Source organism: Lycorma delicatula, chromosome 2, assembly GCF_047948215.1.
Source record: "Lycorma delicatula isolate Av1 chromosome 2, ASM4794821v1, whole genome shotgun sequence".
Taxonomy (NCBI): Eukaryota; Metazoa; Arthropoda; class Insecta; order Hemiptera; family Fulgoridae; genus Lycorma; species Lycorma delicatula.
The window spans coordinates 94,094,883-94,350,583 of record NC_134456.1 but is presented as its reverse complement, the minus strand read 5'-3'; the positions used below and the strand labels follow the sequence as shown (position 1 = coordinate 94,350,583).

At 33.7% G+C, this 255,701-nt stretch overlaps 4 protein-coding genes across 9 annotated transcripts; all 4 read right to left on the bottom strand.

Annotated features, from left to right (window-relative positions):
* Positions 1-39,669: 39,669 nt before the first annotated feature.
* LOC142319911 (UNC93-like protein MFSD11) lies at positions 39,670-65,691 on the bottom strand. The gene is made up of 8 exons (XM_075357584.1): positions 65,525-65,691; positions 55,100-55,269; positions 47,849-48,025; positions 46,395-46,660; positions 44,024-44,149; positions 41,160-41,334; positions 40,570-40,705; positions 39,670-39,834 (listed from the first exon to the last, which is right to left on the bottom strand). The coding sequence occupies exons 1-8, from the start codon at positions 65,627-65,629 to the stop codon at positions 39,670-39,672; spliced, it is 1,320 nt and encodes a 439-aa protein (XP_075213699.1). The 5' UTR covers positions 65,630-65,691.
* Positions 65,692-70,013: 4,322 nt separating this feature from the next.
* LOC142319909 (UNC93-like protein MFSD11) lies at positions 70,014-106,008 on the bottom strand. Its single transcript, XM_075357583.1, has 8 exons — positions 105,820-106,008; positions 97,715-97,884; positions 94,007-94,183; positions 87,089-87,354; positions 75,284-75,409; positions 73,069-73,243; positions 72,487-72,622; positions 70,014-70,228 (listed from the first exon to the last, which is right to left on the bottom strand). The coding sequence occupies exons 1-8, from the start codon at positions 106,006-106,008 to the stop codon at positions 70,064-70,066; spliced, it is 1,404 nt and encodes a 467-aa protein (XP_075213698.1). The 3' UTR covers positions 70,014-70,063.
* A 13,089-nt stretch (positions 106,009-119,097) lies between these two features.
* Positions 119,098-255,390, bottom strand: LOC142320223 (UNC93-like protein MFSD11). 4 transcript variants are annotated; one of them, XM_075357919.1, is made up of 9 exons: positions 255,212-255,390; positions 251,912-252,081; positions 237,967-238,143; positions 235,041-235,306; positions 233,402-233,527; positions 229,519-229,693; positions 228,924-229,059; positions 223,903-224,063; positions 119,099-119,284 (listed from the first exon to the last, which is right to left on the bottom strand). In XM_075357919.1, exons 1-9 carry the CDS (start codon positions 255,314-255,316, stop codon positions 119,209-119,211), a joined length of 1,392 nt encoding a protein of 463 aa, XP_075214034.1. In that variant the 5' UTR covers positions 255,317-255,390; the 3' UTR covers positions 119,099-119,208. The 4 variants fall into 4 exon arrangements, 3 of the variants coding, with proteins under 3 accessions (XP_075214035.1, XP_075214034.1, XP_075214036.1); XM_075357920.1 differs by lacking the exons at positions 251,912-252,081; positions 255,212-255,390 and adding an exon at positions 239,879-240,015 and having other exon boundaries at positions 119,098-119,284; XM_075357921.1 differs by lacking the exons at positions 251,912-252,081; positions 255,212-255,390 and adding an exon at positions 239,404-239,707.
* Positions 171,165-198,835, bottom strand: LOC142320222 (UNC93-like protein MFSD11). Of its 3 annotated transcripts, XM_075357916.1 has the most exons (8): positions 198,620-198,835; positions 196,973-197,142; positions 190,682-190,858; positions 184,830-185,095; positions 176,733-176,858; positions 174,502-174,676; positions 173,908-174,043; positions 171,168-171,646 (listed from the first exon to the last, which is right to left on the bottom strand). In XM_075357916.1, exons 1-8 carry the CDS (start codon positions 198,722-198,724, stop codon positions 171,482-171,484), a joined length of 1,320 nt encoding a protein of 439 aa, XP_075214031.1. In that variant the 5' UTR covers positions 198,725-198,835; the 3' UTR covers positions 171,168-171,481. The 3 variants fall into 3 exon arrangements, with proteins under 3 accessions (XP_075214032.1, XP_075214033.1, XP_075214031.1); XM_075357917.1 differs by lacking the exon at positions 176,733-176,858 and having other exon boundaries at positions 171,165-171,646; XM_075357918.1 differs by lacking the exon at positions 173,908-174,043 and having other exon boundaries at positions 171,166-171,646.
* Positions 255,391-255,701: the final 311 nt, after the last annotated feature.

Genomic DNA, 255,701 nt, shown 5'->3' with positions numbered 1-255,701 from the left:
TTGCATTTTTTTACCCAAGTAAAAGTGCTTTTCTCTGTCGATGAAATAAATTCCATAATGTAAACAAGAGGGCAAAAGTTTCTAAAATTGCATCCAGGAATACGTAGATCTATTTCATTTTGCGTAGGATCATATCCGCTTCAATACTTTAAGAAAAAAACAGTAAATCAAAGTATTCCAAAGTATTCTATGTGACATACAAGAGATGGTAAATTATAAATTGACTTAAGCTGTCGTTTGCCAAGATGAAAATGAAATTTATGAGAAAGCCGAGACAGAAGTCGCCTGGACGGATTCAATGTTTTGGGAAGTACACTCTCTCCAAAAATTCCCGGTTGGGGCGGAACATTCACGTCGGTTACAAACAGGGGACTCGAGAAGTAAAACACAAGTACGAGGATAGACAAATTTCTCGCAATCCATTTCAACAAACCGAGGTTCGCTTCGCTCTGCTCACAATCCTGTCTGCACGTTCAGGAAGGTACAACTTATAGTCAAGAAGTACACCTAGATCGGTGACGGAGTTTACGGTAGTAATCGGAAGAGAATTTATTGCGTATCTAAAGCGAGTCTTACCGGAGAACGGAATATGTTTTATCTTTGAAAAATTTATTGGCATATTATTTCTTATAGCCCAAAGATAAACAGAACTAATATTATGTTGCAACAGAAAGAAGGTGATCGTTTCTGATTTTAGTGCGGAGAAAAGTTTAAAAGTATATATAGGCAAAGATATAAAAAGGAAAAGGTAAAGACATATATACTCAGACCGTTGGAGATGAATTCAGCAATGTCACTGGCAAAAAGTAAAGAAAGGGCTAAGGTTTGAACCCTGTGAAATAATAATAATAAAAATAATAATACTTTAACTTATAAAGACCTGTCTGTTCAATATATTATGATTACTACATTTATTTTATACATAGACACCCGGCTTGTGACGACTCCTGTTTCCATCCTCCCCGTTCCTAGCCCTGATAGGCTTTAACGGGAGTCATCTTTTGCCCTCTAACTTTTTACATCTCCATAGTAATAAGCCAGACCTCGTTGGGATGCCACTGATGTAAATGCCTCGGTAGACATTTACATCGGTGATTTTCAAACTCAGCTTTTGCCTTCGCTGTAGGCCTCGTCCGGACATCTTGAATGTCCTACATCATTGCCGTCCGAACTAGCTAACCGAATTCGCGGAAGCACGAACCCCGCGCCTAGTTCTACATTTAATAAAGCCAATTTGTATGTAAATGTCTCATAAATTCGAGGCAATTGAATAATAACACACCACCAAAAATGTGATTAGCAACATCAAAATTTATTCCTAGTTCCCTTAGTGAACTCAACTTCAGTTCATATCCCTGACTTGGTTTCATTATGGATTCCGGTCTGATCTACCAGGGAGAGGCGGACAGACCTCCTACTCCCACTCAGCTCCATCGCAGAGTCCTGCGTGACATTTACTTTCACTTACTACTATCGTCGAGATGCCACTACACCTCCGGCTGCATGGGATGAATACCCTCGGCAGTGCAGTCGCCATCCCGCCGACAGCAAACATTTCAAAAATAATCACCATTACTTTTACTGACTAACGGTGGCTCGATGTCAACACGCCTACCTGCGGCCAATCTGCCCAGGTGGTCTCTAGCCACCCAAGGGGTATAGTAGAGTGCTACTCTACTATACCCCTTCAGTCGTCCTGCTCAGGGCGAGGGAACGGAGGAAGCCAGCAACAATTGTGTCCATTCTCTGCTAGTCTTCCAAGTGACTCGCAGATCAAAGAAGGAATCCACTTTCTCGAGTTCTCTAATAACTCTGGTACGTTCATCCTCGTACCGGGGGCAAACATAAAGGACATGGCCCACAGTAACATCGACCCTACAGTCCGGACACAAGCCGGAGTCAACCACACCAAACCTAGCCAAACTATTCCTAAAGGCACCATGTCCTGAAAGGAAATGAGTTGTATACCGATACGGGAGACTCAGCTAATTCCTCGCAGCTCCCTAACATTTGGAAAGATACCATGCGTGTATCGACTAGTAGAAGAATATTATTTTTATACATCCCGCTTCCGGTTGCCACCCTCCCGTTCCTAGCCCTGAGCTTTAACGGGAGAAAGTATTTTTATACAATAAGATACTGTTAAATCTTATCAGTATTAATATTTATTTCTTTTACTTATTCAACAAATACAGGCTGACAAACTATAGTAGCAGCCATCGGATGATAATGAAATTGTTTAAATAAATAATGGAACAGTGTACTAGTTAGTAATTCTATGAATGATAAATTCGCTCGATTTGTATGTTTAACATGAAACACAAAAAATGTTCAAATTTAACTTATATATAAATATATATATATATATATATATATATATATATATATAAAATATATATTGGACAACGAAAATGAAGCTCTGAAATATGAGATTGAATTAATAAATTGAAAATTAAAGTGAAAATCTAATTGACTGAAGAAGGTGTAGCCTGTGCCAAAATTAATACTACTGTATTAGCAAGTGTCGATATTAGTCAATTTGGATTCATAAAGAATAAAAATACTGAAATGCTACTAAGTGAACTATTTAAAGAAGTATACAGCAGCATAAATATAGGGGAAAAATTCTCAGTTTCGCTTTTAGATATACAAAAAGCATTTGATGCAATCAATCACAAATCCTCCTAGCTAAACCGAAGAGAGTAGCGGTTGGGTGCGTCGCGTTAACCCGGTTTGGATCTTATCTGTCAAATCATCTACAATGTTTCAGAATGGGTGTCAATTTAAGCGATTGGAATGTAGTATTGTAAGGCACTCCATAGGATACTGTCGTCTCCGTTGTTTTGTTTTTAATATTCAATGACTTATGTAATGAAAATTTCAGAGGAAAATGTCTCCTCTTTGCGGATGTTACTGCCGTAGAATATAGCTACGATAAGTGGGAAGATATAAAAATACAAATGGAAGAAGATTTCATTATTATCAGAGATCGCTTCTACAATAATAAATTCCGCCTCTCCCTGGTAGATCAGACCGGCATCCATAATGAAACCAAGTCAAGGATATGAACTGAAGTTGAGTTCACTAAGGGAACTAGGAATAAATTTCGATGTCGCGAATCACATTTTTGGTGGTATGTTATAGAAGCGTTGCAAAAATTTAGTTTTTTTCAAATTAAAGATTTCGTGCAGTAACTGACTTTGTGACACGGATACTCCGGCACAAAGCCAACAAGGATGGGGCGGCGAGGAGTTGACAGCCCCCTGCGGAGCTGCCATTCGTCTGTGCTTACACGGATGGACGGCAGTGATGAGGCAATGGGACTCTCTCATCCCTTCGGGAAAAAGACCGAGACCCGGTGTGAGTGTCCTGCACAGGGTGCTCTCACTAGAGGCATTGGCGTCAAGACGAGTCCAGCCTTTGGAGTGGAGACCAGGGACGACGTAGTAGGGCTTGGATACCCCGCCCTACGGGTTAGAGGCAGGCAATGAAGACATCTAACCGGCGGGCTGACCCGTCGGACTAGACTTATGGGTGGCGGACGGGAAGGCTCGTTTGAGTAGACAAACCCCTGGGATGTGCTTTGTTTTGTTGTGGATCCGGCCCGGGGGGTAGAGTGGAAAAAAAATAAAAATAAAAAAAAGACTACACTTCACTTACACTCATACATATCATCCTCTAAAGTAATACCTGACGGTGATTCCCGGAGGCTAAAGAGGAAAAACGTATTTAGGACAGTAGACTGTGGATACCGGTGTTCTTTGGCGGTTGGGTTTCAATTAACCACTCATCTAAGGAACGGTCGATCTGAGACTGTGCAAGACTACGCTTCATTTACAATCATACATATCATCCTCATTCTTCCTCTGAAGTAATACCTTAGGGTGGTTCCGGTGGCTAATCAGAAAAAAAGAGAGAGTATTCAGGACAGTAGTGTTTTTTTTTCTAAATTAGAATTAATAAAATTAAAAAAGAAGGAATAAAATTAAAACAGAGTGCTTAAAATTTACGATATGATCAAGGTTTTATACTATCTTGAATTCAACTTCACGCCGCCTTATATATAATGATTAGTAATCGTTGTTTTTATTGGATATTATATTATGTTATATTGATTGGATATACCACCCATTCACCTCTAGGCCCGGAGAAGAAAGCTAGTCTGAACATGACAAGGAGAAAAGCTAGCACGAACAAGGAAGACGCTACCGGATTGTCAAGAATGGCAGGAATAGCGGAACACGACCCGTATATGTTCCTGGACGCGAAGGTTAATCTCCAGATGGAGGCCATAGCTGGAGAGGAAATACGGGGAAATGGGATACTACATCTCTCAGTTCCAATCCAGCTATGGGGAATTCAGTGACTACCTGAGTAGGTTTAGAAAGAGAGAATTCGCTAACTGTGTCTGAGGTGATGAAGACCCCACAACGCACAATATTTGAATGGGAATGCGTCAAATGGGAAGAACACAAAGAGAGAGCTCGAATCTTGGATGTCACTCCAGATGCAATAGTAGCATTTATGCTTAAAGGTCAACAAGAATGGAGCATAGTTAGTTCACCGAGATCTTAAAAACTAAACAGACTGATTGTAAGGAATGGATCAGACACTTAAATGTCGAGATTTGAATAAAAAAAAAATATTTTAATTGATTTTTTGCAAATCGTATAGGAAAAAATTGCTTAAATTTAGATCCGTATTAAATTAATTATAAAATTAACTTCCGAAAAGATTAATGAAAATATTCGGTCAACCACGAACTATTATGTAATAATATTTGTTTTATTCAGCTGTGCATAAACAGGAAGTCAAAATCAATTACGTCATTGAATTCTTTATCTAATTTTATGCAGTACCGGCTTCTTGTAACGTATTATTATATGTTTTTAATACATTGCACCTATTTCCGGGTATCTTTTTAATTTTATTGAAATACATTTATTTTTTCATATTTTCCCTTTTTTATTAGATTGACTTTTTATTACACACACACACACACGCGCGCGCACACACACACACACACACACACACACACACACACCCTCCCTCCTTCATCATAAGTTGTATTATTATAAATAGCCTACACATTTTTTTCAAATTAACATGAAAAGAATATTCTTTGTTGTGCGTCTAACAAACATAATTTTGGTTGATGTAAATAATAAAGTTTCAAGGTCATCGAGAGGTTTAAGTAAGTAGCGTCAGAATTTCCCTCATTATCATCCAATTTAAATAAATTTTGTAAAAATACATATTTTATAACTATATTTTGTAACAACTCTATGTGCAGAAAATTAAGGAAAATACAACGTAAAACTATTCAGAAAATTATAGTACTGAGCGTGCTTTTCGTTCAGAAAAACATCTATGAGCTGTGATTAATTTCTTGTTTATTATTTATAAAGTTAAAAAAAAAAATTCCACCGTCATGTTGTTTAATTTATTTCTTTTAAATCATCCTTTTTTTTACGTTAATGATTTATTGAAAATAATTTTCTTATTTAATAAGCTGAGATATGTAATTTAAGAATAATTCCTTGTTTAATTTAAAAAAAAATAATGCCATTCCGACTTTTGTTGTGGTTAAAGATGTTTTGTCCTGATGTTATTGACCGAATGAGAAGGTTCTTCGTAAGATTTCTAAGATAAAATCCTAATTTATTTAGTTCTGAATAATATATTTTTTATTGTTCAATTAAGATCATAATCAAATATAATGTGAAAAATGAAAAGTATTTCAAGAAAGATCAAAAGGAAAGTCTTTAAAAAATTATCTCAGTGGCATTTTCATTATGATGGAGCTCGTTGTTTAAAGTGTAATTCTTATGATATTCTTACTACTAAAAATTATTATTTTTTTTTTAAATTAGAATAAAAAAGGAAAGGATGTTTTATTTACTCCAGGTGTTAACAAAATATGACATCCATCACGTGAATAATTTTTCAATACTTTACACAGAAAAATTAATATTTAGCAAATTTTCTGCCTAAAAACGATCGACCAATTTTTCGAAGGGGGAGGGGGGCAAAAAACTTAAAAATATTAAATGGAAATTGAAGAAGAATTGTAACAGGTTATTTAAAAAGGCAATCAAAAACAAAAATTTTAACGTATCAAACTTTCAAGCTACAACTATAACCAAAATGGCGGCTATTTCATCATTTTCGTAGCTAATTACGAAAGCGGCCTACAGTACACCCCATTTTTCCATTTACTCATTTATCTATAATTTTTTTAATTTTCTCATTTTTCGGTTTCGTACTGAAAAATATATCGTTTTGAGATAGAATTTGTTAAATTTTATTTTTATAGTATTTCAATGTTAAGCAGTTTTTAAGGACAAAGTAGGCAACTTATGAACCTTTTATTACTTCCTTGTACGAAGTAAAGGAAGTACTGTGATCGCGAAAAATTTCGGTTTTCAGATTTCAGCGGAAATATACATTTTGACCATCCCTGAATCCATTTTGACTATTCCATTTTGACAGTTTCGGCGTGACGTCTGTACCCACGTATATTTACAAATAACTAATGTAAATGTCAACCATTGTTGCCATCTCAACGACGATGTTGGCATTCAACGAGGCCTGGCTTATTACTATGAGATATAAAAAGTTAGAGGGCGAAAGACGACTCCCATTAAAGCCCATCAGGGTTATGATGGGGTGGTGTTGTGGCGACCGGAAGCGTTACAAGGCGGGGGTTGTCTTCTCCTACGTGGTTGGGATGTATGTACGTATCTCGCATAACTCAAGAATGATTAGCCATAGCATGTTGAATTTTGGATTTAGGGCTGTTGTAATATCTAGTTGTGCACCTCATCTTCTGATTGCAATCGACTGAACCAAAGTGTCCAAAAAAGTTCAAAATTGAAAAAATCAGTGTCTAAAAAACCCAAAGTCCAAAAATTTTATATTTTGTACTTTTTCTTAACTACAGTAATAAGCCCTCATTGATAGATTTTCAACGATATATCATAAGTGGTACTTATTTTCACTGGTTCCAGAGTTTATATCCGAATGAAATTTTAATTAATAAAATAATTGGATCTTACAAGAGGAAGGCACATCGGTTCGAAGCCGACTTCATACACACATTTTTTTATGTTTTAACTTTTTTTAATTTAAATATATTGATCTATTAATAATTTTAACCTCCGACTGTAAAAAAAAATTACAGCAAATAATTCAATAACAATAAAAATATTAAAAATATCATAAGTTATTAGTGAAATAAAATTTTATATACTTTTAAAAATGTGTATATGTAATTGAATGGGCATTATTACATATGTGTGTAAGTAATAGATTTGGTGAAACATCTGATTATTTAATTTTAATTGAAAATTATAATTTAGAATCGTATTATTTTTGGATTTTCTAGTTTAATTTTATTTAATTATTCTGGAATTTCTGTTTAATTTTATCTACATTAAAGTTAACTGACTGAAAAATAGACCCTCACAAGAAAAACACATACACTGAGGCTTACATGCCCGATCTTTAATAAATTACAAAAAATTCTTATCTGTTAATTCATTACTTCTCAGAGATTTTTGGAAAATATTCTCCCTAAGTCGAAGTGGATCACCATTTCGTATATTTGTATTTTGTTGCCAATCATTTAATCGCTCTGGCTTGATATAATTTTTCTGATCTTAATTTATGTAAAAGTTCTCTATTTTTTCAATTTTATTGTATTATGTATTTTTATTGAATTTTATGTTTATTGTATTTATATTTTACTGTATTATATATGTTTCATTATATTGTATGTTAATTGTATTGTATATTGAAATATTTATAGGAAAACACACCTGTGCCTGATAATCAACCGCACGGTGTTTTATTTGTGGATGGGGGAGTTATGTTACAGTAAAATCCTGACGCATTACATTCCATAAGCCACGTGTGCTTCATATCAGTTAATATTTATAAATCTACCTTATGATGGAATGCAATGCAACTGCATCCTGTACGAAGTGTACAGATTAATTATTCAGTTCTGAATAGACTCTCATCGAGTAAAGTTCTATTTCAGTACTCGTTCGATGCACTTCATTTTCCTATTTAAACCATCATTAACATACACGCAAAATGATGTTAAAAGTTAATTATTTACAGTTAATGTATACCAATTGTAACAATGCTAACTGTATAAATAAAGTTCATGTTTGATTTATTAATAATTATTAAGCTCTGTGTAAACATTTTTACGATAATTTAGAATTCAATTATTAATGAAATAAAATTTTATGCACTTTTAATTTTCTTTAAATGTGTATGTATAATTTAATATTCGTAGAAGGAAGTCGTATGGTGTTCACATCCGATTTTTTATTTTATTTTATGTTTTTATGGGCGAAAAACGCTTTCGTGTAATCACCGCCCGGATACGATATATTAATTTTAACAAAAAAAAAATGTTAAAAAAAGGGCATTAAAAAAAAACTAAAAACCCAGCAACGCAAAAATACATCGTCAATGTAAAAAGCCTGTAACGCAAGCTAAAATCGAAATAAAAGCAAAAAGATGTATCAAATTTTATATCTCAATTAAAATAATAAAATTACCTTCTGCATTACGGCAATTGGCATGAATAGTTGAAACACACTACAGTAATTATATATTTTTATATAAACGGATGGCCCTAAGAGATGGCAAAACATAAGATAACAACATTTCACATTATCCGCTGGAACAGTTTGCATGTTAGTTTAAACTTGCGACGCAATGTCGCATAACAGATACAATCCGCAAGGATGTGGTGCACTGTTAGTTGGCAGTCGCAGTGAGCACAAACTTTTGCATCTGTTTGAGCCATCAAATGTTCATGAGTGAGCCTAGTGTGCCCTATTCGCAAACAGCAGATAATAACATCCTCTCGACGGTTATTTCTGCATGAGAAGCTCCACGGTGAAACAGTGTTCTTAGATGCGCGAAGTGTACCGTTGATGGTAGCATTTTCATTCACTTTGCCGCTCAACATGAACCATCCTCTTTAGAAAACAGAGAAGATCGTTTGAAGCGACGCGATCGGTGAAAGGAAGCTCGCTTATTGCCTGAAATTCCAATATGGCTGTCTTTGATGAGTTAAATTTAATTATTGATAATCTTATATAATGTAGTAGTTATCGGGATGCGCCAACCCATTTTAGTGATATATGACAAGTGGGCGATGGGACACGCAAGCGAGTGGTGTATGGTACCACGCTTTTAGGTTAGCTCTAGGAGCTAATTAGGACACTGGTCGCTAAACTGTTTCGAGGATCAGCAGCCGTTTGTGGTACAGACATTCGGTCTTATGCTTTAGGGCGACGCTTTAGGGGTGGTGGCGGGAGAAATGCCAAGCAAACCAATCAGTCGTCGGTCAAACCATACTGCTAAAAATCTAACTCGTGTGCATGCTTCAACTGGTTTACGATGTAAAAACAGTTGTGAGACTATATCTTCTTCCTCCATCCAACTTATGCACCTTGAAATATATTAAATGGTCGCCATTTTGTTAATCATTATGGACTGAAGTTTTTAAATCAATTTTTTTTATGTCCTTTAAAACGATATATCGCTACCCAAATTTGTCATTCTCTTGTTTTATGTTACAACCCTACCATTTCTATTTAAAAACATTGAGTTCCCACCTCTGAGAGCCTTCTCCCAGAGGACTGAACACTCCCAGAGGAGAGTGGTTGGGGTGTGGCGATTGCATATTGAAAAATTGTTTGATTCCAGGCAGGAGCATTTTCTAAATTTAATTTTTCTTTGTTTAATTGTTGAAGAGTTATTTAAGGGTTGCATTATCTTGTTAATATGCGGAATATGTTATTTAAAAAAGTTAATTTAATGGTAGGATAAATTGCAGATGCAATACTGTTGCTGTCTGATTTTTAATACCAGTTTTAGCAGGAATAGAGTATGTATCAACTTGGATCCTCGCGTTATTTGTTTTATATATGGCTAACTACCAGCAAAAAGATGGCAATATGTTTTTCTTCTTAAAAATTCTGTTTTAGTCAGTGAACCTTTTCTTTCACATGACTGCCCAAAAAAAAAGTGTAATGTATTTAGAGTGTATGTATGTTTGTTCCATTACAGCAGCTGAACGGCTCAACCGATTTAGATTTATGATCCCGCGTTGTAATTCTTACGTTACCGGAATTGAAATATATATATATATATAAAACGGAGTCCGTTAGAACTTCGTCGGTAAGAGGCGACGAAGTAAACGAACTACGTTTACAGTTCTAAACATGACCTAAATTAATAGTGAAATAAAAATAGAAAAAAATAAGCGTGTAAACATTATATTTCAGTTCAATTAGATTAGTAATAAAGAATACTTTCAAAAAATACCTCGAATTTTCTTAGACAACGTATTTTTTTCATTTGATGAACCGCGGGACTCGAATATGTCATTTTATTAATTTTTTTAATGTACCATTACGAATCGCGCCGCTAGATAACAGTACTTGATAGTACTAGATAGCGTACAAAAACTTGATGATAATGTACTTGAAATAATAAAATTTAAAAAATTATTCTACAGCTTGTTTTAATAGTAATTGCTGTTATGTAAATGAAATTACTGAAGATGAAACAAGCTTTTGAATTCCCACCACTTCTTTAAAACAAAACAAAAAATAAATAAATATTAGTTTACAAGAGATTATACTAATTTTATTAAAAAATAATTAAATAAATAAAACAGAAATAAATTCGATTGGTAAAATTGAATTTAACGACAAAAATCGAGGGTTACACTACAAAATAATAATTTTTTTTGTAACCTCCGGGACCACCGTTAGATAGATGGACTCTACCACTCGCGCCATTGAGGCCGGCTCTTATTTACAAAACAATAATTGCAATATTATCACTTATTTTCCATTTGTAAAGGTCATTATCTAGTTTTATTAAAAAAAGAAAAATATGGTATGAAGTGAATGATGATATGACTATCAACAAAAAAAATTGACCGTGAAATTCAATTTGTTTGTTCTTAGGCAATAAATTTTAATAATAAATCCATAAGTTAAAAATCAGTAATTAATAAAAAAATAAAAGAAAAATCTAACCAAACGCAGTGATATCCAAAAAATGTACAATGAAATTGTAAACCGTTCGGTAAGAGTCTCGTAGAAATCACTTCTTTCGCTCAAAAAACAAACATTTCTGTAACATAAATAAAACTGTTTTTTTGTGTTTTTTTTTTTACAAGATACTGATATCAAAAAAGGTAAGACATTACATTTCTATCATCAAAATCTGTTATTAATTTAGAATTTTCTTTTAAAAAAAATACATGTTAAATATAGGTAAAAAAAAAAAGAGTTACAAAACTCTTACCGACCTGATTTCATTTATATGTAATACATACAGGGTCCGGCATAAAAACCTGATGATTTTTGAGGGATAATAATTAAACTGTGTTTCGTACTATTAAAACATTTAATATATCAAATTAAGATCAATTTTTGAAATTTATAGTGAATTACTTACATAGATTTTTTTATTTATTTGAATAATATGTCGTCCAAATGCTTTCTATTACTCCTCACACACTCAATTAACCTCATTCTAAAATTTGACATTGCTAGCTCAATCATCACTTGTGGAACTGCTTCAATTTCTCGTTGAATGGCCTCCTTGAGTTCTGCAATTGACTGTGGTCGACTACTGTAGACTTTATGTTTGGGATACCCCCACAGAAAAAAAATCACAAACAGCCACAGATCAGGTGAACGCGCTGGCCAAGGAATGTCGCCAAATCGGGAAATCAAACGTCCAGGAAAGGTTTCTCACAGAACATCCATTGCGATTCTCGCCGTGTGGGCGGTGGCACCATCCTGATGAAACCAAATTTCATTTCCTTGAAAGTCGTTCAGTTTCGGTCGCAGAAATTCATTCAACATGTTTACGTATCGATGAGATGTTACTGTTACTCTGCGATCTCCTAAAAAAAATACGGGCCAATTATGCCGAACTTTGAAACCGCACACCACACTGTAACATATTGACTGTGAAGTAGTTTTTCAAGAATTTGCCGTGGATTATGCGAAGCCCAATAATGGTAATTTTGTTTATTCACAAATCCTGACAGATGAAAATGCGCCTCGTCACTTAGAAGAATAATGGCATCCTGGTGGAGATTTTCGAGGACGACCTCGCATGCTGCTTTGCGAGACGCCCAATCATTTGCATTAAGTTGCTGCACTAACATCATCTTATACGGATGGAATTTCAGGTCGGCATGAAGAATTCGTCGTACACTTCGATCAGAAATGGCTAGCGCAGCAACACGTCTCGCTGCTGAACATCGTGGAGACCGCGTAACAGCTAACCTTATAGCGTTAATGTTTTCAGGCGTTCTCACAGTCCGTTTTCGTCCTGTCAGTTTCATTTTTAAAGCAGACGATGTGTTCCTAAAATTCTTCACCCACAACAATATCGTATTCGTACTAGGAACAGACGCGTGTCGATTTAAATTGAAATGTCTGCGAAATAAACGCTGTGTTACAATAACCGAGTCGTTATTTTTAAAATAGGCTTCAATCACAAATGCTCGTTGTTCACCCGACCACGACATACTGGCTACTGAAATAGCATGAATAGACCTGTTGATGTACAACACTTCCGCCTTCTAATTGACAGTGGTGCCAACATAAGAATTACTACAAAGTCGTCAGATTTATATCCCGTACCCTGTATTACATTTACAGAAATAATACAATTCTTATGCTTATTCGTTGTTTAGTAAATGAAATCGGCCCGGTAAGAGTTCTGTAAAATTTTTCTTTTGTTTGCTTATTATATGGAATTCTTAAACATTATTTATTATCTATTATTGTTTATTACATAAATTTAACATGCATTTTATTTAAACAAAATTCTAAATTAATAACAGATTTTGATAATAGAAATATAGTGTCTTACCTTTTTTGATACAGTATTGTTTTGTTAAAAACAGTTTTATTTATATTACAGACATTTTTGTTTTTTGAACGGAAGAAATGATATCTGCGAGACTCTTACCGTACTGTTTACAATTTCATCGTAATTTTCTTTGGATATACGTTATATATATATATACATAGTAGTTGAGATTTGCCGTTTTAAGTACAAACTTTAATGAATAGAATTAATGAACTGTCAACTCTGAGCCTCTATTACTGTGTGAACTGTATTTGAACTGAATGATTCAAAACAATCTAATGAATAACATTAAAAAATTAATAGAAATTAAATTTACAGTAAATAAAATATAATATTAAATTTTAAAACATTTCTCTTAAATAATAATGGGCTTCCCGAAGGAACTGCGTGTGTGGAGGCTAGAGTGTGGGCGGAGATGCCCGCACCTCATGCGAGGCTAGAGCAAACATCATCGTCAACTGGTAACAAACATGTGCCCCTAGGGCGCTGTTTTGGGAGATGTAGTGGGGCGGTCTTATAAAAACTGCAAAAAATCGTCCGATTTTAAAAATTCAAACGGGATATTTGTTAGTAGGTTGAAGGCTAACTTTTGCATGCATCAGGGGTACACTCTCGATCTAACAGATCACGATTATTCGAAAATGTTTTTATATCTTCGAAACCAATGGACCTTATTACATAACTGCCCAAAATGGAGTGTAACGTATTTAGGGTGTGTGTGTGTGTATGTATGTATGCATGTTCCATCGTAGCAGTTCAACGGCTGAACCGATTTAGATGTGTGATCCGCGTTGGAATCCTTATGTTACCGGGAGTATCATACATACAAGTATATATATATATATTTGTACGTATATATATATATATATATGTGTGTGTGTGTGTGTGTGTGTGTGTTGAAATAAATGTAAAAAATTTACATTTTGTCTAAAATTTATATCTTGTCTACGGTTGATAAAATAACCTGCGCGTTGTTCATGATTTAGTCAAGGTTCTAAGGTTTCACAATGTTGATGTAATAATTAAATTTTATTACTAGAATAAAATCAACCCGTACAGAATTGTACAGGTTTGTACAATTCTGTACTTTGTTTTAATTCTACGCTTTGTTTCGACTATGAACCCATATTCAGTAAAATAAAACGATATAGATAAAAATAAAAACAGTGGATGAAGTAATTAATGGTATTAGAAAATTAAACTCTTATCTACGAAGTGAGCCAGATATATTGCAATCTGTCCTTTCCTTTTTTGTCACACAAAGTCTATTTTTATTTCATACGAAATCATTTTTATATTTGTGTTGTAGATATTTTATGATTAGATTTCATTGCGTCAACAACCGTTTGTTACGTAAAAGTTTCGTGTGTAGTAGAACTACAGAATGAGTGAAAAAAATCCCTTCGGCACGCCGGAAGGCGGAGATTTCACCGGTGCTAAACAGGGGATGAAACAGATTTCCATCTTAAAGTTAAGAAAAACTTAAAATTTACTCAATACAACAATCGTTGCGTGTGAAAAAAAGTTTCACATGTTCAGCATACGTCAAACTCCATTTTCTTACACTTCCACCAACAATTTGGTCATCCCTTGCCGTAAGGTTTGGTCATATAAAAATTATTTCAGAAAAAAGTTTTAGATAATGTTTAGAGGACTAACAACCACTTTAGACTGATTCGATACTGTGCCTATTAAGTATTAAGTATTATTTTTTTTTGTCTTCAAAAACCCATCTTTTTCATTCCCTGGGCCAATGGTTGGTAATATAAAAAACTTTTACTTAGATAAGTTTTAGGCTCTTATCAAAAAAATAGTAGAAACAACTTTAAACAAATTCGATATTTTACTTAGTAAGAAAGTTATAGCGATATTTTGTTTTTTCGAAAAAGCCCCTCCCATTTCCACCCTCATGGTTCGATTCTTGCCGTTAACGAACTCAACTGAGATTTTGAGACGAATTATTTTTAAGAAACAATTTGAAAGTGATTGGCGCAAAATTACGACAGTTATCATGTTCACTAGAAAGGGAAATATATATGAGATGATAGTGGTTTTGGGGTCTGGGGGAAGTGAAACGCGAAGATATGTCGAAATTTTCCGGAAGTCGAATCATGGTACCGAGTACAACAGGTAGCTTTCTTATGAAATCTTCCTAAAAAAGAATGCGTTCATCTACTGTTGCAGAAAATTTACTTGTTATTGCTTAAGCAAAGGAACGTGGAAATCGCGCTACAAGCATAAAATTTGATAAAACAGAGTCGTGGATTCTAAGTAGCGAAGAAAGAAAACGAAATCCTCGTAGACAATAAAAATGAGTGCATTCAGTGGAAAAATGCTAAATATCCGGAAATAGAAGAAAAACTTACAGGAAACATGAATGTACGTAATTTCTATAGAAGTGTGTCAGACAAAAGCCCTGGAAAAAAGGGTGATTTCGTATCGGTAGGAATGAATTTAAGTTGATAAGTTTGTAAGTTGGTTGGTCTTGAGTGGTTATGCCGATTTCCTTGCCGTCATAGTTTCTCTATTCGAAGAACAACAATAGTACAGTGGGTACTATAAGCATACTAAAATAAGCTGACAAATTTTCAAAGATATATCGTAAATTTAAGAAAAAGGAACAATTATTCCCTAGATCAAATCGGGAATGCGGATCAGACACCGTCGACTTTTGAAATGTCATCAATAATAACAATAGACTACTAGATGACAGTAAGGGAAAACATGGTAGAATTTTGTTTTCTACAATCGGTCTTAATCTAAAAATATTGAAAATGAACCTAATTTGTTAATTTATTTAATATTTTCAAGAAATAAAAAACTAAAAAAAAGCCCGTTGGTCACGTGATATAAAACACCAATCAGAGCGCATGACGTCTCGTCTTGCAAAAGGTCAGTTTGCATGTTTTTTTTTAATTAATTTTTTTTTTAATCTCCGGGACCACCATTAGATATTGCTTCAGAGGATGAGATGAATGAAAACTTTTGTAGCGTGTGAAAATGTCATACCTGCCGAAATTCGAACCATGAACTCCGGATGAAAGACCGAGACAATACCACTCATGCCACCGAAGCCGGCAAAATTGTTGTTTTCGGTGGTGTATGTGGTTTGTTGATTTTGTGCTCGTAAAACACTTCTTCGCGTGTTATACGATTTTCTGTAATAGTACGACTCGCTAACCTTAACTAGCTAGCATAGGTTAAGTTTGGTTAGATTACATTTATAATTTTATTTTCTTATTTCAATATAACGTTACAGTGGCGCCATCTAAGAACTAACTAAATATCTAATTATTGGTGGAGAGGATATTAAGCGGACGGCTATTAAGTGGGCATGTAACGGATTTTGACTGCATTGTTTTTGAGGTTAGTTGTCAGAAGAAAACCTTACCTCATAATTAAATAGTTATAATAATGGCCAAAATTGATTTTAGGTCCTCAACAGCATCGTAAGTATGGAGATGATGCTGTAAGCTACGTGCAGCTAAAGCGTGATGGCAAAATATGTACAATCAAATGTAAAATACGGCCAGAACAAAGTTGGTGCGAAATTGTATACAGTTTGCTAAATAAAGATATATACAGTTAAATAAACAATTTGTTAGGAGTTTTAATGGTAGTGCTTTCACTCTGAGCCACCACATAGTACTTGTAAAACTTGGAATTCATTTTAGACTTACTAATATTCGAAACACCTCAAACACTCCACTAAACATCTGATTGTTTTGTAAGGCGTGACGTCATACGAGAGGCCATGACAATTTGGGACGTTTAGGCGGGAAAAGTTTAATCGGTTTATAAAAATGCAAAATACATCGTGTAAATGATCGTTTATGGGTTATAATGTTTATATTTTAATAAAATAGACGTGAGGTATAATATAAACCGGTTTCTTAAAAACAGCCAACTAGTCTATTGAAAGGTTATGTGCAAAGAGTGTTCAGTTATGAACTGCCGGTTACGGAACACAACGTTACCCCGTATGTAATTCTTAAAAGAAAATATCTACCGAAAGGAGAAAAATTTCCATCTGATATTGTCGTGGGACCATAAGAAAAGTGAGAGATGTGTAATGAATTAGGACTGGACTGAATTAAATGCGTCCGGGAGCATCGACCAAGTTTTTATTACGAAAATCTTACGTACTTGTAACAGACAGTTTTAGAGATCATATGACCGTTGATGTAAAGAGAAACCGGATTGCTGAATAGTATGATCGTGTTATTATTCCTAGTCGAATGACATCTATTCTTCAACCTGTTGATCTGTGATAACCGACCGTTTAAAAACAAACTCCGTAAAGATTACACAAACTAGATGGCCAATACGAACCCACCGGGTTGGTCTAGTGGTGAACGCGTCTTCCCAAATCAGCTGATTTGGAAGTCGAGAGTTCCAGCGTTCAAGTCCTAGTAAAGCCAGCTATTTTACTAGACTTGAATACTAGATCGTGGATACCGGTGTTCTTTGGTGGTTGGGTTTCAATTAACCACACATCTCAGGTATGGTCGAACTGAGAATGTACAAGACTACACTTCATTTACACTCATACATATCATCCTCATTCATCCTCTGAAGTATTATCTGAACGGTAATTACCGGAGGCTAAACAGGAAAAAGAAAGAAAGAAAGAGGCTACTGCCACGGCACCCTGAGGTAGCTGCGTATACTTAATTGCTGGACCGATTACCTTGAGACGCTTATTAAAAAAAAAAAAGATGGCCAACACGAGACTGTCTCATCTGGTAAAATTAAGAAATCGTATTTGATACAGTTTTGTGAGTGATTATCGGTCAGAAATACCGTATGATTCGATTAAAAATCGTTCAAGAAATGTACTTCGAACGAAGTGTGGACGATTATTTATAATTAAGTCAAAGATGATAACTACAGTTCTGTGGATGACAGAAATTCGAGCACTGATTACAGTATATGCTTTTAATTAAATATTTACAATACAGATTGATTTATTTATGTAATTCATATAATACATATAACTAATAATTCTAATATATACTAATAATACTAATATAACTACTAATTCATATAACTAATACGTTCAATCTTCTATGATGATTTTGTTTATACAATAAATGCAAACAAGTAACGCCCTTTTTTTTTTACTTTTTATCATTTTTAAAACCGGGTGTTCGTCTTACATGGGTTCATACAGTACTTAAAATATTATTTTACCATCACCACATCTCTCGCTTAATAAGTTTGGTTATCCCAATAGATTCAGGATGGATATATTCATCCGTAAAGTAGAAAATAAGGTACTTATCGGTTATCTGCCCGCCACTAGACCAAACGGTGGTGTATTTTTCCGTTCCAAAGGGTTCAAACTGTAGTTAGTTCTTAGCGAGCGTAGGTTAAGTTTGGTTAGATTATATTTTATTTATTTTCTTATTTCAATAACACCATATAAGAACTAACTACAGTTTGAATCCTTTGAAATGGAAAAATAAGTGGCGGGTAGATAACGGATAAGCACCGAAAATAATTATTTAAGAGTTGCGTTTTTTGTTTGAACTATGCCGACCGTGAGTGCATATCTATGTATATGTTTGCGCATGTGGATGGGTGGGTGATTAAATGTGAGGGAATAGTTAATTATAAAACAGGCTAACTTTATTATGTTCTCCCGATTGTGATTTAGATTTCCTTGTTTTATATTTAAAAAACATCTTGCCTGAATTTGTTATTAATATTTATTGTTAATTCTTTATTTTTATTTGTAATCTTTATCACATTGTTTGATTCAAACAATACTTTTTTTTTGTTATTTTGCATTGAAACTATTTTACTTTATAAAAGGTGAAAGGATATTAGTCGATAATAAATGAGTAATATTATCGTACAAGGTCATCCTCTTATTTTAGCCAGAACTATTTTTTCTGGCAGGTATAATTCAGTTTTATTAAAAAATCCTATCTATATTACATTATTGCCACTTACTAAATGTGTTCAAAGTCCTTAATAAGAAGAAATAAAAAGAGAAAAAAATCAATATTTTATAAATTGTACATTTTCCAAAATGTCTATCGTAAACCGAACGGTGTTTAATAAGCGCGTAAAAACTTTATTTAACATACCAATGGAGCACGACTGCTTGGTTAGACCAAGCACATTTAAATCAGGTTATGATTAATATCAATAATAATTTGAAAATAGTTCACGAATCACCATTAAAAGAAGGATTTCTAATGATATCCTTTTCGAAGGAAGGCGTTTAAAATGGAATTTACTTTTATGAGTTTATTCATATAACGTGTCCACAATCTGTTAAGCAAATTCTTTTTTTTGGCACAGTGGACTAAGAGGAAATACATGATTTAGAAGCGTGGAACACAAGGAAATTTGGAGATGTGAACTATTACACAGCACAGATTTTAATGGGATACGGTAATTTTCAGGATTACCTACATAAAATTGGTAAACGAGAGTCATCGACATGTATGTTTTGTGAGGAGGAAGACTCTGTGGAACACACAGTCTTCAGATGTCGACGATGGGACACCCTGCGGAATAGGACTGTACACCAGACAACCTGGTGGACTTCATGTTAAACGGTGAAGATCAATGGAGGAGAGTAGATGCATACGCTAAGGAAGTGCTAAAAAGTAAGGATCAACAGGACCGGCGCCTGGGCTATTAGCGTAGGGTAGGGAGGACAGTCCCTTAACCGGGTTGGTCTAGTGGTGAACGCGTTTTCCCAAATCAGCTGATTTGGAAGCCGAGAGTTCCAGCGTTCAAGTCCTAGTAAAGCCAGTTATTTTTACATGGATTTGAATACTAAATCGTGGATACCGGTGTTCTTTGGTGGTTGGGTTTCAATTAACCACACATCTCAGGATTGGTCGAACTGAGAATGTACAAGACTACACTTCATTTACACTCATACATATCATCCTCATTCATCTTCTGAAGTATTATCTAAACGGTAGTTACCGGAGGCTAAACAGGAAAAAGAAAGGGAGGACAGCCGCAGAGGTGAGGCCTGGCATGCCTACGTGTGACAGTACCGATGAATCTCTGGGGACTCCAGGGGATAGTAGGTTGAACACTAGGAGAAAAGCCCTGGCACCGTGTTTGGCAGAATATTCCTCAAAAGCGCTGACCGGTGAGCCAACCTATTCGTGTCGGATATACAGCCGGTAGGTGGGAAGGCTCATTAGAGTAACCAGCCACTCATTCAGGTGGAGTTATACCTACCAGTTTGGTTTGGAGGAGTAGAGGAAAAAAGTTTTATTTTTTTGTAATTTATTTCCGTAAGAATAAAAACTATACGTAAACAGAATATAATTTATTTGCATCTGGCATAAAGTATAACAGACGTTAAATTCTGCTATCATTCTTCAAATACGTTGAGTCTTTTACATAGATTATTATCATTGTCACCACTATCATATGCCTTGAGTATTTTTTCCAAAAAATTGTTGCTTATTAGTCTGTAAAGATATATGAAACTTAAACGGCGTCTTATAAAAATTACAGTTTACTTCAAATTACGTTATTCGTATAAATTTAATTGTTATTTCCCCTTGTAGTTTCGTTTTCGTGTGAATTTGGCTAGACTGCTTATTTCATGCAAAAATGAGCGCATCTAAACAGTTAAGTAAAAATTAAAAGGAGAAAACGACCAAAAATGTTTAAACAGTCATCAGTATATGTATAAATATATATATATACGGGTATAAAGAGTGAAAGAGAGAGAGAGAGAAATTAGAAAAAGTATTAATTTTTAAAAAAATACACAAACCTTAAAAAGTAAATGAATTAATTGATTCATATATTATTCTGGAAGTTTCCATTTATCCAGTGTAGCTTTCTTGATTCAAGACCCGTAAGTATTTGTATTCCTTGTTCATGTAATGAGAATATCTGTAGTATGTTACATCCTAGGATTTGTTTTTAATTAGAACTCGTAAAAGAATGGCGATCGGGGATAGAGTATCGAAAAGCCTTTTAATATTGCCTTTTAAAATTTAATCGGTTTACCGGGACCTCGAACGATAAACCTCCTGCACGGAAAGGTTAGCTTTATAAACTATCTACTTCATTCCGACAAAAATAAATAAATTTTAAAAATATACTACAAATAAAGAAATAATCGAATTGTTATGATAAATTAGAAAAAGAAGTTTTAGCTGTGTTTATAAAAATGATAAAAAAGGAAGGGTTAATAAAAAAAAAAAATAATACACCTTAAACAAATGAAGTCAAGAAGTGAAAAGTAATCTTAAATCAGGCACAGGCAACCTTTTCCAGGTCGGGGGCCAAACTATCCTAGTCTTCGTTTCGAGTACCGGACAAAACAACTTAATATTAAATGAATTAAAACAAGTTACTACTTTATATTTAATTTATTTTGTTGCCGTATACATGCCGAGCATCATATTGGCGAGCGCAACGCTAGCCGTTCAGATGTCAGCGGGAGTTCAGCGTAACTACGGGCCTGCACCCGCCACTCAACACTAAGCCGGCTGACCGCGCAACACGTAGGACATTCAAGATGTCTGGACGAGGCCTACAGCGAAGGCAAAAACTGAATTTAAAAATCACCGATGTATATGTCTACCGAGGCATTTACATCGGTGGCATCCCAACGAGGCCTGGCTTATTACTATTAGATGTAAAACGAGGGCAAAAGACGACTCCCGTTAAATCCTATCAGGGCTAGGAACGGGGGAGGTGGTACGGCGACCGGAAGCGTCACAGGGCAGTTGTCTTTCCCTGCGAGATTGGGATGACCGTGCAACACATCCTACCACAGCGGCACTGCCCCTCCACGCTCAGACCTGCGAGAATTAATTCGTCGCCGACCAACACTTGAAGGAGGAAGAGAAGGAGAAGAAGAAGTCCCCTGGCCGGCCCAACATGGGACCTCCAGGCGGGTGCCAAGAAGTAGAATGGCGCCGTTTGTAGAAGTAGGCCCGCCGAAGGAGTCGCTTGTCGTGGACGCTACCATCCCGCCCCAGCTTGCGGTATTTCAAGCCTTTGACCGGCGGGGCGATCAACGGGCCCGTTATCAGGAGCCGGCCCAGCGTAGGATCGCTCGGGGAGAACCGCTTCAGCCGTGCCGGGGGTAGAAGACCCGATACTGCGGGGCTCCGGGGGCCACCACTGCCACGGCCTGTCTGAGAGAGGTAGCTCCGTCCGATTCCGACGGACCAGCCGCAAGTCCCCGACTACGCCGAGCCGACATCACCAGAGACCAGCTTCCGGACCCAACAGCCCTTTTCAAGGCTACCTCACAAAACACCCAAACGACTCTTTTCAGGGCTACTACAAGGTTCTAAGGTGCCACGTGCCGTCGAAGCCATTCAACGGCACGAGGCACCTTAGCCACGTGCCCCGAAGCCATTCGGGGACAATATATAATATAATGCTTTGGTATAAAGCTGTACGTAAATTTTATAATATAATGAACGAAATAAGAATTTAATTTTGAATTCGGCCTAGTACTTAAACTACGATTATCAATCAGTATTGACGTTTATAATTATTTAAGGATAATCACATAAAATTTTCGAGGTTTTCGTCCTTTATTCTTGTCCGAATCTTTTATTTATTGTATTTCATCCTCGGATGTGCTGCCGAAAAGACAAATAATTTTTCTTAAAAAATCGCATAAATTTATATATTTCTCTTCCACTAAATAAAATTTATAAAAATCGTCAAAACAATGCTGAATAGTGACTTTTGCACTAAATCTGCATAAATCCACTAAATTAGCAAGCATCGGATGAACAAATATAGCAAATGTGAAGTCTTTGATTTGGAAGTCGGTAAACCTTGTATTCTATTAGTGTCTTCAGTTCATCTCCATAACAATTATAAGGAATATATTTATGAATTGCTAGAGTAGGAAAACGATAATAATTTTTTACTGTTATCTGACTTTCCAACAATCTTAGTTTTTATTATGCAGGTCATGGGCCAATCGCCCTTATTTTAGCTATTTAAGATTCGGTTCGTTTTGGTAACCGATGACATCCATAAAGAATGCTAAATTACACACCCATTCTCATTTTTTTACTTGGCTAATTGTATTTCCTTTTATGTTCATAAAAATCTGCAGTGTCTTTGAACATTTTTTGTTGGGCATCTAAATTCTTCTTCACCTTTTTATTTCATCTTTTCGTAGTTGTCCGTCAATTTTTTGGTGATTCACATCTCTTCACATTGTATTCTCTGTTGATTGATACGGATTCGTTGCGCACCAAACGAACAAGGCAAACCTTTATTCAGAAAAAAATAATAATCCTCCGTCTAGTTGACTTGAAATTGACCATTCTGTGTATCTATTTTTGTTTTTTTGATATAATCTTTAACAGTGTCCCAAATTATAAAAGATATTCAGCACTGTCAAACAAAACTGTCTTCTACACCGCAAGCAATGAACAGAACAGAACATCAAACACCGAACAGAACACAGTATCAATGCAAACACTGACCAAAGTACAACATTAACAAAAGTACCAAATTGACACGTTTACACACGCCGCTGGATAAAGTGAGAAAGAAACCTTGGTGGGAGAAAAATGTGGTATGTTTTAGGCAGGTCATCCCAACCCCGTAGGGGAAAAACACCTCACCATGTGACGTTACCGGTCGCCACACCACCCCCTACCCCACTTCCGAACCCTGAGGGGCTTTACCGGAGGTCGTCTTTAGATCCTCTGACTACATCTCACAGTCATCATCCAGGCTTCGGTCGGGATGCCACAGATGTAAATGCCTCGGCAGACATTTGCATCAGTAAAATACAAATCAAATTTTGCCTTCACGTAGGCCTCAAACGGGTCTTCGCATCCAACCTAGCATGATTCCCTCAAACTAACTAACCGAGACCACGGAAGCGCGGACCCCGCGCTTAGTCCAAATTTGACAACACCGTTCGTGAATTCGTGAATGCCTCAGAAAACTAACGAGTTGTAAGATAAATCAGTGGTACACTCATATCAATCAAAATTATGTTTTACGCAACTAAGTCAAAACTAAGGGTTTTACACCCAAATAAGTCGACCAAATTAGGTCACCTAACAGGGGAAACGTAACCTCATTCCGGAGCCGGGGACAAACTCCGTACTCCCACTTTAGGGAGGTCACATGACATCAGCTTAATTTGAGTTAGTAAAACACAACATTTTTTTCCCCCATGAATAGACAAACTTTGCTGAAATAGATTATAGCCGGATCCGACCCGCGGACCGGGAGTTGTCTATATGTTTCATAAATACAGATAAATCACTTAAAACCCCGCTCTACTAGCCGTCAAACATTTTATATAGAGGAGAGTAAGAGAAAAGTTTATTTTGAAGACGAACATCATGAGACGTTCTCAAACAAATATCTACTGTGCTACTTAGAATTGAGTAATATCATAAGAACATTAAACATTTAATGTTAAATATATACAGATACAGATATGTTTTGGAAAAAAATAATAAAAGTATAATATTTTTAAACTATAAAAGTTATCGAGATCGATTTCCTACTTTTATTCAACAATGAATCTTCTCTGTCATTTTTAATAAATAATGGTTTCTAACACAAGTTTCAATAACTTGTGTTTATTACGGACTTTTTTTTAAGCTCTGATTTCTAATTAACTTATTTTTAACCAAATTTCAAACAATTTGGAATCGCTGATTTCTCTGGTTTGCAGTACTTACAACTGGCCAAATTCTTGTAAATTCTAGTTAAATTTTAGTCCTCCTGATTGCCGAAGTTGCTATTATGCCAACAGATTAATCTATAGCTGCCTGCTCTTTTGACAGGTTTATTTTTAACATTTCCATAATCAGAAACCAGGGGTACACATTTTTTTTTCAAATTAAATATAATTTTTAATATAGAAAGCAATATAAATTTTTGTCCGTGTTTGATCTTATTTTCTTAGTCTGTTACTCCTAAATAAAATTATTTTGTTGTCTAGTAAGTTTTTATCGTTTGTTATTTGTATATTGTTAATGTCTCTCTCTAATAAAACCATTAAAATCAGCTGTACGAGATGAGTACAGAAAGTAACGAGAATTTTAAAATTTCGCGGGTTGCATTAGTCCGATTTTCGGGATTTTTTCATTGTTGCATTGGTAAACATGTGCGAAAAGTATCTGTACATTTTTAGCCATATTGGATATTTAGTCTGTTATCAGTTGTCAAAAGGATAACAGTTGTTTTGGTACGATCGACAATTTTTTATTTATATAGATAAATGGATCAGAGAATTTGTATTAAATTTTGATATAAGAATGGAATAAAGTGTAGTAATGTTTTAAAAATGTAAAATATTGCTTTTGGTGAGTCAGCTATGAGTAAAGCAAGGGTTTACGAGTGGTATAAGCATTTCCAACAAGATCGTGAAGACGTTGAAGTGACGAGCGCCCCGGTCGCCCCAGCACATCAACAACCGATGAAAAGTAGAAACAAGTGAAAGAAATGATTATGAATGGTCGCCGAATTATAATCAGAGAAGTCGCTGATGATGTTGGGATATCAATTCTTTCACGCCATGAAATTTTTTCGCATGTTTTGGGTATGAAATGTGTCAGCAAAATTTGTTCCAAAATTTTTGAATTTCGAACAAAAACAGCGACGAATGGAAGTTGAACAACTCCCATTCGCCGCTGTTTTAGGAGTCGCTAAATGAAGTCGACAACGATGCAGAACTACTGAAACGTGTCATAATAAGTGATGAAACATAGGTTTACGGATATAATGTCGAAACTAAGGCTCAATCGTCCCATTGGATGCATTCTGGATCACCAAGACCGAAAAAAGCTCGACAAGTACGGACGAAGTGAAGGTTATGCTCACCGTGTTCTTCGATTTTAACGACATAATGCGTTATGAGTTCTTGCTACAAGGTCAAACGATCAATAAGGAGTATTACCTACAAGTTCAACGCCGTTTGCGTGAAGCAATCCGATAAAAACGCCCGGATTTATGGCGAAACAATTCATTACTTTTGCACCACGACAATGCGCCTGCTCACACTTCATCTCTTGTCAATGTTTAGCCAAAAACAACACTGTAATGATACCCCAGCCGCCATATTTGGCAGATATGGCCCCGTGTGACTTTTTTCTATTTTAAATAAAATTCTTTCAAAAAAACAAAAATTCTCGTTACTTTTTGAACACATATCGTATATTTAATTTATAATGTATAGTAAAATTAATGATGTACAATAAAATGTGTAGCCTATAATTATTTCGTAATAGGTTTTCTATTATATCTAAAAAATTTTGAAATTTAAATCTTATTTGTCTAGTTATTTATCAATTAGCATCAGATCAGTTCTTTGTTTTATTGCTACTATCGGTAATTATATAGAATCCAATATAATAAAACGTATAATAATTTTTTTTAGGGATTATTTTTCGAGTATATTTTAAGCTGAAGGGTTTGGCTAAAAAAAAGATAATAGGACTTATTGAACCAGATTTAAATTTAAAAAAAAAAAAAACGATTTTAGTGGTTAACTCTAACTGAGGGTTTCTGGCCCGTTCTACGACAATATAATCTGTAATAAAACCTTCAGTTAATAATTTAATTTTAAAGAGAACCTTTAAAAATTCTTTTCTTTTGAATACATTTTAATATTTTATCACAAAATATCTTACATTCTAAATGTATTTTAAAGATTGTAAGAAGTATGTCGATGCTAAAAATTTCTTATATAAAAGAGATTGTCCTGACTGATTCACTGACTCATAATCAACGTACAACCAAAACCATTATAGGTAGAGACTTGAAATTTTCAGGATACCTTCGTATCTTTAAGTAGGCTACTAAAAAAAGGGGGTTTTGGCGAAATTTTGATTTTAAGGGGTTTAAATCGATAAAAAACTAAATTACGTGTTAACAGCGCTATCTGTTGGACGTAAAAGCAACAACGCTATACTAAATATTTTACGATTCCATTGCAATGCTTCTGATATGTGTGTCCGCTATAATCTAAAAATTTACTGGACCATTTACGCGCGGGGAAGAAGGGTGAAAGGGAAAAATCGTAAAAGGGGGGGTAAAAAGGGAGAAACGGGATAAGGAAAGGGAAAAGAGAAAAAATAAAAGAGGAAGGGGAAAGGGAAGTAAAGGAAATATAAACGGGAGAAGGAAAGGGAAACGGGAAAAAACGGGAAGGGAAAGCGAAGCAGCCATGACCCTCTGATCGTGTCGAAAAGCGCAAGCAACCATAAAACACGGGCGAAGCCGCGATGGGGATGCTAGATTTGGGTTTGTAATAAATTTTTTATTTATCTTTATTGGACTTACATATTGAACTATTTTAATACATTCATAAAATGGTTTGGTTTAACAAATATTGTTCATTTTTCTTATCTTGCTTTTTGTTTTCCTTTATTTAAATTTTGGGCAACAATTCATTGTATATCGTATATTCCTTCAGTATTTTTCATAAAAAATTTTATTTACTGTTTTATCAGGATTTAATGAAAATCTAAATATAATATTGTCGATTAAATAGTTTTTATTTATAAAAAATAAGTTTGCTATTAAAAAATCATTGCGAGTGATGCTACATTTATATTGTGGGCGAAGTCGCGACGGCGTACGCTAGTTGATATATAATAGAAAGGAATGGAGAACTGAATTAAATCGATCCACAACTGAAGAACTTCCTCTAATATATATATATAGATATATATATACAGATTGTCCCATATAAAACGCAACCCATCAATCACTCATACATGAAATTTCAAAAGTCAAGCTTACTCCCCTACTCGTTACTGAAATGGACTCGTCCAACATCTGAACATCGCGGCGACGCAGTAGAACACTACCGATAGTAACAACAGTGCAATCATAACGTTCAGTGTTTTGCTAGAGACAAGATGGTTGTTTTCGCTAGATGAACGTGTTTTCATTGAGTCGTACTTTAGTACGAAATCAGTGGTCGCAGTGCAAGATTTGTTTCGCCATAAGTACCCAGATAAACCAGCTCATAACAAAACATCAGTATTAAGGATAGTTGCAAAATTTAGAAAGACTGGTTCTGTTAATAACAAGGAACACAAAAGATCTTCGTCAGTGTTGAATACAGATACAGTCACTGAAATCAAAGACCGATTACTCACCTCGCCAAATAAATCGATCAGACGTTTGTCTGCTGAAATTAATTTGTCTAAATCAACTGTTCATCGGGCGACCAAACAATTACAATTACGACCTTATCGCATTCAAACGGTTCATCAACTTCTTGAGCCCGACAAAGAAAAACGGCTACAATATTGTCAATGGTTCCGTCGATTTGTGCGTGAGGGAATTAATGCTATGGGTTCGTTATTTTTCACAGATGAAGCACGGTTTCATTTGGACGGCTACGTAAACAGCCAAAACAGTAGAATTTGGAGTGCTGAAAATCCCCACGTTTATCACGAAAAACAATTACACCCGCAGAAGTTGGGCGCGTGGTGCGCGATATCGCGGAAGAAAATAATCGGTCCTATTTTTTTCGAGCACACCATTAATGCAGAACGATATCAGGATATTTTATTTCAGTTCATCGCACTCTTGGAAGAGGAAGACAGACACTGCTGGCTACAACATGACGGTGCGACATCGCACTACGCAGGTTCAACTTCTGATTTCGTTGAGAAATTCTTTGGTAATCGTGTTATCGGTCGAGGCTTGTGGCCACCAAGATCTCCAGATTTGACTGCGGCGGATTTTTTTCTATGGGGTTACCTCAAAGAAAAAGCCTACAGCAACAAGCCACGAACACTTGAACAATTGAAAGTCAATATTGAACAAGTTGTATTAAATATCCAGCCACAAACTTTGAAAAAAGTTGAAAGAAACGCTGTAAAAACAATTGAAGCTTGTATTCAAGAAGATGGCGGCCACTTCCAACATTTACTCTAAATGTAAGGTAATGGATGGTAATAATAACAATTACATTTACATTTACACATGCCTTTTTATATTTCAATACCTACCAATATAAGGTTGGGTTGCGTTTTATATGGGACACTCTGTATATTCATATAGTAAGAAAACTTTGTTAATTAAATAGAATATAATTATACAAATAATTTAAATTTTATATAACTTTGTGTTTACTCCTCTCTTATTTCCATGTAATAATATCTATTATATTATTCTCTATTCATGCTCTGATTCATTAAGCTAACGTGTACAGTGTTTAGCAACAGCTGACATGTCAATATTTCTTGAAGTGGCGTGTGTACTTTCATTACAATATATTAACTATTTCAAGGTTAATCAGAACAGTGAATAATAAATTAACTGTTTTTAGTTCTTAAATAATCGGGACAGATTTCTATTATTAATAAAATAAAATAAATTTAGAAGTATAATTTATTGTCATGTTTTTCTCGCGTTGGGTTAGTCATTTTTTTTTTTAAAGAATTTATAATGGGATTTTTCTTTTTCTTTACGTAAATGTGTTGTCTGATTCTACTAACAAAGATGGAACCAGAAGGCTAAACACCTTTTTTCAAACTTCTGACAGATTTTCTTCTTTTTACTTACGATAAAAAACTGATACCGATAGAAATTTAAGTAATTTATCCTGAACTCACAACTCTTTTAACACTTTTCAAAGTCACTGATCTTTCTATGTATTGATAACAGTAACTGCCTCAATATTATTTGATAAATAATTGTGAGATCAAACTGAAAAAGAAGCATGCCTCTAAAACGTAAGACTCTGAATCTATTTCTGATCGGCTATTTAAATTTAGTTATACTAACTTGCATCGTTGTCATTTTTTTTTTCGGTAGGAAGTGGGAAAATTTGCCTGAACCAAACGCCCAGCAGCCCACACATACTACGTGTGTGGGGTTCACCGCCTGTGCGGTGGAACTAAAAACCCACTCCCTCACGCAGGGGGTTGCTGGAATTGACGTAAAGGCATACGTCACAGGCACACTTCTCATTCACATCAATATTTAAATAACACATTTACACTCAACATTTACAATTAATAATATATACAGCTCAGAATTTACACTATAGCTATGCCGGTCTCAGACAAGAGGAACGCGTCCCGCGGGAGCCATAGGTGACGATAATGCCGAGGCACCCTTACTCCCCGCCCCCGAAGGCTGGCGCCCATCGCCGTCCTCATCTTTTCCTCCTTCATTAGTTTCAGAAACTAACAGTATTTTATAAGCACCCTTATAAAATACCAGGCACACGCAGTCCATCCCTCATCAGGAGAGAGCATCAACCGCATCACTTTTTTAATCGTATTTTTAAGAAAAAATTTAACTCCTATTTTAACAAATAGAAGTATTTTATTTGATTCTATTTTTTATCTGTTTAGCCTCCGGGACCACCGATTGCTTCAGAGAATGAAATGAAATGACAATTAGCTCGGCATAACCGAGTAGAAATGAAAGTCCAGCTATAAAACGAATATAAATGACAGAACAAGGAGTATCTATAAAAATTTGGTGGAAGCGTTCCCCTCTTACACATCTATTTCAAGGTAGTTCAACCTAATTTAGTGACAATTTTTATCGAAATAGCTATAAAGTGTTATATTAGTGAGCGAGTTTCTGATGCGATGCGGTCAGTGGACTCGATTTCCTAGCGACAGCTACGATTTTGTTATCTTATTAAAATAAATGTTGATAAAATTGCTTAAGCTTTATTCATTCCTTACTTTTCCCTCATTCTCTACAGCATCGTTTCTCACCCTGGGGATTGTGACCCCTACAGGAGTCACGGTGATATGAAAGGGGGGTCGCGAAATTAACCTATAACTTTACACGTAAACAATAATGAAAAAAATTCTATGAAAAAAAAATTATTTATTACATACAGTTTACTTACATTTATAAAAACACATATGAAGAAAATAAATTGATTAAATGGTTGCGTTTGCTTTACATTTAAAGGTTTCTCCATAAGTGGATCTATGTTTCTTTTTTCTTACTTTCTTTCTTTTATGTTAGAAACTCACAAAATCAAATTGTTTTCAAGACGATTCCTATATTTAGTTTTCACAGAAGTAAGACCTGCCAAAAGGGATTAATATTTTCAATGCTTCTGTGACTAAATTTCCATATTCACTTCGACAAGCAAGCCAAAACGTACCTAAATCTTCAGATGTGTGTTGTAGTTGTAACATTTTATCGGCAGACATTTCGATAGGCTGATCGTGAATCTCAACCGGTAACTTAGCAGCTGCAACAACGTTTTCACTAAATGGATTTAGTAACCATCTCTTCGACAGATCATTTTTTTCTACCGGGAAATACTCCGCAAACTGCATTTTTAGCTGACGTAAATGCATCGTGCTATCGAAACTGTGGTGAATAACTGTGTCTTCTTCATCTAGATTTTTCTCAATATAATCGGAAGTAAGTGGAAACATATCAAAATTTTTGCTTTGAAGGAGAATTATCCGGATATCAAGCATTTTAATGAAAGCATGAATTTTGTTTGTCATTAATAAAATGTTTTTATCGTTTCTTTGTAAATTCACATTTACGTCGTTTAAATACGAGAATTCATCAGTTAAGTAAGCCAACAGAAACATATACTCATTATTGTGTAAAAAACATTGAGAATGGCCTTTGTTTATCCTGGAAAAATATTATTAATTCATCTCGCGATTCCAATAACCGGGTTAATTCTTTCCCTCGCGATAACCATCCGACTTCTGTAAGTACGAGGAAAAGAAGAGATTCTTTTCTTTTCATCCATTTCATCGCATATTTAGCAAACAGCCTATTCTGTTTATAGCTTTGAGGCAAGAGCATATCGATGAAGGAAGCAGTGCGTCTATTTCGTATTTGATACAAGACGATCTTTTAATTTTTTCAGAAATCCATTCACTATTCTTTCCTGTTATCGCCTTTGCACCATCACTACATACTACAAAACATTTTTTAAATCTAGTTTATAGTTTTTATTAGTTTCATAAAAAAACATCAAAAGTTATTGTCCTGTCCCACGACCAGTTATTGATTTGCAAAACAACATATTTTCTTTGATGATCCCTGTAGAATTAATATCTCACAAAACATAAGAACTGAGAAATGTTTGCCACATCTGTTGATTCAACAAACTGAATATTAAAAACTTCATTTGAACTCACTTGCTGAATTATCTGATCGCGAACATCGGCAGCCATGCAATCGATTCGCCGTGTTACTGCGTCATTAGAAAGCGGAATTTTTTTCAATCTTTTTTTTTCTTCCAGGCCTATTGAAACATTGACAATATCAATTGCAGCAAGCATTAAGAGGTTTTCTGTGATTTAAAAAATCGAGCGATGTTTGCCACCTACCTTTTTCAAATTGTTTTATGATTTCAACTTTGGTCTCCACAGTAATGGCAAGTCTTTTTTTGTCATTAATTCGCGAATCACATTTACGTTTATTCGAGTGACTTGGGGTTTTATTTTTGCAATAAAACACGATAGTTATACAGGCACAACTTCCAAGAAAGAAATTTATTTTCATAGTAAAGACGAAAGTGGAGTTGGGCATGCGCAAGAGCACAATCCCCACCACACTGGTGGTGGGAGTTTCCTCCATTACCAGTGTTGTGGAGGGGGTAATTTTTTTAAAATGCTGAACATTTTATTCCAGTCTACGTTATCGAATGCCTTTTCTAGGTCTATAAACGTCAAGTATGTTGGTTTGTTTTTCTTTAATCTTCCTTCTACTATTAATCTGAGGCCTAAAATTGCTTCCCTTGTCCCTATACTTTTCCTGAAACCAAATTGGACTTCTCCTAACACTTCTTCCACTCTCCTCTCAATTCTTCTGTATAGAATTCTAGTTAAGATTTTTGATGCATGACTAGTTAAACTAATTGTTCTGTATTCTTCACATTTATCTGCCCCTGCTTTCTTTGGTATCATTACTATAACACTTTATTTGAAGTCTGACGGAAATTCCCCTTTATCATAAATATTACACACCAGTTTGTATAATCTATCAATCGCTTCCTCACCTGCACTGCGCAGTAATTCTACAGGTATTCCGTCTATTCCAGGAGCCTTTCTGCCATTTAAATCTTTTAATGTTCTCTTAAATTCAGATCTCAGTATTGTTTCTCCCATTTCATCCTCCTCAACTTCCTCTTCTTCCTCTATAACACCATTTTCTAATTCATTTCCTCCGTATAACTCTTCAATATATTCCATCCATCTATCGACTTTACCTTTCGTATTATATATTGGTGTACCATCTTTGTTTAACACATTATACCAATATAACATATTTTACCAATGTTCATTTCTCTTTCCACTTCTGAACACTTTTCTTTAATCCACTCTTTTTTCGCCAGTTTGCACTTCCTGTTTATAGCATTTCTTAATTGCCGATAGTTCCTTTTAATTTCTTCATCACTAGCATTCTTATATTTTCTACGTTCATCCATCAGCTGCAATATATCGTCTGAAACCCAAGGATTTCTACCAGTTTTCTTTATTCCGCCTAAGTTTGCTTCTGCTGATTTAAGAATTTTTTTAACATTCTTCCATTCTTCTTCTACATTTTCTACCTTATCTTTTTTACTCAGACCTCTTGCGATGTCCTCCTCAAAAATCGACTTTACCTCCTCTTCCTCAAGCTTCTCTAAATTCCACCGATTCATCTGACACCTTTTCTTCAGGTTTTTAAACCCCAATCTACATTTCATTATCACCAAATTATGGTCGCTATCAATGTCTGCTCCAGAGTAAGTTTTGCAGTCAATGAGTTGATTTCTAAATCTTTGCTTAACCATGATATAATCTATCTGATACCTTGCAGTATCGCCTGGTTTTTTCCAAGTGTATATTCTTCTATTATGATTTTTAAATTGGGTGTTGGCAATTACTAAATTATACTTCTGCAAAACTCTATAAGTCGGTCCCCTCTTTCATTCCTTTTGCCCAGCTCGTATTCACCCACTATATTTCCTTCCTTGTCTTTTCCAGTGCTTGCATTCCAATCTCCAACTATTATTAAATTTTCATCTGCTTTTACGTGTTTAATTGCTTCATCAATCTCTTCGTATACACATTCTACCTCATCATCATCATCATGGGCGCTTGTAGGCATATAGACGTTAACAATCGTTGTCGGTTTAGGTTTTGATTTTATCCTTATTACAATGATTCTATCGCTATGCGTCTTGAAATACTCCACCCTCCTCCCTATCTTCTTGTTCATCACGAAACCTACTCCTGCCTGCCCATTATTTGACGCTGAGTTAATTACTCTAAAGTCACCCGACCAAAAGTCGCCTTCCTCTTCCCACCCAACCTCACTAATTCCTACTATATCCACGTTTACCCTATCCATTTCCTAATCATTCCTTAGTCTGGCTCTCAACAGATACCTCTCCGATATGGTTGCACCTTCGGTCCAGCTACTCTGTATCCCTGAGCACTCAAGCCCCCTCACCAACGGCAAGGTCTCATGATTCATAGAGGAGGCTTTTGTGTAAAACTAAACAACCAAAAATTTAATTTTTTTCTTTTTTTAAATCGCGTAAGTGGAGAACTGACTATAGTGATGACAATAACCTGTCTGGATTTCAATACACGGAAGAAACTACTAGGTAGAAATTGCTATTATAAGATTGATATTTTATTGAATTACTTTACTTTAATAACTACAAAATTATGAAAAAAGAAAAAAAAAGACATTTAAGTAATACCATTTCTCATTCAAATTGGGAAATTTTCAAAAAGTCAATTTAAATTATTCGTGAAGCTTTGTAATGTAATATAAATCATTACTCCCAATTATTTCTTCATACCAAATGTACTTCAATCCTATTATGTGCATTATAAATGCATTTCATTACTTTATTGGAGTTAGAATTAATGTTGAATTTTGCCTACAAACTTATCAAATTCATATTTAAAGAGAACTGAGTACTTTTGTAACCTGGATAGAGTGAACATAATTTTCTTATAACAATGCTATTTATCCATTTAGTTGAAAGTAATCAAACAGATTTTTTAAGTTAAATTAAAAAAAACTGTTATAATTGTGAGAAAATATCACAAAATAAACTCGTTGTTTGCTTTTAACCATAATTTTATCAATAATATCAGTAGATAAATTGATGAGTAACATCAATAAGTTAATTCAAATGTAAATATAAGTGTGTATCATTATATTCAACTCATTCTAAATTCTTGAATCATTCAAATAATGAAGTTAGTTTTGCTTTTAAAGAACTATTTATTACATTCATGACAAGATTATTTGGAAAGTATTATTGCGCTCTAGGACATAAGCATACCAGTTAATCATGAATTATATATCTACTGCTGCACCTCTACATGAATGGCAGTTAGCCAAGCAGCTTGTTAATGTAATCCATTTGAGTTCATGGTCATTATAATTTTATAAAGTAAACTTGATGAATGGTTTATAAATTAAAAATAGATGTTTAATTTTTAAAAAAAATTTTTTGGTGGTTTTAATTGAAGAATTATTAGTAAAGAAAGTTCTGACAAAAACTGTCTGATTTTAATTGTATATTTTAATTTTCTACATTGCTGTAGTATTTTGAAATGTGAACTCTTTTTGTGTAGGTATAGAATTATCATCATAAGGCTATCTGCCCTAATGCAGGTCCCTTTTACTATGTCCATCTTCATTCTCTTCTATTTCTCACTGAACACTCAATTTTTTCCTCAAATGTAATGTCATCTCACTATAGATTCATAAAAACTGTTTCTTCATATATAGTATATCAGTTGTGTTAATGGTCCCACAATTTGTACTTGCTGGCAAACATTGACAGACAGTATTTTAGTTTTTATTGTAACTTTTTATGAAGCTGTATCTCGTTTGAAAATATGGAACAATCTCCAGTAAGAATAATTCAGTTAATATATTCCAGAGGTATTGTTTTAACCCACCGGATTGGTCTACTTGTCACTACACATCCGCTGATTTCAAAGCCAAGAGTACTAAGTTCAAATCCTAGTAAAGGTTTTATATGGATTTGAAGAATACTAGATTGTGGATACCGATGGTCTTTGGTGGTTGGGTTTCAATTAATCACACATCTAAAGAATGGTCGACCCTGAGACTGTACAAGACTAGACTTCATTTATAATCATAATAGATATCATCCTCATACATCATCTGAAGTAATACCTTACAATGGTTCTGGAGTTTAAACAGAAAAAGAAGAAATGTGTTGTATTCCATGAGTAATGATTGTTTTATTTTTTTTGATTCCATTATTTTCAGATTGTTTTTGTGAGATACTTTATCTGAGCTTTTCTTTATGTATATCAGTGAAGTGTAGCTTTATTTTATTTATCTCTTTTTTTATTTTTATTCATTTTGTATAGGAATGTTTTAGTAGCGTATTTTTATATTTATTTGTATATTCAATGTATTCTTCCACATTGATTTCATATGACTTGGGTATGTAGAATCATTGGCAAAATATGCTTTTTTAAAAGATTGGGTAGTCTAGGAAATTGTGAGACTGTATATTATCATTATTGTAATTTCTGTATATCTTAAAAGTATGTATTGACATGGTTTTTGTGATGACGTTTAGAAAGTTTATTTATAGTGTTTGTATTTTCTGCTATAAAATTTAATTTCTGGCTAATTTTTTATATACATATACAGCAGTTCACTTTTTATGTTGCCTTAGAACAAAAAGATTGTATTAACATGTCTATATCCATTCAAAATGTAACACAAAGTTCTCCCAGATTTTACCTATTCTACTCGTGAAGATATTGGAAAACATTCATATGTCCTAAAATCCTTTGTTTGTGTTATGGCTGGTGAAAGATTTTGTTTGGATTTCAACTACCCTGATTAAATGAGGTCTTACTGTAATTTTTAGGACGTTAAGTAAGGGGCAGAATTAGTGATTTCTTATGGTTTTTGACCAAAAAAATTATTGGTCGAAGAACCATATCTGCAGTAGCTTTTGAGAAATACAGGGTAAAAGCCAATAATCAGGGTAAAAAAACTGTTTTTTTGTTTGACATACAATAATTTTGTTAAATGAACACATAAAACATTTGAACAAAACATGTAGAGAATTTAATTCTGAAAAAGAATCCTATAAAATAAGTTGAATAAAACAAAGAAAAGTTAGAAAAAATTTAATTTAATTTAGACACAGTAGACACAGTACATTACTACATTTGTCAGAAAAATGAACGTAAACAAAAACCAAACTTTTTTTTTAGTGATGTGAAAAATTTGTAAGAAGAAAATCTACTGTCAAACTTGCTGTTAAAAAATTTAAGAAAAACTAGATACTACACAACAATTGCAAAATAAAAATAAATAAATAAAAATTACATAGATGTTGATTTTTTATTAACAGAAACACAAAAAATTACTTGAAAAACTATTATTTCAAATTTGGCAATAAAATAACAAAAGTTGATCGATAATGTATTAGTTCATTTTATAAGGCACATTGAGTATATCAGGTACTGTGAACTGCGCTCTTGTTAACAAAGGTTTTCTGCGAATTTTAGTTGAATGTGATGATCAGTTTGCCACTGAAGTAATGCAATACTTATTTACAACAGGGGAATATGCTGATATGATATTCATTCTAGATGTTTTTAATGGTAATGCTACAGCTGCTGCAGTAGGTTATGAAATACGTTTTCCAAATCACAGGATTCCAAATTCCAAAACAACTAGCGCAACTTTTTTCAACCTTTAGGAAACAGGTTCACTACCAAGTATTCGTACCAACCATGAACAACCTGTGCAACACGACAATGATATTGATGAAATTATTATTGATGTATTTCAAGCATCAGTACACAACATCTTTCAAAGAGGATAGGAGTTTTGCATTTGGTGGTTTGGAGGACACTTAAAACACATTTTATTCTTATTGTAAACAGCCAATTCAACATCTACACCCAGCCAATAGTTGTCCGCTTCACTTTGAATTCTGTAACTGGTAGAACACAGGTCAAAAATTTTACAAGTATGTTTTGTTTTCCGAATAGGAATATTTCACTCAAGATTGCATCAACAAAATACGCAGTGAGCCCAGCAGTAAATCTTCTTGAAATGGTGGAAGACAATTTTCAACATCAATCTAGTGTCAATGTATGGTGCTGTCTTCTTCACAATTACTGTTTGAACTCTTCACGTTCATATTACCTGGCTGCTTAAATGTTAAGGTCTACTTGCATTTTCTTCAAGAATTGCCGCAGCTGCTTGAAGATGTACTTGTAGATCAGAGACACAAAGCAATATTTTCAGCACAATGGCATGCCTCTCCACTTCTATTGTTCCATTTTCACTCACTCACTTAAATCATCGTTTCTCTGGGAAATGTATCGGTTGTGGAGGTCCACATACCTGGCCACCAACTTGCCTAATCTAACACCTTTAGAAAGAATTTTGCATTTGGGGATGGATGAAAAATGTTGTATACAAAACAAAAATACATTTTTGCAAGGAATATCATGTCTGCATTAACGATGTGACTTAGCAACTTAAGGACATCCCTAAACAACTGAAAGAGCAATAAAAGCAGTAAAGAAGCGTGCTAAGAAATATGTTGTTGAAAATGTGAAGCTCATTTTTTAATATTTATTATAAATTTGTACATTTAATGCAGTTTGGTCTAGTGCACTGTTTCAAAATAAAATTCAAATTTTTCTAACTTTTCTTTGTTTTATTCAACTTATATTACACCATTCTTTTCAGAATTAAATTCTATACAAGTTTTAAAAGTTATGTGTGTTTATTACCCATTTACAAAGTTATTGTAGGAATTTTTAGCCTAATTTATTGGTCTTCAACCCAGATTTTTCAAAAACTACTGCAGATAGTGTTCTTGGACCTATTTTATTTGTTTTTCAACTCAAAAAATATAGGAAATCTCTAATTCTGTTCCTTAATTTACATCCTAAAAATTTCATTACAACTTCATTTACTGGGGTAGCTGAAATCCGAGCAAAATCTTTCTCTTGCCATAACTCATAAATGAAGCATTTTAGAATATATGATTATATGAACTTTTTCCAATATTTTCATTAGAAGAATAGTTATGAAAGTCCTGGAAGAACGTCATGATAAAACCTCTATATTATTTTGTACATTTATTGCTCAGCATAAATAATGCTTCTTTTATGTATATAGCAGGAAAGTTTATATTAGATTAATGAAATAGGATTTCTTGTTTTGGAGTGTAAAATAATTTTTTTTTGTAATAATGTTTAGTATGTCTTATGTATACGATACCTGGTTCATTTCCTTTTGGTGGTTCTATGTGGTTGGTTTTTTAATGAATGAAAAGTGTTTTTATTACTTGGATGATAATATGGAAATTAGTTAAAGTATATATAAAATAAAAGCACTACATACCCCATAACTCAAAATTATTATTATTGTTATTATTTAACTTACAAAATATAGGATATCAATTTATGCATTGTTGAATAATTAGACATTTGTTTACATATTAAAACTGTGTTTGTTTTTTTAAAATGGAGAAAAAGAAATTGGATTTAAGAATACATTATTCAAAATAATACTATTATACACTTACATAACAAAAACTTTTGAAAAATAACATGAATGAATTTGTATTAAATCTAATGCTATTTTTAAAGTGATACACTGACACTGGCATTAAAAAATCCAGTAATAAGAAAGTGTGAAAGAGGAAGGAGGAAGAATTAAATATGTATAATATTATTTTTTTAAAACAATACAAATAAAACATGAAATTTAAAATTTTATATTTGAGAAAACTTATGGTGTTGATTTATTGTTCTGATCGTTATATTTTTTAAGAGTACACATATCTGCATAAAAATATGAAATTAGAGCAAATATTGCCATTATTGCCAGGAAAGTGAGTTGATGATATAAATTAAAGAAAGTTGCCAAAAAAAACCCAACTGCAACAGAAACACTCTGAAAAAATAAAAACTGCATTATTATTACTTCATGGCTTATGACCAGTTTTTTGTGCTTCAACTGGCCATTTTGGCAAGGCTTAAAGCGATCTTATTGTATCTATAATGGTATGGCATTATGAAGATAATAATTATCAATATTCAAAAAAAGACATTTGAACTTTACGTTTCCTGTTACACATCTACTGGTAAGCTGCCAGCATCAGATATTACACCTCCTTACCAATCTACAGTTGTGCAAGAGAACAGCCTTCTGCATTAACAGGAATAAACTTGCTGGAACAGCATGGAAGTTTACTGTTTTATCCAATCATTGTGAAATCTCACACTCAGTAGAATGGGAACAATAAGTATCTCTTCCTGATCCCAGATCTCCTTCATTTGATCTAAAAATGTGACATTTTCACAGTATTTTCTCCTCAAATTGTTTGTCTGTGGAACAGTTGCACCTATAAGCCAGGATATCTTTTCCTGCTTTTCTGTCTCTTCAGTTACATCATATCTGTTACATACCAAAGACTTGTCTAAGAAAACCGTTTGGTCATAATGAAATCTGACAACCACTAATTAAGTGTGCAATGGATTCATTGGTCTTGCCACACAGGCAGCACAATTCTGAAGCAGCCATAGGATCATTCATTCACTATGTGTGGAAAAAATACTTTTTATTTGGAATATTTAGTCTGAAAAATGTAATCTAAATAAACATGATTTTTATGATTATATAACTTACCTTTGAGAAGTTATACAAAGCACATGATTGTGCAGCCTCATTAGGAAATAATATAGCAATTATTGAAAAATTTTGGGTATTCAGGCATCCATCACCAATACCAAGCAGTACACTGCAGAATATAGCTATAAATATACTGAAACAAACATTTAAGTGATTACATTTTTACAGGTAGTATGATTATATTTTATTATTGATTAAAATTATAATTTTAAGAAGAAATAAAGAAATCTTAGATCACATCATTGATCATTACTAATACTCAGTTGTTTCTTAGTATTTATTTAAAATTACTGTACTTTTCAAAACTTTTTTCATGGTTGATGATATAGAATAAAAAATAAAAGTTTAAACTGGAAAACCACTTTACCTCAACAAATATCAATGATGACTGTTTAACAATCAAAATGGCCATCTAGTTTTGGATTAAATTTTAATAAAAGATTTTGTGCTTAAACTTGTTTTCTAATTTAATTCAACAACCTTTAAGCTGTTTATTTGTGTATAAAAAAATGCATTTCATAAATTTATATACAAGTAAATTTTTTTCAATAGTGTATACAGTGTAATATACGTAATAGAAAACTTACTTGCTTTTTATTATTGCACTTTCAGTAGTATTTCCAAAAACAGCAGATGGAGGAATATTAATATAAATGAGTGCAAAAGAGATGAGCTGAGCCACTATACCTGTTGTTAAAACTATTCTTCGCCCCCATCGAAGTTTGCTTAATCTTTTCCCTTGTATAATTTGCCAGCAACTACCTTAAAAATAGAGTTCAGGTTCAAATTATAAATATTTATTTTATTTTTCTTGTAATTTTTATAGCTTTTTTTTTAAGAAAAAACTTTAAAGATCATTATCATGTTAATAAATCCATAGTTTTATTTAACAGTAAAATGGAATTTTGTTGATAAAATTTAATCCATAAGTAAATTTGTTTATAATTAGGTCATAATATTTTTATTATTTATTATTCTGTAACATAGATGTTAATCTGCATTTATCTATAACACTGAACTTATAAGTTATAAAATTAAAAATTTGTATGAAAACTATTGCAAAAGTAACTCACGATTTGGCTGTTTAAAAGAAACCAGCTGCCGTTGCAATGTAGTGTATACAATAATTGATAAAATTACTGCATGCTCATCTGTCACTCAATCTGCTGCAGTGCTATAAAGCAGTGGTTGATGAAATATGGAATATTCATTCTTGTTTCTGTTAACTACGAAGTTAATGGTGTGAACAATTTTTTTTACAAGTAATAGTACACAGTGCCAGTGAAATCCATTTACAATTGTATTGTGTCTATAATTATATTGTTGTGAATGACATTCACAGCCATTGTGTGATAGTTGTGTTGAAAAATGTGTAAGAGGCTTTATTTCAAAGGTTTATTTTCACCCTTCCTTTCAGCATTGAGTAATTAGTATCTCCTCACCATGATGAAGATTTGGCTGGTAACCAAGTGCTTCAAAACAAATCAGAAGTTCTTGGATAGAGTTATTTACCCTACAGAGAGTGCTGAGTTGCCAGCTAGACCTTCATTTGGTGAAGATACTCAGCTCTACGGGGTGATGATTGAATATCTCCCTCATTTGAACTATTCAAAGACCCCTTTTGCAACCAAAAAGCATTGTCATACAAAAACATTTTGTTCTTTATTAGCAATCCATACCATTTGTTCTAAAGAGCTGAATATATGCCTAAATTGCAACTTTGTAAAGTAGTGTGTAATTTAGACTATCTTTTGCGTAAAATATTTACTTCTCATTTTATTTTTTTTTAGCAAAATAATATCAGAATTTGCTTCTAAAACAGTTCTCATAAATTAAAAATATGACTAGAATGTATTTTTAAGAGATGATAAAATCTCTATTAAGTATTTTATATAATCGCATAACAAGTTTAAATAACATCCCTAGGTTGCAAATAAAAAAATAGAATTAATATAACACAACACACCAGCAGTCACTGTATTAGATGGCTTGAAAGAAAAACAAGAAAGTGAGGAGGTACCACCCTTTTCTTAAACATAAACATAACTATTAGTACTAATTAAATTATCTATTTTCTTCATAACTACTTCCAATGTTTGTATGACATACTGTTGGAAATTGGTTTATTGTGATAAGAAAATTGAGCATCTTTTAGTAGGATAAAATCTTATTAACTTAGCAGGTCGTCTTATCAAACAAACACAGCTACCTCATCAATAGGCAGCAAGATAAATTCTATAAATTATAAATATCCAAATTGTAATATATCTTAAATAATAACATCTAAATGATAAGTAATAACAAATTTACTTATTAATTCATACTTAATCAACAAAGATTCAGTTTTCATTCTAAACTTAATCTTAGTCATTTCCAGTCCATCAGAACACAGTTTGCATGCTATATGATTATATAAAATATTACAAAATAAGATATTGCCATTAAATTTTGTATTGAATATTTGTATAATCTCCAAGGATCATTTTTTTTTTAATTTCCTTTCACATAGTCAATGAAGTTAAACAATTTAAAACTAAGTGAAAGTGTTACAGCAAAATCAGCAATCTCAATTTTCTGAATTTTTCAGAACTTTACATCAGCTGTTTCTTTAAAATCAGATCTCATTATTGATTAAATATTTTTCTTTTATAAAACATACTGATGTCATTAAAATATGTCATTAATCTATTGCATATCATTTGTAAAATGATATGCAATAGATTAAAACATAATAACCAGTCATGATGATTATTGTTCTGACAAACACCAGGTGTCAATCCAACCAATCAAAAGTCTTCTATCATTGCATATAGGCAACTATTAAAGAATATACCTGCACAATCCAGCAAATGTGATTTAAACATAGAGTGCTTTCAACCCTGATAATTTCATGTGAAGACCATCAATGCTGACACAAGCTTGGCTGCTTCCCCACCAGTAAATTTATCAGAATCTGTTTGAAAACAGTTCTTTTCAGAGTCACCTAAAAGTTTAAACTAGTCATTTTGGATACGCTTCCAACTCTGGCTGCACGATGGCAAGACAAACTGATTCTTTTAAAATTTACTTTGTGTTTAAAAGTATTGGGTTGGACTAGCTATTTGGCTGTTTTCAACTCCCAAAAAATTAACAATCTCCAACTGAATCTTCTAAAGTAAGTGAAATGTGGATTGTTATCATGTAAATAAAAAATTATTACATTTAAGAGAACTGAAAGCTTGCATAAAGCATGAAATGTGTAATCATCATCTCTCTCATCTAAGTAATCACATTGTTATGTCTCAAATAGTGATTTTGAATTACCAAAGCAAATTTTGTATTTTTCTCACGACCTGTTTCAGTGAAGATTCACTCTGCTGACACTCCTAAATAATATACAAGGTTATTAGAATTCCATTTTAATTTTATAAAAGTTAACAAAGACAGTATATAAAGTATTAATATATTCTACCAATCACTTGTCCTAAACCAAGAAAGACACCAGATAACGGTACCAGTTGTTTTGATCTATTCCCAAATTGAAGAGTAAATCCAATGCTTGGACTATAAATACCACTACAAAATGCTTGATGTAAACCTGCAAACAAGCATAGACACTCTGATTTATTTTCTTTTGATATTTTATTAAACACTTAAAAATTACCTACTTTGATAAAATAAAGAAACTGAGTATGTTAATAGCCTAAGTCAAACTTGACATGTTAAAATATTATTAATTTAACAAACTGATATGAAAAATAAATGGGCAAACCAATTAATTGTTAATTAATTTATTGAAAATTTGGAATTCCCCTAGTTCCAGTTCTACTCTGTTATCTAAAAAGGAACTCTTGGTCAAAAACAAAGAAGTACCAGCAAAGGATTTTTCATTTTTTATTTATTTCAACACTTTTGTAGTATTTTTCTAAAATGCATTTCCATCAAATAAATCATAAAAAGACTGCTTTGCAAGAAAATGGGTACAATCTACTGTATGAAATTTAAAAAAAAAAAAGTTTTTTATAAGGAATTTGCTTTCTTTGATTTTAGTTTTTCTAACTGTTTTGTCTTGCGATGGAGAAAGAACCCAATTCAAAATTCAAAATTTAAAAAAAGGTTTCAATTTTATTAAACCAAACAAGTTAAAAATATAAACTTGAAAAATTTGTTTACACGTACAAAGAGACAATGCTCAATTGAATTAAAAAAAAAAGATGTTTTCCATAAGCTTGTTCCACATCTTTTAATCACTGGTGAAAACATACAACAGTGTCAATGGATTTCAATAACAAATAACACAATAAAATAAAAAAGCTTTAAGCTTTGTTGATGAGTACATACACCAACATTAAAAATAATATGAAATAAAGAGCAAAAATTAAACACTTTTTACAGAAACTGCAGTGTGCTGATATTCATTAACTGACATGTTTATGAAAGAAGTTTTCAGTGTAACTCTCAAAACTACCAAGAAATACACAAAATTATACAATAAAATAACGTAATTGATGAAAATAGAAATCTAAGAATAAACAAATTAAACTGAAGTAATAGTGCATGATTATGTATTATGATTATGACACTCAGGAGAACAGATAGATGTTTGCCAGTAATTAAAGTAATTAAAGAACCTATACAAAATAATCAACCTTTGCAAATCACTTCTTAGAAAAAGAACACAAATATAAAAATATTGACCACAACATTCAAATTTTACTTCCAATTTAAAAAATCTCTTTTGAAACCATTCCATTACATTATATAATCCAAATGTAGTATTGTGTGATGCCACTCAGTTTTTTTAACTATATCCAAATACATTAATCAAAATTTTTATGAAAGAAATTTTCAATATAACTATCCAAATTTCCAAAAAAATACTCAACATCATACAATAAACTAATATACATTGATGAACATACAAATCAAAGAATATATAAATTAAACTGAAATAACTGTAGTAACATGATTATGATGCTGAGGAGGTCAGATGTATGTTTTCAGGAAATGCATAGAACCTACACAAAATAATCAACCTTTGTGAAACACTTCATAGAAAAAAAACAGAAATATAAAGAAACACAACATTCAAATTTTTCACATAAAATCCGTAACTTAGTATGCTCAAACAATATAAATTTTATAAATGCATTAAAATTGTTAAAGAGAAAAAGTAATAAACAAACAAAGATCACAAAAATAAACTATATAATAAACAAATTTATTGGTCACTTCAAAAAGGGTACTGTTAATAACAGTATTATCTGCAATACCAATTTCAAAGGGTATCTTTTCAACTAGCATATTTAGGAAAAGCCTTTCACTTATTTTGAAAGTGAGTCATCGTTTTTGTTCTCCTTTTTTATGAACTTAATATTAAAATGCTCAAATTTCACCAAAACAGTTAACTGTTTATCTAATCATATTATTACAATGTGTAATCATTTTTTAAATGCTATCTAATGAAATTGGATAAAAGTAAGAATCTTTTTTAATGTAAAACCTTTTCAAAATTAATAATTTTGAAAATTGAAAAAATAAGTTTTGTACAGTTCATTTATTTTTTATAAAAAAAATAAATTTTTTAAATGTTGGAAGCACAACAGAAGTAAAATAAAGAAAATTAAATTTGTCATGATTAATAAAACAATCCATTTTCCTCAATTTAAAATTTATTTTCCTTCTCAGTATGTTATCAAGATTAAAATATGGTTTAGAATTTATTTTTATTTTTCACAATGTTATTAAATGAATTTCTTTCTACTTGCAGGCAAGTGTAAGATTAAATTTAACATTTATTTTAATCAATTTGAAGAATATTTTTATAATTAATAAGTACTCACCTGTATAACAAAATGTTACGGCCAGTATCATCATCTCTTTGGTTTTGAACACTTCCCATGTAGTTTTAAGTTCTTTTAGTGGACTTACTTTCTGTAATTTTTTGTCTTCTGTTTCATTTTTTTCTGCTGGAGGTAAAAGTGTAAATAATAATGTAGCAACTCCTGCTATTATAGTGAGCGTATAAATAATTAAATTTCTACTACCTCGATCCAAATACTTCTTACCTTCTAATATATAAAATGAATATAAATTACCAATAATTGATCTGCAACACATAAATTAAAAATAAATATCTGTTTTCATAAATATTTTATTTATATTACTGGGTAATTATTCTGATGACAAAATGATGCGTACTTATTTATTTAGATAATGTTTTATACCTAGATTTAAGTAGATGAAAAAAGAATAATTTTTTTTTGACTTGTTTTTGAAAGCAGCACATATGCATAAAAATAATATAAAATATACACAAAACAATAAAATCAGTTAAGGTATTTACCAATTAAAAAACTACTGGTTTATAACACTTTTGAGTGATTCTACTATCAATTAGATTTATCACCATCTTTATCAGCTGAATACTACTTTAGTATTCGATAATAGTTTGTAGTCTTTGATGTTATACAAGGTGTTTGATATGCCAAACATCAAGAGGTACAGTTCTGAGAACTGTTTTATCTGATTTATCATGCCAAAAAAATAAATAAACCATCAGGTTTATTCCTCATATGACACATTAAAAATTTCAATATTACCATATTCACTGGGGGAACTGAAATCCAGGTGAAATTTATTGCTAGTCATAACACAATAACAAACTGTTTTCGGATATATGTTTGTATGAATGTTTTTTCTCATTTCAAGCTCCAAAATCAGTTCCCAAATTATTTCCATTGAATCTCTCTCTCTATATATATATATATATATATGTATGTGTGTGTGTGTGTGTGTGTGTGTGTGTGTGTGTGTGTGTGTGTGTGTGTGTGTGTGTGTGTGTATGAAATGATATGTGTAGATTGGAAGACTAACATAGTCAAAGGAAATATTTATTTTTTTGCTGATAATACAGCTATCATATTGATTGATTGCCTCTCAAAGGACACATTATCCATAACAAAAAACTGATTATATTATAATATTTTGATACTTAACTGTAAAATATCAGACTAGATTAATTCATTTTATCAAAGAGACTGAAAACAATGTAATGATTCAGTCATGAAACATTTTAACTTTATCCACGTTCTTCAGAAGATATTTAACTACTACTTTCAGTAAATTTGAATGATTTATTGGAGTGTTCGGTCCTGAATATCTTTATCTACCACACTCCATTTTTTTCAATACATTTTTCCTATTGTTATGTTGATTTCAAAGTTACTCATAAGGTAAATAAATAAATAATTATTTCAAATTCTTAAGGTATAAAATAGTTCATTTTTTCACTTACGATGAGCAATAAAATGTCCAAAATATTCCAACATTTCGACTCATTACTTCGGGTGATGAATTTGATGCAAGATATTTTCCTTCTGCAGTCCATAGTAAACAACCTGCAATTCCTTCTAAACCTGCGATTACATATATTGCCCATGCCTTCTCAACAATAACTGATGAAATAAATAAGCTATTAAAAAAATAATTTTTATAAATGTGGCTGTTAATAAAATATTCAGATAACTTAATCATTAATGTGTTTGAAGTTGAAAGTTCTGTAAATCAAATTAGTACACAAATGCTAGCAGTTATTGCCATTTGCAAGCCATAATCAAGGAAACATTGCACTACAGGTGAACTGATTTGATTACAGGTGATGCCATACGAAATTTAAGTGAAATTTCAAAAAAATTATTAGAAAGCTGCCATAAAACAATAAAATGATTTATATAAGTATGGTAATAAATGGCAGCAAATAATATTCAAATATCCATGTAATGGGTTCATATAAAGATATGTTTATTTGTTTATTATGTGCAATTGAGGAAGAAATATTTTAGACGACTTAAAAAAGGAGTACAGCAGTTTTTTTGTATGTATGATTTTTATGGTAATACGCTTGCTTTAATCTGACATAGCTTACTATCAACAGTTTTCCTTTTATTAAATCAGATAATATTTCAGGAAGTAGTTACAAACAGAATGAGCAACATGCTTTATGAAGGGCTTATCTGAGTGCTTAGTTACTGTATCTGCCCTATTTTTGTTGTCTGGGACTCCTACATGTTTTACAAACCAATAGAAAGTGACAAGTACTGCTATTCCTAAGAAAAAATCCATCAGTATCTGCAATTAATGGATTGTAGTGAATATGTCAGATAGTGCTTGAGGATCATTTACTGAATCATAACACAACTAATATGATGATGAACCTAATATGGCGGAATCCATCTGCAATGTATAAGTACCAAAACTCTCATACATTTATATAGTATGTTTACTGCATCAGTGAAAAGGCCAGTCGTGATAACTGTGTGTCTGATCACAAAGGAATAACCAGTTAAATTCATCGGTTGCTGAATCTATTTAAAAGAAAGAACAAATAGTGCTCACGCAGGTGATCCCCTCAAGAGTGGTGCTACATCATTTGTATATGAGTCAGTTTGTACTAAGATATCAGAATCATACTAGGTCAGTTCATATCTGTATAATGCAAAATTATTCGTCAAAAAAAAAATTGTCAGATGGATTTCACAAATAATTAAGAAAAATGCCTTCGATTTGGACTGGACTCTTGATTGGTATGAGTGAGATTGCAAAAAATCTCTTCATCATACTATTTCTGGTGATAATACATGGTTGTATCATAAAATTACTGAAAGTAAAATCGATCAAGAATTCAAGCATTATTAAAGAAGTCGTTGAAAGCCAAGAAGGTCAAGCATGTAGGTTTTCACAAGTAATTTCAGGATCCGAAAGGCCACTTATTCATAGATTTCACTGAAGTGAAACAGTATTAAATTCAGCAATTTCTGTTAAACACTTAACCGGTTCCCTGTGGAATAGAAAATTACAAAAGTCATTATAAAACAAATATAAAGTGAAATTGTTGTGATTCACAGCATTCACCTATATTCACTTGTAATAACAAAAGGGATGCTTCAAATGTAGAAAAATAAAAAACTTTTATTATAAGTTGTAAATAAATTTTTTTTAATTATTACTTGTTTTAAATTTACTACAAACATTCTTTACTATCTGGATGACCCTTGTATATGTTGTTTGTGTTTGTGGTTGAATGTGCATCCAATCACTCTGGCAGTAATTAGTGCTGTCACAGCAGTTTATTAATATACCACTCATTGTATAAATATTGGTTATTCTTTTGTGAATAAATGATAGAAAATTGTTTCAATAAGAAGATAGAGGCACTTGAAATTAAAGGGATTTTTACAGAAATCTACATAATTATGTTTTTCCATTTACTGATTTGTGCACAGGAATTCTCTATAGCTGTTAAATCTTTTACGGTATGTACGTCCATACTTTTCTACATTTTCAATCAAAGCGAAGTCTCTGTCACAACTTACCTGGCTTTCATGAAGAATTATTTAATTATTTAAGTTAAATCAGTGCTACACTCATGCAAATCAAAATTATGTCATACACAACATAGAAATTCAGACCTACACCCAAGTCGACCAATTTAGTACAAATAAAAAGGAGAACGTAATCTCATTTTGGTCCGCGCAGGAGCGTGGAGCTGGGGAAGTACTGCTTTAGAAGACTACATTTTTATTATCAAAACAGTTGGTACCAAATAATTATGATTCAAAGAGAATTCTATTTCTAAATATTTAGGCTATAAAATATTTGCCCTCTGCTCCGAAGCCATTCGCTTACTCTCCGTCGAGCGGAGTTGGCCGCGATATCAACCTTGTGTTCGGTGTCGCCTAAGCTATTCAAAACAATATCTCAGCTAGGCGACAGTATGCTTGATAGCAAAAATTCCTTCTTTGAAATATCATTCAGCTGATAACACTAGGGAATAAAAAAGAAGTTTTTTTTGTTTCAGGAAGAAAAATAAGTGATTCTGATAGTATTTTTTCTACTGAAATTTTAAAACTTTCTGCATTCTTAACTACACAATATTCAAACATTTGACTCACCTACGAAGTAAGAAATGACGATTTTCTGCTATATTTCGCCTATGGGGCATCCCTATAATAATTGTGGGGTCCAACAATAATTGGCCAACATATTAGGATTCCATCTGCTTTGATACCTCTTTTCCATAGCTGAAATCTGTTGATGAAAGTGTTCCTTGTGCTCATTGCACCATTTTTTTTCAGGAAGAAATCTAGGTGCGAGTACAGGAAGTGTACTACTTTTAAAGAAACATTACAACCCAAATTTTTATAAGATCATTGACAATACCACAATAATTTTCCGCCTTTCGATTTCCCAAAAAACTATGAGTAACATTTTTGAATGCTTGCCAAGCTGTTTTCTACAGTGGATTCAATAGTTCCTCAAACTTTTTATCATGCATTGGTATTTGTGGACCCCAAATATTCCTTCTTTAAATTTTGACTAACTAATTTTAGGAAGCTTCTGTTTTAAATACATGAAACCAGGAGTATTATCCATGGCCTTGACAAAATTCTTCATTAATCCTAGTTTGATATGTAACAGAGGTAGGTACATATTTTTAGGGATACACAATAGCTCATGTTTCACATTTTTCTGTTCAGGAATGAGTGATTTGCATTTAGACCATTATTTTCTCATGAAATGGATTTTGATGTAGTCGCTTTAATGGTTGTTAAGCAGAAATAACAGTCAGAAGAGTGATCTTTGGGTTTCCTCCAAATTATAGGGATAGCAAATGGCATGTGGCATGTGCTGTTTTTCTATGCAGTGAGAAGCCTAGAGTACAATAAACAACAGATATGTGTCTAGTTCCCAACTTTATACCCAAAGTAATGTTCATAACACATTTTTAATAATGGAGTAAGGTTTTGCCTTCGGGACTTGAGTGTCATTTCACCACATACATAACAAAAATTGTTAGGATGATTTTAACAAAATCTGGACATTTTGTAACTAATCACTAATTAAAAGAAATAAAGTTGTAAATATGTAATACACAATAATTCAGACACACAAAGCACTCATAATGATGTGTTTACTGGTTCATTACTATCTCATAACTGGCATCTTCTGATGAATGTGCGCTACACTAGATCACGTTTGTACATGTCTATACACATCTGAACCTGCACAACAGTAGCAACGCTACCCTTTGAGTTAGCTCATTTGTCTATTATATTTAAAATGCTCTAGGAGCTTTTACTTGACAATGGAAAAATGGATGAAAAAATGTTTTAAAATATTTAAAAAATTAAAATAACAAAAACAACTGTGGGTGATGGAGAAATTCCAAATATGTATTTGAAAACAGGATAAAAAACTGTATTAAGTACACTTATTGATACTCGTGAGTCAAATATCTTGTTGACCAGTGTAATCAAACATAATTTTCACACCATAGCCTTGTTTATATGCACTTTCACCCACTCTAAAAATACTGAAGCATTAAACTTAACAGAAAGACATATGAAGATGTGCTTCCATCATTACCAGAAAATGGTCAATACTCACTAGTTAAAAAAAAAAACTTTGTAATCAACTTATTGCTGTCAACAATTCTCTCATAGAATTTGGATAGTTTCAGACTAATAATCCAAACACAAAATAACCATATTGTAACAGTTACATACCATATAGTATTAATATATTGATTAATATATTTGATTAAATTTATAATAAGAGGTAAAAATTTCATTATTAATTTATCATATAACATAAATGCCAATGAATTAGTATAAATTGGTCAAAGGCTTTTAAAAGAAAATTAAAGGTATGTTATTGTCAAAGCCAAAAATAAATCTGTTTAATTTTTTTATTCAATTTTGAAACTTCAATAAAGTTCATTATTATTTAATTAATAGATTAGTCCTTCTATAGTAAACCAAGCAAGTTTTTCTCATTAAATGAAATTACATTTATTATTTTATTAAATTATAGTTTAATTTTTAACAAAAATAAAATTGCAACTTCCATCGGGCTTTATAAATTAAATTATTTTTCTTTTTTCTATTTAGCCTCTGATAGCACTGATTATATTCTGATAGCAATGATTACTTCAGAGGATGAATGAGAGTGTTATGTATGACTGTAAATGAAGTGCAGTCTTGTACAGTCTCAAGTCAACCATTTGGGAGATTTGTGTTTATGAAACCCAACCACCAAAGAATACCGACATCCATGATTTAGTATTCCAATCTGTACAAAAGTAACTGCCTTTATTAGGATCTGAACATTACAACTCTCAATTTTGAAATAAGCTGATTTGCGAAGACAAGTTCACCAATAGGCCATACTGCTGGATTATATAAAATTTAACTATTAAAAATAACAACAATGGTTTTTTGACCAATTTAATGGCACAGCATTTAAAATATTATATAAAATATAATAACATTGGGCTCTTACCTCAGTCTTTCTTTACACTACAGTTTTTAACACGTAAATTTTAATACATAATTTTTTAACACACATTCTTTTCCATTTATTTTTACCCTTTTTCACTTTTTTGACTTTCAATAATCAATTGCAATAAATTTGAATTAAGTTATATATTAATTTAATAATGTATAACAAACACCATGCACTAACCAAACAAGCCATAGTATGAATAATTAAACAGTAAATAATTAAACAAGCCATATTATGAATAAGATTCAACACTATAGATGATGATACTTCAAATGTCATGATTTCCACAAAAATTTTAACTTAGATTTTTCCCTTGGAGCAGCACAAAACAGGAAAAACTGTTCCTAAGCCATAAAACAAGGCATATACAGAGTGATTCAAAGAAACGGGAAATTTTGAAAGTTGTGTTGGTAGCCGTGAGCGATTAGTACCACTTGATTAGTGGCGCCAGCCTCTCTAACCTAACCTGCTATTTAGTTGTCATGGATCCTTGGAGTGGTGCGCAACGTGCATTTGCTATCAAAGCGTTTTACAAAAACCATGACAGTGTGGAGGGAGCGCGTAGAGAATTTCGCCGTCATTTTAATCTGGGACGGCACGACCATGTTCCATCAGCACATGCAATTAAAACATGGATATCTAATTTTGAGGAAACTGGTTCGGCAATGAAAAAGAAACCTCCAGGCCGTGAGCGAACCATCCGTACACCACAGAATGTTCAAGCTTTACAAGATGCTGTCACACGAAGTCCACAATCCATCGTCTCTCAGCATCTTTACAATTGCATAGTTCAAGTGTTTGAAGAATGTTAGTGAAGGACTTGGAATACCATCCATACAAGTTGCAGATTGTCCAGGAACTGAATCCGAACGATGCAGTTGTGCGAACACAATTCTGTAATGTAATGCTTCGGCAGACAAATTATAACGAAGAGTTTGTTCACAAACTGTGGATGTCAGACGAAGCGCATTTCCATCTCAGTGGATTTGTTAACAAGCAAAATTTCAGATATTGGGCACAAGAAAATCCTACGCAGCTACACCAGCGTCCGTTGTACAGCCAGAAAGTGACCGTGTGGTGTGCTATGTCACCTTACGGTGTCTTGCGATTACAGTGACGTCGGCTCGTTACGTAGCCGTGCTTGAAACCTTTGTTGTGGAACAACAAAATAGATTTCCACCAATTCTTAACACAGCCTGGTTTCAACAAGACGGAGCAACGTCACATACTGCACGAATTTCGATGGCAGCTGTACGCCGATTGTTTGGACAACGTGTCATTTCACGAAATGGTGACTTTAGTTGGCCTCCCAGATCGCCTGATCTCTCGGCTTGCGATTACTTTTTGTGGGGTCACCTTAAAAGCAAAGTGTTCCACAGTAGACCTGCTACAACGGAAGAACTGAAGGCAAAGATACGAGAAGCAATTGCGGAAATTCCAGTTGAGATGTTATGTCAAACCACGAACAATTTAACGAAGAGACTTCGTGAGTGTTTAGTAGAAGAGGAGGTCACCTGGAAGATGTCATCTTTAAAAAATAAACTAAAATGTATGTATCCTAAAATGGCATCATTTGTACAAGTACATGAAATAAAATTCATTTTCTAAAAAAAACTTTTCATTAACGTTATTTAATTTTTTAAATTTCCCGTTTCTTTTAATCACTCTGTACAATATTTTGGAGTCGTACTTCAAGTACAATAATATCTTATCAAGTATCATAAAATAGAGATTTTTTTGTACATGAGGAGAGTAATTTTTATGTTAAAAATATAATATAAATTTCTCAAACATGATTACCGCTGATAATATTTAATAAATTATTAAAACTATTAAAAAATGAAAATCCACCTTACCAGCAAATTTAGTGTAACTCGAGTACTTTCAGTTTATTTCAAAACCATCATCAGGAGTTAAAATATTATAATTAAGTTAAAAGATTAAAATAATGTCAAAGGTTGAAATACTTACAGTCATGACTCTTTGCATTCTAACAGTATACTTATTTGAGTTTATTGTTAGAATGCAAACAGTCATGACTGTAAGTATTTCAACCTTTGACATTATTTTAGTCTTTTAACTTAATTATAATAATTTAACTCCTGATGATGGTTTTGAAATAAACTGAAAGTACTCGAGTTACACTTAATTTGCTGATAAGGTGGATTTTCACTTTTTAATAATTTGTTAAAAATATCATTACATGTATAAGAAAGCAGCAGCTGTCATGGATGTGCGAAGACCAATTATGTTTATGGCAGATGGTCCTAGCCACAAACTTACACCATATGTTATGTAAACTAATGCTAGTATATTATAACCATCAACTTCAAAATACTCATTATCATCACTTATACTGGTGATAATTGTTTTCTGAAACAGAGATATTTAAAGAAAATATATACAATTTTTAATTATTTTAGTTTAAACATCTTTATTACGTTAAATTGAAAAAGTACCCAAAATTAGGTCTTTTGTTTGAGACAATAATTTTGAAATGGAAATTACAGATTCATAAATTGAAAGTGTTCATAATATTATAAAATGGCCATTCCATCATTATTTTTTGTCGAAACAACAGTAATAGCTGTGAGTTCAACTGAACAGCAAACAAATTATTATATTTAAAATTTTGCTTAAAAACTTGCCGTCAGAAATCATGTGTTGAAATGTTAATGAAAAAGACAGAAGTTTATTAGTGACACTAATAAATTATTAGTTATACGGGTACCCATCTGCCAGAAAATAATCAGGAAAATATTAATTTTGCTTAAATTTACAAAGGAAATTCACAGAGAAAATAGTCAAAATTCATAATACCAATGAAAAGATGTCTTTCCAAATGATAAGAAAATGCATGGTAAAAAATTAAAACATTATTCCAAAAAGTTATCTATAGATCAGAAAGGGACATAAAAACAAGAGCAGAAAACCCACTCTATCTCTCTTAAGATAAATATTTGTTTAGTCACATAATCACAGGATAAGAGAGATGGTATTATTGCACAATCTGTAAACAAAATGATACCTAATTGTAAGATATCTCATCGGACACAGAAATATAAAAAACAAAACTATAAATTCATTCTGGACCACTAAACAATGAGCAATAACGTATATATTGATACCATATATGTTGATGCAAAACAACACATTGTTTTTCTTTTCTTGAAAAACAATGCCAGCTACAGTCTTTTCCCATTCTTCACAATGTTTTTTTGAAGCATCCCATAAAATCATTCTTAAAAACAAACTTTAGTGCTTTGAGGATCAACAATGATGGTGTTAGTACAGCATTTTTATGTCAGAGCTGATTTCAAAAAGTGTAAAAATCAGCTGCTGCTAAGATAGAAGAAAATGTCTACTTTTACACGACTGCCCTAAAAGGAGTTTAATGTTTTTAAGGTGCTTGTATATATGTTTGTTCCATCGTAGCAGTTCAATGGCAAAACTGATTTAGATGTATGACCCTGGGTTGGAATCCTTATGATATGGGGAGTGACATAGGCTATATAAATATGTATATATGTATGTTTAATTCTAATTAGAAGGCCAAAAAAAAAATCATATATATGATTATAAATGGGTAATCTCAGAATTGAGTAATTTCAGTATCGATTGATCTGTTTTGAAAATAGTTTTGTTTTAAGATCTGCTACGATATTGAATGAATGAATTACAGTAGTAAAATTTATTTTATAATTATTATTATTGTTGTTATTTATTGCTTATAAGCATTTAAGACAAATCTTATGATATTTTGACAGGCGGTTCGTTCAATCATGTAAGGGTATTTTCTTCTTGCTCTTATTTGATGGTGTTACTTCTACTTACTTATTGTTTATAACCATTTAAGAAAAAAAGTCATATGATTTTTGACAGGCAGTATTTTTGATCGTGTAAACTTATTCTCTATTGCTAAATAATAATTAATAATCCCTTTCTTTTATAATATGACTGCACAAAAAGGAGTGTAACTGCTATTGTTTATATATATATGTATGTACATTTGTTTCATCGTAGCAGTTCGACTATTGAACTGATTTTGATACATGACCACGCGTTAGAATCCTTATGTCATAGGCTATATCTATATATGTTTATATAGATTTTTAAAAAAAATATATATAAATATATATATACGAAATTGTATCCCGCACGCTCTTCAATTAAGCTATATTGAAGAGCAATATCTGTCAGCAATGTTTTTTTACTGGCAGTCTTGTTTTTGAATATTTATCTCTTATTAATTAAATGTCTATCGCTAGCCCAATGTTGGCCACGCAATTCATTACAACAACCATCAGTAGTTTTATAGAAGTTTCACTTAATAATTCTAGTTAAACAAACTTAATCAGATTTGTGATTTTTTTTTAACTTGAATGTTAATTAATCATTTTTATTAAAGCTTAATCAATATCAAAACAAAAATATATTTGAGGAAAACTATATATACTATTTATTGATCAACAGAGACTCAGCCACCTCACATTAAAACATTATACTTCACTTTAAATATTACAATTCTCACTTGAAAAATTCTCAATAATGAGCATAAAACAGGCAAAATTAAAACATTTGTGAAATTGTATTATCTTGTGGGACAAAAATAATACCACTACAATTTCATTCCCCTATCTACTTAGCTTAGAATTCCCAAAGGCAACAATTTTGATAGTATTACATACATTGTAGTAGAGTAGAATAGATAGAAATTAAATTTAATAATAAAAATGCTACTCTTTATAATTACCTCCATGTTTACAAAGGTTTGACAAACTATATAAAGAAATAGTTAACAGAATGACATATGAATTACTTTTGTAGTGCCACAGTTTATTCCAAATTAAGTATTCATGTTTGGTGCCGTTCAAATTTTGGTTAATTATTTACATTTATCTTTAAGAAAACTGTTTATTACTCTTGAAATATATGATTGTCAATGTACTGCTCTTTGAACAATTCAGATTTTTTCTGCAGTAAAGCATACTGAATCAACTATTTCAAATATCATTTAAAGAAATACAATTTTTAATGTCATAAAAATAAATTTATTTCTTCATAGTCGATTATTTAAAAGTATAATGACTAATTAGCTAAGTAATTTACCTTTCTTTGTCAAGCCATTAATACGGCCACCATTATTTATTAAAGATTAATTATACTGTAAACATTTGTTTTTTGTAGGTAATTTGGTATAAGAAATGATAAAGCATATTAATTATGCTATTTTAACTATAATTAAAATTATTTACAGAAATTATCATTGTCATAATATTTCATGCTTTGAAATCTAATTATAATTCTTAACTTGAACTGTTTTTTAATACTATTGCATACTTAATTTAAACCAGACATAAATAAAAATATTTAATAAAAAAATATACATTAAATATCAGTTTATATTACTTTACTGATAACTATTATTATTATCTTTTATGACCACACAGGTTCACTTTAGTCAGTCCATTATCCAAGTATCTTTGATGGGATTGTTTGGGCCTTATGTTCCTCTCAGTACCTTTTCATGCGTTCTAATCTTTGTACCCTTTCTAGTGTTGAAAATATTCGTGTCTAGAGTTTTTTCTTGTGTAGCTGTTTCAGAAGTCCTGAATCTTGCATCCTCATGATATGTCCAAAGAATCCTGGTCTCCTCTTACGCATGGTATCAGTGATGGGTTGTAACTCTTTGTACACGACTTTGTTTGTCACAATCCACCACTGCCCATCTTTTCTGTACTTTTTATTGATGCAGGTTCTCCAATTCTTCTTTTGATTTTCTGGAATCTGTCTGTCTTTGATTGTTCGTTCAGGTTGAAGAGTGTTTCTGCTGCATAAGTGGCTTCTGGTTTTATAACTGTGTTGTAGTGTCTTATTTTTGCATTTATTGATAGGCATTCTTTTATTAAAAGTGTACCAGGTTAATTTTTGAGCTTTAGCTAATTTATTTCCTCTTATTTGAATTGGGATTTTTTCTTTTACGTTGTTTATTGTTATTTCAACGAGATATTTAAACTGGGTTACTATTTTAATTTTATTACTGTTTATGTTTACTTCTTTTAATCGTATGTTGGTTTTTGGGGAATAATTTCTGTCTTTTTGAGTGATATTTTGAGGCCAATTTTATTTCCATTGTTTTGAAGTTCTAATAACTGTGATTTAGCTTCATCGATGTTGTTTGTTAGCAGTGCCAAGTTGTCAGCGAAACCAAGACAGTTTGCTTTGATTTTTCGGCCTTTATTTACTTTTAGCAGGAATTTGTTGAGCCATTCCCTCATTACCATTTCTAGACCACAGTTTAATAATAGCAGTGAGAGCCCATTGCCTGGTGCAGTCCTGTTTTGATCTCAAATGGTTCCAAGTGATTGCTTCTGAATTTTGCCTTTGACTAAATGTTTGTGAGAGTCAGTTTTATATGTTTATTAATTTGGTATGTAGTTCGAGGTGTCTTAGAATTTTTAGTAGGGATTCTCTGTTATATTCTTGAAATCTACAAATCTTATCAACCTGTCTGCCTCTTTTCCTGTTGTAATTCATTATTAGCTTGAGACTTATGATCTGGTCTGGGCAGTTCCTCTAGGGTCTGAAACCTCCCTGGTGTTCTAGTTCTTTCTCGAGTTATGAACCGATTCTGTTGAGAATGATTCTTGAAAGAATTCTGTATGTTGTATCTAGGAGTGAGATTTCCCTGTAATTGTTAGGGTCATGTTTCCAGTTTTCTACAAAAGTCTGATCTTCTCCTGCTGCTTCGTAATTCTTCATCATCTCACCCAATACTTGGTAGACTTCTTTATTTAGGGAGTGGTTGATGTTTGGTGATGGTGTTGTTATTGAGATGTTGGTGTTGGTGTTCAAGTTAATAGAGTTCTTCGCAATTTAGGAGTTTATTGAAATATTTACTTATGATTTCTGCATTGCAGAAGTAAGTTGGACTATGCCAAGTGAGGTTGGGTTTTTTATTTTGCTCTGCATTTTTTCATGTTTTTATTGGTTTATTGGCTTTTTCTTACTGGGCTGTACAACGGATATTGTGCTTGGTTTATCAGAAGTGTTTTTTATAACCTATGAGTTTTTTATATCAATTTTATTAATAATGCTTTTGGTAATAAGGTCTATAGTCGCCTGTTGCTAACCTTTCATGCTTGCGCAGGTGGATTAGTAGTATACAAGTTTGGAGAACAACAGTGGTTGTTATCTATTGATAACACTGTTTGCGTTTGAAGTTTATAAACAGCATTTAAATAAATTACTGTTATCTTATCTTATCTGGGGATAAAATTAATTATTAATTTTATTTTTCCATTTTTTGATGGTACTGATAGCGTTATCTGAATGATAGCTTCAGTTAATAGCTAGATTAAATAAGCTACATTTACTGACGTCATAATAGAATTTAATTTTTATTATGAGTATTGATTATTATTTGATAATTACAATTATTGATTATTATAATTTCTATATCAATATTATATTGCATGCTGGAAATGTTTCTACTGAGCAGGAGGACCGATAAAAAGGAAGTGAAGGCTCTAGTTGAACCCAAGAGGACCAGGAATCTAAGATCTTCTACAACTGCCAACATTAGGGTGATCATCATGCAAGTGGACACTTCAGTGGACAAGCCCTCTAGCCTGTCTCCCACAGCTATAGAAGAGATGGACGTATAGTTGATGTCATTAAAATGGAAGGTTGAAGAAGTGGAATCTAGCACAGATGGCAACATGTCAGATGGTTCTGACTTGGAACAATTAATGGAGAAGATTTGAGTTTTGTGCAGTCTTGTTGGCTGGCTCTGGGAAAACCAAATGTTGCAGGACAATGCCAGGTGTATCCGTGACTGAGCAGGAAGTGCAGAGAATTCGGTTAAGGATCTCTATAAAGCGTCTTTCACCAAACTTATGGTGGACCATTATTCCCAGGCGGAGAGTGATCTGTCAAGCAAGATCCGGTTATTGTTTGAGGGTCAGCTAACGGATGTGGAGATTGTAGGTATAGGCCAAAGGAGATGGCCGGTGAAAATGATTAAGGCTATATGAGTTGTGAAAGACCTTTCTGTTGTTGGTCTGTCAATTCCGTGACTTGGTCCTCTGAGGAATAATTCTGATTTACCAAAGGGGGACATATTAAACAATATCATTAAACCTGGGGTAATCACACAGGGAAATTTGACAGTGGATGATGTCTCCGACTTCATAAAAAATAAGTACACAATACACTATTTCAGTGAGAACGAGGAGGAGAGTTGCCTGACGGATGTCTTGGTGGCCTTGAGGAGCATTGTTAAGGAAAACAAGTGAATTACCTTTGTTATCCTGGCTAGTCGATTGGGGAAGACGATCAGGAAACTATTAAGTTACCTCTATAAAGGTATGGAAGATGAGGCCAGTGTACATGCTCCATCCGCTGCAGAGGTTAATCATAGGATAAAGAAACAAGGTGTGCTTAAAAAATCGCCACTGAAGAAGGACAGTGGCTTCATAATAATGAAGTCAATAGGGAATTCCTATGCTTACCTAGTTAAAACAGTGAAAGAAACTGTCTCCATGGAGGAGGCGGGAGAAATCCTGTCTATCAGAAAGGGCCCTAAAGATGAACTGCAATTACGGGTGAATGGTTCCCAAAAAGATGAGGAGCTTAAAACTGTGATACGCAACAAGTCGGGGGAACTACAAGTAAATCTGTTGTCGAGGGGAGGCCGCAGGGCGATAATCAATATAAATGATATAGAGGCCGGGACGAAAGTGGATGAGATTCGGCATGAGGTCGCTCAGGTCATTGGTGATGTGGGAGAGTTTAGTGCCACTTCTGTGAGATCGACGTTCGCTGCGAATTTGAATACCACGGCCATAACTTCCATGAAGGTAGTCAGGAAGCTGATGGAAAATAGAATTAAGATCGGGTGGGTTTTCTGCCGGACCCAACTCAGGGAATCTGATGAGCGCTGCTACAGGTGCCGTGGAACGGATCATGTCTGCTCGAACTGTAATTGCCCGGACCGCAGGCGATGCTGCTTTAACAGCGGAACAGAAGGACACAAATGGGCGAACTGCAGTGAACATATCAAATGTCTGGTGTGTAATGAGAGCGGTCATCGGCTGTGCAGACGCGTCTGAAACGTGAAAACAAATAAGGTGTCTCCAAATCAATGCGAACAGGTGTGTGGTCGCCCACGGTTTAGTTTCGGCTGCAGCACTGGCGAGCGGAGTTGACTTCTTGATAGTGGCAGAACCGAACAGGAGGATGGTTTCCACGGAACCGTGGCAAGTGGACAAGTGTGGAGATACTGCCATAAGAGATGTTTCTGGGGGATATGCAATTCTGGCTATAATGGCAAGAGATGGTTTCTTAGTACTAGAACTGACCGAAAATATGCTGATCTCAGGGTATATATCGCCAAATTGTGATCTAAAAAGATTTAACAATTTTATAGTAGAACTAGAGCTATATATCAGGAGGTCAAGAAAGGCAGTGATTCTTGCCGATGACCTAAATTCGGAGTGTGTTCAACTGGGGAGATTCAGGTCTACCGGCAGAGGATACATATTGGCTAATATGTTTAATGAGATTGACATGGCAGTTTTGAATCACCAGGGAGTGCCAATATATATAGATAGAGTTAAGGGCTCAGTTGTAGGTGTAACTGGTATTTCAGAATAAATTGTTCCGAGAATAACAGAGTGGCGTGTTTTGGACGAATAGTTTCATTCAGATCACAGACCAGTAGTTTTTACCGTCAAATGTGATCAACAGCGCCGTCTACGTTCAGGCCGATGGATGCCCAACGAATTTCAAAATAAGAAGATAGCTGATCGTGTCGCAATGGAGATGGGCCAGCGCAGAAGAACTGATGGCAGTGGTAAAATAGCATGTCAGAGGGAAACTGCATCCACCGGGTTGGTCTAGTGGTGAACGCGTCTTCCCAAATCAGCTGATTTGGAAGTCGGGAGTTCCAACGTTCAAGTCCTAATAAAGCCAGCTATTTTTACACGGACTTGAATACTAGATCGTAAATACCGGTTTTCTTTGGTGGTTGGGTTTCAATTAACCATACATCTCAGGAATGGTCGAACTGGGAATGTACAAGACCACACTTCATTCACACTCATACATATCATCCTCATTCATCCTCTGAAGTATTATCTAAACGGTAGTTACCGGAGGCTAAACAGGAAAAAGAAAGAGAAAAAAAAAGGGAAACTGCGGCTCAGAAACCCATAGAAAAATTCGTATATTGGTGGACAGAGAAGATCGCCTCGTTAAGAAAATCGGTATAGCGGTTAAGGAGAATTATGCAACGAGCCAGACGGGGAAACGCAAACGCAGAGGCTGAAACTGAGGAATACCGAATGGCCAGAAAGAGACTTGGAGCGGCTATAAAGAAAGCAAAGTCCGATGCTTGGGAAGAACTCATTAATTAGTTAGATGACAACCCATTGAGTAAAGCCTACCAGATTGAAACAAACAAATTTGGTAGGTGACTCCGAAGCCTGCCTAGAGGCCAGACGCTAAGGGCTGTACTGCCCCTTTTTCCGGTGGAGAAAACTGAAAGAACGGATATTCCTTGCACGCATGATCGGCGCTTTACAGCAGATGACTTGAACAGGGCTGCTGCCAGAATTAATAAGAATAAGAACCGGGGGACCTAAGGCAGTGACAAGCGGTCTAGTTGAAGGTGGCCTTGGACGGTTCTTGACACCATGAATGTTGCATTAACGGATTGCAAGTTCCCCGAACGCTGGAAGGAGACCAGATTGATCCTCCTCCCGAAACCGGGACGATTCTTGTATAAATTATACAGGATCTAGGGGAATGGTACACCTCAAGAACATTTTTAAGGGCAACGGGAGCCCAGGTGCTCACCATGTTGTGATAATATTTTTTCAGGTTCCGCCTGGCAACTGATGAGCTGTGCGTCTGTGTGGAGGTTCAGTCCAATGATCATAGATATTCGACTGCCCCGCTCTAGGGGAGGCCGGAAATCGGGCTACCCTGGAACTTAAGAGGTCAAGAGGAAAATTGGTCACTCACAAACGGCGAGTCAATGTGGCGTGAGCCGCATTGTTGGACCGTGTGGGAGTTCCTTGATGCGGTTGCGTTGTTCAACTTGTATCAGTAGTTTATTAAGGAAAAAACTCCTACCGATCTGATAGAGAAGACTACCTTCGAGGAATGATAGGCTATCAGCCAACAGCTCCAAGCGATATAAATGATGAACTTATACTTGCTGGCATTCAGCAACCTAGGCGTGGCAGCGAATTGCTCTCTTTAGATTTAAGGTGACAAGTTAATTTTTATATTTACGATAGTCATATATTACAGGATAGCCTGTACAATTTAGTTTAGTATGACAAGTGAACGGCTGGACCCAAAAGCTAATGGTGTATTTACCAAGCTTATACCGTTCACGCTATTAGGTTAGCTGTAGGAGCTAAATAGGATACTGGTCGTTTAAACTGTTTTACACAGTAGTCCTTCGTGGCACAAACATTCGGTCTTATGCTTTAGGGCGACCGAATGCAGTGGTGGCAAGAGAAATGTCAGTACTCATCATCTATCTGTACAAGATAAATATTTTTTGAGATACATTATTACAGGATATGAGAGATTGGATTATTGTACAATATGAAAAACAAAATGGTGGCAATCTAATTATACAGATATCATCTCATTGGACACAGAAATTTTGTTTTGGCAAGAGCAAGGAATTTATAGGAAAGGGTTTTTTTTTATTACAGGGCACTGAACACAATAAATTCATTCTGGAGGGCTAAACAATGACTAAAAAAGATGCATATATGGATATCCAAATATATTGCTAACTTTCATGTCTTAAAAACAATGCCATCTACACTCTTTTGCCATTTTTCACATATTTTTTATAAAAAATCCCATAAAATCATTCTTAAAAGCTAACTTTAGTGCTTTGAGAATTAGCAATGGATGTATGTCTGACATAACTTTTCTGTCAGAGCTGATTTTAAGCAGCAAAACATATAAAAATTAGCTGCTGCTACGATAGGAAAAAAGGTTTACTTTTACACAAATGTCTATTGCCAGCCATTATAACAACAGTACCAATATAACAGTGCCAGTACATTACAACAACCAGCAGTTATGTCTTATAGAAGTTTTACTTTACAATTCTAGTTATGCAAACTTAACTTATTAAGATTTGTGAATTTTTTAACTTGATCATCAAATAATCATTTTTATCAAAGCTTAATATCAAAACAAATGTAGATTTGAGGCAAACCTCAACATAGTTTACCGAGATCATCAAAAGCCAAACCACCTGATATTAAAAATATTATACTCAACTTTAAATATTAAAATTCCACTTGTAAAATCCTCAATATGACATTAAAATAGACTGAAAACATTTTTGAAATTGTATTATATTGTAGGACAAAAATAATGCTCTTAAAATCTCATTGCCCTGCCTACTAAACTTAAGATTCCCTTATCCAATAATGTTGACAGTATTATTAAGGCAGTTTCTTTTATAAAAAATTCTTATACCAAATTTTATCTTTGCATAATAAAAGTTCTTAAAAAACTAAAAATTGTGAATAGATAGAAATTAAGTTTAATAATCATTATTATTAATAATAATGCTACTTATAATTACCTCCATGTTTAGAAAAGTTTGAGTAGCTGTATAAAGAAACAGAAAACAAACTGACATATAAATTACTTTAGTAGTGCCCAAGTCTATTCCACATAAAATATTCATGTTTGGTGTCTTAAATTTTTGTCAATTTCTATTTAAGAAAACTGTTTACTGCTCTTGAAATATCTGACTCTATCAATACTGCTATTTTTAATGAGTTAGATTTCTGTCAGATGGTATTACTTTTTCATAACATAGGATTTAAAAATAATTACTTATTATCTAAGTAATTTACCTCACTTTGTTGAGTCTACAAATTATATTGTTAATCACTTGATTATTTGATGGATTTGGAACAGGGAATAGTAAAGCAAATAATTTATGTTACTTTAACAGTAATTATGATTATTTACACATTTTATCACTGTCATAATATTTTTCTTCTTTGAAAGTTGAATTATGATTTTTAGTTTGAACTTTTATATAATACTAATGGATATTTTATTTAAACTAGACATAAATAAAAATTTTATAAAAACATATACATTAAATATCCATCTATGTTACTTTACTGATGAGTAAATCACAAGTATATTGCTAGATAATAATTTTTGTTTGGTCGATGATTTTAAGAGTAGAGAGCTTGTCCCTTATTCATGACATTGTTTGACTTAATATATCTTACCAATTATCAGTCTTTGTGTCACTCATAACAGCATTGGAGATACAAATTAGTATTTTTTGACTAACCCGTCAAACCCCTTTTTATACCCGTCAATATTTTACATCTTTAATTCTAAATTTTTGACTAGAACTTTAGATCATAAAGTCCAAAATGCTTTATTTAAAAGTCCTGCACATGTAGATGCTTTGCTATACATTACATGTAAGAAATGGTGTAATAATTATAAAATTTTGTAATACATTATTAAGCTATTTGATCAATTAAAGTTTTTGGTAAAATTAGTAATAAGGTGATGTATTGTGGTGAACTAAATTTAATGAACATTTCATTTGTGCCATGTATTTCAAATTACCAGAAAAAGTAGTTCAACCATAAATAACACTGAAAAGTTATGAAAAACCTTTTTTTCAAGAGTTTTTTCTCCAAATATTTTATTTTATTTTATTAAATTAATCATTTCATAATAAACTTTATCTTATTTTTGTATGTAAATTAGGCATTATAAGGGTAACAATAGTTTTCAAATTATATTTCATTAATAAGGGTAATTTTTAATCTTAATTAAGTAATTATTTCAAAACATTGTCATTTGAGATTTTTTTAATTCTAAAATTAGTAAACTTTTTTTATTAATATATTATTCTGCTCATACATGATTTTGTACAAAATCATGTGATTATTCATTTGAATATAGTTTTTTTTTTTTTATAACCCACTCAACGAAAGAGATTAATTGATATGCTCATATTAAAATACTTTTAAACTATTTGGTTTTAATAGATCTACATTTCATGAAAACCTATAAATTATTTAAATTAATGATATACTTAATTTTATGATAAAATGCCTTACATCTTCCTTTTAAACGGCTAAATGTAAATTAATATGGTAATAATAATCTATAAAACTAAATTTTATTTAACTATATCTTAAAACTAATATATAAATAAGCTTTGTATTTTACTGTAGAAAGTTCCACTAGCAACAAAAAATGTTGTCTTCATTAATACATGTGATTCCAACATTTGATAAAGATTTGTGTCCAAGTTAACTAACCTTTTTAACAAAACCTTTTCATTGTGACAGGGGATTGTGACAGAATAATTTGCATGGTTTGTAGTCTATGATAAAATTTTAAATTATTTTATTTTTGACATTTTACTAACATTCGTTCTCAAAGTGGGCGATAACATCGCCTTGTGGGCAGTGGGGACTTCAGGGTGACTTCGGCAGAAGGCCTAAAGAAAATTTGAAGGTGTTCAGACGGTCTAGAAAGGCAATGGCTAATTAAAAAAATTGCAAAAATTACGTTTTCTTGATATTTCAAACTAAAATTAAATACCTACTACAATAATACAAAAAATTCAAGGTACACCTATATTTTATGATAAAAAATAATTGTATTCAAACTACTTTAACGTTACAACCAAGAAGCTTAGAGGGATGAATAAAAAAAATTAAAGCTTGAATATTCTACTTTTTGACAGTATATTTCAGATTTCAAAAATCATCAGATTAAAAAAAATTGGTGAGAAGAAAAGTTAAAAATTTGAAAGTTTTTCTTTGTGTTTGATCAAATGCATGGAGGAAACAAATTTTTTTCATTAAACTGCATTAAAATCGTTTAAAAGGTTAAGACTTTAGCTTTAATTTCTTTCTTTGTATGTCTCTCTATGATTTTTCTGAACCTAAATATTCCACTTAAAGAGAAAAGGCCATTTTAGTCTTTAATGCTCCATATTTCCAATTTAAGCAATATATTGGTACAAATAAATATGGAAATTAAAGGGTTTTGATCTAGCTTTAATGACAAATTGTAGTGTACAGGTTCACTACTAAGTATTCGTACCAACTACGAACAACCTGTGCAACATGACACTGATATTGATGAAATTATTAGTGATGCAGTATTGATGCCAGGCATCAGTACATAATGTATTTCAAAGCGGATAGGAGTTTCGCATTTGATGGTTTGGAAGACACTTAAGACAAATTTTATTCTCATCAGAAACAGCCAGTTCAACTACACCCAGGAGAAGGTCCACTTTCCTTGAAGTTCTGCAACTGGTAGAATACAAGACAAAAATTCTACAAGTATGTTTTGTTTACCGAATAGGCAAATTTCATTTGAAACTGCATCAACAAAATACTGCGATGAGCATAATGGCCAGAAGTAAATCCTTGTGAAATGGTGGAAGACATTTTCAACACCAATTTAGCATCAGTATACGGTGCCACCTTCTTCATAATAAGCTGTTTTAACTGTTCACATTCATATTACCTAGTCGCTTATATGCTGAGATCTACTTGCACTTTCCGAAGAATTGCCGTAGCTGCTTGATGATGTACTTGTAGCGCAGAGACACAAAGTAATGCTTTCAGCACAATGGCATGCCTCCCAACTTCTATTGTTCCATTTCCACTCACTCACTTAAATCATCGTTTCTCTGGGAAATGTATCGGTTGTGGAGGTGCACATACCTGGCCACCAATTTGCCTAATCTAACACCTTTAGAATTTTGCATTTGGGGATGGATGAAAAATGTAATATACAAAATAAAAATACATTCTCATGAGAAATTACTTATCTACATTAATTATCTGAATTAGCAACTTAAAGACAGTCCTGAAGAACTAAAAGGAGCAATAAAAGCAGTAAAGAAGTGTGCTAGTATTGAAGATGTCGGGCTCATTTTTTAATATTTATTATAAATTTGTACATAATGCATTTTGGTCTAGTGTACTGTTTCGAAATAAAATTCAAATTTTTGTAACTTTTCTTTGTTTTATTCAACTTATCTTACACCATTCTTTTCAGAATTAAATTCTATACAAGTTTTAAAAGTTTTGTATGCTTATTACCCATTTACAAAGTCATTGTAGGAATTTTTACACCAATTTATTGGTTTTCACCCCAGGTTTTTCAAAAACTACTGCAGATAGGGTTTTTGGACTGATCTTATTGGTTGTTCATCTCAAAAAATATAGGAAATCATTAATTCTGTCTCTAATTAACATCCTAAAAATTTCAGTACAACCTCATTTATCGGTGTAGCTCAAATCCAAGCAAAATCTTTCACTTGCTAACTCATAAATGAATCATTTTAGAACATATATTTATATGAACTTTTTCCAGTATTTTCATTAATAGAATAGGTTATGAAAGTCCCAGAAGAACTTCATGATACAGTCTGTATATTATTTTGTACATTTATTGCTCAATATAAATTATGCAATGCTTGTTCTATGTATATGGCAGAAAAGTTTATATTAGATTAATGAAATAGGATTTCTTGTTTTGGAGTGTAGAGTATTTTTGTTCTGTAATAATGTTTAGTATGTCTTATGTTTATGATACCTGGTTCCTTTCCTTCTGGTGGTTCTATGTGGTTGGATTTTTATGAATAAAATATGAAAAATTATGAATGTGGTTGGTTTTTATTACTTGGATGTTAATATGGAAATTAGTTAAGATATATACAAAATAAAAACACTACATATCTCATAACTCAAAATTATCATTATTTAACTTAGAAAATATGGGATAACAATTTATGCTTTGTTGAATAATTAAACATTTCTTTACAGATTAATTTTTTTTTAAAATAGAAAAGAAAAATGAATTTGATAATACATTATTCAAAATAATACTAATCTGCATTTACATAACAAAAACTTCTGAAAGATAACACGAATGAATTTGTATCAAATCTAATGCTATTTCTACAGTGATAAGCTGACACCAGTATTAAAAAAATCCAATAATGAGAAAGCGTGAAAGAGGAAGGAGGAAAATTTAAATATATACAATATTATTTTTTTTTTAAATTACAAATAAAACACAAAATTTAAAATTTTACATTTGAGAAAACTTATGGTGTTGATATGTTGTTCTGATCATCACATTTTTTAAAAGTACGCATATCTACATAAATATATGAAAGTAGGGCAAATATTGCCATTACCGCCAGGAAAAGGAGTTGATAATATAAATTAAAGAAGGTTGCCAGAAAAAACCCAACTGCAACAGAAACACTCTGTAAAAAATAAAACCTGCATTATTATTATTACTTCATCGCTTATGACCAGTTTTTTGTGCTTCAACTGGCCATTGTGGCAAGGCTTAAAATAATTCTATTGTATCTATATTGGTATGACATTATGAAGACATCCCAAACCTGTAGGGAAAAGACAGATGTAGAGGACGTGGTCCACTGTATCATGTCCCACAATCCGGTCATTGATTCGAATCCACCAAACGAAACTTAGCCAAACGCGACAAAAGGCACCATGCCCAGAGAGAAACTGTGAGATGTACCGACTGGGGGAGACCCATCCAATCGCACCTAAATCAGACACTATAGGAAATAAACCATGCATGTCCTTCCTGACCTGCCAAGACGCAAGGCCCCGGTCCTCAATCTCCTGCTTTCGTTCTGACATCAATAGGTTATTTATCTTGGAAATGTAGCATTCCTTATGCTCATTAGCCAAGATATCTGTTGGTTTGACTCCGGCCACAACATAGACTACATCGCGCGAGACTGTTCTACAACCAACTATAACAGCCAGCAAGTCAAATGTCCATGCAATGCCTAAAAGCCATGCGGTGAGCCCAGCCAGCCACAGCATATAGCATAATAGGTTCGTTGACTCCTTAGTAAAGGATACGCATGGTACGGTAATTCAACCCCCAATCGGGATGAATGACTCTACAGATTCCATAAAAAGCATCAGCGGCCTTTTCTGTTACATACTGTAGATTTTCCTTGAACCGAAAATTCTCATCAAGGATAATACCCAGGTATTTTTGAGCTGTAACATACTGAATGGGGAGACCAGCCATCCAAACCAGGATTTGTTGGGAAGCAGCTAACCGACCCTTAAGCAACATCATTGTGGTTTTTCTGGGCTAAAAATCATCTTATTTTGAAGACTCCACAGTCGGAGTGTCTCACAAGCATGAGCAGCTTGGAACTACCTCGGTTACGCGAATCCCCTTCAATCAGTAGCAGCATGTCGTCAGCATAAGCGCCAACACAAAAACCACATGGCAACCTTAAACGCAGCATGGAATCGAATTCTATGATCCAAAGAAGAGGACTCAGAACACTGCCCTGCCAGAGGCCTTAACACTGGCATCCTTAGTTAAGGTCTTACGAACTTCCAAGTCGACATCATGCAAGGAAACGATCCGATGGCTGAAATAACTTGAAAACACTTTAATTCATTTCCTGTATACTTATGCTTCTGCATCTGAAACAGGGCAGAGGACCACCATAAGTTGTTAAATACCCCAGATATATCCAGAAAATCCCCTGATAAATATTTACATGGACTAGAGGAAGCTATATCCATCACCTTTAGTATGGCAACCTCAGTGCTCTTGCCCGGTCAGAAACCATACTGGTTGCCCATTAACAAATGATCAGTGCCCAATCTAACATTCATACGCAAATTCAGGACCTTCTCAAAAACCTTTCCAATCACAAGCAAGAGCGTTAGTGGATGGTAAGAAGAATTAACAGTAGGATCTTTGTCACCATCTTTGAAAAACACCAAGTCTAAATGCTTCCAACACACCGGAAAGTGGCCAGCAAAGAGTAACCTATTATATATTCTAGTTAAAGGACCAAGGACTACTGGAAGCGCTCGGACGAGGAGCTCCACTCCATTATGAAGACATGAAACAATAAATATCCAAAAACAGACAACATTTGAACTTTATTTTCCTGTTACACAAATTCTACTGGTAAGCTGCCAGCATCAGATATTATACACCTCCTTATCAATCTACAGTTGTGCAAGATGCCTTCTGCATTAGCAGGAATAAACTTGCTGGAACATCATGGGAGTTTACTGTTTTATCCAATCATTGTGAAATGTCACACTCAGCAGAGTGGGAACAACATGTATCTCTTCCTGATCCCAGATCTCCTTCATTTGATCTAAAAACCTGACATTTTCACAGTATTTTTCCTCAAATTGTTTGCCAGTGGAATAGTTGCACCTATAAGCCAGGAGATCTTTTCCAGCTTCACTGTCACTTCAGTTACAACATATCTGTTACATATCACTGACTTGTCTAAGAAAACCGTTTGGTCATAATGAAATCTGACAACCACTAATTAAGTGTGTAATGGATTCATTAGTCTTGCCACACAGGCAGCACAGTTCTGAAGCAGCAATAGGATCATTCATTCACAATGCGTGGAAAAAAATATTTTTTATTTGGAATATTTAGTCTGAAAAATGTAATCTAAATAAACACGATTTTTATGATTAAGTAATTTACCTTTGAGAAGTTATACAGAGCACATGATTGTACAGCCTCATTAGGAAATAATATAGCAAGTATTGAATAATTTTGGGTATTCAAGCATCCATCACCAATACCAAGCAGTACACTGCAGAATATAGCTATAAATATACTGAAACAAACATTTAAGTGATTACATTTTTACACATAATATGATTATATTTTATTATTGATTAAAATTATAATTTTAGGAAGAAATAAATAAATCTTAGATTACATCATTGATCATCACTAATACTCATTTATTTCTTAGTATTTATACTTAGTGTACTTTTCAAAACTTTTTTCACAGTTGATGTTATAGAATAAAACATAAAAATATAAACTGGAAAACAAGTTTACCTCAATATCTATCAATAATGACTATTAACAATCAAAAAAGCAATCTAGTTTTGGATTAAATTTTAATAAAAGGTTTTGAGCGTAAACTTGTTTTCTAATTTAATTGAATAATCTTTAAGCAGTTTATTTCTGTATAAAAAAATGCATTTCACAAATTTATATACAAGTAATTATTTTTTCAATATATACAGTGTTATAACATAATAGAAAACTTACTTGCTTTTTATTATTGCACTTTCAGTAGTATTCCCAAAAACAGCAGATGGAGGAATATTAATACAAATGAGTGCAAAAGAGATGAGCTGAGCCACTATACCTGTTGTTAAAACTATTCTTCGTCCCCATCGAAGTTTGCTAAATCTTTTCCCTTGCACAATTTGCCAGCAACTACCTTAAAAATTTAGTTAAGGTTCAAATTATAAATATTTATTTTGTTTCTCTTATAATTTTTATAGCTTTTATGAGAAAGGACTTTAAAGATCATTATCACGTTAATAAATCCACTACTTTTATTTAACATTAAAATGGAATTTTGTTAAGTGAACTGAACAAACCCATAAGTAAATTTGTTTATAATTAGGTCATAGTAATTTTATTATTTATTATTCTGAAACTTAGATGTTAATCTGCATTTATCTATAACACTGAACTTATAAGTTATAAAATGTAAGATTTTTATGTGAACTTCTCAAAAGTAAAAAAAAAATCAGAATTTGCTTCTAAAACAGCTATCATAAATTAAAAATATGACTAGAATGTATTGTTCAGAGATGATAAAATCTATATTATTTTATATAATCACATAACAAGATAAAATAATATCCCTAGATTGCAAATAAAAAAATAGAATTAATATATCGCAATACATTCGCCAGAAACACATAGGTTATACACAAGCAGTCACTGCATTACATGGCTTGAAAGAAAAACAAGAAAGTGAGGAGGTACCACCCATTTCTTAAACATAAACATGTTTCATAAACATAACTATCAGCAATCTAATTAGATTACCTGTTTTCTTCATAACTACTTGCAATGTTGGTATGGCATGCTGTCTGAAATTGGTTTATTGTGATAAGAGAATTGAGCATCTTCTAACAGGATAAAATCTTATCAACTTAGCAGGTTATCTGATCAAACAAACAAAACTATCTCATCAATAGTCAGAAAGATAAATTCTGTACTATAAATTATATATCTTAAATAATACGCCTAAATAAATAAACATTGTTACTGCTTATCGAAAGTTACCAGTTGTTTATATTAATTCGTTCTTCTTGCCTAACAAGGATCCAATTTTCATTCTAAACTTAAAATTACTGTCATTTCCAGTCTGTCAGAACACGTTGTGCCTACTATATGATTATGTAAAACAGTGGCGATAAATTTTGATTTGAATATTTTTATGTTTAAAACTGTTTATTTTTTAAAAATATTTCACCTTTCACATAATCAATAAAGTAAAAAAAATCAATACGAAATAAAGTGTTGCATCAAAATCAGCAATCTCTAATTCTTGCATTTTTCAGAATTTACACCAGCTGTTTTTTAAAGCAAATATTTTTAAAAACAATTCTCATTATTGGTTAAATATTTTTCTTTTATAAAACATACTGATGTCATTAAAATATTCTGCTACAAGATTGTATGAAGTATTCATTACCATTATCTATTGCATATCATTTTGACCAGTGATATACAATAGATTAAAACATAAATCAGTCATGATGATTATTATTCTGACCAGCATCAGGTATCAATCCAACCAATCAAGTCTTCCATCACTGCATATAGACAACTATTAAAGAACACACTTGCACAATCAAGCAAATGTGCTTTAAACTGAGAGTGGTTTCTACACTGATAACTTCATATGAGATCCTCAATGCTGACACAAGCTTCGCTGCTTCCCCACCAGTAAATTTTTCAGAATCTGTTTGAAAACAGTTCTTTTCAGAGTCACCTAAAAGTTTAAACTAGTCATTTTGGATACGCTTCCAACTCTGGCTGCATGATGTCAAGACAAACTGATTCTTTTAAAATTTACTTTGTGTTTAAAAGTATTGGGTTGGACTAGCTATTTGGCTGTTTTCAACTCCCAAAAAATTAACAATCTCCAACTGAATCTTCTAAAGTAAGTGAAATGTGGATTGTTATCATGTAAATAAAAAATTATTACATTTAAGAGAACTGAAAGCTTGCATAAAGCATGAAATGTGTAATCATCATCTCTCTCATCTAAGTAATCACATTGTTATGTCTCAAATAGTGATTTTGAATTACCAAAGCAAATTTTGTATTTTTCTCACGACCTGTTTCAGTGAAGATTCACTCTGCTGACACTCCTAAATAATATACAAGGTTATTAGAATTCCATTTTAATTTTATAAAAGTTAACAAAGACAGTATATAAAGTATTAATATATTCTACCAATCACTTGTCCTAAACCAAGAAAGACACCAGATAACGGTACCAGTTGTTTTGATCTATTCCCAAACTGAAGTGTAAATCCAATGCTTGGACTGTAAATACCTGTACAAAATGCTTGATGTAAACCTGCAAACAAGTACAAACATTATAATTTATTTTCTTTCGATACTTTATAAAACACTTAAAAATTCCCTACTTTGTCTGATACGATACATGAAAGTGAGAATGTCAATAGCGTAAGTTAAACTTGACATATTATTAATTTAACAAATTCATTTCATACATAAATGTGTTAACTAATTGTTAATTAATTTTTGAAAATTTGGAATTCCCCTATTTTCCAGTTCTACTCTGTCACCTAAAAAGGATTCTTAATGAAAAATAGAAAAAAGGAATCGGAAAAAGTTTTTCAATTTTTATTCTTCAGCCCTTTTATAGTATTCTCTAAAACACATTTTGATTAAATAAATCACAAAAATATTGCTTTGCCAGAGAATGAGCACAACCCACTGTCTGAGAATTTTATAAAAAGAAATTTGTTTAAAATAATCTTCTTCAATTGTGCACTGGAAAAAGTGATCAGGGAATGAACCAAAGAACTTGAGAAACTAAAAACTGCAAACATCGTATTTATTAGAAACAAAGGACCTAAAATAAACACACTACTGCGAGCATTTGCACATGATACTGCCATCTTTGCTAAAAACGATCAAGAAGCAAACTAAAATATAAAAATTAAAAGAATGCGTAAATAAAATAGGAATACACATCTCCTTTTAAAAAACGCAATGGTTCACTAACGATAAAAAAAATAAAGAAACCAAAAACAAAATAGACAAAAAACAATAAATCCAAAGAGCTCCAAAATTTAAATACCTCTGTAAAATCATAACCCCTAACGTTTTCGAAAAAGAAGCAATGAGAGAGAGTGAAGAAAATGAACATCGCCTTTTAACAAGACACACGTACAATAAAAAGTCTTTTAACATCTTTCAACATTGAACTATAACATTACAACACAGTCATTTTATCCGAAGCCCATATGCAGCCGAATGCCTCCAAACATTTTCAGATTAAAAAATTTTCAAAGTGGAAAAAATCCTAAGAAACATTTATAGCACAAACTTGTAAAATCGAATCCACAAACTCAAAAGCGTAAACGAAATTTACAGAAACATAGATAAAATCTACAACACAATAAGAAAAAGAATGTTAAAAATTTTACGGCCGCTTGTACAGAATAGATCCACAAAGATTAGCAAAACAAATCTTTGGTAGATTTAATGCAGCAAAAACTAAACTCGCACAGTTCTCGGAAGTCGATAGACATTAAAAAATCAAATAAACGAAAACTCCTCCTCTATGAATCATGAGATCTTGCCGTTGGTGAGGGGGCTTGAGTGCTCAGGGATACAGCATAGCTGGACCGAAGGTGCAACCATATCGGAGAGGTATCTGTTGAGAGCCAGACTAAGGAATGATTCCTGAAAGAGGGCAGCAGCTCTTTCAGTAGTTGTTAGAGGCGTGAGTCACAATGACTTAAACGGCCATATCAACATCACTCAGTCCTCTGAGTACTGTGCAGCTGAAAGCAATGGAAAACTACAGCTGCTTTTTTTCCAAGAAAATGTGGCTCTCTGCATTTTCATATAGCAATGATGGAGGTGCCTCCCTTGGTAAAATATTCCGGAGGTAAACTAGTCCCCCGTTCGGATCTCCGGGTGGGAACTACTAAGGAAGGGGTCACCAGAAAATCAAAAAATAACATTCTACGAGTCGGAGCGTGGAATATTAGAAGTTTAAAAAAGGTTGGTAGGCTAGAAAATTTTAAAAGGGAAATGGATAGGATAAATGTGGATGTAGTAGGAATTAGTGTGAGGTTCGGTGGGAAGAGGAAGGCGACTTTTGGTCAGGTGATTTTAGAATAATTAACTCCGCTTCAAATAATGGGCAGGCAGGAGTAGGTTCCATAATGAACAAGAAGATAGGGAAGAGAGTAGAGTATTTCAAAACGCATAGCGATAGAATCATTGTAATAAGGATAAAATCAAAACCTAAATCGACAACGATTTTAACGTCTATATGCCTACAAGCGCCCATGATGATGATGAGGTAGAGTGTGTATACGAAGAGATTGATGAAGTAATTAAACACGTAAAAGCAGATGAAAATTTAATTATAGTTGGAGATTGGAATGCAAGCATTGGAAAAGGCAAGGAAGGAAATATAGTGGGTGAATACGGGCTGGGCAAAAGGAATGAAAGAGGGGACCGACTTATAGAGTTTTGCACGAAGTATAATTTAGTAATTGCCAACACCCAATTTAAAAATCATAATAGAAGAATATACACTTGGAAAAAGCCAGGCGATACTGCAAGGTATCAGATAGATTACATCATGGTTAAGCAAAGATTTAGAAATCAACTCGTTGACTGCAAAACTTACCCTGGAGCAGACATTGATAGCGACCATAATTTGGTGATAATGAAATGTAGATTGGGGTTTAAAAACCTGAAGAAAAGGTGTCAGATGATTCGGTGGAATTTAGAGAAGCTTGAGGAAGAGGAGGTAAAGAAGATTTTTGAGGAGGACATCGCAAGAGGTCTGAGTAAAAAAGATAAGGTAGAAAATGTAGAAGAAGAATGGAAGAATGTTAAAAAAATTCTTAAATCAGCAGAAGCAAACTTAGGCGGAATAAAGAAAACTGGTAGAAATCCTTGGGTTTCAGACGATATATTGCAGCTGATGGATGAACGTAGAAAATATAAGAATGATAGTGATGAAGAAAGTAAAAGGAACTATCGGCAATTAAGAAATGCTATAAACAGGAAGTGCAAACTGGCGAAAAAAGAGTGGATTAAAGAAAAGTGTTCAGAAGTGGAAAGAGAAATGAACATTGGTAAAATAGACGGAGCATACAGGAAAGTTAAGGAAAAATTTGGGGTACATAAATTGAAATCTAATAATGTGTTAAACAAAGATGGTACACCAATATATAATACGAAAGGTAAAGTCGATAAATGGGTGGAATATATTGAAGAGTTATACGGAGGAAATGAATTAGAAAATGGAGTTATAGAGGAAGAAAAAGAAGTTGAGGAGGTGAGGAGGATGAAATGGGAGAAACAATATTGAGATCTGAATTTAAGAGAGCATTAAAAGATTTAAATGGCAGAAAGGCTCCTGGAATAGACGGAATACCTGTAGAATTACTGCGCAGTGCAGGTAAGGAAGCGATTGATAGATTATACAAACTGGTGTGTAATATTTATGAAAAAGGGGAATTTCCGTCAGACTTCAAAAAAAGTGTTATAGTAATGATACCAAAGAAAGCAGGGGCAGATAAATGTGAAGAATACAGAACAATTAGTTTAACTAGTCATGCATCAAAAATCTTAACTAGAATTCTATACAGAAGAATTGAGAGGAGAGTGGAGGAAGTGTTAGGAGAAGACCAATTTGCTTTCAGGAAAAGTATAGGGACAAGGGAAGCAATTTTGGACCTCAGATTAATAGTAGAAGGAAGATTAAAGAAAAACAAACCAACATACTAGGCGTTTATAGACCTAGAAAAGGCATTCGATAACGTAGACTGGAATAAAATGTTCAGCAGTTTAAAAAAATTAGGGTTCAAATACAGAGATAGAAGAACAATTGCTAACATGTACAGGAACCAAACAGCAACAGTAATAATTGAAGAACATAAGAAAGAAGCCGTAATAAGAAAGGGAGTCCGACAAGGATGTTCCCTATCTCCGTTACTTTTTAATCTTTACATGGAACTAGCAGTTAATGATGTTAAAGAACAATTTAGATTCGGAGTAACAGTACAAGGTGAAAAGATAAAGATGCTACGATTTGCTGATGATATAGTAATTCTAGCCGAGAGTAAAAATGATTTAGAAGAAACAATGAACGGCATAGATGAAGTCCTACGCAAGAACTATCGCATGAAAATAAACAAGAACAAAACAAAAGTAATGAAATGTAGTAGAAATAACAAAGATGGACCACTGAATGTGAAAATAGGAGGAGAAAAGATTATGAAGGTAGACGAATTTTGTTATTTGGGAAGTAGAATTACTAAAGATGGACGAATCAGAAGCGATATAAAATGCCGAATAACACACGCGAAACGAGCCTTCAGTAAGAAATATAATTTGTTTACATCAAAAATTAATTTAAATGTCAGGAAAAAATTTTTGAAAGTATATGTTTGGAGTGTCGCTTTATATGGAAGTGAAACTTGGACAATTGGAGTATCTGAGAAGAAAAGTACAGAAGCTTTTAAAATGTGGTGCTATAGGAGAATGTTAAAAATCAGATGGGTGGAATAAAGTGACAAATGAAGAGGTATTGCGGCAAATAGATGAAGAAAGAACCATTTGGAAAAATATATTTAAAAGAAGAGACAGACTTATAGGCCACATACTAAGGCATCCTGGAATAGTCGCTTTAATATTGGAAGGACAGGTAGAAGGAAAAAATTGTGTAGGCAGGCCACATTTGGAATATGTAAAACAAATTGTTAGGGATGTAGGATGTAGAGGGTATACTGAAATGAAACGACTAACACTAGATAGGGAATCTTGGAGAGCTGCATCAAACCAGTCAAATGACTGAAGACAAAAAAAAAACGAAAACAAAGTACAAGACCGAGATCAATTTAGAAAACGAATAAAAAAATTGTAGACTCCCAGAGAAAGCCAAAAGGCCGGGCATAAAAAAAGGCTGAAGAAAGAAAACGAAAAAAAAGTAACAGAATGTGAAAATAATGGAAGAACAAAAAGAATAATTCTATTTGACTTTATGTGTGAGTGGTCCCTATGTGTGTGGTCCTTTATGTGTGCGTTAAGTGGCGTAATCGAAAAAAAGAGGATTTGATTTGTTTGATTTTAAGTTTTGACATTTTATCCATAAATGGATAAAGAAAATTATAAGATACTGCTTTACCTTGCAATGGAGAAATAACCCCACTCATAATTTTAAAAAAGGTTTCAATTTCATTAAATCAAAGAAGTTCAAAACACTACCTTGAAAAGTTTGTTTAGTTTTTTTCGTAAAAATAGGCAATATTGAATTGAAATATAAAAAAATATTTTTTATTCTAGATGCCACACTTTTTAATCACTGTCAGTTGAAAATCAAATTTAAAAAAAAAGACAAGATAACAAGCACAATTTATACAAAATACATCACAGTGACAAATTACAGAAAAAAGCAGTTCGTGTATTCTCAATGCCTGTTTTTAAACGGTTTTTAGAAGTCCCAGCGTTACCCAACAGACAGTTCAGCCACTATTTGGGTCTATAATGTTTAGTATAAAACAAAGGTCCTAAACAGTCCAGCAGGTAAAGTTGGAACCCTACTAAGGCTCATTAAAAATAAAAGATATCATGTGTCATGATGTCACAGCTTCTGTGACAGGTACACTGATGCTGCCATGGTTACCTACTGGCACAACGCGAAAGAGGGAACAATGAACACACAGAAGGACTAACTCTGATCAGAATAGTTTGCCATTTTGCTTAAGACTATGCACTGGTGAAAACATACATCAATGTCAACGGATTTCAATAACAAATAACTCAATACAATAAAACAGCTAGCAGATGGTGATGACTACACAACACACCCACATTAAAAATAATGTAAAATAAAGAGAAAAAATAAAACACTTGTTACAGAAACTGCAGTATGCTGATACAGTATACATTAACCAACATTTTTATGAAAGAGGTTTTCAGTAAAACTTTCCAAATTACCAAAGAATATTCCAGGGACGTACACAAGGGGAAGGTTAACGGGTTTGAACCCTCCCCCCCTTGAAGGTTTAAGTACTTTTTAATATTAGGCCTACATAAAATAAACATATTATAAATTTACACATTTGAGTATCTTTTTAAAAATCCATCGTACTCTCTACTTTAATTTCTCACGGTCAGGGTAACAAAATCTATCTACATAATATCCAGTCCGCCGTCCTTCCTTTTTCAATAATTGAATCCCCGTACTCGAAGCTGCGGCACGGACAGTACATCACTCAATGTGTGCACAGTAGCCGTCATTCAGTATTCTGAGAAGGCGGCAGTGCTCTCACTGGCGCGGTGGGTGTTAAAGCATATATCTGTCCTCGTCTACTGAAAGAGGAAAGACCATCAAAGCCGTGCCGCTTATTAAGAAGGTACGATAATAATACCGACCTTGTAATAAAATAAGGACGACACCACATAAACTTATTTATTGTAAAGCATACGAGGTGTGTGAGAAAAGTAATGAGATTGGTAACACTGCCAGCGATCTGGCAACGCTGTGTCTACCGATCTGTGCTAGACCGGTTTGTTCATCCCTTCCACATGATCAGTACAAGTTTCTACTCCGTTCAGCCAACACATTATTTTTGACAGCGCCATCAGTGAAGTTGTGGTTTTGCTGTGCGTTACGAAAATGGAGCATCGGAATTTAGGGCGACGTTGTGCAATCAAGTTTTGTGTTAAACTTGGGGAATCCCCGAGTGTGGTCTTTGAAAAGTTGAAACAGGCCTACATTGCTTATTAAGAGCACAAGTTTTCCGCCGGCACAAATCATTTTTGGAAGGCCGAGAAGATTTTTGGAGGCACGTTGAAGATCGTGTTCTCAGTCAGAGAGACCTACAGCTTCAAAATCTGACGAAAACGTTGAGTGTGTGAGAGTTCTTGTGAGATCAGACCGTCATTTAACAATAAGGATGATGAGTGAACAGTTTAATTTAAACACTTTCACCGTACATCAAATTTTGACAGACGATTTGAACATTCAAAAGGTTTGTGCAAAATCGGTGCCAAAAAACCTCACAATTGAACAGAAGGACAATCGAAGAAACGTGTGCGTTGATCTTCCAGGTGATGAATCCTGGATGTTTGAGGACGATCCTGAAACAAAGCGGCAAAGTGAAGAGTGGCACACTCCGTCATCTCCTCAACCTAAAAAATGTCGAATGAGCAAATCAAGGATCAAAACCGTGCCGATTTTCTTTTTTGACAGTAGGGGTAACGTGCATAAAGAATTTGTTCCTCCAGGACAAACTGTCAACCAAGTAGTTTACAAAGGTGTCCTTGAAAGACTCAGGAAAAGAGTGATTCGTATGAGACCAGACATTGCAGAGAAGTGGATGTTTCATCGTGACAATACCCCATGTCACACGGCCATTTCCATCAGGGAATTCTTGACCTCAAAACGCATTCCTACGGTTCCTCACCCCCCCTATTCACCTGATTTGAGTCCTTGTGACTTTTCCTTTTCCCAAAATTGAAACGTGTCTTAAACGGAGGTCATTTTGGAACACTGGAGAACATTTAAAAGACTGTGTCCGACCAGTTGAAGCCTTCGAGCGCTGCTACCAGGAGTGCGAACAATGTCTCCGCCGGTGTATAACTGCCCAATGGAACTAATTTGAAGGGGATAATAATGTTGTTTGAAAAAAATAAAAACTTTGGTAAGTAAAAAGTCAGTCTCATTACTTTTCTCACACACCTCGTATTGCCGGGACAGCTCGGCAGTGACAACAGTGCATACATGAAATACTGTACATTGTCGAGCGGTATTAATCGTTAGTCTGAGTTCAGATTTTGTTGTGGAACGTTCGTTTAACGTTTTGTGCATTTCGCAGTTCATATTTTTAAAAAGAAACTTCACATTATCTTTCCGTGTTTTTTAATGTGTTTAAGTTTTCTCTAAGTTCAATTTTACAATTTTTTAGCAAAATGTCGCGTGCCAGTAGTGATTCATGTAACGTAGTGCTGCCGCAACGTGACGATGCTGTTGCAAACGTACTTCCCGTGACTAGTTTCACATCCTCCTGTGAAAACTCGGCTGGTATTGAATGTACATCGACATCAATCATTAATGTTGACGTGCCCGCTGAATGATTTAGAAGTGGTAAGTGTATTGTTCTGGTTTCGGAAGCTTAAACGTCTTCAAGTTCCAGTGAACTATACCCTTATGATATTGGTGTTTACGTAGGAAGAGACTTGTCTAATTAAAAAAGAATTGGATGTCTTGGTCAATATCTGGGAACCAAATCCAGAATTTGATTTTCCAACAAAAGGAAAGAGAAATCTGCGATTTCAATTTAAATGGCTTTATCGCTGGAAGTGGCTTTCATATTCCGAATTTAAGGGAAGGAGTTTTTGTAAATTTTGTGTACTTTTTGCTTTAAGAAATGGTGTTGGGTCTGGCAAGCAACCCTTAGGTCAACTTTGTAGCGAGAAATTTGACAATTGGAAGAATGCCGCAAAGCGATTTTCAGAACATGAGAAGTGTCTTTATAAGAAAACAAAGATTAGAGGTAGTCGGTACTTCAACCGAAATTGCATGTGAGAAGAAAAAGTCAATAGATGTGCTAATAGGTACTGCAACAACTCAAAAGAAACTGAAAACAGGAAAAACGTATGCCTATCATTGAGAGTATTTTGTTTTTGGGGGAAACAATGTATCGCTCTGCGCGGCCACAGGGATTTGGGGGAATAGAGATCGAGGTCGATCAAAAACCAGAAGGAAATGATGGCAATTTCATGGCACTTCTTCGCTTTCGAAGTAATACTGATAGTGTATAAAAAATATGGTACGCCAGTCCTAGAACACAGAATGAAATAATTGAAGTGTGCAACGACCTGACTGTTCAAAATCTCGTGAAAGAACAATGCCTCCAGTTGCTTCTCTATTCTCGCCGATGAGACGTCAGACTTAGAACAATTATCACTGTGCGTTCGTTATGTTGATAAGAGAAAATTTCACTGTGAAGGAAAACTCTACAATTCGTACCATTATATGATGTGACCGGAAAAGGAATCACAACGGCGATATTGGAAAAGTTGCGTTCATTAAATGTAAATATAAGTTTCGTGGTCAAGGGTATGACGAAGCTATATCCATGTCAGGAAAAGTAAACAGAGTCCAAGCAAATGTAAAGGAACTTATTCTGTCAGCTTTATGTGCCCACTGCTCAACACACAGCCTCAACTTAGCTGTATCCAATGCTTGTGAAGTAACTGCCATTAGAAACTGTACGGGTGCAATATCAAATCTGTACGAATTTCTTAATACCCCTAAAAGGCAACATGCTTTAAAATCGGTAATAAGCGAAATGGAAACTACAACTTCACACCATGAAAAACTCATTCTACTTTGCACAACATGTTGGTTGGAGAGGTATAATTCCGTGGCCGCAGTGGTGGAATTGTATAACCCTATTATTGCAACCATTCAAAGCATATCAGAATGGAATGACAAAGACTCATCCTCACAAGCAATTTCACTTTTATGTGCTTTGACTGACTATCAATTTGTGATATCGCAGTTTTGTTAGAAACTTGTTTACTGTATGTCTCCCATTGTGTAAATTCCTGCAGAATTCAAATAACGATTCCATGGAACCAGTAAACCTTGCTGAAGATATTAACAGTGAAATGAAATGCATATGCAAAATTGTAGATGAAGAAGTTTCTAAAATTTTCATTTGTGCTTCTAAAGTCTTGAATAGGTTGAGGTCCTCCATTCAAATTCCTTGAGTGACAGCACGAACAAAAAACCCGTATAAACTTGGACTTATCATCAATGATACAAGAACTTTACTTCTGTGTCTCTGCTTTTATTCCATTTCTGGTTACCTTCATGTCCCAACTAGATTCTCGTTTCTTGAAACACAAGGAAATATTGAAAGGCTTTTAGTACCTTTCACCTACAACCCAGACCTTCTGCCCCTACCGTCTCTATTTTATGCTTTCACTTCACTCACAGAATTCTATGCCAGTGACATAAGAAGTGCCAGGAAGATCTGAATAATGAATTAAAATTATGGTACAGAAAAATTGTACATCTTGAGAAGAGAGACCAACCGAAAATAGCCATACATGGATTAACTATGTGCAATCCCAACGTAATACCAAATATATTAACTTTGTTAGAAATAATAGCTGTACTCCCAGTGTCCAAATGTACAAATGAATGATATTTCTCAACAGTACGCCATCTAAAAACATATTTGCATAATTCTACTGTAAATATAAGTCTGAATGAATTAGTACTCTTCAACAAACATAGAAGCTACACTGCAGATGTGTTAAATGAGCCAATGAAAAAGAATGTCGTTTGGACATTTTATTGTGAATGCTGAAACTTCCAAATGTAGTAACATAATATACCATAGACTATGTACATTATAAATACTATGTTAATTTAACTATCACTACTGTTTTTAAACAATGATTTTTTTAAACAATAATACACTACAGCAGAGTACTGATTTGAACATTTGAGACAACTGCATTCAATTTTATATTCAAATTCCTTCATAAAATGTGGATTCATCAGTGCCAGTTTCATTCTTCAACCTTGGTCAGTTCCATATTGACATGTGTTTAATTAAATTTATTATATTTGATTGCTTCCATGGATTTTATATGTTTACCTATCGTAAAGTGTTTTACCTATCGTATGCAAATAACCGTTGACTAAAATATATGATTATTGTGTAACCTAAGTGTAATAATGGTATGTAGCACTGGCACAAGCATTTTTATTATACAAAATAAAACAGATGTTTTAAGTTTTTAAAAAAAATTGTAACTAAAGGCTGTGAAAAAATATGTATGTAAGATTTTATTAGGGTATTTCTATTTATGAATGTGTTATATTTGAACACTTAAATAAATACATCGCAACATGATATAATAATAATGATAATAATAATAAAATAACAAACAAAATTTAAAATACTGATGTCAATTGTAAACAATTTTAATAATGAACCTTCCTTAACAAAATTCTGCGTTCACCACTGGAATATTCAAAATCATACATTATAACAACACACATTTCAGGAAAATAAAATCTAAGAATACACTAATTTAACTTGAATTAATAATAATTTGATTATGAAGCTCAAGAGGACAAATGTATGTTTATCAGTAAATACAAAGAACCCACACAAAATAATCAGCCTTTGCAAATCGCTTCTTAGAAAAGGAACACAAATATAAAGGTATTCACAATAACATTCAATTTTTTTCTTATAAAAGTAGTAACTCAGTATTCTGAAATGAAATCAATTTTACAAATTCATTAATTCATTAAATTTGTTTATAAGAAAAAATACTAAACAAAAGATCACAATACTACTCAAATAAGCAGTGAACAGTTTTCCTATTCACATCAAAAAGAGTACTGTTAACAACAATACTATCAGCAATATCAATTATAAAGGAGTATCTTTCTAAAAGCACATTCTGGAAAAAATATTTAACTTAATTTAAAAGTGAGTCATTCTTTTTAATTACCTTTTTTCTGAATTTAATATTAAATCATTCAAATTTCACCAAAGCAGTAAATTTTTAAGTAATCATATTATTGCAAAATGTTGTTGTAGTAAATGCTATCTAATGAAATTTGAGATTTAATATAAAATCTTTTAAAAATAGATAAATAATTTTGAAAATTGAAAAAAATGAGCACGTTTGATTGTGGTTCATTTATTTTATAATGAATAAATAAATTTTGTAAATGCTGGAAACACACATAGAAGAAGTATAAAGAAAAATAAATTCATCATGATTAATAAAACAATCCATTTTCCTGAATTTAAAATTTATTTTCCTTCCCAGTATGTTATCGAGAATTAAATATGGTTTAGTATTTATTTTTATTTTTCACAATGTAATTACATGAATTCCCTTTTCTACTTGTACACAATGCAGGCAGGTGTAAGATTAAATTTAACACTCATTTTACTTAATTGGAGGAATATTTTTATAATTAATAAGTACTCACCTGTATAACAAAATGTTACAGCCAGTATAATCATCTCTTTGGTTTTGAACACTTCCCATGTACTTTTAAGTTCTTTTAGTGGACTTACTTTTAGTAATTTTTTATCTTCTGTTTCATTTTTTTCTGCTGGAGGTAAAAGTGCAAAAAATAATGTAGCAACTCCTCCGATTGCAGTGAGTGAATAGGCAATTAAATGTCTACTTCCTCGATCCAAATACTTCTTACCTTGTAATATATAAAATGAATATAAATTACCTATAATTGACCTACAACACATAAATTAAAAATAAATATCTGTTTTTATAAATATTTTATTTTATTTACTTTACTGATTATTTATTCTAATGATAAAATGATGCACACACTGAAGAGGATATGTATGCTATATTTATTTACATAGTGTTTTATAACTAGTTAAGTAGATGAAAAAAGAATAATAAATAATTTTTTTTTTTTTTACTTGTTTCTGAAAACAGCAGTATCCACTGACTAGTATTCAAATTCGTATAAAAGCAACTAAATTTTACTAGGATGTGAACCTCAACCTACCGGTTTGGTCTAGTGGTGAGCGCATCTTCCCAGATCAGCTGATTTGTAATTTGAGAGTTCCAGCATTCAAATCCTAGTAAAGGCAGTTATTTTTATATGGATTTTAATACTAGATTGTGGATACCATTGTTCTTTGGTGGTTGAGTTTCAATTAACTACATATCTCAGGAATAGTTGAACTGAGACTGTACAAGACTACACTTCATTTACACTTGTACATATCATCTTCATTCATTCTCTGAAATAGTATCTAAACGGTAAAATAAGAGAAGGATTTGAACCTCAGAACCTTCAACTTTGAAAATCAGTGGTTAATCAACTAAATTGGAACGAGTTAACCATTAGACCACCCTGGTGGGCTAAAACTTTAGAAATATAAAAAATTAATTAAGTATTAAATGAAACAAGATGTGCAGTATTAGAAAACAAAAGAATTAATATTTTAAACAATAACACAAAAAATAAAACCAACTTACAAACAAATAAATATAAACTGCTGAAAGTGTCTTCAGTCACAGTTGATACTACTCTCTGGTCGGAAATGAATGTGCTTGGTTTTAGTGACTTTCTTTATTTCCACAGGGTGCTTTGTATTACTTTGATGTACTGCACTGAAAATTCTATATACTAACTCTTCCTTGTACTACACTTTTGTTCATATACTAATGATTTCAGTAGTTCCACTGGTAGAAGTGTAGAGATGTTAAGTCAGGCGAGCATGAAGGTCAGTTGATTGGTCTGTCAAGTCCAATTTACTTGTTTAAAAAAGTCACATTTACGTGTTGTCTAATTGCTGGAGAAAAGTGGGAGTTCCTCCATTGTACTGGAAAATCGTCTGCCTTCTTCCAGTAGAACTAATAAATTATTCTGCAAAAGTTTAAGTATGTAGCACCCAAAATATCCTCATTGAAAATAAATGATCCCAATATCTTGTTGCCTATAACACCGAACTAAATATTTACATTGTTAATACCCAGCTTCGACAGTGCCATGTGGATTTTTCTAACTCTACGAGTGAATTTTTTTATTTAAAAATTCCAGTTTGGTACACAAAGTAGAATTTATATTATTAACATTATCCAGAATCCAGTAAAAAAAATTTAAATACTCAAGAAGACCTCTCTTGGTGTAAATTTTGTACCTTTTTTCCTTGTAAAGATTTGGCAAATGTAAAGATTTGCCATACATTACATCGTGTTACACCAGTGCGATAAGAAGTTTTACTTTGTTTTTTTTTTTGTGAGGGAAAAACATTCTTGTGTTATCATCGCCCGCAACACAAAAATGTGAAATATAAAAAGAAAATATAAAATCTAATAAGACAACAAAAAAATTAAAACAAAAAATAAAAACGTAAATTAGGAATTTAAAAACAAAGTTAAAACTCAAACTAAAATATTAAAAACAAAGACAAAATAATAAACTTAATCTAAAAAGTTAAATACAAAAATATACAACTACCGTAAAAAAAGTAAATGCCAAGAACACTGTTAAAAAGTATGTAAAACATTAATACCATTGGATAAATAAAAACACCCGTCCAAAACATTTTTATTACCGCCCAGAATGTGGCGAAAACTCCTGGGCAATTTAAATTTACAATTCAAGGCCGAATAACGTATGCAGTCAACAAGTCGATCGTCGATCGCTCGCAGTGTCTAGGGTGGAATTCCGTGTACTATGGACTTTGAAGCGATTGTAGAAGACAAAACTTTCTAGCAATAGTTTAATGCATTCTGGGAATTTGCCAAGGTTATAAATTCCTAGAATTCTGACAGCCTGACACTGAGATCTCCGCCCACCCAGCACAATACATTTTGACTTATGTGTTACACTTGTCACCGGACGCAACGCGTGAATGCAACAGTTACACTCGACTCGTCGAAGAACACAGTCAGTTAGGTTGAATATTTGGTAGTGTCATGCGGTAGCTTCTTTTCTTTTGTATCAACAGTTTTATTATTAATCAATATTATTTATCCTCGGTGAACACGTTGAGTTTAAATTTTTCTTCTGTTTAAAATGTAAGTACCTTCTCTTTGTTTTAAATTAAATTGCTTTTGTTACCTATGTATTTACTTGATAAGTGAACATTCTCGGCAACAGATCTCTAAACTGCGGTCATTGCACTAAGAGAAAAATAAGGGGCAGTATTACAAATATATTAGGAATAACAATAATTCTATTTAAATTAAGAAGTCGGTATTGTAAACCGTAATAAATATATTGTAACTTTAACATACTTCTTGTAAATTTGAATATATCAATATTAGATTTTAATATACTTGAATTGCTGTCCCCGATCGTAATATGCAGTATTGTTATTATTTCTCTCAATGTAACGGAGATAATTGCCGCAGTTCATCAGTTTTTGAATTTTCTAGGAAAATATTTAATTCAATGTTTATTTTTTAAATTGTCATATTTCTTTGCATTCTAGTATACCCATGGACAAGAGTAGTAAACCGAAAAAATCGAAAACTTATCACTTCAATGACGAATGGGAACTTGATTACTTTTTTACAATGGTGAGTGATAAATGTTATTGTTTAATATGCCTTACCTCGGTACCCATTCCTAAAAAGGGCAATCTGGAGAGATATTTTTTAGCTTTACATAACAAGTATCAAACAGATTATCCACCAAATTTTGAAATGAGAAAACATAAACTTAGGGATCTTAAAACTCAATTAACAAATCAACAAAGCGTTTTTAAAAAGCCAAGGTTGAAGTCACAAGCAGTAACTTCTGCATCATTCAAAGTAAGCTGTCTCTTAGCAAAAAAATGTAAGCCATTTTTCGACGCTGAATTTGTAAAGGAAATGTCAGATTCACTTTTAAACGATTTTAACAACAAGAGTAAAATTGTTGCTGCAATTCAAGATCTACAATCGTCTCGAAACACAGTGATGCGATGAATTGAAAGGATGAGTGGGAATGTAAAAGAGCGGTTATATAATGATATTAATAGATGTTCTTGTTTTTCCCTTCAGTGTGATGAATCGACAGATATAAGTGATACAGCACAATTATTTGTTTTCGTTCGTATGGTTTTTAAGGATTTTACATCTAAATAAAAATTGTTGGGCATGATTTCTTTGAAGGAAAGGACTAGAGGTGTAGACATATTCAAAGCCTTTAAAAACTTGCTCAGTGATTTGAAAGTACCACTTTTTAAATGTCTCAATAACAACGGACGGCGCAGCTGCAAGGTTGCAGAATTGGAGTTATAGTCCTATGTCAAAATGAAGATGAATTCCCAGCCTTTTTGAGCTATCACTGCATAATTCACCAGCAAGTGTAAGCTAGCAAGAGACTAAACACAAAAGAGGTAATGGACATAGCATTTAAAATTTTTCATTCAATTCGAGGAAGTTTCCTCAAACGGCGTCTCTTCCAACTGCAGCTCGATGAAGACCAACCTGAATTATTACTACATACCGATGTCAGATGGCTAAGCAGAGGTAAATTTCTGTAGCGATTTCGTGATTTATTGTCTGAAATTATAGATTTTCTTCACGAACAAGATGGAAACTGTGCAAATTTAAATGATGAAACTTGGCTTAGCGACTTAGCATTTCTTACCGATTTTACTTTAATATTAAGTAATTTAAATTTAGAATTACAAGGTAAAAATAAAACAGTAATTGATATGATCAGCTTTACAGAAGCATATAAAACAACATTTATTTTGCTAATAGAAGATCTGCAACAAAATAATCTGAATCATTTTCCAAATATGGCAGATAACCTACAAAAACATAAAAATATTAATTATAAGATCGATCGACAAATACATCGCGGAAATCCAAAAAGTAATTGAAGATTTTGAGGTAAGATTCCAGGATTTTGAAAAAATTAAAGATATTGTGGAATTTATATCTTTTCCTTTTAAAAAAGATTTAAGTGTGAAAAAGCATTAGCAAAAAAATTTCAGACATATTTCATATGGATCAAAGGGCATTAGAAAATGAAATTATAATTTTACAAACCGACTTAATCTTACAAGCCAGAAAATTTGAAGAAGATTTTTGGAAATATGTTAACCGAGAAAAATATCCCAGTATCACCAAATGTAGCGAATATATCTATTCTTGTTTCGGATCTAAATATCTATGCGAATCGGCATTTTCATACTTGAAGCTAACGAAGACTAAACAACGCTTTGTCCTGACTGATTCCCATACTGAAGAAGACTCATTATTATTATTATTATCTTTGTCAGGATATATACCTAATTATGAATCCTTGGTTAGAGACATGCAAACTCAGTCTTCCCATTAATCTTAAAAAAACAAAGTAAATTCTAAATCTGTCTTTATCTGTAGCTACTTTGAATTAATAAATATTGTTAATAATTATCAATGTTCTTTTAATTCCCCTGGACGTGAGTTTTTTGGCTCTAAATAATTATTGTTGTTTTTTACGTAGATAGATAAGCCGTATATCTATATATCAGTACGAGGTGTACTCAGTGTGCTATTGATAGATTAGCAAAAAGTAAGTCATATTATTCTTTCGTTATAAATTTTCCTGGCCCAAAAAAAACGCGAAAGTGAAATATTGAAATCAAATTATCAGCCGTACTGTGCATTTTTATAACAACTTTTTCATATTTACGAACAAATAGTACAACTTATACGTTGCGGTTGATAAAAAAATTAAATTGCATTTTAAGTTAGTAAAAATTTATCTAGAAAAAGTGTCAGAAAATCGAATTTTTTAAGAACCGCATGTACGGAATGCTGCTATCAAAAGTTGGGTCTGGAAATTTATTTTCTTCATGAGCCTATATCTCGAAAACTTAATAAGCGATTTAAAAAATTATATATTTTACTTATCTACCTATATCTTGCTGGAATGGACCTTATACTGAAACACAGTGTATAAACATAGTATCCATTTCACACCCCTTCTTCACCCTTAGACTACGCCTATGACAAGTCGATCGCGACACACTTTTAAGATAAAAAGTCGATCTTATATACAGAAAAGTTGACCACCCCTGGTCTAATGAATTGTTTTATTGATGAGTTTTTTAGGGACTTTTCGAAGAACAGTACGATATTACTTTCGGTCCACTGAGATTCGGGGTTGAAAGTGAATTTCTTTACGTTTTGACGTATAAAGAGTACGAAAACCGATTTACTAAAAATCGTTTTTATATATATATATATAAATATATAAAATATATACCGAGTGATCATTTGAAAAGTTACAACATTTATTATTTAACAGCTATCAGTCCCATCGTACATCTGTTTGCAGGCATATCCACCATTCTAGGGGTAACCTTTTTAGAATTATTTTCAAACGAGTGGAACCCCCCTCACCACTACACCTACTCCAATTCAAAAATCTTAAATGGTAATGGTAACATTTAGTTACATTAATTGACAACCCGAAAAAAATAATGAATTTTTGTCAAAAGAAAATTAAAATCCTCCCATCCCTTCGCTCGGTAGGTGGAAAAAACCATTTGGGGTAGTACTTTTTTTAAATTTCGGTCCAATAAAAATAACTATAAAATCAATCCTTAAAGGATTATATTTATCAATGAACAGTTTTAAAAAAAAAAAAACTTAATAGGGACTGCATTTTTACTTTTGCAGGCAGGCGGCCACAACCCTCATGTTGGCCCTAAGTATAAGCTCATTCAAACAGTTAAACAGCAAATCTTAACAAGAAAAACAGTTACAAGTTGGAGATTACTTCATGCAAAAACTAAGTAACACAAAGGTGACAGTACTGTTAGTAGGCTTGAAGAGCTGGCTTTTTTTATTAAAGACTTCTTTAATAATATATTGATATAAATCAAAATCAAAAATTTGTAATTATTGCCATTTTGTTTAGTTCACACATTTATTTAACTAACAAGAAAAATTTATACTAATCTAGGAATAAAAGATTTATTTGCTCACATTTTAAACTGAAACTTAAATGAGCAAATATATAAATCAACCGTTAACTGTATTATTTTATTTAACATTTTCATATTTTCATTGTTATTTTGTATAAGACAACAAAAATATAACAGTGTTGTGGGAACATTTATTTTTCAAAGAATTTGTTGGATTTCATATGGACACCTTGTTTATTCTTGGAAAATATAAGATATTAGTGAGAAACACTGCTTACGACAGGACATTCAAAATACCCCGCAATACTTTGAGTATCTCCTGGATGTTCTGAACATCATGACAAATTTCAGATGTCTAAGAATTTCATGCTCTACAGGACTTTACCTAACCACTCCATTTTTTTCAATACTGTTTTTCCTATTTTAAAGTTGATTTAAAAGGTACTCATAAAAAAGGAAAACAATTATTTCAAATTCTTTAGGTATAAAATTGTTATTTTTTTACTTACGATGAACAATAAAATGTCCAAAATATTCCAACATTTCGACTAAACACTTCTGGAGATGAATTTGATGCAAGGTATTTTCCTTCTGCAGACCATAGTAAAGAAACACCAGTTCCTCCAACAGCTGTGAATGCATACATTGCCCATGCCTTCTCAACAAGAACTGATGAAAAAAATAATCTATTTGAAAAAAATATTGTTTCCATTAACGTAACTGTTAAAATATTCAGACAACTTAATCATTAATCTGTACTTTAAGTTGAAAGTTCTGCAAATCAAATTAATATACAAATGCTAGCGGGTTATTGTCATTTGCAAGTGATAATCAAGGAAACATTGTACTACAGGTGAACAGCTTTCATTACAGGTAATGCTGTATGCAGTTTTAGATGAAATTTCAGAAAATTTGATAGAAAGCTGGCATAAAACAATGAAATGATTTATATAGTATGGCAACAAATAGCAAACAGAAATTTTTATGTTAATATTATGAGCTATTGAGTAGAAATGCTGTAGATGACTTAAAAAAAGGATTTTAAAAACTTTGTCAATTTCATTGTATCACCATCTAAAACACCAATCTTGGGTGCTAGTGTAAATAATGACACAAGCAACATAACAGAGTATCAAATAAAGTATAATGAATAGTTAATTATAAGGCAGAACCTAAGGGGCTTAAATTACATAAGGCTTGAAAAATCTTAAATGGTTTGTTTCAATAAAAATGACAAAGGACAACCTTTACACAATAACTGTTCTGTATGTACAATTTTTATGGTAATACACTACCTTTTAATCTGGCATAGCTTACCATGAACGGTTTTCATTTGTTAATGCAAATAACATTTCAGGAAGTTGGCATAAACAGAATGGGTAACATGCTTGATGAAGAGTTCATCTGAGTTCTTAGCTACTACATCAGTCTTTTTTTGTTATCTGGGACTGCTACATGATTTAGAAATCTATCGAAAATGACAGGTGTTGCGATTTCTTAAATAGAAAAAATACTTGAGTATCTGCAATTAATGGATATGTAGTGAATATGTCAAATAGAGTTTGAGAAGCATATGCTGAATCAAAGCGCACCAAAATGTAGTAGAAGACCATATGCAATTTGATGAGTACCAAAACTCTCATACACTCTGTGTTTACTTCACTAGTGAATTATGTTAACACAGTTAACTTTGCATTTGATCACAAAGTAATGAAATTCATCTGCTACTAATTGTACTCAAAAAAAAGAAAGAATGCATCACATTATTGCTGCTGACAATACACAGATCTATTCAAAAATGATTGGCATTGATTTCATGCCAAGCGAAACAATATTAAATTTAGTGATTTCTGTTAAACACTTAACTAGTTCCCTATGGAATACAAAATTACAATACAAGCATAATAAAACATAAAACAAATCAGAAGCAGCATTATTTTGATTCACAATGTTAGCTTGTACTCACTCTCACTAGTATTAACACAAGGAATGCTACAAATGTAGAAAATAAATGAACTTTTATTGTAAGAGGCAAATAAATCATTTTTAATTATTACTTGTCTTAAATCTACTACAAACATTCTTTGCTATCTGGATGATCCTTATACAAGTTTTTTGTGTCTGTGGTTGAATGTGCATCCAATCACTCTTACAGTGATTAGAGTTGTCACAGCAGTTTAATTCATATACCAGTTATTGTACATACATATATAAGGTGACTGACAACTCACAGTTGTATAAACAAACGCGCTTGGACATCTGCCAACATTTCGATCGCTATGGTAATGAACGGGACTTAGACAGAATCATCACTGGTGACGAAATATGGATCCATCATTACGAGCCGGAGAGTAAACGGCAGAGTATGGAATGGAATTATCCAAATTCGCCCTGCAGAAAAAGGTTTAAGGCTCAACCGTCCACATGAAAACTGATGGTTATGGTTTTTGGGAATCACAAGGCCCAGTACTGGAACATTATGAGGAAAGGGGCATGACAATAAACAGTACGATGCTTACTGCCAAGCTGAAGCCTGCAATTTGAGGCAAACGACCAGGGCTGCTATCGAAAGGTGTTGTGTTGTTGCACGACAATGCCCGTTCACATAGTGCTGCCCACACTGCTGAAAGGATCCAGAAACTCAGCTTTGAAGTATGTGCTCATCCTCCAAACAGTCCTGATCTTGCGCCTTCTTATTACCACATTTTTGGTCCATCCTTTGCTCCCTTTTTTCACAATTATGTTCCCAGAATTATCTACTATAATGTGAAGTTTTGATTTGGTAGATGTGGTTGAAATCACTAGTTTCTAAGTGTAATTGTAGTTTATTCAATAATTTTAAAATTAGAGAGCATCACAAAGATAATGAACAAAAAGGGTTTTTCTGACATGACATCTTTTATGACATGTATGTCCATACTTTTCTACACTTTCAATCAAAGCAGAGCCTCTACACAACTTATTTGGCCTTTCATAATGTATTTTTTAATTAATTCTGAAAATATACATTTGACTTCGACTTCTAGGCCTAGGTACATAGCAACAATGGTTCTTGTTCTGTCGTCTGCAGTTGTTGGAAAAACATATCCAGCTTCATCTTTCCACATAGGTCTGCTACAGTTAAATACTTGTGTATACATGAGGAAATTCCTAATAACCTTTTGTCCTTAAAGTTCTTGGACCACATCCACATAAATCCTTTTTCTTTAAAACAGCCATTAATCCCAGATAGCAATATACAACCTGCTTGGAGCAATACATCTCAAAATGTGTTAATTGAGGGATGTACATTTGTAATTTTAAATAAACTGTAAACATACATTCCTGAGATTTCTGCTAAAAAAGCATGGCACAATCTCCTTACATTCAATAAAGTGATAGGTAGATCTCATTTGGACTTTTTTCTTGTGTATATCGACTTACATAAGTTGAGAAACTTTTTATGCACTCAATTTCTTTTCATTCCTCTGGGTATTACAAAAATCTCTTGGAATACCCTGTCTCATATCTAAGTTGTCCATTTTCCCAAACAATATCTTCTTTCCACACAACTGAACCCTCTTCAGAGTAACACCAAAAGAATGACAAAAAGTTTTTAGATAAACCCTTACATCAGAACCACCATGAAGAATTAAATGGTAACTGAAAGAGTGCTGTCTTCTGCTTTCAATGATCATTTTTGATTTATCATACCACATCTTTGCCTTTTAACCATCTGTGATTGGATAAAACACTCCAGAAAACTCTGCTGTTTGTTGTAATTTGCCATTTTGTAAAATTTTGTAAAAATAAGTGGCAGTGTATTTGATGGCAAAAGTCATTCTTTTCCATTTCTTTTTACCCCTTTTTGGCATTTTTAACTTCCAGCAGAATTGATTGCAGTAAATATGAATTAAAGTAAGATTAATTTAATAATATAAAGCAAACACCATGCACTAACCAAACAAGCTATAGTATGAATAATAAAATTCAACACTATAGATGAATGCATTTGGTAGCACTTAAAATGTCATGATTTCCAAAAAGTTTTAAGTCAGATATCTTTCCCTTAGAGCAGCACTAAACTGGATAAACAGTTTCTAAGGAATAAAATAAGGTGTATACAACATTTTGGAAAGTCATACTTCAAGTATGATAATATCTTATCAGGTATCATATGATAGGGTATATTTTTTACTTTGAGGAGAGTACTTTTTATATGTTAAAACTATCATTACGTGTATATGAAAGAACCAGCCGTCATGCAAGTGCGAAGACCAATTATGTTTATCGCAGATGGTCCTAGCCACAAACTTACAGCATATGTTATGTAATCTAATGCTAGTATATTATAACCATCAACTTCAAAGTACTTATTATCATCATTTATACTGGAGATAACCGTTTTCTGAAACAGAGATATTTAAAAAAGTATATACAATTTTTTGGTATTTTAGTTTAAACATTTTTATTACAAGCTAAATTAAAAAAGTACCCCAAATTAACATCTTTTGTTAAAGACAATATATGTAATATGGAAAGTACAGATTCATAAATTAACAGTATTCATATCATAAAATGGCTATTACATCCTTATTTTATTTAAAACAAAAGTAATAGCTGTGAACAGCAAACAAACTTATAATTTAAAATTTTGCTTAAAAACTTGCCATCAAAGACATGAACATTGTTTGAAAAGCATTTGATGAAATGTCAAAGAAAAAGAGACAAGTGCACAAGTGACACTAATATTCCCATGAATGGACTATTACTTGTGCGGGTACCCACCTACCAGAACAAAATCAGGAAAATATTAAGCTTGTTTTGTTACAAAGGAAATACACTGATGAAATAGTGAAAATTCAGAATACCAATGGGAAAATGTCTTCACTAAGGTATGAAAATGCATTGCAAATAATCAACACACTATTCTAAAAAAAGTTAACTGTAGATCAAAAATGAACATATGTGTTTACTTATGTGTTTATTGCGTCATTGGATGCAATAAACACATTCTGGAGGGCAATAACTAAATGATATGTATGTTGATATCCATATATATTGATAATTTTCATGCCATAAAAAACAATTCCAGCTGCAGTTTTTTCCCATTCTTCAAAAAGTTTTTAGAAACATCCCATGAAATTATTCTTAAAACTAACTCTAGGGCTTTAAAGATCAGCAACCGTGTTGGCTGTACATTACTTTTCTGTCAGAGCTGATTTCAAGCAGCAAAACATATAAAAATCAGCTGCTGCTAAGCTAGAAGAAAATGTCTATTGGCAACCCACATGTGGAATATAACAACCAGCAGTAATGTTTTATAGAAGTTTCACTTTATAATTTTAGTTAAACAAACTTAATCAGATTTGGAATTTTTTAACTTGATCATCGATTAACCATTTATATTAAAGCTTAATTAATATCAAAATTAAAGCAGATGTAAGGAAAACTGAACATAGTTTATTGAGATCAACAGAGGCTCAGCCACCTCACATTAAAAATATTATACTGCATGTTAAATATTAATATTCCACTTGAAAACTCTTCGATAACGACCTTAAAAAAGTTGGAATGAAAAAATTTCTGAAATTTTATTGTATTGTAGATCAGAAATAATATTCAAAAAATTTATGCAACATACATTATAGAAGAGTAGAATAGATAGAAATTTAATAATAATAATAATAATGTTTACTTTTTATAATTACCTCCATGTTTAGAAAGGTTAGATTAGCTGAATAAAGAACTAGAAAATAGAATGACATATAAATTACTTTAGTAGTGCCAGAATCTATTCCAAATAAAATATCCATGTTATGTGTCTCAAATTTTTTCAGTTTATATTTAAGAAAACTGCTTATTACTCTTGAAATATTTGACTGTCAGTACACTACTCTTTTTAACAACTTTGATTTACTCGGGAGTAAAGCATACTGAATAAAAACTATTTTAAAGTTATCATTCAAAGAAATACAGTTTTTAATTTCATAAAAATAAATGTTATTTTTTTATAGTTTGGTATTTAAAAATATAATGACTCCATAATTACCTAGAATATTTTCCTTTCTTTGTCGAACCATTAATAACACCACTATTATTTATTAATGACTAATTACACTGTAAACACTTGTTTTTTGAAACTAATTTGGTATACGAAATAACAAAACATAATAATTATGATACTTTAAATGTAATTAAGATTATTTACAGAAATTGTCATTTCTATATCATTCCAATATCATAAATGGAATTTTTTATGTGTTTAAAGTAATAAATATTATGTTATATGCTTTACAACGTTTTTACTTGCACTTGTGGGATAGCATTTATAACGTTTTGGAACTGAACTCAAGTTTAACAGTTTTTTAACTTAATTCTAATAAAAACATCATTTTTTAAAACTTACTTTCCTATTTAGCAATGTCATAGAAAGAATATACCTTTTTTTGCAATTTTATAATAAAACTGGTTTTATAGAAAAAAAATTTTTGTTTCCCCTGTAAAATTTATTTTTTCTAACAACTTATTCTAAATTCATGTAATATTGTTAGAGAATTCTTGACAAAAATCACTGAATGAAAAAAAATATTATGAACTTTACTGCAAAAATCCCTTTAATTTCAAGCTGTGCCTTTATCCTCTTGTAGAAATAATTTTCTATCATTTATTGTTTTTTACTGCATTTCAGTAAAAGACTTCTTGTTATATGCTTTATTATATAATAAAAACACACCCTTGTCTGCTGACAGATGAAGTTAAAAACTAAACACAGAAAAACAATTATGACACATACACCCACATCCTAGACTTTGCTGCAAATTTATGCGATGTTTTTGTAAATCTTCGTTATTGATATTTTTTATGCTGCTAATATTTTATAACATTTTAAAGATGTGTGTAGACTTAACATTCAAATCTATCCTGTAATGTGTTTATTGTTGTATCAATAATCTAAATGAAAAAGGGAATTTTAAAATTGTTTTCGGGATCTGGGTTACTTTCGTCATGATGTTCGTAATCAAACATACATTTTCTTCTTTTTTTTTATACTAAATGAATCAATTTTTGCAAATTGTGTATCGGCGCCAATAGCTGAGCCAATTCTCTTGCTTCCAGAAGAATACCAACTAATTTTTCTTCAGATCTTAAATCTATAAAATTTATTCGAACTTTTTCTAACGCTTCCGATGCAACCTGTATGTTAATTTAGGCCTTGTAACAATTTACTTACTACGGTGATCCGGTTTAATATATATTGTGACGTATAACAATTGAACGTATGAATTTAAAAGAATTTATTTTTGTACCAAGACTGGTATCTGACTTTCCCATTGCGTTTCTAATAAAAGTTTAAAAGTGAATTTTGACAATTTTGTTGTTAAAACGTTCCACGTGTAATTGGATTAAGAGAAACACAGTGTAATTAAGAGAAACACAGAGTATGAGAACACATGTAACTCCTGAACAAGATTAAAAAAATGTAAAGTTTCAAAAGAAATTTTTGCAGCATCATTTACAACTAAATTTAGGCTGTGAGCTGAACACGGTTCGAAAAAGCTCTAGGATGTAAATGTGATATTTTTTTGAAGACCATTCCTTGTTCCTTTCATGTTTTCGCCGTTATCATAACCTAGCTTTCTTAAATCTTTTATCCAGTTTTAGGTCTTCAAATTTTTAATTACAAAATTACAAAGTCCTTGTTCAGATGTGTCGTGTTATGAATCAAAAACCCAAAGAATGCTGATGCATTTCTGCTGGAGCAGTACGAGAAACAAAACGAATAATAATTGTTATTCGTTCAGTGTGAGACACGTCGGAGTACAATCTAATATAGAAAATATTTGGATTTTCTTACCGTTTCAAGTATTTGTTTTTATTTCAGTGGCTATTAATAACATTATTTCATTTTGAATTTCCGATCCGATGTATATAGTAGATTTTTATAATTATAATGTTGAATTCGACAAAGGTTTTAAGTGCTCAACGTCTAATATTTTTAACGGTAACGGGTGGTTACCGTACTATTTCACGGGAGGCAATCTTGGTGATTGCAGGCGTGAACCGATAAACTTGATTGCGTCTGAGAAGCAGCAGAGGCATGTTGCTAAGAAGTTCGGTGAGTTGACTTCGAATAGAGTTCGAGAAATTGAACAACATTGCAATACCTTGTGGCAGGCCAGATGGGATGAGACAGTTGGTGCACGTTATACGCATGATCTCTCTCCAAACGTTGTTGGTTTGTGGAACGCCTCTTGAGTGCACCCTAATAAATATGTGACTCAATTTCTTTCCGGACATGGTGCTTTTAGGGACAGGCTGCAGAAATTTGGCCTGGTAGATTCTGGGATGTGTCCTCAGTGTGGACAATTGGACGACACCTACCATGATCTTTATGAGTGCTCGAAGTATGAGTTACTGCTTACGGATACCATCTTTCGGCTTGATTTTATTGGGTCGGTGTTGGAGCTCCGTGTAAACTGGAGGAGCCAGGCCGAATGGGCAATAGTGGAGAGTTTTATAGTGTAATTAGCAAAGGAAAGGATTGCTGAGGGGATCTAGAACTCTCGTTTTTCAGTGATAACTGAGAAATCCAACCAGAATGTAATCTCTTCTATTCTGATTGTATAACTGAGAATACAACCAGGTTGTGTTCTGTTTTTGATGATTTTTTGTTTTCAACATTATGTTTTTGTCTTTTGTTTCAATGTTACTGTGTTGTTATTGTTTCGTGTTGTGTTGAATTCACTTTTACCTTCTACGGGTAGGTAGTTCAATTCCTTTGTTTATTAGGTTCCTTCAGTCTTACTTAAGACTCTGTGAGATGTGTTTTGTTTTCAGTTCATTAAATAATAGTTCAACAATGGGAATGTCATCCGTGGCATTCGCATCGATCATCGGTGGTAATCTGGCCGAGGCGGACTGGAATATGTCAAGAGCCGAGGTTCGAAGATGCCATAAGTAATTAAGTTGATGTCAATGTCAAATTGCACACGACAAAATCTACAATTTAAAATAATATAGCTTGTAACGTACCTTACTTTTGAGCAAACCATTCCTTCAGTCTTTGTTTTTTATCACATCGATAGTTATAATTTACATTTACTTTGAAGTTTTTACAAATAGGCGCACAGTTACTTACACAAACCACACACAAACATTTTGTTTTTAAAAATTGTTGGTTCTATTATCACAAAAAAATTATGAAAAATAATAATAAAAAATCTATATATATATATATATATATATATATAAAAATTTTAAGTTCGTTTGTGTACGGCTTCAAAACTCAAAATGTTCTGCACCGATTGAGCTCAAATTTTAGCACGATATATAACCCGCATCAAAGATTATTTTCATCTATTTTTAATAAATTTATCTATCTATTTTTAATTTGTACATTTTTAATTTGGAAATGTAAACAAAGGAAAACCAATCAGATCAATGCAAGATGGCCGCTGTCAAACACAACGACTAAATTTCTTTGAATTATATTTAACAGCTAAAACATCTGTATTTTATTTAAAAAACCCACCAAAACAAAAAGAAAAGCCACCAAGAAGGATGACTTACAATAAATAAATTAAAACACCCAACTTTCTTATAGCCCAGATAGACTTAAGACTATGCAAACAAAATAAAGTCGAAATAACCAAATACACAGAAAATAATATCTCTATTATTTACAAATAATTTTTTTTACAAATATATGACCAAACAATCGTTTTTTGCCATTTAGCGTTCTTTGCTATGTAAAAGCAAAGAACAAAATTCACAAATAGTAACACTGAAACCACACAACTAAGTATTCGTTTTTTTTTGTTTTTTCTAACCTCCGAAACCACCGTTATGCATTGCTTCAGATGATGATATGAATGATTTATAGCGTATGAAAATGCCATGCCTGACCGGGATTCCAACTCGGAACCACCGGATTAAAGTCCGAGACGTTACCACTCGCGCCACGGAGGCCGGCAAACATATTCGTTAGGAGCCGAATAAAAACACGACTTACCAATATGCCGTTGTGTGTCAAACCAATTTTATACGGACTATAATTACTTTTAATAAGCGAAACCGTTTGCAATGATTGAACATTAACTTAAACCTCTTCAAAAATTATTCCTTTTGAACTAAGCCACATTTTGATATCATTGTTTTTCTATAACACGGCTGGAATTCTTTTCGTTTAATGATAAGAAGCGTTGTCGAAGACAATAACCAAATTCTCTTCCAAAGGACATAATACACCGCTAAACTATTTCTAAATAATTCAAATTCGTGTAATTTTTTTACGAATCGCGTTTTTATCAAAATCTCACCTTTTTCTCAATTGACCTGCGGGGTTTTGTTTTCTTTAGAGACCGTAATTCATTAATAGATTCATACTCGAGAATCACGTTGTACACTGAAGCAGCACAACTTCTACTTACGTTAGCAGTTTATTACCATCTGAAATCAACGCCGTTTGATTATTCTGTAATTTGTAAGCATTAATCTGCTTTTGTAAGCATTTAAAATGATGTGTTTTTTCGCAGCCCACAAATCTTTATATATAAAAATGTTAAGTTCGTTTGTGTACGCTTCAAAAACTCAAAATGTTCTGCACCGATTGAGCTCAAATTTTAGCACGATATATAACCCGCATCAAAGATTGTTTTTATCTATTTTTCGCATCAGTCACATACCCGCGACCGCGAGAAAACAGTTTTTTAACGGTCAGCTGTGTACCAGTGACCGCGCCATCTGCCGGAAGCGAGGAGAACACTCGCCATACTAGCTAACGACAACCGCAGTCACATGTAAAACAATACCTGTTCCCAATTACATTGTTTATTAACAAAAAAAAAAAAAACGTATCCACTTGCATCTGATTCAGATTATTATACAATCTGAATTAAATATTCACTTTAATGAGGTACTTTTGTGTGATCGTGTCGTGATTGAGCTGCGCCTTTCACCAAGCTCTGAATTTATTAGAAAACGACCAACAGTGGGATATATGTATTAATGACGCGTGCAACACTGCACATCCAAACCAAATTCGCGCATTATTCGCAATTATATTGACCGCTTGCTTCCCTTCATCTCCCACAGAGTTATGGGAAAGATATCGATCGCATATGGCTGAGGATATTTTGCATAGAGTACGCCTAGAAAATACCAATATGACCATTGAATTTACAGAAGGCATTTACAACGAAGCATTGATAAATATTGAAGACAAGTGCTTAGCTATTGCAAATAAAGTTCTTAATCAATTGGGAATGCCAGCACCCACCCGAGCTGCGATTGCTTCATTTGATGTGGATTTACGCCGTGAACAGAGTTACAACATTGGTGATCTTCAGTCATATGACCAATCAAACATTCCCAAATTAACGCGTGAATAGAAAGGCATTTATGATCGCATAATGCAAATGATAAATGACGGAGTTGGATAAATGACCTTCTTCTTGGATGCGCCAGGAGGAACTGGGAAAACATTCCTCATTAGATTGATTCTAGCAACGGTTCGATCAAAAAATGACAATTATCCTGTTGCGGAATATTAATCAGCCAAAACTCTGCAACGGCACGCGAATTGCAGTTAAGAAATTGATGAATAACGTAGTGGAAGCAACGATTTTTACGGGGCCTTTCAAAGGTGAAGATGTCATCATTCCTCGAATACCCATAATCCCGACCGATACACCATTTTAATTTAAAAGATTGCAATTCCCAATTCGATTGGCATTTGCAATAACAATCAATAAAGCTCAAGGTCAAGTTAATTAATATTTTTCAAATAGACTTTACAGTATTTTATATATTTACATGTAAAAAATATAATTTTTTTTCGAAATTCTTTGAAGTAAGTCTACTTCGCCTTTTGGTTATTAACTGTCCCGCTTTTGTAAAAATTCGTTCACAAGGAACATAGGTTGCAGGAATGCAAAGTCTAGTTTGCATTATTTTGAATAATCTTGGATAAATTAACTGCGTTTCTTTCCACCAAGAGAGAGGATTTTGTGTTCTTGAAATGAGCGGTTCATTTATATTTTATCTAGCTCTAAAATTCCTGCTACTGTTGGGTTTGAGTTAGTTAAAATTGGCGTTACTTTTTATCAAAATCTTCCCATGCAGTTGAAATGCGAGGTTCAATAATTTCTTGTTCGGTTTCAAACCTATCGCCTTGTTCGATCTGAATACTTTGAATTTTCTGTGAACGTTTTGTGTAAGTATTTTGTTAAGATGCTTCAGTTTTAAAGCAAGGATTTAATAGCATGCTTTCAAGTAAAATATTATTATTTTCAACATGCTTAAATCTACGTTGCAGTTGGTCTAACATCTTGTCACATACTTTAACGATTTCACAGTTTTGAGTAGAAGATTTAAGACGATTTTTAAGTATACGTCTTGTCATCGCTCGCGCCAGTAAACAAATTTTTGAAATAGTAACACTCTTTTGAGAACATATTTCAACAGTTATCTCTTCAAACATTTTCAATAATTTGCACATTTCAGCTATAACTGTCAACTCCTCCAACATAATATTATTTAGAATTGGATTCACCAAAGAGGTAGTCAAAATTAGTGGTTCTTTTGTTTTTAATAATCTATTAAACATGTGCAGGAGTGAGTGCCATCGCATGTTTTAATTTTAATTTTTTTAAATTCATTTGTTGCTATATGCTTTGCAGTTTGGAGGCAGCATGAGAACTTTGTTTAAAAATTTCAACACTTGCCTTCGATTTTACCACAATTGTTTCTATTTCTGATACTGTTGCTTGGACAATTAAATTAATAGTATGCGCTAAACAAGGAATATAGCCTAGCTGAAAATTGCGAATAGCAGCTTTTAAATTTGCTGCATTGTCATTAACAACTGCTCCTATTTTGTCAGTAATAGACCATTCATTGAATTTACCTTGCAATTCAATGGCAAAGTTTTTAGCCGTATGTTGACTACAGATTTCCGTACAAGTAAGTAATTGGGTTTTTAAATTACAATCATGGTCAATGAAATGGATAGTTATGGCCATGTAATTATTATTTGAAACTGATGTCCAACATTCAGTGTTTACTGCGCATGCTTATATATTATACAATGACTTACGAATCTCACAAGAAATTCTATCATATAACTGTAAAATTAAACTAGTTGTAATTGTTTTCCGACAAGGAAGCGAATACCCAGGGTTTAACATGTGAACAAACTTCATGGTTTCTTCATTCTCAACGAGTGAAATAGGTTGATATTCTTTGGTTATTGCCTAATTATTTGTTTCTCAAGGGTGCAGACAAATTATCGCATAGTCGAAACCCCCACATTAAGTATAAAAGCTGCGTAATCAGCTGAGTGAGAGTTCATAAGTACCTAGGCGTTTTGTTTGATGAGAGGTTGCTGTTTAGCAACCAATTAGGCAAGTAGCGGCGGACGCCGTCTCAGTGATGCACAAACTTAGGAGGATTGCTAGGAAAGAGTATGGGTTATCTGGCCGTCAAATGTACATGGTGTGCCGAGGTGTCTTCGAAAGCATGACCTCATGCGCGGCGCCCGTTTGGGCGTATAGGTTGGATATGAATAGAGCACTTGTTCAAAATTTAAGGAGTGCCCAGCGCAGAGCCTTAATTGTATGCACTGGTGTTTTTAAAACAACCTCCTACTAGGCTACCATCCTACTGGAAAAGGCTCTCCTAATGGATTTAGTGGTGAAAGTTAGAGCAGCATATAGAGATTGAGAAGAAGCCGGGAGGCCGAGGTATTTGGGATGCGGTTTTGGGCCGGGCCAGTACCGAAACGGAACGGTGATCACAAAGCACCGGATTTAAATTACTATCGATATCTCTTTCGGTTCCGCCTGGGAGCTGATGAGCTATGCGTCTGCGGAGAGATCCAACCAATGAATACCTGATGTTAGACTGCCCTGCACTTGGAGGGGGGCCAGAGACCGGGCCACCCTGGAACTTAGAGATCAAGGGGAAAATTGGCCACTCACATACGGCGAGTCAATGTGGCGTAAGCAGCATTGTCGGACAGTGTGGGTGTTCCTTGATGCGGTTGCGTTGTTCAACCATCAGTAGTTTACTTAAGGGAAAGACTCCTACAGCACTCCTGTGGGAAGCTAACCTTGAAATATATGGCTGACCACCAACCAATTAAGGCTCCAAAAGCGCTTTTATATGGTGGACAGATACTTGCTGGCATTCAGCTACCTAGGCGTGGCAGCTGTCTAGATGAAGCAAATTTTAATTTATGAATGTCATATATATTTTCAGTAGTTGACAGGGTGCGCCTTCCCATTTTAGTAAATATTTGGCAAGTTAGCGGTTGGGATACGTAAGCCGGTGGTATATGGCACCGCGCTTAGTCCACTCAAGCTGTTAGTTAGGTAAGCTCTAGGAGCTATTTAGGACACTGGTTGCTAAACTGTTTAGAGTTTCAGTAGCCGTTTTTGGCACAGACATTCGGTCTTATGCGTTAGGACGACCAAATTGGGTTGTGGCGGGAGAAATGCCAAGCAAACCAAACCTTATTAGCTGAATATCTAACGCTCGGCTTTTACTTTGAGGGACAGGTTTTTTAACAAAGAAAGTAAGGGACAACTGTTGTGGTTTTTTTTGAAGATAAAGACCTATTGAATGCACAGAAGAAGAAGGATTACGCGATTCAACAAGATTTGTTGTAATTTAAGGGCCAATTACTGCGATTCATTTGGTTCAATCGCAATAGACATAGGATTTAAATTGTAATGCATTTCTGAAATATAATAATTAAAAGGACAAGGATTTTTTTGTCTTTCAATATTAACTCCTGGGCGTTTAATTTTTAGTATGACTAGATAGATTACTAGTCGTCCCGTCAGCATAGAATATTGAACTACGGCAAAGATTACACACAAGGCTTTTTCCGGGCTTGCTTCAGAAAAGCAAGTTCAGATGATACTTCTTTTACTGCAGCTCATGTTTATAATTTTTTTTTTAAATATTCTTTTATAAAAATGCTCATAAAATATCTACTTATGTAAAAACTAATGATTTAAAAAAAAATAGAATACCAATAAATCAATTAGAAAAAAAAACGGCTTCTGATTATATGAAGTAAAAAAAATGTTACGAAATTGTATAGGCCGAAATAAAAACTATAAACAAACTAAAAACACAACACTAAATAGAACACGCAAAGATTATGAATCACGAAAACAGAATCGACTGTCGTTTCTTATCAGTCTACTACGAATGATTGTAAAATATATCTTGAGCATGAAAGTATGTACTAAAAGAACGACAGTAATTAATGTTGTGCAACATAACTTCACGTCCGAATGAAATTAAAAGAAAAAAAGAATAATGATGTCATACAGAATGTTTAAATTTTCCCTTTTCTTTTTAGTGATGAAATTTGTTGATATATGCTTGTTTTCGTTAAGGAATCGAATAAGAGATGAAATAAGGAGAATCGTTAGATAGATAAAGAGAATAAAGCATGCGCATTAGAAGTGTTAGTCTAAGTTTACTAAATATCGTAAAAAGAATCAGATGTTTATTTAAGAAGTCGAAAAGAGAAGAATCGAAGACATTTAGTAAGTATGCATCAGTTGGATCGAAAAGGAGTATGAAGAGAGATGAACTGCTAAACATGGGAGGAGAAAGAGAGCATGGACATTAGAGTTTATAGTACTGGTAAGTGGTGGCAAGGAAAAGAATAGTTGAATCAGACGAACGATTGTTTTATTACGAATCCTTTCTGAGAATCGAATCGAAAGAATCGATTTCTGAAAAAGAATCGTTTATCGCACCATTATTCCAGAGTTATAGTCAAATAAAATTTTAATTAATGAAATATATGGATCTTACAAAGGGAAGGCACATCGGTTCAAATCAGACTTCATATCCTTTTTTTAAACTTTTTTTTAATTTAAATGTATTGATTTATTAACAATTATTCTCAGATTGTAAAAAAAATTACGATAAATACAATAACAATAAAAGAAAAATATCAGAAGGTATTAATGAAATAAAATTTTATGTACTTTTCATTTTAGAAAAAATGTGTATATGTACTATAATAAGCGTAAGGGAGTCATGTGATGTCCACATCAGTTTTTTAAAATTATGTTTTATATTTTGAATAATACTATGAACGTACGCGTAAATTTTGCTGTCTAAATTTTGTAACTGTTAATGGGAGCAAGATAAAAAATTTTATTCAAAAACACAAATTTCTTTGTACAATCTTAACAAGAATACAAATGATCATTGCTTCAATAAAATAATAATAATAATCATTTAATGAATGACAACAAAATCAAAAACATTCAGGTCAGATGAGTCCAATAAGTCATGCAGACTAATTGATAGTAATAATTAAATATATTTAAAAAAAACAATGATAGAGTTAAAATAATGTCAATCATTACTTTTATTTTAATCTGTTTGATAAAATGTGTTACCCGCATTTGTTTTTTACTGTTAAGTATCAAAAAATTCCTATCTAATCATTTTTAATTATGGATGTTGCTTCATTTAAGAGGCTTATAATGTCATGAATGTGCTTCCCTCCAAAATCACAGCCGAATGTTTAGCAAAACAATAAATATTTACCTTGATTTTTATATCTTTTGATATAATAAATTGAATAAAACAAGTCCCAGCACTGGGTCTCTCGTAGCTTTCATGATGTCCAACGTAAAACAGAAAAATCGAGCGTCGAAAAACAGATTTCTTTTAGTTTTGAATAATACTACAACTTTGTTAAATTACTAATAAATATGTAAAACTTTTATTATCAAAACTTGTAGAGAATTTAATCTTAAAAAACAAAAAAAGATTTGATTTTGTGTACAGCTTTTGCGATGGAAGTGCTCCAGCTGCGGTGTAAGAATACCGATGGAGGTCTCCTGAACGATCGGATGTGCCTCCGTGGCGCGAGTGGTAGCGTCTCGTTCTTTTATCCGGAAGTCCCGGGTTTGAATCCCGGTCAGGCATGGCATTTTCACTTGCTACTTGTCATTCATCTCATCTTCTGAAGCAATACCTAACGGTGGGCCCGGAGGTAAAAAAAGTGTCCTGAACGATTAATTCCAAACCGTAAAGTATTTAGTGGAATTTTTAATAATCTTCGTGAGAATGAAACACTTCCCAGCACTCATATTACAGCTGAAAGCTGCAATATACCGGTAATGAAATAAAGGGAAAAAATTCTTCAGATGGTACAGTTTATTCCTACAACGTGCACGCGAAGAATTTCTATAAGACTCAAAATTCCACAAAATACTGTATGGAGGACATTACGTGCTCACGAACTGCTCCTTGTCACGTTCAGAAAATTCAACACCTCCATCTTGGTGACCATGCCAGATGACTGCAGTTTTATCAATAGATTAACAATAATTACTACTTAATTCCATTTATACTATTTTCGGACGAAGCTACTTTTACTCGTAATGGTATAAACAACCACGGAATTCACATCGGTGGTTGAAGAATATCTCATTTACTTAACGAATTGAAATGTTTTATCACTTTACGGAATATCAGCACATTTCTCGAATGAAGCAATACAATTCTTAGATGAGAATTTTTTTTGTTAAATGAACTGGAAGTACAGAGCGGTAAACTGGCCACCTAAATCACCAGACCTTACTTCTTTAGATTATTGTTTACGTAGATGTTTGAAATCAAGCAATAAGTAGACACCGCGATGAACTGATCACTCGCATTCTTATGCTGCTGTCTTCATTAAAGAACGAAATAATATTAGGTTGGCGACAGAAAAAGTAAGGAAACGTGTTGAATCGATGTTAGTGGTGGAATTTTGAACATTTATTGTATAAATCAATATAGTATAAAATAAAATGAATTTTTTTTTAAGTAAAAAAAATTACTTTAAGGTTTATTTCACAAACAAAATAGCCGTTTTTTATTTTTACAAATTCGTAACATTTTTCTATAAGTTTTTTTGTGTTCAGTTTTTAATAATAATAATAAATAATAACAGTTTTTAAATAGATAAATAATAAGTGAGAACCTTGTCCTCACTTATCACTCACAACATCACCTTATTATTTTTGTTAACTTGGATAATTTTTTACACTAAATACTATTTTGGATAAATTCATAAACTTATTCAACAAATTTCTGTACATAGTATATTTAATTTTTAATTATTTAATATTTTTAGTATATTACTAACTAACCTACAACAGTATGTACTATTATAAACAGTAATTTATACTTTTTTAAATCCTTTCATGATTATGTATTGAAATAACTATACTAGTTATCCAGTGTATTAGTTTATTATTTTTTCTTTTATGTCTTACACTACTGTGATACGAAAATCAGAAATAAAGATATTTAATCTATCAATGAAATTTTTTCAGCCAAATCAACAGCTTTGGTAGCAATAGGAAACACGATCTTCGACACATGAAAGCTATAGTGTGTTCCTAATGTAACTTTTTATGCCGAATTCAGCAATTTTTAATCAGAATTTTTCTATCACCCACAGTTTTTGTGTGATTTTTTTTTAAGTATTGCTTTTGCAGAATTCTATGTATTTTTTAGTGATAACCCATGAACATAAAAGAATATTTAAAATTATTTCTAACGGATGGTGGGGGTATAGACAACACATTATGAAAGCAATAGCTATATTAGCTGTATATACATAATGATTCAAAGATTTAAAGCATAGTGGTTTAGACTGCGTCATACAATTCACAAAACAATATTATTTTAAACCTTCACTTTGCATGCCCATACTGTGCTTTCATTCACTTTTGTGATTTAAGTTACTATGTCAAGCATTTGTGTTAGTAAATAAATATGCCAAGGAGTGCGTAAATAATTCGGATAACTTCTGTTACAGGTACGGGAATTTGACTTTTAAAGAAGACTGACTAAGTTTGACTCCACTAGTAAATACGTTATGAACTATATTTTGGCTATAAAGTTGAGGCTCAAAATACATATTGGGCCTCTCACATCTGCTGTTCAACCTATGTGAAATATCTGACAATTAGGGATAGGGTGTAACAGTTGATTATCAAAGTCGAAGGTTCTGAGATGCAAATTCTAGTAAAAGTTAGTTGCATTGATATGGATTTCAGTACTAGACAGTAGATACTGCTGAACTTTGGTGATTGGTGTTCAATTAACCAGATGTCTCAGGAATGGTTGGCCTGAGTCTGTACAAGACTGCATCTCATTTACATGTCATGAATATCATTCTCATCGAATTAGGCCGTGGTAGAGTTGCTTGTTGTTCACTAGTTCAACAGATTGCAATGTACATGTTACAGAAAAAAACATTTATAATATTAAAAATGGTGCAAGATTTTATAATTTAAAAGAAAGATTTTCTCATGTTATTAATGCTAAAATCTAGGAGGAATTTTTATAGGTTTTCAAATAAGAACTTAGTTATATAGATGGATGATTAATTCAAAGAACTGTTAAACCAAGTCGAAAAGTCAGTGTGGAGGTTATTTAAAAATGGTGTGCAAAATGTTTTAGGAAATCATAGAATCCCCAACTATCGTCACATTGTGTGTAAATTATTATAGTCATACATATGAGAAGAAATATGTTTGTAAAAATGTATTTCTTGAAATTGTTACACCTGCATTTCTTTTGAACAATCTTGGCACTCTCAGTGACAAGCATGGGAAACGTATTCAACAAGTACCAACGGAAGTGGATAGCAAAAATGCTTATAGAGTATTGTCAGATGCTTGAATATGATTTTTGGCATATTATCAATTAATTCCCTTTGTAGAATATGCTGTACTGTGCTATAACTACAAGTAAAGTAAAAGGCAGAATTTAGTAGAAATTAGGCCAGGAGGAAATGATAAACAGAGAGATGTTTTGTATGATTCCAGATGAAAAAAGCAGCTACTTTAAAAAGAATTTTCAATTAAAAACAAATCACACCTTTCACATCAATAAAAGACTTCAAACAGACTTCAGTTCAATTAAGCATTAGAAAAAATGAGGATGTGGTCATGATGACTGGTGGAATTTTAGAAGAGAAAAGTTATTGATTTTAGAAAATTTCTGGGGGAATACAGTGAAAGAAACAAAATATATTCTTAAAGAAGGTAAAAGGTAACAGGATGAAAGATACCTTATGATGCAACTGCATCATATATGTGTTAACTGATCCTGTAAATTTGTTTAAAGGAGGTGTCAAGCTACTGAATGATGAACAACAGCCATCAATTAAATCTGCAGTACATAAAATTTAAAAAAAAAATTTTCTTTTTAATTTATCTCTTGAGTGAAAACATGGAATAAAACATCTGAGTTGCTAACCATCAAAGAATTTGGAGAAGTTTGGCATATCAAACAACTTGTATAGTACCAAAGACTATTTACCACTATGGAATACTAAAATGGAATTCAGATGATGAAGGTGGGGATCTAAATGATAGTAAAATTAATTAAATTATTTTACAATTAGTATCAAAAAATTACAGTATAATCAGTTTTTAGTTATGGATATTGTGTCCTTTGAGAGGCAATCAATAGTACTCCTCCAAAATGATAGCTGTATTATCAGCAAAAAAATAAATATGTTCTTTGACTCTGTTAATCCTCCAATCTATACATATCATTTTATACACATACACGCGCATGCGTACGTGCGCACATAGTGATTCAAAAGAAAGAAAATAATTTGCAAATTGATTCTGGAGTTTGAAATGAGGAAACAAATTCATACCAACATACATCTGAAAACAGTTTGTTATTGTGTTACAACTACCAATAAATTTCACCTGGATTTCAGTTCCGCCGGTGAATGTGAAAATACTGAAATTTTTAATGTGTCATAAGGAATAAACATGATGGTTTTATTGTTTGACCTGATACATCAGATAAAAGAGTTCCCAGAACTGTACCTCTTGAAGTTTGGCATATGGAAAACATTCTATAACACCAAAGGCTGTTATCGAATACTAGAATGGAATTCAGCTGATGAAGATTGTGATAAATCTAAATGATAGTAAAAACACTCAAAAATGTTAAACCAGCACATTTTTAATTAGTAAATAACTTATTTTATTGTTTTGTGTATATTTTATATAATTTTTGTGCGTATGTGTTGTTTTCAAAAACAAGTCAAAATAAAATTATTCTTTTTTCATCTATTTAACTCTAGGTATACAACATCATGTAAATAAATATAGTATACATATCCTGCTTCAATGTACGCATCATTTTGTCATCAGAATAATTACCCGTAATACAAATAAAATATTTATAAAATGATATTTATTTGTAACTTGTAGGTAATTTATATTCATTTTATATATTAGAAGGTAAGAAGTATTTGGATGCAGGAAGTAGGCATTTAATTGCCTATATGCTCATTACAATGGGAGGAGTTGCTACATTATTATTAACACTTTTACTTCCAGCAGAAAAAAATTTACAAGAAGTAAGTCCACTAAAGGAACTTAAAACTACAGGGAGAATGTTCAAAACCAAAGAGATGATGATACTCGCTGTAACATTTTGTTACCCAGGTGTTACCCTTAATAACTACAAAAATATTGCTCCGATTGATTAAAATAAATATTAAATTTAATCTTACACCTGCCGGTATTGTGTACAAGAAGAAATAAATTCATCTAATAACATCATGAAAAATAAAAATAAATTCAAAACCATATTTTAATCTTGGATAACATACTAAGAAGGAAAATAAATTTTAAATTCAGGAAAATCGAATATTTTATTAATCATGATGAAGTCGTCACAGATGTTAAAGTATGGTCACGACCACCAAACCCGCATCGAACACTGGACAGCACGTGTAATGGCTTTGGCCGGTAACATGGTTTTGCGGGCTGCGCTGCAACTCGCGCATGGAGTCTTGCCATAACTTGAGTTTGGCTTCCTTGATGGCATCAACATACTGATTACGGTCGTGTCGGTAGATCCGCAGACGCTCAGCGCGCACGTCATCAACGATAATCCCTGTTAGGGAGCAACGCTGGTATCTTCTCCTAGCGGACCTAACTCTTGCGCGCAGCACGCTAAGGTCAGAGGACCATCACTTTTTCCCGCGTTTCCGCTTGCACTTAACAGACGGCTCCCCGGTAGCAACAGCATGGTTCCTTCCATTGGCCGACCGCCGTAGGACCCTATCGCAGCCAGTCTTGATGGCCCGGCCGAATTGATCAGCCATTACTTCCACCTCCTCTCTATGCTCCATGCGCCATTCCAACCCCTGCAACCCCTATGCTGATCCAGCCCCGTTAGGTTATAGCGTCCCAAAGCTGGAGCTCTTAGACCGCTTCCGTAAACGATCTCATAGGTTATAACCCTGTGATCGCTCACACTGACCTCAGTCCAGACAGTCCAACTACTTGTATTTTGCAGCAAGGCGCCCATCACCAAAATGACGCCGATGTAAATTTCCTCCAGTTCGGAAGAGAAAGTTGGCGGTTGTTCTGCATCATTAATCAAGTAGAGGTTCCTGGCTTCCACGAACTGTTCGAGACCAGCGCCTCTGGGGTCAGTGAGTGGTGAACCCCAGACGGGAGACTTGGCATTAGCGTCCAGAGCAACCAGCACCCTGGTATCTGGGAGACCATCCAGAATCGTGCCCAACTTCGCCAGCAAGTCATCGATACTCCATCCAAGCTGGAAGTATCCTGACACTAGTACGACATCGGGCGTACCCCTCGTGATTCACACGATGGTGAATTGACCATCCGACCATTGGGGCATCCAAAAGACACCCAGTGAATCTGAGCCAATCACGACCAAGAAGAGCGGCCATTTCATGACAATGAACAACATCCACCCCGTGGAAGCCAACCACCCTACTCCCGACCGCGTACGGCTCCTGGACCAAGAGGACCTCGAGGTTGTACTTCTCAAGAAGCCTCATGGCTTCATTAGTGGCCGCCCGGGCATGATGCCGATTCAACTCCAAGCGATGCAGATTCAAAGATTGCGACCACAGGCGCAAGCGTTCAACATGGTGGAGTCAGTCCTCAAACGCTTCCCCCAATTCAGGCGTCGCCATAAACTGTGTTTTTTATAGCTGTCGTCCGTGCAATATCCCGTGTAATAATATTGGCCTTGGTGGTGGTGGTGAGGACCAAGGAGTTGGTAACTCATGAGACTAAAATCGCCATTACCATTGTCAGTGAGTGAATGACCGGAGCGGGGCTTCGGCTGTCACATGTGAAGTCTTTTTTCCTATAGCGGGGAGGAGGCGGCTGAGACCCTTCCCAATTATGATTGATGGAGTAGTAGGCCAAGCCCAAGAAGCCACCAAATATCTCGGGATATGGTTAGACAGCAAATGGTCGTTCATGTACCATGTACGGGAGACATGTGGAAATGCCGAATGGACCGCCAAGAACCTCGTTAAACTGAGTCTAATGTCGGAGGACCTCGGGCGAGCAGGAGGAGGCACCATGCGCATGTGGCCAACTCGGTTCTGTTATATGGCACACCGGTTTGGACAAGAGCAGTGTCAGTAGAGCGTAATAGAAGGCGCGTAGGAAGTGTTCAGCATCGGACGACCATAAAGGTATCATCAGCATTTGCCTCGGTGTCTACGGAGGTAGTGCTGGTGATTACAGGTATGACGTCAATTCAACAGTTAGTAAAGGATAGCATGATAAGGTATCAGGGGAAGCCTAAGGAGGAGCTCGAAGTGGCTGTCGCCAGAGACTGGCAGGCCAGGTGGGATGCGTCCACTACGGGGAGATGGACGCATCGCTTGATCCCACAGATCGAGCCGTGGGCCGGGAGGGATTTTGATGAGCTGGGGTTCTAGCTCACCCAATTCCTGATCGGTCACGGCGCCGAAGAAGGAGAAAAGACGATCTTCTGTGCCCATATTGCCAAGAACTTGACACTCCTGAACATGTCATTTTTTGGTGCCCAAGGTTGGATAAAGATTGTCGTCATTGTGTTGCAGTCACGGGATAAGTTAAGGTGGAGGACATAATTCACATGTTGAAAAGCTAGTATTACTTTGAAACAGTTGCAGGATTCGTGGCAGGGGTCCTGCGAACTAAAGTTCGAGAAGAGAGGAACTAACGGATGCTTCCAGGTGGATCTTCCAGAAAGTACCACAAAACAAAGTCCTCTGACTGAGGCCAGGTCACTGATGTTATACCAACAGTAGATAAAATGAAAACAGTGATGAAACAACTCAAAAACAACAAAATGCCTGGGATTGATGGAGTAACAGCTGAAGTGCTAAAAGCACGTGGCGATATCCTTTTCATCACATAGAGTCACTACTACAGCTAATGTGGTGTATGGAGAAAATTCCTAGAGCATGAAAACAAGCAATTGTTATACCGATACTAAAGAAGGGTAACAGTCGTGAATGCAAAAACTACCGTGGTATAAACCTCCTATCAATAACTGGGAAAGTTTTTATGAGGATCATCCAAACACGACTACAGAAACATCGGGAGCAACTGTCTACAGAAGAACAGGCAGGCTTTCACCCAATTAGAGACTATTTCTATCAGATTTTCATTCTCAGACAAATGTTGAAGAGCAAATACGCCGCAAGAAGCAAACAGTCATTGTATTCATAGATTTCAAGGCAGCATTTGACAGCATCCATTGGCCAGAACTATGGGAGCCAGTCAAGTCTGAACTTGTGCCTGCCAAAATCATCTGACTACTTACAGATGATATGTGTATGCGGCTCTAGCAGTCCATGCATTACTCCAACAAAAGAAAATGTCATCATCCGTGGCAGGATTGGGCAGGCAACTGCTGCTTTCCAACCATTGGTCTGGGCCTATGGAGGAAACAAAATGTAACTTTGAAGACAAAGATCCGACTGATGGATACTCATATTATCAGTATTGTATATGGATCAGAAACATGGACACTATTGCAAGAAGACCGAAACAAATAGGAAATGTTCTAAATGTGATGCCTACAGCAAATACTAGGTGTATCACTGTGTGATCGTCTGTGTAATCACACATTCAGATAGAATGGAAAACCTACAATTGAACTCAAAATACAAAAGCGCAAGCTGCAATGGTTTGGGCACGTATGCCGAATGCCGACTTCCATACAGTCACCTTTGAAGACAAGAATCTGCATATGGAAGATCCAACGAACTGCACCAAAGAAAACATGGGTCAAGCAAACTGACGACAACCTAAAACATCAGAAGCAAAATGAAGCTACCGTCCACAATGCTAGTTTTCCAGTGGCACCCACAACAACGTACTGGCTCTGAGCCCACCCTCGCCATACATTCGTAAAGGGATTAAGGAAGAAGAACAACAAGATAACAATTTATGCGTTGTTGAATACTTAAACATATTTTTACATATTAAATTTCTACCGTTTTTTTTTTTTTTGATGGAAGAAAGAGAAAATGAATTTGAGAATACATTATTCGAAATAATAATACTATTCTACATTTACATGACAAAAACTTTTGAAAAATACATGAATGAATTTCTATTAAATTTAATACAATTTCTACAATGATACACTGTTGCTGGTATTAAAAAATCCAATAATGATAAGGGAGAAAGAGATAGGTAGGGTAGAAGAAAGAATTAAATAAGTATAATATTATTTTTTTAGAACATTACATATAAAAGGTGAAATTAAAATATTTTATATTTTTTATTTGAGAAAACTTACACTGTTGATTTATTGTTCTGATCGTTACATTTTTTAAGAGTACACATATCTGCATAAATGTATGAAATTAGGGCAAATATTGCCATTATTGCCAGAAATATGAGTTGATGATGCAAGTTAAAGAAGCTTGGCAGAAAAAAACCAAGAGCAACAAAGACAGCCTGAAAAAAAAATAGAAACATCATTGTCATTGTTACTACTGTTATTATTATAACTTCATGGCTTATCAGTAATTTTTAGAGCTTCAACTAAATATTGTGGCAAGGCTTAAAGTAATTTAATTGTATTTAGAACAGTATGGTATGATGAAGACATGAGGCAATAACTATCAATATTCAAAATAAAGACAACACTTGAGCTTTACGTTTCCTGTTACACAATAACTACACAAGCCTGTAGAATTTGGGTTTTTTAACTTTTGATAATGATTCCTCTGTATTTTTTAGCTCTGAATCCAAAAATAATCTTCATTTTTTCTACCACATCAAATTTTTCACAAATCGCAAATTCCAAAATTTGTGTTGAAAACTTGTGAAAATGTAATACGAGGATTTTTTTTTAAGGTCCGATCGGTCAGGAAATTAAAACAACAGTGAAAATAAAAACTTTTTTATTTGTAACAAGTACTTACATAGTTACGCTATTTCTCTACATAGTCGCCACTCCGATTTAGACATTTGTGGTAGCGTGGTACTAACTTTCCAATACCTTTGTCATAGAACGGAGCCGCCTGTGTTTTCAGCCATGTTTCTACGCTGGTCTGCAGCTCAATGTCTGTGCCAAAATGTTGTCCTAGCCAGCGTTTCATGTGAGCAAAGAGGTGAAAATCGGATGGAGCCAAGTACGGGCTGTATGGTGGGTGATCAAACACTTCCCAACGAAAACGCTGCAGGAGCTTCCTTATTACAGCTGCAGTGTGCGGCTGAGCATTGTCTTGGAGAAAGACAATGCCTGATGACAATATTCCTCTCCGCTTACTCTGAATTGCCCTTCGTAGACGTTGAAGAGTCACGCAGTATGCGGCTGCAATGCTGGTCGTGCCACGTTCCATGAATTCCACCAAGAGAACTCCATTCCAGTCCCAGAACACAGTAGCCATACGCTTTCTGTTGGAGAAGGTTCGCTTGAACTTCTTTGGTTTACTGGGAGAATGAGAATGCATCCGCTGTTTGGATTGTTCTTTTGTTTCTTCAGTTTCAAAATGGACCCGTGTCTCAGGTCCATGTCTTGAATTAGATATACAAAAAGCATTTGATGCAATTAATCACAATCCTCCTAGCTAAACCGGAGTGAGTAGGGGTTGGGTGGGTCGCGTTAACCCGGTTTGGATCTTATCTGTCAAATCATCTACAATGTTTCAAAATGGGCGATTGAATTCAATGGGGTTTCAGAATTCAATTTAGGCGATTGAAATGTATTGTACGGCACTCCATAGGATACTGTCGTCTCCGTTGTTTTGTTTTTAATATTCATTAATGACTTATGTAATGAAAATTTCAGAGGAAAATGTTTCTTCTTTGCGGATGTTACTGCCGTAGAATATAGCTACGATAAGTTGGAAGATATAAAAATACAGATGGAAGAAGATGTCATTATTATCAGAAATCGCTTCTACAATGATAAATTAGTTAGTTCTTAACCACAAGTATACATTTTTTTTAATTTCCTGAATAGGGAGGAAGCAACCTTTTCTGTAAAGTATCATAACACTCATGTTTGTGTAACGCTATTTGTGTAAGTGAATCTATAAGTAAAACAATTCCGCTAAATATTTAGGCCTAATTACTGATTCTGAATTATGTTGGAAGCCTCACACTTTGAAATTAAAGAAAGAATTATAATTGTTATACTCGTATAACTTTTACAAGTTACCATTTTATTGCAATCGAAAATGGTCGGTTTGTATATGTAATGTACTTACTAAATCTAGACTTGAATTTGGAATCGAATGTTGGGCAAACACGTATAAATCTCACCAAGTGCGGTTATAGTACAAAAAAGTATAATTAGAATTATAGATCTGAAAAGTAGTTTCAACCTGTCTTTGAGGTTTTCAAAAATCTGAAAATTTTACCCGTAAAGAATCTATACATATAGAAAGTATTAAAAGTATTTTTCAATAGTTGTAAAGATCATAAAATTAATAATGTGTACAATACAAAGTAGTATGGATGCAGAAAATTCACAAATCTCGGCTCTATTTAAAGAACGGTTTCGAAAATCCTTTGTTTATTTATGGCCTAAAATTTATAACATGTTAGATAATTATATAAAGCTTATAACTGTTGAAAATATCTTTATTAAAGAAGTGAAGAAATGGGTTGCCAGTATTCAAGACAGTTTTGAACCCACCGGGTTGATCTACTGGTGAATGCATCTTCGCAAATCAGCTGATTTCGAAGTCGAGAGCTCCAATGTTCAAATCCAACGATCCTAGTAAAGGCAGTTACTTTTATACGGATTTGAGTACTAAATTGCGGATACTGGTGTTCTTCGGTGGTTGGGTTTCAATTAACCACACATCTCAGAAACAATCGATCTGAGACTGTACAAGACTATTCTTTCGGATGTACTTACATTCCAGGAAAGCTGATGGCCCCTTTGCCTTTCTTGGGGAGAGCTCGATATATCAGAACACGTCGTATCCGACTGTCGGACGTGGGTTACTAAACGTCGCTCCTGTGAGTTGGTGACTGGGCTCCTTATAGTCGGCACAATCATTGACTGTATGTTATAGGAGAACTGCTCCTATAAAAGAATTGTGATATGTTTTTAATACATTGCACCTATTTTCGGGTACTTTTTTAATTTTATTGAAATACATTTATTTTTTCATATTTTCCCTTTTTTTTAGACTGACTTTATTACACACACACCCACACACACCTTCCTCATAAGTTGTTCTGCTCAATTATTTTATTATTATAAATAGCCTACACAATTTTTTCAAATTAATATGAAAACAATATTCTTTGTTGTGCGTCTAACAAACATAAATTTGGTTAAGGTAAATTATAAAGTTTCAAGGTCATCGAGAGGTTTTAAGTAAGTAGCGTCGGAATTTCCCTCATTATCATCCAATATAAATAAATTTTGTAAAAATTACATATTTTATAACTATATTTTGTAAAAACTCTGTGTAGGTGCAGAAAATTAAGGAAAATACAACGTAAAACTATTCAGAAAATTATATTACTGAGCGTGCTCTTCGTTAAGAAAAACATCAATGAGCTGTGATTAATTTCTTGTTTATTATTTATAGAGTTAGAAAAAAAATTCCACCGTCACGTATAATTTATTTCTTTTAAATCATATATACATATATATATCTTAAAGCTTTTTTTTTCACGGTAATGATTTATTGAAAATAATTTTCTTATTTAATAAGCTGAGATATGTAATTTAAGAATAACTCCTTGTTTAATTTTTTTTTTAAATAATGCCATTCCGACTTTTGTTGTGGTTACAGTTGTTTTGTCTGATTTTGACCGATTGAGAAGGTTCTTCGTAGGATTTCTAAGATAAAATCCTAATTTATTTAGTTCTGAATAATATATTTTTTATTGTTCAATTAAGATCACAATCAAATATAATGTGAAAAATGAAAAATATTTCAGTACTTTACACAGAAAAATAAAAATTTAGTAAATGTTCCTGCCTCAAAACGACCGATCTATTTATCAGTATGAAGCCGAATGAGGGGGCAAAAAACTTAAAAATAAATGGTAATTGGTGAATTGTAACAGGTCATTTTAAAAGGCATTCAAAAACAAAATTTTTAACGTATCAAACTTCAAGCTAATTACGAAAGCGGCCTACAGTACACCCCATTTTTCCATTTTCTCATTTATCTATTATTTTTGTTTATTTTTCTCATTTTTCGGTTTTGTACCGAAAATATATCGTTTTGAGATAGTAGCATTTTTAAAATTTTATTTTTATAGTATTTCAATGTTAAGCAGGTTTTTAAGGACAAAATAGGCAACTTTGTAGGTACAAAGTAAGTAATCTTTTATTACTTCCTTGTACGAAGTAAAAGAAGTACTGTGATCACGAAAAATTTCGGTTTTCAGATTTCAACGGAAATATCCATTTTGACCATCCCTTAATCAATTTTGACTAGTTTCGGCGTGACGTCTGTACGTACGTTATATGTACGCATCTCACATAACTCAAAAACGATTATCCGTAGGATGTTAACATTTTGGATTTAGGGTTGTTTTAACATCTACTTGTGCACCTCCCCTTTTGATTGCAATCAACTAAACCAAAGTGTCCAAAAAAGTCCAAAATTCAAAAATCAGTCTAAAAAAGCCCAAAATCCAAATATTTTAGATTTTGTACTTTTCTTAACTACACTAATAAGTCCTCATTGATAGATTTTCAACGATATAAGTGGTACTTATTTTCACTGGTTCCAGAGTTTACAGCCAAATTAAATTTTAATTAATGAGATATATGGATCTTATAAGGGGAAGGCACATCGGTTCGAATCAGACTTCATCTCTTTTTTTACTTTTTTAACTTTTTTTTAAATTAAATATATTGATTTATTAATAATTAATTATTAGCCCGTTATTGTAAAAAAAAATGTTTTCAACAAATAATTATTCAATAATAACAATAAAATAAATCGAAAAAAAAAAATCAGAATTTATTAGTGAAATAAAATTATATGTATTTTTAAAAATGTGTATATGTAATTTAATAGGTAATATTACATATGTGTATATGTAATAGATTTTGTAAAAATCTGATTATTTAATATTAATTGAAAATTATAATTTAGAATTGTACTATTTTTTGATTTTCTAGTTTAATTTTATTTAATTATTCTGGAATTTCGGTTTAATTTTGTCTACATTAAAGTTAACTACAACGTGACTGAAAAATAGACCCTCACAAGAACATATACATTGAGGCATAAATGTCCGATCTTTAATAAATTGCAAAAAAAATTTATCTTTTAGTTCATTACTTCTCTGATATTGTTGGAAAATATTCTCTCCCTAAGTCGGAGTTGATCATCATTTCGTTTATTTGTATTTTGTTTCCAATCATTTAATCGCTCTTGATATAATTGCTCTGGTTTGATATAAATCTTCTGATTTGTTTAAATGTTCTATATTTTTAAAATTTTATTGTATTATATATTTTTATTGTATTTATATTTTATTGTAATATATATGTTTTATTATATTGTATTATATTAGTTGTAATCGTTATTATTGCATATTGAAATATTTATAGGAAAACACACTTGTGCCTGATAATCAACCGCACGGTGTTTTATTTGGGGATGGGGGAGTTATGTTACAGTAAAATCCTGACGCATTACATTCCATAAGCCATGTGTGCTTCATATCAGTTAATATTTATAAATCTACCTTATGATGGAATGCAATGCAACTGCATCCTGTACGAAGTGTACAGATTAATTATTCCGTTCTGAATAGACTCTCATCGAGTAAAGTTCTATTTCAGTACTCGTTCGATGCACTTCATTTTCCTATTTAAACCATCATTAACATACACGCAAAATGATGTTAAAAGTTAATTATTTACAGTTAATGTATACCAATTGTAATAATGCTAACTGTATAAATAAAGTTCATGTTTGATTTATTAATAATTATTAAGTTCTGTGTAAACATTTTAACGATAAATTAGAATTCAATTATTAATGAAATAAAATTTTATGTACTTTTCATTTTTTAATAATTTAATAGTCGTACAAGGAAGTCATGTGATGTCCACATCAGATTTTTTATTTTTCTGGTTTTTCTGGGCGAAAAACGCTTTCGTGTTATCACCGCCCGGATACGATACATTAGAAGTAAAAAGTAAATGTTAAAAAAGTGCAATTAAAAAAAAATTAAAATCCCAGCAACGCAAAAATACATCTTCAAAGTATAAAAGCTTGTAACGTATGCTTTGCGAAATAAAAACAAAGAGATGTAGCAAATGATATATCTCAATTAAAATAATAAAATTACCATCTAGTTTAAGGCAATTGGCATGAATAGTTGAAACACACTACAGTAATTATATATTTTAATATAAACGGATGGCCCTAAGAGATGGTAAAACATAAGATAACAACATTTCACATTATCCCCTGGAACGGTTGGCATGTTAGCCCCGAGTTTAAACTTGCGATGCAATGCCGCATAACAGATACAATCGGCAAGGATGTGGTGCACTGTTAGTTGGCAGTCGCAGCGAGTACAAACTTGTGCATCTGTTTGAGTCATCAGATGTTCATGAGTGAGCCTAGTGTGCCCTATTCGCAAACGGCAGATAATAACTTCCTTTCGACAGTTATTTCTGCATGCCAAACATGCATGTTCTGTTGCCAACTACAAAAGCACAACCAACAGAATTAACGTTTCTAATGCCGTCCACAAAAACTATAGCATCAGGATTTACGCTATTTATAAGATTATAAAATTAATTTTGTAAGATAATCTAATTTGTGCTCTGTTTTTTTATACTGACAAAGATCAAATCAGTAATTTACGAGAGAAGGCCGCCAAGGGAGGTAATAACATGAGCAGTAGTAAGGACTTGAGGTAATTGTATATTTAGAGCTGAGAAAAGGCTGATGGCTTACCACAGAGCCTGAACCAAATGCACCTGTAGCAAGACGGATGAACGAATGATGGACTGCTTCCAGTATTTTAAGAGCGGTGGACCGAGCGAAAGAATATGCCTCGCAGCCGTAGTCCCAGCGGGAACGGACTACATTTCGGAAGAAGCGCAATATGAATACTAAATCGGCTCCCCAACGAGTATTAGACAAAAATCTCAGAGCACGTCTAACATTTTACCTTCAGATCCTTTAAATCTGTTATCCACATCAGTCATCCGTCTCGAACAGTTGCCCATCTCCCACCTGCGGAGGAGGTTTTATAGCCTCACAATGGAAGCATGGCAGCAAGAATGGCACGCCACGACTAAGGGAAGATCCTTGTATAGGTTTATACAGGATTTGGGGGGACCTCTCCTTCGATTTTAAGGGCAACAGAAGCCCAAGTGCTCTCCAACCATGTAAATTTAAACCAATATTTGTTTCAGTTCCGCCTGGCAGCTGATGAGCTATGCGTCTGCGGGGAGGTCCAGTCGAACGAACACATGATGTTCGACAGCCCAGTTCTTGGGGGGGGGGGGGGCGTAACTCAGGCCACCCTGGAATTTAGAGGTCAAGAGAAGAATTGGCCGCTCACCAGCGGCGAGTCAATGTGGCGAGAGCCGCATTGTCGGACCGTGTGGGAGTTCTTTGACGCGGTTGCTTTGTTCAACCGAAATCAATAGTTTGCTTAAAGGAAAAGACTCCTACCGCACTGCAGTAGGAAGCTAACCGAGAGATATACCCGGCTACCAGCCAAATTAAGGCTCCAAGCGCTTTAATGGTGGACAAGTACTTACTGGCATTCAGCGGCCTAGGCGTGGCAGCAAATTGCTGTCTGACGAGTTAAATTTAATTATTGATTATCATATATGTTGTAGTAGTTATCAGAGTGCGCCTACCCATTTTAGTGATATATGACAAGTGGGCGCTGGGACACGCAAGCGAGTGGTGTATGGTATCACGCTTATTCCGCTCACGCTTTTAGGTTAGCTCTAGGAGCTAGTTAGGACAATGGTCGCTAAACTGTTTCGTGGCTCAGCAGCCATTTGTGGCACAGACATTCGGTGTTATGCTTTAGGGTGACCGAATGGGGTGGTGGCGGGAGAAATGCTGAGCAAACCAATCAATAATCTAACTCGTGTGCATGCTTCAACTGGTTCACCATGTAAAAACAGTTGTGAGTCAGTATCTTCTTTCATCTTCTTTTTCCATCTAACTTATGAACCTTGAAACACATTAAATGGTCGCCATTTTGTTAGTCATTATAGCCTGAAGTTTTTTAAGTCAATTTTTGTTTAATGTTCTTTAAAATGATATTTCGCAACCCAAATTTGTCATACTCCTGCTTTATGTTACAACCCTACCATTTCCATTTAACAAACTTGAGTTGCTACCTCTAGGAGCCTTCTTGGTGGTTGGGGTGTGGCGGTTTCATACTGAAAAATAGTTTGTTTCGAGATAGGAGCATTTTCTAAATTTAATTTTTCTTTGTTTAACTGTTGAAGAGTTATTTCAAGGGTTGCAATATCTTGTTAATGTGCTGAATATGTTATTTAAAAAAGTTTATTTTAATGGTAGGGTAAATTGCAGATGCCAGTTCTGTCGCTATCTGATTTTTAATACCATTTTTAGCAGGAATAGAGTATTTATCAACTTGGATCCTCGCGTTATTTGTTTTATATATGGCTAACTACCAGAAAAAAGATGGTAATGTGCTTTTTTTATTAAAAATTCTGTTTTAGTCAGTGAACCTTTTCTTTCGCACGACTGCCCAAAAAAAAAGTGTAATATATTTAGAGTGTATGTATGTTCCACCACAGCAGTTCAACGGCTCAACCGATTTAGGTGTATGATGCCGCGTTGTAATTCTTACGTTAACGGAATTGTCATAGCATATTAACGGAATATTTATATATATATATATATAAAACAGAGTCCGTTAGAACTTTTTCGGTAAGAAGCGACGAAGTAAACGAACTAGATTTACAGTTCTAAACATGACCTAAACTAATAGTGAAATGAAAATGAATGAAATGAATGTCATTTTATTCATTTTTTAAATGTACCATCATTACGAATCCGCTAGATAGCAGTACTTGATAGTACTAGATAGCGTACAAAAACTTGATGATAATGTACTTGAAATAATAAAATTTAAAAGTATTCTACAGCTTGTTTTATTAGTAATTATGTAAATGAAATTACTGAAGACGAAACAAGTTTTTGAATTCCATCAGTTCTTTAAAATAAAACAAAAATATTAGTTTACAAGAGATTATACGAATTTTATTAAAAAAGAAATAAATAAAACAGAAATAAATTCGATTAGTAAAATTAATTTTGACGATGAAAATCGAGGGTTACACTACAAAATAATAATAATTTTTTTTCTAACCTCCGGGACCACCGTTAGATGTATTGCTTCAGAGGATGAGATGAATGATTTCTTGCGTGTGTGAAAACCCCATGCGTAACCAGGATTCGAACCCGGGACCTTAGGATGAAAGGTCGAGACGCTACCACTCGCGTCATGGAGGCCGGCTCTTATTTACTAAACCAATAATTGCAATATTACCACTTATTTTCCATTTGTAAAGGTCATTATCTAGTTTTATTAAAAAAAGAAAAATATGATATGAAGTGAATGATATGACTATCAACAAAAAAGAACTGACCGTGAAATTATATTTGTTTGTTCTAAGGCAGTAAATTTTAATAATAAATCCATAAGATAAAAATCAGTAATTAATAAAAAAAATAAAAGGATAATATAACAAAACGCAGTGATATACAAAAAAAACCAATGAAATTGTAAACCGTTCGGTAAGAGTCTCGCAGAAATCACTTCTTCCGCACAAAAAACAAAAATTTCTGTAAAATCTGTTATTAATTTAGAATTAAAAAAAAATAAATGTTAAATATATGTAAAAATAATAAATTTAAAAAAATAAAATAAAATAAAAATTTGTTACAAAACTCTTACCGACCTGATTTCATTTATATGTAATACATAGGGTCCGGCTTATAAACCTGACGATAACTGTGTTTCGTACTATTAAAACATTTAATATAGCAAATTAAAGATCAATTTTTGCAATTTGTAGTGAATTACTTACATCGACTTTTTTTTTATTTGAATATTATGTCGTCCCATTACTCCTCACGCACTCACTTAACCTCATTCTAAAATTTGACATTGCTCGCTCAATCATCACTTGTGGAACTGATTCAATTTCTGGTTGAATGGCCTCCTTGAGTTCTGCAATTTACTGTGGTCGACTACTGAAGACTTTATGTTTGGGATACCGCCACAGAAAAAAATCACAAACAGCCACAGATCAGGTGAACGCGCTGGCCAAGGAATGTCGCCAAATCGGGAAATTAAACGTCCAGGAAAGGTTTCTCGCGAACATCCATTGCGATTCTTGGCGTGTGGGCGGTGGCACCATCCTGTTGAAACCAAATTTCATTTCCTTGAAAGTCGTTCAGTTTCGGTCGCAGAAATTCATTCAACATGTTTACGTATCGATGAGATGTTACTGTTACTCTGCGATTACTCCTCAAAAAAATACAGGCCAATTATGCCGAACTTTGAAACCGCTCATCACACTGTAACATATTGACTGTGAAGTAGTTTTTCAAGAATTTGCCGTGGATTATGCGAAGCCCAATAACGGTAATTTTGTTTATTCACAAACCCTGACAGATGAAAATGCGCCTTGTCACTTAGAAGAATAATGACATCCTGGTGGACATTTTCGAGGACGACCTCGCAAGCTGCTTTGCGAGACGCCCAATCATTTGAATTAAGTTGCTGCACTAACATGATCTTATACGGATGGAATTTCAGGTCGGCATGAAGAATTCGTCGTACACTTCGATCAGAAATGGCTAGCGCAGCAACACGTCTCGCTGCTGAACGTCGTGGAGACCGCGTAACAGCTAACCTTACAGCGTTAATGTTTTCAGGCGTTCTCACAGTCCGTTTTTGTCCTGTCGGTTTCATTTTTAAAGCAGACGATGTGTTCCTAAAATTCTTCACCCACAACAATATCGTATTCGTACTAGGAACAGACGCGTGTCGATTTAAATTAAAATGTCTGCGAAATAAACGCTGTGTTACAATAACCGAGTCGTTATTTTTAAAATAGGCTTCAATCACAAATGCTCGTTGTTCACCCGACCACGATATACTGGCTACTGAAATAGCATGAATAGACCTGTCGATGTACAACACTTCCGCCTTCTCATTGACAGTGGTGCCAACATAAGAATTACTACAAAGTCGTCAGATTTATATCCCGTATTCTGTATTACATTTACAGAAATAATACAATTCTTATGATTAATCGTTGTTTAGTAAATGAAATCGGCCCGGTAAGAGTTCTGTAAAATTTTTCTTTTGTTTGCTTATTATATGGAATTCTTAAACATTATTTATTATCTATTATTGTGCATCTATTGTCTATTACATAAATTTAACATGCATCTTATTTAAACAAAATTCTAAATTAATAACAGATTTTGATAATAGAAATATTGTGTCTTACCTTTTTTTGATATCAGTATTATTTTGTTAAAAACAGTTTTATTTATATTACAGACATTTTTGTTTTTTGAACGGAAGAAATGATATCTGCGAGACTCTTACCGTTCGGTTTACAATTTCATCGTAATTTTTTTTGGATATACGTTATATATATACATACATAGTAGTAGTTTGCCGTTTTAAGTACAAACTTTAATGAATTGAATTAATGAACTGTCAACTGTGAGCCTATATTACTGTGTGAACTGTATTTGAACTGAATGATTCAAAACAATCTAATGAATAGCATTAAAAAATTGATTGTATGATCGTGTTATTATTCCTAGTGGAATGACATCTATTCTTCAACCTCTAGATCTGTGTTAACCGACTGTTTAGAAAATCAAACTGCGTAAGTTTTACACAAACTAGATGGCCAAAACGAAACCCACTGGGTTGGTCTATAGGTGAACGCGTCTTCCCAAATCAGCTGATTTGAAAGTCGAGAGTTCCAGCGTTCAAGTCCTAGTAAAGTCAGTTATTTTTACGCGAATTTGAATATTAGATCGTGGATACCGGTGTTCTTCGGTGGTCGGGTTTCAATTAACCACACATCTCAGGAATGATCGAACTGAGACTGTACAAGATTACACTTCATTTGCTGTCATACGTATCTTCCTCATTTATCCTCTCCAGTATTATCTGAAGGGTAATTACCGAAGGCTAAACAGGAAAAAGAAAGAACGAAAGAGGCTACTGCCACGGCACCCTAAGGTAGCTGCGTATGGTTAATTGCTGGACCAATTACCTTGAGACTCTTATTAAAAAAAAAAAAATGGCCAACACGAGACTGTATCATCTGGTAAAATTAAGAAATCGTATTTGATACAGTTTTGTGAGTGATTATCGGTCAGAAATACCATATAATGCGATTAAAAAATCGTTCAAGAAATGTACTTCGAACGAAGTATGGACGATTATTTATAATTAAGTCATTACAAAGATGATAACTACAGTTCTGTAGTTATCAGTTAAATGTTACTTTTTAACATTTTTAAAACCGGGTGTTCGTCTTACATGGGTTCATACAGTACTTAAAATATTATTTTACCAACACCACATCTCTCGCTTAATAAGTTTGGTTATCCCAATATATTCAGGATGGATATATTCATCCTTAAAATAGAAAATAAGGTACTTATCGGTTATCTGCCCGCCACGTATTTTCCGTTCCAAAGGGTTCAAACTGTAGTTAGTTCTTAGCGAGCGTAGGTTAAGTTTGGTTAGATTATTTTTATTTATTTTCTTATTTCAATGTAGTATTTCAATAACACCATCTAAGAACTAACTACAGTTTGAATCCTTTGGAATGGAAAAATACGTGGCGGGTAGATAACGGATATGCACCGAAAATAATTATATAAGAGTTGCGTTTGATGTTTGAACTATGCCGACCGTGAGTGCATATCTATGTATATGTTTGCGCATGTGGATGGGTGGGTGATTAAATGTGAGGGAATAGTTAATTATAAAACAGGCTAACTTTATTATGTTCTCCCGATTGTGATTTAGATTTCCTTGTTTTATATTTAAAAAACATCTTGCCTGAATTTGTTATTAATATTTATTGTTAATTCTTTATTTTTATTTGTAATCTTTATCACATTGTTTGATCCAAACAATACTTTTTTTTTGTTATTTTGCATTGAAACTATTTTACTTTATAAAAGGTGAAAGGATATTAGTCGATAATAAATGAGTAATATTATCGTACAAGGTCATCCTCTTATTTTAGCCAGAACTATTTTTTCTGGCAGGTATAATTCAGTTTTATTAAAAAATCCTATCTATATTACATTATTGCCACTTACTAAATGTGTCAATAAGAAGAAATAAAAAGAGAAAAAATCAATATTTTATAAATTGTACATTTTCCAAATGTATATCGTAAACCGAACGGTGTTTTATAAGCGCGAAAAAACTTTATTTAACATACCAATGGACCATGACTGCTTGGTTAGAACAAGCGCATTTAAATCAGGTTATGATTAATACCAATAATAATTTGAAAATAATTCAGGAATCACCATTAAAAGAAGGATTTCTAATGATATCCCTTTCGAAGGAAGGCGTTTAAAATGGAATTTACTTTTATGAGTTTATTCATATAACGTGTCCACAGTCTGTTAAGCAAATTCTTCTTTTTTGGCACAATGGACTAAGAGGAAATACATGATTCAGAAGCGTGGAACACAAGGAAATTAGGAGATGTGAACTACCCACCGGGTTGGTCTAGTGGTGAACGCGTCTTCCCAAATCAGCTGATTTGGAAGCCGAGAGTTCCAGCGTTCAAGTCCTAGTAAAGTCAGTTATTTTTACACGGATTTGAATACTAGATCGTGGATACCGGTGTTCTTTGGTGGTTGGGTTTCAATTAACCACACATCTCAGGAATGGTCGAACTGAGAATGTACAAGACTACACTGCATTTACACTCATACATATCATCCTCATTCATCCTCTGAAGTATTATCTAAACGGTAGTTACCGGAGGCTAAACAGGAAAAGAAAGAAGGAGATGTGAACTATTTACACAGCATAGATTTTAATGGGATACGGTAATTTTCAGATTTACCTACATAAAATTGGTAAACGAGAGTCATCGACATGTGAGGAAGACTCTGTGGAACACAGTCTTCAGATGTCGACGATGGGACACGCTGCGGAATAGGGCTAGAATTGCTCAGTGTACACCAGACGACCTGGTGAACTTCATGTTAAACGGTGAAAATCAATGGAGGAGAGTAGATGCATACGCTAAGGAAGTGCTAAAAAGTAAGGATCAACAGGACTGGCCCCTGGGCTATTAGCGTAGGGTAGGGAGGACAGCCCCAGAGGCGAGGGCTGGCATGCCTAGGTGTGACAGTAGCGATGAACCTCTGGGGACTCCAGGGTTTTGTAGATTGAACACTAGGAGAAAAGCCCTGGCGCCGTGTTCGGCAGAAGAGCTCAAAAGAGCTGAGCCAACCTATTCGTGCCGGATACACAACCGGTAGGTGGGAAGGCTCATTAGAGTAACCAGACACTCATTCAGGTGGCGTTATACCTAACAGTTTGGTCCGACCTGGAGTAGTAGAGGAAGTAAAGGTTTATTTTTGTAATTTATTTCCATAAGAATAAAAACTATAAGTAAACAGAATATAATTTCTTCGCATCTGGCGTAAAGTATACCAGACGTTAAATTCTGCTACATTCTTCAAATACGTTGAGTCTATTACATAGATTATTATCATTATCACCACTATCACTCATAAGCAATAATTTTTGGAAAAAAAATTGTTGTTTATGTCAGTAAAGATATATGAAACTTATTTAACGGCGTCTTATAAAAATGTACAGTTTACTTCAAATTACGTTATTCGTATAAATTTAAATGTTATTTCCCCTTGTAGTTTCGTATTCATGTGAATTTGGCTAGACTGCTTATTTCATTCAAAAATGAGCGATTCTAAACAGTTAAGTAAAAATTAAACGGAGAAAACGTCCAAAAATTGTTTACAAAAGATAAAAATCTTCAACTCGGATTCGATTTTTAAACAGTCATCAGTATATATATATATATATATATATAAAGAGTGAAAGAGAGCGAGTGAGAGGGAAATTAGAAAAAGGATTAATTAAAAAAAAAAAAAACACACAAACTTTCCATTTATCCAGTGTAGCTTTCTTGATTCAAGACCCGTAAGTATCTGTATTCTTGTTCATGTAAAGAGAATATCTGCAGTATGTTAATCCAAGGATTGGTTTTTAATTAGAACTCGTAAAAGAATGGCGATCGGGGATAGAGTATCGAAAAGCCTTTTAATATTGCCTTTTAAAAATCGATTTGCCTGGACCTCGAACGATAAATCTCCTGCACGGAAAGGTTAGCCTTATAAACTTCATTCATTAAACTTCTACTTCATTCCGACAAAAGTAAATAAATTTTAAAAATATACTACAAATAAAAGAAATAATCGAATTGTTATGATAAATTACAAAAAGAACTTTTATCTGTGTTTATAAAAATGATAAAAAAAGGAAGGGTTAATAAAAAAAAATATAATATCACCTTAAATAAATAAAGTCAAAAAGTGAAAAGTAATCTTAAATCAGGCACAGGCAACCTTTTCCAGGTCGGGGGCCAAACTATCCTAGTCTTCGTTTCGAGTACCGGACAAAATTATTAAACAAAACAACTTGATATTAAATGAATTAAAACAAGTTACTACTTTTTATTTAATTTATTTTGTTGCCGTATACATGCCGAGCTTCATATTGGCGAGCGCAACGCTAGCCGTTCAGATGTCAGCGGGAGTTCAGCGTAACTACGGGCCAGCACGCGCCACTCACCACTAAGACGGCTGACCGCGCAACACGTAGGACATTCAAGATGTCCAGACGAGGCCTACAGCGAAGGCAGAAGCTGAATTTAAAAATCACCGATGTAAATGTCTACCGAGGCATTTACATCGGTGGCATCCCAAAGAGGCCTGGCTTATTACTAAGATGTAAAAAGTTAGAGGGCAAAAGACGACTCCCGTTAAATCCTGTCATGGCTAGGAACGGGGGAGGTGGTACGGCGACCGGAAGCGTCACAGGGCAGCTGTCTTTCCCTGCGGGGTTGGGATGACCGTGCAACACATCCTACCACAGCGGCACTGTCCCTCCACGCTCAGAACTGTTAGAATTAATTCGTCGCCGACAAACACTTGAAGGGGGAAGAGGTGGAGAAGAAGAAGTCCCCTGGCCGGTCCAACTTGGGACCTCCAGGCGGGTGCCAACATCCCCGCCGGAGAAGTAGGCCCGCCGAGGGAGTCGCTTGTCGCGGACGCTACCATCGCCTCCACTTGGTGTGGCGCTTTTGGTGAGTCTGCTATGAGTAAATCAAGGGTTTACGAGTGGTATAAGGATTTCCAAGAAGATCGTGAAGACGGTGAAGCGACGAGCGTCCCGGACGCCCAAGCACATCAACAACCGATGAAAAGTAGAAAAAAGTGAAAGAAATGATTATGAATGATCGCCGAATTATAATCAGAGAAGTCGCGGATGATGTGGGGATATCAATTGTTTCATACCATGAACGTTTTTCGGATGTTTTGGTTATGAAATGTGTGACAGCAAAATTTGTTCCAAAATTGTTGAATTTCGAACAAAAACAGCGGCGAATGGAAGTTGTTCAGGAGTCGCTAAATGAAGTCAACAACGATGCAGAACTACTGAAACGTGTCATAATAAGTGATGAAACATAGGTTTACGGATATAATGTCGAAACTAAGGCTCAATCGTTCCACTGGATGCATTCTGAATCACCAAGACCGAAAAAAGCTCGACAAGTACGGTCTAAGTGAAGGTTATAATCACCATGTTTTTCGATTTTAATGGCATAATGCGTTATGAGTTCTTGCCACAAGGTCAAACGATCAATAAGGAGTATTACCTACAAGTTCAACGCCGTTTGCGTGAAGCAATCCGATAAAAACGTCCGGATTTATTGCGAAAAAATTCATGGCTTTTGCATCGCGATAATGCGCCTGCTCACACTTTATTGCTTGCCAATGTTTTGCCAAAAACAACACTATAATGATACCCCAGTCGTTTATTCGCCAGATATGACCCCATGTGACTTTTTTCTATTTACAAAAATAAAGAGAACCTTAAAGGGCTGTCGTTTTACAAGCACAGATGAGATTAAAACCGAATAGCTGAAAGAGCTAAACACTATTCCAAAGATCGAGTTCCATAAGTGTTTCGGGGATTGGAAAAATAATTAGAAAAAGTATGAAGTGACATGGTTTTTGTTATGATGTTTAGAAAGTTTATTTATGGAGGTTGTATTTTCTGCTATAAAATTTAATTTCTGACTCATTTTTTATATACATATACAGCAGTTTACTTTTTATGTTGTCTTAGAACGGAAAGATTGTACCAACATATCTGTATCCATTCATAATGTAACACAAAGTTCTCCCAGATTTTACCTATTCTACTTGTGAAGATATTGGAAAATATTCATATGTCCTAAAATCCTTTGTGTTATGGCTGGTGAAAGATTTTGCTTGGATTTCAACTACCCTGATTAAATGAGGTCTTACTGTAATTTTTAGGACGTTAAGTAAGGGGCAGAATTAGTGATTTCTTATGGTTTTTGACCCAAAAAATGATTGGTCGAAGAACCATATCTGCAGTAGCTTTTGAGAAATACAGGGTAAAGGCCAATAATCAGGGTAAAAAAACTGTTTTTTTGTTTGACATACAATAATTTTGTTAAATGAACACATAAAACATTTGAACAAAACATGTAGAGAATTTAATTCTGAAAAAGAATCCTATAAAATAAGTTGAATAAAACAAAGAAAAGTTAGAAAAAATTTAATTTAATTTAGACACAGTAGACACAGTACATTACTACATTTCTTTGGTATCATGACTATAACACTTTTTTTGTAGTCTGGCGGAAATTGTGTGATAGTTGTGTTGAAAAATGTGTAAGTACTCATAAATTTGTACAGTTAACAAGAAGAACAATCAATCATCAGTATTGAACTGAAAAGTTAAACAAATGACATCTAAAATATAGTTTTCTAATTTTTAAACTTTCAAATAAATATCTACAAATTTTGTGAATGATTATTTGAAACATGTTGAACAGGTCTAGTTTTGCGTAGGTTCTGCCAATAAAGGATATACAAACAAACATTCAAAAAAGGAGCTGCTGCCTTCACATCCATACAGCACTACAATACAATACAAAACTACAAAAGGGGATGGATATTTCAATAGAATTTTGATTGAGAAGAAGACACGGTTTAAACTTTGTGAATGTAGAATCCAAGGAATACTACACGATACATGTATATAATGATTGATGGTATAAGTAAAAAACTGTCATATAGCCACTATTAAAACAAAAATTTTAACTTTGGATTTATGTATTAGAGGCTTTATTTGAAAGGTTCATTTTTACCCTTCCTTTTAGCATTGAGTAATTAGTACCTCCTCACCACGATGAAGATTTGACTGGTAACCAAGTGCTTCAAAACAAATCAGAAGTTCTTGGATAGAGTTATTTACCCTACTGAAAGTGCTGAGTTGTCAGCTAGACCTTCATTTGGTGAAGATACTCAGCTCTGTAGGGAGATGAATGAAAATCTCCCTCGTTTGAACCATTCAAAGAACCCTTTTGCAACCAAAAAGCATTGTCATACAAAACACTTTGTTCTTTATTAGCAATCCATACCATTTGTTCCAAACAGCTGAATATGTTCCTAAATTTGCGAATTTGTGGAGAAGTACTGTGTAATTTAGACTATCTTTTGCATAAAATATTTGCCTCTCATTTCATTTTTTTAACAAAAAAATATCAGAATTTGCTTCTGAAACAGCTGTCATAAATAAAAAATATGACTAGAATGTATTGTTAAGAGATGATAAAATCTCTATTAAGTATTTTATATAATCGCATAACAGGATTAAATATCATCCCTAGATTGTAAATAAAAAAATAGAATTAATATATTGCAACACATTCACTGGAAACACATAGGTTACATACAAGCAGTCACTGCATTAGATGGCGAAAGAAAAACAAGAAAGTGTGGAGGTACTACCCCCATTTCTTACATGTACACATGTTTCATAAACATAACTATTAGTGCTAATTAGATTATCTGTTTTCTTCATAACTCCTTCCTATGTTTGTATGACATACTATTTGAAATTGTTTTATTGTGTTAAGAGATATGACCATCTTCGAGCAGAATAAAAGCTTATTAATTTAGCAGGTTATCTTATCAAACAAACAAAATGACCTCATCAATAGACAGCAAGATAAATTCTATAAATTATAAATATCCAAATTATAATGTATCTTCAATAATACATCTAAATGATAAGTAATAACAAATGTACTTAATAATTTTCATGCTTCTTAGTTAACAAAGATTCAGTTTAAATCATAAACTTAATCTTACTGTCAGTTCCAGTCCATCAGAACACAGTGTGCTTGCTATATCATTATGTAAAACATTACTAAAATGAGATATTGCCATTAAATTTTGTTTTGAATATTTTTATATTTTCCACAGATCATTTTTTAAAATAAATTTCCTTTCACACAGTCAATGAAATTAAACAATTTAATACTAAGTGGAAGTATCACAGCACAATCAGCAATCTCCAATTTCTACATTTTTCAAAACTTAACACCAGCTATTTCTTTAAAAACGAATCTCATTATCGATTAAATATTCTTTTATAAAATATACTGATGTAATTAAAATATTGTGTTACCAGATTGTACAAAGTATTTGTTACAATAATCTATTGCATATCACTTTACAAATGATATACAATAGAATAAAACATAACAACCAGTCATGATGATTATTGTTCTGACAAACACTGGTGTCAATCCAACCAATCAAAAATCTTCTATCACTGCATATAGGCGACTATTAAAGAACGTACCTGCACAATCAAATGTGCTTTAAACTTAGAGTGCTTTCAACCCTGACAATTTCATGTGAAGAGCAGACAGAAGCTTGGCTGTTTCCACACCAGTAATGTTTTCCACTTCCTGGTATGTCAAAACAAGTATTTTCAGAATCACCTAAAGGTTTAAACTAGTCATTTTGGATAGGCTTGCAACTCTGGCTGCATATTGGCAGACAAACTGATTCTTTTAAAATTCACTTTGTGGTTTAAACTTTTGGGTTGGTCTAGCTATTTGGCTGTTTTCAGCTTCCAAAAAATTAACAATCTCCAACTGATTGTTCTAAAGTAAGTCAAACGTTGATTGTTATCAAATAAATAGAAATTACATTTAATAAAACTGAAAGCTTGCATAAAACATTAAATGTGAAGCCATTTAGATATTCTCATTTAAGTAATTACATTGTTGTTCCAGATAATGATTTTTATTAACCAAAGTATTTTTTGTATTTTTCTCAGAACGTGTTTCAGTAGAGTTTCATTTTGCTGACATCCTCAAATTCTCTTTTTAGTATACATGGTTATTAGAATTCCATTTTAATTTTATGAAAGTAAACACAGACATTATATAAAATATTTATATATTCTACCTATCACTTGTCCTAAACCAAGAAAGATACCAGATAATGGAACAAATTGTTTTGATCTATTCCCAAATTGAAGAGTAAATCCAATGCTTGGATTATAAATACCACTACAAAATGCTTGATGTAAACCTGCAAACAAGCATAAACATTCTGATTTATTTTCTTTTGACATTTTATTAAACACTTAAAGATTACCTACTTTGATAAGATAAAAAAACTGAGTATGTTAATAGCCTAAGTCAAACTTGACATGTTAAAATATTATTAATTTAACAAACTGATATGAAAAATAAATGTGCAAACCAAGTAATTGTTAATTAATTTATTGAAAATTTGGAATTCCCCTAGTTTCCAGTTCTACTCTGTTATCTAAAAAGGAACTCTTGGTCAAAAACAAAGAAGTACCAGCAAAGGATTTTTCATTTTTTATTTATTTCAACACTTTTGTAGTATTTTTCTAAAATGCATTTCCATCAAATAAATCATAAAAAGACTGCTTTGCAAGAAAATGGGTACAATCTACTGTATGAAATTTAAAAAAAAAAAGTTTTTTTATAAGGAATTTGATTTCTTTGATTTTAGTTTTTCTAACTGTTTTGTCTTGCGATGGAGAAAGAACCCAATTCAAAATTCAAAATTTAAAAAAGGTTTCAATTTTATTGAACCAAACAATTTAAAAATATAAACTTGAAAAATTTATTTACAAGTACAAAGATATAATGAAAAATTGAATTAAAAAAAATAGATGTTTTCCATAAACTTGTTCCACACTTTTAATCTCTGGTGAAAACATACACCAGTGTCAATCGATTTCATTAACAAATAACACAATAGAATAAAAAAGCTTTAAGCTTTGGTGATGAGTACAAATACCCACATTAAAAATAATATGAAATAAAGAGCAAAAATAAAACACTTGTTACAGAAACTACAGTGTGCTTATATTCATTAACTGACATTTTAATGAAAGAAGTTTTCAGTGTAACTCTCAAAACTACCAAAAAATACACAAAATTATACAATAAAATAACGTAATTGATGAAAATCTAAATAACCATTTAAATTCATCGGTTTTGAATCTATTTAAAAGAAAGAACAAGTAGTGCTTATGCAGGTGATCCCCTCAAGAATGATGCTACATCATTTGTATATGAGTCAGTTTGTACTAAGATGTCAGAATCATAATAGGTCAGTTCATATCTGTATAATGCAAAATTATTGGTCAAAAAAAAATTGTCAGATGGCTTTCACAAATAATTAAGAAAAATGCCTTCGATTTGGACTGGACTCTTGATTGGTATGAGTGAGATTGCAATAAATCTCTTCATCATACTATTTCTGGTGATAATACATGGTTGTATCATAAAATTACTGAAAGTAAAATCGATCAAGAATTCATGCATTATTAAAGAAGTCGTAGAAAGCCAAGAAGGTCAAGCATGTAGGTTTTCACAAGTAATTTCAGGATCCAAAAGGCCACTTATTCATAGATTTCACTGAAATTAAACAATATTAACTTCTGCGATTTCTGTTAAACACTTAACTGGTTCCCTGTGGAATAGAAAATTACAACACAGTCATTATAAAACAAATCTAAAGTGGAACTGTTGTAATTCACAGCAATCATCTATATTCACTTGTAATAACAAAAGGGATGCTTCAAATGTACAAAATAAAAAACTTTTATTATAAGTAACAAATAAATTTTTTTTAAATTGTTACTTGTTTTAAATTTAATACAAACATTCTTTGCTATCTGGATGACCAACTGGCAACTGGATGTTGTTTGTGTTTGTGGTTGAATGTGCATCCAATCACTCTGGCAGTAATTAGTGCTGTCACAGTAGTTTATTAATATACCACTAATTGTATAAATATTGGTTATTCTTTTGTGAATAAATGATAGAAAATTGTTTCAATAAGAAGATAGAGGCACAGCTTGAAATTAAAGGGATTTTTACACAATAATAAATAATTATGTTTTTCAATTTACTGATTTGTGCACAGAAATTCTCTAAGGGTATTACATGGATTTGAGTAGGTTGTTAGAACAAAGTAAAATATATTTTCCATCAGCATGCATATATGAACTTCATAGGCCACTTTAATACTTACCACCAAATAAAATACTTTAATAATAACCAACCACTATTTGAAGCATGAATGTATTTCCGAAATCTAGAAAATGACAAAAAATAAATTTTACAGGGGAAACAAAAACATTTTTTTCTACAAAACCAGATTTATTAACAAATTGTAAAAAAAAGTATATTGTTATTATGATATGGCCAAATAGGAAAGTAAGTTTTAAAAAATTCTATTTTTATTAGAATTAAGTTACAAAACTGTTAAACTTGAGTTCAGTTTCAAAAATATTGTAAATGCTATCCCACAAGTGCACAAGTAAAAATGTTGCAAAGCATGCGGTATAATATTACTTTAAAAACATCAAAAATTCTAAATACCTAGTCTTAATACAATTTCTTCACCCACATCTGGAATAGTTTCTTTAGTTTCATGTGGAACTATTCCTTCAACCAAATTTGTTAAGAGTAACAAGGTCTTCAAAATACATTCTTACTTCTGGTTCCAGAAAAGCCATTAATTCTTTTATTCGCTTTCTTTTTTCAAGAATCTAACAATGAAACTGAAGATTGGAATTGAAATCTTTTGAAACCATTCATACCTTTTATCAGCACATTCACTTTACGGCCCCAACCTGATGTTTCACTGCTCCCTTTCACCACAGTTATGTGCCCAAAGTTATCTACTGTAATGTGGCGTTTTGATTTGATGGATGTGGTTGAAAATGCCAGTGACTGTAGCTGTTAAATCTTTTACGGTATGTACATCCATACTTTTCTACATTTTCAATCAAAGCGAAGTTTCTGTCACAACTTACCTGGCTTTCATGAAGAATTATTTCTAAAAATATACATTTGGCTACTAGGACTAGGTACATATTAACAATGGTTCTTGTTCTGTCCTCTACAGTCGTTGGAACATACCCAGCTTCAACTTTCCTCATAGTCAGTTCCAGTAGTTAAATATTTATATATACAAGAGGAAATATCCAATAACCCTTTGCCCTCAAAGTTCTTGGACTCTATTCATATAAACCCTTTCTCCTTAAAAGAGTCATGAATCCCAGATTGTAATATGCAACCTACTCGAACCAATACATCTTAAAATGAGTTAATTAGTAATTTGTATTTGTAAATTAAATGTAATAACAAACATATCTGAAATTTCCCTTTTTATCTTGTCATTGCTTTCATGGCAGATTCCACAATTTATGTAATTCTTGCTCTTGAGAAGCTGCTAGATTTCTAGCTTTTATTCTGAAAGCTAGGATATTGGAGATTAAGCAGGTATCAACATTGGGCCTAGAAAAAGATAGGTTAAATTTTGAAAGAAATATTACATTATATAACTGCCTTGTAACTAGAGACTTGCCTTGAGTGTATTCAGAACAGTACATAGTCAACAGATCATGATACAATTTCCTTACATTCAGATCAGGTGATAGGTAGAGATCTGGACCTTTTTCTTGTGTATAACAACTATGTTATTTGAGAAACTTTTTACACGTTTAATCACTTCTTTATTCCACTGGGTATTATGAAAACTTCTTGGCACATCTTCTCTCATGTCTGAGTTACCCATTTTTCCACACAGTAGCTTCTTTCTACACAACTGAACCCTCTTCAAGGTAAAACCAAAAGTATTAAAAAAGGTTTTTAGGTAAACCCTTACCTCTGAGCCACCTTGAAGAACTAAATGGTAACTGAAAGACTGCACTCTCCTGCTTTCGTTCATCATACCACATCTTTGCCGTTTAACCATCTATGGTTAGATAAAATTTGCCGCAGAAACTCTGCTGCTTGTTGTAATTTGCCATTTTGTAGAATTTGTTGAATAGTTCTTGGCAGTGGTGCAAACAAATACTTTCATCTGAACACAAAGGCGCACTTACATCTTACTTGTAATATAAAAAACCCCAAACTTTATAAATTTCATCTCTAAAGTTACACAACATAAAGTTAACTCCTGGTTTGTTTGTCTTTGTCAATTCTTTTATTGTAACAAAAAAAAGAAGTACTGGCATCTTAGATGACAACTTATGTACAACTCTAAAGGATAAGATTTTCATACTTCATAGGTACCAACAGCATATAAAGAGTAAGTATTTTGTTCACAAACAATTTCAACTTGCTGCTTGGGTAGAACTTGTAGGTGGAAGACATCACCATTCGCTACACCACTCCGTTACGAGCCCTGAGGGGCTTTACCGGAGATCGTCTTTAGACCCTGTAACTGATTACATCTCATAGTCATCAGCCAGACCTCGGTCGGGATGCCACCGATGTAAATACCTTGGCGGACATTTGCATCAGTAAAATACATATCAAATTTCGCTTCACGTAGCCCCAAACGGATATCTTCACATCACAACCTAACATGATTCCCTCAAACTAACTAACCAAGAATGCGGAAGCGCGAACCCCGCGCCTAGTCCAGATTTGACAGCACCGTTCGTGACTGTGAGTGCCTCAGAAAACAAACGAGTTTAAAGTTAAATCAGTGCTACACTCACGCAAATCAAAATTATCTCATACGCAACATAGAAATTCAGACCTACACCCAAGTCGACCAATTTAGTGCAAATAACAAGGAGAACATAATCTCATTTCGGTCCGCACAGGAGCCGTGGAGCTGGGGAAGTACTGCTTTAGAAGGCTACATTTTTATTATCAAAATAGTTGGTGCCAAATAATTACGATTCAAAGAGAATTCTATTTCTAAATATTTAGGCTATAAAATATTTGCTAAGCTATTCAAAACAATATCTCAGCTAGGCGACAGTATGCTGGATAGCAAAAATTCCTTCTTTGAAATATCATTCAGCTGATAACACTAGGAAACAAAAAAGAAGTTTTTTTTGTTTCAGGAAGAAAAATAAGTGATTCTGATAGTATTTTTTGTACTGAAATTTTAATACTTTCTGCATTCTTAACTACACAATATTCAAACATTTTACTCACCTAGGAAGTAAGAAATGACAATTTTCTGCTATATTTCACCTGTGGGGCATCCTATTGATGGTCCAACAATAATTGGCCAACATATTAGGATTCCATTTGCTTTGATACCTCTTTTCCATAGCTGAAATCTCTTGATGAAAGTGTTCCTTGTATTCATTGCTCACTGCACCATTTTTTTGTTTGTTTTCAGGAAGAAATCTAGGAGCGAGTACAGGAAGTGTACTTTTAAAGACACATTACAACCCAAATTTTTATAAGATCATTGACAATATCACAATAATTTTCCGCCTTTCGATTTCCCAAAAAATTATGAGTAACATTTTTGAATGCTTGCCAAGCTGCTTTCTACGCTGGATTCAATAGTTCCTCAAACTTTTCATCATGCATTAGTATTTGTGGACCCCAAATCTTCCTTCTTTAAGTTTAGCATCACTAATTTTAGGAAACTTCTGTTTTAAGTACATGAAACCCGGAGTATTATCCATGGCCTTGACAAAATTCTTCATTAATCCTAGTTTGATATGTAACAGTGGTAGGTATACATTTTTAGCGGTACACAATTGGTCATGTTTCAAATTTTTCTGTTCAGGAATGAGTGATTTGTGTTTAGACCATTATTTTCTCATGAAATGGATTTTTCTGTCCCTACTATCACATTTACACAATTAAAAATAACAGGACTTTGTGTAACCAAGCTGCAGACTAAGAATAAACGCAATTACCTTCAAATAAACATAAATATACCATTCATACACTGCATATTGAAGCTTTTCCAATATAAATTTAAAGTTTTCGTATGTTTCTTTCATACTTCATACAGCAGAGTGAGCCACAGGTACTGATGAGAATTTATAGCCATTATGCAGAAGCATACCTTTTAAATTAACTTTAGAGGAATCAATGAACAAGCGTCATTTTGTTGAGTTATATTCATTACACATTACAAAGTGTCTCCATAAGAGAAGAAATGTCATTACAAAACATTAAGTCATTTTGTTCAAAAAAATAGTCTTTAAATTCAGAATGACGATTACAATAAGTACACATCTTTGTATTCTTTTGAAGAAGATTCCATCCTTTTCGCTAGGAAGCAAGCATTTCAAACTGTTTTTTGGACAACTTTAAATCTTGTATGAGATCGTTAAGATTTTCTTGAGTTAGTAAATGAAGCTCAGATGAACTGCTTTGTTCAAAAGTTGTATCACCAGAATCTTTCTTTTTCTTTCTTACTTCCATCAGACTCTGAACTCTCTTCATTTAATGTTACACAATCTGGAGGCTTTGGTATGGACAATTCTTCGCAGTGTGGGACTGGTCTCATTGCATATTGCAAGTTAGGGTACACAACTGTATGTTCTGATTTTGATGTAATTACTTTAATGTTTGTTAAGGAGAAATAACAGTCAGAAGAGTGATCTTTGGGTTCCCTCCAAATTATAGGGATAGCAAATGGCATGTGGCATGGGCTGTTTTTCCATGCAGTGAGAAGCCTAGAGTACAATAAACAACAGATATGCGGGGACCAGGCCTGTGTCTAGTGCCCAACTTTATACCCAAAGTAATGTTCATAACACATTTTTAATAATGGAGTAAGGTTTCATCTTCGGGACTTGAGTGTCATTTCACCACATACATAACAAAAATTGTTAGGATGATTTTAACAAAATCTAGACATTTTGTAACTAATGACTAATTAAAAGAAATAAAGTTGTAAATATGTAATACACAATAATTCAGATACACAAAGCACTCACAATGACGTGTTTACTGGTTCATTACTATCTCATAACTGGCATCTTCTGATGAATGTGCGCTACACTAGATCACGTTTGTACATGTCTATACACGTCTGAACCAGCACAACAGTAGCAACGCTACCGTTTGAGTTAGCTCATTTGGTCCATTATATTTACAATGCTCTAGGAGCTTTTACTTGACAATGGACAAATGGATGAAAAAATGTTTTAAAATATTTAAAAAATTAAAATAACAAAAACAACTGTGGGTGATGGAGAAATTCCAAATATGTATTTGAAAACAGGATAAAAAACTGTATTAAGTACACTTATTGATACTCGTGAGTCAAATATATTGTTGACCAGTGTAATCAAAAACAATTTTCACACCATAGCCTTGTTTATATGCACTTTCAACCCACTCTAAAAATACTGAAGCATTAAACATAACAGAAAGACATGTGAAGATGTGCTTCCATCATTACCAGAAAATGGTCAATACTCACAAGTTAAGAAAAAAAAACTTTGTAATCAACTTATTGTTGCCAACAATTCTCTCATAGAATTTGGATAATTTCAGACTAATAATCCTAATAAAAGAACTATATTGCAACAGTTACATACCATACAGTATTAATATAATGATTTGTAATGATTAATATATTTGATTAAATTTATAATAAGAGGTAAAAATTTCATTATTAATTTATTATATAACATAAATGCCAATGAATTAGTATAAATTCGTCAAAGACTTTTAAAAGAAAATTAAATAGGTATATGTTATTGTCAAAGTCAAAAATAAATTTGTCTATTGGTCTAATTTTTTTATTCAATTTTAAAAACTTCAATAAAGTTCTTTATTATTTAATTAATAGATTAGTCCTTATACAGTAAATCAAGCAAGTTTTTCTCATTAAATGAAATTACATTTATTATTTTATTAAATTATGGTTTAATTATTAACAAAAATAAAATTTCAACTTCCATCGGGCTTTGTAAATTAATTTTTTTTTTCTATTTAGCCTCTGATAGCACTGTAAATGATTACTTCAGAGGATGAATGAGAGTGTTATGTATGACTGTAAATGAAGTGCAGTCTTGTACAGTCTCAAGTCAACCATTCCGGAGATATGTGTTTATGAAACCCAACCACCAAAGAATACCGAAATCCATGATTTAGTATTCCAATCCGTACAAAAGTAACTGCCTTTATTAGGATCTGAACATTACAACTCTCAATTTTGAAATAAGCTGATTTATGATGACAAGTTCACCACTTGACCATGCTGCTAGATAATACAAAATTTAACTAGTAAAAATGATTAATATAATTGATATATATATATTAATATAATGATTAAGTATAATGATGACAACAATGATTTTGTACCAATTTAATGATACAGCATTTAAAATATTATAAAAAGTACAATAATCCTGGGCTCTTACCTCAGTCTTTCTTTACACCACAGTTGTTTTTGGTTTGTCCAGATTTTTTTACAGGATCATTTTCTGAATATCATAATTTTTTAACACACATTCTTTTCCATTTATTTTTACCCTTTTTCACTTTTTTGACTTCCAATAATCAATTGCAATAAATTTGAATTAAGTCATATAGTAATTTAATAATGTATAACAAACACCATGCACTAACCAAATAACCCATAGTATGAATAAGATTCACTATAAATGATGATACTTAAAATGTCATGATTTCCACAAAAATTTTAACTTAGACTTTTTCCCTTGGAGCAGCACAAAACAGGAAAAACTGTTCCTAAGCCATAAAACAAGGCATATACAATATTTCGGAGTCGTACTTCAAGTACAATAATATCTTATCAAGTATCATAAAATACAGATTTTTTTGTACATGAGGAGAGTAATTTTTATGATTTTATGTTAAAAATATAATATAAATTTCTCAAACATGATTACCGCTTATAATATTTAATAAATTATTAAAACTATTAAAAAATGAAAATCCACCTTATCAGCAAATTAAGTGTAACTCGAGTTCTTTCAGTTTATTTCAAAACCATCATCAGGTGTTAAAATATTACAATTAAATTAAAAGATTAAAATAATGTCAAAGATTAAAATACTTACAGTCATGACTGTTTGCATTCTAACAGTATACTTGTTTGAGTTTATTGTTAGAATGCAAACAGTCATGACTGTATAAGTATTTTAACTTTTGGTGTTAATTAAATTTTTTAACTTAATTATAATATTTTAACTCCTAATGATGGTTTTGAAATAAACGGAAAGATCTCGAGTCACTTCTTATTTGCTGGTAAGTTGGATTTTCACTTTTTAATAATTTGTTAAAAATATCATTACATGTATAAGAAAGCAGCAGTTGTCATGGATGTACGAAGACCAATTATGTTTATGGCAGATGGTCCTAGCCACACACTTACACCATATGTTATGTACACTAATGCTAGTATATTATAACCATCAACTTCAAAATACCATTATCATTACTTATACTGGTGATAATTGTTTTCTGAAACAGAGATATTTAAGGAAAATATATGCAATTTTTAATTATTTTAGTTTAAACATCTTTATTACAAGTTAAATTGAAAAAGTACCCAAAATTATGTCTTTTGCTTGAGACAATAATTTTGAAATGGAAATTACAGATTCATATATTGAAAGTGTTCATAATATTATAAAATGGCCATTCCATCATTATTTTTTGTCGAAACAACAGTAATAGCTGTGAGTTCAACTGAACAGCAAACAAATTATTATATTTAAAATTTTGCTTAAAAACTTGCCATCAGAAATCAGTGTTGAAATGTTAATGAAAAAGACGGAAGTTTATTAGTGACACTAATATTTCCATGAGTGGAGTGTTAGTGTTCATGATGTTAGTTATACGGGTACCCATCTGCCAGAAAATAATCAGGTAAATATTAAGTTTGCTTAAATTTACAAAGGAAATTCACAGAGAAAATAGTCAAAATTCATAATACCAATGAAAAGATGGCTTTCCATCTTTTATCTGAAAATGATAAGAAAATGTATGGTAAAAAATTAAAACATTATTCCAGAAAGTTATCTATAGATCAGAAAGGAACACAAAAACAAGAGCAGAAAACCTTATCACTATATCTCTCTAAGATAAATATTTTTTTAGCAACATAATCACAGGATAAGAGAGATGGTAATTTTGCACAATCTGTAAACAAAATGATACCTAATTGTAAGATATCTCATTGGACAAGGAAATTTATAAAAATAAATTATAAATTCATTCTGGAGCACTAAACAATGAGTAATAAAGTACATATTGATACCATATATGTTGATCCAAAACAACACATTGTTTTTCTTTTCTCGAAAAACAATGCCAGCTACAGTCTTTTCCCATTCTTCACAAAGTTTTTTTGAAACATCCAATAAAACCATTCTTAAAAACAAACTTTAGTGCTTTGAAGATCAACAATGATGGTTTTTGTACAGCATTTTTATGTCAGAGCTGATTTTAAAAAGTGTAAAAATCAGCTGCTGCTAAGATAGAAGAAAATGTCTACTTTTACACAACTGCCCTAAAAGGAGTGTAATGTTTTTAAGGTGCTTGTATATATGTTTGTTCCATTGTAGCAGTTCAATGGAAAAACTGATTTAGATGTATGACCCTGTGTTGGAATCCTTATGATATGGGGAGTGACATAGGCTATATAAATATGTATATATGTATGTTTAATTCTAACTACAAGGCCAAAAAAGAAAATCATATATATGATTCTAAATGGGTAATTTCAGTATTGATTTATCTGTATTGAAAATAGTTATGTTTTAGGATCTGCTATGATATTGAATGAATGAATTACAGTAGTAAAATTTATTTTATAATTATTATTATTGTTATTTATTGCTTATAAGCATTTAAGACAAATCTTATGATATTTTGACAGGCGGTTCGTTCGATCATGTAAGCGTATTTTCTTCTTGCTCTTATTTGTTGGTGTTGCTTCTTCTTACTTATTGTTTATAACCATTTAAGAAAAAAAGTCATATGATTTTTGACAGGCAGTATTTTCAGGCACGTAAGCTTATTCTTTATTGCTAAATAATAATTAATAATCCCTTTCTTTTACAATACGACTGCACAAAAAGGAGTGTAATTGCTATGTTTATATATGTCTGTATGTACATTTGTTTCATTATAGCAGCTCGACTATTGAACTGATTTTGATACATGACCACGCGTTGGAATCCTTGTCATAGGCTATAGAAATATATATATGCTTATATAGATTTAAAAAAAAGATACATATATACAAAATTGTATCCCGCACGCTCTTCAATTATCCTATATTGAAGAGCAATATCTATCAGCAACGTTTTTTTACTGGCAGTCTTGTTTTTGAATATTTATCTCTTATTAATTAAATGTCTATCGCTAGCCCAATGTTGGCCATGCAATTCATTCCAACAGCCAGCAGTAGTTTTATAGAAGTTTCACTTTATAATCCTAGTTAAACTTAATCAGATTTGTGAATTTTTTTTAACTTGAATGTTAATTAATCATTTTTATTAAAGCTTAATCAATATCAAAACAAAAATATATTTGAGGTAAACTATATATACTATATGTTGATCAACAGAGACTCAGCCACCTCACATTAAAAACATTATACATGACCACGCGTTGGAATCCTTGTCATAGGCTATAGAAATATATATATGCTTATATAGATTTAAAAAAAAGATATATATATACAAAATTGTATCCCGCACGCTCTTCAATTATCCTATATTGAAGAGCAATATCTATCAGCAACGTTTTTTTACTGGCAGTCTTGTTTTTGAATATTTATCTCTTATTAATTAAATGTCTATCGCTAGCCCAATGTTGGCCATGCAATTCATTACAACAGCCAGCAGTAGTTTTATAGAAGTTTCACTTTATAATCCTAGTTAAACTTAATCAGATTTGTGAATTTTTTTTAACTTGAATGTTAATTAATCATTTTTATTAAAGCTTAATCAATATCAAAACAAAAATATATTTGAGGTAAACTATATATACTATATGTTGATCAACAGAGACTCAGCCACCTCACATTAAAAACATTATACTTCACTTTAAATACTACAATTCCCACTTGAAAAATTTTCAATAATGACCTTAAAACAGGCAAAATGAAAACATTTGTGAAATTGTATTATCATGTGGGACAAAAATAATACCACTAAAATTTCATTGCCCTATCTACTTAGCTTAGAATTCCCAAAGGCAACAATTCTGATAGTATTACATGCATTGTAGTAGAGTAGAATAGATAGAAATTAAATTTAATAATAAAAATGCTACTCTTTATAATTACCTCCATGTTTACAAAGGTTTGACAAACTATATAAAGAAACAGTTAACAGAATGACATATGAATTAATTTTGTAGTGCCACAGTTTATTCCAACTTAAGTATTCATGTTTGGTGCCGTTCAAATTTTGGTTAATTATTTACATTTATCTTTAAGAAAACTGTTTATTACTCTTGAAATATATGATTATCAATGTACTGCTCTTTGAACAATTCAGATTTTTTTCTGGAGTAAAGCATACTGAATCAACTATTTCAAATATCATTTAAAGAAATACATTTTTAATGTCATAAAAATAAATTTATTTCTTCATAGTCGATTATTTAAAAGTATAATGACTCTAATTATCTAAGTAATTTACCTTTCTTTGTCAAGCCATTAATACACCCACCATTATTAATTAAAGATTAATTATACTGTAAACATTTGTTTTTTGTAGCTAATTTAGTATAAGGAATAATAAAACATTAATTATGCTATTTTAACTATAATTAAAATTATTTACAGAAATTATCATTGTCATAATATTTCATGTTTGAAATCTAATTATGATTCTTAACTTGAACTATTTTTTAATACTATTGCATACTTAATTTAAACCAGACATAAATAAAAATATTTAATAAAAAAATACATTAAATATCAGTTTATATTACTTTACTGATAACTATTATTATTATCTTTTATGACCACACAGGTTCACTTTAGTCAGTCCATTATCCAAGTATCTTTGATGGGACTGTTTGGGCCTTATGGTCCTCCCAGTACTTTTTCATGCGTTCTAATCTTTGTACCCTTTCTAGTGTTGAAAATATTCGTGTCTAGAGTTTTTTCTTGTGTAGCTGTTTCAGACGTCCTGAATCTTGCATCCTAATGATATGTCCAAAGAATCCTGGTCTCCTCTTACGCATGGTATCAGTTATGGGTTGTAACTCTTTGTACACGACTTTGTTTGTCACAATCCACCACTGCCCATCTTTTTTGTACTTTTTATTGATGCAGGTTCTCCAGTTCTTCTTTCGATTTTCTGGAATCTGTCTGTCTTTGATTGTTCGTTCAGGTTGAAGAGTATTTCTGCTGCATAAGTGGCTTCTGGTTTTATAACTGTGTTGTAGTGTCTTATTTTTGCATTTATTGATAGGCATTCTTTTATTAAAAGTGTACCACGTTAATTTTTGAGCTTTAGCTAATTTATTTCCTCTTATTTGGATTGGGATTTTTTTCTCTTAAGTTGTTTATTGGTATTTCTCCGAGGTATTTAAACTGGGTTACTATTTTAATTTTAATACTGTTTATGTTTACTTCTTTTAATCGTATGTTGTTTTTTGGGGAAAAATTTCTGTCTTTTTGAGTGATATTTTGAGGCCAATTCTATTTCCATTGTTTTGAAATTCTAATAACTGTGATTTAGCTTCATCAATGTTGTTTGTTAGCAGTGCCAAGTTGTCAGCGAAACCAAGACAGTTTGCTTTGATTTTTCGGCCTTTATTTACTTTTAGCGGGAATTTTTTGAGCCATTCCCTCATTACCAATTCTAGACCACAGTTTAATAATAGCAGTGAGAGCCCATTGCCTGGTGCAGTCCTGTTTTGATCTCAAATGGTTCCAAGAGATTGCTTCTGAATTTTACCTTTGATTAAATGTTTGTGAGAGTCAGTTTTATATGTTTATTAATTTGGTATGTAGTTTGAGGTGTCTTAGAATTTTTAGTAGGGATTCTCTGTGGATGCTGTTATATTCTTGAAATCTACAAATCTTATCAACCTGTCTGTCTTTTTTCTTGTTGTAATTCATTATTAGCTTGAGACTTATGATCTGGTCTGGGCAGTTCCTCCAGGGTCTGAAACCTCCCTGGTGTTCTAGTTCTTTCTCGAGTTATGAACCGATTCTGTTGAGAATGATTCTTGAAAGAATTCTGTATGTTGTATCTAGGAGTGAGATTTCCCTGTAATTGTTAGGGTCATGTTTCCAGATTTCTACAAAAGTCTGATCTTCTCCTGCTGCTTCGTAATTCTTCATCATCTCACCCAATACTTGGTAGACTTCTTTATTTAGGGAGTGGTTGATGTTTGGTGATGGTGTTGTTATTGAGATGTTGGTGTTGGTGTTCAAGTTAATAGAGTTCTTCGCAATTTAGGAGTTTATTGAAATATTTACTTATGATTTCTGCATTGCAGAAGTAAGTTGGACTATGCCAAGTGAGGTTGGGTTTTTTATTTTGCTCTGGATTTTTTCATGTTTTTGATTGGTTTATTGGCTTTTTCTTACTGGGCTGTACAACGGATATTGTGCTTGGTTTATCAGAAGTGTTTTTTATAACCTATGAGTTTTTTATATCAATTTTATTAATAATGCTTTTGGTAATAAGGTCTATAGTCACCTGTTGCTAACCTTTCATGCTTGCGCAGGTGGATTAGTAGTATACAAGTTTGGAGAACAACAGTGGTTGTTATCTATTGATAACATTGTTTGCGTTTGAAGTTTATAAACAGCATTTAAATAAATTACTGTTATCTTATCTTATCTGGGGATAAAATTAATTATTAATTTTATTTTTCCATTTTTTGATGGTACTGATAGCGTTATCTGAATGATAGCTTCAGTTAATAGCTAGATTAAATAAGCTACATTTACTGACGTCATAATAGAACTTTATTTCTATTATGATTATTGATTATTATTTGATAATTATAATCATTGTTATAATTATTATTATTTGATATTAATTATTTGATAATTATAATCATTGATTATTATAATTTCTATATCATTATTATATTACATGCTGGAAATGTTTCTATCGAGCAGGAGGACGTGAAGGAAGGAAGTGAAGAGGTTGGCTCTGGTTGAACCCAAGAGGACCAGGAATCTAAGATCTTCTACAACTGCCAACATGAGGGTGATCATCATGCAGGTGGACACTTCGGAGGACGAGCCCTCTAATCTGTCTCCCGCAGCTATAGAAGAGATGGACGTATAGTTGATGTCATTAAAATGGAAGGTTGAAGAAGTGGAATCAATCTAGCACAGATGGCAACATGTCAGATGGTTCTGACTTGGAACGATTAATGGAGGAGATTTGAGTTTTTTGCAGTCTTGTTGGCTGGCTCTGGGAAAACCAAATGTTGCAGGACTATGCCAGGTGTATCCGTGACCGAACAGGAAGTGCAGAGGATTCAGTTAAGGATCTCTATAAAGCGTCTTTCACCAAACTTATGGTGGACCATTATTCCCAGGCGGAGAGTGATCTGACAAGCAAGATCCGGTTATTGTTTGAGGGTCAGCTAACGGATGTGGAGATTGTAGGTATAGGCCTAAGGAGATGGCCGGTGAAAATGATTAAGGCTATATGAGTTGTGAAAGACCTTTCTGTTGCTGGTCTGTCAATTCCGTGACTTCGTCACTCTGAGGAATAATTCTGATTTACCAAAGGGGGACATATTAAACAATGTCATTAAACCTGGGGTTATCTCACAGGGAAATTTGGCAGTGTTAGTGGATGATGTCTCCGACTTCATAAAAAATAAGTACACAATACACTATTTCAGTGAGAACGAGGAGGAGAGGTGCCTGACTGATATCCTGGTGGCCTTGAGGAGGATTGTTAAGGAAGGCAAGTGAATTACCTTTGTTATCCTGGCTAGTCGATTGGGGAAGATGATCAGGGAACTATTAAGTTACCTCTATAAAGGTATGGAAGATGAGGCCAGTGTAAATGCTCCATCCGCTGCAGAGGTTAATCATAAGATAAAGAAAGAAGGTGTGGTTAAAAAATCGAAACCAGAGAAGGACAATGGCTTCACAATATTCAAGTCAATAGGGAATTCCTATGCTTACTTAGTTAAAACAGTGAAAGAAACTGTCTCCATGGAGGAGGCGGGAAAAATCCTGTCTATCAGAAAGGGCCCTAAAGATGAGCTGCAATTATGGGTTCCCAAAAAGATGAGGAGCGTAAAACTGTGATACGCAACAAGTCGGGGGAACTACAAGTAAATCTGTGGTCGAGGGGAGGCCGCAGGGCGATAGTCAATATAAATGATATAGAGGCCGGGATGACAGTGCATGAGATTCGTTATGCGGTCGCTCAGGTCATTGGTGATGTGGGAGAGTTTAGTGTCATTTCTGTGAGATCGGCGTTCGCTGAGAATTTGAATACCACGGCCATAACTTCCATGAAGGTAGTCAGGAAGCTGATGGAAAATAGAATTAAGATCGGGTGGGTTTTCTGCCGGATCCAACTCAGGGAATCTGATGAGCGCTGCTACAGGTGCCGTGGAACGGATCATGTCTGCTCGAACTGTAATTGCCCGGACCGCAGGTGATGCTGCTTTAACAGCGGAACAGAAGGACACAAATGGGCGAACTGTAGTGAACATATCAAATGTCTGGTGTGTAATGAGACCGACCATCGGATGGGCAGACGCGTCTGTAAGGTGAAAACATGCAGTGTCTCCAAATCAATGCGAACAGGTGTGTGGCTGCCCACGGTTTAGTTTGGGCCGCAGCACTGGCGAGTGGAGTTGACTTCTAGTGGCAGAACCGAACAGGAGGATGGTTTCCACGGAACCGTGGCAAGTATACACGTGTGGAGATGCTGCCATAAGAGATGTTTCTGGGGGATATGGAATTCTGAGTATAATAGCAAGAGATGGTTTTTTAGTACTAGAACTGACCGAATATATGCTGATCTCAGGGTATACGAGGTGCGACAATAAAGTAATGAGCTGATTTTTCTTTGCAAGATGTGGCAAGATCTTTGAGATTGGTCTATAAGCTATTTCTACTCCAAGCGGCACATTGATGCAACTGCTCAGTCGTGAATTGTGCTGTAATAAGTGAACACGTGTTTGTGTCTCCCGTTACAGAAATGAAACCGCATCTTGTGTTGTTTGAAAATGGTGTCCCTTGACCACCATTTTGACTCTTGGAAATAGAAAAAAGTCGCATGGAGCGATATCTGGTGAATAAGGTGGCTGTGGTAGTACTGAAATTTGTTTTGAGGTTAAAAATTGCTGTACTGACAGAGTAGTATGGGATGGCGCATTATCGTGATGCAGAATCCAATTATCAGCAATGTTGGCATGGTCACGAACTCGTTTACGAAGTCTTTCTAAAATTTCTTTGTAGAAATATCGGTTAACTGTTTGTCCAGGAGGCACCCACTCTTTATGAACAATTCCCTTGGAATCGAAGAAGCACACAAGCATGCATTTCACTTTTGACTTTGACATGCGAGCTTTTTTTGGTCTAGGTGATCCCTTTGAGCACCATTGCGAACTTTGGCGTTTTGTCTCTGGATCGTATTGAAAAAACCAACCTTCATCACCAGAGATAACACGGCTCAACAAATCTGGATTGATTTCCGTTTGCTCTAACAGATCGGCTGCCACATTTTTCCGTGTTTCTCGCTGTTGTGTGAAATTTTTGGGGACCATTTTTGCACAAATCTTTCTCATACCAAGATCTTCAGTTAATATTAGACGAACCGATTGATGTTGAATTCTTCTGCAATCATTTTCACGGATAATCTTCGATCAGATCGTAAGATTTCACGCATCCTTGTCAAGTTGACATCTGTCCGTGAGGTTGATGGTCGTCCACTGCGGTCTTCATCTTCAACATTCGTTCTACCTTCACTAAAAATTTTATGCCACCGAAAAACTTGAGCTCTTGACATAACCTCCTCTCCAAAAGCCTTCTGAAGCTTACCATAAGTTGTCTCGCGTTTTCACCCGATTTAACGCTAAAAGAAATGGCATGTCGTTGCGCAATATTTTTCGGTTTCATTTCTGTGATGAGAGACACAAACACGTGTTCACTTATTACAGCACAACTCACGACTGAGCAGTTGCATCAATGTGCTGCTTGGACTAGAAGTAGCTTATAGACCAAGGTCAAAGATGGTGTGCCTGCGCAAGCTGCAGGGTTGCCACATCTTGTAAAGAAAAATCAGTCTCATTACTTTATTGTCGCACCTCGTATATCGCCAAACTGTGATTTAAAAAGATTTAAAGATTTTATAGCCGAACTAGAGCTATATATCAGGAGGTCAAGAAAGGCAGTGATTCTTGCCGATGACCTAAATTCGGAGTGTGTTGAACTGGGGAGATTCAAGTCTACCGGCAGAGGATACATATTGGCTAATATGTTTAATGAGATTGACATGGCAGTTTTGAATCACCAGGGAGTGTCAATACATATAGATAGAGTTAAGGGCTCAGTTGTAGGTATAACTGCTATTTCAGAATAAATTGTTCCGAGAATAACAGAGTGGCGTGTTTTGGACGATTAGTTTCATTCCGATCACAGACCAATAGTTTTTACCGTCAAATGTGATCAACAGCGCCGTCTACGTTCAGGCTGATAGATGCCCAACGAACTTCAGAATAAGAGAATAGCTGATCGTGTCGCAATGGAGATGGGCCAGCGCAGAATAACTGATGGCAGTGGTAAAATTGCATGTCAGAGGGAAACTGCTGCTCAGAAACCCATAGAAAAGATCGTATATTGGTGGACAGAGAAGATCGCCTCGTTAAGAAAATTGGTATAGCGGTTAAGGAGAATTATGCAACGAGCCAGACTGGGAAACGCAATCGCAGAGGTTGAAACTGAGGAACGCCGAATGGCCAGAAAGAGACTTGGAGCGGCTATAAAGAAAGCAAAGTCCGATGCTTGGGAAGAACTCATTAATTAGTTAGATGACAACACATTGAGTAAAGCCTACCAGATTGAAACAAAGAAATTTGGTAGGCGACTCCGAAGCCTGCCTAGAGGCCAGACGCTAGGGCGTCTGGCCTCTAGGCAGGCAGTACAGCCCCTAGGCTGTACTGCCCCTTTTTCCGGTGGAGGAAACTGAAAGAACGGATATTCCTTGCACGCATGATCGGTGTTTTACAGCAGATGACTTAAACAGGACTGCCGCCAGAATCAATACGAAAAATAACCGGTGGACCTGATGCACTGACAAGCGGTCTAGTTGAAAGGTGGCCTTGGACGGTTCTTGACACCATAAATGTTGCATTAACAGACTGCAAGTTCCCCGAACACTGGAAGGAGACCAGATTGATCCTCCTCCCAAAACCGGGCGCTTAAACAAGTGGGCGCATTGCTTATAGATCTCTGTGTCTAATTAGTACCTTACAGAAGTTGCTGTTTCGCAACCATATCAAACAAGTAGCGGCGGACCTAGTCTCTGTGATAAACAAACTTAGGAGGATTGCTCGGAAACACTGTGGACTGTCGGGCGGTCAGTTATACATGGTGTACCGTAGTATCTTCGAGAGTATGTCCACTTACGCGGTAGCCGTATGGGCACATAGGTTGGACAGAAATAGAGCACTTATTCTAAATTTAAGGAGTGCCCAGCACAGAACCTTAATTGTATGAAGTTGTTTTTTTAAAACAACCTCCTACAAGGCTACCACCCTATTGGGAAAGACTCTCCCAATCGATTTAGTAGTGTGAAAGCTCGGGCAGCCATGTGGAAATTACGAAGAGATCGAGAGACCGAGGTATTTTGGATACGATTTCGGGCGCGGGCCAGTACGGAGCGTAACAGTGGTCACAATTGCAACAGTATCTAAATTTCGAACAGTTGTTCATCTCCTGCCTGCGAAAGAGGCTTAAGAGCCTTGCGATGGAAGCATGGAAACAGGAGTGGAATACCACGACTAAGGGACGATTCTTGTATAAATTATACAGGATCTAGGGGAATGGTACACCTCAAGAACATTTTTAAGGGCAACGGGAGCCCAGGTGCTCACCATGTTGTGATAATACTTTTTCAGGTTCCAGGTTGAAGAAAAGAAGAAGAAATTTAAGATACATTATGACTCGGGAGCCCCGGAAAAGGAAACCCTTTCTTGTTTATTGAAGGCGTTCAAAAAGATAGCTATACAGTCACCAAATTCAGCGTACATACTGCCTTCGGGCAGTATGGGAAATTTTGCCAAGAAGATCATATCATATATCTTCAGAGCAAGGGAAACACCTGTATATGTGTTAACTGCTCCAAGGGGATGGTGGGACCAGGCACGGTAATAATCAAATCCCGATAAAGAAGGCTACTCCACCGGCGGAGCAAAGCCGAACAGTGATTGTTAAGGCAGAAGGAAAAACGTGCGCGGAGCTCCTCCGGTCCATGAAGGATGCTGTCACCAGCGAGGATGCAAATAACGTCATCTCATTGCGAAAGGGCCGTAACGAGGAGCTCCACGTTAGGATACAGGGTGCAGAGAAAGCGGAACAATTTACATCTATCCTGAGGGACAAGGCTGCCGACCTTCACGTTGATATAAAAAGCAGAGCTGGAAGGAGAACTGTTGTGTACATCCGAGATGTCGAGCATGACACAACAGAGCAAGAGGTTATGGCCGCCATTATAAATCGCGTGGGTTCTAGCGAGGAAGTCAAGATAACATCCATGAGGAAAGATTTTGGCGAGACACAAAATATTACGGTCATGACCTCTTACAGAGCGGCATGCAAACTGGTCGAGGAAAGAATAAGAATCGGATGGATTAGTTGCCGGGCGTACATCCGGGAAGATGAACACAGGTGCTACCGTTGTTGGGGCACGGGCCATAGAAGGCACGAATGTAAGGGCCCAGATAGGCTCGATTTGTGCTTCAACTGCGGTAGCAGAGGTCACAAGATAGCGGATTGTCTTGAACCTAAGCAATGCCTCGATTGTAAGAGCGGTGAACACAGGACTGGAGCTTGGCAATGTAAGAAAAAATTGGATGATTAGGACTATGTTAGCGAATCCCAATAGGAGTATTCTCGTTCACGACTTAATTAGTCGTGTTGTTGCAGACAAGAACGTAGACCTCCTTGTGGTCACCGAACCCAATAAATATATAGCTGCCAAACTTGGATGGACTGTTGATATGTCGGGTGATGCTGCCATTATGGACGTAAGTCATAGTATACAATGGAATTTCAAGTTTAGAGGTAGTGGCGTGGTGTCTGTTGAGACCGAAACAACTCATTCGTGGGTGTGTACATTTCGCCCAACATTGCGATCGCGGACTTTACTAACTTCATCGACACTTTACAAGGTGTGATTACCAATTCAACCAAGAGGATCGTAATGTTGGGTGATTTTAACAGCAAAATGGTGGCGGCTGGCAGTCGAAACACCAACAGGAGGGGACAGATCCTTGCCGATCTCCTGGAAACTGCCGGCTGCATCTGCATTAATGACGACACGCCCACGTACGTAGGGAAAGGTCATCGGTCGGTGCTTGACCTCACCATCCTGGACTGTAGGTGGAGGAGGAATCAGTACCAGTGGATGGTTCTCTCTGAAGATATAGCGAGCGATCACCGCGCCTCTATCTTGGATCTGAAAGACGTAGATTTCAGGCGTGAAGTGCACTTCCCCCCACCGAGATTCTCATCAGTACAAATAGAGCAAATCGTCAACAGGACTGCAAGTAGACTGTCTGATAGACATCAACAATCACCTGAGGCTTTAAATAATATAATAAAGCAGGAAATGGACAGAATGGCAGCTAACAATACAAGGAGGCGCTCCGTATATTGGTGGACTGCTGAAATTGAAGCAATGAGACAAGAGCTCCAGTCCCTTAGGAGAAGGAAACAACGTATTCTTAGAAATAACAGAGAAGGGTACCAGGAAATAGCCAATAGATACCTCGAGGCAAGAAGAACGCTCAATAAGGCTATTAAGAGACGTAAAAAGGATTGCTGGATCAGGCTCTGCGAAGAGCTTGACAGCAATCCCTGGAGCCAGCCATATCGTATTGTGACCAAAAAGTTCGGGAGACGTATGCCTATCCTCAATAAGACCAGTGTTGCAAGGAAGGTAGCCAGGTTGTTCCCGCATACAGTGCCTGATATCGTGAGATCCACACCTTGCGACAATAGAAGATTCACCATGGAAGAGCTACAACTTGCGGCGAGGAGTTTGGCAACTAAAAAGAGCCCTGGCCCAGACAAGATTCCCGCGGCAGTGATCAAGGGGCTAGTTCAGAAGGCTCCCTGGGAGATGCTCGAGATTGCCAGCCACGGCATGGAGAACGGAGACTTCCCCGACTGCTGGAAGGAGGCCAGAGTGGTATTCCTACCTAAAGGCACCTCTTCGGAGGAAGATATAACCTATAGACCCCTGAGCCTCCTTAACATGATGGGGAAGCTAGTAGAAAAGATGCTGGCTAGCCGCATCATCAAAGAACTAGAAGAGGGAGCCGGAATCAGTCCTAACCAGTACGGGTTTATGCGGGGGCGATCCACCGTGCAGGCTATCTGCCGAATTTTGGGATGGGCCGACGAGGTGAAGAGAGGCACTTGGCGAACCAGGAGAATTCCACTGATGCTGTCACTAGACATAAAAAACGCGTTCGGGGCTATTGGTTGGGGTCACATTAATGACGCAATTGCCGCTAGGGGCCTCAGCCCGTAACTGCGTAGGCAAATTGAATGTTACTTGTCCAACAGAGGATGTCTGGTAGAAGCACAGGAAGAAACAGTACATTTTCAAATGCATGGTGGAGTTCCGCAGGGCTCTGTTCTGGGGCCGTTGTTGTAGCTGGTGATTATAGATGAACTCCTTCAGAAGGAGTTTCCTGTCGGCGTCCAGGTCCTGGCTTATGCAGATGACCTTGCAGTCCTCGTAGAGGGAAGGACGGTCTTGGAGGTACGGGAGAGGGTGTATGCGGCCATCGACACTATACAGGAGTGGTTGAGGTCCAGGGGTCTGCAACTGTCTACGGAAAAATGCCGGTGTATTGCCTTTACGGGTAGAAGAGTGCTAGAACCTTTCAATATTTCCATCAAAGGTCATGCTATAGAAGAAGCTAATAACATCAAGTACTTAGGAGTTATTCTCCAGAAAAACGGTAGATACACCGAGCACATAGTCAATGTATGCAACAAGGCAGAAAGGATGATAAAAAGTCTAAACATCATTATGTCATCGCAGAATGCCCCTCGGGCCTCAAAGCGCCGTTTACTGGCGACCACCGTCGTGTCTTCGCTTATGTATGCCGTTCCGGCCTGGTGGCGCTCTATCGCCATCAGGCGCAACAAAGAGAGACTGGCGAGGACGCACAGGTGTGTGCTCCTAGGTGTTGTGTCCGCATACAGGACAGTGTCCTATGCCGCCCTGTGCGTGTTATCGGGTACACCTCCTATTGACCTAATCGCAAAAAAGAGGGTGGAGAGGGCACAAGGCAAGCCAGAACAAGAGGTCATGGATGCCGTTTATAATATCTGGCAGGAAAGATGGTCGCAGGAAGCTGTGGGTCGATGGACGAGAACCCTCATCCCCAACATCAAGCCATGGTTGTCGAGAAGATTTGGTGAGGTTGATCATCATCTATCGCAGTTTTTTACAGGACATGGTTCCTTCAATAACTACCTGCACAAAATAGGCAAGAGAGAAGAGCCAATTTGCAACTACTGCAACGAGATAGATGATGCTGAGCACCCCTTTTTTGAGTGCAATAGGTGGGACACACTTAGACATAGTAAGGAACTCACAGGTATAACTCCAGAGACAACAATAGACTACATGCTAAGAAGCGAGTCAAACTGGAATAATTTTGCTAGTTTTGTTAGACAAGTTGTTCTACAGAAATACTCTGATGAGAGAAGACAAGGTGTTGGCTAGAATAGGACTGGGTGGACAGCCTTGCTGGTGAGGTCCAGCATGCAGCGGTGTGTTGGCACTGATGAGCCACCAAGGACTCCACGGGTAACAGTCAGGTAACAGCACACTGATTACTGAAGGGACCCGGCGCCGCGTCGCGACGAACTGGGTCTGGCGTGGTGTCCAAAAGGGCAATATTAATAAAGAACTCTCAAAAAGAGCTAACTGGTAGGCCGACCTGCCATGCCGGTATTGGCTAGAATAGGACTGGGTGGACAGCCTTGCTGGTGAGGTCCAGCATGCAGCGGTGTGTTGGCACTGATGAGCCACCAAGGACTCCACGGGTAACAGTCAGGTAACAGCACACTGATTACTGAAGGGACCCGGCGCCGCGTCGCGACGAACTGGGTCTGGCGTGGTGTCCAAAAGGGCAATATTAATAAAGAACTCTCAAAAAGAGCTAACCGGTAGGCCTACCTGCCATGCCGGTATATAGCCGGTAGGTGGGGAGGCCTTTTCTTTTTTTTCACTCTACTCCCCTGGGCCGGTCCGACTGGTTGGTATTGCGCCACCCAGGGGAGTGTCTGGTAAACGAGCCTCTCCGCCTACCGGCTGAACATCCGGCATGGCAGGTCGGCTCGCCGGTGTCAGCTCTTTTGAGTGATTTTCTGTTTGCCCATTTGGAAACCACGACATACCTCGAATAGCCGTAACGTGGCACCGGGTCTTTTCTTACTCTTCTTCTTCATCGGAACCTATCTAAACCCTTGGGAGTCCTCAGTGGATCATTGAGAACGACACACCTCAGCGTGCCGTCTCTCACCACTGAGGCTGTCCACCCTACCCTATTCTACACTAGTAACCTAGTCGCCTTTCATCTATATCCTTCTCTGTTAATACTGCTACTATAAATTCCGTAACCTTCTTCCAGTTTATTTCGCTCCTCAACATGTGCTCTAGGACCTCTGCTGGGCTCATACCTATTATGCCACAGTTCCTCCTTTTAATTGCCCACCTCTCGCAGCAGAAAAATGTGTGTTCTGCATTGTCAATTCTCTCACAGTACATACATTCTGGACCTGGCCTTCTTCCAACACGATGGAGGTACTCATTAAAATTGCCATGACCTGTAAAAAACTGCGTGATATGATAATTTAACTCACCATGTTCCCTGTCTAACCATAGTGCAAGATCTGGAATCAGCTCCTTCGTGCGTCTGGCTGGTCCATCCTCCTGCCATCTATGTCTAAGTCTATCTTTTGCTTCATTTGCTTCGAGGCCTTGCGCCCTCTCGACTCTATTTAGGGCCATTAAGTCTATTGGTGGCACCCCAGACAACACGCACAACGCCTCATAGGAGACCGTCCTGTAAGCTGAAACAACCCCCAGCAACAGCCTCCAATGAGTACTAACCAGTCTGTTCAAATTTATTTTAACCCTGACTGAGTGCCACCACACTGGTACTGCATATAACATCATTGATGTCACTGTGGACGCTATCGCCCTTCGCTTAGTGGGTCTTGGAGCTCTCTGCGAAGACATTATTATATTCAAATTCTTAGTCATCTGTTCACCTTTGGCACATTTGTCTATTATATGCTGGGTGAACCTGCAATTCCTCTCATAAGTCACACCCAAGTATTTAATCTTTTCGACCTCTGTTATTTGTTGGTTTCCAATTTGGATGGCCGGACGGTCTAAAATCCTCTTCCCTGTGAACATAATATATTTACATTTTTCTATTGCCAGCTGGAGTCCCCTCTCTTTCAACCAATTATCTATTGTCCGTAACGTGTTGTTAGCACTCTCTTGTACATCGACAGTTGTTTTACCCTTGATAGGCAATTACTTGTACCCCATCCTGATAGTCTAGTCTTAATATCCCATCGAAGGCCAGTATCCAGAGTAAGGGTCCCAGTACAGACCCCTGTGGCACACCGCCATAAATATTGAAAAGTAGGCACTCACTCTGCGTCTCCACCAAGAATTCTCTTGGTGGGGAGGCCTATTTGAGTTTAAAGACACTCCCCTGGGCGGTGTAATACCAAGTCGGAGAGCTGAGAAAAAAAAAGGCTCCACCTGAAAACTGGTGAGCTGTGCGTCTGTGTGGAGATCATGTGATGTTCGACTGCCCCCCTCTTGGGGAGGCCGGAAATTGGGCTACCCTGGAACTTAAGAGGTCAAGGGAAAATTGGTCACTCACAAATGGCGAGTCCCCGTGTGGGAGTTCCTTGATGAGGTTGCGTTGTTCAACCTTTATCAGTAACTTATTAAGGAAAAAACTCCTACCGATCTGATAGAGAAGACTACCTTCGAGGAATGATAGGCTATCAGCCAACAGCTACAAGCGATATAAATGGTGAACTTATACTTGCTGGCATTCAGCAACCTAGGCGTGGCAGCGAATTGCTCTGTTTTGATTTAAGGTGACAAGTTAATTTTAATATATTTACGATTGTCATATATTACAAGATAGACGGGGTGCGCCTACCCAATTTAGTTTAGTATGACAAGTGAACGGCTGGACCCAAAAGCTAATGGTGTATTTACCAAACTTATACCGTTCATGCTATTAGGTTAGCTCTAGGAGCTAAATAGGATACTGGTCGCTTAAACTGTTTGACACGAACTGTTTGACCGAATGTTTGTGCCACGAAGGACTAACGTGGCACAAACATTCGGTCTTATGCTTTAGGGCGACCGAATGGAGTGGTGGCAAGAGAAATGTCAGTACTCATCATCTATCTGTTCAAGATAAATATTTTTTGAGATACATTATTACAGGATATGAGAGATTGGATTATTGTACAATATGAAAAACAAAATTGTAGCAATCTAATTATACAGATATCATCTCATTGGACACAGAAATTTTGTTTTGTCAAGAGCAAGGAGTTTATAGGAAAGGGTTTTTTTTATTACAGGGCACTGAACACAATAAATTCATTCTAGAGGGCGAAACAATGACTAAAAAATATGCATATATTGATATCCAAATATATTGATAACTTTCATGTCTTATAAACAATGCCATCTACACTCTTTTGCCATTTTTCACATATTTTTTATTAAAAATCCCATAAAATCATTCTTAAAAGCTAACTTTAGTGCTTTGAGAATTAGCAATGGATGTATGTCTGACATAACTTTTCTGTCAGAGCTGATTTTAAGCAGCAAAACATATAAAAATCAGCTGCTGCTAAAATAGGAAAAAAGGTTTACTTTTACACAAATGTCTATTGCCAGCCATTATAACAACAGTACCAATATAACAGTGTCAGTACATTACAACAACCAGCAGTTACGTCTTATAGAAGTTTTACTTTACAGTTCTAGTTATGCAAACTTAACTTATTCAGATTTGTGAATGTTTTAACTTATATATAACGTATAAAGAAACAGAAAACAAACTGACATATAAATTACTTTAGTAGTGCCCAAGTCTATTCCACATAAAATATTCATGTTTGTTGTCTTAAATTTTTGTCAATTTCTATTTAAGAAAACTGTTTACTGCTCTTGAAATATCTGACTCTATCAATACTGCTATTTTTAATGAGTTAGATTTCTGTCAGATGGTATTACTTTTTCATAACATAGGATTTAAAAATAATTACTTATTATCTAAGTAATTTACCTCACTTTGTTGAGTCTACAAATTATATTGTTAATCACTTGATTATTTGATGGATTTGGAACAGGGAATAGTAAAGCAAATAATTTATGTTACTTTAACAGTAATTATGATTATTTACACATTTTATCACTGTCATAATATTTTTCTTCTTTGAAAGTTGAATTATGATTCTTAGTTTGAACTTTTATATAATACTAATGGATATTTTATTTAAACTAGACATAAATAAAAATTTTATAAAAACATATACATTATTATCCATCTATGTTACTTTATTGATGAGTAAATCACAAGTATATTGCTAGATAATAATTTTTGTTTGGTCGTTGGTTTTAAGAGTAGAGAGCTTGTCCCTTATTCATGACATTGTTTGACTTAATATGTCTTACCAATTCTCAGTCTTTGTGTCACTCATAACAGCATTGGAGATACAAATTAGTATTTTTTGACTAACCCGTCAAACCCCTTTTTATACCCGTCAATATTTTACATCTTTAATTCTAAGTTTTTGACTAGAACTTTAGATCATAAAGTTCAAAATGCTTTATTTAAAAGTCCTGCGCATGTAGATGCTTTGCTATACATTACATGTAAGAAATGGTGTAATAATTATGAAATTTTGTAATACATTATTAAGCTATTTGATCAATTAAATTTTTTGGTAAAATTAGTAATAAGGTGATGTATTGTGGTGAACTAAATTTAACGAACATTTTATTTGTGCCATGTATTTCAAATTACCAGAAAAAGTAGTTCAACCATAAATAACACTGAAAATTTTGAAAAACCTTTTTTTCAAGTTTTTCTCCAAATATTTTATTTTATTTTTTAAATTAATCATTTCATAATAAACTTTATCTTCTTTTTGTATGTAAATTAGGCATTATAAGGGTAATAATAGTTTTCAAATTATATTGCATTAATAAGGGTAATTTTTAATCTTAATTAAATAATTTATTTTGAAATACAAAACATTGTCATTTGAGATTTTTTAATTAATTTTTTAATTCTCAAATTAGTAAACTTGTTTTAAAAACTTTTTTTATTAATATATTATTCTGCTCATACATGATTTTGTACAAAATCATGTGATTTTTCATTTGAATATAGTTTTTTTTTTTATAACCCACTCAACGAAAGAGATTAATTGATATGCTCATATTAAAATACTTTTAAACTATTTGGTTTTAATAGAGCTACATTTCATGAAAACCTATAAATTATTTAAATTAATGATGATATACTTAATTTCTTAAAATTCCTTATACCTTCCTTTTAAACGGCTAAATGTAAATTAATATGGTAATAATAATCTATAAAACTAAATTTTATTTAACTATATCTTAAAACTAATATATAAATAAGCTTTGTATTTTACTGTAGGAAGTTCCACTAGCAACAAAAAATGCTGTCTTCATTAATACTTGTGATTCCAACATTTGATAAAGATTTGTGTCCAAGTTAACTAACCTTTTTAACAAAACCTTTTCACCTAAATAATTTTCTTTTTTCTTATGAAAATTTCCTCATTATATATATTGTTTGTTCAATTCTGTGTAATGCAGTTTTGTGACCCTTAGTTTCATATAGATTATAACACTTCTATATCATAGATTTACAATCATTTATATGCATACATTATACATAATACTCTCAAACAGTATGTGGTGGGATTGTGTCAGAATAATTTGCATGGTTTGTAGTCTATGATGAAATTTTTAATTATTTTATTTTTGACATTTTACTAATAACAGAAGCAATGATGGAATTATGACTATAAATGTTAATCATATCAAAATGAATATAGCATTAACATTATGGCATAAGATTATAATGTTAATATTTTATATATAAGAGTAAGAGTGGCTACAGAAGTAAATAAATATACTACAGGAGAAAAGTTTCTCTTATTCATGTTTTACATGTATGTGAACTACATGAAGTACTTCTGTACTTCAGTAAATAGTAATCTGAAGCGATATCAAAAGGTAACTGTTTATTTAAAGCATTCATTCTCAAAGTGGGCGATAACATCCCCTTGTGGGCAGTGGAGGCCTTCAGGGGGGGTCGGCAGAAGGCCTAAAGAAAATTTGAAGGTGTTCAGACGGTCTAGGAAGGCAATGGCTAATTAAAAAAATGGCAAAAATTATGTTTTCCTAATATTTCAAACTAAAATTAAATACCTACTACAATAATACAAAAAATTAAAGGTACACCCATATTTTATGATAAAAAATGATTGTATTCAAACTACTTTAACATTGCAACCAAGAGGCTTAGAGGGACGAATAAAAAAAATTAAAGCTTGAATATTCTACTTTTTGACAGTATATTTCAGATTTCAAAAATCATCAGATTAAAAAAAAATTGGTGAGAAGAAAAGTTAAAAATTTGAAAGTTTTTCTTTGTGTTTGATCAAATGCATGGGGGAAACAAATTTTTTTCATTAAACTGCATTAAAATCGTTTAAAAGCTTAAGACTAGTTTTAATTTCTTTCTTTGTATGTCTATGATTTTTCTGAACCTAAATATTCCACTTAAAGAAAAAAGGCCATTTTTGTCTTTAATGCTCCATATTTCCAATTTAAGCAATATATTGGTAGAAATAAATATGGAAATTAAAGGGTTTTGATCTAGCTTTAATGACAAATTGTAATGTACAGGTTCAGTACCAAGTATTCGTACCAACTACGAACAACCTGTGCAACACTGATATTTATGAAATTATTATTGATGCAGGCATCAGTACATAATGTGTTTCAAAGCGGATAGGAGTTTCGCATTCGATGGTTTGGAAGACACTTAAAACAAATTTTATTCTCATCATAAACAGCCAGTTCAACATCTACACCCAGGAGAAGGTCCACTTTGCTTGAAGTTCTGCAACTGGTAGAATACAAAACAAAAATTCTACAAGTATGTTTTGTTTACCGATTAGGAAAATTTCACCTGAATTTGCATCAACAAAATACGCAATGAGCATAATGGCCAGAAGTAAATCCTTGTGAAATGGTGGAAAACAATGTTCAACACCAATTTAGCATCAGTATACGGTGCCACCTTCTTCATAATTAGCTGTTTTAACTGTTCACATTCATATTATCTAGCCACTTAAATGCTGAGATCTACTTGCACTTTCTTCAAGAATTGCCGCAGCTGCTTGAAGATGTACTTGTAGCGCAGAGACACAAAGTAATGCTTTCAGCACAATGGCATGCCTCCCCACTTCTATTGTTCCATTTCCAATCACTCACTTAAATCATCGTTTCTCTGGGAAATGTATCGGTTGTGGAGGTCCACATACCTGGCCACCAACTTGCTAATCTAACACCTTTAGAATTTTGCATTTGGGGATGGATGAAAAATGTTGTATACAAAACAAAAATACATTCTCATGAGGAATTACTTGTCTACATTAATGATCTGGCTTAGCAACTTAAAGACAGTCCTGAAGAACTAAAAGGAACAATAAAAGCAGTAAAGAAGTGTGCCAAAAAATGTATTGAAGATGTCAGGCTCATTTTTTAATATTTATTATAAATTTGTACATATAATGCATTTTGATCTAGTGTACTGTTTTGAAATAAAATTCAAATTTGTCTATCTTTTCTTTGTTTTATTCAACTTACACCATTCTTTTCAGAATTAAATTCTATACAAGTTTTAAAAGTTTTCTGTGCTTATTACCCATTTACAAAGTCATTGTTGGAATTTTCACACCAATTTATTGGTTTTCACCCCAGAATTTTCAAAAACTACTGCAGATAGGGTTCTTGGACCTATCTTATTGATTTTTCAACTCAAAAAATATAGGAAATCATTAATTCTGTCTCTTAATTAACATCCTAAAAATTTCAGTACAACCTCATTTATCGGTGTAGCTCAAATCCAAGCAAAATCTTTCACTTGCTAACTCATAAATGAATCATTTTAGAACATATATTTATATGAACTTTTTCCAGTATTTTCATTAATAGAATAGGTTATGAAAGTCTCAGAAGAACTTCATGATACAGTCTGTATATTATTTTGTACATATATTGCTCAATATAAATTATACAATGCTTGTTCTATGTATATGGCAGAAAAGTTTATATTAGATTAATGAAATAGGATTTATTTTTTTGGAGTGTAAAGTAATTTTGTTTTGTAATAATGTTTAGTATGTCTTATGTTTATGATACCTGGTTCCTTTCCTTCTGGTGGTTCTATGTGGTTGGATTTTTATGAATAAAATATGGAAAATTATGAATGTGGTTGGTTTTTATTACTTGGATGTTAATATGGAAATTAGTTAAGATATATACAAAATAAAAGCACTACATACCTCATAACACAAAATTATCATTATTTAACTTAAAAGATATGGGATAACAATTTATGCTTTGTTGAATAATTAAACATTTGTTTACATATTAATATTTTTTTTTTTTTAGAAAAAAAATGAATTTGATAATACATTATTCAAAGTAATACTAATCTGCATTTACATAACAAAAACTTTTGAAAGATAACACGAATGAATTAGTATCAAATCTAATGCTATTTCTACACTGATACACTGACACCAGTATTAAAAAAATCCAATAATAAGAAAGCATGAAAGAGGAAGGAGGAAAAATTAAATATATACAATACTATTTTATTAAAACATTACAAATAAAACATGAAATTTAAAATTTTACATTTGAGAAAACTTATGGTGTTGATATATTGTTCTGATCGTTACATTTTTTAAAAGTACACATATCTGCATAAATATATGAAATTAGGGCAAATATTGCCATTACCGCCAGGAAAGGGATTTGATAATATAAATTAAAGAAGGTTGCCAGAAAAAACCCAACTGCAACAGAAACACTCTGTAAAAAATAAAACCTGCATTATTATTATTATTACTTCATGGCTTATGACCAGTTTTTTGTGCTTCAACTGGCCATTTGGCAGGGCTTAAAATAATTCTATCGTATCTATATTGGTATGGCATTATGAAGACATCCCAAAGCTGTAGGGAAAAGACAGATGTAGAGGATGTGGTCCACTGTATCATGTCCCACAATCTGGGCATTGACTCGAATCCACCAAACGAAACCTAGCCAAACTCGCCAAAAAGGCACCTTGCCCAGAGAGTAACTGTGTGATATACCGACTGGGGGAGACCCATTCAATCGCACCTAAATGAGACACTATAGGAAATAAACCATGCATGTCCCACCTGACCTGCCAAGACGCAAGGTCCCGGTCTTCAATCTCATGCTTTTGTTCTGACGTCAATAGGTTATTTACCTTGGCAATGTAGCATCCCTTACGCTCATTAGCCAAGATATCTATTGGTTTGACTCCGGCTATAACATAGACTGCCTCCCGCGAGACTGTTCTATAACCGACTATAACAGCCAGCAAGCAAAATGTCCGTGCAATGCCTAAAAGCTATGCAGTGAGCCCAGCTAGGCGCAGCATATAGCATAATAGCTTTGTTGTCACCTTAGTAAAGGATACGCATGGTACCATAATTCAACCCCCAATCAGGATGAATGACTCTACAGATTCCATAAAAACCATCAGCGGCCTTTTTTGTTACATACTGTAGCTGTTCCTTGAACCGAAAATTCTCATCAAGGATAATACCCAGGTATTTTTGAGACGTAACATACCGAATGGGGAGACCAGCCATCCGAACCAGGATTTGTTGGGAAGCAGCCAACCGACCCTTAAGTAAGATCATTGTGGTTTTTTCTGGGCTAAAAATCATCTTATTTTGGAGACTCCGTAGTCGTAGTCTCTCACAAGCATGAGCAGCTTGGAACTACCTCGTTACACGAATCCCCTTCAATCAGTAACAGCATGTCATCAGCATAAGCGACGACACAACAACCACATAGCAACATTAAACGCAACATGGAATCGAATTCTATGATCCAAAGAAGAGATCTCAGAACACTGCCCTGAGGGCATCCTTAGTTAAGGTCTTACGAACCTCCAAGCCGACATCATGCATGGAAACGGTCTGATGGCTGAAATAACTTGAGAATACTTCTAATTCATTTCGTGTACACTTATGCTTCTGCATCTCTAACTGGGCAGAGGACCACCATAAGTTGTTAAATGCCCCAGATATGTCCAGAAAAACCCCTGATAAATATTTACATGGACTAGAGGAAGCTATATCCATCACCTTTATTATAGCAACCTCAGTGCTCTTGCCCGGTCGGAAACCATACTGGTTGTCCATTAACAAATGATCAGTGGCCAATCTAACATTCATACACAAATTCAGGACCTTCTCGAAAACCTTTACAATCACAAGCAAGAGCGTTAGTGGATGGTAAGAAGAACTAACAGTAGGATCTTTGTCACCATCTTTGAAAAACACCAAGTCTCCATGCTTCCAACACACCGGAAAGTGGCCAGCAAAGAGTTACCTATTATATATTCTAGTCAAAGGACCAAGGACTACTGGAAGCGCTCGGACAAGGAGCTCCACTGCACTATGAAGACATGAAACAATAAATATCCAAAAACAAACAACATTTGAACTTTATTTTCCTGTTACACAACATCTACTGGTAAGCTGCAGGCAACAGATATTATACACCTCCTTACCAATCTACAGTTGTGCAACATGCCTTCTGCATTAGCAGGAATAAACTTGCTGGAACATCATGGGAGTTTACTGTTTTATACAATCATTGTGAAATCTCACACTCAACAGAGTGGGAACAACATGTATCTCTTCCTGATCACAGATCTCTTTCACTTGATCAAAAAGATTTATGTACTTCGTGACATTTTAACAATATTTTCTCCTCAAGTTTATTGCCAGTGGAATAGTTTTGCACCTCTAAGCCAGTAGATCTTTTCCTGCTTCTATGTCACATCAGTTATACCATACCCATTACATACCACTGACTTGTCTAGAAAACCGCTTGGTCATAATAAAATCTGACAACCACTAGTTACATGTGCAATGGATTCACTGGTCATACCAAAAAAAAAAGCAGGGTCTGAAGCAGCCATAGCATCATTCATTCACTATGCGTGGAAAAAAATATTTTTTATTAGGAATATTTAGTCTGAAAAATGTAATCTAAATAAACACGATTTTTATGATTAAATAATTTACCTTTGAGAAGCTATACAGAGCACATGATTGTGCAGCCTCATTAGGAAATAATATAGCAAGTATTGAATAATTTTGGGTATTCAAGCATCCATCACCAAAACCAAGCAGTACACTGCAGAATATAGCTATAAATATACTGAAACAAACATTTAAGTGATTACATTTTTACACATAGTATGATTATATTTTATTATTGATTAAAATTATAATTTTAAGAAGAAATAAATAATAAATCTTAGATTACATAATTGATCATTACTAATACTCATTTGTTTCTTAGTATTTATACTTAGTGTACTTTTCAAAACTTTTTTCACGGTTGATGTTATAGAATGCAAGATAAAAATATAAACCTCAGTAAGTTTACCTCATCATCTATCAATGATAACTGTTTAACAATCAAAATGGCCATCTAGTTCTGGATTAAATTTTAATAAAAGGTTTTGAGCGTAAACTTGTTTTCTAATTTAATTCAATAACCTTTAGCCTGTTTATTTCTGTATTAAAAAAACATTTCACAAATTTATATAAAAGTAATTTTTTTTTCAGTAGTTTTTGTGTTATACAGTGTAATATACATAATAGAAAACTTACTTGCTCCTTATTATTGCACTTTCAGTAGTATTTCCAAAAACAGCAGATGGAGGAATATTAATATAAATGAGTGCAAAAGAGATGAGCTGAGCCACTATACCTGTTGTTAAAACCATTCTTCGTCCCCATCGAAGTTTGCTTAATCTTTTCCCTTGCATAATTTGCCAGCAACTACCTTAAAAATTTAGTTAAGGTTCAAATTATAAATATTTGTTTTATTTTTCTTGTAATTTTTATAGCTTTTATGAGAAAAAACTTTAAAGATCATTAGCACGTTAATAAATCCACTAGTTTTGTTTAACAGTAAAATGAAATTTTGTTCAGCAAATTGAATCTATAAGTATATTTGTTTATCATTAGGTCATAATAGTTTTATTATTTATTATTCTGTAACTTAGATGTAACATAAATCTGCATTTATCTATAACACTGAACTTATAAGTTATAAAATGTAAGATTTCCATGTGAACTACCACAAAAGTAAAAAAAAAAAAAAAATCAGAATTTGCTTCTAAAACAGCTTTCGTTAATTAAAAATATGACTAGAATGTATTGTTCAGAGATGATAAAATCTCTATTAAGTATTTTATATAATCACAAAACAAGTTAAAATAACATCCCAAGATTGAAAATAAAAAAATAGAATTAATATATCGCAATACATTCGCCAGAAACACATAGGTTATACACAAGCAGTCACTGCATTACATGGCTTGAAAGAAAAACAAGAAAGTGAGGAGGTACCACCCATTTCTTTAACATAAACATGTTTCATAAACATAACTATCAGTAATCTAATTAGATTACCGGTTTTCTTCATAACTACTTGCAATGTTGGTATGACATGCTGTTTGAAATTGGTTTATTGTGATAAGAGAATTGAGCATCTTCTAACAGGATAAAATCTTACCAACTTAGCAGGTTATCTGATCAAACAAACAAAACTATCTCATCAATAGTCAGAAAGATAAATTCTGTACTATAAATTATATATCTCCAAATTATAATATATCTTAAATAATACGCCCAAATAAATAAACATTGTTACTGCTTATCGAAAGTTACCAATTGTTTATATTAATTTGTGCTTCTTGCCTAACAAGGATCCAATTTTCATTCTAAACTTAAAATTACTGTCACTTCCAGTCTGTCAGAACACGTTGTGCCTACTATATGATTATGTAAAACAGTGGCAATAAATTTTGATTTGAATATTTTTGTGTTTAAGACTGTTTATTTTTTTTAAATATTTCACCTTTCATATAATCAATAAAGTAAAAAAAATGAATACGAAATAAAGTGTTGCATCAAAATCAGCAATCTCTAATTCTTGCATTTTTCAGAATTTACACCAGCTGTTTTTTAAAGCAAATGATTTTAAAAACAATTCTCATTATGGGTTAAATATTTTTCTTTTATAAAACATACTGATGTCATTAAAATATTCTGCTACAAGATTGTATGAAGTATTCATTACCATTATCTATTGCATATCATTTTGACCAGTGATATACAATAGATTAAAACATAAATCAGTCATGAAGATTATTATTCTGACCAGCATCAGGTATCAATCCAACCAATCAAGTCTTCCATCACTGCATATAGACAACTATTAAAGAACACACTTGCACAATCAAGCAAATTTGCTTTAAACTGAGAGTGGTTTCTACCCTGATAACTTCATATGAAGATCCTCAATGCTGACACAAGCTTGGCTGCTTCCCCACCAGTAAGTTTTTCAGAATCTGTTTGAAAACAGTTCTTTTCAGAGTCACCTAAAAGTTTAAACTAGTTCCAACTCTGGCTGCATGATGGCAAGACAAACTGATTCTTTTAAAATTTACTTTGTGTTTAAAAGTATTGGGTTGGACTAGCTATTTGGCTGTTTTCAACTCCCAAAAAATTAACAATCTCCAACTGAATCTTCTAAAGTAAGTGAAATGTGGATTGTTATCATGTAAATAAAAAATTATTACATTTAAGAGAACTGAAAGCTTGCATAAAGCATGAAATGTGTAATCATCATCTCTCTCATCTAAGTAATCACACTGTTATGTCTCAAATAGTGATTTTGAATTACCAAAGCAAATTTTGTATTTTTCTCACGACCCGTTTCAGTGAAGATTCACTCTGCTGACACTCCTAAATAATATACAAGGTTATTAGAATTCCATCTTAATTTTATAAAAGTTAACAAAGACAGTATATAAAGTATTAATATATTCTACCAATCACTTGTCCTAAACCAAGAAAGACACCAGATAACGGTACCAGTTGTTTTGATCTATTCCCAAATTGAAGAGTAAATCCAATGCTTGGACTATAAATACCACTACAAAATGCTTGATGTAAACCTGCAAACAAGCATAGACACTCTGATTTATTTTCTTTTGATATTTTATTAAACACTTAAAAATTACCTACTTTGATAAAACAAAGAAACTGAGTATGTTAATAGCCTAAGTCAAACTTGACATGTTAAAATATTATTAATTTAACAAACTGATATGAAAAATAAATGGGCAAACCAATTAATTGTTAATTAATTTATTGAAAATTTGGAATTCCCCTAGTTCCAGTTCTACTCTGTTATCTAAAAAGGAACTCTTGGTCAAAAACAAAGAAGTACCAGCAAAGGATTTTTCATTTTTTATTTCTTTCAACATTTTTGTAGTATTTTTCTAAAATGCATTTCCATCAAATAAATCATAAAAAGACTGCTTTGCAAGAAAATGGGTACAATCTACTGTATGAAATTTAAAAAAAAAAAGTTTTTTTATAAGGAATTTGATTTCTTTAATTTTAGTTTTTCTAACTGTTTTGTCTGAAAATTTTATAAAAAGAAATTTGTTAAAAATTATCTTCTTCAATTGTGCACTGGAAAAAGTGATCAGGGAATGAACCAAAGAACTTGAGAAACTAAAAACTGCAAACATCCTATTTATTAGAAACAAAGGACCTAAAATAAACACACTACTGCTAGCATTTGCACATGATACTGCCATCTTTGCTAAAAACGATCAAGAAGCAAACTAAAATATAAAAATTAAAAGAATGCGTAAATAAAATAGGATTACACATCTCCTTTTAAAAAACGCAATGGTTCACTAACGATAAAAAAATAAAGAAACCAAAAACAAAATAGGCAAAAAAACAAGAAATCCAAAGAGCTCCAAAATTTAAATACCTCTGTAAAATCATAACCCCTAACGTTTTTGAAAAAGAAGCAATGAGAGAGAGTCAAGAAAATGAATATCGCCTTTTAACAAGACACACGTACAATAAAAAGTCACCATCTTTTAACATTGAACTATAACATTACAACACAGTCATTTTACCCGAAGCCCATATGCAGCCGAATGCCTCCAAACATTTTCAGATTAAAAAATTTTCAAAGTGGAAAAAAATCCTAAGAAACATTTATAGCACAAAGTTTTAAAATGGAATCCACAAACTCAAAAGCGTAAACGAAATTTACAGAAACATAGATTTAAAATCTACAACACAATAAGAAAAAGAATGTTAAAAATTTTACGGCCGCTTCTACAGAATAGATCCACAAAGATTTACAAAACAAATCTTTGATAGATTTAATGCAGCAAAAACTAAACTCGCACGGTTCTCGGAAGTCGATAGACATTAAAAAATCAAATAAACAAAAACTCCTCCTCTATGAATCATGAGATCTTGCAGTTGGTGAGGGGGCTTGAGTGCTCAGGGATACAGAGTAGCTGGACCGAAGGTGCAACCATATCGGAGAGGTATCTGTTGAGAGCCAGACTAAGGAATGATTCCTGAAAGAGGGCAGCAGCTCTTTCAGTAATTGTTAGAGGCATGAGTCACAATGACTTAAACGGCCATATCAACATCACTCAGTCCTCGTGAGTACTGTGCAGCTGAAAGCAATGGAAAACTACAGCTGCTTTTTTTCCAAGAAAATGTGGCTCTCTGCATCATATAGCAATGATGGAGGCGCCTTCCTTGGTAAAATATTCCGGAGGTAAACTAGTACCCCGTTCGGATCTCCGGGTGGGAACTACTCAGGAAGGGGTCACCAGAAAATCAAAAAATAACATTCTACGAGTCGGAGCGTGGAATGTTAGAAGTTTAAAAAAACGTTATGTTAAAAGTTTAAAAGTTTTAAAAGTTTAAAAGGTTGGTAGGCTAGAAAATTTTAAAAGGGAAATGGATAGGATAAATGTGGATGTAGTAGGAATTAGTGAGGTTCGGTGGGAAGAGGAAGGCGACTTTTGGTCAGGTGATTTTAGAATAATTAACTCCGCTTCAAATAATGGGCAGGCAGGAGTAGGTTTCATAATGAACAAGAAGATAGGGAAGAGAGTAGAGTATTTCAAAACGCATAGCGATAGAATCATTGTAATAAGGATAAAATCAAAACCTAAACCGACAACGATTGTTAACGTATATATGCCTACAAGCGCCCATGATGATGATGAGGTAGAGTGTGTATACGAAGAGATTGATGAAGTAATTAAACACGTAAAAGGAGATGAAAATTTAATTATAGTTGGAGATTGGAATGCAAGCATTGGAAAAGGCAAGGAAGGAAATATAGTGGGTGAATACGGGCTGGGCAAAAGGAATGAAAGAGGGGACGGACTTATAGAGTTTTGCACGAAGTATAATTTAGTAATTGCCAACACCCAATTTAAAAATCATAATAGAAGAATATACACTTGGAAAAAGCCAGGCGATACTGCAAGGTATCAGATAAATTATATCATGGTTAAGCAAAGATTTAGAAATCAACTCGTTGACTGCAAAACTTACCCTGGAGCAGACATTGATAGCGACCATAATTTGGTGATTGTGAAATGTAGATTGGGGTTTAAAAACCTGACGAAAAGGTGTCAGATGAATCTGTGGAATTTAGAGAAGCTTGAGGAAGAGGAGGTAAAGAAGATTTTTGAGGAGGACATCGCAAGAGGTCTGAGTAAAAAAGATAAGGTAGAAAATGAAGAAGAAGAATGGAAGAATGTTAAAAAAAATTCTTAAATCAGCAGAAGCAAACTTAGGCGGAATAAAGAAAACTGGTAGAAAACCTTGGGTTTCAGACGATATATTGCAGCTGACGGATGAACGTAGAAAATATAAGAATGCTAGTGATGAAGAAAGTAAAAGGAACTATCGGCAATTAAGAAATGCTATAAACAGGAAGTGCAAACTGGCGAAAGAAGAGTGGATTAAAGAAAAGTGTTCAGAAGTGGAAAGAGAAATTGGTAAAATATGTTATATTGGTATAATGTGTTAAACAAAGATGGTACACCAATATATAATACGAAAGGTAAAGTCTATAAATGGGTGGAATATATTGAAGAGTTATACGGAGGAAATGAATTAGAAAATGGAGTTATAGAGGAAGAAAAGGAAGTTGAGGAGTTGAGGAGGATGAAATGGGAGAAACAATACTGAGATCAGAATTTAAGAGAGCATTAAAAGATTTAAATGGCAGAAAGGCTCCTGGAATAGACGGAATACCTGTAGAATTACTGCGCAGTGCAGGTAAGGAAGCGATTGATAGATTATACAAACTGGTGTGTAATATTTATGAAAAAGGGGAATTTCCGTCAGACTTCAAAAAAAGTGTTATAGTAATGATACCAAAGAAAACAGGGGCAGATAAATGTGAATAATACAGAACAATTAGTTTAACTAGTCATGCATCAAAAATCTTAACCAGAATTCTATACAGAAGAATTGAGAGGAGAGTGGAGGAGGTGTTAGGAGAAGACCAATTTGCTTTCAGGAAAAGTATAGGGACAAGGGAAGCAATTTTGGGCCTCAGATTAATAGTAGAAGGAAGATTAAAGAAAAACAAACCAACATACTTGGCGTTTATAGACCTAGAAAAGGCATTCGATAACGTAGACTGGAATAAAATGTTCAGCATTTTAAAAAAATTAGGGTTCAAATACAGAGATAGAAGAACAATTGCTAACATGTACAGGAACCAAACAGCAACAGTAATAATTGAAGAACATAAGAAAGAAGCCGTAATAAGAAAGGGAGTCCGACAAGGATGTTCCCTATCTCCGTTACTTTTTAATCTTTACATGGAACTAGCAGTTAATGATGTTAAAGAACAATTTAGATTCGGAGTAACAGTACAAGGTGAAAAGATAAAGATGCTACGATTTGCTGATGATATAGTAATTCTAGCCGAGAGTAAAAAGGATTTAGAAGAAACAATGAACGGCATAGATGAAGTCCTACGCAAGAACTATCGCAAGAAAATAAACAAGAACAAAACAAAAGTAATGAAATGTAGTAGAAATAACAAAGATGGACCACTGAATGTGAAAATAGGAGGAGAAAAGATTATGGAGGTAGACGAATTTTGTTATTTGGGAAGTAGAATTACTAAAGATGGACGAATCAGAAGCGATATAAAATGTCGAATAACACAAGTGAAACGAGCCTTCAGTAAGAAATATAATTTGTTTACATCAAAAATTAATTTAAATGTCAGGAAAAAATTTTTGAAAGTATATGTTTGGAGTGTCGCTTTATATGGAAGTGAAACTTGGACAATTGGAGTATCTGAGAAGAAAAGTATAGAAGCTTTTGAAATGTGGTGCTATAGGAGAATGTTAAAAATCAGATGGGTGGATAAAGTGGCAAATGAAGAGGTATTACGGCAAATAGATGAAGAAAGAACCATTTGGAAAAATATAGTTAAAAGAAGAGACAGACTTATAGGCCACATACTAAGGCATCCTGGAATAGTTACTTTAATATTGGAAGGACAGGTAGAAAGAAAAAATTGTGTAGGCAGACCACGTTTGGAATATGTAAAACAAATTGTTAGGGATGTAGGAAGTAGAGGGTATACTGAAATGAAACGACTAGCACTAGATAGGGAATCTTGGAGAGCTGCATCAAACCAGTCAAATGACTGAAGACAAAAAAAAAAAAACGTACAAAGTACAAGACCGAGATCTATTTAGAAAACTAATAAAAAAATTGTAGACTCCCAGAGAAAGCCAAAAGACCGGGCATAAAAAAAGACTGAAGAAAGAAAACGAGAAAAAAGTAACAGAATGCGAGAATAATGGAAGAACAAAAAGAATAATTCTGTTTGACTTTATGTGTGAGTGGTCCCTATGTGTGTGGTCCTTTATGTATGTGTTAAGTGGCCTAATCGAAAAAAAAGAGGATTTGATTTGCTTTGATTTTAACTTTTGTCATTTTATCCATAAATAGATCATTATAAAGAAAATTATAAGTAACTGCTTTACCTTGCAATGGAGAAATAACCCCACTCATAATTTTAAAAAAGGTTTCAATTTCATTAAATCAAAGAAGTTCAAAACACTATCTTGAAAAGTTTGTTTAGTTTTTTCGTAAAAAAAGGCAATATTGAATTGAAATATAAAAAAATATTTTTTATTCTAGATGCCACACTTTTTAATCACTGTCAGTTGAAAATCAAATTTAAAAAAAAGACAAGATAACAAGCACAATTTGTACAAAATACATCACAGTGACAAATTACAGAAAAAAGCAGTTCGTGTATTCTCAATGCCTGTTTTTAAAAGGTTTTTAGAAGTCCCAGCGTTACCCAACAGACAGTTCAGCCACTATTTGGGTCTATAATGTTTAGTATAAAACAGAGGTCCTAAACAGTCCAGCAGGTAAAGTTGGAACCATACTAAGGTTCATTAAAAATAAAAGATATCATGTGTCATGATTTCACAGTTTCTGTGACAGGTACACTGATGCTACCATGGTTACCTACTGGCACAACGCGAAAGAGGCAACAAAGAACACACAGAAGGACTAACTCTGATCAGAATAGTTTACCATTTTGCTTAAGACTATGCACTGGTGAAAACATACATCAATGTCAACGGATTTCAATAACAAATAACTCAATACAATAAAACAGCTAGCAGATGGTGATAACTACACAACACACCCACATTAAAAATAATGTGAAATAAAGAGCAAAAATAAAACACTTGTTACAGAAACTGCAGTATGCTGATACAGTATACATTAACCAACATTTTTATGAAAGAGGTTTTCAGTACAACTTTCCAAATTACCAAAGAATATTCCAGGGACATACACAAGGGGAAGGTTAACGGGTTTGAACCCTCCCCCTTGAAGGTTTAAGTACTTTTTAATATTAGGCCTACATAAAATAAACATATTATAAATTTACACATTTGAGTATCTTTTTAAGAATCCATCGTACTCTCTATTTAATTTCTCACGGTCAGAGTAACAAAATCTATCTACATAATATCCAGTCCGCGTCCTTCCTTCTTCAATAATTAAATCCCCGTACTCGAAGCTGCGGCACGGACAGTACATCACTCAATGTGTGCACAGTAGCCGTCATTCAGTATTCTGAGAAGGCGGCAGTGCTCTCACTGGCGCGGTGGGTGTTAAAGCATATATCTCTCCTCGTCTACTGAAAGAGGAAAGACCATCAAAGCCGTGCCGCTTATTAAGAAGGTACGATAATAATACCGACCTTGTAATAAAATAAGGACGACACCACATAAACTTATTTATTGTAAAGCATACGAGGTGTGTGAGAAAAGTAATGAGATTGGTAACACTGCAACGCTGTGTCTACCGGTCTGTGCTAGACCGGTTTGTTCATCCCTTCCACATGATCAGTACAAGTTTCAACTCCGTTCAGCCAACACATTATTTTTGACAGCACCATCAGTGAAGTTGTTTTTTTGCTGTGCGTTACGAAAATGGAGCATCGGAATTTAGAGCGACGTTGTAGAAGTTGATTTGCTTACATTTGCAGCTTATTTGAACATTTGAGACAACTGCATTCAATTTTATATTCAAATTCGTTCATAAAATGTGGATTCATCAGTGCCAGTTTCATTCTTCAACCTCGGTCAGTTCCATATTGACATGTGTTTAATTAAATTTATTATATTTGATTGCTTCCATGGATTTTATATGTTTACCTATCGTAAAGTGTTTTACCTATCGTATGCAAATAACCATTGACTAAAATATATGATTATTGCATAACCTAAGTGTAATAATGGTATGTGGCACTGGCACAAGCATTTTATTATACAAAATAAAATAGATGTTTTAAGTTGTTAAAAAAAATTGTAGCTTAAGGCTGTGAAAAAATATGTTATGTAAGATTTTATTAGGGTATTTCTATTTATGAATGTGTTATATTTGAACACTGTTAAATAAATACATCGCAACATGATATTATAATAATAATGATAATAATAATAATAATAATAATAAAATAACATACAAAATTTTAAATACTATTGTCAATTGTAAACAATTTTAATAATGAACCCTCCTTAACAAAATTCTGCGTACGCCACTGGAATATTCAAAATCATACAATATAACAACACACATTTCAGGAAAACAAAATCTAAGAATACACTAATTTAACTTGAGGTAATAATAATTTGATTATGAAGCTCAGGAGGAGAAATGTGTGTTTGTCAGTAAATACAAAGAACCCACACAAAATAATCAGCCTTTGCAAATGGCTTCTTAGAAAAAGAACACAAATATAAAGATATTGACAATAACATTCAATTTTTTTCTTATAAAAGTAGTAACTCAGTATTCTGAAATATCAATTTTACAAACTCATTAATACATTAAATTTGTTTATAAGAAAAAATACTAAACAAAAGATCACAATACTACTCAAATAAGCAGTGAACAGTTTTCCTATTCACATCAAAAAGAGTACTGTTAACAACAAATACTATCCGCAATATCAATTATAAAGGAGTATCTTTCTAAAAGCACATTCTGGAAAAAATATTTAACTTAATTTAAAAGCGAGTCATCCTTTTTAACTACCTTTTTTCTGAATTTAATATTAAATCATTCAAATTTCACCAAAGCAGTAAATTTTTAAGTAATCATATTACTCCAAAATGTTGTTATTTTTAATGCTATCTGATGAAATTTGAGATTTAATATAAAATCTTTTAAAAAATAAATAATTTTGAAAATTGAAAAAATGAGCAGGCTTGATAGTGGTTCATTTATTTTATAAAGAATAAATAAATTTTGTAAATGCTGGAAACACACACAGAAGTATAAGGAAAAATAATTTCATCATGATTAATAAAACAATCCATTTTCCTGAATTTAAAATTTATTTTCCTTCTCAGTATGTTTTCGAGATTAAAATATGGTTTTGAATTTATTTTTATTTTTCACAATGTTATTACATGAATTTCTTTCTACTTGCACACAATGCAGGCAGGTGTAAGATTAAATTTAACATTTATTTTAATCAATTGGAGTATTTATTTTTATAATTAATAAGTACTCACCTGTATAACAAAATGTTACAGCCAGTATAATCATCTCTTTGGTTTTGAACACTTTCCATGTAGTTTTAAGTTCTTTTAGTGGACTTACTTTTTGTAATTTTTTGTCTTCTGTTTCATTTTTTTCTGCTGGAGGTAAAAGTGCAAAAAATAATGTAGCAACTCCTCCGATTGCAGTGAGTGAATAGGTAATTAAATTTCTACTTCCTCGATCCAAATACTTCTTACCTTGTAATATATAAAATGAATATAAATTACCTATAATTGACCTACAACACATAAATTAAAAATAAATAACTGTTTTTATAAATATTTTATTTTATTTACATTACTGATTATTTATTCTAATGATAAAATGATGCACACACTGAAGAAGATGTGTATGATATATTTATTTACATAGTGTTTTATAACTAGTTAAGTAGATGAAAAAAGAATATATAAATAATTTTTTTTTTTTTACTTGTTTCTGAAAACAACAGTATCTACTGACTAGTATTCAAATTCTTATAAAAGCAACTAAATTTTACTAGGATTTGAATCTCAACCTATGGTTTGGTCTAGTGGTGGGGGCATCTTCCCAGATCAGCTGATTTGTAATTTGAGAGTTCCAGCATTCAAGTCCTAGTAAAGGCAGTTATTTTTATATGGATTTTAATACTAGATTGTGGATACCACTGTTCTTTGGTGGTTGGGCTTCAATTAACCACACATCTCAGGAATAGTCGAACTGAGACTGTGCAAGACTACACTTCATTTACACTTGTACATATCATCTTCATTCATTCTCTGAAATAGTATCTAAATGGTAAAATAAGAGAAGGATTTGAACCTCAGAACCTTCAACTTTGAAAATCAGTGGTTAATCAACTAAATTGGAACGAGTTAACCATTAGACCAGCCTGGTGGGCTAAAACTTTAGAAATAAAAAAATAAATTAAGTATTAAATGAAACAAGATGTGCAATATTACAAAACAAAAGAATTAATATTTTAAACAATAACACAAAAAATAAAACCAACTTACAACCAAATAAATATAAACTCCTGAAAGTATCCTCAGTCACAGATTATACTACTCTCTGGTCGGAAATGAATGTGCTTAATTTTAGTGATTTTCTTTATTTCAACAGGGTGCTTTGTATTACTTTGATGTACTGCACTGAAAATTCTAATAACTAACTCTCCCTTGTACTACACTTTTGTTCATATACTAATGATTTCAGTATTTTCACTGGTAGAAATGTAGAGATGTTAAGTCAGGCGAGCATGAAGGTCAGTTGATAGGTATGTCAAGTCCAATTTACTTGTTTAAAAAAGTCACATTTACGTGTTGTCTAATTGCTGGAGAAAAGTGGGAGTTGCGCCATTGCACTGGAAAATCGTCTGCCTTCTTGTCATCAGAGGAACATCTTCCAGTAGAACTGGTAAATTATTCTGCAAAAGTTTAAGTATGTACCACCCAAAATATCCTCATTAAAAATAAATGATCCCAATATCTTGTTGCCTATAACACCGGACTAAATGTTTACATTGTTAATACCCAGCTTCGACAGTGCCATGTGGATTTTTCTAACTCTACGTGTGAATTTTTTATTTAAAAATTCCAGTTTGGTACACAAAGTAGAATTTATATTATTAACGTTATCCAGAATCCAGTAAAAACATTTAAATACTCAAGAAGACCTCTCTTGGTGTAAATTTTGTACCTTTTTTCCTTATGGTACGGCTTGTAAAGATTTGGCAAATGTAAAGATTTGCCATACATTACATCGTGTTAAACCAGTGCGATAAGAAGTTTGACTTTGTTTTATTTTTTGTGAGTGAAAAACATTCTTGTGTTATCATCGCCCGCAACACAAAAATGTGAAATATAAAAAGAAAATATAAAATCTAATAAGACAACAAAATAATAAAAACGTAAATTAGGAATTTAAAAACAAAGTTAAAACTCAAACTAAAATATTAAAAACAAAGACAAAATAAAAAACTTAAAGTAAAATGTTAATTACAAAAATATACAACTACCGTGAAAAAAGTAAATGCCAAGAACACTATTAAAAAGTATGTAAAACATTAATACATTGGATAAATAAAAACACCCGGTCCAAAACATTTTTATTACTGCCCAGAATGTGACGAAAACTCATGGGCAATTTAAATTTACAATTCAAGGCCGAATAACGTATACAGTCCACGAGGATGTGGCGCACAGTCAAGCGGTACTTGCATCGTACGCATACTGGTGCATTTCTGCTGACGTCAGATACCCGTGTGTAGTTCTCGTATGTCCTATCCGCAATCAGCAGAGGACCACTTCCTCTCTGCGAATTTTCTTTCCTGAGAGAGGAATCCCATGACAACACACTATCTTTGATGTAGCGAAATTTGTTGTCGATTGTGGCAATCCAGTCGTCTGATCACCTCGCGTGAAGTGCGTGTTTGATATGGTTAATAAAGTCGGATGTAGTAATACGGGTAGTGAAGGATGATGAAATGACTACATGCGTCTTTAGCAGCGGAATTTGCACGTTCATTACTCGGAATCCCCACATGGCTAGGAATCAATAGAAACCCACTAGTGTTTTTTTTTTTTTTTTTGTACTAAATTCTTCTGTTACTAATACCCAGACTATGTTCAATGTAATGTGCTGAGTTACGACTTCTTCTTCCCCAACAGGATGTTGTTCTTGCTGTTCAGCAGCATACGAAGAAAATGTCAATAATTCGCTGATATATAAGCATCAGAATACTAAAGCAAAGACATTCCAGTCTGCAGACTGGAATCCTCCTATTCGGAAAAATTTGATAATATTTTCGCTTTGCAACTGGTATTTCTACTGGAGAAACCAAAAACAAAAATTACACCTGCTTATTCTTCATTTGAAGATGTACAAGCCATTACATATTGTAATTACAATATGGCTTACATATTGTAAGCCATATTGCATATTGTAATGGAATATTGCATTACAATATGCAATATTCACTTGTATAAATGATTATTGCTGATGAAACAAGATTGCTGGGGTATGGTAGCCCGTGCGACCGAGGGCGTGGCTTCGTTCCGCCGGTGACGGTCTCTGATTATGATTTGGTAATGCCGCGCGAGACTCCATCATTGGTTAGGGCGGTGGTGCGGGGTTTGTCCCCGGCTCCTGCGCAGACCGGAATGAGGTTACTAATTTGGTCGACTTATTTGGGTGTAGGTTTAAATTTCTATGTTGCGTAAAATATAATTTTGATTGGTTTGAGTGCAGCACTGATTTAGCTTACAACTCATTCGTTTTCTGAGGCATTCACAGTCACGAACGGTGTTGTCAAATTTGGACTAGGCGCGGGGTCCGGGCTTCCGCGGTCTCGGTTAGTTAGTTTGGGGGAATCATGTTAGGTTGCGATGTGAAGATATCCGTTTGAGGCCTACGAGAAGGCAAAATTTGATTTGTATTTTAGTGACGCAAATGTCTGCCGAGGCATTTACATATGTGGCATCCCAACTGAGGTCTGGCTGTCGACTGTGAGATGAAATCAGTTAGAGTGTCTAAAGACGAACTCCGGTAAAACCCCTCAGGGCTCGAAACGGAGGGGAGTGTGGCGATCGATAACATCACAAGCTGGGCGCCTTCCCCCTACGGGATTGGGATGATGAAACGCAATGTATTCTGGTCTCTTAATGCGAACAGAATATTGTGTTATTATTAGTCTGTATTGGTGCTGTTTTGAAGTGGTGGTCAAGTGTGATCCTTCCACCATTATCGTAGTCTTGCTGATATAGTGCTGCTACAAAATATTATCGTCAACTTATATAAACTAACAAGCTTCTTTACACGGAGGCAAAGTATATATTTATTTGTTCGTGCACCTGTCTCATCAGGGTGAAAGAGTGGCAACGACTTCGGGTTGCAGGAAGCCCCTGCAACACTCAAAAGTATTGCAGAAGGTATTTAATGTAGAATAGTAGCCTAGGTGGCTAGGGACCAGTTTGGGTGCTTGTACAACATAGTAGGCTCATTTAACAGTTGTGCCCAGTTGTTGTTTGGTATGTTCGTGGGTTGATTTATAGGTAATTTTGGATGCTTTGACATAGTAGATCAAAATTGCGATGTTGCGAAAAAGTTTTGTCGATATGAGATTAATATTTTGTTATAGCTCAATTTGTAAATTTTTATTGGCTATCAATTTTTTGATTTGGTTTAGGTAAGTTTAAAAAATATCTTGTGAAAAAAGTCTTTCGAGGCAATTGCATCGGTGCCATCCTGATAGAGGCCGTACTGATGACTGAAATATGTAATCAGGTATTAAGGGTCTAGAAGATAACCTCCGGTAAAGCCGATCAGGGCTATGAACAGAGGGGGTGATGTGGCGACCGGGATCGTCAAAAGGCGGGTATCTTCCCCTGTTGGGTTAGGATGGATGTTCAAACGTGATACAAAAAACTTAATTTTTGGAATCAGCTGTTAGTATTGTCAACGTATAAAATAAATAATTTCAAACAAATTCGGATTAAATTAATTTTTAACTAGCTTTATAGATGTCTAATGAATTGTTTTATTGATGAGTTTTTTAGGGACTTTTCGAAGAACAGTACGATATTACTTTCGGTCCACTGAGATTCGGGGTTGAAAGTGAATTTTCTTTACGTTTATGTATAAAGCGTACAAAGACCCATTTACTAAAAATCGTTTTTATATATATATAAAATATATACCGAGTGATCATTTGAAAAGTTACAACATTTATTATTCAACAGCTATCAGTTCCATCGTACATCTGTTTGCAGGCATATCCACCATTCTAGGGGTAACCTTTTTAGAATTATTTTCAAACGGGTGGAACCCCCCTCACCACTACACCTACTCCAACTCAAAAATCTTAAATGGTAATGGTAACATTTAGTTATATTAATTGACAACCCGAAAAAATAATGAATTTTTGTCAAAAGAAAATTAAAATCCTCCCATCCCTTCACTCAGTAGGTGGGAAAAACCATTTGGGGTAGTACGTTTTTAAATTTCAGTGTAATAAAAATAACTACAAAATCAATCCTTAAAGAATTATATTTATCAATGAACAGTTGTAGAAAAAAATTTAATAGGGACTGCATTTTTACTTTTGCAGGCAGGCGGCCACAATCCTCATGTTGGCCCTAAGTATAAGCTCATTCAAACAGTTAAACAGCAAATCTTAACAAGAAAAGCAGTTACTAGTTGGAGATTACTTCATGCAAAAACTAAGTAACACAAAGGTGACAGTACTGTTAGTAGGCTTGAAGAGCTGGCAAAGACTTCTTTAATAATATATTGATATAAATCAAAATCAAAAATTTGTAATTATTGCCATTTTGTTTAGTTCACACATTTATTTAACTAACAAGAAAAGTTTTTACTAATCTAGGAGTAAAAGATTTATTTTCTCACTTTTTAAACTGAAATTTAAATGAGCAAATCTATAAATCAACCGTTAACTGTATTATTTTATTTAACATTTTCATTGTTATTTTGTTTAAGACAACAAAAATATAACAGTGTGGTGGGAACATTTATTTTTCAAAGAATTTGTTGGATTTCATATGGACACCTTGTTTATTCTTGGAAAATATAAGACATTAGTGAGAAACACTGCTTACGATATGACATTCAAAATACCCTACAATACTTTGAGTATCTCCTGGATCTTCTGAATATCAGGGCAAATTTCAGATGCCTAAGCATTTCATGCTCTACAGGACTTTAGCTAACCACTCCATTTTTTCAATACTGTTTTTCCTATTTTAAAGTTGATCTAAGAGGTACTCATAAAAAAGGTAAACAATTATTTCAAATTCTTTAGGTATAAAATTGTTATTTTTTTACTTACGATGAACAATAAAATGTCCAAAATATTCCAACATTTCGACTAATCACTTCTGCAGATGAATTTGATGCAAGGTATTTTCCTTCTGCAGCCCATAGTAAAGAAGCACCAGTTCCTCCAATAGCTGTGAATGCATACATTACCCATGCCTTCTCAACAAGAACTGATGAAAAAAATAATCTATTTGAAAAAAATATTGTCTCCATTAATGTAACTGTTAATAAAATATTCAGACAACTTAATCATTAATCTGTACTTTAAGTTGAAAGTTCTGCAAATCAAATTAATATACAAATGCTAGTGGGTTATTGTCATTTGCAAGCGATAATCAAGGAAACATTGTACTACAGGTGAACAGCTTTCATTACAGGTGATGCTGTATGAAGTTTTAGATGAAATTTCAGAAAATTTGATAGAAAGCTGGCATAAAACAATGAAATGATTTATATAGTATGGCAACAAATAGCAAATAGAAATTTTTATGTTAATATTATGAGCTATTGAGTAGAAATGCTGTAGATGACTTAAGAAAAGGATTTTAAAAACTTTGTCAATTTCATTGTATCACCATCTAAAACATCAATCTTGGGTGCTAGTGTAAATAATGACACAAGCAACATAACAGAGTATCAAATAGAGTATAATGAATAGTTAATTATAAGGCAGAACCTAAGGGGCTTAAATTACATAAGGCTTGAAAAATCTTAAATGGTTTGTTTCAATAAAAATGACAAAGGACAACCTTTACACAATAACTGTTCTGTATGTACAATTTTTATGGTAATACACTACCTTTTAATCTGGCATAGCTTACCATGAACGGTTTTCATTTGTTAATGCAAATAACATTTCAGGAAGTTGGCATAAACAGAATGGGTAACATGCTTGATGAAGAGTTCATCTGAGTTCTTAGCTACTACATCAGTCTTTTTTTGTTATCTGGGACTGCTACATGATTTAGAAATCTATCGAAAATGACAGGTGTTGCGATTTCTTAAATAGAAAAAATACTTGAGTATCTGCAATTAATGGATATGTAGTGAATATGTCAAATAGAGTTTGGGAAGCATATGCTGAATCAAAGCGCACCAAAATGTAATAGAAGACCATATGCAATTTGATGAGTACCAAAACTCTCATACACTCTGTGTTTACTTCACTAGTGAATTATGTTAACACAGTTAACTTTGCATTTGATCACAAAGTAATGAAATTCATCTGCTACTAATTGTACTCAAAAAAAAGAAAGAATGCATCACATTATTGCTGCTGACAATACACAGATCTATCAAAAAATTATTGAAAGTAAACACTGATCAAGAATTCAAACAATATTCAAGCAGTTGTTGAAAATCAAAAAGGTCAACTGTATAGGTTATCACAAGCAATTTCTGGGACCAGAAATGCTTCTCATTCATTAATTTCATGCCAAGTGAAACAATATTAAATTTAGTGATTTCTGTTAAACACTTAACTAGTTCCCTATAAAATACAAAATTACAATACAAGCATAATAAAACATAAAACAAATCAGAAGCAGCATTATTTTGATTCACAGCGTTTGCTTGTACTCACTCTCACTAGTATTAACACAAGGAATGCTACAAATGTAGAAAATAAATAAACTTTTATTGTAAGAGGCAAATAAATCATTTTTAATTGTTACTTGTCTTAAATCTACTACAAACATTCTTTGTTACCTGGATGATCCTTATACAAGTTTTTTGTGTCTGTGGTTGAATGTGCATCCAATCACTCTTACAGTGATTAGAGTTGTTATAGCAGTTTAATTGATATACCAGTTATTGTACATACATATATATGCTGACTGACTCAAAAGTATGGAAACGCCTCAACAACTTTAAAACTGTTCCAGATAGAATACTGCAACTTACAGATACTTACTGTATCCTTACATACTGTAAGGATATGATATCGGTCAACTACTTTACCTTTTGACGAGAAATAGAATTTCAATCTTAGGGGATGGCCCATAATACCAACACTTTAATTTAAACAATTTTTCTTGCCTTAAGCATACCTTTAAAATGATATATCACACAAAGGGTATTAACATTTAAAACATTTGAGTTATAACCCCTGTGCTGTCCCCCAAGAAGAGGTTGAAATTGTGTTTATTGTCAAAAGGTAAAGTAGTTGACCGATACCTTATCCTGAAAGTTACAATATTCTATCTGGAATGGTTTTTAAGGGGTTTCCATACTTTTGTATGGGTTGTTCCTTTGTGAACAACCTAAATAACAGAAAATTGTTTCAGCAAGAGGATAGAGGCACAGATTGAAATTAAAGGGATTTTTTCAGTAAAGTTCATAATTATGTTTTTTCATTCAGTGATTTCTGTACAGGAATTCTTTAACAATATTACATGAATTTAGAATAGGTTGTTAGAACAAAGTGAACTATCATATTTTCCATCAGCAACCATATAAGTATGAACTTCTTATGCCACTTTAATACGAGGTTAAGTCAATTATTATCCGCAATTTAGTTATATTTTTATTTATGTTGGTAGTACTGTCGTGCTGCGTAGAAGACGCATGCGTGGTTTAATTGTTGTTATGTCTGTGTAGGTTTGATGCTGCTAGGTTAGTTCCATTCTCTACTATGCCGTTAACCGTGGTTACTCCGCTTTCTGTTTGCACCAAAGAAGAGCAACGTTCGGTGATCTTTTTTTTGTGGTCGGAAGGTGTATCAGGGGCCGAAATTCAACGAAGACTTTCGGTGCAGTACGGGAACAGTGTGTTGCCGCAACGGAGTGTCTACGAAAGGATCGAAAAATTCAAAAACAGTCGCACAAGTGTTACGCACGACGAAGGAGTCGTACGACCGTTTACCGCCACAAATGAGGAAAACATTGACCGTGCACGTGACACGGTTTTCTTAGACGAAAGCGTAACTATTGATGAAGTGGCACATCGTCTGCAAATTAGATACGGTTCTGCCTACGAAATCATCCACAACAAACTTGGGTTCATAAAGTCTGTGCAACATAGGTCCCAAAACAACACACAGTTGCATAAACAACCGCGCTTGGACATCTGCCAACATTTCGATCGCTATGGTAATGAACACTATGGTATCTTCTTAGACAGAATCATCACTGGTGACGAAATATGGATCCATCGTTACGAGCCAGAGAGTAAATGGCAGAGTATGGAATGGAAACATCCAAATTCGCCCTGCAAAAAAAAATTAAGACTCAACCGTCCGCAGGAAAACTGATGCTTACGGATTTTGGGACTCACAAAGCCCAGTACTGGAAGATTATGAGGAAAGGGGCACGACAATAAACAATGCGATGCTTACTGCCAAGCTGAAGCCTGCAATTCTAGGCAAACGCCGATGGCTGCTGTCGAAAGGTGTTGTGTTGTTGCACGACAATGCCCGTTCACATACTGCTGCCCACACTGCTGAAACGCTCCAGAAACTCAACTTTGAAGTATTTGCTCATCCTCCATATAGTCCTGATCTTGCCCCTTCTTATTACCACTTTTTTGGTCCACTGAAACAGGCATTAAGGGGCCGTCGATTTACCTCGGACTAAACGGTGAAAGAAGCGGTGAATTCCTGGCCCGCAGCTCAACCGAAAACTTTCTTTTATGAGGGCATCAGGAACCTTTGGCAACGATGGACCAAATGCGTTGAAATGCAAGGTGACTATGATGAAAAATTATGTACATGTAAGTTTCCTATTTGTATTGTAATAAAATTTATAAGTACATTGCAGATAATGATTGACTTACCCTCGTACTTCACCATTTATTACATGACGAATGTATGTATTTCCGAAATGTTGTAAATGCCAAAAAATAAATTTTACAAGGGAAACAAATTTTTTTTTTCTACAAAACCAGATTTAATAAAAAATTGTAAAAAAAAATTATATTGTTACTATGACGTGGCCAAATAGGAAAGTAAGTTTTAAAAAATTCTATTTTTTACTAAAATTAAATTAAAAAAACTGTTAAACTTGAGTTCAGTTCCAAAAAGTTGTAAATGCTATCCCACAAGTGCAAGTAAAACATTGTAAAGCATACAACATAATATTTATTACTTTAAACAAAAAAAATTCCAAATATCTAGAGTTTTCAGTTAATACAGTATCTTCATCCGCACCTGGAATAGTTCTTTCAGCTTCATGTGGAGCAGTTCCTTAAACCACTGTTTGTTGGAATAACAGTACATCTTCAAATACATACCTACTTGTGGATGCAGAAAATCCATCATTTTTTTTTATTCACTTTCTTCTTTTCAAGAATCCAACAATGAGATTGAAGTTTGCAACTGAAATATTTTTGAAAGCTTCAACAATAATACCTTCCACCAGCACATTCACTTGACTGCTCCAACCTGATGTTCCACTCTTTGCTATTGTGCTCGCTTTTTCCACAAAATTATCTACTATAATGTGAAGTTTTTATTTGGTAGATATGGTTGAAATCACTAGTTTCTAAGTGTAATTTTAGTTTGATCAATAATTTTAAAATTAGAGAGCATCTCAAAGATAATGAACGAAAAGGGTTTTTCCAGAATCACCAGTGACTATAGCTGTTAAATCTTTTATGACATGTATGTCCGTACTTTTCTACACTTTCAATCAAAGCAAAGCCTCTACACAACTTATTTGGCCTTTCATAACGAATTTTTAAATTAATTCTGAAAATATACATTTGGCTTCTAGGCCTAGGTACATAGCAACAATGTTTCTTGTTCTGTCGTCTGCAGTTGTTGGAAAAACATAACCAGCTTCATCTTTCCATGTAGGTCTGCTTCAGTTAAATACTTGTATATACATGAGGAAATTCCTAATAACCTTTTGTCCTTAAAGTTCTTGGACCACATCCACATAAATCCTTTTTCTTTAAAAAGCCATTAATCCCAGATAGCAATATACAACCTGCTTGGAGCAATACATCTCAAAATGTGTTAATTGAGGGATGTACATTTGTATTTTTAAATAAACCCTAAACATACATACTTGAGATTTCTGCTAAAAAAGCATGGCACAATCTCCTTACATTCAATCAGGTGATAGGTAGATCTCATTTGGACTTTTTTCTTGTGTATACCGACGTTAGTTGAGAAACTTTTTATGCACTCAATTTCTTTTCATTCCTCTGCGTATTACAAAAATCTCTTGGAATACCCTGTCTCATATCTAAGTTGTCCATTTTTCCAAACAATATCTTCTTTCCACACAACTAAACCCTCTTCAGAGTAACACCAAAAGAATGAAAAAAGTTTTTTAGATAAACCCTCACATCAGAGCCACCACGAAGAATTAAATGGTAACTGAAAAAGTGGTGTCTTCTGCTTTCGATGATAATTTATGATAGATCATACTACATCTTTGTCTTTTAACCATCTGTGGCTGGATAAAACACTGCAGAAAACTCTGCTGCTTGTTGTAATTTGTCGTTTTGTAAAATTTGTCAAGTAGTTCCTGGCAATGCTGCAAACAAATGCCTTTGCATGCAAAGGAACATTTACATCTTACCTGAAATATAAAAAACCCCAAACTTTGTAAATTTCAACTCTGAAGTTACTTTTTTGTCAGCCTTTTTTTGCAATAAAAAAAAATTAAATATTGGCATCTTAGAGAACAACTGTAAGTACATCTCTACAGGAATTGGTTTTTATACTTCACAGGTACACAGCAGCATACAAAGAGTAAAATTCTTATTTGCAAAAAATGTTTACTTGGTGTTTGGGAGATATTGCTTTAGAAAGTTACATTTTTATTATCAAGTTAGATAATATAAAATAATACTGATTCAAAGAGCATTATATTCCTGAATGTATAGAATATAAAATGCTCACTATGCTACTCAAAATAACCATATAAGTGGCAGTGTATTTGATGGCAAAATTCATTCTTCTCCATTCCTTTTTACCCCTTTTTGGCATTTTTAACTTCCAGCAGAATCGATTGCAGTAAATATGAATTAAAGTAAGATTAATTTAATAATATAAAACAAACACCATGCACTAACCAAACAAACTATAGTATGAATAATAAAATTCAACACTATAGATGAATGCATTTGGCACTTAAAATGTCATGATTTCCAAAAAATTTTAAGTCAGATATCTTTCCCTTAGAGCAGCACTAAACTGGACAAACTGTTTCTAAGGAATAAAATAAGGTGTATACAACATTTTGGAAAGTCATACTTCAAGTATGATAATATCTTATCAGGTATCATATGATAGGGTATATTTTTTACTTTGAGGAGAGTACTTTTTATGATTTTATGTTAAAACTATCATTACGTGTATATGAGAGCACCAGCCGTCATGCAAGTGCGAAGACCAATTATGTTTATCGCAGATGGTCCTAGCCACAAACTTACACCATATATTATGTAATCTAATGCTAGTATATTATAACCATCAACTTCAAAGTACTCATTATCATCATTTATACTCGAGATAACTGTTTTCTGAAACAGAGATATTTAAAAAAGTATATACAATTTTTTGGTATTTTAGTTTAAACATTTTTATTACAAGCTAAATTAAAAAAGTACCCAAAATTAACATCTTTTGTTAAAGACAATATATGTGACATGGAAAGTACAGATTCATAAATTAACAGTATTCATATCATAAGATGGCCATTGTATCCTTATTTTATTTAAAACAAAAGTAATAGCTGTGAACAGCAAACAAACTTATAATTTAAAATTTTGCTTAAAAACTTGCCATCAAAGACATGAACATTGTTTGAAAAGCATTTGATGAAATGTCAAAGAAAAAGAGACAAGTGCACAAGTGACACTGATATTCCCATGAATGGACTATTACTTGTGCAGGTACCCACCTACCAGATCAAAATCAGGAAAATATTAAGCTTGTTTTAAGTTACAAAGGAAATACACTGATGAAATAGTGAAAATTCAGAATACCAATGGGAAAATGTCTTCACTAAGGTATGAAAATGCATCGCAAATAATCAACACACTATTCAAAAAAAAGTTAACTGTAGATCAGAAACGAACACAAATAAGAAGAACTATGAGTATATCTGTTCAAGATAGATATTTTTTAGTAACATAACCACAGGATATGAGAGATGGTGTTATCACACAATTTGAAAAACAAAATGATAGCTATCAAATTGAAGATATCTTCTCACTAAATACACAAATTTTCTATTAGCAAAAGCAAAAATATGTTTTTACTTACAGATCATTGGACGCAATAAACACATTCTGGAGGGCTAAACAATAACTAAATTATATGTATGTTGATATCCATATATATTGATAATTTTCATGCCTTAAAAAACAATTCCAGCTGCAGTCTTTTCCCATTCTTCAAAACGTTTTTAGAAACATCCCATGAAATCATTCTTAAAACTAATTCCAGGGCTTTAAAGATCAGCAATGGTGTTGGCTGTACATTACTTTTCTGTCAGAGCTGATTTCAAGCAGCAAAACATATAAAAATCAGCTGCTGTTAAGGTAGGAGAAAATGTCTACTGGCAGCCCACATGTGGAAAATAACAACCATCAGTAATGTTTTATAGAAGTTTCACTTTATAATTTTAGTTAAACAAACTTAATCAGATTTGTAATTTTTTAACTTGATCATTGATTAACCATTTATATTAAAGCTTAATTAAAATCAAAACAAAAACAGATTTAAGGAAAAACTGAACATAGTTTATTGAGATCAACAAAGGCTCAGCCACCTCACATTAAAAATATTATATTGCTGTTAAATATTAATATTCCGCTTGAAAACTCTTCGATAACGACCTTAAAAAAGTTGGAATGAAAAGATTTCTGAAATTGTATTATATTGTGGGTCAAATATAATACTCCAAAAATTTATGCTACATACATTGTAGAAGAGTAGAATAGTAGAATAGATAGAAATTTAATAATAATAATAATGTTTACTTTTTATAATTACCTCCATGTTTAGAAAGGTTTGACTAGCTGAATAAAGAACTAGAAAACAGAATGACATATAAATTACTTTAGTAGTGCCAGAGTCTATTCCAAATAAATTATTCATGTTTGGTGTCTCAAATTTTTTTCAGTTTATATTTAAGAAAACTGCTTATTACTCTTGAAATATTTGACTGTCAGTACACTGCACTTTTTAACAACTTAGATTTACTCAGGAGTAACGCATACTGAATAAAAACTATTTTAAAGTTATCATTTAAGAAATACAGTTAAGTAATTTCTTAATAATAAATTTCATTTTTTTTATAGTTTGGTATTTAAAAATATAATGACTCCATAATTATCTAGAATATTTTCCTTTCTTTGTCGAACCATTAATACCACCACTATTGTTTATTAATGACTAATTACGCTGTAAACACTTGTTTTTTGAAACTAATTTGGAATACGGAATAACAACACATAATAATTATGCTACTTTAAATGTAATTAAGATTATTTACAGAAATTATCATTGTCATAATATTTTTTCTGCTTTGGAAGTTGAATTATGATTCTAAACTTTTATACTTTTTAATCGTTATAAATTAATGCAAACATTATTTAAATCAACATCAGTAAAAACATAAATAAATATTTAATAGAGACATATACATTAAATATTAAATATCCATTTATACTATTTTACCGATGACTACCTAGATTACTTTTCTTTATTTTTTGCGTAACTTCTGACTATCATCGGTCGTGATATTCTGAAATATTTCTTTCAAAATATAACCTCTAGAAGTTGGAATAAAAGCTAGTGATTTGTCAGCTTCTCAAGAACAAGAATTACTCAAAGAGTCGAAATTGCCATGAAAGCAATGACAGGGGATAAAAAAGTAGAAATCTCAGATATGTATGTAATTACAGGACAATGGTCAGTAGAAATTTCCTCATGTATATACAAATATTTAACAATTGAAGCTGACCTACATGGAAAGATGAAGCTGGTTATGTTGTTCCAACAACTGCAGAGGACAGAACAAGAACCATTGTTGCTATGTACCTAGGCCTAGAAGCCAAATGTATATTTTCAGAATTAATTTAAAAATTCGTTATGAAAGGCCAAATAAGTTGTGTAGAGGCTTTGCTTTGATTGAAAGTGTAGAAAAGTACGGACATACATGTCATAAAAGATTTAACAGCTATAGTCACTGGTGATTCTGGAAAAACCCTTTTCGTTCATTATCTTTGAGATGCTCTCTAATTTTAAAATTATTGATCAAACTAAAATTACACTTAGAAACTAGTGATTTCAACCATATCTACCAAATAAAAACTTCACATTATAGTAGATAATTTTGTGGAAAAAGCGAGCACAATAGCAAAGAGTGGAACATCAGGTTGGAGCAGTCAAGTGAATGTGCTGGTGGAAGGTATTATTGTTGAAGCTTTCAAAAATATTTCAGTTGCAAACTTCAATCTCATTGTTGGATTCTTGAAAAGAAGAAAGTGAATAAAAAAAAATGATGGATTTTCTGCATCCACAAGTAGGTATGTATTTGAAGATGTACTGTTATTCCAACAAACAGTGGTTTAAGGAACTGCTCCACATGAAGCTGAAAGAACTATTCCAGGTGCGGATGAAGATACTGTATTAACTGAAAACTCTAGATATTTGGAATTTTTTTTGTTTAAAGTAATAAATATTATGTTGTATGCTTTACAATGTTTTACTTGCACTTGTGGGATAGCATTTACAACTTTTTGGAACTGAACTCAAGTTTAACAGTTTTTTTAATTTAATTTTAGTAAAAAATAGAATTTTTTAAAACTTACTTTCCTATTTGGCCACGTCATAGTAACAATATAATTTTTTTTACAATTTTTTATTAAATCTGGTTTTATAGAAAAAAATATTTTTGTTTCCTCTGTAAAATTTATTTTTTGGCATTCACAACATTTTGGAAATACATACATTCTTCATGTAGTGATTGGTGAAGTATTACTGATTGGTAAGTGTCATATGAAATTCATACTTATATGGATGCTGATGGAAAATATGACAGTTCACTTTGTTCTAACAACTTATTCTAAATTCATGTAATATTGTTAGATAATTCTTGATAAAAATCACTGATTGAAAAAAAAAATATGAACTTTACTGCAAAAATCCCTTTAATTTCAAGCTGTGCCTCTATGTTCTTGTAGAAACAATTTTCTATCATTTATTCACTAGGAATACATTTCAGTAAAAAACGTCTTATAATATTCTTTATTATATAATAAAAACACACCCTTGTCTGCTGACAGATGAAGTTAAAAACTAAATACAGAAAAACAACTATGACACATACACCCACATCCTAGACTTTGCTGCAAATTTATGCGATGTTTTTTGTAGATCTTCGTTATTGATATTTTTTATGCTGCTAATATTTTATAACATTTTAAATCTGTCTCTAGACTTAACATTCAAATCTATTCTGTAATGTGTTTATTGTTGTATCAATAATCTAAATGAAAAAGGGAATTTTAAAATTGTTTTCAGGATCTGGGTTACTTTCGTCATGATGTTCGTAATCGAACATACATTTTCTTCTTTTTTTTTATACTAAATGAATCAATTTTTGCAAATTGTGTATCGGCGCCAATAGCTGAGCCAATTCTCTTGCTTCCAGAAGAATACCAACTAATTTTTCTTCAGATCTTAAATCTATAAAATTTATTCGAACTTTTTCTAACGCTTCCGATGCAACCTGTATGTTAATTTAGGCCTTGTAACAATTTACTTACTACGTTGATCCGGTTTAATATATTGTGACGTAAAACAATTGGACGTATGAATTTAAACGAATTTATTTTTGTACCAAGACCGTTCACCATAGTTCTAGTATTCATGTCTCTTGTTTCGTCTTCACTTATTAGTACTCTTGTAACATAAATTTTACCGATTTAGGTTTTGAGAGGAATAATGGCGTCTATCTGACTTTCCCATTGCGTTTCTGATGAAAGTTTAAAGGTGAATTTTGACAATTTTGTTGTGTAAACGTTCCACGTGTAATTGGATTAAGAGAAAAACACATGTAACTCCTAAACAAGATTAAAAAATGTAAAGTTTCAAAAGAAATTTTTCCAGCATCATTTACAACTAAATTTAGGATGTGAGCTGAACACGGTTCGAAAAAGCTCTAGGATGTAAATGTGATATTTTTTTGAAGACCATTCCTTATTCCTTTCATGTTTTCACCGTTATCATAACCTAGCTTTCTTAAATCTTTTATCCAGTTTTAGGTCTTCAAATTTTTAATTACAAAATTACAAAGTCCTTGTTCAGATGTGTCGTGTTATGGAGCAAAAACCCAAAGAATTCTGATGCATTTCTACTGGAGCTGTGCGAGAAACAAAATGAATAATAATTGTTATTCGTTCAGTGTGAGACACGTCGGAGTACAATCTAATGTAAAAAAATATTTGGATTTTCTTACCGTTTCAAGTATTTCAGTTTTTATTTCAGTGGCTATTAATAACATTATTTCATTTTGAATTTTGGATCCGATGTATATAGTAGATTTTTATAATTAGAGTGTTGAATTTGACGAAGGTTTTAAGGGCTCAACGTCTAATATTTTTAACAATAACGGGTGGTTACCGTACTATTTTACGGGAGGCAATCTTGTTGATTACAGGCGTGAACCGATAAACTTGATTGCGTCTGAGAAGCAGCAGCGGTATGTTGCTACCTTGCTGTAAGTTCGGTGAGTTGACATCGAATAGAGTTCGAGAAATTGAACAACATTGCAATGCCTTGTGGCAGGCCAGATGGGATGAGACAGTTGGTGGGCGTTATACGCCCACCTACTACGGGTAGGTAGTTCAATTCCTTTGTTTATTAGGTCCTTCAGCCTTACTTAAGACTCTGTGAGATGTGTTTTGTTTTCAGTTCATTAAATAATAGTTCAACAATGGGAATGTCACCCGTGGCATTCGCATCGATCATCGGTGATAATGTGGCTGAGGCGGACTGGAATATGTTAAAAGCCGAGGTTTCGAAGATGACCTCCGGTAAAGCCCGTAAGGGCTCAGAAAGGAGAGGGTGGCGGAGGGTGTCTTTCCCTACGGGAGTCAAGATGTTCTGCCATAACCGTATCGAATTTTGAAATTGTTTGTATTAATTGTAAAACGTTATCATTGTTTTTTTTTCACTATCAAACAGACGCTTCGAAGATCTTGTAAACGTAATGCAATGTCGGGATAGATATTTAATTACCCCCACCGGATTGGTCTAGTGGTGAACGCGTCTTCGTAAATCAGCTGATTTCGAAGTCGAAAGTTCCAACGTTCAAATCCTAGTAAAAGCAGTTACTTTTATACGGATTTGAATACTGGCTCGTGGATACCGGTGTTCTTTGGTGGTTGGGTTTCAATTAACCACACATCTCAGGAATAGTCGAACTGAGATTGTATAAGACTACACTTCATGTACACTCATACATATCATCCTCATTCATCCTCTGAAGTATTATCTGAACGGTACTTACCGGAAGCTAAACAGGAAAAAGAAAGAGAGCAGGAAAAAAGGAAAAAATTTCACAAAAAAAGAAAAGAAAAAAAGAGAAAGAAAACGTTATAAATGACAAAATTAATAATTATTATATATGCCACAAGTAATTAAGTTGATGTCAGTGTCAAATTGTACACGATAAAATCTATAATTTGAAATAATATAGCTTGTAACGTACCTTACTTTTGAGCAAACCATTCCTTCAGTCTGTTTTTTTATCACATCGATAGTTATAATTTACATTTACTTTGAAGTTATTACTAATACGCGCACAGTTACTTACACAAACCACACACAAACATTTTGTTTTTAAAAATTGTTGGTTCTATTATCACAAAAAATTATGAAAAATAATAATAAAAAATTAATTAATATTTTTCAAATAAACTTTACAGTATTTTACATATTTACGTGTAAAAATATAATTTTTTTTCAAAATTCTTTTAAGTAAGTCTACTTCGCTTTTTGGTTATTAACTGTCCCGCTTGTGAAAAAATTCGTTCACAGGGATCAGAGGTTGCAGGAATGCAAAGTCTAGTTTGCATTATTTTGAATAATCTTGGATAAATTAACCGACTTTCTTTCCACCAAAAGAGAGGATTTCGTGTTCTTGAGATGAACGGTTGATTTATTTTATATCTAGCTCTAAAATTCCTGCTACTACTGGGTTTGAGTTAGTTAAAATTGGCGTTACTTTTTATCAAAATCTTCCCATCCAGTTGAAATGCGAGGTTCAATAATTTCTTGTTCGGTTTCAAACCTATCGCCTTGTTAGATCTGAATACTTCGAATTTTCTGTGAAAGTTTTGTGTAAGTATTTTGTTAAGATGCTTCAACTTTAAAGCCTTGTTTTTTAAAGCGAGGATCTAATAGCATGCTTTCAAGTAAAATATTTTTTTTTCTACATGCTTAAATCAATGTTGCAGTTAGTCTAACATCTTGTCATATACTTTAACGATTTCACAGTTTTGAGTAGAAGATTTAAGACGATTTTTAAGTATACGTCTTGTCATCGCTCGCGCCAGTAAACAAATTTTTGAAATAGTGACACTCTTTTGAGAACTCATTTCAACAGTTATCTCTTCCAACATTTTCAATAATTTGCATATTTCAGATATAACTGTCCACTCATCAAACGTAATATTATTTAGAATTGGATTCACCAAAGAGGTAGTCGAAATTAGTGGTTCTTTTGTTTTTAATAATCTATTATGTACAGGAGTGAGTTCCATCGCACTTCTGTTTTTTGCTATATGCTTTGCAGTTTGGAGGCAGCATGAGAACTTCGTTTAAAAAATCCAACAATTGCCTTCGATTTTACCACAATTGTTTTTATTTCTGATACTGTTGCTTGGACAATTAAAATAATTGTATGCGCTAAACAAGGAATATGGCGTAGCTGAAAATTGGGAATAGCAGCTTTTAAATTTTCTGCATTGTCATTAACAACTGCTCCTATTTTGTCAGTATTAGTCCATTCATTGAATTTACCTTGCAATTCAATGGCAAAGTCTTTAGTCGTATGTTGACTACAGATTTCCGTACAAGTAAGTTACCGGGTTTTTAAATTACAATCATGGTCAATGAAATGGATAGTTATGGCCATGTAATTATTATTTGAAACTGATGTCCAACAGTCAGTATTTACTGCGCATGCTTATATATTATACAATGACTTACGAATCTCACAAGAAATTCTATCATATAATTATGGAATTAAACTAATTGTAATTGTTTTCCGACAATGAAGCGAAAACGCAGAGTTTAACATGTGAACAAACTTCATGGTTTCTTCATCCTCAACGAGTAAAATAGGTTGATATTCTTTGGTTATTACCTAATTATTTGTTTCTCAAGGGTGCAGACAAATTATCGCATAGTCGAAACCCCCACATTAAGTATAAAAGCTGCGTAATCAGCTGAGTGAGAGTTCATAAGTACCTAGGCGTTTTGTTTGATGAGAGGTTGCTGTTTAGCAACCAATTAGGCAAGTAGCGGCGGACGCCGTCTCAGTGATGCACAAACTTAGGAGGATTGCTAGGAATGAGTATGGGTTGTCTGGCCGTCAAATGTACATGGTGTACCGAGGTGTCTTCGAAAGCATGACCTCATGCGCGGCGCCCGTTTGGGCGCATAGGTTGGATATGAATTAAGCATTTGTTCAAAATTTAAGGAGTGCCCAGCGCAGAGCCTTAATTGTATGCACTGGTGTTTTTAAAACAACTTCCTGCCAGGCTACCATCATATTGGAAAAGACTCTCCTAATCGATTTAGTGGTGAAAGTTCGAGCAGCCATGTAAAGATTGAGAAGAGGCCGCGAGGCCGAGGTATTTGGGATGCGGTTTTGGGCGGGGCCAGTTCCGAAACGGAACGGGGATCACAATGCACCGGATTTAAATTTCGTTCAGTTGCCCATCTTCCGCCTGCGGAACAGGCTGCAGAGCCTCGTGATGGAAGGATGGCAGCTGGAATGGGACACCACAACTAAGGGAAGATCCCTGTACAAGTTTATACGGGATCTGGGGGGGATGGTATGCCTCGAGTTCGGTTAAGGGCAATGGGTGCCCAGGTGCTCACCAACCATGTTAATTTGAATCGATATCTCTTTCGGTTCCGCCTGGCAGCTGATGAGCTATGCGTCTGCGGGGAGATCCAGCCAAATGAATACCTGATGTTAGACTGCCCTGCACTTGGAGGGGGCCAGAGACCGGGCCACCCTGGAACTTTGAGGTCAAGGGGAAAGTTGGCCACTCACAAGCGGCGAGTCAATGTGGCGAGAGCCGCATTGTCGGACCGTGTGGGATTTCCTTGATGCGGTTGCTTTGTTCAACCATCAGTAGTTTACTTAAGGGAAAGACTTCTACCACACTTCTGTGGGAAGCTAACCTAGAGATATATGGCTGACCACCAACCAATTAAGACTCCAAGCGCTTTAATATGATGGACAGGTACTTGCCGGCATTCAGCTACCTAGGCGTGGCAGCGAATTGCTGTATAGATGAAGCAAATTTTAATTTATGGATGTAATATATATTTTTAGTAGTTGACGGGGTGCGCCTACCTATTTTAGTAAATATTTGGCAAGTTAGCGGTTGGGACACGTAAGCCGGTGGTATATGGCACCGCGCTTAGTCCACTCAGGCTGTTGGGTAAGCTCTAGCAGCTATTTAGGACACTGGTTGCTAAACTGTTTCGAGTCTCAGTTGCGGTTTGTGGCAGACATTCGGTCTTATGCGTTAGGACGACCAAATTGGTTGTGGCGGGTGAAATGCCAGGCAAACCAAACCTAATTAGTTGAATATCTAACGCTTGGCTTTTACTTTGACGGACAGGTTTTTTAACAAAGGAAGTAAGGGACAACTGTTGTGGTTTTTTTGAAGATAGACTTATTGGATACACAGAAGAAGGATTACGCGATCCAACAAGATTTGTTTATTTAAGGGCTAATTGCTGCGATTCATTTGGTTCAATCGCAATAGACGTAGGATTTAAATTGTAATGCATTTCTGAAATATAATAATCAGAAGGACAAGGATTTTTTTGTCTTTCAATATTAACTCCTGGGCGTTTAATTTTTAGTATGACTAGATAGATTACTAGTCGTCCCGTCAGCATAGAATATTGAACTACGGCAAAGATTACACACAAGACTTTTCCAGGGCTTGCTTCATAAAAGCAAGTTCAGATGACACTTCTATTACTGCAGCACATGTTTATATTTTTTTTTTTAATATTCTTTAATAAAAATGCTCATAAAATATCTACTTATGTAAAAACTAATGATTTAAAAAAAAAATAGAATACCAATAAATCAATTAGAAAAAAAACGGCTTCTGATTATATGAAGTAGAAAAAATCTTACGGAATTGTGTAGGCCCAAATAAAAACTATAAACAAACTAAAAACACAACACTAAATAGAACACGCAAAGATTATGAATCACGAAAACAGAATCGACTGTCATTTCTTATCAGTCTACTACGAATAATTCTGAAATATATCTTGAGCATGACAGTATGTACTAAAAGAACGACGTAGTTAATGTTGTGCAACATAACTTCCCGCCCGAATGAAATTAAAGAAAAAAAGAATAATGATGTCATACAGAATGTTTAAATTTTCCCTTTTCTTTTTAGTGATGAAGTTTGTTGATATATGCTTGTTTTCGTTAAGGAATCGAATAAGAGATGAATTAAGGAGAATCGTTAGATAGATAAAGAGAATAAAGCATGCGCATTAGAAGTGTTAGTCTAAGTTTACTAAACATCGTATTAAACCTAAAAAGAATCAGATATTTATTTAAGAAGTCGAATAAGAGTCGAAAAAAGAAAAATCGAAGACATTTTTTATTAAGTATGCATCAGTTGGATCGAACAGGAGTATGAAGAGAGATGAACTGCTAAACATGGGAGGAGAAAGAGAGCATGGGCATTAGAGTTTATAGTACTGGTAAGTGAAGGCAAGGAAAAGCGTAGTTGAATCGGACGAACGATTGTTTTTTTTACGATTCCTTTCTGAGAATCGAATCGAAGATCGATTTCTGAAAAAGAATCGTTTATCCCACTATTATTCCAGAGTTATGGTCAAATAAAATTTTAATTAATGATATATATGGATCTTACAAAGGGAAGGCACATCGGTTCAAATCAGACATCATTTCCTTTTTTTAACTTTTTTTTAATTTAAATGTATTGATTTATTAATAATTATTCTCAGATTGTAAAAAAAAATTACGATAAATACATTAACAATAAAAGATAATTATCAGAAGGTATTAATGAAATAAAATTTTATGTACTTTTCATTTTAGAAAAAATGTGTATATGTACTATAATAGGCGTAAGGAAGTCATGTGGTGTCCACATCAGTTGTAACTGTTAATGGGAGCAAGATAATAAATTTTATTCAAAAACACAAATATCTTTGTACAAACATAACAACAATACAAATGATCATTGCTTCAATAAAATAATAATAATAATCATTTAATGAATGACAACAAAATCAAAAACATTCAGGTCAGATGAGTCCAATAAGTCATGCAGACTAATTGATAGTAATAATTAAATATATTTAAAAAAACAATGATAGAGTTAAAATAATGTCAATCATTACTTTTATTTTAATCTGTTTGATAAAATGTGTTACCCGCATTTGTTTTTTACTGTTAAGTATCAAAAAATTCCTATCTAATCATTTTTAATTATGGATGTTGCTTCATTTAAGAGGCTTATAATGTCATGAATGTGCTTCCCTCCAAAATCACAGCCGAATGTTTAGCAAAACAATAAATATTTCCCTTGATTTTTATATCTTTTGATATAATAAATTGAATAAAACAAGTCCCAGCACTGGGTCTCTCGTAGCTTTCATGATGTCCAACGTAAAACAGAAAAATCGAGCGTCGAAAAACAGATTTCTTTTAGTTTTGAATAATACTACAACTTTGTTAAATTACTAATAAATATGTAAAAATTTTATTATCAAAACTTGTAAAGAATTTAATCTTAAAAAACAAAAAAAGATTTGATTTTGTGTACAGCTTTTGCGATGGAAGTGCTCCAGCTGCGGTGTAAGAATACCGATGCAGGTGTTCTAAACGATCGGATCTGCCTCCGTGGCGCGAGTGGTAGCGTCTCGTTCTTTTATCCGGAGGTCCCGGGTTTGAATCCCGGTCAGACATGGCATTTTCAGATGCTATTTGTCATTCATCTCATCTTCTGAAGCAATACGTAACGGTGGGCCCGGAGGTAAAAAAAGTGTCCTGAACGATTAATTCCAAACCGTAAAGTATTTAGTGTAATTTTTAATAATCTTCGTGAGAATGATACACTTCCCAGCACTCATATTACAGCTGAAAGCTGCAATCTACCGGTGATGAAATAAAGGGAAAAAATTCTTCAGATGGTACAGTTTAGTCCTACAACGTGCACGCGAAGAATTTCTATAAGACTCAAAATTCCACAAAATACTGTATGGAGGACATTACGTGCTCACGAACTGCTCCTTGTCACGTTCAGAAAATTCAACACCTCCATCTTGGTGACCATGCCAGATGACTGCAGTTTTATCAATAGATTAACAATAATTACTACTTAATTCCATTCATACTATTTTCGGACGAAGCTACTTTTACTCATAATGGCATAAACAACCACGGAATTCACATCGGTGGTTGAAGAATATCTCATTTACTTAACGAATTGAAATGTTTCATCATTTTATGGAATATCAGCACATTTCTCGAATGAAGCAATGCAATTCTTAGATGAGAATTTTTTTTTGTTAAATGAACTGGAAGTACAAAGCCTGTAAACTGGCCACCTAAATCACCAGACCTTACTTCTTTAGATTATTGTTTACGGAGATGTTTGAAATCAAGCAATAAGTAGACACCGCGATGAACTGATCACTCGCATTCTTATGCTGCTGTCTTCATTAACGAAAGCAAAAATATTAGGTTGGCGACAGAAAAAGTAAGGAAACGTGTCGAATCGATGTTAGTGGTGGAATTTTGAACATTTATTGTATAAATCAATATAGTATAAAATACATTAATTTTTTCTTAAGTAAAAAAAAATTTTGTAAGGTTTATTTCACTAAAAAAATAGCCGTTTTTTATTTTTACAAATTCATAAAATTTTATTGTTTTTCAATAATAATAAATAATAACAGTCTTTAAATAGATAAATAATAAGTGAGGCCCTTGTTGCCTCGCATATCACTCACAACATCACCTTATTATTTTTGTTAACTTGGATAATTTTTTACACTATATACTTCTTTTTTTATAACTTCATAACCTTATTCAACAAATTTCTGTACTTAGTATATTTAATTTTTAATTATTTAATTTTTTTTGTATACTACTAACGTACAACAGTATGTACTTTTATAAATAGCAATTTATACTTTTTATAAATCCTTTCACGATTACGTATTGAAATAACTATACTAGTTATCCAACGTGTTAGTTTATTATTTTTTCTTTTATGTCTTACATTACTGTGATATGAATATCAGAAATAAAGATATTTAATCTATCAATGAAATTTTTTCAGCCAAATCAACAGCTTTGGTAGCAATAGGAAACACAATCTTCGACACATGAAAGCTATAGTGTGTTCCTAATGTAACTTTTTATGCCGAATTCAAACATTTTAAATCAGAATTTTTCTATCACCCACAGTTTTTGTGTGATATTTTTTTGTATGGATTGTTTCTGCAGAATTCGATGTATTTTTTAGCGATAACTCATGAAGAATATTTAAAATTATTTCTAACGGATGGTGGGGGTATAGACAACACATTATGAAAGCAATAGCTGTATTAGCTGTATATACATAATGATTCAAAGACTTAGAGCATAGTGGTTTCTACTGTGTCATACAATTAACAAAACAATATTATTTTAAACATTCACTTTGCATGCCCATACTGTACTTTCATTCACTTTTGTGATTTAAGTTACTATGTCAAGCATTTGTGTTAGTGAATAAATATGCCAAGGAGTGCGTAAATGATTCGGATAACTTCTGTTACAGGTACGGGAATTTGACTTTTAAAGAAGACTGACTAAGTTCAACTCCACTAGTAAATACGTTATGAACTATATTTTGGCTATAAAGTTGAGGCTCAAAATACATATTGGGCCTCTCACACCTGCTGTTCAACCTGTGTGAAATATCTGACAATTAGGAATAGGGTGTAATTAACAGTTGATTATCAAAGTCGAAGGTTCTGAGATTCAAATCCTAGTAAAAGTTAGTTGCATTGATATGGATTTCAGTACTAGACAGTAGATACTGCTCAACTTTGGTGATTGGTGTTCAATTAATCAGATGTCATAGGAATGGTCGGCCTGAGTCTGTACAAGACTGCACCTCATTTACATGTCATACATATCATCCTCATCAAATTGGGCCGTGGAAGAGTTGCTTGTTGTTCACTAGTTCAACAGATTGCAATGTACATGTTAGAGAAAAAAACATTTATAATATTAAAAATGGTGCAAGATTTTATAATTTAAAAGAAAGATTTCCTCATGTTATTGATGCTAAAATCAAAGAGGAATTTTTACGGGTTTTCAAATAAGAACTTAGTTATAGATGGATAATTAATTCAAAGAATTGTTAAACCAAGTCGAAAAGTCAGTGTGGAAGTTATTTAAAAATGGTGTGCAAAATGTTTTAGGAAATCATAGAATCCCCAACTATCGTCACATTGTGTGTAAATTATTATAGTCATACAAACATATGAGGAGTAATATGTTTGTAAAAATGTATTTCTTGAATTTGTTACACCTGCATTTCTTCTGAACAATCGTGGCACTCTTAGTGACAAGCATGTATTCACCAAACGTATTCACCAACAAGTACCGACGAAAGTGGATAGCAAAAATGCTTATAGAGTATTGTTAGATGCTTGAATATGATTTTTGGCATATTTTCAATTAATTCCCTTTGTAGAATATGCTATACTGTGCTATAACTACAAGTAAAATAAAAGGCAGAATTTAGTAGAAATTAGGCCAGGAGGAAATGATAAACAGAGAGATGCTTTGTAAGATTCCAGATGAAAAAAGTAGCTACTTTAAAAAGTATTTTTAATTAAAAACAAATCACACCTTCTACATCAATAAAAGACTTCAGACAGACTTCAGTTTAATTAAGCATTAGAAAAAATGAGGATGTGGTCATGATGACTGGTGGAATTTTGGAAGAGAAAAGTTATTGATTTTAGAAAATTTCTGGGGGAATACAGTGAAAGAAACAAAATATATTCTTAAAGACGTTAAAAGGTAACACGAGGAAAGATACCTTATGATGAACTGCATCATATATGTGTTAACTGATCCTGTAAATTTATGTAAAGGAGATGTCTAGCTACTGAATGATGAACAACAGCCATCGATTAAATCTGCAGTACATAATATTTAAAAAAAAGATTTAAATTTAATTTATCTCTTGAGTGAAAACATGGAATAAAATATCTGAATTGCTAACCATCAAAGAATTTGGAGAAGTTTGGCATATCAAACAACTTGTATAGTACCAAAGACTATTTACCACTATGGAATACTAAAATGGAATTCAGATGATGAAGGTGGGGATCTAAATGATAGTAAAATTAATTAAATTATTTTACAGTTAGTACCAAAAAATTACAATATAATCAGTTTTTAGTTATGGATATTGTGTCCTTTGAGAGGCAATCAATAGTACTCCTCAAAAATGATAGCTGTATTATCAGCAAAAAAATAAATATGTTCTTTGACTCTGTTAATCCTCCAATCTATACATATCATTTTATACACTCACACGCGCATGCGTGCATGCGCACAGATTGATTCAAATGAAAGAAAATAATTTGCAAATTAATTCTGAGTTTGAAATGAGGAAAAAAATTCATACCAACATACATCTGAAATCAGTTTGTTATTGTGTTACAACTACCAATAAATTTCACCTGGATTTCAGTTCCGCCGGTGAATGTGAAAATACTGAAATTTTTAATGTGTCATAAGGAATAAGCATAATGGTTTTATTTGTTGACCTGATACATCAGATAAAACAGTTCCCAGAACTGTACCTCTTGAAGTTTGGCATATGGAAAACATTCTATAACACCAAAGGCTATTTGCTGTTATCGAATACTAGAATGGAATTCAGCTGATGAAGATTGTGATAAATCTAATTGATAGTAAAAACACTCAAAAATGTTAAGCCAGCACATTTTTAATTGGTAAATAACTTATTTTATTGTTTTGTGTATATTTTATATAATTTTTGTGCATATGTGTTGTTTTCAAAAACAAGTCAAAATAAAATTATTCTTTTTTCATATATTTAACTCTAGGTATACAACATCATGTAAATAAATATAGTATACATATCCTGCTTCAATGTACTCATCATTTTGTCATCAGAATAATTACCCAGATAATACAAATAAAATATTTATAAAAACAGATATCTATTTGTAACTTGTAGGTAAATTATAGGTAATTTATATTCATTTTATATATTAGAAGGTAAGAAGTATTTGGATCCAGGAAGTAGGCATTTAATTACCTATATGCTCATTACAATGGGAGGAGTTGCTACATTATTATTTACACTTTTTCTTCCAGCAGAAAAAAAATTACAAGAAGTAAGTCCACTAAAGGAACTTAAAACTACAAGGAGAATGTTCAAAACCAAAGACATGATGATACAGGCTGTAACATTTTGTTACCAAGGTGAGTACTTAATAACTACAAAAATATTGTTCCGATTGATTAAAAAAAATATTAAATTTAATCTTACACCTGCCGGTATTGTGTACAAGAAGAAAGAAATTCGTCTAATAACATCATGAAAAATAAAAATAAATTCAAAACCATATTTTAATCTTGGATAACATACTAAGAAGGAAATTAAATTTTAAATTCAGGAAAATCGACTATTTTATTAATCATGATAAATTTAATTTTCTTTGCTTCTCATTACTTTTTCACAGTTATGATTGGCCTGTTTCACTAATGCAGTAAACATACTATAAAAACGTATGAGAGTTTTGGTACTTATCATCACATTACAGATGGATTCTGCCATATTAGGGTCTGCTATGTTTCAGCAAATGTTCCCCAAGTTCATCTGACATATTCACTGCAGTCTGTTAATTGCAGATACTGATGAATTTTTTCTATTCTTAAGAATAGCAATACTTGTCACTTTCTATTGATTCCTAAAACATGTAGGAGTCCCAGACAACAAAAAAAGGGGCTAATTAAGGAACTAAGCACTCAGGTAAGCCCTTCATAAAGAATGTTGCTCAATCTGTTTATAACTACTTCCTGAAATATTATCTGATTTAATAAAAGGAAAACTGTAGATGGTAAGCTGTGTCAAATTAAAGCAAGTGTATTACAGTAAAAGTCATACGTGCATAAAAACTATTATACTTCCTTTTTTAGATTTAAAATATTTCTTCCTCAGTTACACATATTATTCAAATACGCATATCTTTAAATGAATATTATTTGCTTATTTGTTGTCATACTTATATAAATCATTTTATTGTTTGTGCCAGCTTTCTAACAATTTTTTTGAAATTTCACCTAAAATTTAATATGGCATCACCTGTAATCAAAGCTGTTCACCTGTAGAGCAATGTTTCCTTAATTATGACTTGCAAATGACAATAACTACTAGCACTTTTATACTAATTCAATTTACAGAACTTTCAACTTAAAATACACAATGATTAAGTTATTTGAAATTCTATTAACAGCCACATTTATAAAAATTATTATTTTTTGAATAGATTATTTATTTCATCAGTTCTTGTTGAGAAGGTATGGACAATATATGTTACCACAAGTTCAGGAGGAATTGCAGCTTGTTTACTGTAGACTGCAGAAGGAAAATACCTTGTTTCAAATTCACCACCAGAAGTGATTAGTCGAAATGTTGGAATATTTTTGAATAAACACAACATTACTAGACATATGAAATTTTTCTTTTATGTATACAGGGATATTCAGGACACTCAGGAGATACTCAAATTATTGCAGTTTATCTTGAATGTCCTATCATAATCAGTATGTTACAATGATGTCTTGTATCCTCCTAGAATAAACACAGTGTCCATATGAAACCCAATAAATTCTATGAAAAATATTAAGTGCCACCATCTGTTTTATTTCTGTAGTCTTATGTAAAATAACAATGAAAATACCAAAATGTTAAATAGAATACTACAATTAATGATTGATTTATTGTTTTTTTCATTTAATTCACACTTAAAAAATTGAACAAATAAATCTTTTACTCCTAGGACCCTAAGGCCTTTAAAGACATTTTGTTTTTCTTGTTGGTTAAATAAATGTGAATTAAACAAAATGGCAATAATTACAAATTTTTAGGTTTGATTTGTATCAATATATTATTAAATAAGTCTTTGCCAGCATTACCACTGTACCCAGCCAGCTAACAGAACTCTCACTGTTGTGTTACTTGGATTTTGTATGATGTTACCTGCAATTTGTAATTATTTTTCTTGTTAAGATTTGTTGTTTAACTATTTATCTATTCTATCAACTATTGTTGTTTTAACTATATGTTTTTTATTGTTTACTAAGGTGCATTGACTATTAGTGGTTTATTAAAGATAGTATATAAATTATTAATAACAGCCAAACTGAGAGTAGTTAGTTATCATGCTGGTTTTTTAGATCATATGATCTCAAGTTTGATTCTGGCAAGGGTGTGGTATTTTTTTTTGCTAATAATTCATTTATCTCCTCCTATTTGTTAAAATACATGCAAATACATGTCTGAGGTTATATTACATAAAAATCAAAAGCATTCAGGATGGAACAGTTCAGTAAATCAATCAAACTTATTAGTAGTAGTTAAAAATCTTCTGAAAAACATGGATAGAGTAAGATGTTTCATGACATAATCATTAAATTGTTTTTAATCTCTTTGATATTTTACAGTTAAGTATCAAGATTTTATGATATAATCAGTTTTTAATTATGGATATTGTGTCCTTTGGGAGGTAATCAGTAGCGCTTTCCTCCAAAATGATATTATTAGCAAAAAACAAATTATTTTCTTTGACTTCGTTAGTTTTCCAAAAAAAAAATATATATATATATACAGAGTGCTCCAAAAGAAAGGAAATAATTTCTAACTGATTTTAGAGCTTGAAATTAGGAAAAAAGTTCATACAAACATATATTCGAAAATGATTTGTTATTGTGTTACGACTACCGATAAATTTCACGCAGATTTCAGTTCCCTAGTGAATGTGTTAATACTGAAATTTTTAATCTGATTAGAAATAAACCTAATTTTTTTTTTATATTTTTGACCTGATAAATCTGATAAAACAGTTCCCAGAACTGTACCTCTTGAGGTTTGGCATATCAAGCAGCTTGTATAAAACCAAAGACTGTTACGGAACACAAAACTGGAATTCAGTTGATGAAGATGGTGATAAAATCTAATTGATAGTAAAATCACACAAAAATGTTATAAACCAGTAGATTTTTTATTTTGTTTTGTGTATATTTTATATAATTTTTGTACATATGTGTTGTTTTCAAAAACAAGTCAAAATAAAGTTATTTGTTTTTCATCTACTTAACTCTAGGTACACTCAACATAATGTAGATAAATATAATATACATATCCTGCTTCAGTGTCATTTCATTTTGTCATCAGAATAATTACCCAGTAATATAAATAAAATATTTATAAAAACAGTTATTTATTTGTAATTTATGTGTATCTCACTTATGTCCAACTTCATTGGATAGCATTTCAAAAAGATTACACATTGTAATAATGTGATTAGATAAACAGTTCAATGTTTTTGTGAAACTTGGATGTTTTAATATTAAATTCATAAAGAAGAAGATTAAAAATATTGACTCGCTTTCAAAATAATTGAAATTTTTTTCTTGAATATGATTGTTGGAAAGCTATACTTTATACTTGGTATTGCACTTAGTTAACAGTACCCTTTTTGAAGTGACTAGGAAATCTGTTTATTATGTAGTTAAATAGTATTGTGATCTTTGTTTAATATGTTTCTTTTAAACAAATTTAATGTATAAATCTATTTGTAAAACTGATATTGTTTGAGCATACTGAGTTACAGATTATATGTGAAAAAATTTAATGTTGTGTTCAATACCTTTATATTTGTGTTCTTTTTCTATTGTGTTTCATAAGGGTTGATTATTATGTGTAGGTTCTTGGTATTTTCTGCAAACATACATCTGACCTCTACAGTGTTATAATCATATTACTACAGTTACTTCAGTTTAATTTATATATTCTTAGATCTGTATGTTCATCAATGTATGTTAGTTTATTGTACGATGTTGAGTAATTTTTTTGGAAATTTAAAAGTTATTTTGAAAACATCTTTGATAAAAATTTTGATTAATGTATTTGGACATAATTAAACAACTGAGTAGCATCACACAATACTACATTTGGATTAAATAATGTAATGGAATGGTGTCAAAAGAAATTTTCTAAATTGGATTGCCACAATGACAAAGGATATGTTCATATACAAAGAAATTTGATTATAAAACTATTCAGGGAGTGGTAGAAAACATGTTTGAATCACTTGTAATAAATACGGATAGTGGGATCGATAATTCATCTATTGATAATGAAAACAACATTGAATAAGAAGATGATTATAGTGATAACAGTGACTTATCTGAATTTGAATACATGGAAGAAACTACTGTAGAAATTGCTATGGTAAGTTTGACACATTATTAAATTAACAAAAATTGAAAAATTATGAAAAAAGGAAAAAACATTTTAATTTATACCATTTCTAATTCGAATTGGTAAATTTTCAAAAAATAATTTTAAAGCATTTATTAAGCTTTCAATAATTAGAATTTTATACCTTTATTAAAGTAGGCTACGTAAAATATTTAAAAAATAAAAAATGTAAATCATACTCCTCATTATTATTTCATAGACAATGAAATAATAATTCAATCTAATTATGTGCATTATAGCAGTTTTTATAATTAATGTTGAATTTTGCCTACATACTAACCGAATTCATACTCCAAAAGAACTGGATACTTTTGTAAACTGGTTGGAGTGATAATTTGATTTGTGTGAATTTGGTTGTGAGATAATTTTCTTACAACAATGTTATTTATTCATTTAGTTGAAAGTAATCAGATTCTTTAAGTTAAAAAAACAACTGTTACAATTGTGAGAAAATATCCCAAAATAAATTCCTCATTTGCTTTTAACCAAACTTTTTATCAATACTATCAGCTAATAAACTGATAAGTAATTTCAATATCATATTGACAATTTTATTATAATATTTCCTATTCAGTATTTTTAAAGCACAAATGTACACACACTGATAGCTTTCAATTGTTTGATTTTGCCCTACATAAGTTAATTCGAAACAAATTATGAACTTAGTTTTGCTTCTAAGGAAGTAATTATTACATTAATAATAGAATTGTTTGGAAAATATTATTAAGCTATAGGACATGAGCATACCAGTTAATCGTGAATTATATATCTATTGCTGTCCCTCTGCATGAGTGACAGTTAGCCAAGCAAACTGTTAATGTAACCCTCCCGCTTGAGTTCAAGGTCATTATAAACTTATAAACTAAACTGCATGAATGGTTTATAAATTAAAAATAGATGTTTAATTTGTAAAAAAAAAACTTACTTTTTAGTGGTTTTAATTGAAGAATTGTTAGCAAAGATAGTACTGACAAAAACTGTAACGGATTTTAATTGTGCATTTTCATTTTCTACATTGCTATAGTATTTTAAAATGTAAACTATTTTGTAGGTATAGAATTATCATGATCAGGCTATCTATCCTAATGTAGGTGGTATCTTTTACAATGTCCTTCATTCTCCCCTATTTCTCACTGAACAAGAGAAATTTTGATTGCAATCATTAACTTTTAGATCTTCTATAATCTTTACTCTTTCCTAACCTCTCTTTTTAGCACCTTCTATATACTTATTCTTTTAGCACTATAATAATTAATCCCTCTGCCCTCATGATATGTCTCAGTTTTCCTATTCTGAATTGTTGTAATTAAGCTTTTGTTCATGTTCATTCTCCTCATTATTGCTTCATTCTTCTGTCAGTCCATGATAATGTTTCACATCTTTTCAGAAATGCATTCCAAACTTAACACTTTGTAAGATGTTTCCTAAAATTTAACTTCACCTCACTACAGATTCATAAATACTGTTTCTTTATGTGTACAATTTGACTTGCTTGACATTTTTCCCGCCATCACCCCATTTGGTCGCCCTAAAGCATAAGACCAAATGTCTGTACCACAAACAGCTACTGAGCCTTGAAACAGTTTAGCAACCAGTGTCCTAAATAGCACCTAGAGCTTACCTAACAGCATGAGCAGATTAAGCGCGGTGCCATACACCACCGGCTTACATGTCCCAACCGTTCACTTGTTATATATTTACTAAAATGGGTAGGCACACCCCGTCAACTACTAAAAATATATATGACATCCATAAATTAAAATTTACTTTGTCAAGACAGCAATTCGCTGCCATGCTGTCCACCATATGAAAGTCCTTGAGCCCTAATTGGCTGGTGGTCAGCCATATATTTCAAGGTTAGCTTCCCACTGCAGTGCATTAGGAGTCTTTCCCTTAAGTAAACTACTGATGGTTGAACAAAGCAACCGCATCAAGGAACTTCCACATCGCCACATTGACTCAACGCTTGTGAGTGGCCAATTTTCCCCTTGACCTCTAAGTTCCAGGGTGGACTGATCTCTGGCTCCCCTCCACCTACACCCAAGAGCAGGGCAGTCAAATATCAGGTGTTCATTTGGCTGAACCTCCCCACAGATGCACAGCTCATCAGCTGCCAGGTGGAACCAAAAGAGATATTGGTTCAAATTAACATGGTTGGTAAGCACTTGGGCACCCGTTGCCCTTAAAAACGAACTCTATGCATACCATCCCCCCAGATTCCATATAAACTTGTACAGGAATCTTCCCTTAGTTGTGGTGTCCCATTCCAGCTGCCATGCTTCCATCACGAGGCTCTGCAGCCTCTTCCGCAGGCGGAAGATGGGCAACTGAATGAAATTTAGATCCGGTGCATTGTGTTCACAGTTCCGTTCCGGTACTGGCCCGGCCCGAAACTGCATCCCAAATACCTCGGCCTCCCGGCTTCTTCGCAATCTCCACATGGCTATCCGAACTTTCACCACTAAATCGATTAGGAAGATCTTTTCCAATATGATGGTAGCCTGGCAGCAGGTTGTTTTAAAAATACCAGTGCATATAATTAAGGCTCTGCGCTTGGGCACTCCTTAAATTTTGAACAAGTGCTCTATTCATATCCAACCTATATGCCCAAACGGGCGCCGCGTAAAAGATAATGTTTTCGAAGTCACCTCGGTACACCATGTAATTTGACGGCCAGACAACCCATAGTGTTTCCGAGCAATCCTCCCTTAGGAGGATTGCTCGGTGATGCACATACTTATATGTGCATCACTGAGACGGCGTCCGCCGCTATTTGCCTAATGTACGCATAGTTGCTAAACAGCAATCTCATCAAATAAAACGCCTAGGTACTTATGAACTCTCACTAGGCTGATTACACAGTCCTTATACTTAATGTGGGGGTTTCGACTGTACGATAATTTGTCTGCACCCTTGAGAGAATCTTAAACTTCGTCTTGGGCACAGAAATTTTGAATGTCCATCCAGCCCTTCACGGTCGACAAGGCCGCTTGCGCTCGATCTTCCAGCTGCGGTCGTGAATTACCACGAATTAAAAGGAGACAGTCATCGGCGAAAGCCTGGGCCGTGACCCCTTATGGAAATGTCAATCCCAGAAACCTGTCAAATACCAGATTCCACAGGAGGGAACCGTGCGGGCTTCCTTTGGTGACGGATTTTTCCACAGCTAGGTGTGCATCTTTAAACGGAGCTGTACGATTAGACAAATAGTCACGTAATACGGCCTGCAGGGCTACGGGAATATTGTAGAGGACAGAACTCCAACCCAAGGAAGGAAATGCTGCCTCTATGTCTAAAAAAATTGCCAAAACATATTTACAGTCTGCGATTTCCAACTCGGCAAGAGTATATAAGTTGCAGTCCTCAGTGCCAACCATACGTGAAGCCATACTGGCCTCGATTAGAAATGAGTTCATATCGATGCTTTCTGAGAGCCGTTCCACAACCAGCCTTTCAAGCAACTTGCTGATTACCGGCAAGAGGCTGATGGGCCGATAACTGCCGACATCACTATTACCCTTTCCTGGTTTTAAGAGCACGCTCACCAAAGCCACTTTCTAACAAGTCGGGAAGCAGCCCCAGCTAAGGCACCTCGTGAACAGCCTGCCAAGCGGCTCTCTTATGACAGGCAGCAGATGGTAGAATATATCCGGGTCAAGTTGGTCAATCCCCGGTGCCTTTTTCAATGTCATTCGAGAAACCATTGGGTGTATGTCTACAGGATCCACAGCCCGTACGCCAGGGAAAGGCGTAGCCCCCATCCTAACGCCGACCTCTGCTTCATCCTCCAGAGCACCTGGAAACAGAGTATCCAGGAACGCCTGCTAAGTCATCACAGATCTTAAAGTGTAGTCACGACCACCAAACCCGCATCGAACACTAGACAGCACGTGCAATGGCTTTGGCCGGTAACATGGTTTTGCGGGCTGCCAGAGGCTGCGCTGCAACTCGCGCATGGAGTCTTGCCATAACTTGAGTTTGGCTTCCTTGATGGATTACGGGCGTGCCGGTAGATCCGCAGACGCTGAGCGCGCACGTCATCAACGATAATCCTCGTTAGGGAACGACGCTGGTATCTTCTCCTAGCGGATCTAACTCTTGCGCGCAGCACGCTAAGGTCAGAGGACAATCACTTTTTCCCGCGTTTCCGCCAGCACTTAACAGACGGCTCCCCGGTAGCAGCAGCATGACGGTCATACCTCAGGGTCCTTCCATTGGCCGAGACCGCCGTAGGACCCTATCGCAGCCAGTCTTGATGGCCCGGCCGAAGTCTAGAAGGCGCCTAGGAAGTGTTCAACATCGGACAGTTATAAAGGTGTCATCAGCATTTGCCTCGGTGTCTACGGATGCGGTGCTGGTGATTACAGGTATGCCGTCAATTCAACAGTTAGTAAAGGATAGCATGATAAGGTATCAGGGGAAGCCTAAGGAGGAGCTCGAAGTGACTGTCGCCAGAGACTGGCAGGCCAGGTGGGATGCGTCCACTACGGGGAATGGACGCATCGCTTGAACCCACAGATCGAGCCGTGAGCCGGGAGGGAGCTGGGGTTCTGGCTCACCCAATTCCTGATCGGCCACGGCGCCTTCCACTTCTTCCTACATGGAAAAAGGAGAGCGACGATCTTCTGTGCCCATATTGCCAAGAACGTGACACTCCTGAACATTTAATTTTAGGTGCCCAAGGTGGGATAAAGAACATCGTCACTGTGTCGCAGTCACGGGACAAGTTAAGGTAGAGGACATAATTGACATGTTGAAAAGCCAGTATCACTTTGAAACAGTTGCAGGATTCGTGGCGGGGGTCCTGCAAACTAAAGTTCGAGAAGAGAGGAACTAACGGATGCTTCCAGGTGGATCTTCCAGAAAGTACCACAAAACAAAGTCCTCTGACTGAGGCCAGGCCACTGATGTTATACCAACAGTAGATAAAATGAAAACAGTGCAACTCAACAGTTGACAACTCAAAGACAACAAAGTGCCTGGGATTGATGGAGTAACAGCTGAAGTGCTAAAACCACGTGGCGATATCGTTTTCATCACATAGAGTCACTACTACAGCTAATGTGGTGTATGGAGCAATTCCTAGAGCATGAAAACAAGCAATTGTTATACCGATACTAAAGAAGGGTAACAGTCGTGAATGCAAAAACTACCGTGGTATAAACCTCCTATCAATAACTGGGAAAGTTTTTATGAGGATCATCCAAACACGACTACAGAAACATCGGGAGCAACTGTCTACAGAAGAACAGGCAGGCTTTCACCCAATTAGAGACTATTTCTATCGGATTTTCATTCTCAGACAAATGTTAAAGAGCAAATACGCCGCAAGAAGCAACAGTCATTGTATTCATAGATTTCAAGGCAGCATTTGACAGCATCCATTGGCCAGAACTATGGGAGCCAGTCAAGTCTGAACTTGTGACTGCCAAAATCATCTGACTACTTACAGATGATATGTGTATGCGGCTCTAGCAGTCCATGCATTACTCCAACAAAAGAAAATGTCATCATCCGTGGCAGGATTGGGCAGGCAACTGCTGCTTTCCAACCATTGGTCTGGGCCTATGGAGGAAACAAAATGTAACTTTGAAGACAAAGATCCGACTGATGGATACTCATATTACCAGTATTGTATATGGATCAGAAACATGGACACTATTGCAAGAAGACCGAAACAAATAGGAAATGTTCTAAATGTGGTGCCTACAGCAAATACTAGGTGTATCACTGTGTGATCGTCTGTGTAATCACACACTCAGATAGAATGGAAAACCTACAATTGAACTCAAAATACAAAAGCGCAAGCTGCAATGGTTTGGGCACGTACGCCGAATGCCGACTTCCATACAGTCATCTTTGAAGACAAGAATCTGCACATGGAAGATCCAACGAACTGCACCAAAGAAAACATGGGTCAAGCAAACTGACGACGACCTAAAATATCAGAAGCAAAATGAAGCTACCGTCCACAATGCTAGTTTTCCAGTGGCACCCAAAACAACGTACTGGCTCTGAGCCCACCCTCGCCATACATTCGTAAAGGGATTGAGGAAGAAGAACAACAAGATAACAATTTATGCGTTGTTGAATAATTAAACATTTTTTTACATATTAAATTTCTACCGCTTTTTTTTTTGATGGGAGAAAGAGAAAATGAATTTGAGAATACATTATTCGAAATAATAATACTATTCTACATTTACATGACAAAAACTTTTGAAAAATACATGAATGAATTTCTATTAAATTTTATACAATTTCTACACTGATACACTGTTGCTGGTATTAAAAAATCCAATAATGATAAGGAAGAAAGAGATAGGTAGGGTAGAAGAAAGAATTAAATAAGTATAATATTATTTTTTTAGAACATTACATATAAAAGGTGAAATTCAAATATTTTATATTTTTTATTTGAGAAAACTTAACACTGTTGATTTATTGTTCTGATCGTTACATTTTTTAAGAGTACACATATCTGCATAAATGTATGAAATTAGGGCAAATATTGCCATTATTGCCAGAAATATGAGTTGATGATGCAAGTTAAAGAAGCTTGGCAGAAAAAAACCAAGAGCAACAAAGACAGCCTGAAAAAAAAATAGAAACTACATTATCATTGTTATACTGTTATTATTATTACTTCGTGGCTTATCACCAGTTTTTAGAGCTTCAACTGAATTGTGGCAAGGCTCAAAGCAATTTAATTGTATTTATAACAGTATGGTATAATGAAGACATGAGGCAATAACTATCAAAATAAGACAACACTTGAGCTTTACGTTTCCTGTTACACAAGCCTGCAGAATTTGGGTTATGTAATGTTTTTAACTTTTGACAATTGATTCCTGTGTATTTTTTAGCCCTGAATCCAAAAATAATCTTAATTTTTTTCTACCACATCAAGATTTTTCAAAATTTGTGTTGAAAACTTGTGAAAATGTAATAGGAGGATTTTTTTTTCAAGGTCCGATCGGTCAGGAAATTAAAACCACAATGAAAATAAAACATTTTTTATTTGTAACAAGTACTTACGTAGTTACGCTATTTCTCTACATAGTCACCACTCCGATTTAGACATTTGTCGTAGCGTGGTACCAACTTTCCAATACCCTCGTCATAGAACGGAGCCGCCTGTGTTTTCAGCCATGTTTCTACGCTGGTCTGGAGCAAGATGTCTGTGCCAAAATGTTGTTCTCCTAGCCAGCGTTTCATGTGAGTAAAGAGGTGAAAATCGGATGGAGCCAAGTCCGGGCTGTATGGTGGGTGATCAAACTCTTCCCAACGAAAACGCTGCAGGAGCTTCCTTGTTACAGCTGCAGTGTGCGGCCGAGCATTGTCTTGGAGAAAGACAATGCCTGATGACAACATTCCTCTCCGCTTATTCTGAATTGGCCTTCGCAGACCTTGAAGAGTCACGTAGTATGTGGCTGCAGTGATGGTCGTGCCACGTTCCATGAATTCCACAAAGAGAACTCCATTTCAGTCCCAGAACACAGAAGCCATACGCTTTCTGTTGGAGAAGGTTCGCTTAAACTTCTTTGGTTTACTGGGAGAATGAGAATGTATCCGCTGTTTGGATTGTTCTTTTGTTTCTTCAGTTTCAAAATGGATCCGTGTCTTGTCCCCTGTGACAATTTTGTTCAAAAAATCTTCTCCTTCATCGTGGTAGCGCTGGAGAAACGTTAAGGAGGCGTCCATTCTCATTGTTTTGTGATGGTCGAACAACATTTTGGGAACCCATCTCGCACACAGTTTGCAGTACTGAAGTCTCTCACTCACAATGGTGTAGAGAGCTGACCTTGAAATTTCAGGAAACGAATCACTCAATACAGAAATTGTGAACCGACGATTTTCTCGAATTGCCTCATCCATTCGCTGAACGAGATCATCGGTTGACACTTGCTTCCTTCCCTGACCGCCTGCATCATGAACATCTGTACATCCTGCTTTAAAGTTCCTGCACCATTGTCGCACTTTACTGTCACCCATTGTAGTTTCACCGTACATATTACTTATTCGTCGATGAATTTCAGCCGCATTACACCCCTCAGCCTGAAGAAATCTAATTATTGCATGCACTTCACACTTGGCGGAAGATGCTATTGTTGTAGACATGTTTACGTGCTAGCTGCGTGTTCAGAACTAAACGAAGTGACGCGGCGTGATTGAAGGCCATACTGGGGACGCTGCGCAATACATATGCGCAAAGGTTCATCCGATTTTTGCGCAATTTCACGACCGATCGGACCTTGAAAAAAAAATAACCCTCATACTATAAAATAGACATAAGACCAATTTTTTTTACAATAAATTATATATATAATATATTTACATTTTTGGGTTACACTATGCATTCTTACAGCTAAACAGTTCAGTGGTCTGAAGAGGATGGCGGGGAGGATTGGGTTGAAGATGAAAAGGCGGTGGGTGAGCTTGGCTGACAGGTTGTGACAAAACTTAACATGATGTAACATGTTTATTGGCAGCTATCCAACTCATGCACCCATGCAATTATTATTAATGCTGTTTCAACCATCAATGTGCATAAATTGAGCTCTTTTCTGATTTTCATGGATAAAATGCATTTTTATCAGTGGAAAATATATTTTCAGCCCATAAAGCAAACTTTCTGTTTTCAAAATGGCTTCAAGAGGCTGCAAAAATTCTGCAAATTCTTTTTGTTACATTTGTGGTGAGTTGATGGTGTTAAGGCAAAAAAAGAAATACAACAAGTTTCATTCGACAAGTGTATGTCAGGTATTTCATACTGAAAATAGGAGATCAAGACAAAACTTGGACACCCTACTACGTTTGTTACATATGTGTTGAAGGTCTTACATGGTAGTCAAAGGGTGAACAAGAAGCATTCAAATTTGGAGTTCCAGTGGTGTGGCGAGCGTCATGAAATCAATGATTGTTACTTTTGTTCGACTGGTGTTCATGGTTTCAATTTGAAGAATAAAAAAAGAATCGCATATCCAAATATGCCTCCTGCTTTACACCTGATTCCTCATGCTCCAAACATACCAGTGCCAATTCCACCAGAAAATTTACCTTCAATAGACAGTTGCACAGGTGATTTAAATGAAGATAACATTGAGGAATATGAACCCAGAGATAGCTGTGCACCAGGCTTTATTCACAGTCTGAACTAAACAAAAGTCACAGTCACAGTCACAGTCAAACCAAATGAGGTTTGAGAGTTACATCTGACCAAAGAAAATTCAGAATTGCTTGGTTAGAGGCTTAAAGAGAAGAGCCTGCTAGCAGCTGGCACCTCATTTTCCTGTTTCGGGTATAGAGAAAAGGATTTTCTTCTACATTTTTTCAGAAGGAGAACTGGTCTTCTACACTGATGTACATGAACTTTTATCTCGATTTAACATTTCGTACAAAAGTACTGATTGGAGACTATTTATAGGTTCGTCCAAAAGAAGCCTCAATGTTGTACTTCTTCACAATTGGAGTACGTATCTGTCAATACCTGTTGAACATTCTGTCCATTTAAAAGAAGAATACAATAATCTGGAATCCGTTCTTGATAAAACAAATTATGGCAATCATAAATGGATTACATGTGGCAATCTCAAAATAATATCGATGCTCCTACGACAGCAAGGAGGATAAACAAAGTTTCCTTGTTTTTTGTGTAAATGGGATAGCAGAGACAAAGAAAATCATTGAATAAGGACAGACTGGCCAAAAAGCGCTTCATTTAAACCTGCAACCAAAAAGCTCTCATAGATCCAAATAAAGTTTTCCTTCCACCTCTGCATATAAAGTTAGGCTTGATGATGCAATTTGTCAAGGCCTTACCGAAAGAAGGTAAATGTTTTACATACATTTGTGACAAATTTCCAGTTTTATCAACTGCCAGACTAAAGGAGGATGTCATTAGAAAGATTCTTAGAGATTGTAATTTTGAGAGGCAAGTGGAAGTGGCAGAAAAAGAAGCCTGGGGGCCTTTAAAGATGGAGTAACCAAGCTTCTAGGCAATAAGAAGGATCCGAACTTCAAATCAATCGTTGAGGACATGCTGCAGAAGTACAAAAATGTAGGCTGTTTTGTGAGCTTGAAGGTTCACTTCCTAAATTCACATGTGGTTTATTTTCTGAAAATCTGGGTGCCATTAGAGAAGAGACGGGTGAGAGATTTCATCAGGACATGAAAGAAATGGAAAGAAGGTATAAAGAAAAATGGACTACCATGATGATGGCAGACTATTGCTTGATGTTACACCAAGATGAACCCTATAGAGAATATAGAAGGTAAAGCGTGAAGCAGAGTAAGTATGTAAGTACTTTACATACTTCATCATTATGGGTGGGTGAAGATGGGGAAGTGATTTCCAAAGGAATGGCATACCTCATAAAAATTAAATAAATAAAAATAATTTAATTTAAAAATGTAATACATTAGAAATTAGGCTTATTTTTTGGCAATCTTCATCAGAAATTAAGGGATCAATGCCCCCCCCCCCGCCTTTCTCTTCAGACCACGCAACTGTTTAGCTAAACGAATGCATAATATAAGCCAAAAAAGTGAATATATTACATTAATATATTATAAAAAAAGTTTTGTATCTATTTTATTGTATAACATTTTTGCAATTTTTCAACTTTTTACTAATTTTGAAATTTATAAAAAATCCTGACAAGATGGAAAAAATGAAGGTTAGTTTTGGATTCAGTGCTAAAAAATACATAAGAATCAATTATCAAAAAGTAAAAAATGACAACAATTGCAGGCTTATGCTACTGGCAAGCTGTCAGCATTAGGTGGTATACATTTCCATACCAATTTAGTTTTGCAAAAGGACAGCCATCTTCATTGGCAGGAATAAACATGGTGGAACATCATGAGAGTTTAATGTTTTGCCCAATAATTGTGAAATTTCACACTCAGTAGAATGGGAACAATACATATCTCTTTCTGATTTCTTCTTCACTTGAACTACAAAATCTATATACTTCATGACATTTTCACCGTATTTTCTTCTCAAGTTGTTTGCCAGTGGAATAGTTGCATTTATAAGCCAGCAGATCTATTTCTGTTTCACTGCCACTCCAGTTATGTACATCTGTTTTGTTCCACTGACTGGTCTAAGAGAACAGTATAGTCGTAATAGATACAGTACCTAAAGCTTTTAAGAATAGATATAAAGTTATATAGTGGAATTATGGGACAGAATTTTTGGGTCCAGAGGTGTTCAGTGAGTGATGTAGTATTTTTTTCTATTTGACAATTTTTATTCTATCTTGGGGTGCCAGAACCTGATAACTACTAATTAAGCCCTCAATGGATTCATTGGTCTTGCCACCCAGACAGCACAGATCTGAAGCAGCCACAGGATCTTACACAATGTCAAAAAAATATTTTTTATTGGAAATATTTATTCCAAAAATATACTCTAAATAAACACCATGTTTTATGGTTACATAATTTACCTTTGAAAAGTTATACAGAGCACATGACTGCGCAGCCTCATTAGGAAATAATACAGCAATTATTGAAAAATTTTGGGTATTCAAGCATCCATCACCAATACCAAGTAGTACACTGCAGAATATAGCTATAAATATACTGAAACAGACATTTAAGTGATTACATTTTCACAGGTAGTACGATTACATTTTATTATTTATTGAAATCATAATTTTATGAAGAAATAAATAAACCTTAGATTACATCATTGATCTGCTCCTCATTTGTTTCTTAGTATTTATACTTGCATGCTTTTCAAAACTTTTTTCATGGTTGATGTTACAGAATAGAAAATAAAAACAAACTGGAAAACAAGTTTACCTCAATATTTATTAATAATGACTGTTTAACAATCAAAATGGCCATCTAGTTTTGAATTAAATTTTCATAAAATATTTGGCATAAACGTGTTTTTTAATTTAATTCCATAAATTTTAAGTTCTTTATTTGTGTATAAAAAAAAATGCATTTCACAAATTTATATACAAATAAATCTTTTTCATTAGCGTTTGTGTAATACAGTATAATATATATATATATATATAATAGAAAACTTACTTGCTCTTTATTATTGCAGAGTCTGTAGTATTTCCAAAAACAGCAGATGGAGGAATGTTAATATAAATGAGTGCAAAAGAGATGAACTGAGCCACTATACCTGTTGTTAAAACTATTCTTCGCCCCCATCGAAGTTTGCTTAATTTTTTCCCTTGCAGAATTTGCCAGCAACTACCTTAAAAATTGAGTTAATGTTCAAATTATAAATCTTTATTCTATTTTGCTTGTAATTTTTATAACTTTAATAAGAAAAAACTTTGAAGATGATTATCATACAAAAAAAATACATTTTTATTTATGAGCAAAATGGTATTTTGTTGAATGAATTGAACCCTTAAGTAATTTGTTTATAGTTAGGTCATAATAATTTACTTATTTATTTTTCTGTAATTTAGATGTTAACCTGCATTTATCAATAACACTGAACTTAGAAGTTATAAAATTTAAGATTTTTATGAGAACTATTGAAAAAGTAACTCATGATCTGGCTGTTTAAAAGAAACCAGCTGCCATAGCAATACAGTATACACAGTAATTGATAAACTTAACTGCATGCACATCTGTCATTTATTCTACTGCAGTGCTATGAAGCAGTGGTTGAAGAAATACGGAATTTACATTGTTGCTTCTGTTTACTATGAAGTTCATGGTGTGAACAAATTTTTTTACAAATATTAGCACTCAGCACCAGTGAAATCCATTTACAATCTTATTTTATCTACAATTATATTGTTGTGAATGACAGTGACAGCACATTTTTTCAACACAACTGTCACACAAATTGTGTTGAAATAATGTGTAAGTGCACATAAATGTGTACAGTTAACACACACAGTTAACACTCAATCATAAGTGATGAACTGAAAAGTCAAACAAGTAATATGTAAAATATGGTTTTCTAATTTTTAAACTTTAAAATAAATATCTACAACTTTTGTGGATGATTATTCGGAACATGTTGGACAGGTACAGTTTCGCATAAGTTCTACCCATAAAGAATAAACAAACAAACATTCAAAAAAAAGAGCTGCTCCTTCAGTTTCATATAGCACTACAATACAGTACTACAAAAGGGATAGATATAAGTATTTCAATAAAATTTTAATTGAGAAGACGAGGTTTAATATTTGTGAATGTAGAATCCAAGGAATACACACATAATACATGGCTACACTGATTCACAGTATAAGCAAAAAAAATTCATATAGCCACTATTAAAACAAAAATGTTGACTTTGGATTTATGTATTAGAGACTTTATTTGAAAGGTTCATTTTCACCCCTCCCTTCAGCATTGAGTAATTAGTTTCTCTTCACCAACAAGATGAAGATTTGGCTGGCAACCAAGTGCTTCAAAACCAATCAGAAATTCTTGGGTGGAGTTATTTACCCTATCCAAACTGCTGAGTTGCCTGCTAGGCAACATTCATTTAGTGCATCTTCATTTGGTGAAGATACTCAGCTCTGTAGGGAGATAATTGAAAATCTCATTTGAACCATTCAAAGTAACTTAAATTGGCATACAAAAACACTTAGTTTTTTATTAGCAATCCATACCATTTGTTCTAATGAGCTGAATATATGCCTAAATTTGCAAGTTTGTGGAGAAGTAGTGGGTAATTTATACTACCTTTTGCATAAAATATTTGCTTCTCATTTCATTTTTTTTTTAGCAAAAGAAAATAAGAATTTGCTTCTGAAACAGCTCTAATAAACAAAAAGTGATTAGAATGTATTGTTTAGAGATGTTAAAATTCCTATTAAATACTTTATATAATTGCATAACAAGATTAAATAGCATCCCTAAGTTGCAAATAAAAAATAGAATTAATATGTCACAACACATAGGCTCTGCATTAGATGGCTTATAAGAAAAACAAGAAAGTGAGGAGGTATTACCCATTTCTTAAACATAAACATGTTTCATAAACATAACTATTGGTAGTAAAATATTGTACTTTAAAATATTGTGCTACCAGATTTTATGACGTATTCATTACAAGAATCTATTTACATTTTGACCAATGACAACAGATATAACTATTAGTAATCTGAACAAATATACAATTAATATAATCCACCTTAACAGCACATTAATGTGTACTCTAGATCTTTCAGCTTACTTGGTAGCCATCATCAGGAGTTAAAATTAATACATTTAAAGTCAAAAGTTTGAAAAATCATAGTTAAAATTTAAAAACAGTCATCACTGTCCTGGTCCTGCTAGTATTATAGTAGTATACTAGTAGGACTGGGATAGTCATGACTGTCCCAATCCTACTTAATTTTAACTCCTGATAATGGCTTCCAAGTAAGCCAAAAGATCTAAAGTACATATCAACATATGCTGGTAGGGTGGATTATATTAATTGTTAATTTATTCATTTAATATATCAGCAGTACCATGATTGAGAAATTAATTATTAGTAATCTAATTAGAATATCTGTTTTCTTCATAACTACTTCCAATGTCTGTATGACATATCTTTAGAAGATGGTTTATTGTGATAAGAGAATTGAGCAACTTCTCGCAGGATAAAATGTTTTCAACTTAGTGGTTGTAAATAGGCAAAACAAACAAAACTCTCATCAATATGTTAATTCAGTACTGTAATTCTGTACTATAAATTACATATATCTAAATTACAATATATATATATATATTGTAATCATATATATTGTATCATCTAAATGATAAGCAATAACAAATGTTGTACTTATTATGTTATGCTTCTTGGTTTACAAATATTCAGTTTTCATTCTAAACTTAATCTTACTGTCATTTTCAGTCCATCAGAACACAGTTTGCATGCTATATGATTATGTAAAACATTACAAAATGAGATATAACTATTAAATTTTGTCTTGAATATTTTTATATTCTCCAAGGAACATTTTTTTTTAATTTCCTTTCACATAGTCAATAAAGTTAAACAATTTAAAACTAAGCGAAAGTGTCACAGCAAAATCCGCAATCTCTAACTTCTGCATTTTTCATAACTTTACACCAGCTGTTTCTTTAAAAACAAATCTCATTATTGATTAAATATTTTTCTTTTACAAAACATACTGATGTCATTAAAATATTGTACTACCAGATTGTATGACATATTCATTACAAGAATCTATTTGCATTTTGACCAATGATATACAACAGATTAAAACATAATAACCAGTCATGATGATTATTGTTCTGAACAACATCAGGTGTCAATCCAACCAATCAAGTCTTCTATCACTGCATATGGGCAATTATTAAAGAACATATCTGCAAAATCAAGCAAATATGCTTTAAATTTAAAAGTGCTTTCAACCCTGATAATTTCATGTCAAGACCCTCAATGCAGACAGAAGCTTGGCTGCTTCCCCATCAGTAATGTTTTCCACTTCCTAGTAGGTCAAAACAGTTATTTTCAGAATCACCTAAAGGTTTAAACCAGTCATTTTCGATAGGCTTCCAACTCCGGTTGCATAATGGCAAGATAAACTGATTCTATTAAAATTCACTTTCTGGTTAAAACTTTTGGGTTGGATTAGATATTTGGGTATTTTTAGCTTCCAAAAAAGTAACTTTAAAATTAATTTTAAAGTAAGTCAAATGTGCATTGTTATCAAATAAATTACATTTAATAAAACTGAAAGCTTGCATAAAGCACGAAATGTGAAGCCATTTGATATTCTCGTTTAAGTAATCACATTGTTGTTCCACAGATAGTGATTTTTATTCACCAAAGTATTTTTTGTATTTTTCTGAACATATTTAAGTGTTGTTTCATTTTGCCGACACCCTCAAATACTCTTCTTAGTATACTTGGTTATTAGAATTCCATTTTAATTTTATAAAAGTAAACACAAACATTACATAAAATATTAATATATTCTACCTATCACTTGTCCTAAACCAAGAAAGACACCAGATAATGGAACAAGTTGTTTTGATCTACTCCCAAATTGAAGAGTAAATCCAATGCTTGGACTATAAATACCACTACAAAATGCTTGATGTAAACCTGCAAATAAGCATAAAAATTCTGATTTATTTTCTTTTGATATTTTATTAAACACTTAAAAATTACCACTTTGATAAGATAAAGAAACTGAGTATGTTAATAGCCTAATTTAAATATGACATGTTACAATATTATTAATTTAACAAATTGATACGAGAAATAAATGTGCAAACCAACTAATTTTTAATTAATTTCTTGAAAATTTGGAATTCCCCTAGTTTCCAGTTCTACTCTATTATCTAAAAAGAAATTCTTGATCAAAAATAAAAAAGTACCAGCAAAGGATTTTTTAATTTTTATTTGTTCAACCATTTTTATAGTACTTTCCAAAATGAATCTCCATCAAATAAATCACAAAAAGACTGCTTTGCAAGAGAATGGGTACAATTCGCTGTGTGAAAGTTTATAAAAAAAATCTGATTAAAATAAAAGGAATTCGCTTTGCTTTCTTTGATTTCAGTTTTTGAAATTTTTTCCTGAAAATGGGTTATTAGAAAGAAAATTATAAGTAACTGTTTTACCTTGCGATGTAGAAAGAACCAAATTTAAAATTTTAAAAAGGTATCAGTTTTATTGATTCAAACAAGTTAAAAATTATAATTTTGAGAAATCTGTTTACATGTACGATCTTTGTACATGTAAACAGAATTGAATTAAAAAAAGGATGTTTTCTACAAACTTGTTCCATACCTTTTCACTGGTGAAAATATACACCAGTGTCAACATTTTTCAATAACACAAAATAAAATAAACAAGCTTTCAGATGGTGATGACTATAAATGATGATGATGATGGTGTCTTTTTGAATAAAATTAGTTATGTTGTACCCACTAACCACATATCTCAAACACACCCACATTAAAATTAATATAAATAAAGAGTAAAAATAAAACACTTGTTACAGAAATAAAAGAAATAAATTTCCTGGCCACTTCAACAAAGTGTACTATTAATAACAGTACTATGTGCAATACCAATTTCAAAAGGTATCTTTCCATCAAGGATATTAAGGAAAACCCTTTCACTTATTTTGAAAGTGATTCATCATTTTTAATTTCCTTTTTTATGAATTTAATATTAAAACATTCAAATTTCACCAAAAGAGTTAGCTGTATCTAATCATGTTATTACAATGTGTAATCATATTTAAATTCTATATAATGAAATTTGATATAAATGAGAATTTTTTTAATGTAAAACCTTTTCAAAATTAATAATTTTGAAAATTGAAAAAATAAGCAGTTTTGTACAATTCATTTATTTTTATAAAAAAATACATTTTGTAAATGTTCATCATATTAATAAAATAGTCGATTTTACTGAATTTAAAATTTATTTTCCTTCTCAATATGTTATCAAGGATTAAAATATGGTTTTGAATTTATTTTTATTTTTCACAATGTTATTAGATGAATTCCTTTCTACTTTTGCACAATTCAGACAGGTGTAAGATTAAATTTAACATTTATTTTAATCAATTGGAGGAATATTTTTATAATTAATAAGTAATCACCTGTATAACAAAATGTTACAGCCAGTATCATCATCTCTTTGGTTTTGAACACTTTCCATGTAGTTTTAAGTTCTTTTAGTGGATTTACTTTTTGTAATTTTTTATCTTCTGTTTCATTTTTTTCTGCTGGAGGTACAAGTATAAATAATAATGTAGCAACTCCTGCTATTATTGTGAGTGTAAAGATAATTAAATGCCTACTTCCTCGATCCAAATACTCCTTACCTTCTAATATATAAAATGAATATAAATTACCTATAATTGACCTACAACACATAAATTACAAATAAATATCTGTTTTTATAAATATTTTATTTATATTACTGGGTAATTACTCTGATGACAAAATGATGTGTACACTAAAGCAGGATATGTATGCTACATTTATTTACATAATGTTGTCTACCTAGAGTTAAGTAGATTGGAAAAGAACAATTTTATTTTGACTTCTTTTTGAAAACAACACATATGCACAAACATTATATAAAACATATACAAATCAATAAAATCAATTAAATAAGTTATTTACCAATTAAAAATCTACTGGTTTATATCATTTTTGTATGATTTTACTATCATTTAGATTTATCACCATCTGCATTGGCTGAATTCTATTTTAGTGTTCCATAATAGTAGTGTTTGGTATTATGCAAGCTGTTTGATATTCCAAACTTCCAAAGGTACAGTTCTGGTAACTGTTTAATCTGATTTATCATGCCAAAAAAACAAACAAACCATCAGGTTTATCCTCATATGACACATTAAAAATTTCAATATTACCATATTGGGGGAACTGAAATCCAGGTGAAATATATCACTAGTCATAACACGATAACAAAGCGTTTTCGGATATATGTTTTTGTATGAAAATTTTTTCTCATTTCAATCTCTCTCTCTCTCTGTGTGTGTGTGTGTGTGTGTGTGTGTGTGTGTGTGTGTGTGTGTGTGTGTGTGTGTGTGTGTGTGTGTGTGTGTGTATCTTAGCAAAAACAATTACTTTGTTATTGTATTTTTTCATATTCCCCTCTCTGTACTAATATCTCAAAGACAAAAGTATAAAAACTGTTTACCACCAAGAGTACAGAATTCAATAATGCTTCTTACCTATACTTATATTTTTATAATAAGGCTTTAGAGGTTTTCCGTCATCATCATCAGTTAAACGTTTTCATACTGATCACACATTAATTCAAACCATTAAAATTAAAACATATAAAAGTATGTAGTCATACATATTAAAAAATATAAAATTAAAAATTTTTTTATTATGTGACGTGATACCACACGTATTGTACTCTTGTTGGTAAACGGTTTTTTCTCTTGTCTTTGACATATATATATATATATATAATGATATATATGATTGGAGGACTAACAAAGTCAAGGGAAATATTTATTTTTTTGCTGATAATACAGCTATCATTTTGGAGGAAAGTACTACTGATTGCCTCTCAAAGACACAATATCCATAACCAGAAACTGATATTATTATTTTTTGATACTACTAAAAAACCAGTTTGATAGTAAAATATCAAACCAGATTAAAACATTTTATCAAAGATATATGAAAACAATGTAATGATTCAGTCATGAAACATTTCAACTCTATCCATGTTTTTTCAGAAGATATTTAACTACTAACCATGAATAAGTTTGAATGATTTATTGGACTGTTCCATCCTGAATGTTTTTGATCTTGTTTTCACTTATTAAATGATGATTATTTTACTGAATTATTGATAATTTGTATTCTTGTTAAGACTGAACAAAGATATTATTTGTGTTTTTGAATAAAATTAGTTATGTTGCACCCACTAACCACATTTCTCCAAATGATTTTCCTGATGTATGAAACCTACATTATATTTTCATGTTTTGTACTTTTCTAATAGATTATGAAGCGTAAAATGAATGAAGTAAATCTATATACTTTTTTTTATGTAATATGATTTCAGACATGTATTTGCATGTATTTTAACAAATAGGAAGAGATAAATGAAATATTAGCTAAAAAAAAATACCAGACCCTTGCCAGAATCAAAATTGACATATGGTCTAAAAACCCAGCATAATTAACTACTCTCTATTTGGCTGTTATTATAATATATATACTATTTTTAATAAACCACTAATGTCAATGGACCTTAGTAAACAATAAAAAACATACAGTTAAAGCAACAATAGTTGATAGAATAGATAGATAATTAAACAACAAATCTTAACAAGAAAAATAATTATAAGTTGCAGGTAACTTCATACACAAACCAAGTAACACAACAGTGATAGTTCTGTTAGCAGGCTGGGTACAGTGGTAATACTGGCAAAGACTTCTTTAATAATATATTGATACAAATCAAACCCAAAAATTTGTAATTATTGCCATTTTGTTTAATTCACACATTTATTTAACCAACAAGAAAAACAAAATGTCTTTAAAGGCCTTAGGGACCTAGGAGTAAAATATTTATTTGTTCACTTTTTTAAGTGTAAATTAATTGAGCAAATCAATAAATCAACCATTAATTGTAGTATTCTATTTAACATTTTGGTATTTTCATTGTTATTTTATTTAAGACAACAGAAATAAAACAGATAGTGGAACTTAATATTTTTCATAGAATCTGTTGAATTTCTTATGGACACTGTTTACTCCAGGAGAATAAAAGGCATCATTGTGACATACTGCTTATGATAGGACATTCAACATAAACTGCAATACTTTGAGTATCTCCTGGGTGTCCTGAATATACATAAAAAAAATTTCAGATGTCTAGTAATGTTGTGCTATGTGGTGTACCTTACCTACCACACTTCATTTTTTCAATACAATTTTCCTATTTTTATGTTGATTTCAAAGTTACTCATAAAATAAATAAATTATTATTTCAAATTCTTAAGGTATAAAATAGTTCATTTTTTCACTTACGATGAGCAGTAAAATGCCCAAAATATTCCAACATTTCGACTAGTCACTTCAGGTGGTGAATTTGATACAAGATATTTTCCTTCTGCAGTCCATAGTAAAGAAGCTGCAATTCCTCCTGAACTTGTGGTTAAATATATTGCCCATGCGTTCTCAACAAGAACTGATGAAATAAATAATCTATTAAAAAATAATCATTTTTATAAATGTGGCTGTTAATAAAATATTCAGATAACTTAATCATTAATGTGTATTTTAAGTTGAAAGTTCTGTAAATTGAATTAGTATAAAAGTGCTAGTAGTTATTGTCATTTGCAAGTCATAATCAAGGAAACATTGCATTATAAATAAACTGCTTTCATTACAGGTGATGTAGTCCATATGAAATTTAAGTTAAATTTCAAAAAATTTGTTAGAAAGCTGGCATAAAACAATAAAATGATTTATATAAGTAAGGCAACAAATAACAAATAATATTTAAATGTTCATGTAATGTATTCATATAAAACATATGCTTATTTGAATATTATGTGTAACTGAGGAAGAAATATTTTAGATGACTTAAAAAAAGGTGTGTAACAGTTTTTTTGTACATATGATTTTTACGGTAATACACTTGCTTTAATCTGACATCGCTTACCATCGGCAGTTTTCCTTTTATTAAATCATATAATATTTCATGAGGTAGTTATAAAGAGAATGAGCAACATGCTTTATAAAGGTCTTATCTGAGTGCTAGTTACTACATCTGCCATTTTTTTTCAGCATTTTTTTTGGGGGATAGAGGTGGAAATGCATTTATGCACAAAGTGTCAGACTCCTGCTAGTGGTCTAACTAACCGCCATCAACAGACTAACGACTATGCCCCTTTGGAGTATTCTTACGCATCTCGGGATCTCCCGAAGGCATAACTTCAAGGTGTGTAGGCCCCTTACGAGATCACTCGTACCAACACATCTCGAATGCTCCAGACCAACATAATACACTTATAACCTGTTGTGAAACATAATGAAGGCGATAGGCATGACACGACATCCAGCCAGCAAGGCGTACAACGATCTTACACCATTAACCTAGACGCATAGGCGAACACCATTAACGCGACAGGCGAATACCTCGTGAAAATAAGGCAAACAACATTCTTATAACCTAGTTATCATATTTCTTACGCAAAAACCCGGAATAATACACTACTCACAAACACGAAGAACGTGGCGATCATGCCACGAAAATATGTCAACAAGATAAAAACCATTCTTACAAGCTAAATGTATTACCTCAAAGGAAATAAAGCACGAGTCCTCACCGTTACAATATACACCTAACCTAAACAATTAATCTAATCTAACACCTACTAATATAATATACCTAGCAAGATAAATTAACACAAATCATATAAAATCCAATGATCAGTACACTAATCAAATAGAATCACTAACCTAACGATACATCGGTGAGAACACATAATTCGTATTTGATAATAGGGTTATAACGCATATAATCATATAGTCAAGTAAAATAATAACATGAAAAAATCACGTCTGAATAATCAAATAATCTTATTCCTTTAAAGGAAATAAAATGCTACTCGTAAAACGCCACGAACGAGCCATGTAAAATGACAACAAAGCAATGACGATTTTTCAATTAAGATAATTCTATATAATTTTTTTTCTTCCATTTTATTTATTTATTTTATTTTTTATTTTTATGTATGTAAAACCCACAATGAGAATCCACGACTCCTCGCCTTCATATTATTAACCCTACCCTTAACATATACCTAACCTAATAATGATAATATAATCCTAATAAAACGGAACGTCCATCCAACAAAACACACAAAACATCGATAAATTCACTTAAGCGTGTATAATAAAACGATCAGAGCATTTATCAAATAGAATCACTAACCTAGCATAAAACATAGGTGAGATCACATAAAATATATTTAATAATATAGTTACAACACATATAATCATAACGCAATGGTATAGTCATGTAAGTGTAATCACATAAAACTAGTAACACGTCGATGTATTGCGACTTCAATAGCAGTCTGCGATTCAACGTATGTCTATTACCGTCAACATTATTGGTAATTATAGATAAAACTGTACCTTCTCCTCAGTTTTCTTTTTCACCACAGCCCAGGACGTCTCACTTCTTAACATTCTCTCCGATACTGTCCGGGGAGATTGGACCCACTTCTTGGACTACTTGCATTCTCAAAAGCTCCCATTTAGGGCACATAAATGTGCGATACATGCATTCACGGATGTCTCTCCTCTCCCTCCCTAACAGATAGTAGTTAAAACACCCGTGTTCCGCTAAAGAACCAGGAGAGATAGAAGTCCAACTCCCTCAGCCCTCTATCCACCCAGTTTTGCACGCTAGGCAGCAGTCCCTGCCCTTTTAAGGAACCCTCCCGTTTACTCTGCCAGCAAGCCAACAGATCTTGCCAAGCCTCGTTTCTGTTCTTTCCCTCCTTCCTCTCCTTGGCTAGCAGGTCGAGAGGAGAAAGCCCGGCAAGAACCATAGCTGCCTCAAACGAAACGGTATGGTAGGCTGACGTATCGCCATTCTTCTTCGTATCCGCTCCAAGATATTCCTGCCTCTGGCAATGTACAGCCCCGCCTTCCACACTACAACGCCGTACAGCATTATAGAGTCTTCCACCGATGCCAGCAGACGTCTCTTTGACTGACGTGGCCTCCCGACGTTTGCCATTATACGGCAAAATGCCGAAGCTGTGCTTTCGGCCTTGCCTTGTACGGTACACCCTGATGTGTACCTGGTACGTCAGTCTCTTGTCTAGCCAGACGCCCAGGGACTTTACCGCCGGAGCCAGCACCACGACAGTGTCACTAACCGAAAAGGTCACATCAGCAAATCTCCTCCTCCCAGCAAAAATAATGGCTTGCATCTTATTGACAGCCACTTCCAACCCGCAAGCGTTGAACCAGTCCATGATACTATCGATTGCATCGGCGGCTTTGGCCATAAGTTCCGTCTCCATACGAGCACCCACCAATAGGGCAAGGTCATCGGAGTACGCTGTAGTTTGCGACCCTGAGGCAGCTCCAACCTGAGAACCGAATAATATGAGATCCGAGGTCATCCTAGTTCTACGGGTCCCGCTTAATGCCCCTTGATGATACCAACTACCTTGGAGACCCCATCAGTATTCGATTTGCCCTGACGGAAGCCTTACTGACTATCCGCAAGGCCGCCGCTGACCACGATCTCCTCTTCAAGCCTCAAGAGCAGTAATCATTCAAAAAGTTTCCTTCCTGCGTTAAGCAGACAAATCGGACAGTACGCTGCAGGCTCCTAGGATGGCCAACCCGGCTTCTTAATTAAAACCAGCCTCGCTCTCTTCCATTTACCGGGAATCGTTCGGAGGACAAAAGGTCGGTCATAAGAGGTCCGCGACCAGCCGAGGGGCTACGTCCACAAGTACCTTGATCAGCTCAGCTGGTACATCAGGCCTCGGTTCTTACCACTACTGAGCCTGCCCGCCACAGAGACTACCTCATCCACAATGATACGCCTGATGTCATTTGCACTAACTCTGCTCTGGTCGCAGTCTCACTGACTCGCTCACTGAAACCTCAGGAGCCCAGCCGGCAGAGTTGCAAGAGACCTACTAACTTTACTAATCACAATACAGTAGGCGTCTCCCCAAGGGTCCCTGTCCAGTTGCAGACAAACTCCTTCCACTTCTGCTTCTTGGATTACAGGATCGCGTCTCTGAAGGCCTTCTTCGCACTACAAAGAACATCCAGGGCCTCCCACCTGCCTCTCCCGCCGTTCCTTCGACCCTCCCTAACGTACTTCCTCCTAGCCCAGATGCAGTCAGCTCTTGTAGCTGCCATTTCGGAGTCGCACCAATAGACCCTTCTCCGCCTGGTGTTCCCAATTACGGGTTTCACCTCCGCACACGCCTTGCTCAGGAAAGCAATTCCTTGCATCCTCGTATAAAAGGATCTCTGTATCCGTAACCTCTCTCTTCAGAACTTCCTTTATCCGCCCCAGCTCCACAAAGTTGACCTAACGTGGTGGAGCCATCGCGAATCTTCCTGGGGTTTGACTCGCTGATGAGCACTATGTCCACCTTTTTGTCTCCCGCCACTTTTAGCAAAATGACGTGTGCCAGGAGGCTTCTGTAAACGTTAATTTGGAGGAACTTCATATTTAATTCCTACCTTCCTTATCCGTCTCAATAGTAAATGGACACAACTTGCAGGTCCTGTGCCCTTTTCCTCCACAGTTTGGACACTTACTAGGTCCACTGAATCCTTGGCCAAGTGTCCATCCATCCCGCAGTTGAAATAAAGGTTCTTACGATTTGCAGTTGGCGGCCACATTTCCGCTTCCCCATCATTTTTTTAGCATTTCAACTTCTCTTTCCATTCCTGTACTTTGCAGTGAACCCAGCCCATCTTCCGCCTACAGAGGTTCCTTGCCACCGCCGCCTCCTCCAGTTTTACTACGACATTCCAGGTCTCCCCGTAGGCGGATCTCCTTGCTACAATAACCAGCAAACACTTGGGGCTTTGTTGGCGGCTATTATTCCTTCGTTGATCTCTTTGTAGTCTGTGTCAGTACAGATTCCTAATCCTGATGGCGGCTAGTTTCGAGGCTTTCACTCTGGTAGTGACCTTAACCTCCCCTACCTTCTCCTGTATCCTTGCTCTCACCTCACCTGAAGTCTCTTTCTTTTCCTTGGCCTTATTTTCTCGTACATTTCTTGGCCCTTTGCTTATTGAGAGAACCTCCACACCGTTCATGATTGCCGTTTCGTTTTTCACCTGTTTAAGTACATCGACGTATCTCCTACCCTTTGAAGAGACACGGTGTGCGGAATCTCCACACGGTGTGCGGAATCCTTGCCTTTAAGTGGCTGGGCACTCTCTACATCACTGCCGGTGTACAGAACAAACTGCGTGTTACCACGCCTCCCTTCTCTTTCAAGCCATTTCCTTTGCGGAATCAGTACATGCAGTATTAGGGAGTACACCTCCCAGTTGCGTTCTTGCCTTCTCCAGGCCGTCCACTAGAAACTCCATGACCTACCTACTCATCACCACCATCAGTATCTACCATGTACACAATTTCGGGACTGTTCGTCATCCACAACCGAGGACCACAAGGTATTGGTTTGCTTGGCATTTCTCCCGCCACCACCCCATTTGGTCACCCTAAACCATAAGACCGAATGTCTGGGCCACAAACGGCTACTGAGCCTCGAAACAGTTTAGCGACCAGTGTCCTAACTAGCTCCTGGAGCTAACCTAAAAGCATGAGCGGAATAAGCGTGATATCATACACCACTCGCTTACGTGTCCCACCACCCACTTGTCACATATCACCAAAATGGGTAGGCGCACCCTGTCAACTACTAAAACATGTATGATTATCAATAATTAAATTTATCTCGTCAAAGACAGCAATTCGCTGCCACGCCTAGACCGCTGAATGCCAGCAAGAACCTGTCTACCATTAAAGCGCTGGGAGTCTTAATCTGGCTGGTAGCAGTTATATTTCTCGGTTAGCTTTTCCTTTACAGCAGCGCGGTAGGCGTCTTTTCCTTTAGGCAAACTACTGATGTCAGTTGAACAAAGCTATAGCATCAAGGAACTCCCACAGTTCGACAATGTGGCTCTCGCCACATTGACTCGCTGCTTGTGAGTGGCCAATTTTCCCCTTGACCACTAACTTCCAGGGTGGCGTGAGTTCTGGCCCCCAAGAGCTGGGCAGTCAAACATCATGTGTTTGTTCGACTGGACCTCCCTACAGATGCACAGCTCATCAGCTGCCAGGCGGAACCGAAAAAAAATATTTGTTTAAATTTACATGGTTAGAGAGCACTCGGGCTTCCGTTGCGCTTAAAAACGAAGGAGGCATATAATTTCCCCCAAATCCTGTATAAACTTACACAAGGATCTTCCCTTAGTCGTGGCGTGCTATTCTTGCTGCCATGATTCCATCGCGAGGCTGTAAAACCTCCTCCGCTGGCGGAAGACGGGCAACTGCTCGAAATTTTGAACCGGTTCATTGAGATCACCGTTCCGCTCCAGTATAGGCCCGGCTCGAAGCCGCATCACAAATACCTCGGCCTCCCTGCCTCTTCAGTATTTCCACATGGCCGCCCGAACGTTTCACTAAATCAATTGGGAGAGCTTTTCCTAATACGACGGTGGTAGCCTCGTAGGAGGTTGTTTTAAAAACATCAGTGCATACAATTAAGGCTCTGCGCTGAACGCTCCTTAAATTTTGAATAAGTACTCGATTTCTTTCCAACCTGTGCACCCAAACGGACGCCGCTTAAGAGGTCATACTTTCGAAGACACCAAAACCTCGTTTTGGTGTACAAATGACCTCATGGTGTCATTTCTACACCATGTACAAATGACGGCCCGACAGCCCGTAATCCTTTCGAGCAATCCTCCTAAGGCTGTGCATCACAGAGACGGCATCCGCCGCTACTTGCCTAATGTGGTTGCTAAACAGCAACTTGTCATCAAAGAAAACACCTAGGTATTTATGAACCGAACTCGGCTGATTACACACCTTTATACTAAATACGGGGATTACGACTGTATGATAATATGTCTGCACCCTTGAAAAGCATAAACTTCGTCTTGGGCACAGAAATCTTTAAATTTTGAATGTCTATCCAGCCCTCTGCGGTTGACAAAGTCGCCAGCGCTCGATCTTCTAACTGTGGTCGTGAGTTATCATGAACTAACAGGAGACAGTTATCGGCGGAAGCCTGTGCCGTGACTTCTTCCGGGAATGTCAGTCCCAAAAATCCGCGGCAGGTTTTCCCAAGTCAGGTTTTCCGCGGAGTGCGGTCTCCTGGGAGACACTTCCTTCTCAACGACCCTCGCAGAACCATGTTTTTTGATAACAAATGCCTACCCCCCCTCATAACAACATACAAGAAATACGCCCTTCAGTGTCGGCGTGATAGGTTCGCCGATACTGTACCCCTCACTGAGGACTTCGGAGGACTCTTTCTGGGCTTGAAGAGCCTCTTATTTTGTCGCGAAAATACGAAATATTAATCAACAGTCTCCAATCGAAGAAGACACCGGCTGATGACGTTGACCGAGATTCTGCTTTAAAACTGCGGCGAACTTCTAAAATGGCAAGGGGAGAATCCCCCGGTCAAAAACACTGACAAAAAAAAAATTAAATTAAAAATTTGTCACAGAAAGACCACGTGAGTAGTAATTGTAATTTTATAAAAAGCCAAGCTCCGTCAAGTGACGTCACTCCCGCTAAACCACGTTGTCGTACATTTTACTTCTAAATACCGTATTTAAACAAAACTGTTAAAGCTAAACTGAATTTAACATAACTAAACAATAAAACTAACTACTGATGTTAAGAAACCTCGACAATATGCGTCCTACACCAAGCACCCAACCTATTACGTATATTCGCCAGCTAAAGCTGCCGCTAAGCTGTATTCCGTGAGCCAGTAATTTGACTGATGCAATCCCTTAATCAGTGCTGTTAACTAACGAGAACAGCACCTGAGGGGTAAGGCCCCAAAATTGGGGGGTGCTTATACATCCGAAGTCACACACAATAACAAAAGATATATCTACAATAAATAACTATACCTAATCTACAAAACCATACAACTACGAAAAAACACAATAAATCAGTTAGAACTAAACCAATTTACACAAACATTGGCTCATTTTAAAGTTAAGGTGTAACCGGATTACACTGATACACTGAGAAAAGCAAAAACTCGGAAAACACAACCCAAAAGACACTTTCCAATGGAGCAAATGAAACACGTCTACTCCGGTTGACACGTCGACCTCAAATTGTTTGGGACTCCTACATGTTTTAGAAACCAATAGAAAGTGACAAGTATTGCTATTCATATGAAAAAATCCATCAATATTCATAAATGATGGATTGTAATGAATATGTCAGATATTGCTTGAGGAACAGTTGCTGAATCATAGCACACCATAATATGGCAGAATCCATATGCAATGTGATAAGTGCAAAAACTCTCATGCATTTATTTAGTATGTTTACTGCATTAGTGAAACAGGCCAATCATGATAACTGTATGTTTGATCAAAAAGGAATAACCAGTTAAATTCATCGGTTTCTGGATCTACTTCAAAGAAAGAACAAGTAGTCCTCATGTAGGTGAACCCCTCAAAAATGATACTACATCATTTTGTAGATGAGTCAATTTGTACTAAGGCAACAGAGTCACACTAAGTCAGTTCGTAATACAAAATTATTGGTCAATTACATGTAAAAAAAAATTATATCATGGGTTTCTCAAATAATGAAGAGAAATGCCTGCAATTTGTACCGGACTCTTGATATTTCTTGATTGGTCTGAGTGAGATTGCAATAAATCTCTTCAACATACTATTTCTGGTGATAATACATGGTTGTATCATAAAATTACTGAAATTAAGATCGATCAAGAATTCAAGCATTATTACAGAAGTAGTAGAAAGCCAAGAAGGTCAAGCATGTAGGTTTTCACAAGTGATTTCAGGGACCAGAAAGGTCACTTTCTTTCTTTTTCCTGTTTAGCCTCTGGGAATTACTATTCAGGTATTACTTCAGAGGATGAATGAGGATGATATGTATGAGTGTAGTCTTGTACAGTCTCAGTTTGACAATTCCTGAGATGTGTGGTTAACTGAAACCCAACCACCAAAGAACACCGGTATCCATGATCTTGTATGCAAATATGAATAAAAATAACTGCCTTTACTAGAACTTGAATGCTGGAACTCTCGACTTCCAAATCAGCTGATTTGGGAAGATGTGTTCACCACTAGACCAACCCGATGAGTTAGAAACGTCACTTACTCATAGATTTCATCCAAAATTGAACAGTATTAAATTCAGTGATTTCTGTTAAAACACTTAACTGGTTCCCTGTGGAATAGAAAATTACAACATACAACACAGTCATAATAAAACAAATATAAAGTGGAATTGTTGTGATCCACAGCATTTACCTGTACTCACTTGTAATAACACAAGGGATGCTTCAAATGTAGAAGATAAACAAAATTTTATTATAAGTGGTAAATAAATTTTTTTTTTATTGTTACTTGTTTTAAATTTACTACAAACATTCTTTACTGTCTGGATGACCCTTATACATGTTCTTTGTGTTTGTGGTTGAATGTGCATACAATCACTCTTCTAGTAATTAATGCTATCATAGCAGTTTAATTAATATATCAGTCCATTGTTATTCCTTTGTGAATAAATTATAGAAAATTTTTTCAACAATGTAACCATTCTAAATTTTGTGGGTTACGAACCATATATATTGTCATAAAGAAAAAAGTTTCAATATTTTAAAAAGGAGTTAAATATTCATTGGCTTAGCTGATATTAGAAACAGAAAATATAGTATTATATTATTTTAATAATTAAATAAATGTAATTAGTTTGATAAGAAATTATATTACATAACTTTGTTTTTTGATGTCTGACATGGTCTGGATAGCCAGACGGTCATGTCATCGTGGACTGGTGAGTGCGTATACATTCTCAGAAAAAATTGTGTACGTGCATAGATACGAACGACGGGCGTCTGTTGGAAGAACCCAGACTGACATTTTTTTGTTTCGGGTGTTGGTGTGAATTTAGCAGTCATGGAGAAAGGACGTGTTAGATTGCACGGAAGTGGTGATGCGTTCTTTGTTCGATATGACAGGACAGTGAAACTGGCTAAATAGAGGTATTCGATGGGAGGTCATCATTATTTTTTATGTGCATAAAGTATCCTTATATATATATATATATATGAAGAAAAAAATTAATAAGATAGATTTTTTTAATAATACGACAAACGAGTAGTGTGGAAATGTGTTTTCTATGATTCCACATATTGATTCCATATAATTTTAATATGCATAATATGTTTATTTATGTTAAAAAAATTATTTTTTGTATTGTTAATATTAATTTTTATTTTTATTTTTAATAATATACATGTAATCAGACTACATAACCAAAGTACATTATTTCGTCATTTTCGCTTTAATTTGAATTATTTTGTGATTAAACTTTTATTTTATATTGTATAATTAATTCACTTGAGCTTCTCAAATTTAATTTTTTTTTTCTTTTTTCATTAGTAAGCTCACAAGAAGATAGAGGCACGGCTTGAGATTAAAGGGATTTTTGCAGAAAACTACATAATTTTTTTTCCATTTAATGATTGTGCACAGAATTCTGTAAGGATTTTCATGAATTTAGAGTAGGTTTCAACAAAGTGAAGTATCATATTTTCCATAAGCATGCATATATGAACTTCATAGGTCACTTTAATACTTTATCAACCACTATAAGAAACATTTAAACTTGAGTTCAGTTCAAAAAAGTTGTAAGTACAATCCCACAAGTGCAAGTAAAAAAGTTGCAAAGCATACAACATAATATTACTTAAAACACATCAAAAATTGTAAATAGCTTCTTCATCATTTAATACAGTTTCTTCATCCACATCAGGAATAGTTTCTTTACTTTCATGTGAAGCTGTTCTTTCAACCAGATTTGTTGGGAGTAACAGTATGTCTTCAAAATACATTCTTACTTCTGGGTCCAGAAAAGCCATTAATTCTTTTATTCGCTTTCTTTTTTCAAGAATCTAACAATGAAACTGAAGATTGGAATTGAAATCTTTTGAAACCTTTCATACCTTTTATCAGCAAATTCACACTATGGCTCCAACCTGATGTTTCACTGCTCCTTTTCACCACAATTACGTACCCAAAGTTATCTACGGTAATGTGGTGTTTTGATTTGGTGGATGTGGTTAAAAATGCCAGTGACTGTAGCTGTAAAAACTTTTACGGTATGGACATCCATACTTTTCTACATTTTCAATCAAAGCGAAGTCTCTGTCACGACTTACCTGGCTTTCTTGGAGAATTATTTAATTATTTCTAAAAATATACATTTGGCTACTAGGACTAGGTACATATTAACAATGGTCCTTGTTCTATCCTCCACAGTCGTTGGAACAACATACCCAGCTTCAACTTTCCTCATAGTCAGCTCCAGTAGTTAAATATTTATATATACAACAGGAAATTTCCAATAACCCTTTGCCCTCAAAGTTCTTGGACTGTATTCAATAAATCCTTTCTCCTTAATAGAGTCATGAATCCCAGATTTTAATATGCAACCTGCTTGAACCAATACAACTTAAAATGTGTTAATTAGTCATTTGTATTTGTAAATCAAATGTAATAACAAACATATCTGAGATTTCCCTTTTTATCTTTTGTCATTGCTTTCATGAGATTCCACTCTTTACGTAATTCTTGCTTCTGAGAAGGTGCCAGATCTCTAGCTTTTATTCTGAAAGCTACTGGAGATTAAGCAGGTGTCAACATTGGGTCTAAAAAAAGATAGATTAAATTTTGAAAGAAATATTACATCTTACAACTGTAAGAAGTAATACATCTACATCTACATCTTGTAACTAGAGGCTTGCCTTGAGGGTATTCAGAACAGTATTTAGTCAAAGAGCATGATACAATATCCTTACATTCAGATCAGGTGATAGGTAGATAATTGGATTTTTTTCTTGTGTATAACGACTTATGTAAGTTGGGAAACGTTTAACATGTTCAATCACTTTTTTATTCCACTGGATATTATGAAAACTTCTTCGCACAACATCTCTCATGTCCAAGTTGTCCATCTTTTTACACAGTATCTTCTTTCCACACCCTCTTCAAAGTAACACCAAAAGTATTACAAAAAGTTTTTAGATAAACCCTTACCTCTGACCCACCATGAAAATTAAATTTCATGGCCTGCTGTGTCCTGCTTTCGATGATCATTTATGATTGATCGTACCACATCTTTGCCTTTTAATCATCTGAGGCTAAATAAAATTTGCTGCAGAAACTCTGCTGCTTGTTGTAATTTGTCATTTTGTAGAATTTGTTGAACAGTTCCTGGCAGTGCTGCAAACAAATACTTCTGTATACCAAGGCGCACCTACATCTTACTTGTAACATAAAAAAAACCTGAATTTTGTAACTTCAATTCTAAACTTATACAACATAAAGTTAACTCCTAGATTTTGTCTTTGTCAACTCTTTTTTTTAACCAAAAAAATAAATACTGGCATTTTAGATGATAACTTATGTATGACTTTTGAGGATAAGGTCTTCATACTACATAGGTACCCAACTGCATATAAAGAGTAAATATTTTATTCACAATTTCAACTTGCTGTTGGTGAAGTACTGCTTTAGAAGGCTACATTTTAATTATCAAAATAGATGGTACCAAATAATTCTGATTTAAAGAGCATTATGTTCCTAAATAATGGTCAATATTTACAAGTCAAGAAAAAAAAACTCTTTGTAATCAAACTCTTTGTAATTGTTGCTAACTCATAGAATTTGAATGTTAGTTAATAATTGGACACAAAACATGTAGAAAAGACTTGCTAACATGCTGTTATGTTATTACATCATTTGGTCAATATCATATCAGATGTTATTGCAAAGCCACAAAAGAATAAACTGTTTCACAATGATGTAAATAAATGATGAAGGTGAAGTGATGTTTGCTTGGGGCGAATCACCATAACACTTTGAATGATTTCAGACTAATAAGCCAAACACAAAAGTACTATATTGTAACAGTTACATAATTTATGGTATTAATATATTTTATTAAAGACACACTAAGAGACAAATATCTCATTATTAATTTATTAGATAATATAAATGCTGATGAGTAAGTAGAAATGAGGCAAAGGCTTTTAATAGAAAATTAAATACTGTATGTTATTGTCAAAGCCAAAAATAAATCTGTTAGTCTAATTATTACTTTTTTTATTTAATTTTGAAACTTCAATAAAGTTCTCTATTATTTAAAGTAATAAATTACTCCTTATATGGTAAACCAAGCAAGTTTCTCTCATTAAATGAAAAATTACAGTTTAATTCTTAACAAAAATAAAATTGCAACTTCCATCTAGGCCTTTATAAATTCAATTTTTCTTCTTTTTTATATTTAGCCTTTGGTACCACTGTAAGTCATTACTTCAGAGGATGAATGAGAATGTTATGAATGAATGTGTATGAAGTGGAGTCTTGTACAGTCTCAGGTCAACCATTCCTGAGATGTGTGGTTAATTGAAACCTAACCATCAAAGAACACCAGTATCCATGATCTAGTATTCAAATCTGTATAACAGTAATTGCCTTTACTAGGATCTGAACATTACAACTCGTGACTTTGAAATAAGCTGATTTGCGATCACAAGTTCACCACTAGACCAACCTGCCGAATTATAGAAATTTAACTAGTAAAAATAATATAATAGTGGTTTTTTGAACAATTTAATGAGGAAGCCATTAAAATAATATAAATACATAATTAAACTGTGTTCTTACCTCAGTATTTCATTACTACAATCTTTTTTGTGTTTGCAGATATTTTAGAGGATCATTTTCCTGAAATTCATGATTTTTTAACACAATTCTTTTCCATTTATTTTTACCCTTTTTGACTTTTTTGACTTCCAGTAGAATCAATTGCAATAAATATGAACTAAAGTAATATAATAATTTAATAATGAAAAACAAACACCAAACACTAACTTAACAAGCTATAGTATGAATAATAAAATTTAACACTACAGATAATGCATAAACTTATGCATTAGTCATTTATGACTTAAAATGTCATGATTTCCACAAAAAATTTAATTTTGATTTTTTCCCCTTGGAGCAGCACTAAACAGGACAAACTTTCTAAGGTATAAAACAAGACTCGTACAACATTTTGGAAAGTCATATTTCAAGTACAATAATATCTTATCAAGCATCATATGATAGGGATTTTTTGTACATGAGGAGAGCATTTTTTATGATTTTATGTTAAAAATATCATTACGTGTATAAGAAAGCAGCAGCTACCATGGATGTACGAAGACCAATTATGTTTATGGCAGCTGGTCCTAGCCACAAACTTACACCAAATACTGCATAAACTATTGCTAGTATATTATAACCATCAACTTCAAAGTTCTCATTATCATCATTTATACTGGAGATAATTGTTTTCTGAAACAAACAGATATTTAAAAAAACATATAGAATTTTTAATTATTTTAGTTTAAATATTTTTATTACAAGCTAAATTAAAAAAGTACCCAAAATAATGTCTTTTGTTTGAGACATTAATTTTGATATAGAAATTACAGATTCTCATAAACTGAAAGTGTTTATAATATTATAAAATGGCCATTCCATCATTATTTTTTCAAAACAACAGTAATGCAGAGTTCAACTGAGTACAAACAAATTGATAATTTCAAATTTTGCTCAAAAACTTGCTGTCAAAAAGCATATGATGAAATGTTAATGAAAATGAGAGAAGTTTATTAGTGACACTAATATTTCTGTGAGTAGAGTGTTAGTGTTCATGATGTTACTTATATGGGTACTCATCTACTAGAACAAAATCAGGAATTAAGTTTGTATAAATTTACAATGTAAATTCAGAGAGGAAATAGTCAAAATTCATAATACCAACATGTCGAGACACAGCTCCTGATGATTCACTCGGTTCTGTACAATTCACACAGATCTTGACAGTTCACTCAACTCAACAACATGAATAATTCAACAAAACCGAGGTACTTCACCAAGGCAGCAGTTATTTGATACCAATGGGAAGATGTCTTTCCAAATGCTATGAAAATGCATGGTAAAAAATTAACACACTATTCCAAAAAGTTATCTATAGATCAGAAAGGGACACAAATAACAAGAGCAGAAAACCTGATCACTATATCTAAGATAAAATATTTTTTTAGCAACATAATCACAGGATAAGAGACATGGTATTATTGCACAATCTGTAAACAAAATGATACCTAATTGTAAGATCTCATTGGACACAGAAATTTGTAATAAAAAAAAAACTATAAATTCATTCTGGAGCACTTAACAGTGAGCAATAATACAATTGATACCCATATATGTTGATAATTTTCTTTTCTTGAAAAACAATGCCAGCTACAGTCTTTTCCCATTCTTCACAAAGTTTTTTTGAAACATCCCATAAAATCATTCTTAAAAACAAATTTTAGTGCTTTGAGGATCAACAATGATGGTGTCTGTACAGCATTTTTATGTCAGAGCTGATTTCAAAAAATGTAAAAATCAGATGCTGCTAAGATAGAAGAAAATGTCTATTTTAATGTTTTTCACAACTGCCCAAAAAGGAGTGTTATGTTTTTAGGGTGTATGTATGTTTGTTCCACTATAACAGATCAACAACTAAACCGATTTAGATGACCCCATGTTGGAATCCTTACATTACGGGGAAGGCTATATAAATATTTATGTTTAATTTTAAGTACAAGGTCAAAATAAGCATATATATGATTCTAAATGGATAATCAATCATATTTTCGTATCAATTTATTTGTATCAAAAATATTTGTTTTAAGATCTGCTGGATGAATACTGGATGAATGAATTACAGTAGTAAAATTTATTAATTTATTTTATAAATATTATTACTGTTATTTATTGTTTATAAACATTTAATAAAAAATCTGATGTGGATACCACATGATTTTCTTGTACACCTATTAAATTACACATACACATTTTTTTTTAAATGAAACTTACATAAAATATTATTTCACTAAAAACGTTTTTCATATTTTTTTTTTATTGTTATTTTTGAATTATTATTTATTGTAATTTTCTTTTAGACTTGGAGATTAATAATTGTTAATAAATCAATATATTTAAATTAAAAAAAAAAGGAGATGAAGTCTGATTTGAACCAATGTGCCTTTCCCTTGTAAGATCCAAATATTTCATTAATTAAAATTTTATTTGGCTATAACTCTGGAACCAATGAAAATAAGTATCACTTATGATATTTCATTGAAAAGCTCTAAATGAGAGCTTATTACTGCAGTTAAGGAAAAGTCCAAAATCCAAATTTTGTTGATTTTGGGCTTTTTTTGACACTTTTGGCTGTTGATTGTAATCAAACGGCGAGGTGAATAACTAGATGTTACAATAGTCCTAAATCCAAAATTCCAACATCCTAAGGCTTATTCTTTTTGAGATATGAGAGATACAAACATACATACGTACAGATGTCACCCCGAAACTAGTCAAAATGGACATTTCTGTTAAAATCTGAAAACCGAAATTTTTCACAATCATTTTCTTTACTTCGTAAAAGTAAAAATCTTATGATAGTTTAATAAGCAGTATGTTTGATCATGTAAGGCATCTTTTGTTGTTTCTCTTATTTGTTGGTGTTGTTCTTCTTACTTATTGTTTATAAACATTTAAGAAAAAAAAGTTATATGATTTTTGACAGGCAGTATTTTCGATCATGTAAGCATGTTCTTTACTGCTAAATAATAAATAATCCCTTTCTTTTATATACGACTGTACAAAAAGGAGAGTAATGTTATTTTTTATATATCAACGTAGGTACATTTGCTTCATCATAGCTGCTCAACTGCTAAACCGATTTTGATATGACCACGCATTGGAATCCTTACGTCATAGACTATATAAATATGTATTTAAAGAAATTGAAAAAAATATATATACAAAATTGTCACCAGCACGCTTTTCAATTATCCTATATTAAAGAACAATATTTGTCAGCAACATTTTTTTCGGCAGTTGTTTTTTTTAATATTTAACTCTTGTTACATGAATGTCTATTGCCAGCTAAATGTTGGTCGTGAAATTCATTACAACTTCCAGCAGTATTATAGAAGTTTCACTTTATAATTCTTGTTAAACAAACTCAATCAGATTTGTGAATTTTTTTTAACTTGATCGTTGATTAATTATTTTTATTGAAGCTTAATTAATATCATCACAAAAATATATTTGAGTTAGAACTCAATATAGTTTATTGAAATCAACATAAGGTCAGCCACCTCACATCAAAAATATTATGCTCCACTTTAAATATTGGTATTCCACTTAATAAAGACCTTAAAATAGTCAGAATGAAAACAATTCTGAAATTGTATTGTGGGACAAAAATAATATCGGAAAATTTCATTGCCTTACCTACTTAGCTTAGAATTTCCTCAGGCAACAATTTTGATAGTATTAAATACATTGTAGTAAAGTAGAATAGATAGAAGTTAAATTTAATAATAATAATAATAATAATAATGCTACTTTTTATAATTACCTCCATGTTTAGAAGAGTTAGGGCAGCTGTATAAAGAAATAGGAAACAGAATGACATATAAATTACTTTAGTAGTGCCAGTGTCTACACCAAATAAAATATTCATGTTTGGTGTCTTTCAAATTTTTGTCAGTTTATATTTAAGGAAACTACTTATTACTCTTGAAATATATGACTGTCAATGCAACTTTTTTAAAGTATCACTTAAAAAAAACTATTTAATATTATAACAAATTTATTTTTTTTGTAGTCAAGTATTTAAAAGAATAATGATCCTAATTACCTAAGTAATTTCAATTTCTTTGTCGAGCCATTAATTATATATTAATGACTTTTACAAAACAAGTACATAATTACAGTATAATTATAAGTACATAATTACAGTATAATTATACTGTACTTGTTTTTTTATAGTGGATTTGGTATAACAAAAAATAAATCAAATTAATTATACTAATTTTACTAGTAATTAAGATTATTTAATATAATTT

What these genes read in the sequence shown, in the direction of transcription:
- LOC142319911 (XM_075357584.1), bottom strand. Translation starts at nt 65,629, where the DNA reads ATGAATATTTTATGTGGAATAGACTTGGGCACTACTAAAGTAATTTAT. An exon ending in TGGTTTAGGACAAGTGATTG is followed by an intron (nt 41,335 to 44,023) that starts GTAGAATATATT and finishes TCTATTTTTAAG; the next exon opens with GTAGTTGCTGGCAAATTATA. An exon ending in AGTGCAATAATAAAAAGCAA is followed by an intron (nt 40,706 to 41,159) that starts GTAAGTTTTCTA and finishes TGTTTGTTTCAG; the next exon opens with TATATTTATAGCTATATTCT.
- LOC142319909 (XM_075357583.1), bottom strand. Translation starts at nt 106,008, where the DNA reads ATGTTGGAGGAGTTGACAGTTATAGCTGAAATGTGCAAATTATTGAAA. An exon ending in TGGACATTTTATTGTTCATC is followed by an intron (nt 87,355 to 94,006) that starts GTAAGTAAAAAA and finishes TATGTGTTGTAG; the next exon opens with GTCAATTATAGGTAATTTAT. An exon ending in TGTAACATTTTGTTATACAG is followed by an intron (nt 75,410 to 87,088) that starts GTGAGTACTTAT and finishes ACTTGTTTGCAG; the next exon opens with GTTTACATCAAGCATTTTGT.
- LOC142320222 (XM_075357916.1), bottom strand. Translation starts at nt 198,724, where the DNA reads ATGAATAATTTATTTGGAATAGACTCTGGCACTACTAAAGTAATTTAT. An exon ending in AAACCTTTCTAAACATGGAG is followed by an intron (nt 197,143 to 198,619) that starts GTAATTATAAAA and finishes TCTCTGTTTCAG; the next exon opens with AAAACAGTTATCTCGAGTAT. An exon ending in TGTAACATTTTGTTATACAG is followed by an intron (nt 176,859 to 184,829) that starts GTGAGTACTTAT and finishes GCTTGTTTGCAG; the next exon opens with GTTTACATCAAGCATTTTGT.
- LOC142320223 (XM_075357919.1), bottom strand. Translation starts at nt 255,316, where the DNA reads ATGAATATTTTATTTGGTGTAGACACTGGCACTACTAAAGTAATTTAT. An exon ending in GCTGCTGCTTTCTTATACAC is followed by an intron (nt 238,144 to 251,911) that starts GTAATGATATTT and finishes ATTTTTTAATAG; the next exon opens with ATTATTTATTTCATCAGTTC. An exon ending in CAGAACAATAAATCAACAGT is followed by an intron (nt 119,285 to 223,902) that starts GTTAAGTTTTCT and finishes TTTTTTTTTCAG; the next exon opens with GCTGTCTTTGTTGCTCTTGG.